The following is a 249,217-nucleotide window of genomic DNA, read 5'->3' on the forward strand; positions in this document are numbered from 1 at the left end:
GTTAAGCTAACTTTGTTTGGGTAGAGCGCTTAAAATGCTATCCAACACTTTTTAATAACTAACACTAACAATCCCATGAGCCTTTGCTGTCTTATATTCTTCACAAGTCCAACCCACTGCCAAAATTCTAAAGCTCTGACATACTCATTTTTTATCCACACTGAATCCTGCTTCACACCATCCAAACACAGTCACATTTAACAATATCATAACACAGTTACTCAGGAAGAGGACCATTTTAATAATGCAGTAGTAGAGAGTTGATTTTGAGCTCATGGTGTTTCAAAATGAAATTACGTGAGTTTAGTCAAGACTTTCACCTGGAAGTCCCCCGGCTCAGTTTCCAGTCCTTTTCAGAGAAAGCTGGATTTATCCCACCAACATGTTGACGACAGACCTATCCTTTATTTCTGGAAACAAAGCGTTAATGTACATCTGCTACTTTCTACTAAAGCTGAGAACGACTTTAAAAACTCTTAGACACATTTGAACGGTGCTTTTTTTCTTCCTGCACCATGGGAACCCAGACCTAATACTATCCTCTCTTTAATGTTTTTTCAGTAAACATCTTACATCCACGTCTGGCTTCCTTAGAGGACTGATAGTGCGGTCGTATTTAAGGTTTCCCACATTCTTTTATTTTTGGGAAACCTTCAGGCGGATGACTCAGACTTGATAAAGTGCTCTATAGTTTTCAGATGCACCAAACTGTCAGAACTTCTTTAAATGTTTAACAAATAAAAAAAACATGATGTGACATGTTGTGTATTAACCGAGAATTAACATTATTAACATTAACATTTAACTAAAAGTACAGCAGTGTTTGATGTTTTCTGTTTACCTTCTGGTGGGCAAAGATCCCAAAAAGCTGCATCGCTCAGAGCTGTATGGAAAAAGTAAAACACAGCTCTCATTGTTTGTGAGGAGCGTATATTGTGTTTATCTCCAACAGACTGCTTTATATTAGTCTCCCTCTCTTAAAGCCAGTAATCACTAACAGCCACTGGACGAGCATTAACAGAAAGCTGATGCTACCTGCAGGTAAATACACACACACACACACTGCAGACTCCATCCTTTGTCTGTAATGAGTGTGGTCCACTTTTCATATCTCCGTATGATTTAGTTGGCTAGAAAAATAATTCACTTGATCAAAATGCGTGTGTGTCATGAATGAATGTCAGGTATATAAGCAGTTATACTGTTTTTAGGCTCCTCTGAACCGCAATCCTCACACACATCATCTCATTTGGGTAGGAAAAAAAGGATGTATGTAGGAACAAATTACAGGATTTGTAAAGACTTGTATATTTTAGATTCATGATTCAGGGGTAATGTTTGGTTGTGCAAGTTGGGAGCTCTTAAGGATCCTACCTCATATAACCACCTGCTCACCTTACACTTAACTGCTTGTTACCAAGCAGCAACCTCTGTTTTTAACCATCCTGTGAGGACTTTCTAAGTGATATTGAAAAAGTCTCACTTATATATATCTTCCTGATCATGAGCCACGATTAGAAATAAAAGTATCAGCGTCAAAACAGGTTATTTCTAAATGCTATCTCTTAGTGGCCCTGTACAGGGAGTCCAGGACCAGACTGAGGCCCTGTTTACACGTTTAAACGCTGTGGTAAGTATTCCAGGCCTGTAGGTGGTGCTATAACTGTCTTGTCTAGAAGCAGCTTTTGGGAGATCTCCACTGAAGTAGAGTTGGGCCGATCATCGGGTGTATTGGGAAATACTAAGAGCAGAAGTGGAGCAACAGATCCACATTTGGTATAAAGACAGTCAACAGATTGAGCAAATTGAGCAGCACAAGCACAACACCGTAGTTCGGGACGATTGTACCAACGTTACTGTTGTCCTTTTGTATGCGTGCGCGCAAGGCGGGGCGTGACATCATCGTTTCCACTGAAAACACCGGCTTACTGTTTACACGGCAAAGGTGTCGGCATCGTTTCAGGAAAATCGCACTCTGGAGACAGTTTTCAAAAGTTTGCGTTTTGGGTCGGCTGAAACGCCGTTTCCGTGTAAACACAAGGCTGAAACGCAACAAAACTTTTGCGTTTCACTCTAAAACTGTTGTCGTGTAAACGACCCCTGATTTATGACACATAGACTTTTGGTCCCCGTGGCAACTGGGGCTGCGTATTGGCAAGAACCTCACGATACAATACGCATCACGCTACTTGGGTCACGATACAATAATATCACAATATCACAATATTGTGAAATATTTTAAAATTCTACACAGTAAACTATTTGATTGAAAACAGCTTTGATATTTCATTGTTTGAAATAATGAAAGTCAGATGCAGTGTTTCATTCATCAACAGTTAACTTGAAAACATAAAGTGTATCAAGTTTGTCACTTAAACTACTGTGACATTAAATCAATAGTGCAAAAAAAAATTATTGGGAAACAGACATGGTTAGTTGGTGAAACTGATAAATGTCACTTGGTGTAACCAATGTTACTCATGAAAAAATCTAATACTGTACAAAACATGACTGTGATTATTATTTTATCAGTCTACTACACTGTAAAACTTAAACTTAAAATGATTTTAAACTAACTGACCCAAGAATAGAGAGAAAACATTTATGTCTACAACATAAAAACCCACATCATCAAGTTTAGAAATAAAAAGAATTTGAACATAATTTGAGATTATATTTATTAAAATGTTTATGGGCAACAGAAGTTCTTTCCTTAAAATCTCCAGGTTCTGTACTTGGGGAGTCAGTAAGATATAGGCTCCAAATACAGTCAGAACCTCGACCTCAACCTCCAGTCTAAGAATGTGAGACAGTGCTGAAGTGCTACAATCTGTGGTTTCTCCAGTGTTCATTTGAGGCTGGCTCTGGAAGTACCAGAAGTCACATACACACCAATACAAAAAAAAGCTGTTTTCAAATCAGAAATTGTAATATTTACTGCCTGGTTCAAAAAACATCTCCCGTCTGAATCGCTAATTTAACTATCCGCACACACTGTACGGGGGTGATTTTTTTCTCTAACCTGGCAGTTAAGAGAATATTAAGATCGTGCGCTCACCCAACAGCTCAGGTCACGTGACTGACGGGTGCTATATAGCTGTACTCGAAGCCCCCGCCACTTCTAATATGGCTGCGACAGTTGATTTGCTTCAAAAATTAGTTTCAGAAACTGATAGGTGTTGTTGGGGAGACTACGTCCATTAATTATACAGTCTATGCACTCACCACATCAAGTCACAGCCTGCTGTGAGTTCAGAGAGTTCACTATGAATTGTGTCCAGATTGCAGGACGGCTTGTTCTGATCAGAATCAGGTTTATTCTCACACTTTGAGCTGACTGTGGTTGGAAAGAGGAGTCAGCTTTATCAAATCTCTGTTTCTCTGAGCAGTTACTGACCTGAAGGACCAACCTGAGAAAGGATTTGTTGTGATTTCAGCCTGAGCAGCGTGTTCTTCTCCTCTATGTTAGTTCACCTGATTACTGGACCAGAGATGTCAGCCAATCAGCTGCAGGAACACTGACATAGCCTGTCTGATTTTTTTTTTTTTAGTAACTGATGAAATGTTACATGTGGTCATGTACAAGTGCTGATTTTAAAAACTAGTTAATAATGTGCAAGTACTGCTCCTGTAAAAGGAAAACATCTGAACTCCTTAGATCCCAGTGAACATCACAACAGATGCCCCAAACCCAGACTGCTGTAGTATTTGAGCTGGAGATTAGCTTACACGGACCTGACTAAGGAGTGAGAGTGTGTGAGAGTGTGTGTGGGTGTGTGTGGGTGGGTGTTGGGGTGGGTCTGTCACTGAGGTTGTCTGCCTGTGTGTGCGTGGGTGGGTGGGAGCTTTGGTCTGGGTCTACTCACACCCTTGGGCCCCAAGAAACCCTCCACTAACGATCTTGGGGTTGGTTTGTGGCAGCCCCCCCTCTCCTGACGTCACGTCTGGAGGCAGGCTGCTCGCGCTGCTGACACTGTTCACCTCCAACAGAGAAACTTTCCTGGAGTTCTTTCCTGGACTCTTCTGACTGCGGACCAAGTGAAACCCTGCTCAGAGGAAGCCGCAGCCGCTCCGAGGCCCTGCATGCTGAGAGGAAACCGAAAGCGGGGAAGTTTTCACTCCTACCGCCGAGGGACGTTTTGACGTTACATGCATATTTGAGTTCAAACTTCAAAAGCGTCTCCCTGGAGTAACGTCAGCTCCTTTGGTGCTTCCCACACCGGGCTGGAGGTCTGTTTCTACAGGAATATGCTCTGGAATACTGAGGAGTTTCTCAGAAAGTGAGCGGAGTTTGTAACGGAGCAGAAACTAACCTGGACCTCTTTTTCTCTCTGAAACTTTTGCCGCCTCGGTGTTTGGATATGGCTGGGATAAGATGGGGCCTCTTTTTTTCCTTCGGTTTGCTTCTCTCCCCGGTATGTGTGTCAGCGGAGCAGCAGCAGAGCCAGAGCGGCTTCAGGAGGCTGTACGTGATCCAGCCCGGGCCGGGGCCGGGGTCGACCGGAGCAGACGGCGGAGTGCGCGTCAGCTCCATCTCGACGCGCAGCGGAGCGCCGGGCCAGCCGCACACGTACAACGTGGAGCTCTCTGCCAACTACGGCGGCCAGGTCCGGACCCGGAGGATGGGGAGTCAGGCGACCAGCGGGCAGGAGCAGAACCAGCAGAAGCAGCTCCTGAAGATGTCTGGGTAAGAAACTTCTGACAGGAGGGATGAATGATTCTGATGACTCTCTGTGACTCCCCAAAACCAAAGAGTCAACTGTTAAACTTTCTGAATCTCACTCTGACACTTTTCCATGAACCCTGTTATGGGCTCACTTATACCTTTACACCTTTAAAGCAGGGACTGAACTTCATTCTGCAAACTGTCTTTGATTTCTCCTTCAGTGGACCCAGCCAAACAAACTGTCCCTTTGTTATCAGGTGCTAACTTCTCTCTGACACTAATTGGAGCTGACAGTGTAGCCCTGACAGCTTGTTTGCACACTCACTGGGCTGTCTGACCTGTTAAATGAACTGTGTTTAGAGCTGGGTTGAATTAATGCCGATGATATTGATATCTTAATCACACAAGGTGGATACATGCACTGACTCCTGGCTCATAGAGGGACATGTCTGCCTGATAGAGGAGCAGTTTCTCCTCTGTAATCCTCGGCTCTGTCTCTCAGTGTAAAGAGGTCTGCCTGCTGGGCCAGGCTGAGTCTGTGATTGCATTTGTAAATCACAGCAGTGTAGTGTGGCACCAAGCAAATTGACTCACAAAACAGTTGTTTAGCTGTTAAATCAAATGACACTCCTGCAGAAACTTTATTCCTGCACAGGTGTTCATTTATTAGTCCAGTTTAGATCGATTCTGAGGACTTAAGACATGTCCAATTCAGGGACTTCTTATCCCTAGACCACCTGGGCGGAACGTGATATGAGGAGTTTCTGTTTGCATCACTACCTGTTCCCTTCTTTCATAAAATAATGTTTTTTGAAATCATATAAAAGATATATACAGTTCCAATACTCATTCATTCTATACAAGTTATTCAACAAATTAGAAAAGCAGTCAGAGAGCACGTACCTCCACCAAGCATATTGTGATTGTCACCAACACTTTTGTCCTACTTTAATGTTATACTCCCTTTCAGCAGACTGTCTGCTACAATTTGGTGTTAGTTGCAGGTTTGTACAACAATTTGTTTCCTGACAGTGTTGAAAATTATGATGGCTTAGTACATTTTTCATACTCCTGAGCTTTGTATCCAGAATATTGCCAGGATCTGGATCATACTTTTACATCTGTCAGAAATTATGTTGACCTTGTCTTGTATTGTTTTGCAAAGCAATCCGACCATTTATCATGGAGTTATAAACACATATGGTGAAAACAGCCCTATCTCAATCAATGATAAAGAATCTTTTAAATAAGTCCTGGATCCAGACAGTGATCTGGATCACCTCCAAAATTTAATCACTTCTTCCTTATCTCATTTCGAACATTTCCTGAAATTTTCATCAAGATCTGTTTGTAACTTTTTCAGTTATGTTGTTCACAAACAAAAAAATAGACAAAATCTCCCAAAAACATAACCTTCTTGGGGGAGGTAAAAATAACATTTAATACTCTATAGCCAGGCCATCTTGATGGAATTGTTTTGGACACTGCTTACAATTCTAACAGTGTGTCCTGATTTGGTCTAAATATTGTATGATGTATGTGAAAAGGAGCAAAATCTGCATCCCACAATGCAGTGCGAATGTTGATCTTTTTCCAATATTTGTGGGTGGCACTAACTTTTGGGGTGCATTGTTGGCAGCACAGACTGTGTTGAGTTACCACTACTGCAATGCCAAAGTTTAACAATCTGTTGTTTACAGTTAAGTAATATGAATGAAATGCCGGTGGTCCTTTTCACTTCTAGTCATTTCAGAGGCGATACCCATCAAACAGGTAACTGTTCATTTCTTTAAAAAATATAAAAGTCCATATCGAACATTTGTTAACTTTTTTTTAAAACCAAAAAGACACGTTTCCACCAAGCAGTCTGTTTCTAGTCAATGCAGACCCTGAGGCAGAGCTTTTGTGGGTTTGTACAGGCTCTTACCCACCTTTTTCCATATTTACACCTGTTGGGGTGGAGAGGTCACACCTTCTTCGTTCTTATTGGTTAACCTAATGACCTCATTCAATTGCATCATCACACAAGTTCAAACTGAGCAGAGATTTAACAAGGCTTATTTATGACAGCTGTCATTTTGACACTCCACAGGTGTTACTAATAACATGATGGCTCTGCTTTGTGTGAGCCTTGAAAGGAGGACAGACGTTACCTGACTTATTTCAGGTTGTAAAGGATCATATGAATCAGACGGTTCCAAACAGGTTGAAAACCTCACCGTGCCTTTGATGTGGCTGATTGGAAAGTGAAAACTGCCGCTAAGCCACATTCTCTCTCCCACCTGACACATCCTGACATCATCATCATCATCGAGGCATTTTTAGCAGCGCTACGGGTGACTCCTCTGTGCTGTGCAGGATGTGGGTGATGAGTCAGCAGCTTGTGGGAGCCTCAGTGTCAGCTGCACAGCAGACTCTACTTCATAGTTCGATCATTAATACCACCTGTTACAGTATGATTGTAGTCTGGGTTGACCATTCTTTCTTAAACAGAAAAAAACTTCATGTCATCACTGGTCAAAATCTTCACGTTCATATTTTAGTGTTGTTTTGCACTGAGATAAGTGGAAACGTTTGATCAGGGTATTTTTTTTAAGTTAGATAAGTTTTTATCATCCATCATCTTTTCAGGTCACACATTATTTAAGCTTCATACAGGTCAGAGTGTCCACATAGTCAAAAAAAAGGTTGTTTTAATTATCAAAGCTAAAGAACCTAACCCAGGTCCCCTCAATAACAGTCTTTAATGAAACATTCAGGCTGGTTTAAAGAGGGGGTATTCTGATTGTCATATTTTAACATGGATATAAAGTAACAATGCTGAATGTTCAGACTAAACGTGCAGTTTTTCAACCTCTACATATTTGTGTCTTGTAGAAATCCCTGAATCTGTCTGTAACCTGATCCAAATGGTTTGTTTTAAAAATGGCACAAGATCTTCACGAGATCTTTACAAGATTTGCAAAATTGATGAGGTCTTCACGTATGGATCTCCTAACTGGTTAATTACACGTTGAAGGGGTGGACTACAAACACTAAGGTCTGCTTATAGCTCTGCCCCCACTGTACTCCAGAGGGCTGGCCAATCAGAGGGAAGGGTGAGCCTCAAAGAGACAGCACCTAAAACAAAATGTTTCAGAGCCTGGAGTAAGGGTTCACTGAAACACCAGTGAGAGAATAATTGGGGATTTTTTTTTTAAATCTACGAACTAGGGCTTGGCGATATAGTATTTTATCCATAACTTAATATTTTTAGGCTATGTCACAATATACAATATATATATATATATCAACATTTTTAATTAGCCTTGGGATGTTACTTTGATGCATACAATCAACCAAATTGGCAACACTTGATGTGTGTATTGGTATTTATTATGATTATTCATATTAAGTATGTATCCATTTGGATTTGTATGAACACACTGGACCTAAATTTGTTAGAAAAAAATCAGAGTAGAAAAAAGTCTTATTTCTTCAATGTGGAAACCATAAACATGTGCAGCGATTCATTTTTATTACACAGAATGCAAATAGAAATGGTAAATTTCAGACGCTAATGTAAAAATTTAGCAAACAATACTGTGAAACTATTTGCATTAAAACAGGAAATAGGAAGGTATTTTTGCACAACTATTTCCAAATCATCAGGTGTCAACAAGATAATATAGAATAATTTCTATGAGTCACCTCATTGTTCTGACACACAAAACACAAAAACTATACCACGCACTTTAAAAGCCATGAATAGATTAAAACTCACTTTTGTGCATGTTGTAGCTCCCAGAACTTCCCTCTTCTCCTGGCAACTATATGTTTTCTCTGATTGGCTGAGGTGACAAACTTTCGGCCAATTGGAAAAGTGTTGTGTTTCTCTGTTATTTTTCTAATCTTGCCGGCACTTTCAGCACTTTGCTTAGAAGCACCCGCTATTAGTTTCATCCTGCACCAAACGCCTGACAGCACTCAAGAAACAGGTATTTGACAGTCTTTAACAGAAAACGTTTTCATACTGGTCATCTGACACACTGAATCCAAACAATGGGGGTACCAGAGGAACATTATAAAGACTAAAAAACACAAACCCCTCTTTAACAGGACTGGTTTCCTTATCTCTTTGCTGCTGTTTCACAGAGAAAATGTCCTTTCAATCCTGGTCTTGATGTAAGCATAATGAAAAGTTTGCTGCACAGTATCCTAACCTTCCTGTTATTGTGAACTAAGTCTGTTTTGGCTGAAAACCATTAGATAATGAGTTGCACATCAGTGGATTAATAGAGGAGATAATGTAAAAATGTTATTACTTCCTTTGATGTCACATGACAGAGTTATCATGTGTGTTGAAGGCTGGTATGTCCTGTTTAGTTTCTACAAGAACTGATCCATGTAAAGAAGAATAACTCTGGATTGGTCAGCTTTGACAGAAGCAAACAAAACACGGTGCTAATTTAACGTGTGAGTGTGATGTGACTAAGCTATATGAGACTGATGCACTGAACTCCACACCACTGGTTTGTAACACAGGCTTAAAGTTAGATGGTCTGAGCCCAAGCTGAGAGAGTTATCAAAGAGACAGTCAGGAGATGGAGAGACAAACAGGGTTCAGAGTAGAGACTGAGAGATACACAGCATGCCTAAAACAGGTCTGACAGAGTTAGCTCTTCTGTTTTTAAGTGTCTGACAAGCAGCTTTTTTTGCTCTTTTCTTCAAAATCAGTTGTAAAACAACTGTTACAGTTTGAGGTCGATCCCTGTGTCTGAGCAGATGAGCCTGTGGATCATTTGTTTTTTATTCAATCACTCAGAAAAAGAAGCGAGTAAACACTCAGCAGAATAACTGGAGACGGTGTGTGGTCCAGCAGCTCCACCTCAGCTGCTCACCCTGTGGCCCGTCAGAGTGTTTTGAAGTGTGATTAGTGAAAACGGCTCAGCTGTGAATTTCTGTCACCGCAACAGAAACAGACGACCAAGGCTAGAGGATCAGGGTGTGTATGTGTGTGTATGTGTGTGTGTGTGTAGTATAAAGTATGGGGAGTGTTGTCTCTACAGTTGCCTCATATCGTGGCACAGAGAAAACATGTTTCTTGGTGTAAACAGAAATCATTGAACATTTTCTCTGGATCTCTGATCTTTATGCCCTCAAGGTTTTTTAGTGTTGAACAAACTTTTTTTGATGAAAGTAAGGGATGCACCAAATCTCTACCTGATACTGATCCCTGAGCTTTGAGGTATGAACCAATCCTAAACGTTCAGGAACCTGTGTACAGCTCATAGTGTGTATTTGTTTCTGTGCGATAGAGACTGGAAATCATTTTTAAGTCTGGCAAAATCAGACAACTTGTCTGAAACATGATGACACATACACTGAACAAAAATATAAACACAACACTTTTTTTCAAGCTCTAAGACGTTTTTAGTACACAGAAGTTCTGTTTCTCTTATATATTGTTCACACGTTTGTCTGAATCTGTGTTAGTGAGCACTTTTCCTTTGCTGACGTAATCCAGTAGATCAGGTTGTTGATCGTGGTCTGTGGGATGTTGGTCCACTGTTCCTCAATGGCTGTGCCAAGTTGCTGGATATTGGCAGAAACTGGAACACACTGTCCTATACACTGATCCAGAGCATCCTAAAAATTTTAAATGGGTGTCCAGCGTGTATCCTGGCCATGCTGGTCAGAAACAATACCATATCTCAGAGTCAACTTCTATCAGGTTCTGACTGGATTATGACCTGCTATGTCCACCAAATATCTATCTACTTGCTAATGTCTTCCATCCACTCACTGATTCCACGCAAAGTTTGGAGTTGTTTACTATCCATCAAATTGATGTTATTTAGGTAAAAATTATGGTTTTTGGTGGTGAACACCTGCGGCTGGTGCTGCATTCAAGTGCAAATTTGTTTTTTCATGTAGAAAAATGTAGCCATAACTAACCACAAATAATCGCTGCAACAATATAGTTCAGCAGCAGCCTTCAACAACATTCAATAACCAATCCAAAAAATTTACTAAAATCTGGGTCTGAGACTGTCTGACTTATTCTACCCCTGAGGACAAAGAAGAGAAGGGTCAGATTAAGGGTCTAAGTGTCCCCTGAACAGATGAGTCTTTAGACGTCTCTTTAAAGTAGAAAGAGACTCTGTGGATCGTATAGAGTTAGGTAATTCATTCACCATTTAGGAACAACAGAGGAGAGGAGTCTGGCTAGTGATTTAGAGCTGTGCTAGGCTGGGAGCACCAGGCGTCATAGACCTAGATGAGGAACCCCAGGTAGGCAGGAGCCATTCTTGTCAATGTTTTGTAAGCCAGAAGAAGAGCTTTGAATTTGATTGGAGCTGCTACTGGAAGCTTGTGAAGCGAGATTAACAGTGGGGTGACATGTGCTGTTTTGGGCTGGTTAAAGACGAGATGTGCTGCTGCATTCTGGGTAACCTGCAGAGGTTTAAGTGGACACACAGGGAGGCCTGCTAGGAGGGAGTTGCAGTAGTCAGTGCAGGAAATCACAAGGGCCTGTACCACTAGCTGTGTGGCTTGTTGTGTCAGGTAGGGTCTGATCCTCCTGATGTTGTGGAAGGCATATTGACAAGATCGAGCAATCAAGGCCACATGACCCTTTAAGGTCAGCTGGTCATCAATCATGACTCCCAGATTACTGGCAGAGTTTGTGGCACAAGTGGTTGTGGTTGAACCGAGGGACAAGCAGGAAGGACAATGAGCTCAGTTTTGGACAGATGTAGCTGAAGGTGGCGTTCCTTCACCCAAGTCGAGATACCAGCCAGACACGCTGATATCCGAGCTGAGACAGTTATGTCATAATGAGGAAAAGACAAGAAAAGCTGAGTGTCGTCAGCATAACAGTGGTAGGAGAAGCCATGAGAGTGGATCACTGCACCCAGTGAGGTGATGTACAAGGAGAAGAGTAGGGGACCAAGCACTGAACCTTGGGGTACCCCTGTTGATAAGCCATGTGAGTTAGACGCTTCTCCTTGCCATGACACTCTGCAGGATCTGCCTGTGAGGTAGGACTTGAACAACAACAGCGCAGATCCTGAGATGCTGACTTCAGATAGTGTGGAGAAGAGGTTTTGATGGTTTACTGTGTCAAAAGCAGCAGACAGGTCCAGCAGTAGTAGGACAGAGGACTGGCCAGCAGCTCGAGCCAGTCGCAGTGGTTCTGTGACTGACAGGAGTGCAGTCTCAGTGGAGTGGTCGCACCTGAAGCCGGATTGATAGGGGTCAATCAGGTACAGGAGACTTGGTTATAGACTTTGCGCTTGAGTATTTTTTGACAAAAAAGGCAGAAGTGAGACTGTTCTGTAATTTTCAACCTGGGTTGGTACCAGATATTCAATTCAGATGTGAAGACTGATATCAAGATTAAAGCAGGACTAGTTTTGTTTAAGATGAAAGCAGCATCATTTTTTTCATGTATGAAACTGTAGGAAAGGCTGGGTGGTCAGGCTCCTTTATTATTCCGCTCGCCTTGTTCCTGCCCAGCCTCACCTCTCATCTGAGCCGATCTCTCTGATGATGTGAGTCATGAGCTCCCTTGTTGGTCCAGCTTCCAACAGTCTGACTCAATAGGGCCTCTGTGGACGTTTTCCAAACCAAAGTTTTTAGTAACACAAAGCTTGAAAGGTTCAGGTTGGCTTAGCAAACTCCATTAAATCTTCCACAATAAACACTACACCTCAGCAGTTTGGTATCACAGAGGATTCCTGCCGTAGTGGTCATGCTTTGTCTCGCACAGCCAAACCACATCTCATGAGCTCTGCGTTTGGGACGCCATTCAAGCCTGGAAAACATTCACTCATAATTTGGTGGAGTCCGGGAGTTTGGTGCCAAAAATCAGAACATTATGGTGAGACGGTGAGAGATTGAGGTCAGTCGTCTCAAACCCCCTGAACCCTGAACGACATTTCAAACATGGTACACGGAGCTCAGAGGGAACCCAGAGAGGGCTGGATTTGACATCTAAGTGAAGGAGATAGCTGTCAATCATCTGATGTAACTAGAAGAAACATCTCTTGTAGCAATTTATTTATTTTTTGGGGGAAACTGAAAATACCACATGACTCAAAGTTTATACGCTTGATGCTCGAGGCGGATGAGACAGTGAGTGAAGCCGTCCATCGATCGGCTTGTGTTCCTGTCTGTTTGTGTGAAGTGTTCCTGTACGTGGATGTTTATCTGACCCTGCTTGTTTTCTGTTTGCAGGGTAAATGTGTGTGGAGGCCAGTGCTGCCATGGATGGAGTAAAACTCAGGGATCACAGCGGTGCACAAAACGTGAGTGGACTTCTGCTTTAATCTGTGGTCTGATTGGTTAAAAAAGCAGTAGTTAAGACCATGGCCAGACACATGCCCTGATCTTTGAATTCAGCGAAAATACACACAAATGCTGCGATTCTCAGCTTATTCAGGACTAGTTGTGGCTGTTTTAAGCTGTGTGATACTCAAAAATTGAAGCTATAAAAGAAGCTGTAAAAGATGAACATGGTCAGCAGAAGTGATAAATGAAAAGTCACCCTAACCGCAAACCCGTGCATCAGCCCGAGGTTTCCCGTCAACCCGATCCGACCCGCTGAAACACGACCCGCAGCCCGACCCTTAACCTTATTCAAAGTATTCATTTTGGGTCATATTGTCTGAAAATTGAACGGTATATACCGATAGTTCAGATGCCAGTGAGTAAACAACGCACCTGAACGAAGCAACTCTTCCAATAAAAGCCTGACTTCAGCTCCATCATCAACCCTCTGTGATCTTCTCACATACAACTGTAAAATCACTCGTTTTTTTACGTTTAATGCTTTTAAACTTTTAATCTCTTAAAAGGACCTTTACGAATGTAATAGTAGACTTACTTTCTGTCCAGACTTAAGCGACGCTCAGCAGGTACGAGCCGTGTTCATGTCACAACCATGGATGTATTATAACTGGATAGCGTGGCTATATGGTCACAGCCTTACAACCAGCTTACAACTTATGTTTTTATTTTATTGTATTTATTATTATTTTATATTAATTTTGATGTGTCAAACTAAAACCCGCGACCTGACCCGCATGTTATTTTTTCCACCCAGATCCGAACTCGGGGAAAAAAAAAGTTTTTAAAAACCACCCGCAAATCAGCTGTTTTTGCAGGTACCTGACCCAGTGCAGGACTCTGGTTTGAGCCTCACCGTTGATGCTCTGAGTGAATTTGGACTCTTTTTAGGGATTATTGGTGTGACAAGAACTCACCCTCTCTCAGCTCATAAATAGCTCTTTATGGTATCTTTCAGGAACGAGAGCTGGCTGTTAGAGCAGAGTTGTTTATGACCAACATATCACTGGAGGCTCAGTTTAGATGCTACCACAGGACTGTGTACCTGCAATAAAGTCAAACATTAAGTAAAACTGGACCAAAAAAGGAAGAGGTTTAATTTAAGTTAATCTCTGTGTATAAATTATAATCAAAAGAACGTAAGCAGTTAAGTGATAATTGTTGAATCAGGTGTGCCCGTCTCTCTGACTCTTAATGATAGTTTACCATTGGTGCTGACTAAATGTAAGCATTGTAAACATTTTGTTGCTATACCATGCCACTTGTTCTGTATTTTTATTTTTATATTGCTCTTTTGGGGCAGCGTGTTGGGCAGTGGTTAGCAGCTGCCGCACAGGAAGAAGGTTCTTGCTTTATGTGTGGAGCTTGCATTGCATGTTCTGTTGATGCATGGTTCTCTGACATCCTTACCCAGTCCAAAAACGTCCTCACCAGGTTGACTGGTCATTCTTATCTGTCCATAGGTGTGAGTGTGTAAATTATCTGTCTCTACATGTTAGCCCTGTTGTAGGCTTGTACACTGCAAAAACTGAAATCTTATCAAGTGTTTTTGTCTTATTTTCAGTAGAAAATTCCTTTTTAGACTCAATATGAGCCAAATTCACATGACCAATCCAGAAAAATGTCTTGTTTAAAGTTATTTAAGGACAAAAATGAGGTCTGAATTGCTCGTAACCAGTAAAAAAATCTGCCAATGGAACAAGAGAAAAGTTACTTGTATTAAGACATTGTTCTAGTTTTAAGGAAATTTTCGAGCAATTTTTTCTTCTTCCATTGGCAGATTTTTTTACTGGTTACAAGCGATTCAAACCTCATTTTTGTACTCTGATAACTTGAAACAAGACATTTTTTTGGGTTGATAAGTTGAAAGTGGCTCATATCGAGTAAAATTAAACAATTTTTACTTAAAAAAAGACAAAAACACTTGATAAGATTTTTTATCAGTTTTTTGCAGTGTAAGGGTGTGGTTACACTGGCCACTCAAGCATGATTGCCAAGCATGAAAATGATTACATTTCGGGTTGTTGTTACATTTCAGGCTCTAACAAGCCTGGTGACTTGTCCAGGTTTTACCCTGCCTTTCACCCAATCACAGCTGGAATAGGCTCCAGCCCCCACGGGAAAAAAATTGTTGCAAATACAGACTGTCCTTGAGTTGCGAGCGAGTTTGGCTCCTACTACACATCCCCCCCGAAATTCCACTTAAGTAGGACTTTTACCTTAAATACCCACTAAATCTCTTAATAACTATTTCAATACATGTATTATACAGATCCAGCCTTCCTTCTTGTGTCCATGCTGCGAAAAAGGTGGGGATACAAAGAAAATTATGGAGCACAAACAGACAATCTACACTGTGACGCAACTCGAGACAAAGTGAACGATGCTGATGACCGCGTAGCGCTGTGTAGCTGTGTATTCATACGTGTCAAAAACAAGTACCCGTTGTAGAAGCTTACGAACAGACTTCTTCAACTTCAAAAACTTCTCTATTTCTTATTTACAAATATGTATTGGCGTCATAAAGTTGAAACAACTTAAGTCAAGGACCTCTTGTATAGGGATGGATTTCTTGCAGGTAGAATTGTCAGTGCTAACGTGTAGAAATAATGCAGTTACGGTTCATAAGTAATAGGTTATGACTTTTTAACCGCATAACCGCTTTCTGTGTGTTTTGTGAATGCAAGAGTAAAATTAAAACAGAAACATCTTGGATTTGACCTTTTTTAAGTTTCTGTCTTAAATATAAATACATTTCTAACACACACACACTCACACACTCACACACACACACACACACACACACACACACACACACACACACACACACACACACAACACACACACACACACACACACACACACACACACACACACACACACACACACACACACACACACAGAAAATTTGTTTCTAAGAATTACTGATAGTTTCTGTGAGTGTGCTCGTGTTCATAAGTAAAGATCAAATCTGTGTGAACGTACATCCTACGAATGAGGTCCAGTATCTAGGCAGTTTTTTCCAAAGCAGTCCTCTGTGTCCTGAGAAGACTGTTACATCGTCCAGCTGGCATCAGCGTGTGTCTCTGAGTGAAAGAGAAACAGATTTGGAATGGATTACACCTCTGGGCCTGGAGCTATTGGCTGGATCGATTCCTTATTTGCAGGATCTTGCCAAGTTATTATTTAGGACCAAACAGCTCTTTCCAGCGTGTTGCCAATCTGTCTGCCTCTCTTAAGGGAAAGACTTCTCCAGTCCTCTGGAGAGCAGCAGGAGTTCCCCGTGTTTCTGTGTTTAGAAGATCTCACAGCATCTGGCTTCTTTACCCCCTGACCCCTTGAACAAATGGAGTCCCAGAAGACAAAAACAAAAAAGGTTTTGATTTTTTTCTGGAGGAATTTGAGTGTTTGGTTTGGGATTCATGAAACAAAGCCTTTTTCCCCAAACTGTCTCAATTTATTTTTAAAACATGCCCGTCACAGTGGAAACCAGGTCAGTCCTCCTAACATCGGAGCTGCGATTGAGACTTTCAAATGAGTTAAATTTAAACTCTGTTTTTTCAGACATAATTGTGATTAATTACATTTTTAATTATGCGTTATGATTGAATAAATTCATATACTCCAAAAGCTCTAATCTGCTGCCTTTTGTTTTGCGGTTGCTTGTTGACTTCACCAGCTGCACCTGCATGTAGCTCACAACTTTTAGCCCAAACTCTTTGATATATTAACTCTGTTTGACACATATGCTAACACTATACACAAAGTGCATTTTACCTGGACTTTTAACTGAGCTGTCTTGGAGTATTTTACAGTAAAATATCTATCACTCACTCTATAATCTTAAATCCATCTCACAATAATCACTGCATGAGCATGAAGCCCCGAAAACTCCATTATCATTTAAAAGTAATGTGAAGAATCTAAAACAAATTCCAATAATTCTTAAACAAGTAACAGAGTTGGTTTCTGTCCCCAGTAAAATCTCTGTCAGAAGCAGATAAAACATTTCAGAGCTGTGTTTTCTGAGGTGTGAGAGTTAAAAACAAGGAGAAAGTCTCTACTCATCCTTTTCCCTGAAGAATGAAAATACAACATATCTAGAACCTGCAGCTTAGGTACATGTTTCCTGTGATACCAGAAAACTTAAACACCTGGAGCGGTGATTTACTGGCAGCACCCCCTTATGAACAACATCACTAGAAGTCTGTAAGCATTCATGGGGTTTGAAATAAACTGTTTCGTCCTACACTGTGAGAGGAGATGAATTTCTCAGCTCTCAGAGGCAACAGACGTAGCTGTAGGGATGTGGATCTCACAGCTCAGGAACATGGAAGTGATAACACACCAAATCTTCAACTTTGGTATTAAACCAGTCAAAATCAGATAGCAACAACTTTTAATACCATGGCAACAAAAGTCAACTAGTGGGGATCTAAAGCTGGCGAGTTTTTCCCTTTTTTTCAACTTTAGGCCCACTTCAAAGCAGACATCTTCTTGAAAGCCTCACAGTAAAATCTCTGAGTCATATTTCCTTGTTGGAAGTGCCTCTGCTTTATACTTCTTACATCTCTCATTGGTTTGACATGTTTGTTACAATCAAACTGACTGAACACTCTTTGTATTTTGCTCTGAGTCTCAATACATTGATTCCAGCTACTGTCTTCATATTTTTCTTATTTTTTCAATTCAATCCACAGGCATTTGTGTTCTATGTTATATAGTGCCATCAGCAAAATTTCCTGTAAATTTCAGGGAAATTTCTTGAAAATTTCCATCAGAGTTTTAGCTCAGGAGTACTGGAAATTTTCAGGGTTTTGTTGCTATTAACTTAAACATTTTTTTTTATAAAAAGTTAGAGGTCCCATGTTATGCAAAAATCACTTTAAGTCTTATAGTGAAATATGTTGGTCTTTGGCTTTTCTCCCAGCCCACAAAATGTGACATTTAATGACAAAACCTGTACTTGGTAGTGCTTGTGAATGTAAAATCCTGACCTAAAATGAGCTGTTTGGATTTTGGGGATTTGCCGACGTCAGCGATTCCCTTTTTTGACCAATCAGGAGCAAGTCAGACCTGATTGGTCCACTGGAGCAGATACCCCCGAACCCCCTCCCCACCCACTCCTCTGCCCACTGCTGGAGAGATTTCTCTCCAGCAGCGGGGAGGAGAATGCCAAAGTTGAAGAGCCATCACTGCCTTGTTTTTGGCTGTAAACAGCCACATAGTTCCATGCTCAAGCTTCCCATCTCGGAAGAAGACAAGACTAAGTGGCTGGAGTTCATTTATGAGGGAAATGTGCCAGCTACACTCAGTAAAACTGTGCATGTGTGTGCTAGTCACTTCACGGCCGACTGCTTTTCTAACTTTGGACAGTACAGTGTCCCCCCTGTCTCCGTGTTAGCGTCAGGATGCTAACTTTAGCTGCAGTTAGCCTGTTGTTTTAGCCTGTAAAGTTACGGCAAACGAGCTTCGCCGTTTTCTAAACATTGTGCACTCGGAGCTCGTGGCACCGCTCTCAGTGACGCGGAAGAGCGGGGCGGTATCAGTGGTTGCTCATTTACATATGAAGGCCACGCCCACTAAATCAGAGCGTTATAAACAGAGGGGCTATGCGAGCCTGGAAACAAAGCTGCTGTGTTTAATATATTGGCTTTTTGGACCAAAACATGTTACTACCATTTCATGAAGACATCAATGATCCATATTAAATTGCGGAACAGCAGCATGATATGGGACCTTTAAAGCGTTGAGGGGAGCCAGATGATGTGGTTTGAGCATCTTCTGAGGATGCCTCCCCAGTGATGTGTCTCAGGCATGCCAATTAGGGAGGAGACCCTACTGTCGACCCAGGACACAATAGAGAGGTTATATCTCTCAACTGGACTGGGAATGCCTTTTATCCCCCCAGAGGAGCTGGTGAAAGTGACAGGGGACAGGGTCTACTGGTCTTCACTGAAACCATTGCTGCAACTGTGATGAATTAGCGGTGGAAGATGGATGGATGGATGGATGGATGGACTAAATTTTTGTATTCAACCATGCAAACTGAAAATGTTTGACCTGATCTCTCCTACTCTTTGCTAGACTGGCCGATTAGTGTGTTCCCATGGGTCGCTGGTCTCTGCTATTTTGGGGGCTATAGACTGAAAAGTTTCTAACACCTGATCTAAACCAAAAAGTATTTGAGTCATTTCACTATCAGGAGAACAATTCAACAGTTTCCAGTATACCATCACTGTCTGTAAAACCTGTCTCTACAGTGAGGCTGTTAGCCCAACCAGAACTGATTGTGCCCCCCCATCGACAGACTCTGACAGCTTTCTCTTCTTTAGACTCTGTAGCTCAGGAGTGCTCAGATAATTTCAGACAGTGGTGCAGTTTTGTATTGTTACTGCAGACTGTCATGGTCTGATCCTCAGGTGATGCAGGTGAGGAGAATTCCCTGATCAGTCAGCCTCTTATTTCTGGCCCGTATCAGATTTATGAGCAGAAGATAAAGATAAATGTTGAGTTTAGATAAATACAGACTGAAATAAGACTTTTTGCAGGGTGTCTGAGCTCATCCTTAGAGACAGGGAGAGGGGCTCATATCTCAGGAAAGAGCTCGCTGTTGAATAGCTTCTTGTTCACGTCACCTGTCCCGGCACCCTGAGGCGGATCTTGAACACACTGAGGGGATTACATAAACCATCTGGCCCATGAAACACCTTTGGATCCTCCAGGAAGAGATGTAATACACGGCTCTGTCTGGCTTACCTTGCTTGGCCTCCTGCCAAAGCGACCCATAGCCTGATAAGCAGTGGAAAATTGATACTGATGAGGCTCTGGGGATGATGATTCCTCGCCATCTGTTAGTCTACTAGACTCTTTGTCTGTCCTGAAAGCTTCCAGAAAGCTAGACAGGAATAAGAGGTCAGGTCCTGGTCAGAGTTTAAGTGGATGTCTAGAACAGGTCGCTGAAGAAATGATTTCCTAAACATTGTGATGGTATCCTGACTCACCTTTGAAGGCCTCTATGGTTACATAATCTTAGTTTGTTTAAAGCTTTGGCTGCACTTTCCCTGAAACCTGTGGATGTATCCTTTCAGCACCTGGAGTTTCATGGGTCGTCTCTTCAACAAATCGGCTTCATATCAGCGTCTCAGCTCTCATATCTTTCTCATTTTGAGCCACACTGAGAGACACTAAGAATAACCTCTTCTTTATTGTCCTCCCTGCTCTGACTCGGTGCTCAGGTTATTAAAAAAGACTCAACAGACGACACTCTGCAGGAAGGTTTAGAGGACAGGAACACAGCAGCCACCGAAGATGAATTATTTTTCTAAAAGGCAGAGTCTGCAGGATTTTCCTAAAAAATATAGAACATCAACTTTTACAGGAATAATCCTGCTCAATCGTCTCCTACAGTCCTCTATACATGTTGTCAGTGTCCGTGTATGCCTCAACCCCTCCTTTGCCTGTATGTTGATGTTAGGGTTGTTTTGGGATGGTTCTTGGTGCAGAGTAAGTGTGGTTGCATCAGCTAATCACAGCCCGCCCAGTGCGCAAATGACTTTGTGTGTTGGTGGTAGCAAGTGGAAGATGCTAATCAGAGCAGCTTTAATTGTGGACATCGCACGGAGAAAGAGAAACACAACCAAAGTGAAACAAAACTCCAAACAGATCAAGCTTTTTACTAATGATGGTGAAGCTTGGCTCGACTTTCACTCGCTTTCAGAAACTTGCAGAGCAGCTCAGGACAAAGTGTGATGCGAGTTAGCTTTCTTCTAATCAGGTATGTGTCAAATATTCGTGATTAGCCAAGCCTGGTGCGAGTCTCTCCCACGAAAAAACACAATGCTACAGTTGGTGGTGGGCTAGTGAATGTTTTCACGTAGTCACCATCTGAGGCAGTGGGTGTGCGCTGCTGCTGGCACTGAGCCAAGGAGGAGGAGCCCAGCTTGAGTGTTGTAATTACTAACAAGTAACAGAAATTCCTGACCCTAACTTTAATATTTCTCAAAATGTCGACATTTTTTGAGTTTCATATGAGATCAACAAATCTTATTATGAAGGGTTCCCTCCCACAGATGATACAACAATGCACTTGGCTCATGCTTCAACCAGAACTAGACTGTCAGTCAAGTCAACTATGACCTTATATGAGCAAAAATCTCAAGTTAATGGTGCTCTGAGGACTATCTTGAAAAGCCAATGTTTTTCTAGGATTGAGACTCCGTTTCCCTTGAGCACTTGCACCCACTGTCATAAAGACATGATTCTTTCCAAGGCATACATGGAAAGCAGATCTTCTTTAACACTTCTTTTCTTTGTTCAAGCAACACAAGTAATGTATTTATTTGTAGTTGTGTAGAGCTATTATTTGAAACCTGACAACAATCAAACTTTGTAAACTCAGTTTGTAGTTTAGTGTCCTGAAGGTGAGCAGACTATCTGTTAAGTGTTCCTCACAGCCCAGAGCTCCAGATTGTGTCTGTAACGCGTCCCCGGTACCTGGTTCTGTCTTCATCTACCAACTCCAACCTCACTGAGCAGAGCTAATGTAGCCTCACTCTTCATTTTATTGATAGACTCTCAAGTTTGAACAGACCACTGCAGAATAACTGCTGACTGTGGGTTGGAATAAACATTCTCACAAACAGACAGTTTAACTTTCTTCTGCTCAGACCTCCTTTTTGTTTTCGACCGTCCAGTGTCCTTTATTATGACAAAATAAAACCACGAAATCCTTTCAGCACAGAAAAACCCTGTTCGTACTGATCTCATTTTTTTACTTGTGCTTTGGCACTGATAATCTCATTTCAAGTTCTAGATTACAATCAGGTATATTTCTAGAAGTCAAACTTTTTCAAGATTACTTGAGAACCCCGACCCTAGCATTTTTTTTCAACAAGGCTTCAACGTGTTGATTTCTGGTGTTGTATCAGCTTATTTGAATGGGTGTGTATGTGGCTCCTGGTGTTTCTCCAGCTAGCCTTGAGCAGACAATCTACGATGAACTGCAGTTTTCAAAACTTAAACATTTACTTTTTATTTTAGGACTTGGTTGATGACACTGGGTAGTACATGTGCAATGAATTTTTCGTTGCAGTTTTCAGCTCAGTTTAGCTCTGACAGCCTGAGCTGTTGGAGTATTTTTCCATTCTTACACATTCTCAAACCACTTTTTGAAATTCACTCTTAAGTTAAAATAAATCCTTGTATCCTTGGTGTATTTTTGATTCAAAATAGATAAACAAACTTATATAAATAAAATGTTATCAGTGGTTACTGGAAGTGACATGTTTGGCTTCTCCAACTTCCATTTTTTCCACATCATCTGTCTTATCTCATCTGTCCGTCCTCACAAACAGAACAGACTCAGAGGGAAATAAAGTGCATGAGAGCCAGGAACCACCACAATATACAAGTGGGTGTTGGAGCAATATTATATTGACAAATTGTGGTATCTTGAGTTTAACCAAACTAACAAAAACACTCACATTTATAACAGAGCCTCTGGCTGAGTCAAACTTTGGTTTGAAGTATAAACACAAAGCACCAGGATGTGGCCAGAAGGAGAAGTTTTCAACATGGAAACATGAAGTTTAGGTGCTGATAATCTCATATTAAATCGTGGGTGAGGGAAAGGGAAATATATAAAATTGACTCTGTTTTAAGATCATTTATAAGATCCTCACAGGGCCCTAAGAAGCTAAATCTTGATAAATCATGTTGTAAACAGTGGATTAATGTAAATGTAAAAAAGAGTAAAGTCTTGACCAGGTCTCTTTCTGTTGTGTGTCCTGAGTTTACATTTGTTGTGAGCTGGCTCTGACTCTGCTCTTGTGCTCCAGCGGTGACACAAATAGCTTTGCCCTCAGTAGTGAACAGTGTTTTGGTTTTCAGCCTTCAGAGCCCATATCAGCTGAAGCCTTGAAGACATGCAGTGTGTGTAGAGAGACTGCTTTTGTTTATACAGGCACAGGAAACAGAGCAAACCCTCTGCACACTGACCAATGAGGGACATTCCTCTGGCTCTCAGGCTTCCACAGTCTGTGGATATCCTTCCCCAGCCACATGTTGCACTGAGAGATAAACTGAATATGATACTCCTTCCAAGGTTTCATATTTCAATCTGTGTAACTTTCCACAAACTGAAAACAGGAGAAGTTGAAATATTAACCTCCTCATTTAAATGTTTGTTTCCTTTTTCTCACGTAACAGCAGTAAAGCCTGAACGTTCACCAGCTCATGAATCTGCAGCATCAGATACAGATGATCTGAGTATTGCATTGTAACTTCTTCCATCATTTCTAGATTTAAAGTCAGTCATGTTTGTTGAAGTTTCCGCCCAGATCCCTTCACACTGTTTTCTACCCTCATGATTTGATAAACAGGAACATAGAGTTAAAGTCATGCTGGTATTCTTGAGCCAGACGAAGTGCCAGCATGTGTGAGTCACTGCAAACTCACCAGTGTTTTGTATTCATTAAAACTGACGTGTGTTCCTGAGGTTAACAACTCATTTTCAATAGAAATTAGATTAAAAAAGATATTGCGTGAGAAACTCAGTAGAAAAAAGATGAATTAACTAACACAGTTCAGATTTAATCCCCCCATCGTCTGTCTCTAACCCAAGGCTCTGTGCCCTCTGTCTAACATCTCTCATCCATCTTTTTTTCTCCTTTCTTTCCTCTCCCCACATGTGGGCATGAAGGGGGTGAGAGCTGGTATTAAGGGAACCAGCAAAAAGAGGCCAGAGCTGCCTGCTGGGCCTGTTTAGGTGCTTTGGGACTGACTTGCCAAAGCACCAGGTGAAGGAAGGTGTCCTCAAGGCTTGTGTACAGGAAGTTAGTTATAAAGTTCTGAGATTCTAAGCATTGATTAGATAGAATAGAATAGAATAGAATAGAATAGAATAGAATAGAATAGAATAGAAGAGACTTTATTTATCCCAGAGGGGAAATTCAGGAGGAGTCACAACAGCAATCAAGAAAACAAAAGTAAGAAAGTGTATAGAAAGTGCAAAGAGGTCAAAGCTCACAGCAGGTAAAGCTCTTCCTACGTGACGTTGGTGTCTGATGTTAGCTCTTTTAGCCATGTCTGTGAATAGCATGATGCCACTCAGCCCTCTGGTATTCCCTCTGTTGCTGGGTTAGCACAGTTAGCTTTTTCATCTGATTAGAGATAGATCTTGCGTTCCCAATAACGATGGATGGAAGGATAGGTCCATGTCGTCACTTCTTAGCTCACACCTGAGAACCAGCACGTCATCCTCACCTTCTTCTCCTCACCTTATGAGAAACATCGGGCCTTGCACCAGCTAGCATTGACATGCTACAGGCTGCAAACAGCTGATTTCACATGTAAACAATGCAGCCATGGTTACATGTAGGATCTCCAGACAAACACAGGAGCAAAAGTAGTGAAAATATCACTGAAGCCACAAAAAGTTTGGTGTCCATGACCAACAAATGAACCATAGAAAGTAATGACCCACTCCAATGCAAAAATGACAAGAGATGAAAAAATTACAAGAAACGGACAAGGAAGTGAGAGCTGCTGCTACAGGCAGCCACAACCAACAGGGCGGCGCCTAGCAAGATTCATGCAATTTGGTTCTGCTTATTATTTCCTGACAGCACTGTAAATTTATCAGGATTAAACCTCACTGAAGAAGTTTTTCTAAAGTGTTAGCTGATTCAGAGAAACCTTACACACAAGGGGGTGGAGAGGTAGAGTTTGCACCTGCAGCTATGATAAAAAGAGTTCTGGTGTACAGCTTGGGTTGTTTGGCTGCGGAGGAGGGGGTGGGGGCCCTCCCTAAGCCTCTGTCCTTTTATTCGATTATAACTTTGTGTCTATTATTTATTAAAAACTTGTTTTAAAAGTCATTTTTTCAGTCTTTATTCAGAAAGGACAGGACGGAGCAGGAAACCGTGTGAGGGTTTGGAGTGACATGCAGGAAAGGCGCCGTGGGTTGGGATTGAGCTTCATGGGGTGTGCAATCTAGAGCACCAGGCTATACTGGTGCCCGGTCAATGTGTTAACTTTAAATCAATTGAATTGTGTTGAATAATAATAGCTCTTTGCCAACTCTAGCACTGATGATTTTTTTATACTGTTGTTGCTTATTTTGTTTTTTGTTGTCAACATTTTCAAGGCCACAAACACACATTCATTTCAAACAAAAGCCCCCTTTTCTATTCAAACGAGCCTCATTACAAATGGCAGCTAATCCTCTAACGCTGATGCTAACAGCCTCCTAAAGTTAGGGTGAAACACTCACCGTCTGCTGGGGGCTGTGTGTGATCTATTTATTTATCATCTGAATGAGCTGCAGTCTTTAAGCTAGCTCCAAGAAGTTAGCTGGATATTAACTGTGAGAGCTGTTTCCATCTGTCATGAATGAACAAGAGCACACAGCGCAGCTCTACGCTGCACAGAGTGGAGATGCTAACAGCTCATCTGGAGCAAACTGCACAGAGCTGCAGAACTTTGTTGGTTTCTTTATAGTTTAATATCACGAGAGCATTGAAATGAAGCAGATAGTGGGATGTATGATGCTCTATTCTCAGAGCTAGCTAGCTAGTTAGCTGCTAAGATGTATTCTTAAATTTAAAGTATTTTCATGTGTTGAGGAGGCTTTACAGGCTCGTTGAAGAAATCTCTTTGACCTGCTGGCTTGTTGGTTGATGGATGTACTCTGAGATTTCTTCATTAAGTTTCTTCATGGATAAAAGTGATGTGACGCACAGTTTCTTCTGAGGACAGGTTTGAGGAGCCTCAGCAGTGTTCAAACAGACCCTTCCTTCACTCCTTCTCTCACAACAAGAGATGCCGTTAACAGGGCCCAACATGAATAACAATATTGTTCTCACTCAGCCTCAGGAGTCATGTAGTCACCGTGCATAAAGTGCTCTTTCATGGTTCTCACCACAACCCCCTGAACCACCACAAAACCCAACCACCACAGACTTTCTCTGCGTGTTGTGGAGAGCATTCTGAACATTTGCAGTGCTTCAAACAAAAGTGAGATCCAGGACGTTTTCTGAGTCATCTCAAACCAAACACAAACACACATACAGGTGTCTTGGCCATGTTTTAAGATGACTTCCAAAGAAATCAAGAAATCGTTAAAAACACAATTTGTTCATCACTTTGTGGTGCAATCCAAACTTTTATCCATAAGTCTGAAACTGAAGTCATTGATGGTGATGAGTCAGGAGTGTTCCTTGTGTCTTTTTCCTGCTGCCATGAATCAGACGTATGTGGTACATTGACTTATTGCGGTCGAGCACAGTTTGTTTTTCTGTTTGCTTCTTTTCTTGGCAGACAGAAATAAGAACATGTGATTCAGCCTTTTTTCAATAAACTGTCTGATTCAGGAGAAAGGATCAGGAGACATTCCAGTTCCTCCTCCAGACTGGATGCAGTCAAATGTTCATGAAGTCATTGGATTTCTGGGTAGAATAGTTCTTTGTTGAGTCAAAGTGAGGAAGTCATGGTGATAGCTCAGAGAAAACAGCTTAGAGGAGTTACTCAGCTTACTTTCTGACACGATAGAAACATACAAACATCCCCCTGCTGTGTCCTCCATCACTTACAGGTTTATGTCACTGATCTTTGTACCTAAGTCTGCTCATGAGTGTCCCCTACAGGTCTGGGTTGTCATGTCTGAATTATTCGACATCTTGGGGTGAGAGTGATGGAGCATGAGCTAAAGGCTAAAAGAAGGGCTGAGTTATTTGTGATAATGTTCTTTCCAACCCACAGTCAGCAGATATTCTGCAGTGGTCTGTTCAAACTTGAAGAGTGAGGTTACGTTAGCTCTGCTTGGTAGATGACTGGCAGGACAAAGCTTGCCAGGATTTACTGACGTTACACTAGGGATGATACTGAATTAGGTACTTTTAAAGGTACTGACCGAATTCTGTCAAAAGTACCGGGTACTGATTCACGTAAAACCAAAAGGTACCATGTTTAGGTACCTAAATGCATCCTTGTGAGTGTGAAGGAGTGGAAGAGTAGGTGATTTTCCATGCTGAACATGAACACAGCATTGCAAGGTTATTTAATGAAGAATAAATATGTGTAGTCAAAAAAAACATGTATTTTATTACTAAACAAATTGGTATTTATTATCACAGAAACACAAAAAAGTACCGAAAATTGGTACCACTGCGTACCGATACCAATTTCCAGGTACAGGGCATCGGTACCGTATTGTTTCAAATGTGAAAGGTACCCATCCCTACGTTACACATTACGGCCACATCTCAGAGCACTGGCTAGTGAGTAGAGGTAAATATAGCCAGCTACTAAACTATGATACAAATTGACAATGTCTGCTTGTTGTCACGTTTCAGACCGTAGCTCTGAGTAACTGGTGATAAATACCTTACATCATCGCATTGTATCCATTAAAAAGTTGTCTTGACCACAGAAAATTTGTTTCAATTTGATCGCCATTCATTCTCAAAACAAACACATGCCTCGTTAAAAGTATTCACGACAGTGTGCTTGAGACTCCAGGCCTAAAGGTGGCGCTGCAGTCCAATTCAAACAGATCCTCCTCACAGCATGTTCAAAGAAACTCTTGTCATATGTGTTATATAAAACAGCTGAGGGGACATCCACTGTTTACTGACAGCCTTAACACGTTGCTGTTTTCATAAACCTAGCATTAAATGATTCTTGTTACTGACCACATGAAAAACAAGGCTCCTCTACTTCAGCAAACCTACTGTTAAGGAAACAGATTGCTGGTGAGCAGCGTCACATCTGTAGCATTGCTTGGCGGCAGGTTGTGACGGTATGAGCTACGTAAATCCAATTCTTCAGGTAATTCAATGTTTAAAACTCAACAGCAGAAACACAGAGGCCCAGTGAACTGACTTTACGTAACGCCACATGTTAAAGTACTCTCTTTCCTCTCCTCCATGTGGACCAGCTTGGGGAACACCTGGTAACTTGCTGACTTAAGCGTTGTGCTGCTGGTTGCCCAGTGGCTGAGCCCATTACAGCTCATTATTGTGTCCATCAGCGGCACTGACACCAGAGGGCTGCGTGCTGAATGCAGGTGTTGTACGCTGCAAGGGGAGACGCAGTAAATGCTGAGCAATGTGCCTGACACCTCAGTTCACAGGGCAATGGGGGGTTCAAGTCGATTAAGACATGACTGTCTCCTGTTATTGTCTGTGGATGATGTCCACAGTCACCCCACTTAACCAGTGCTGCAGATAGACGCTCTCTGAATCAGTCATCCAACAATAGGAGGATGTCCTGCAGCGACAGATAATGGCATGCTGCAGTAAACAGCATCCTTCAGTACTCGCCATCATTGGTCAACGTCAACAACAGAGGCTGATTGCTCCCACGCTGTTGTTCTCTCAATCTCATTTTAATGGATTTTCCTTTGTGGCAATGAAGGGCCAGAATTAAATGCTACACCTAAAATAAAAAAAAAATGATATGGGGGCTGTCTACTTCAACTAACCTCATCCATCATAAACGGCTCTGTTTGGAATTTAGTAGCCAAAAAGCCTTGTTTGCATTCCTTTCAGGAAAGTGATTGAGCTTTAATCCATGCATTTCCTTCTTGTTGTCCTGCTCTGCTGTGTGCTTTGTGCTGATACAGTGAATATCTGTAAATTAATCTGTGTTCAGTCAAGCAACCACAAAAATAAGAAAAAAGAAAAATAAAAGACCCCAGGTACGTTGAGCCTTGTAAGCTGCAAAATTTGGCCGATACTGTCCTGACTTAATCTCTAGGCCTTGTTTGAAAACATTTACAACAATGGGCCACAGGGACAATTTAGTTCCTGGAACTTTTGGTTGAAAATAACCTTTTTATAAGAACCAGCATGAACCTTATCGGCAGTTTGGCCTCCAGTTGCTCTTCTGTTGGATCAGACTACTATGTGCACCAGTGGGTCTTAGTCTTAGGATTTTCAGAGATGTAACAAAATTTGGTGGCACAAGATTTCAGGAAATAGAAAAGTGCACAATAAAATTCAAAAATAAGGTAAAAAAGTATTTTAGGGCCTAAGTTTTAATGTGTGACTGTGGGTTCTTAGCACAAAATATTCAGTTTCTGTAAGTCTTTGTATAACTAACAGACAGTTTTTGCAAGGTGAAATACGGATCAGCTGAAACCCAACAGATCATCGTGTCTCCTCACATGCTCTCTTCTGTGTGCAACTTTGATATACAACCATCTTGATGTAGCAAACTTTATTTAGTGTTGGTTGGGTGCATAGACTGTAAAAAAGAATGGACATCATCTTGCTTGAAGTGAAGTCGCCACAAAAACTGCTCCCCCTGGTGGCTGGCTCCAGTATAGGTCAAGAAATCCAGCTCTCCAGTCATTCCAGATAGGCTGTGGTCACACTTTAAAAAATTACTACACCTGGTAGAAAAGTTTCTCACGTCTGATTGTTGTGGTGGTTTGAAGATATTATTCGGCTGTCTTGTATTCAGGTCTGTTTTTTTCTGAAAAGATTTGTTCTCATTAGTTATAAGAGGGTAAAAATGAGGTTTTACGCCATGTTTAACAATGATTGACATCTGCTTTTCTTGTGTATTTTTTTCAGGGATTGTAAAATATGTCAGGAGGTAGAGCAAAAAAGTGATTAGACTCTTGAAAGAAAACAAAAATTTTATTTTTTGTCACCCAGCTCCACTCAGGTTCTCCCAGAGTCCCTCACAGTCTACTGCGCAGACTCTGGCTGCACACCTGCAACAGTGGTAAATGGCGGAGCCACACTGTCCACTCTATATACAGTCTATGGTTACGTGTGATCAAAACTACAGCATGGCAGCGTCAAACCTCCAGTTTCAGCGTGTTTTCCCTGCTTCAACATGATGCTTCTGTATCAGAGTTTGAGAAAATATTGCAAATCTTGCTTATTCTCATTAGATGATGTTTGAGTGAGCTGAAGTACTTTGCCAAACTGTGATCCCCATCGTGTTAAGTGCTGGTGAATTGAACGGGTGGTTGTTTGTTTCAAGGTGTTCAGTTTAATTCTCAGGGGCTGAAGAGGAGAGATGACCTCACTGTTTACTTTCAGACTGTCAACTGCATTTCGTAATAATCTGCATCGTTTTGTAATACAATTCTTGAAAGCATAAGCAGTAAATTTTGCTGCATTGTGTAATAAGTTCTTACATATAACATTTCTTATTACAAAATGCGGGTCCCTCCATGTAATAAGTAAAAACTTATAACACAGTGGGGCAAAGTTTATTACATATTGGGCTCAAGAATTTTATTACAAAATGCGGCATTATTACATGATGAAGTGAAAATTTATGCATTATTACATATTGGGGCATTATTACATAATGTGTCTGAAATGATTGGCCAGTGTGGCCGCAAGTGTGCCGTGCTTAAGCATGATTCACTTCTCTGCTTTGGCTCGCCTCGGAGAGGTGGGCTTCAGCATGGTTTACTTCATGCACAAGAACAAGCATGCGGACAGCACGTATGATCCTTGACGTATGATCGCTGCGACCGCTCCTCTCGACAATCATTAAAAGCAATAGTGGGGATGTCTGAGGGCTGTGTCAGACCGAAATGACAGAACATAAACGAGAAACTCTCTAAAGTTGTAGCAGCTTTCTCCATGTCTCATTGTGCTGACTCTGGTGAGATCAGGCTTCATGTAAACGATGATGTAGATGGGCCATGCGCGTGTGTGATACTCGCTAAAGCCTGGTTCATATTGGAGTAGTGTGACTGCTGGGCGTACTCTACAGCTGGGGAAAAGCGCTGCAGGGGGGATAATGCTTGAGTCCGGCACAGTTTTTACGGTCTTCATAGATGCTCAAACCCAGCCGTGAAACCCTCACAATTCTGCCCTTATCAGAGCCCTAGAAATCATAAGCCTTAAGGCATCAGCTTTGCTGAGCAGTTGAATCGGACACCCCTTATACAGTCCTCTAAGTGGGCACTCCAGATCCAATTTGAGTCTGTGGTACTTTGCCTCATATTCCACACTCTTTCCTTCAGGTAACCACTTTCCTATCTCTTTCAATAAAGACATTACAGTCCCAGAATAAAAGTAAAACATCCTCATACACTGTAAAAAGTGATTTTGCAATTTGATGTTCTAACATATTATTTTCAGTCAGTATGACAAAAGATAACTGAAGATTTTGTGATAACACATAACTGTAAGTTGGCATCATCTCTACAAAAAAAATATGTTATAACTTAAAAATCTATGTCCACATAAATCAGATTTTTGTCTTGTTGTGATGGCATTTTGTGACCATGAGTGAGGAGGAAACATGGTGGATATAAGACCCTGCTGCACTTTGATGTGTTACACTGTGGGGGGCACAGGCCACCTGCACGGACCGGCTCTTTGTGCTCCACATGGCACAGACAGGCTATCTGTGCTCCACTGCACAGACCAGCTATCTGTGCTTCACGGGGCATGGGCCCATGTACTGAATGATTTTTACAGTGCTTTTAGTGTTTATGTTAACAAATGAGATGTGTTGATGTGTTAGGATTACGATAGACAGCAGGTCATTGACATGGAGCATGAACAGGTGGTCTGTGCCATTTAGAACACAGACAGTCTGTGCCCTCATCTGAATGTACATCAGGGTCTTATATCCACTGTGTTTCCTCCTCTCTCATGGTTACAAAATGCCATCACAAGAAAAAATATTTTTCTGTTTCAACTTGATGAATTAAGTCCAACCAACATCTTCTGTAGTTCTCTAGACCTTTTTTTCTAGTTCAAATTATTTGACACTTAATGTAGAATTAACTTAACTCAGTCAAAGCAACAGATGACTTAAGTTAGTTTAGTTGAGTCAACACTTTATTTTTTTACAGTGTAGATACGTTTTTTTTTTCATAAACTACTGATCTGTGTAGTTTGAAAACAGTGCCAACTTGGTTGACAGTTTCTAAGTTGTCATTTTCCTTTGATTTCATGTGAAAGTGACCTCCATACACAGCAAAAAGCCCGTTCTCCCAGTGTATTTTATTCACACTCAGATTTATTACACACCTGTCGAGGAGGAAGGAGAGTTCATGATGAAGCTCTGTCTGGCTGTAGGAGGTGACAGGGCAGATATACGGTACACAGAAGGCAGAGGATGTTAGTTTGGACCATATTAGGGCTCAGCGGGGGCCCCAAAGACAAATCTTGCTGCGGAGACTCCTAACAGGTTATAAAACGGCTTTGTGCGCTCAGTAATACATCACTGGAGTCGAGTCAAAGGAGATTTAGCATGTTATTGTGAATAACTGCGATGTTTAATATGATAAGAGTTTAGGGTATAGCGTCATTGCTGGCTGGAGAGAAGATAAGTGTACGTCTCGCCCACAGGATTAGAGAGGCCCATAGATTCTCCACAGACGGTCTTATCAGAGCTAATCTGAACTGCGAGGGCCAGCGGTGACTCAGATAATGTGGAATTCAATACCTCATATATCGATGTCACATCTCTTCACAGCTACCTACTTCTGAATTCAGCGAACATCTGTCCCAGTCTCATGCAAGGTTAAACAGGCTGATGCAGTTACCCATAATGCATGGCTGTTTTCTCCCCCTCACTTTGGAGGTTTAAGCTCTTGTATCAAGGTAGTGACACAAAGAAAATCATTATACCTCCCAGTTTCTGCTTCTCACTGTGGATCCACTCCCTCACACACACTCAGAATATTTTTAACTCTGCGAGACCCCGGGCAGACCTCGGTGTGGGTGTGGAGGAGGTCCCTGAGCCCCAGACCCAGCGTGGTCTGATCAAATAGGGCAAGGACATCAGCATGACTGATCTATTTCCTGTCCCCAGCTAACAAGTAAATTACCAACACTTAGCTCGTCACCCCCTTCAGAGAACAGTGCTGTTATGTGGCTGACCTCAGTGCGAGGGAGAGGAGGAGAGGAACTATTCGCAGAACAGATGGCAGCCTGAGCTCCAGGCCACGGAGAGGGGGGGGGGGGCAATGAAAACTATTTACGCTACTCGGAAAAGAAAGCAAAAATGTGGTGCCCGGAATGGAAAACTAACTGTGGGGTTAGTTGAAAACGCTAACATAACTTAGCTGTGGGGGGTGGAAAAGCAATGATGTCATCCTCGAGGTAATGACTCCATGAAAGCAGGGTGTAACTCAACCAATAGACGATGGTGAAACAGGGACACAGACTCTGGACTGAGGTCATAACGTATATTGATGTGTTTGTGTCCCAAAAGTTTTACAGCATAGGTCTCAGGTGTACAAAAAACTCTGAAATGCTCCTTTTTCGGTTTATTGGTTTGGTTAATTGTTGACCTTTGATACATTGTTCTTACAGAGCTTACATAAGAGCCTGAACCTCATAAATGAGCTATGAGGTAAGAAGGAACCAGAGATACACCAGCATTTTAGCAGTGTGCTAAATGATGTTTAGCTTCTTCTAACAGGGTTTACAGGTCAAAGTGCATCACATTTTGAGCTGGAAACAACACCAGCGATCACAGCCACATAAAGTATTCCAAACAGTGAGAGCACAGCTGTGAGGTAGCTGTGTGAACAGCAGGTTTCTTGAAATGTCAGCGTGTAAATGTCCAGAAATTATTTAGAAAATGTCAGCAGTGCCTGTGTGAAAGGGGCTCCAGAGTGGATTTATTGTGGCAGGTGAAGGGGTGGGAGACGTTGTGTTTTTCCTGTGCCAGCAGATGTCTTCATCAGGCGTTACGTTTTCCCTCCATTAATCACTTTCACAAATCTCAAAGCCACTAATGAGACCAACAAGCTGAGTGAAGAGGAGACACGCCCTCAGGGACTTCAGGGAAAGAGAAGGAGAAAGCTAGAGAGGGGGGCGGCTGGTTTCTGAGTCATTCCACCTGCTGGGTCTACACACACACACACACAGACACACATAAAGACACACACAGACACACATAAAGACACACACACACACACACACACACACACACACACACACACACACACACACACACACACACACACACACACACACACACACACACAGACACACAGGGCTCTGCAGCTCTCTGTTTGTAAAAGAACCAGACCTCACCTCAGAGAATGAAAGGATTAAACTTGTGTACCAGCTAGGATTGGGTACCTTTTACATATGAAACGATACGGTACCGATGCCCGGTACCTGGCATTCAGTACCAGTACTTTTTTGTGCTTATTCAGTAAAAAATATAAGTTTGTTTAATATATATTTTTTGATTTTCAATTTAACATATTTATTCTTCAATATATAAACTTGCAATGCTGTGTTCATGTCCAGCATGGAAAATCACCTACTCTTCCACTCCCTCACAGTCACAAGGATGCTTTTAGGTACCTAAACATGATACCTTTTGATTTTTTGTAAATCGGTACCTGGTACTTTTGACAGATTTTGGTCGGTACCTATAAAAGTTCCTAATTTGGTACCCATCCCTAGTACCAGCAGCAGTAGTCCTTGTTGAGAACTGGGATCGTGGCACATTTTGCATCTGGCCTCTCTTTTATTTAGCTCCTCTGTCTGTACCTTCTGTGCTGTAGAGTTTGTCAGTTGTTTCCACCAAGTCAGGCTTGGCCCACTGAAAATCTGTGCTCTAAACACCAACCCCCGTCAGCTGGCAGGTCAGCTGATCACACCCACACATCCAATGGGTGAACAGATCAGTAAGGAGCACGGAGTAGAGCCGCTGCACCGAAAACGCCTTGAGAGGCGTCCAACTGAAAGAGGACCCCAGGGTAGACCCTCAGGATGGACGTTTTGTTCAGCTTATCAATTCTCGTTCTACACGATTCCTGATTTCAGTTTGATGACTTAAAGGAGCAATAGGAAGTAATGAATATTATAAGAAATGAAGTTAGCCTGTCCTAATTATTTGACCTTTTAGATCAGGTGAAGGTAACCTTTTCCCTTACTCCTGCCACTTTAAACTATACTCATGCCCAAAGTGCCAAGACTTACTTCTTTCATAAAATCATTGACAGTCGATAAGAAAGTCTCCTTGAATGGTTTTACCGTGCTAAGCTATGCAGTGAGAAAAGCTATAACTTCCTTCCTGTTGCCTGTTTTTTTAACAGTACAGAAAGTTTTGAATGTGTTGCTTTGTTTCACATACTTTGTTAACACTGTATTGCCGCTAAATAAATGGGATTGCGAGCCAGCAGACTGAGGTCCTAGAAGATTTACGGTGATGCACTTGCAAGACACATTTGCACACTTGTAACGTCAATGATTTAAATTTAATATTCAAAGTTAATTGTAAAATTTTACATAATGGTGTGCCCAATTTCTTGGTAAGTGTTAAATAGAATAAAACACAATAGTTTCATTATTTTCTTTCTTTCTTTCTTCCTTTCTTTCTTTCTTTCTTTCTTTCTTTCTTTCTTTCTTTCTTTCTTTCTTTCTTTCTTTCTTTCTTTCTTTCTTATTTTTCTTCGTGTCTCATTGTAATTATTCTTTGCGTGCCAACATAACTAGCCTCACATGCTAGCTGTGGCACCTGTTCCCTAGGTTGCCTCCCCCTGTTTCAGACCCTCAAAGTAAACTTTCAACAAGAATATAAAACAAACATTTTTGAATATAAAAAAACAACATCAACTTACTATATTTTGGACCTCGATATAAAGGCAAATGTGTGTAGTTTACCTGAGATGAGACATCACTACAGCTGTGGAGGGGGAAAAGGAGACCACAGCATATGAAATACAGAGCATTTGTTCAAATTCACGCTTTTTGCAGCTCACCTTGACTTTGGTGACATGCTGCTGTGTGGGGTGTTTTAAGAGTGATTTCTTCTGGTCAGAGTCGCTCGGGAGGCCTCTGATTGAGAGGTTGTAGATAATGAACACGTTTAATATTTGCGGATAGAAACCCTGTAGTGTGTGGGGCGCTCCGAGTGGAGCCAAGCAAGTACAGCGTGTAATGTCAGGTGTACCAGAGCAAAGCCAATCAAGACGATAGCTGACTCAGCTGACTGACCGAAGAGGAAGTAAGATATCTATCTGTAATACTTAAAACGACTTCACTCACCTCCAACTCACATTGTTATTCATCCAGCCCATATCCCCACCGTCTCCACAACTTTTTTCATAATGGCTTTTTTTTTCCTTCTGAATTTAAGAGGCCAACCAATGCTTTTTCCTTTTCATCTGTCATGTTTCTTTACACTGAAGTCATGTTTGAAGAGCGCACACCACACACTGTAAGACCAGAAGAGAACAATCTTGTGCGATGTGTCTTTTGTTATCAACAAGTGTGTGCTCTCTAAATGTGTGATGGTTTAAAGGATCCTGTAATGTGTACCAGCCTTAAGCCAGCTCAGGAGGTCTGTCCTTATTTGATTCTTATTTGAAGTTTCTCTTTCTGCTGTGGATCATACTCCCTGAATTTTCAGTCACCTTCACTGAAATGTCCGGACATGCTGCCAGCTGATATGTCTTCTAGCTCCAAAACAAAAAGGATATTGTGTCAGTGGTTGTAAATGTTTGAACTTTATACTGTTTTAGGATTGTTTTGAATGACCAACCTAATTGCGTACCCTTTGTGCTGCAATGATTACATTTTGCATGTCGTCTGTTTTGTGTTCACCTCATCTTTTTACTAAAAAACACAACACAGTCTGTAAACATAAACTTGGCCTAAAGGTTTTGCATGTGTTAAACACAAACGGTGCCCAGAATCTGTCCATCCAAACTGGAAGCAGGTGATTTAAACATCCACATCACGGCTGCACCGTGGCAACATGAGCACACACACACACACACACACACCTCTATAACTCAGATGTCTTTGGTTGTTTTGTCCTCAGCGGCTTCATTTCACACCAACCAAAGCAGATTGAGTGTAACAGAAAACGCTGTAGAGTTTGTTTGAACCACACAGGTTTGAAAACAGGCTCAGAGCTATAATTTCACAGAGTGGTGATAACCGTATATTTCTGTCACCCAGTTTGAGTCCAACCTTTATTCAAACTGAAATGAATGAGGTGAAACGTGCTTTAAAGTCATGAAAAGTCAAGTACAGTTTATCACCATGCTTTCATCTGATCCCCTTTGTTAGTACGTCTGACCTCTTACCTCATTCTCATTCTCCATCTGTCTCTCCTTCCTCTTTCCCTCTCCTCTCTCCTCTCTCCTCTGTCTGGGTTTTGTGTTGTAGCCAATTGCATCCCTCAGTGCCAGAATGGAGGAATGTGCCTCAGGCCTCAGCTCTGTGTCTGCAAGCCTGGCTCCAGTGGGAAGGCATGCGAACACAAGGTGCCCACACACCCCTTCCCCGCAGTGCCAGGGAGTGGACCCACTAACGGGCACACAAACGGACACACCACCGGTCACGGCAACGGACACAACGTGGTCCCGCAGCGGCCCATCCCTCAGCACGCCTCTGCCCCCTCTCTACCCAGCAACATGGCCCAGATGAAACTGACGGTGAAGCCGGCCCCTCAGCTGGTACGACCCCATTACATCCAGCAGCACATCCAGCAGCAGTAAGTCCTCACGCCGTTAACACTCGTATGTATCAGAACATTTACAGTGCTTCATGCTGTCTTCAGAAATCTTCACAGTCTACCAGTCAATGGTTTATCTATGGAGCTCATTTTTGAAACAAAGCAAACACAAGACTTGAAAAGACAGAGGTCAGAAAGAGATACATCTCAACCAATCAGACTTAGCTATTTGATGCAATATCTGCTCCATCCCAAATCCTCAGTCCTGCAGCTCTGTGCAGTTTGCTCCAGTTTTGCACTTAATGGTGACAGAGATAGTGTCTGCTTTAGAGCGAATCATGAGGCTTCCACCGGCATTCAGCAGGAACTGATATCTATCCAAATCATGGTACGCTGATAAGCCCCTATATGTAGTCTGCAGCAAAATGTAGTTTTTGGAAACAAACAGGAAATATTTATGTGTATTTATTGAAGCAAAAAAAATAAACAAACAGACAAAAAACCCTCAGGAGCTGATTGACAGCTGAATTTAGCTGTGATAAAAAAAGTACATTGTTGGGTGTAAGTAAATTCCCTTCACTGAGTTTGTGATTGAAAAGAAGCTAATATGTTTTTTCGAGTGGTTAAAGAGGCTGTGAAGACTGTTTCAGATGGTTTGCAGTGACACCTTTGGCCAATACATGAACTTTCAATGCTGTGTTCATGTCCAGTGTGGAAAATCGCCTACTCTTCCTAACAGTCCCAAGGATGCGTTTTGGTACCTAAACATGGCACTGTTTGATTTTACATGAATTAGCACTCTGGACTAAAGACAGAATTCGGTAGGTATCTACAAAAGAACTTACCTGTTTTTAGCCTCCGTCTGAAACACTTCAATGTATCTACAAGGGAAGTTCGATACCTCTTTTTTTCAAATAGATACCAGTACGAGTACTCCCACTTGAGAAGTCAACGATAACACAAGTATTTTTGATACATGAAGTTTCAGTTATTAGTGACAGATCATTTTGAACAAAGGCAGCACAGTCACTCTGCCATTGAGTCCAAAATAAAACACAAACTGTCTCTGAGTTCATGATTTTTAAAAAAAAATATTAATAAAAGTCCAAAAAAACCCTAACAGCTTTCAGAGTTTTAGTAATTTTTAAAAAATGCTAAAAAAGTGCAAAATAAAAGTTTAACTGTTAACTCTTCTTGGTTCCTTCTTGTTGTCTGAAAAGGACCTGACGCACATTTGCCGTGGTGTCAAACTGCTGCAAAGTAGCACCAACTACTGGTGGGGAGGACTCGAAAATTAGTAGCCTTATGAGTTGTGATATCTTAATTTAAAGTGATACTCCGGGATGGAACAAGTTGTGTCCTATCACAAGGTTTAGGGCAGAAATGATCCCTACAGCAGTGTTTTTGTGCAGCAGAAGCCCAGGGCGCACTCACCAAACACCCCCTCCCTGCTCGTCTGCAGGTTTCCTCTGCACTTGACCAAAAACACAAAAAAACGGACTCCCACCAAAAAAATCTGATATCGGTCTGCATTCACGCTTTATCTAAAGAATTTTCAGCGTGTTACTTTCACACAAAAACACCGCTAAATAAGGCTCTAGTTCTCATCGTGTCTCTTCGTCCTGGCGGACAACCTGCGTTTGTTTATATCTGGCACGCCGCGCGCATGGACTGATACACTAAGCGGCGAGCGCCTCGCAGCCAGCTGTGGCTCTGCAGCGGAGGTAGCGCCGTTTTACGCCACTGTGAGAGCTAGAGCCTTATTTAGCGGTGTTTTTGTGTGAAAGTAACGCGCTGAAAATTCTCAAAATAAAGCGTGAATGCAGACCGATGTCAGATTTTTCCGGAGGGAGTCCGTTTATTTGTGTTTTTGGTCAAGTAAAATATGGCCCCCTCTGAGTGCAGAGCAAACCGTCTGACGAGCAGGGAGGGGGTCTTTGGTGCGAGCGCCCTGGGCTTCTGCTGCATAAAAACACTGCTGTAGGGGTAATTTCTGCCCAAACCTTGTGATAGGACCCAACTTGTTTCATCCCAGAGTATCACTTTAAAGCTGGTATTGGCCCGATACTGTACCTGGTATCAGCACTCGCTCATCCCTAGTATCTACTGTCTCTTTAAGGCTCCCCACTACGTGAACTCCCTTCCTTCTGATTGGCCAGCCCTCTGGAGGCTTGTAAACAGCAGAGCTATGGACATACCTTGGTGCCCAGCTCTATCCTGAACAACTCAGAAGATCCTGATGCAAAATCTCTTGAAAATCTTGTGCTTTTTTTCTTTTTCAAGTAGAGACTGCTATGATTAGTTTACAGACAGATTGAAGGATTTCTACAGCGTATGAGTATATAGCAGTTTGAAAATCTGCATGTCATCTGAACGCTGAACAGTCTTACTTCATATCCATGTTTCAAAAGAAGAAAGCAGAACACGCCCTCTTTAAACATATTTACATACGTTTTGGATTTACATGAGAGCTCCTCTGTGCTGAACACACACCTTAAACGTGTTGGCCTTCATTTTTGGCTCATTATCCCCGTTTGGAGACCATGGGAAATCTGATCTGAACAATCACTTCTCAGTATTGTATTTTGACTTCACACCTTCTCTCACTTTATTGGCTCCAACAGTTTGCTTTCTGTCAAACAATTCCCTGACCTGGTATGAGTCCTCATCTGGTGATTATCACACCGACTGTGTGTTTAGCAGCACGCTGACTCTCTGACAGCATGCTGGATGTTACGACCTGCCAGCAAACTCAACACAATTGCTGCTATGAGCATTGGGGATATTCTGCTTATTTTAAACACGGATCTCTGGGTGTTTAGGCTGTGTTATTGCAGAATGCCTGGCCAGTACACGCTCATTATCACCATCCATCAGTGTAATAACTGGTCGAATTTCTCCCTTGCACTTTCTTAAGTGGAGCTGAATTGCTGCTAACTCCTGCTGTGGTTAACTGTGAGTTTGTTTTTCCTGTCACCACAGCAGACGACTGGAGAGTGTTCAGTCACATCAGACACAGTTAAAACTTCCCCCATGTCTTGACAGGTCTGGGAGGTGTTTAGACTCAGAGTGTTTTATTTAACTGCAGAATGGAGATGGAAGTGTCCAAAATCCCCGTGCACAGAGCCCAATTACTGTGGCACAGATCAGGCCAGACTCCTGGTACTCATGAATGATATTTGAAATGTTAATGAATATGTTTTACACGCTGAGTCTTACGTGCACTCTGTAAAATGTCAGAGTGGTTTTTCGTGCTCTGTGCAGGCACAAGTAATTGCTACCAGATTGGTGTCCTGCGAAGCTGCTCCCAATTTGCGGGAGGGCTTTACCTCTCACTGAGAGCTGGCCCCCTATTGGTTCAACAGACAGAGCATTTAAGTCATCTAAAGGGAAAGAAATATCTTAACAAACCCAAGGAAAGGAAAACTCTCAGCAGATCGTTTAAGTTCACAGTGAGTTAAGTTTAAGGATTGGAAAGAATTTTTATATTACAGAAAGTTTAACTTGATATTTGGGTGCTGTTATGCATGATGAGAGTGATAGGGAGTGCGGTGTTCAAGCACTTATGTTCACCAGACCCTACTGCCTGCCCCTGACCCTGAACAAAATCAACTTCACACAAAATATTGATTCAAAGATAATTTTTTTTGACCTGAAAATGATTCATGCAGCCTAAAAAGTAACACTGAGATATCAACTTTGTAGCAACAGCTTTTTCACCGACCTCTTTGTGAGTCTAATTAACATTAAATATCAAACTGTGGCTGTCTGGATTGCAGGACGTTGCCTTTTCTGTATCTGTGCTGCTAACTGTCATTATTTCCCAACTCCCAACACCAGCATGAGACAGAAACTAACTTTTCTTGTCCAGTAGGGCTGGGCCATATGGCATTTTATTCATATCTGGACAATACAATAGTACACAATATACAATATATGTCTATAGTTTGTCTTAGCCTTGAGATGGTGCTTTAATGCACTGAATCAAACCTGAATGGCAGGGAAGACACAGGACTCTAAGTTGCAAAAAACAATATAAATTGTACAGTTTAAATATCACGATATGACAAATTTTAATCATTAAAACATTTATACCGGTATTTTTGTCTGTATGATATGGCACACCCCTGTTATTCAGTGTTTATTTAGAATAGAATAGAATATAATAGATTGGAAAATACTTTAATTGTCCTCAAGGGGAAATTCAGGAGGAGTCACAGCAGCAATCAAAAAATAAAAAATAAAAGTAAGAAAGTGTATAGAAAGTGCAAAAAGGTCCATAAGAAAATAGAAGATGACAGCTTGTCCATCGTTCTCCAGTTCAGCCAGCCTCCACCTCCACAGGGTCCAGGACTGAGCTTCTTCAGCAGTCTGTTCAGTCTCTGTCTCCTGGATCCTGTCTGCTCACAGCAGGTGAAGCTCTTCCAGTGTGGCGTTCATGTCCAGTGTTAGCTCCGTTAGCCATGTCTGTGAATAGCATGATGCTACTCTACCCTCTGGTATTCCCTCTGTTGCTGGGTTAGCACGGCTAGCTCATCCATCTTATTGGAGATAGATCTTACGTTCCCAATAACGATGGATGGAAGGACAGGTCGATGTCACTTCTTAGCTCACACCTGAGAACCAGCACGTTGTCCAAACCCCCTCCTCCTTACCTTGTGTTGAAACATCAGGCCTTGCACCAGTTAGCATTGACATGCTACAGGCTGCTAACAGCTGATTTCACATGTAAACAATGCAGCCATTTTTACATGTAGGATCTCCAGACAAAAACAGGAGCAAACACAGTAAAAGTATCACTAAAGACAAAAAAGTAAAAAACAAATGTAATGGGTGGTGGTTGAAGAAACCTCAGAGATCAACAGTTCAATAAACAGGGCAACAGTACTGTGGGAGAATAGACAGAATGTTGTCAAGGAGGAAGCTGTATCAAATCAGGTGTTGGTCCATAAAAACTAATAAATGTTGGAGAAAACAATTTCTTGGAATCATTTAGTGTAACTGTAGTAACTCAAGATCCCATCAATAAATTACGCTAGCTCTTCTTAATGAGGTTGGAGTCGGTAGATGAGCTCTGGCCAGACATAACAAGGATCCACGTTACAGACACGTCTCAGAGCACCGGGCTGTGAGGAACACTAAACAGATAATCTGCACAGCTTCAGGACACCAAGCTACAAACTGAGTAACATGTAACTATCAGTAAATACATAGTTGCTTTGCATCATGGGAGAAGTTGTCTTCATCAAAGAAAAGTAGAGTTGGATCTGCTCTCCATTCATTTGATTCAGAAGAATTTGCACGCCTTGTTAAGAGTCATGTCATGGCAGTGGTTGATGGTGCTCATGGGAAATGCAGTCTTTACCTGGGTCTTTAACACCACCTATTCTGGGTTAAGTTTCTTTCCCAAGGACAGTTTAACATGTGGATGGCGTGACCTGGGATTGAGCTCCTAACCTTCCTGCTGAGACTGATAGAATATCAGCAGGAAGGTTGAGTCTGCTGTCTCGTGTTGAAACACCTTTTTGTGCGTTTCTGTCGAGTCATATGATATGAAAACTCTTTAACCTGCAAGTAACTAAAACGACAAACTGAACACATGGTGGAAAAAGCTCTTTAACTGTGCAGAGATATTCCTCCTGCTCCTCCCTGCAGGTTCAGTGGGTTTATTGTGGCCGTTCAGAGTCTTTCAGGTCTCGTGGGGAAGAAGATTTGGACCTTGGTTGTGTAGAGGTCGGCTATGGTTTGTGATTGTGGCCAGAGCGATGAAGGACGAGACTGAACAGATTTGACCCTTTTTACACTCATAAACACACCTCCCTCCTTTAACCCTGATTCACTGATCTGTTTATGTAAAAAGGATTGAAATCTCCTCTCTGATATTTGAGACTAGAAGGATCTTGTAACCATTCCTTGGACGTTCTCCAAACTCTTTTTTTCATCTAATGGCTTAGTCGTTGCCAGTCCACATGGCTGTGCCAGATATTTTGTTGAGACTGGAATGAGATCTTATGTTTATAACTTCTCTCTTTCCATCTCTGTCTGTCTCATCGCTCAGGTCCTAAGCGCTTTGTTGTTGACGTATTAGTGACTGAGCTGCTCTAGAAATCTGGTACGATGACATGTGAACATGTACAGTTCTGACACCTCCTATTGTTCCATTGTCCCATCCTAATGAAAAACTTGCTCAAACGTCTGCAGCAAGGCTGGATTGATTGCTCCCATACTTTTCTGACTCTGTGCTGTGGCTGCATTCAGGCCTCGCTGTGAATCAGATGTGGGAAGGTTAGATTTGATTTTTCTCAGAAGAAGAGCAGCAGGCCAGGGTAAAGAGCAGATGCTGACAAGAGAAATGGGTGAGGTGGCAGCTTTTTGGAAGATCCATCCATCCATCCATCCATCCATCCATCCATCCATCATTTTCCCCTTATTGCGCCATTGGGTCGAGGGGGCAAAAAAAATGTTGCTTGTCCAGTTTCTTTTATTAAGACATTCTTAGTTTAGGAAACTCGTTGAGTCGTTTTTCTTACTCCGTTGGCAGATTTTTCTATTCCTCACTCAGGTGTCATTTTTGTTGTTAATTATCTTAAAATCAAACATTTTTCTGCACTTATCATGTGAATCTGACTCATATTAAAGGCCTATCCCAAATGTCATTCTTACCCCTTCCTGCTTTCCCCTTTGTCTACTCCTTGGCCCTCTGTTTTAAGGGCCAAAGAGAGGGTGTAAAAAAAAATATCTCTTAGAAACGAAACACCACTTGATCCCCGCTACAACACCACCCCTGGATGCTTGCTTGCTGTTAATTCACTTCCTAACAAAACACATTTTTACAAACTGATAATAAACCAATGCCAGATTAGAGTGACAGACTCACAGCAACAGACACAACCACGATACACCGCATCACATGACACAGCTAAGCCATGAAAAGCAAACATTAAGGGAACGGTACGGCATCCAGAAGCTATATTATGTAGTATCTTAATACAATACTGCTTGCTTTTTATAGCTTATGTAGCTGATGCAGCTTGGCTGTCCAATCACTCATGAAATGCAGCCCACTGTAGTGAAGTGTGTCCGCTGCAAACACGTTACCCTGGTATGACATCAGTGTAGCTATTATTAGCTAAAGCTGAAACTGTCCCTACAGCAGCGTAAGGTAGATCGTTAAATATTACAACTTACAATTCAAAACATGGCGTATATTGACGTGAAGTAGCAAAGGAGATGTATATCTGACTTTTAAAAAAAATGATATCATGAGAAATTTCTCGTACCCCTTGGTTTCAGGTGAGGTCTCGGTACTGAGCCCCAGACATGACATGGTCAAAAAAAAAAAAAAATTCACACATTGTACCTACTTTGTGGCCACAATGTGATTTTTTTTTACCATGTCATGTCTCAGGCTCCTTACCACTAAGACCATTTTTTTAACTAAAATTAAGATTAACACTTGCTTGGATCTAAGTTTTCTCAGTGTTGATTCAGAATCGGCGACCTGGCTTTTACACCTTGAGAAAAGACACTTCTAAAACTGGTGAACCAGTATTTATCTTAATGGCCATTTAACCAATTATCTCACAAATATGTGAAACAGGGCAAAGTTGTAATTTTATAGATCACGACCTGTTTATTCATTCATTCATTTTCTGAGACGCTTCTCCTGTTCAGGGTCGCGGGTGGCTGGAGCCTATCCCAGCTGTCATTGAGCGAGAGGCGGGGTACACCCTGGTAGGGATGGGTACCGAATTAGGTACTTTTATAGGTACCGACCGAATTCCGTCAAAAGTACCGGGTACCGGTTCATGTAAAATCAAAAGGTACTATGTTTAGGTACCTAAATGCATACTTGTGACTGTGAGGAAGTGGAAGGGTGGCCAATTTTCCATGCTGGACATGAACACAGCATTGCAAGGTTATTCAATGAAGAATAAATATGTGTTGTCAAAAAAAAAGTATTTTATTACTAAACAAATTGGTATTTATTATCACAGAAACACAAAAAAGGACCGAAAATTGGTACCGCTGAGTACCGGTACCGATTTCCAGGTACTGGGCATCGGTACTGTATCGTCTCAAATGTGAAAGGTACCCATCCCTACACCCTGGACTGGTCGCCAGTCAATCACAGGGCTAACACACAGAGACAGACAACCATTCACACACACACTCACACCTACGGACAATTTAGAGTGACCAATCATGACCTATGAGTCTGTGATAAAAGTAACTTACAGTTACAGTCTGCACCTTTCTTCCAAGCATGTGATGTGTTGAGCAGGTTTTTTGTGTCTATGTTGCAGAAATTATTGAAAATGAATTCATTCTTCCTTGCTCCAGACCTGGTCCACAGTGGAGATTAAAAATCCGGCTCTCTCTGCTCGTCTTTATTTAAACTCAACCTCCACCTCAGCCCTCTTGTACCATGAGATGCCGATGTATATATACACTGTCCATGTGATTTTGTTAACATGTATGCAGACAGCATGTTTACTCAAACTCATGTCCACTGTAAGGACACATGAGCACAGTAATCCTTACATGACCACATTAATATAAATGAACACATTACTGTATTTCATAGTGGAGACTCTCAGACCGTATAGATAGTTGCATAACCCAAACAGAGGAGCTATTTCAGACATGGAGGGTTCATAGTAGAGCTATTTACGAGGATATCACTTTCTGCTTATTTATAATGTGACAGGGGGCGATCATATGAATGGGATGAAAATACACAGCTCACCCTCATTGTCCGTCATCCCCTCCTAACCACATTAAAGCTATTAGATAAATTGAGAACAGTGGAGTGTTCGGTCAGATAAAATCAAGATATGTAGTCTTTGTGGTTTAAGCAGGATTGGGAAACTTTAACCTATAAAATCTGAATTATTCTGGATTACAGAAACACAATTTGATATGGTCTTTAATCCAGTCAAACATTTTTTTTTTTTCAAGGGATTTTGATGATTTATGTATGCGAGCTCACTCTTTTTCAGCTGGTGTCTTTCAGATCATAGAGCCGTCAGCTGGTTGCCAGGCTCAATTCAGTCAGTGGTCAAAAATGGATAACAAGACAGTAATAACCCAACTTTTTGCTGACAGAAAGCAATATTTTTAACAAATAGTCAGGCGTCTTCTTTACTTCTGAGAGACTTGACTGAAGTTTGAAGGAAATCTTGAAATGTGTCTTTTTCCAGTATTTATAGAAATGTTGTCCACAGTCCCACTCCTTAAACTGGGAAGTCCTTTATGACAAAAAGCCTAAGAACTGTGTGTTTACTTTATTACTGTGCTCAACAGTGAAAGTAATAATTATAACGTTGTAGAGACTGTCATGTTAAGGTTACATGAACTCATGCCACTATTATTATTTTCATTTTGCTCAGTTCAGCTGCAAGACTGCTTAAAGGAGGTCTGCTAGAAAAAAACGTCAGTCTACTCTTTTTGCTTTTAACATCATTGCACTCCAGGATTATGAGCAAGTGCAAAAAGTCACACATTTATGAAAATAGATGCAAAAAATTTAAGGGACTTAAATCTCGAAAAAGACTTACTTCTGGATATATACCTGATCATAATTCACACTTTAAATTGAGATTTAGGCACATCTAAGTCTCGCGACAAGACCACGCAGGCTGACAAAGGTTGGTAGTGAGAAGAGACATTTATGTTTTTCTCTGCTGAAAACATTTTTTGTGATTAGTTTTGTAGTGATGGTGGACACAGGAGCCTAACTGTCAGGCTGTTAGAGAGGAAAAAGGACAGAAGAGCACAAGCTAAAGGCTAATCTGTTTGTGCTAATGTGATTCCAACCCAGTCAGCAGTTATTCTGCAGTGGTCTGTTCAAACTTGAGAGTCTATCAACAAAATGAAGAGTGAGGTTACGTTAGCTCTGATTGGTAGATGACTGGCAGAACATAACCAGGATTCACTAACGTCACACATTACAGACATATCTCAGAGCACTCAGAGCACCGGGCAGTGAGTACAGGTAAATACAGCCGGCTACTAAACTACGGTACAAAGTTTGCTTGTTGTCACGTTTCAAACAGCACTACGTAACTGTTGATGAATACCTTACATCGCCTTGTTGTATCCAGTAACAAGTTAAATCGAACAAAGAAAATTTGTTTAGATTTCCAAAACAAACACACACCTTGTTTAAAGTCACCTCTTCACTGCAATGTGCGTGAGACTCTGGGCCAAAAAGTGGCACTGCGGTTGAAATCAAACAAACTTTTCACACAACAGGTTTAAAAGGAAAATGTCATTAATTTAGGAGAGCAATGTTAAACATACAATGAGAAGAAGCCATAATTAGAAACTTTAGTCAATCTGTGCAGAGTGATGATCAGCGTGTGAAGTGGCAATCAAAAGTTTATCATAAAGAGCTGTTCACTGACCCTTTGGCACAACAGACTCTGTCGATTAAAACCCTGATATTCATGATAATGTGGTGGTGTGGTTACTTTTGAATCCTGCAGAGTTTAACTTTGCAGGATAACCTTCCATTCATGTCAACAGTATCGCTCTATCCGTCTGTACACCAACTTTCTGCCACTGAGTTGAGACAGCTGCTTGTCTTCATTTATTTCAGACAGCATGATCAGGATTCAGAGAGCCTGGCCTGTTTGTCAGAGCTCTCAGTCTACAGTAAGCAGGACTGGCAGTGAGGAGGTTATTTTGACAGAGCTGCGGAGATAAAGGATGTAAACAGCATGTACACCTTAAAGCAGACAGCTGACATACACGGCACTATTTATACTATAGGATGTAGAGGATGCCTCCATCGTGAACAGCTGCCCAAACACTGATCATCACACATAGATACTGGATGTTCATGCTGCCCTTATTTTTAACACACATCCATGCCAGGATCCAGGGTCTGAAATAGACCAACTATTATTGCTGAGCACGCAAAAGTGATTCACAAGCAGCAAACGGTTCAGTGTAGAAACCAGGCAAGGCATAGTCCCAGACTTTAACATCTGATGATGATGATGGTTATTATTATTATTATTATTATTATTATTATTATTATTATTATTATTGTTATTATTATTATTATTATTATTATTATTATTATTATTATTATTATTATTATTATTATTATTATTATTATTATTTTTGTTACATATTTTTAAATTTAATCAAATTTTTTATTGTTCAGGTTTTAACTTTCTGTTGACGTGCAGTGTCTAAAGGATGGGTGGGCATGGGTTAAATCCAAACAAAAATGGATAAACACAAGTGGCAACGTTTGGTATTATGAATTAAGCCAATGCAAAAATTGCAAAAATGCAAAAAAATAAAAAATGTAGTTCATCAAATGACCACTAGAGGCTGGCTCCTAAAGCCAAGGAACCCTCACTAAAGCCCTTATAGTGAGCATTATATCAGCTGAAACAAACAAAAGTTCAAAGATTTATTTTAGGCATTTATAAAATGGAGAAATTAAAGTTAAGCTCTTGATGATAAAATGTAGGCTTGATACAGTCTCGATCAGTCTAAGTTGGTCATATTTGTATTCGTAAAATAAAGTGTGATAGTCAGCAGCACTGACCTTTATACACCACGTGGTTATCAAACCTCATCTTCATCAGTATCATGTCTTTAATCATCTTGTTGACCTTTCCATGTTCGGACAAAATCAATTTAGGTTTTAACAGCTCATGAGAACTCGTAATGAGAACTGTAAGTGGGGAAGACTATCCTTATAACTTACTTGTTTTGATTGTATTGAGGTTAAAGAGGGGCTGGTCTCTTTTTCCGTATCTCAATCATAGGTATGGAGTAACGTGTGCTGCTTTTGCGTTTTTGTTGACAAGATCTTCACGTGCTCTGTACAAGATCTTTACAAGACTTGCTGAAACAATGAGGTCATTATTTAAGGATCTCCTCACTAGTTCATGACACATTTTAGGGGCAGGCCTGAAACAGCAAGGTGTGCCTTGTGGGTTTGGCCTCCAAAGGACCACCCAATCAGAGAGAAGGGGGTTTGTGGGGCAGGAAGCCTTAAAGAGACGGCAGCTGAGATGAAGTACTTCAGACCAAGGCTAAAATAAGGGTTTTCTAAAACACCATTGCGAGAAATAGGGCTGGGACGATTTGCTATTCTCGCACTTCAATTCTAGTACGGTTTTTGGGGTGCTGATTCAATTTCAAGTGCAATTCTTCAATATTAACAATTTTTGTGATTTTTAGTTTACTTTTTACAACCAGACCATGTGAAAAAAGTAAAATGATGATGATAATGTCTACAGACTAAATCAGGGGCCATTTCTCCCATAAAATGCACATCACGTGAGTCAGAGAGAAACATTTCACCCTCTGCTGGAGAAAAGTGGAATTTTTTCCCAATCCAGATTATAAACAAAGACTGAAACTTAGAATTTGAATTTAAAAAAAAAAAAGATTTTGACAAAGAATCCCGATTTTGATGTTGCCAAACAAATGATCCTGATATATTGATTTTTGATATTTTCTCCCACCCCTGGTGAGAAAACAGGGCTTTTTTTGAGCTGTAAATCATGTAAAACAATTACGAAGGCACCAGATGGACAGTTAGTTTGTATCAGAAGTCGGCCCAGGTTTATGTAAATTAAGGCGAAGGGGCAGGGGATCATATCTACTATGAAGTCTACCATCTCTAGGCTGAACACCTCTTTAAAACACATTTAAAAACACATTTAAAATACTAAAAGTACATTTAAAAATGATAAGATACACTCCCCCGAGAAGCTGAGGAAAAAAAAACTATCCATGGGAATTAATTTATGATATCTACATGTAAGATTTTGTTGAGACATTGCAGATTCTCTGATTTGCTTGTGTTGGATATTAAAGACGGTGATCCAGAAGGAGAGAGCTGGAGATGAAATGAGCAGGGCAGAACAGAAAATATTGATGATGAGCTATTTTTGCACAGGCTGTTGCCCTCGACGACCTCAGTCTTGGCTTAGACTTTTAAAAAGTGACCTGTGACCTGATCCAATACGTCTGTCTGACCCCTGTCTTTTTCTCCTACCATACTCTGAAGCCACATTCGCTGCTGCAGTTGAGAGTACAGTAACAGTAGATGACTCACAGCCTCAGGAGGCAGCAGCTGCACGGAATAAAAGCTGGGAAATATCGTCTGCTATCATACTTTAACTTTCACTTGCTGCTGTCTCCGTTTAAGATGAGCGATGTCAGAGCATCCTGCTGCCTCACAAGGTTACAACCCGTACCCTCAGCTCACTAAATCCTGGCTTTAAAATCAGCCCAGACACCTTTATTACATGCGGCTCCCTCTCTCTCTGTTCTGTGCCATCTGTCTAATGGAGCTGAAATAAAAGATTTACGACACGCTGTCTGGAAAGAAAGGAAATCACATTTCAGAGGATTCCTCCTCTCAGTCTCACTGCTCACTTTAACATGTAGACCAGCAGTGACTTTGATTACTGGTGCTGCTCTGCATTAATTGATTGATTTGGGTTTTGCTCACACTGTCTGGGATCTCATCCACAAAACCATTTTCCTTTCCCTCACTCAGCTTCCTATCATGAGTTACTCCTGCTTTGCTTTGAGTCTTCATTTTTTTGGACTTTTTTCATTATCAATCATTATCTTAACAAAATTGTTTTGAAGCCACAAAGACATATTTTGTAATATTGATAATAACATAAGTCAGTCTGATGTTTCAGTTTTAGTTATTTAGTTGACACACCCTTAAAGTGATACTCTGGGATGGAACAAGTTGGGTCGTATCACAAGGTTTAGGGCAGAAATTACCCCTACAGCAGTGTTTTTTTGCAGCAGAAGCCCAGGGCACACGCACCAAAGACCCCCTCCCTGCTCCTCTGCCCGTTTCCTCTGCACTCAGACGGGGCCAATTTTTACTTGACCAAAAACACAAATAAACGGACTCCCACTGAAAAAATCTGATATCGGTCTGCATTCACGCTTTATTTAGAGAATTTTAAGCACGTTACTTTCACACAAAAACACAGATAAATAAGGCTCTAGTTCTCATCGTGTCGTAAAACGGCGCTACCTTCGCTGCAGAGCCACAGCTGGCTACGAGGCGCTCACCGCTTAGTGTATCAGTCCACGCGAGCGGCGTGCCAGATATAAACAAACGCAGGTAGTCTGCCAGGACGAAGAGACATGATGAGAACTAGAGCCTTATTTAGCGGTGTTTCTGTGTGAAAGTAACGCGCTGAAAATTCTCTAAGTAAAGCGTGAATGCAGACCGATATCAAATTTTTTCAGTGGGAGTCCATTTATTTGTGTTTTTGGTCAAGTAAAATATGGCCCCGTCTGACTGCAGAGAAAACCGGTGGACAAGCAGGGAGGGGGTCTTTGGTGCATGCGCTCTGGGCTTCTGCTGCATAAAAACACTGCTGTAGGGGTAATTCCTGCCCTAAACCTTGTGATAGGACCCAACTTGTTCCATCCCGGAGTATCACTTTGAAGTTAGGGTCGGCAGGAATTTTCGTTACCAGTAAGCACAACATTCAAACTGGGCTCCTCCTCCTTGGCTCAGTGCCAGCTGTAGCACACACACCCACAGCCTCTGACCGTGACTACGTGAACACACTCACTAGCCCAGCTACCTGTAGCATTGCATTTCTACTTGGGAGAGACTCAAGAGCCTGTGCACCTGACTTGGAATGTTAGCACAAGCTAATCACAGTTATTTGACACATACCAGCAAGTGAAAGTCGAGCTAGGCTTCACCCTCTATTAGGAAATGAAATATCATAATAATATGAAATATTAGGAAAGATGTGCTAGGCTCATTATTGTAGCCACTCTGAATAGCATCCACTCACAATCATCAACACTGACTCTTCCCGAAACAACCAAAACATCAACATACAGGCTGAGGAGGGGGTTGAGGCAGACACAGACACTGACACACGCATAGAGGCCCACAGGAGACGATTGAGCAGGGTTATTCTTGTAAAAGTGGACATTTAATTTTTTGGGGAAAACCCTGCTGACCCTTCCTTTAATGTTTCCTGTTTTATTTTGTAGTATTTTGTGTCAGGATTGGTTTCACCTTTTGTAATTTCCCCTTCTTTGTGTTTTTTTGCTCTGTCTTCTGTGTCGGATTGTTCTTTAGTGTTCCTCTCACCTAGCTCCTGAGCTTCTTTGTGTTCTCTTGTGGGCTCATATCCAGCTTTCTTTGGGGTTCAACATTCAGGCTTAACCTTTTTTTAACGTACTTTCTTATGCAAACAACACAGATGGTGATTCCATAAAAGTTGACACAGACGCCATGTTGGTGGTTGTTTTCCTCTAGTTGTAACACTGAGACCAGTGGAACTAATCTTGGTTTTTGACAAGATGCAGACATGGATATTTTGATTAATTTGAACATTAGCTCTGATATTCTGCTGTGTCTAACAGAGTTGACTGTAAATCCTCAGACTGATGACTGCTGTTTCTCTTCTTTCCCATCAGGATCCGACCCATGCATCCAGGGCAGGGCCAGCCATATGTTCTGAAGCCCAAGTACTATCACACACACAGCACACACACACAGACTCATGTACAGTCCCAACCTGAGAGACCAATCCCCCTGACAGTGGGACACAACCCCATCCATGGTGAGTAACTCTTCCTCCATATCACTTTTTAAACTTTCACTATCACTTTTATTTTTTTAATTAGTCTTCTTTTGAAGTGAAAAATGTTTGTTTTACGATTCTGACCTTTCATATTTATCAGCCATTACGATGAGACATGGTTAACCAGCTGAGGGACATTGAGCAATAGATTGATGGTTTACATTCAGATATTAGACAAGTTGCAAGTTCATGTGTCTGTGCTGCAGTATTTTTGATGAGTGAATCACTTGTATTGTTTGTATAAACTGCATGTCCCAGTATCACTTGGACCCTGCTGACGAGATAAACTCCCCTTTTTCTGTCTTGTACAATCAAAACAATGTTTGAGCAGTCCATGCAACCATTCTGCAATAAGACCTAACTTTGGATAACTCTGATGGTCAAATCACACCAGATGTGTCACAGCACCAGATCTATAGGTTTCAATAAGTCAGTGTTAACTCACTCTGGCTCAGGTCTGTTGTGTTCTGGCTGTGTGTCAGATCTGATAGATCAGAGAACCTCCTGATCAGACACTCATGACTTCAGTACCCATCCCTAGTAGCCACCAGCCAGTCCATGCCTGGATGTAGATGTCAGTTTAACAGCTCTGATAAAAAAATGTCTCTCAGGTCAAATGTGAAACTCATGCAGGTTTATGTTTGAGCAGGTTAATAGACTAATATGAAGTCAAGGAATGAATAATCTGAGCTTTTTACTGAATGGACAACTCAGTTGGCCTTAAGTTATCATTTTAGAACCAAGGGAAACCTTCAGCACTCCTCCTGACTACACATACACATGCAAAGAAAACCTCACCCCTTCTGCTCTGGATGTAAGGATAAGGAGAGAGTGCAGAGCTCAAAGTTGGGCAGTAACAGGATTTGTTCAAATTGCAGCCCCGGCAGTAATGGCATAAAGACTTAAACATTGCCTGCTGCTCAGGGCTGTCCAAAATGAATTATTAGTCTCATTTTCTGAGGGCAATTTCACCCAAAGATGGGGGGTGTGAGAGTGAGGATGGCAGAGATGGAATAAAAGGATCCTGTCATCTCTGGGAGAACCCCTCAATTTGCCGTAACAACAAGTGTGTAGATGAGAGTGGACTGGGGGAGGCTGTCTGCAGCAGAGCCTCTGAATACCTGCTGTCTGCCCCACATTACCGTCTTTATGAATCTTAACAGCTTCACCACAGAAGTCACATTATCTCCCATTTACAGTGGAAAGTGGAGCCCAGTGGCTCCACTGATGGTCGCTAACACTGTGAGGCTTCAAAAGACCTCTACCAGAGACCTAGAGGCCCACTTCCTTTTTACTGGCCTGTGAATTATGTGTTCATGGACAGGCTTCTGATGCACCACACCTTCAGCTATAGAACGTCGCTTTGGCTCCTATCGTCCACTTTTTAATGAGACCCTTTTCATTTCTCAGCTGCCAAAGCCATTTGAAGAAAAACTGTTTCTGGATTAACTCTGGCCGGCAGTCAAACTCTTATAGATCAGACAGATCAACAACAGCTATAATTCAGCAGCTCATGGTGGTTATTGCGGCTTGTCATAAATTCAAGGCTGAAGTCCAACCTCAGACTTGTATGCCAGTATGCATCTATGAATAAGTCAATATTTTTCAAAGAATCTGTAGACTGCAGTTTGAGTGGTTGTGCCTGTGGCCACAGCCAGACGGAGCGACTTGGAGATATTAGCGGGGAGGTCAGCAGACGGAACAGTGTTGATGTTTGGCTTTTCAGCTCTGCAGACTCAAACAGACCCCGACCCAGTTTCAAAACAACCTCCCCAGCCCAGTTTAATTTCAGCCAGCAGTTTGTAAATGCCAGAGAAATGGCCAGACATCAAAGGTAGAGGGAGAAATGACACAGGCACATATAGAGAGCCGAGGATCCAGAAACCCAGTTTTCCAAACCATGTCCAAGAACTACAGTCCTTTATACAGGAACTGTACTTTACAGCACTTTTCTATTCTTACTGACCCCTCAAAGTGCTTTTACACCACAGGTCTCATTTACTCATTTATGCACTGATGGCAGTTATGTAAAGTACCCTTCAGTCCCATTCATACAATTTCACACATTGCTGGCTGTGCCACTTTGGATCACTTTGGAGTTCAGTGTTTTGCTCAAGTTTAACTTCTTGTTGAGAGATGATTGGCCTTGCAGCCTAGCCAGAGTTGTTTTAGCTGTTGGTAGCTTTTCATTGTGATACTTTCTCTTTCTGTAATACTGTCTTTGACTAAAGAGCATACAGAGGTATTCTGCTTTCCCATACCTTGAACATGGATATACAGTAACAATGCTGGATGTCCTTACTAAACCTGTGCTGAAAGACTTAGGAAATGGTCTCCTTTGGGTGTCTTTGTGGGATGCCCACATTTTAGCTTGTCTCTGACATCCCCTGTTATATGGAACTTGGCATTTGCTCTTGAGATGGTACTAATGTACACTCCAAATAATGCTATAACTTAAGCCCTGTTTCCACCAAGCAGTCCAGTTTGGATCAGTACAGGTTGGATTGGCAAAGCCTGACCCTGTTTGCATTTCAGTAGCCAACTGTTGCCTCTTCACTCGGTAGGCAGTGTGTAAGATGGATGCTGATAGCAACGTCAGCTGCATAACAGCGTGACACCATAGCAGTGCAACACATTGCCACATGGTAAGTGACAATTCTGTTGACCAATCAACGGACTGCAGTGTTTCTAGCTCCACCTTTTGGGGTCAGAATGGTATGTCTGGCACCACAAAAGAAGGGTACTATATGGGTCGGTAATTTGGGGACCTGTACTGGGATTAATCAATGGAAACGCCACAGAATGTGTACTTGGATGAACTAAACTGGACCGCTTGGGGGAAACGAGACTTTTGTTTTGTGGAATACCTGCTTAAAGTTGTTCCACAGTCACAGGGTCCATACTCAAAGCTGGGGGTACCAGAGGCTCCAAACAAGAGACAGAAGAATCAACAGTAGAATAAGCTGTTTGGCATTGAAGGAAAAGATTTGGCAAATTTATTATAGGCACAACCCACATACTCACACTGTGTTAAATGAATTGTTTATAGAATGATTTCCCTGTGTTGTGTTAGCTTAGGAATGCTCTGTTAGAGTTTAAATCTCTGTTTGCACAACCTGGAAATGTCTTGATTCAGATCATCCCAGGTCTAGACATGTGTCTACCTGTGTGACCTCAGATAACCGATCAGTATCAGCCCCTTTCACCAACATGTCAAAACCCTTATAAAGCAATAATTGTAATAACTTCTTGAAGGCTAGGAGCCCTAGGTCCTCAATTTATGTTACGACTGATCACTGAAACCACTGAATGACCTGGGGGCTTTGGCTCTGTTGATGATCCAGAGGATCTCTTCTGGTCTACAACACACAGATTCTATATTCTGGAGTGAAACTGTTACATAGATTAGTTTTTCAAAGACTGTACCTCTGATTCCACCCTCCTGACCTGATGAGTTTAGATCACACATTCATCAGATCCTCTGTTAAGTATGTTGCAACACCTGTAAACTGGATTGGCCCTTTCAAGTCCACCATTCAGAGCAAACATCTACGAATAGCACTGACGGCCTCTGAGCCTAAATTAATGAGAATACCATGGCTGGTTTAGCCCAGCATGCAGTCAGCAATCTTTGTGGAAGTAGCAGACGTGTTTGTTCTTCTAAAACAGGAAGCCCGCAGCCTTTCTGTCAGCCCCGTCCCACACGACAGACGGCCTGTCAGCAACTGGCTTTGGTGCCACATCTGGGAAAGTTATTCCCCGTCTCCCCTCTGCTATCCCTCACCGCTCCCACCCTGCCAAAATACCCTCAGACAATGTTAGTGGGGTTGGCTTTGACTGCAAGATTGGGCTGAGAGGATCACCTCTGATCCTTACAACCACCAAGATGGTCAGCAATCAGAAAATGGAGTCCTGGTTAACCTGTGGTCCAAGGTACACTGACGTCATCTCAAAACAGATTTCATGTTGTGTGCACAAGTCCTTACCACAACTTACCATCGTTTATTTGATGTTAAAGCCATTGTTTACCAGTAATCTGATTCCCTATGGCAGTGTTTATGTTTTTTTCTGATGATAGTCTGTGTGTCACATTAGCGCCCTCTGCTTGACTGAACTGAGGGGTGCAGTTTAAGCTGGCCTAACTGATTTACCGCATCAAAACATGCACTGTCACATGACAGTTCCACTTCCTGTTTCTGATTGCTGTCAAAAAGAGGCAATTTAAAAAGCAGCACAATAGTATTTAATCTACTGTATTTATAATGAAAGGGCAGCAAAACAACCACTGCCTTTGTCCATCATCTCATGGTTGCTGTGTTTTACTGTAGCCTGATCCTCCCTGGTCAGGTGCCAACAAGTTTGACCTGCTGTTTGGAATTTGTGCATGGTGGCATTCTGTCCAGTTCCCACCATGTGCCCCTTTGTACCCAACTTTCCTTGGGTTTTTTCATGCATGTAACAGGTTAAGTGTCGTCAGGTGCACCATCATGATTATTTCTTTATTTTTAGAGCTCCAGAGACATGAGATTTCATAGAAACGTGCATGAACAAACATAACTTAAGAAAATAGACAAATATGGAAAAGGAATAAGAAATGTGTATAGTGAATGATTCCAGACAAATATTTTTCTTTTTTACTTGGACGCTCTGGGTACATTTATGTTTGAGGTCATGCTTGTGAGCTGGAAAAGTACCCAGCATCTGCTTGGTGACCCCATCGGCTCCTTTCAATGGTTATTGCAGGTCTGACCTGGTCAGAGTCATAGATATCAAAGAGGTCCGGGGGGCTCAGACTCAGACAGGAGCAGCAAAATGGTCATGTTGACACTGACAGTCTACTGCCGTCACTGACAGCAGGCAGCGACACAGACACACTCATATACGAACCAAACTTTTGTACGTTTCACTCACCTGGTGAAGGTTGCACACTGTACATTTTGCACACTCACTCGCATGTCCTGCTTGTGTCTCCAAACCAGGAAAAAGGTGCATCATTTCCTCATGATAATGAGGAATATGGGGAAGTGGCAAAAGAGGTCACATGGGTGAAGAAATTTGAACCCTTTTGCTGTTGTCATTAATTTCCCAAAATGTGTTTTAGTTTTAATAAAAGGTTCGTTACAATTTGTAAACTAAATTGTGAATTGTGTTTAAGTTTAAAAAGTTTGAAATACTACAAATGTATGTTTTGTCAGTAGGAGGGGCCACAGTTTGAGCTCTGTCCAGTCTTGGTAGTACAGAAGGTGACAACCAGCTGTGTTTTATATGACATATTGTCAAGGAATTGTATTTTTTTTAGTTACTGTTGGTGTCATTGGTTGCTTTTACACATTTTTAAATAGCATTTAATCCTTTTTTTTCTTTGAAGTTTTGTAAATATTTTTGTATTGCGCTTGGGAGGTCAGCTACAAGTATGTCCCACCATTGCTGAATTTTTAGCTACAGCTGTGTTTTTCTATAATTGTGAGTTTGACAGAAGAAATCTACACCAGAGACCAAACACTCAAGGACTATTGGACAAATATTTGATAGTGACAAACTCTGATTCAGGCCATGACCCTGATCATGGGGATGTCAAATCTGGCCTAAAACTGTCCTGTGTATGGCCAGCCTAAATATTAAAAAACAAAATCCAATGTTGGCTAATGTAGCCTTAAGCTGCTAGCCTAGTTTTCAGCCCAAAGAGACCCTGACCAACTTAAAAGAATAGAATAGAATAGAATAGAATAGAATAGAATAGAATAGAATAGAATAGAATAGAATAGAATAATTCTATATTGTCAACCAAAGTGGAAAATTGACTATGGCTCACCAGCATCGGAGACAGGCAGCACTGGAATACAAACATTTCCACACATCAAAAAATGTTTATTAGACACAATATTGAAGTACTGGTAGAACAAGACATAGCAAGATAATAAAAACATAGTATTAAGGAAGTATGGGTCATTTTTTGTGGATTGGTCACTTAGTTGAATTCAGGATGCTGATGGCATTTGGTACAAAAAAAACTTTTGGCCAGAGGATCTCTGAGCGTTAGCACTGAGTGTTAGCACCGAGTGTTAGCACCGATTGTTCCTACAGTCGTGAAAGCGTTCTTGTAAATCTGTTTGACTGTATTTGAGCCTAATTTCTCTCCTTTATATGATAGTACTTAACAAAAATCCACGTGTCATGAAAAAAAGTCACTAATTGGAAAAAATGACTTGAGAAGCAAAAAAAGATGAATTCCCTGAAAGGAGGTAACAGCTGTGGAAGTGAACACATGTAAATCAGCTTTTAAAAAATGTTCCTCACCGTTCTTCATTTTGTTAAGTGTGGTGCACACGCGTTACCTCTGAGGCCTGTGCACTTTGATTCCTTTCATGGCTCATAGAAAAGCTTCACAGGCCAGTGGAAAAGAGCAGAAAGGTAGAAATAACCCCCCTGACACCACTATATACTCTATAATTCCTCCCTGTCGCCATCTCTCCAACTCTCCACTCAAGCTTCTCCGCAGACTGATTGAATCTCACCCTCAATATTTTCGTCCTTCAACTTGATTGATGTCTGTGTTGTGTCTGAGATGCTCCGCTGACTCCCTTTCCATATGCTCGACTCAGCTGAAGAGATCTGCGCGTGGCGCGTGCACGGTTACAGAGGCATGGAAGTGAAGCCAGACGAGGGAGGAAGGTTTCAGAAGATTTAACAATGTTTTGTCAAGGCGGTATCCAGGGACCTGCTGCTCAGAGCGCGGCCGGTGAGTCTGAAGGATCACTGGGATTGTTATAAACCAGGAGAATATGGAGCTGCAAGAAAAGCACACATTACAATGCTTTGCTTTTATCCATGAGTGAAGAAAATTCCAAATTTCTTTAGCTTTCATGTTCAAACTGACTGTGTAACAACTGTAAATGGTTGCGTTGATCGTTGTAAACCCAGAGGCCCAGACTTTGAGCCATCAGGTGTTGCTGGTTGTATGTTTCCTGCTGTCTTTGTGCTCTGTCCAGCATGTTGGACCATTATCAAAAGCTGCTCCTCTGGCTCGTTCTGCAGCCGGTGAGAGACATGTGACTGACCTGCTGCAGTGATTTTATCCATTTAAGGTAGCATCTCTCCTGGTTTTGCTTCTACTTTCATTTTCCGCAGAAAGAAAGCTCATTGACTGGCTGAAGAGTTGTGACCCATATGCAACAGCTGGGTCACTTCTCAGGGTGTGTCTTGGGAGTTCACAAAGTGAGCAGGCTGGGTGTAAATCTGACCTGTGTGGCTCTCTGGCAGCCTCCTCCTAATTTCTGATTTATCCCTGTTTTATCTCCAAATACAGACATCAAAAGCCAGAACATTTGATCTGGATTAAAATGAGTAACATCCAATGCTGCTGCTGCTGTCTCAGATACCTCAGTGTTTACTTGGAGTGTCTACATCTGCAGTGCATGAACTATAGATAATCACTTTTAGAAGGAGTAAAATCTGCAGTCTGCAAAACGTTCACACCTCAGACCGTCTTGTTTCTGCTGCACTGACCCGGTGCTCCTGTAAGAGGTTTTGGTTGTAGAAGCAGAGTCAGAGGTTTACAGGAGACACCGGGAGCCATGCTGGGGTTTGTCCCCTGGCTGAAGTCCACTCTCTGTTTCTCCAGAACAAACACAGACTCTTCAGATCCACTGCCACAAGCTTTACTCACACCTGGCCTGGTTGGCATGTCCAAGATTACACAGCCTTTTCCAGGCTACATCACCAACTTCAGACTTTAGAGCAGAGACTAAAACTTACAAAGTCTGCTGTGAGGGCTGTGAGAAGGTGGACGGAGCACAGCCGGAGATATAGGATTGGTATCACTGTGTCTGGGTAGCAGCTTGCAGCTCGATAGCACATACAGGTAATATATGTGTTGAAGGGATCTTTGGAAAATTAGAATTGCCACCATCGCCTTAGTGGCAAAAGACTCTTGTCAACTATTCCCTGCATTACACTGCAAATAACTGCAATATTATCAAGTCCGTAAGTCTTATTTTAAGTAAAAATTGTCTTAATACCCTTGATATGAGCCCCATTTAACTTATTAGTCCAGAAAAATGTCTTGTTTCAAGATATTTAAAGACAAAAATAAGGTCTGAATTGCTTGTAACAAGTAAAAAAAAAATCTGCAAATGGAATAAGAAAAATTTGCTTAACGAAAATAATGTCTCTTGTTCCAATGGTAGTTATTTTCTTACTTGTTACAAGCAATTCAGACCTCATTTTTGTCTTTAAGTAACTTAAAACAAGACATTTTCTGGACTGGTCAGGTAAACGCGATTCATATTAAGTCTGAAATTGTATTTTCTATTGAAAATAAGACAAAAAACACTTGATTAGATTTCAGTTAGTCAGTTTTCAGTTTGCAGTGTCAGCTGTAAGCTTTATTTAAATCGTGATTTTCTCCTACAGTGCAGAACAGTGGAGTGAACTGAAAGGGGAAGATAAGGCAAATATAACCTTTAATTGTACACTAAAAGAAGTGGGATGAAGGAAGGAGTTGATCACAGTTTTTATAGCTGTACTTTTTCTACACTCGCTGGTTTCTGTATTCCTGTGGTTGTTGTGATTAACTAATTTGACGATGACTCACTGTTTGAACATTGTAGCTGTTATACGCTGGACTCAAACCATAGACTGTGTAATGAATGGATGTAGTCTCTCCGACGTCACCTGTCTGTTTCTGAAGCAGATTTTTGAAGCAAATCGTGAAACGTGGCCATATTGGAAGTGGGGAGGGCTTCGGGTACAGCTATAGGGCGCCTGTCAGTGCCTCTGATTGGGTGAGCTCGGGATCGTAATATCCTCTAAACTGCTGAGTTTGTAAAAACTCACCCTCATAGAGTGTGTTCTGATAGTAAAATTATCGACTCAGACAGGAGACGTTTTTTGAACCAGGCTGTAAATATGTTAATTTCTGCTTTGAAAACAGCTTTATTGGCTTGGTGTGTATGTGACTTCTGGTACTTCCAGAGCCAACCTCAAGCGTCCGAGAAACAGCAGATCTTAGCACTTGAGATTGCTGCTTGACTCAGCCGAAGCTGTCTGACCACCAGACAGCTGGGGAGTAAAACTGAGGGTTTTTGTGTTTCTCAACCAAATGGTGAGCCTCTCCTCATCCATGCTGTCTTTGTTGGTCTCCAAAAACCTCAAACCTGTTGACCCCAGGCCTGGGTCTGATAATAATGATGGTTATGCCATGATCCAAGCCAAAACAAAAGATAGAGGAGGACTAAAATGCTAACTATGAAAATAAATTTTTGGACCCAAAACCTCTGAAACACTCATTAAAATCCCTGGATAACTCTCTGGACACAAAGAAACAAGCTAAGACACACAAAATAAATTCACCATGAGAAAGAACAAAGACTGATCAAAACACAAGGGATACACAGAGAACACATTACAAGTTTTTATTGTCTGAAAGTGAAAAAGTATCTGGCATTGACACAGTCTGTTTTATTTGAAAGTCAACCAGCTGTTTAAATTTTGTTTCTGTGCCTGACTTCATGTCACACTCATTGACTGTAAAAAAAAAATGGGTGTCATCTTGCTCGACTCAAAGTGAGGTCTCCACAAAAACTGCTCCACCTGATGGCTGGCTGCAGTATAGGTCAAAAAATCTGTCTCTCCAGTCATTCCAGATGAGCTGTGGTCAAACTTTAAAAAACTGAAACACTTGGTAGAAATGTTTCTCGCGTCCGATTGTTGTGGTGATTTGAAGATATCATTTGGCTGCCTTGTCCTCTTTTTTCTGAAAAGTTTCGTTTTCATTTGTTATACGAGGTTAGAAACAAAGCTTTACGTCACGTTTAATGATGATTGACAGCTGCCGTTCTTGTGTATTTTTTTTGGGGGGGGGGATATGTCAGGAGGTAGAGTCAAGAAGTGATTAGACTCGAAAGAAAAAAAAAATATTTTTGTCACTCGGCTCCACTCAGATTCTCCCAGAATCCCTCACAGTCTCTACTGCACAGACTCTGGCAGCACAACTGCTACCAATGGCTTCGCCTGTGACGGGGGTATTTGGATTCAAAACTGTACATGGGGAAGCCACGCTGTCCACTCTATATACAGTCTATGGTCACACTCAATCAGTCCCACTCAAACTGATGCATTGCAGCTCAGGCACCTGGCAGAAATATAAGTCTAGGTTATCGGATCAGACTCCTCTCGGGGCTTTGGCCTGCAGGATCTGAGACACAGTGGGAAGCAAAAGAGTGGAGCCAGTTTGTGACAACAAATTGATTACAGCAGAAATCTCTCCAGCTTTGGTGTCTTTGACTGGATTGCAGGACATGATGTTGTTCCTCTTCTCTCTGGCAGAGATGTTTTGGGTCCAGTGACTCCTCAGGCTGATCTCACATCTGTGCCCAGCTGACTGTCAGTGTTTCCCCATTCTGAGAGCTGACACTGACCTTTTTATCACAGTGTCAATGTGGATTTCTTTGGATTGGCTTGTTATGATGTGACCAGGTTGTCCCTGGTCTATTGCTGTTGTTTACTGTATTAATACTGACTATCAAATATTTGAAAGTACTCCGTGAAATATCAAAAGAGCAGAAAGACACTGCAGATACTGGTGAACCTTTTCTTTGCAGAGCTCAAAGAGTGAGCTATCAGGACACTCAGCACTTCATAGTTCACCTTACATCTCTCATTCCTTCTTATTTCTTCTCGGTAATAATCCTCCCACTGAGGGGAATTGAGCATAACATGTTTAGACTCTAAATCTTGGACTTCCATATATGGTCCCCAGAGCACATCTGCAGCCACCTTTCCACTGGCACGCTGTGGTAACCACTACATCATATTAGGTCCCTCTTTAATAGTAGATTTTTTACACCTATTAGTGAATGTTTAGGTAGCCCGGGGCCGTGTTATCCAGCGGTTTTTCCTGCCTCTCAGGTTTAGAAAACATTCCTCTGGCTGCTTGGCTTCACTCCACGTGTCTGCACTCTCTAGTGCGAACAGCTGACAGCCCCAGACAAAGCACCGCGTGCTGGAGACAGGGGTTTGGACCTGACACAGGGATGCCAAGAGCCTCTCCTTAAAAAAAAAAAAGGGACGTAAAGGCTGAAGTGTTAAGGTGAATGAGCTGGAGGAGATATATTTCAAGCATGGATTTAAAGTGTGAGGCACTTTGAGGAAGGATGCTTTATGACCGTGAAAGTTTTTTCTCCTGACTCACCTCCTGTCAGTCTGAACCGAGGGCTGGGTCTTTACGAGGGTGGAGACGGGAGACGGAAGATAAGCCTCGTCTTACAGCACTTTTGAAGGCTACAGCGACTTCTTCCTGATCCCAGTGTAAACTCGTAGCAGAGGATTTTTAATCTTGTTTTCTTTATTTGAGGCGCTAAAGGTTCTGAGCATAGTTTGCTAAACCTCAGTAGTAAAATATGAGAAGGAAGAAAGAATGAAAAGGAAACCAGAGAGCAAGAAAAGCAGGCACAGGAGCTGAAGGTGGCATGCCTGCTGTTTGTCTGTTTTGGAATAAAGCTTGGTGTGCTCAGATGCCAATATCCACCTCTCAGAGACTTATAATGAGGAACTGGAAGACGTCCCAGAGTTTTGTTTGCTGACTTCTCCCTCTCTCCAGATTTTTTTTCTTTTATTCCTGCTCACGTTTCCGAGGCGCCACAGGATTTAGGAGCAGTGGAAGAGTAGGAGGAACAGATAGAGAGGGATAGTTGGAAGTGTTTAAGTGCAGGGAGGAGGCACATCAAACGTTTTTTTTTTTTTTTTCAAATTGAAAATTACACATCAGACTTGTGTTTTGACTGGAGCCGCACCAGTTGATTGTGACGGAGCTCTAGCTTGAAAGCATTTTAACTTTTTATGCTCCCCAATGGATCAAAGAGTAACCAAAACCCGTCTGCTCTCCCTCTCCCTCCTGCTTTCTGCCGCGTTGTCGGCGACAGTTGGCAACCACACAGGAAGGATCAAGGTGGTCTTCACGCCAACCATCTGCAAATATACCTGCATAGGAGGCAGATGTCACAACAACTGCGAGCAGGGAAACACCACCACCATCATCAGTGAGAACGGCCACGCCACAGACACCCTGACAGCACCAAACTTCAGAGTAGGTAAGTCAACCTGAGGGTTTGTTTTTTTCCTCTCACACTTTTCTGTGGGTGAAACTTCTACCTGTGGCCCTAAAGCTGTTTTTTAATCCTGTTGAAGATTAGACGGTTGGAGATCAATGAAAACTAGGCCAGGTGTGTTTCTGACTGCTTGACTTTAGTCCCTCTTTGTGATCTGTTAACATGCCCCATGTATTTATTGTCTTAAGTCAAATATTAACAAAAAAATTGACTACTATCATAGAAAAATTGATTTTTCTGCTACTCTTCCATCACATAAATGTGATCGTGTTTATGTGTTTTTCTAGGTAAAGATGTTTTATCAGACTTATTAAGAGCCACATTCATCTGACCAGTCCAGAAAAACATCTTATTTCTTTGTATTTAAAAAAAAATGAAGCCTCGCCTGCTTGTAAAGGGTAAAAAATAATCTTCCCATTGGGAATGAAAAATGTATATTACTGGGTTTAAGATGTTAATTTGATTTCAAGAAACTTGACAAGCAAATTTTTTGTACCCCATTGGCAGATTTTTTTCTCTATTTGTAAGTAATTGAGTAGTTCATTTTTTTTGTCAGGAGAATATGGACCATAATGATTCAGAAGTTTTTGGAAGAAAAAAAGACATTAACACTTGCTTAGATTTTTGACGCTAATGTTTTTGATCTGTGAAGTTGGGTCAGCTAACAGTTCATTTGAGGCATACCTGCCAGCATTACAGTTTGACAAAGCGCAAGGCCCCACACTGCTGCATTAACATGCATTTTGACCTCCATGTTTTATTCTGTAATTTGGGAACGTTTGAAGCTGTCCATTTGACCACTTCATACCAGGTACTGTTGGCCGTAACCAATCTCTTTTTGATTCTCGTCAAACTTGTCCCAAAGCTTTCCTAGAAAACACACACAGAGATGTTGGATGCTGAACTGCTGATTGCAGGTGATGCATTCACTGAGCATTCATTCATTTTCTGAACCGTTTATCCTGGTCAGGGTCAGGGGTGGCTATAGCCTATCCCAGCTGTCATTGGGCGAGAGGTGGGGTACACCCTGGACTGGTTGCCAGTCAATCACAGGGCTGACACAGAGACAGACAACAATTCACTCACATACTCACACCTAAGGACAATTTAGAGTGATCAATTAACCTGATGAGCATGTTTTTGGACATTCCTGTTATCCAGTTAGTTTCAGTGTCAACGAGAAAATTAAGGAGAAAATTGAGAAAAATTATAAATGGGAGTTCAGTGGGAGAGAGGGTTAAAAACTGGGAGACTCCTGCAGAGGTTATGAGTGAGTTTAAATGTTACTAAAAGTTTCCGTTAGCCCCACCCCTTCCAGAGGAAATGTGTCAGTGACCCACTGTCCTGGAGCCCATTTGTTTCTGCACTACTGTCAGATATGACATATGTATCCTGACCGTCGTCCCCTGTGGCTTATACATTTGGTGGTGACACGAAATGCACTGAAAATGCTGAACTGTCCCTTTAAGACATTGAGGTTTGGATATTTGAGAGTTTTTGGTTTGTGTCAATTCAATGAAGGTGAAGTGAACCAAAAGCATTCATAGTGATGCGCTAGTACTTCCCCTGTCTGTAGGATAGATCTTACTGTAAACTGTTTTTTGGTGAGGAATCAAACATCATGGAAAATGAAATTGTGGCAAGTTTATTTGAATGCAGTTTTTCATCACATATTCTGTTTTAACATAAACTTACAAACCCAGGGTTTGTAGATAAGAAGTTGTGTAATGATCAAACAGGTTATATAAAACATACCAAAGTGTAAAAGTCTTTAAAATGAGATTATAGGATAAGATTTGAACCATAGCGTATCATGAAACAGCTCCTGTGTAATGGAGCACACGCTGTGGGTGTGCTTTAATGCGTTGCGCAGACCAGGCTGTGTCTGAACCTGCCTCAGTCCTTACCAGGAACACATGAGTGTCTCCAGCTCCGACACATGCAGAAACATGGGGCGAGTGGAACGAGGTGAATTCCTATCTGACTCAGCTGAACCAATTACGAGGACTGGAGTGAGACAAGCTCAGACAGAATGAAACACCACTCTGGTGACCACGAGGGATGTTTCCTCTGCCCTGTGGGAGTGGATTTGTTGAGATGGTTGGGTCCAATGTGCTCTGACATGACGTGTTCACCCAAAGATCAATGACAAACATCGCTCTGAATATGTGGAAAAAATGAAAGTGCAAAAAGTTGTTCTCCAGATGATTTAGCCTCATCTACACCTTCTCAGGTATGGTTTACCATCACAGAGATTTAGGGATGCACAGATCTGATTTACTGATATCTGGACTTTAGTGTCTGCCAGTTTTTAATCATTAAATTAATTATTAGTATTAATCTAAAGTTATGTGAGGATGGACTGGGAATTATATTTTGATTTTTTCAGACTTTTCTAACCTTGTTAACCAAAATGAAATTAATATGTATTTAAACTGATTGTATTGTTATTTATGGGATTATAAATTTGTGTTGAGTAAATCTCCAACACTAACAGGACTTACAGTTTAACTTTAAATCTTAGCAGTGGATTTTCAATGAATTAAACTTCAACATATTCAAAGTTGACGTCTAAGCTTTTTGTGAAACAATAAGTAAAACCTCCAAACAGTTGAGATTCTCTAGTTCTCTTCCTTCATGATAAATTTAGCGCTGCTTAGCAAAAAAGCACTGACCTACCAGTGTTGATGAACATTAAAGAGCAAAGAACTGAGTTGAAAAGATTCACTCTTTGTCCAAGATATCCTATCTAGCTTTTTGAGTCTGTATCGAAACCGATGTCAGGATTGGATTGGTGCATCCTTAAACACAACAGACTTTGTCAGTGAAGGAATCTGCCCTATCTTTGTGTTGTTGTAGTGTTATCGTGTTGTTGAATGAGATAATGACCCTTTGACTGAGTGATGCAGGCTGAAGCTGTATGTTAGCGTCTCGCGTCTTCTGATTCAGAAAAGTCCTTAAGAACAGTTGTTTTGAAGTCTCACTCCTGACAGCAGGTGCTCTCTTAGTTCATGGTTTCACAGTTTACACACCTGCACCACCAGGTAACTCTGGATCTATCTCCTTCAGTTCACTGAGTCTCATTGTTCCTCTGTAAACTCCTCTAGTGTCCCTAAGTTTACAGCATGTCACTGTTTGTGCCAGAACCACTCAGTTTTTCCTTTGGATGAACTGTGTCTTTCAAAGCCTGCAGACTTAAACTCAACAATTTGTTTTTTAAAGGTCCCATATCCTGCTCCTTTTCTGCAGTTTAATATGGATCATTGATGTCTTCATGAAATGGTAGTAACATGTTTTGGTCCAAAAAGCCAATAAATCAAGCACAGCAGCATTGTTTCCAGGCTCTCATAGCCGCTCTGTTCAGAACGGTCTGATTTAGTGGGCGTGGCCTTCATATGTAAATGAGAGACCGCTGATACCGCCCCGCTCTTCTGCATCACTGAGAGTGGCACCACGAGCCCCCAGTGCACAATGTTTAGAAAACAGCAAAGCTCGTTTACTGTAACATTATAGACTAAAACAACAGGCTAACTGCAGCTAAAGTTAGCATCCTGAAGCTAACACAGAGACAGGGGGGACACTGAGGAAAAGCTTTTACATCTGCTCCACAGCACACAGCATTTAAAATACTCACATTTCCAGGGTCCTGGTTTGTTGGAGGATGGTTGGTAATGCGCCTGGATTCAGGGCCAGTCTATTCGCTAACCCTCTGTTGTACTGTCCAAAGTTGGAAAAGCAGTCGGCCGTGAAGTGACTAGCACACACATGCACAGTTTTACTGAGTGTAGCTGGCACATTTCCTTGATAAATGAACTCTAGCCACTTAGTCTTGTCTTCTTCCGAGATGGGAAGCTCGTGCATGGAACTATGTGGCTGTTTACAGCCAAAAACAGAGCAGTGATGGCTCTTCAAATTTGGCATTCTCCTCCCCGCTGCTGGAGAAATTTCTCTCCAGTAGTGGGGAGGAGAGGCGGTGGGGAGGGGGTTCGGGGTATCTGCTCCGCTGGACCAGTCAGGTCAGAGTTGCTCCTGATTGGTCAAAAAAGGGAATCCCTGACGTCGGCAAATCCCCAAATTCCAAACAGCTCGTTTTAGGTCAGGATTTTACATTCACAAGCACTACTAAGTACAGGTCATTAAATATCACATTTTGTGGGCTGGGAGGAAAACCAAAGACCCACAAATTTCACTTAAAAGAAGTGATTTTTGCACAATATGGGACCTTCAAGGTTTCTTTGAGACTGAGACTGACCGATAAACAGCAGCACTCCTGCAGACTGAGCATGCTCACTACAGCTCTTAGCAAAGTCAAATATTTACCATCAGCACATTCAGAGTGCTGATTGTCTTTTTATCATTAATTTATTTATTAAAACTGTATTGGTTCCATTGAGATCAAAAACCTTTTATAAAGGGAGCCCTGACCAAGACAGGCAGCAGCAGAAACACAAAGTTACAGACAGGAAATACAAAGATAAACTTTTATAGATTGGATTACACTAAGAACTATTCAGTTTCCTCTAAAGCTTGTTCTGAAAAAAATTAAAGAATTAAAACGAATGGTTATTTATATTTCTGGCCATAAGATGAACTTATTTTATAACTACTATTATGAAACAATACTTAATGCATTCATGGAAGTGTTGGTGTTTTTGAGGTGAAGTCTACTCTTTACATCACTGAATGTCTGCAGAAAGTCCACTTGAGGCTTCTTTTGGACCAGTTGAAATTTGGCTTTGGACAGCACCCAGGGCTGGCAGACTTCCTGGGAATTTTCTCTCATTAAGCCTCGTCCCTTCATCTTGAGCTACATATATGCACAGGGATGTAAGCTGTTGGAAAAGTGCCAAAGTGGTTACTAAATGAGTCGGTGCTGAAAGGTATAGTCCTTGGGAAAGTCTCATGCATGCTTTTTTTTGGCACATTCAAACACCAGACGGAATTAGATGACAGCTTAAGCACACAGAGGGCTCCAAATCTTCAGACAATTTCAAATTGGATTGAAAAAAAAAACCTGTGCATGTGTGCATCTAATAAAAACTAAAGGTGACATGCAAGAGTTTATGTTGCTACAGTGTACTTTGGTTTTCTGACTATCCAGGGGTCTTTACAAATCCACACAACTTCTTTTTTTCTGGGGGAATTTTATCTAGTTTAAAGTAGGGTGTGCAGGAGTTTCCGTTTCTTGTTAGCAAACACAACATTCATTCTGGGCTCCTCCTCGGATCAGTGCCAGCGGCAGCACACCCAGAGCCTCAGACTGTGACTACATGAACACGCTCACTGGCTCAGCAACCACCTGTAGCATCGTGTTTTTATGTGGGAGAGACTCAGAGCCGTGCACCTAACTTGGCATGTTAGCACAAGCTAATCATGGGTATTTGACACATATCTCTCTTTGTCCTGAGCTGCTTTCCAAGGGGCCAAAAGTGAGTGTGAATCAAGCCAAGCTTATTCCTTGTTTAGGATAAAGCTTTATCGGTTTGGCTTTTTGTTTCACTCTGGTTGTGTGCTTTTCTTCCTATGCCCACTATGGTAGCTCTTCTGAATAGCTTACACTCGCTTTCATCAGCATGCAAAGTCACTTGTGCACGGGGCACTTTGTGATTGGCTGGTGTAACCACGTTTACTCTTTACCCAGATACAAACCCAATATAACTAAAACATAAACACGCAGGCAGAGGAGGGGGTCAAGGCAGACACAGACACTGACAACATGTATAGAGGCCTGTAGGAGAGGATTCAGCAAAGTTTCAAAGTTGACATTATATATTTTTAGGAAAATCCTACAGACTCTACCTTTAATTTTTCCTGTATTATTTTGTATATTTTGTGTCAGGATTGGTTTTACTCACTGCATTTGTGAAGTGCAGCATACAAAGGTGTTAGAGCCTGTTCAGCAGCTGACGGATCTTTAGCTCCTGCTCTGTATTCTGACCTCTGGGTGATGTTGCTAATCTACCTTGCAGCTGGATCTAATGATGGAGGGAATTGCAGCCTCATCTGCCTGTCCACACTTGTTCTGTTTCTCCCCTGCCCTTCACCCTTCTTCCTCTTTTTCGTCCTCTTCCTCCATCCATCTCATCCGTATGGAAGTATTCAGACCTGTGCCAGGGAGCTGAGTGTCTGTTGTAGATTTTCAGTCCAGACAGAGCTCAAAAAGCCCAGAGAGAATAAATCACACTTGTCTTGTTTATCAAACTTACCTGATGAGTGCGGCGGTGAAGGAGGAGTGCTGATTCATGATGCAATGGAAGAAAAAGGTCAGATCTCCAAAAGCTCAACTGGTGATGATGTTTGTGCCAGTTAACAGAGACATCAGATCCAGCAGACCTGACTCTGTGAGGTGTTATCTGGGTGTTTGGCAGATTCCTCTAAACTGAGGAAACGTTTAAAGTTAACAGCTGTAAAAAGTATTTATAACCGATGTGAAATAATTATCACATCACAGTGAAATAAACAATGCTTTCAGTCAAATGTGCTCTGGTTGTACACAAGAGAGAGGCCTCCAGGCTTTCAGCGGCTAATCAGCAGAAAAATGCTCCCTGGGACAGCAGCCCAGTTCTTCATCCATCTGTCAGATCGTCTGTGGGGCTGAGCAGCTGTACCCCTGTTGTTCCCCCTGAATCTGCTTCACTCTCCCTTTAAGACAGCACCTCACCAGAGGTTATCACTTTATGACACTTAAGCTGCTGTACACTGAAGACATGTTCCCTGACATGTTTCCAAATTGTCTGTCACAGTCTGGTGGACTCAGTCTCTCAGGAACACCTGGAGGGAACTTTTGACAAACTCCTTCATTTGGAGTCACAGAAAAGCTGATTGGATTTGGACAACAGTGAAAAGTCCAGCCTGGCAGAAGTTCTACCCAGAACAATTTTCTTCTAGGACACCCCCCCCCCCCCAAACCCCTTTCCTGTAAGAACTGTTTACAGAGAACCATTTTTTTGGAAGAAATGGTTCTTCAAGGGCTGTTGAAACAGGTATGAGAAGATCCTCACCCTCAAATATTCAAATATTTCAAATAGTATTTTTAATGTAGATGCACCTGGAAAATCCTTGTCAATTCATCTTACTTGTTCTGGGACGGTCTCCGGTGTCTTTGTCCTAACCCTAAGTTCAAACCGCTCAAACAAAATCAGTAAACATGATGAGGTTCAAATCCAGCCTGCGGCCTCTTTCCTGCATGTCACCAATTTAAGGCATTAACACCCACCCCCCCAGGAGGGAAAAAAAATGTTGTTGCTGATGTTGTGGTAACTTTTGTAACCTTGGAAGAGGAGGGAACTCCATGGATGAGTCCCTTAGAATGTTACTGGTGACACAAACTGTCAGCGGCCTGCTTGGCATGGACCATGTATCTGATGGTGTTTTGTTAAAAAAATTAGATATGATAATGCAATGTTGGCCAGTTTTGAAATGATTAAACTGAGTTTTGTTATATATTTTTTGGTACAGCCATGTGCAGCACAGACAGCCAGTCCGAGCCATGTGCAGCACAGACAGCCTGCCTGTGCCTCCCAGGCAACATCTTCAAGTACAGAAAGGGCTCATATCTACAACATTCTCTCCTCTCTCATGGTTAAAAAGATGGATAGTTTACAGACGATTCTTGGCATAACCCTGGTGGGTTTTAGGTGGAACCATCTGGAAGGGGTTCTCCTATGAGAATTAGCCTTTTATGGTTCTATTCAGCACCTTTACCTCTCAGAGTACAGAGCTACTTTTGGTTCCTGGGCCAGCTGTGTAAAGAACACAGGGTTTGATGCCCTGTACCTGTAAAGTTTGTTTTTTATCTTCTTCCCCGATCAGGTAAATGATCACACCCCTGATGCTGTGAGAATTGAAGTAAATGGTAACTGTGAATTACAAATGAATATTTAGTTGATGGCAGATTAAAAACTCAGGATAAGTCTTGACACTACTCATTGGCATGTCCCTGTTAGCCAGCTGCAGCCCCTGGAGACCTGATTTAAGTGCTGTTTTTCCAGCTTCTCTAACATATTTTCTCCTAGGTGAGCACAGCAGCTCCCAGAGTGCTGAGAGCTTTCTGGCCCTCCTCTCCTGCTTCCTTTATTAAAGACGCCTTTCACTGCCAGCTCTTTTCTTTCCAGCTGCGTCCAGACAATATTGTAACCATCTACTGTTAGATTAAAACAAATATATTCTGGTATGGGAGGTGAGCTGAGTGTGAGAGTGAAGGCAGGAGGGCTTGGAGGAGAGAAGCAGGAGAAGTCTTTAAGAGTTGTCTCATAGTTTCTGCTGAAATGGGACGATTCCTGCATCGAAAGCAAAGCAACACTTTATCCTGTGTAGGAACACAGTTTTTCCAGTCTCTAATACAAATATTTATATAAATAAATAAATAAAAAGATGGCTTTCAAAACCATGAACCACATTTGGGAAACACATCTCTGCTCTTTAAGCTTATCCTGTGATCTGCTTAATAGAATAATGAAAGCAAAAAGAGAAGAGAGACACTTCTTGGTTTTAAAGTTGCTTCTTATTACTAAGACTCTTTGATGTCCATACTTATCATGAATTTAACAGATCAATTTTGACAGAAAGCAAGCACGCAAGCTGCAAGAACTTTAGAAATGAGCACTTAAAAAGAAGTGTGATTGTAGGTTTGTGTTGTGTTTGGCCCTCTCTGTTGACAAAGCAACACCCCTTATTTCTGAGCAGATCTTTTCTGTTTTGTGGGGTTTGTTTTTTGTCTTTAAACAACATCCCATGATGCTGTATTTAAATGGTTAAAGCAGGAGTTTTCTGCCTTTTCCAGTCTTCTACATCTCTACATCTAAAGTAATCTCTGTTTTTCTTTCACTGGTGTTTCAGAAAACTCTTACTTCAGCCTCTGTCTGTAACACTTTGTTTTAGCTACCGTCTCTTTAAGGCTCTCCACTCCACAAACCCCCTTCTCTCTGATTGGCCAGACTGATCAGGTTGTTTGGGGATGGAGACATGGCAGACTTTGGTGTTTGAGATCAGCACCTCCATCAAGTCATGAACCAGTTTGGAGATCCTTGGAAAATGAAATCTTTTTTTACCTCCACCAAGGAGGTTATGTTTTTGGAAGAGTTTATCGGTTTGTCTGTGAACAAAATAACTCAAAAAGTAACAAACAGATATTGATTAAAATTTCAGGAATTTTTTTAAATGGGATAAGGAAGAAGTGATTAAATTTGGAGGTGACCTGGATCACCGTCTGGATCCAGGAGCTTTTAAAAGGATTCTTTATCATCGTGAGATAGGGTTGTTTTCACCATATGTGTACATAACTCCATGATAAATGGTCGGATTGCTTTGCAAAAAAATACAAGACAAGGTCACAATAATTTCTGACAGATGTAAAAGTACGATCCAGATCCTGGCAATATTCTGGATACAAAGATCTAGAATTTGAAATATGTACTGGGTCATCATAATTTTCAACACTGTCAGGTAACAAATTATCGTACAAACCTGCAACTAACACCAAATTGTAGCAGACAGTCTGCTGAAAGGGAGTATAACATTAAAGTAGGACTAAAGTGTTGGTGACAATCACAATATGCTTGGTGGAGGTCTGCGCTCTCTGAGTGCTTTTCTAGTTTCAGAAAGTCCCATGAAGATCTATTGCTATTTTTAGAATAGAGTGTTTTGTTCAGTTCACAGACAGAATCAGGGATTTCTACAACATAAGAATATGTAGAGGTTTGAAAACCTGCACATTTAGTCAGAACATCCAGTGATGTCACTTTGTATACATATTACAGACTGCTGATATTCACAGCAGTCTGCCCAAAATGGGTTATGTTTGATTTCCAGCTGAACAGAGAACTGACCTGTCAGGCTGTTGTGTTTTTATTATTCTGTGGTAGTAAATGTTGACTGTGAGGGATGAAGATGATCAGCAGAATGTTTCAGTATTCACGGTTCAAATCATGTAAGGTTACTGCTCTGGGATCAGTTTTTACATCACGTCTCTGTTCACAGTTTCATGTTGGTGCTCATCAGACTTTATTAGGCCTGAGACTTCTTGGAAAGAGAAGATAAACAGAGAGTAGAAAAAGGTTCCTGGGAGAAATGTCAAACAGAGCTTCAAAGTGTGTCTTCTGTTTTGTCTGTGTCTGGGATCCTGTTTTTTTCAAACAGGAAATTGATTTTAACTTACACTAGATGAGTCTGTAGATGTCATAATCTGGTGTTGTGAATGTTTCCTCCATCCATACGACTTAAAGAAAATAATGTACAGTGCGTATATAACCGGCTCCTTGCTGCCAGGTGTTTCTGTCTCTTGGCGACAGAACAGTGAATTCACTGTATCCCTCTGCTCACTCCGGACTCTTACGTAACACACGGCTGCTGGTGCCTGGTTTATCCCCTCTGGATGAAAGAGCGCTGCAGCCTGCTCTGTGATGATGACGCTCACACCTGTTGGGCTGTGGTGTGTTCATGATCCGTGGGAAAATACTTGATGAGACATACTGTTAGAGAGGATCTCAAGCTCAAGTAGAATCATCAAATCTTCACATTTGGGTTTTACACCTTCGACCAATTACTGGAAAGTGTTCACATTGATTTGTGGCACACAGTGAATTCTCACACCAACACTTCTATTTGAGTTTCTTTCACCTGTTTTCACAGCTACCCAAACACAGCGGCTAACAACCCAGCTCCCCTGCTGGTTCTGAGCCCGAGCTGGATCTTTCCGGGGTCATACACTTATTATTGACAGGTTTACCCAGCTTCAAAGAAACCCAGCTCCTCCTTTAACCTGTGTCTCACTTTGTTCTCCCTGGATGTTTATGAGTCCTGAAGCTCACCTTCCACATGCAGCCCCCATCTGCACATGACACACTCAACCATAATGGCCCACAGATGTGTTCAAAGTCACACAAACATGAATCTGACCACAGGTCTTTCTGTGTGAGCATTAGTGCGCTGATGTGATGAATTTCTTGTGCTTTCCTGCTCTTTTCAGTGGTGTGTCACCTGCCGTGTATAAATGGAGGTAAATGCAGCGCCAGGGACAAGTGTCAGTGCCCTCCCAGCTTTACTGGAAAGTTCTGCCAAATGCCCGTCCAGAACGGACACCAGCAGCACCAGCAGCACCAGCAGCACCAACAGACGTCAGGGGGCTACAGCCAGACTCAGGTCCACTCCACACACACCCTGCCTCTGACCTACAGCAACGGCCAGAATCAAGGTGAGCCAGAGACACAAGTGGTACAAGTAACAAGGGCTATGTGGGACCTCAACTGAAGTGTTTAAAATCTTAACGTCTTAAAGTCTCTGTGGGGACTTTCTAAGTGATCTTAAAATAGTCTCATTTAAAGGACTGTGAGGAGTTTGAAAGTGATCTTGAAAAAAGACCGGATTGATTTAGCTAGCTCTGATCTAGGTCTCTATGACAACACCACGCCGGCTGATGAAGTTCAGTAGCGAGAAGAGATAAAACACAGAGATCTGTGTTTTTTCTGCTGAAAACAATTTCTGTGATTAATTTTGTAGTGATGGTGGACACTGGAGCCAAACTGTCAGAACAGAAAAAGGACAGAAGAGAAGAAGAAAGCCAAACGGGAGAGTGATACAGCCTGAGCTAAAGGCTAACACAGGGGTTAAACTGTTTGTGCTAATGTTGATTCCAACCCACAGTCAGCAGTTATTCTGCAGTGGTCTGTTCAAACTTGAGAGTCTATCAATAAAATAAAGAGTGGGGTTACGTTAGCTCTGCTTGGTAGATGACTGGCAGGACATAACCAGGATTCACTAACGTTACACATTACAGACATGTCTTAGAGCACTGGGCTGTCAGCTAACTAAATATAAACGGCTACTAAACAACTTACGAACTGACAGTGTTTACTTGTTGTCAAATTAGTCTATAGACATGTCTGAGCACCAGGCTGCCGATAGTGCTACATATAGCCAGCAGCTACGTCTGCTTGATGTCACATTCCAAATCGTGGCCCTACTTAACTGTACTGAAAAATACCTTACCTTGGCGCGATGTATCCAGTAAAAAGTTGTCTTGAACAAAGAAAATTTGTTTTGATCTGATCTCCATCTAATTCCCAAACAAACACACACCTCACTTAAAGTAATTTACGACAGTGCAGAGACTCCAGGACAGAAGGTGGTGAGGGAGTGCAATCAAAACAGATAATCCTCACGGCATCATTAAATAAATTGACCTGTTTCTTAAGCCACAATTTGAAATGTGAGTATCCATGGCAAAATCAGTTGTTTGATCTCTTCTTCGCTGCCTGACCACCAGGTATATTTCAGGACTGGTGGCAAGGCACATATTGGAATCAGTGTTTTGCTCTTTCTGTCTCTAGACAAACATGGCCGTTTGTTATGTCTGCCTCCATAAGCGAGGCGCAGGATTATATAAATATAAAAAGCTGTTTTATAACTCTATATAAAGAAAACAAAAGTTTTATGGAGATAATTGTAAACACTATTTTAAGATACTTCATACATAAACATATTTCATTGCCAGTGTTTCTGGTCAGTGAAATGCTGCCAACTTCTACACACTGCACCTTTAATTCACACAGCATACACAGAAGGGTTGTTACATGTATATATAGCTAGCCCTTGATAAACAAGTTCACCATCTTAATAACTGGTTGTTCAGCTTCCATAACCTTTGATCATTTACTTTGATCTTTTATTATTACACGGTGTAATAACTGTATCACGTACCTCCAGTTTTCAGCCCCAGCTTCGTCAACATCCACATCAAACACCCCCCAGAGGCGTCTGTCCAGGTCCACCAGGTGTCTCAGCTGGACAACTACCACAACAACGGACACCAGGTGAAAGGCTCCCAGTCAGGCTCCTCCTCATCCTCCACCAGCTACACTTACCACCACTCTGAGAGCAGCCAGAAAGTCCAGCACCACGGATACAACATCAATTACCCCAGTCAGCACGGCTACCAGGTCCCCCATTACCAGCCCGTCACCTCCAAGAACACACTGGGTCGCTGCTTCCAGGAGACCGCAGGGAGTCAGGTACTGGTCTTGAGAAAAGGAGTGCATGAAATTCTTTCTGAGGAGATTATCTCACCTGAAACTCTTCAGCTCCACAGTCAGTATCCCTGCGTGGACAGGTGTGGAGGCTGTGACCTGGAGTGGTTCATGAAAAGATGAATGCTTTCATCAGAGAAGGCTCAGAGGGGAGACAACACAGGGAGTAATTTCCTGTATGTGCTGCCTGGGCTGTGCTGCAGATCTGACCTTGAAGGAGATTAGCTGATATTCAGGGTTCTCATCAGTCAAAAGAGAAACATGAAAATGAGAAATTGCATTTTTTAAAACAAGAAAATCTGCAGAAATGGTCACAGTTCTTCAGCACAACCGTCCTGCAGGCCAGGGGACAAATGTGTTGTCTCTCTGCAGCAGTGGCGATTGCTCTAAGACTGCAAGGGAAGCTCAGCTTCCCCTTAATGTCCCCAAAAAAGTGATGATATGTTCTGCTGTGTGTACATTACATTGACAAAGTATGCGCTAGAATTCCTTCATCTTTTGTTCAGAATCAGCTCCTATCACAGGTAACTGGCTCCACCTCCTTCTCATTCATCCCGGCAGCGTCTCAGCGCTTTATCACAGTCGGACACTGAGTGTCTTTTGATTTCAGTGGGGAAGCTTAGAGTGGGTTGTTCCACTGTGGAAACTGGACGGTCATTGGATAAATGCTGGGCTTTGTCCCGCCCATCGGACGCTCAGCGTCTCTGGGGGTCTATGAGGCAGTGGGCTGGCCTGGACGCTGGGCTTCTGCGTGATGATTGGATGATCTGTCTGAGGCCGAATCCTTTTTTGATTGACAGTGAAATGAGCCAGTTAGCGATCTTGAAGTATAACCCTCCACCAGAGCATCTTCTGAGTTGTTCTGGACTGATCTGGAGGCTTTATCGATCCCCAGCGAGTTTAACTTTCTTAGAAACGATGAGCGTTAAGAGAACACTGGTAAAATCCCTGGAAAAAACACCTGGTTGGTATGACAGGGTCACAGATCATTTTCTTGAAAAGGAATGGAGGGTAGAATTTACGTTTCAATAAATAAACAAATTTATGATGTAGGCTGGAAAAAATTAGCTTCCCCTCCTTAACTGACCAGCAGCTGCCACTGATCTGCAGGGTGTCCCCGCATCCTTGAAAAGTCTTAAATTCTTGTATCTAAAATTTAGTCCTAAAAATGTCTTAAATTTATTAAAAATGTAAAATAAATAGGTTTCTCAAGGGTCTTAAATTTTTCGGGGCAGGACTAGGTAATGTTACCGACATCTACCTGTTTTTTGTCCTATGTAGGCTACAGTCGAAACTGTATTTATGAACTTTATGAACTTAATTGTGGTAGCGAACATCAGTGTCCTCTGCCTGTTATGTCCAGTATTTTACTTTGGGCTCTGGTGTGCAATTTATTAGCCTACCTACGAAAGAAGTAGCAGGGAATAACAATCCGTAACATGACGGAGTGTTTCAGTTATACCACGTGCGGACAAAGGAGACAGTCGATGAGCCTCTCTGTTAGATACTCTCTGTTAATACGCGCTTAGACAACAGGTGATACAACACATTATCCACACAGAGCACCGTGTGACATGAAACAGCTTTACCGTGGATCATTTGCCAACATAATCCTTACATGGTATATTAGCTTAACAAGCTAGCGCTAGTTTACTACGAGCTTGACTGTTAACGACTGAGTGGGTCAGAGTTACAAAACATGGTACTGCACAATTTATGCCCAGATGTTGTGTGTGCTGAACTGAGCTGCTTCAAACGTCTCTTTCATCCAGATCCAGAGAAAGTTAGTGACAACACGTGAAACCATGAAGGAAATCTTATGTAATTTGGCAAAATGTGAAAGAAAAGAAAATAAGATTGGACCTGCTTTGACAAAAGGATTTATAGAGAATTGTGGAAATAACAACCACAACCCCCACAGGTGTAGACCAGTGAATCACGTCTAACCATGAAGACAAGAAAAAACAGTAAACTGACAAATTCACAACAAAGCAGCCAGCCTTGGTTTCAACAGCACCACCTCTCTTACGCTAAGGTTTTGAAGGATAATGTATCCTGGAGATGAGAGATATAACACAAGGCAAAAGATTTATTGTCTCATGGTAAAAGTTCACAATGTGGAGTTTAGCTGGAGGCCATTAAATATGAGTCACTCCATCACCAGGTCACCTTTTGCGCCACAGTTAGTCTTCAAGATACGGGACTGTCCATGAGGGAAGGTTGGAGAGCAAACAGAGTGTTTTTATCTGCATGTGTGACCATCTTTAATTCATCGTCTTCCTCCTGTGTGTCTTCATAAATCTGTGTTCCAGTGTGGGAAGGCCCTGCCAGGTCTCATTAAGCAGGAGCAGTGCTGTGGAACCATTGGGACGTCCTGGGGCTTTCACAAATGTCAGAAGTGTCCGAAGAAACCATGTGAGTCTATACTTTCTTATAAATAATATTAGAGAAAGCAGGCAGAGAGTTTCTGCTCAGGCTTTACTGGCACATTTTCAGAGGTAGGGATGTTTGTAAGTGACTCATTGCCAGGTGACTGAGTGGGGACTAGCTTAAAGGTAAATAAAACAACAGCGTCCTGTGACCCTGGAAGGGGACAGCGGTAAAGATGATGGATGGATGGATGGATGGATGGATGGATGGATGGATGGATGGATGGATGGATGGATGGATGGATGGAGTGTACTAATACAAGTGCTAGTCATATCACATTGACTTATCTATCGCACATTTCCGTTCTGAGCTACTATAGCTAAGCTAGCACCCCTTACGTAGAATTTATTACACCTTTGTTTCACATACAGCTTCATGGTTATTTGAATATGTTTTTACTCACATATAATGGCTAAAATACGCCAGATGCATCTCCGCTCCGTCACGGCACTGAATCAGATAGGTTTCCATTCAAGTCAATCTGTCAACCTACACTGGATCTGCCTCTAATGGTCTGGCTGTGTGGCTGGTCAGTCATGTTGCAGATAGTACACATCCATCCTATTTTTGCCAGATGCGTAGGAAAGATTTCACGGGGCAGGAAGTCATGCAGGGAAACTACCTAAAGAACAGTGACTTTCAAAATAAAACTAACTGTGTCAAAACCAGGCCATATTTAGCTTGACTACTAAGAGATACTGAGCGGAGCCAGACCAGGAGTTGACAGGTCTGAGGTTTTACGCTTCAGAAGATTTCCTTCTTCTTTTTTACGCCACTAAAGTTTAAAGCTTCTGTTTGTGTATTATAATCTGCACACAACTATAGGAGGTCTTTTTGTATGTACTACTCATACCTGACGTTATTTTGATGGAGAGAAGAAAGGTTAGAAGTGTGTTACTTGGCAACACATATTGCTAAACAAATGTTAGTGTGAACATCAGGATCGATGTACTTTGTGTACAAGTCATTCGTAGCTGAGCCCTCCATAAAAGATTTAACCCACTGACCTTACGCTCATCATCTAGAGCAGTGGTCCCCAACCCTTGGGCCGCAGACCGGTACCGGTCTATGAGTCATTTGGTACAAAAGTCAAAAAAAGATTGGGGACCGCTGATCTAGAGCACTCGGCCTTTGGGTGTTTCTTGCACACACTGTAGAGCATACAGCAGTACCTTGACTTGAGGACTTTAGTTTATTCTGTGACAGAGCTTGAAACTCAAATTACTTGTATATCAAATCAATTTTCCCAATTTTGAAATGGAATAAAATGCACTTAATCTGTTAATCCAGTACAAACCAGGCCCCCAAAAACACTGCAATTGTTTGTTTTAGAATAAGTAAACAAAGAATATTGTTTAAAAACTAGGGCTGGGCAACGATTAAAACTTTTAATTGTAATTAATCGCATGATTTCCCTGATAAATCATAATTAATTGCATTGAAAATTCAATATCTAATAATGAATTCAAAAGCAGTGTATAGTGCACTTTTATTAGAATGTTCTGCCATATGAACGAAAGTGCCATAACATCTGTCATGCAAACACTAAATCAGTACTTGTTATACAGTAATAGTTAAATCACATACTTAGTGCAAATCAAATTTACAGAATGTAAATACAAAATTAAATCTTATTGCCACTGTCAGGGCATTAAAGTGATACTCCGGGATGGAACAAGTTGGGTCCTATCAAGGTTTGGGGCAGAAATTACCCCTACAGCAGTGTTTTTGTGCAGCAGAAGCCCAGAGCACTCGCACCAAACACCCCCTCCCTGCTCCTCTGCTGGTTTCCTCTGCACTCAGACGGGGCCATATTTTACTTGACCAAAAACACAATTAAACAGACTCCCACCGAAAAAATCTGATATCGGTCTGCATTCACGCTTTATTTAGAGAATTTTCAGCGCGTTACTTTCACACAAAAACACCGCTAAATAAGGCTCTAGTTCTCATCGTGTCTCTTCGTCCTGGCAGACTACCTGTGTTTGTTTATAGCTGGCACACCGTGCGCACAGACTGATACACTAAGCTGCGAGCGCCTTTAAGTTCCGTGGCGTTCCCCTCTTCTCCATGCTTGTTTTGGTTACTCATCGTGTTTTTCCGCCAATTTCACTTCCGGTTCCGCCGCAGTCAGCAACAGACATTTACAAAATAAAAGCATGTGCGCAACATGCACTAATGTGCGATAAAATATTTGACGGCGTTAATAGATTGACGGGTTAATGCGAAAATAACGCGTTAACTTGCCCAGCACTATTAAAAACACAATACAATTGAATGCAAATAATTTTTGCACTTTTTACAACTCTCTCCTCACTGTTATCTGCAGCTGTTTTAAATAAAAACCTGACGTATGAGCTCTGTTTCATCCTCCTTTTCACAACGTTTCTAAAATGAGTTTGTCAAGGGTCATTTAAATAACACATGTGGACTTCTGGTTGTTTCTTTTGAATGAAGTCGGTAAGTTTTGCAAAAAAACTGCAAGAACAAATGCGAGCACAACACTGATGGTCCCACTGCGAGCTAACCACTTTAAGTGAACAAGTGAGACATGGGATGCTGGCTGGATGTTGTGGCATTTACTGTGGCATTTGCTACGCCAGCTGTGGAGTATCTGAAGCTGGGTTGAAACGTGAACTCAAAATGAAAAAAATCAGCCGAGGGATGGCTTGTCTTAAAAAAACTTGGAGGTTGGGAGACTTGTAGGCCAAGGTAACACTGTATTATAAATTTTAGTCTTTGAAGGGTAGACATGGTAGTGTAAAAACCAGGCAGGGTCTCTGAAGCTCACTTTCTGAAAATGTTTAATCCTAATATATTTTCATTGGGTTGGGGTCGGCTTATTTTCATTCTAAGTCATGAGCAGTTATTTGGGATTTGTTGGCTGCTCCTGCTCTTTTATCCGGCCGCTCTGTGGCTTTTCCCTGTTTAACGTTTCTGTATCAGCTCTCACCGCCTGTTACACCCCTCACTATAACTTTGGCAGCAGTCAGGATTAGATCTTCACACACAGTGAGCTGAATTTCTGCACAGGTAAGGTGATACGAGGTTAAAAAGCAAAGCCTCAGGGCTCAGTGGAGACTGTTCTGAGCTGCTTCGTATCACTTCACCGCTCCCCAGGAGCTTTTATTTGGACTCAATCCACAGATTGTTTCACTTGATCTGTTTCTTTTGTTTAAATTGCCCCAACAGTCCAGGCGGCAAAAAAAAAGAGTCTGTAAACACCTAATCTTGTCTATAAAAAGAATTTATGATTTTAGATAATATTGCATAACTACAAGTCAAAAGAGGCTCCTCTTACAAGCAGATCTTTTGAAACCAGTCTTTTTCAGCTTCAGCTTCAGCTAGCATCAGAGGAATAAAGGTGCTGACTGAGAGAGAATGAGAAATATAATCTGAGCCTTGTGCTGGCTAAGGTATTAAAAGACAGGTGACTTTCACCCTGAGAGTTATTTTCAGAAAGGAAAAGCACTAAATGCCACAATGGCACGCAGGGCTGACCCCTGCTCCACGATCTTTTTCGAGAGGTTGTTACCCGGCTAAACTTCATGTGTGGGTGTGGGGGAGGAGGTTTCCAGCCTGAATGTAGCTGTGCTTTTAATGTAGTCAGTACTTATTCAACTGTGCTCCCTTTTTAGAACAGGGGACCCTGACTTTGAAGCCAGAGCTGGGGGATTTAGGGCCTGTTAGGACATGTTTAATGTCAGGCTGCAGCCTGCTTCTCCTAATCCAGCTGTGGATGTTAATTCTATCCAGCTGCAGCTCTGGAGTCAAGAGCCCCTCGACTGGCTAAAACTACGTGTGTGACGATTTGTATAACAATTCTTACATTTAACTTTAAAATGAGAAAAAAAAAATCCTAGCATCTTGTTTGTTTTTTAAATTATGTCAAGGACAATCTTTCAATTTAATCTGAATCATTATAGAAGCAAAAAAGACCAAGAGGCTAAATGTATTATAAAACAACAAGGTAGGGGAAGAAGGGATGGGTACCTTTCACATTTAAAACAATAAGGTCCCGATGCCTGGTACCAAGTAATCTGTATAAGTACTAAACAGTACCAATTTTTGTCCTTTTGTGTGTTTATGTGGTAATAAGTATTAACTTTGTCAAGAATAAAATCTCAAAGTTTTTTAATTTGACATATTTTTTTCTCTGAACTTGCAATGTTGTGTTTATGTCCAGTATGGAAATCGCCCACGCTTCCACTCCCTTGGAGTCACAAGGATGTGTTTAGGTACCCAAAGATTCTTATACTGTCCCTCTGGGCCCCTATTGTAGATTAACATGATTTAGAGCTTAAAAAAAACAACAGATTTTTGTCATGCTGGTTTTTTGGAAACTCTTATTTCAGCCTCTCTTTAAAGCGCTGAGTTTTAGCTGCTGTCTCTTTAAGGTCCCCCCTGCTCCACAAACCCCTTTCTTTCTGATTGGGCGGCCCTCTGGGGGCCTGTCAGAGGTTGAGCTACCTTTGTGTTTGAGGCCCACCCACTCTGATGTGTCATGAAACCAGTCAGGAGATACAATATATGATGACCTCAACATTTCAGCACATCATGAAAAAATCTTGCAAAGATCGCGGGAAAATTTTGTGACGATCTCGTGTTAGTTCTGGAAAAGAGCATTTTGTTAGTTTACAGACAGATTTAAGAATTTTACATTTTAATATAAAGCAGTTTTACAGTCTGCACGCTTAGTTTGAAAATCCAGTGTTGTCACTTTATATCTATGTTTAAGAGATGAAGACGCAGAGCACCTCCTCTTTTAATAAACTTAAAGTGTAAGCAGTTTGGCCTAGCCTTTGTGATCTATGATATTCTGTAAGTAACTTTACATTGAAAACATTAAAGCTGGTCCAGATATGTTTTTTCACCCTTACAGGGTATGGGGTTTACATTTCACCAGTGAAATCTGATTTTGAATCACACTCACTTACATATTCCCACGTTTCATTGTGCTCTTAGGTTTAACTCATTCATAAAGTGGATAAAAAAAAAAAAAACACAAGTTAGCATCTAGCTTTGTACATTTTTAGGAAGAGCTGCACAATAAGGTGTTGTTTTTTTCTTCTACCAGGAAAATAAGCATCACTTTCAAAAAATGTTTGAACCATTCTACTAAAATGACCAATGTAACTACCAGTCCTAAGATAAATTGTCTTAAAAACTCTGAAAAACAGCAAAAAAGAGACAATTCTGATGAATACATTCAGCTTTAATCTACTTTATTGTCGGGTTCAGTCTCATTCATGATAGATTTTGTAAATTTTGCCAGGTTTATAGCAAGAAAAATAATCTCTATATTTCCAACACTTCTGATTAGCGCCTTAGAGAGAGCAGCTGAGGCTTAGCAGGATTAGAGTATTAAAAGCTTATAGCGTAATGACAGATAAGACATGATTTCAGTGAAACAAAGTTAAAGTTATGGAAACAAACAACAGCCACACAATAAACAATCATTAAATCTTTGAGGAGACTGAACTGCAGTGAAATCTGTTTAATACTAAAGTCAAACAGTGAATGTTTTGAGACATGTCCACATCTACCTGCATGAGTTCACATTGTCTCCTCTATGATACACTCTGAGTTTGTATTAGAGTGAAGTACTGCTCTTAGATGTTTGTGTTAGTCATATTTTTAGGATACTGCTTAGCTTTAGATATGATACATCAGGTTTCTTTATGCCCCAGAGTTTCTCTCATGGCTGAGCGTGGAGGGACAGCTGAGAATGAATCCTTGTGATTGAGATGCTTTTACTCTTACTTTATCTCAAAATTGTTGATTTTTTGCATTCCCTGTCACCTGTGTAAAAATTGCACACGTTAACATCAGTACCACTAAAAAAAGAGACTACAAGTGTTTCCAAAAGTGAAACTCTTAATGTTCTTAACCTTATCTGACAGTGGACTTGATGGTTTTAGAGGCTTTAAGTCAGCAAACAAACCTGTGCTTAAGATTGCTCCTCATCACAGCTTGAGATGTTTTCACTTGTTGAGATTCACTTTCACTGACCACTCAGGTGTCTGACGTTATGTTCTCGTCAGCCTGCAACAAAGCGTGGTGGACAGAGTGAGGTAAAAAGGTCAGTTTCAGATTTCTAAATAAAACCTTTCCATCATGTTAGAGCTGATTACAGTTTTATCTTTTTCTAATCACGCCTGCTCTCAGCCCTCGTGCCTCACTCAGCCTCACATATTTCAGAGGGAGTCACTGCACCGCCTGAGGGTTTTCCTCCCTCTGGGCATGAGTTTTTGTTGCTGGACTGTGAATTGTGAAATAGTCTATTATGCCCCCAAAGCTGTGGTAGCTAAATATATTGGCTTTATTGGTCAAACAAACATGGCCTTGTTGTTTTCTCCTGGTTAGCAAAATATCAATCTGCTTATTGATACAAGGTATTTGAGTACCACTTCCCCACTGGTGCCACCGTTACAGCCGGGCCCGCTCTCCCACCTGCAGCAGAGCTTTACAGAGTTTGACTTCTCAGTCTGGATTATTGTGAGCTACTGGATGTCTGAACGGCTTACAGCTCTGCAGGCTGCAGCGCCTTCTCCCATTGTTTGTAAACGTCTTTTTTTAAATCTGCTTTAATCACTCTTATTTATCATTTCATCTTCAGCCTCTTTAGCAGCCACTGTATTCACCCCTCAGCTTTCATGTCCCTCAGCTTTGTAGATGTAGGTGTGTGTGTGTGTTGGTGGGGGTTACATTAAAAATGCAATCCTTCAGTTTATTCAGCACTGGTCAAACAAAGCTGTCACCAGACATTAACCTTTAGCTCACCAGCCACTGTGGCCAGTGGTTTCTCAGAGTTACCAGCCACTCAGCATTTTCACTAGCCACAATTTTGTTTTTGGATAATTGTGTTTAATATGATTAAAGCTGACCATGGCATGCTAAAGTTGACTTAAAACTAGTTTTACAGTGTTTGTAGACGTAAATGACCCAGTGCACATCGTAGACTGTATATAGAGTGGATGGCGTGGCTCCACCATTTAACATTGTACGGTTTTGAAGCCAAAATACCCCTGTCACAGGTGCAGCCATTGTCTGTGCAGTTAAGACTGTGAGGGATTCTGGGAGAATCTGAGTGGAGCCGGGTGACAAAAATAATATATATTTTTTTCTTTCGAGAGTCTAATCACTTCTTGACTCTATCTTCCGACATATTTTTTCACAATCCCCGATAAAAATACACAAGAACAGCAGCTTTCAATCACTGTTAAACATGACATAACCTCATATAACTAATGAAAATGAAACTCTCCAGAAAAAAGAGGACTTGAATACAATGCAGCCAAATGATATCTTCAAATCACCACAACAATCAGGTGGGAGAAACATTTCTACGAGGTGAATTCATTTTTTAAAGTTTGACCACAGCCCATCTGGAATGACTGGAGAGTCAGATTCTTTGACCTATACTGCAGCCAGCCACCAGGGGGAGCAATTTTTGTGGTGACCTCACTTTGAGCTGAGCAAGATGACATCCAAGCTAAACTGAAAAAAACTAACAGACTATACCTGCTGGACTATTTATTCACAATGGAGATTTTTATTAATAAAGGAAGAACCATATTTTTTTGAGTCTTTGTAGCTCCAAAGTGTAGGTCACATCAGTCAAAAAATGCGCAAATCAGAGGAAAACAACATCTATACATTCTTGACTATAAGTCACATTTATTTCAAATGATTTGGTGTGTTTACAGTATTTCCAGAGAGAAGAATTTACATATAACTTTGATGAGTAAGTGTTTGTAAATAAGGAAGTTTGAATACCCCATATCTGTGACCATAGTTTAGTTTCACTTTCTCTTCTCCACTCCTCTAAGGCCCCTCCTCCCCTACTCTGTGAGTGTTAAACATCCACTTTTGGAAAAAAAATTATGAGAGTTTTGGCACTAGTTAGTGACTCAAATCCTGAAAACTGTTTACAATGGGGAGCGAAGAAAAACAAACGATATAAATAATGTTGAAAGGCGCTTAACATCAGGAGCTGTCAGGCTGTCCAAGCATAGAGTCTGATCGCCTGTCAGCAGTGGTGTCAGTGAAAGATTTCACCAATGGATCAATGAGCAAATAGTGTGAGTAGGCAGTGCTCATGGGAGTTTTAGTGTTGTAGTCTCACACCGCAGTTGGTTAAGTATTTCAGATGCCATTTGAGAAAACTGCAATATAATAATTGAACACGCCAAAGTGGCTCGTGGGAGTGGCGGTGTTACCCAACACTGCTGAAATTCGTCAATATTTGTAGGTTGGTGGGTGTTGATGTCAAGCCCTGGCTGTCATACGTCTGCCCTATCATCTTGAAGCAAAAACAGTTGTACATTTTTAACAGCTGGGAAAGCAAAGGAACATTTTAGGTGAAAATGTGTATAAGATGTCAGCAGTACAACATATAATCTTAATGCTTGTTCACTCTCTTTGAGGCTCACTGATGTTTTTCCTTCTCTTACTCACCAGCCATCCCGCTCATCGACTGTCCTCAGGGTTACAAGAGAGTGAACAGCTCTCACTGCCAAGGTAAGAGGATCTGCTGTTGTTTCTGATTAATTAACCAAGTTCATTTGACATTTAGACAAGGTAAAGACAGGCTGGTCTCACTACAAACTTCTGATCTACAGGGATTTTAACCCACAACCATCTCCAGGGTTTACAGAGAATGGAGGATAATGGATAACTCATTTATTTATAGTAGGATTTGACTAAAATTGGGGAAGGCCCTGGTGACTTCATGTTCTCTGAAGGGAGGGTCACTTTCTTACACTTTGAAAACTCCTGCTTAAGATAAAAAGTAAATAATTAAATATTACAACAATGAGGAATTTGAGGAAGTGATCTGTGTGCATTTAAACAGCTCATAGAATCATGGAATTCATGGTAATGTGTTTGATAAACAGGTTAAAGAAACAGACAAATCACTGTTACTGTTTATGTTTTATTAGTGTTATTACAGTGCACATGTGCAGACACACAAACAGCTGTTAGAGCTGACTGACAGATGATCCAGAGGTGATCAGCTGATGTCGTCGTCACTCTTTCCTCTCTCCTCTGTGACACCGCACGTGCTCTCTGAGTCGCCATATTGAGGGATGTCCCAAAATGATTATTGTTCCTCGGAGGAGAGAGGAGAAAGGAGACAAAGTCTTTTCACTGACAAGCACGCCCCCATATGGAATATCACTCTCTGATTGGACGCTGCAGTGACTCAGACTTCTCCATATGAGACTTCATGAACACAACAGAGTTTAATGAGAGCGAAGATTTGCCTGCTGTGTGTGGATGAAAGTAGGGCTGCAACGACAAATCTATAAAAATTTTTAAAATCAATTAGTGAAAACATTAACATTTTTCCATAATCAATGCACCGTCATGTGCCATTACTGTATTAGTTTGTCTTCAGTGTATTTTGTCTTCTCCCTTCTTCTTGGATTATTTAGCAGTTAAAACAATGCCAAGAATTTAACACTGAACTGGTTAAACACTTGAACCTTAACACTGGTGGATTTGCTGTGTGATTAGAGATGATGGAAAATGACAGGAACTTAAACATTCAAAGTCTGCAGAAAAGCATCTCTGAACACACAACACGTCCAACCTTGAGGCAGATGGGCTACAGCAGCAGAAGACCACACCAGGTGACCCTCCTGTCAGCTAAGAACAGGAAACTGAGGCTACAATTCACACAGCAACACCAAAACTGGACAATAGAAGATTGGAAAAACGTTGCCTGGTCTGATGAGTCTGGATTTCTGCTCCACATTCGGATGGTAGGGTCAGAATTTGGCGTCAACAACATGAAAGCATGGATCCATCCTGCCTTGTATCAACACTTTAGGCTGCTGCTGCTGGTGTAATGGTGTGGGGGATATTTTCTTGGCTCACTTTGGGCCCCTTAGTACCAACTGAGCATGGTTTAAAGTCCACAGCCTACCTGAGTCTTGTTGCTGACCATGTCCATCCCTTTATGAGCACAGTGTACCCATCTTCTGATGGCTACTTCCAGCAGGATAACGCTCCATGTCATAAAGCTGGAATCATCTCAGACTGGTTTCTTCAACATGACAATGAGTTCCCTGTACTCAAATGGTCTCCACAGTCCCCAGATCTCAATCCAATAGAGCACCTTTGGGATGTGGTGGAACGGGAGATTCTCATCATGGATGTTCAGCCGACAAATCTGCAGCAACTGCGTGAAGCTATCATGAAATCCTGGAGCAAATACTGAGGTGCTGAACCACTGAGTGCTTCATGGACTAATGATAGGATGTTGAAGGTGATTCTGCATTGGATCTGGAGCCGTTAAAGTGTTCTGAGAACTGGTGTGATATGTTCAAATGTTGTGGTCCATGTGAGAACTCCACATGACTAATGGGTTGTGTTTCTTCTCTGATCTTATATCCTTTTCATTTTCTAGACTACAGAGCAAAGGCTTACATATTAAATTAGTGACAGAGCATCGTGAAGCTGTGGTTGAGCTAACGTGATCTGTCCCATGTGCCTCACATGGTTAGTTCAGAAGAAAAGTCTCGATGAATGAGTGATAACTTGCCGTCCATGGGACTGATAGTGTGATGCACGGTCTGGCTCACATATTATTCCCTCATTTATTGCACTCAGTGATCCATTCCAGTGCTGACTAATGTTTGTCTGGCAATGAAAGCATCCTTGAGTTTAGTAACAGAATTATCACAGTGCACCTCACTAATAAAAGACCAACCAAGCGGGCTGTCAACAGCCTATTAAACCACGCTGGCTGAAAAGCTTTTGCTCCCTTCCACCTATAAGCTGGATGTCATGGTGAGTTACAGACATGACTCACAGTCTGCCATTTGGGCCAAGTGTGTTCTCACTGAAGGATCTGGACTCACTAAAGCTCCACACATTTCACACTGGAGTCTCAGAACATCAGCACTGAGCTGGGTCTGGACATGGATCAGTTCTGGTATGGGGATATGAATATTATTCACATACGTATCTCAACAACTAATGCAGGAATCACATCAGATTTGGCTCCAAACAGTCAGCAACCCCTCAGGATTCATTGGACAGACTTTCATTGGCTCAGCTTGTAGCATTAAACCACAAATCCGCATCTGAGTGTTAGCTGAAGGGTCTCAGTAACTCTCGATGGGTATCAATGATTTTGTTTGACTTTTTGTTGGAATAAATGAATCTTGGCTTATATTTTACTGTACATTCACAAACTGTTACGCTGCGAATCTAAGTGTGCCTGACCATTAGTGTGTCTCTGATGAAGAGGTCGGATGGTGGGGTGAGAGTTGGTGTCCCAAACCTTCAGGAATTTTCAAAGTTGGACGCTTTCCATGGGAAATTATCAGAAATAAGTGGAATTTTGATGGAATTTCAGGAACTTTAATTCAGTTAATTAGCCCAATCATAAACAGCTTCAGCTCCTTCAGAACTCAGCAGCTTGCATGCTGACAAAGACCAGAAGGGAGGCCCACATCACCCAGATATTTAAGTCTCTGCATTGGCTCCCTGTATCTTTTCGAAAAAATTTTAAGGTTCTTTTATTAATTTTTAAATATCTTAACAGTCTTGCTCCTGCCTATTTATCCAATTTGCTTTTACCATATGAACCATGTAGAGACCTCAGATCTTCAGGTAGTGGCCTTTTAACTGTTCCCAGAGTAAGAAGTAGAGCAAACAGTGAAGCTTCTTTCTGTTATTATGGGCCCCCGTCTGTGAAACAGTCTACCTAAAGACCTGAGAGCAGCACCTACTGTTCATATTTTTAAAAGAAACCTCAAGACCTACCTTTTAATCTGGCTTTTAGCTGATTGTATTATCATTTTTTAATGTTATATTTTACCTTATTTTAACCCTTTTATTTTTTTTTATTTCTACATTTCAGTTCAGATTTTTTTAATTGGAATTTTATTCTTTGTTTAATTAATTAATTTCTATTTTAGTTTCAGCTCCTGTGTTTCTGCATTTTAATACAAGATGGCGTTTCCTGGGTTCTGTAATTCTAACTTTGTTTTCTGTCAGAATTTCCTTTTTATTTCTTTGTGTGTTCCACTTCTTGTTATTTCATTTCATTTTATTTTTTTATTTATTTGTAAAGCACTTTGTACAACAAAGTCCTGTCTGAAAAGTGCTTTACAAATAAAGATTGATTTATTGGTTTATATTGGTTTTTATTTATTTATTTTTGGTTTGATTTATTGATTGATTGATTGATTGATTGATTAATTGATGTATAAATACTCAAAAATTTTGGTTTGTCATAAGTAAACATTCATGTAAATATGCCTGATAAAACATTTGAAAACGGCACTAATCAGTCTTTAAAACTATAGAACTTTAATGTTTACTATGTTAACTATTCTGGCTAGATTTTAGTCACTGTCTGGGTACATTTGTACAGGAGTGAGGTGTTTTTGACCCACTCCTCAAAGAGTCCAATGTCCCATCTGAGGTTACTGTTGTGTTAGTTTTGCAGTTGAAAACCTGTTTCTACCAAACGGCACAGTTCTGTTCTTAACCAATCTGACCTCAGAAGGTGGAGCTACAACACCGCTAACTGTTGATTGGTTGAAAGAATCGTCACTTACTGTGCGACAGCAGCTGCATTTCTCCTGGTGGCACAAAGTTTTCACTGAAACAAAACTTGATTGTTCTTTGTATCAAAGAGCTACATGGAAATCACAAAGAAGACAAATTACTGGATGTCTCCCATCATTGCGCTTTGTTTACTGCGCCACATTTTTCTCCTTTGTTGGATTTATTTGGGGGATATACTGCCCTGCTATGGTGTCATGCAGTTACGTAACTGACACGGCTATACGGCTTACACGCCACCTATCACAAGGGGGTACGGTTGGCTGTGGAAACACATACAGGATAAGGCATAACTGATCCAACTGATAACACAGGTGCAGCCAACTTACTTTAAGGTGATATGTCTGATGAGGGTAGTCGTGATAACCCAGATTAGTGGTAAAAACCTTGTGCTCTTCCCGTTGCCCAAATAACTACTTCACCTGTGCCCCTTTTGCAGTGCACACATGCTGGTTTACCTAAAGTGCCCCCTGTGGTGATTGTGTAAGTGACAAAAACAAAAACAGTAAATGACATAAGTAAAGTGACTCATGCAGGTTTCTTTTACAGAGCAACACAAACTATGAAGGTTGGAAATAAAAGACGTTACAGGTGTTGACAATAACCTGACATATTTAAACAAACTACAAAGAGTCTGAAAAGGAGTCTGAAATTGTCTTCAGAGTTCGGCTAGACTTCGTATCAATTGGGCATTGTTTACAAAAATAATCAAAAAATTTGTGCAGCTCCAAAGATGGTACTGTCGTATCTCTATGATTGTTGTTTCCAGTTCCCTACCTTGCTGTGAACACCTCATACCACTGGTAAACTATGTCTGGAAAGGTGTGCTTTCAATTGCTATCGAGAAGTGAAGTGTATTTCCCCCCTGAAATCCCTCTGATGAGTCTTTTTCATTTTCTTTCTCAGATGTAGACGAGTGCCTGCTTCAGGGAGTGTGTCCAAATGGAAACTGCATGAACACCGTGGGCAGCTACAGGTGCCTGTGTAATAACGGCTTTGTCCCTGACCCATCACTCTCCACATGCATACGTAAGTACTGCAGTCAAACATGATGTGTTACAGACTCTGTCTCATAGCTCTCTCATGGAAATCATTCAAACCCAGAACGTGAACACTGCTGTCCAGCACTGAGCGATCGTCTCATGTTGACAGAATTGATCCACCACTATTGCATGCTGGTCTCTGATGTGCAGACTTGCTCATACAAAGGCTTTCTTACATCATTTTGAAATATCCCATCGCTTTAAGACAGCAGGCATGGGAAAAAGGAGTCTCACCGCTCCCCCTGCCGCCTGCTCCAAAGTCCAACAATACCAAGGCTGCAAGAAATGCTGCTACAGCTTAAATGTGTGTTACGATGTGCATATAAATACAGTGCATGTGTGAGAGCATGGTGTTGACTGCATAAGAAGACTGACCTTCAAGCATGTACTGCTATACATCTTAACCCAGCACATCTCATGGTTGTTACATTAAAGGAGCAGAATGTGGAGACAGAGATGAAACAGGAGGAACGATGCCAGAGTGATCAGACATGACTGATCATTAAAGCTGCTCATTGTTTTTTTTCCTTGATGTGCTGTCAGCATGTGTTCTCTTCCCCATGTGTACACGTGTTTGTCTGTGTGTGAGACAAATTATAAAGGAGCTGGGGTTGTGCTCTGGTCCCCCTTTTATCTCATGGTTAATGAAAGCCAAGCGTCCATTCATCACCATCACTGTTTAATCCAAAGGGCTCAGCAGAGGAGACTTGGAAATTCATTAATGTGACTGCCGTCTTCCATCAGCTGTTCAGAGGCACACACACTCTGAGCTCAGGGCTCGTTGCTAAATGAAAACTCCTCACAGGGACTCAGCTGTGTCTGCGGTTTAAACGCATGACCTATAGAGAACAAGGGCAAATCCAGTTATGAGTAAGATGACAGAAAGGTCTTCATGGAGGCTGAAGGGTTTTTTTGTGATGAAGTAGAAACTAAAGGATTGTGTGGCTTTGTGTCGGCTGAAAGTGGGCAAATGAGCAAAAAAGACATCAGGGGTGGACTGATTATCTGCTGGGCTCATTATTGGTGCTGGTATTCAGCATTGTTAGGGATTATCGGCATCTGCCTCTTTTTTCATTTAAAGATGCTACGAGAAAGACCTGTTTTGATTGCATTCCCTCGCCACTTTGTGGCCTGGAGTCTCGTGTGTTTGTTTTGGAATTGAATGGAGATCGATTTGAAATAAATTTTCTTTGTTCAAGGCAACTTTTTACTGGATACAACGCGCTGAGGTGAGGTATTTATCAGTACAGTTGCATGGTGCTAGAGTTTGAAACGTGACATTAAGCAAACTTTGTAGTAGCCAGCTATATATTAGCCCGGTGCTCCGGCATATCTGTAGGCTAACATGACAACAAGTAAACACTGTCAGTTTGTAAGTAGTTTAGTAGCTGTTTATATTCGGCCCAACGGGCAGCCCAGTGCTCTAAGACATGACTGTAACATGTAACCTTAGTGAGCCATGGTAGCTATGTCCTGCCAGTCATCTACCAAGCTGAGCTAACATAACCTCACTCTTCATTTTATTGATAGACTCTCAAGTTTGAACAGACCACTGCAGAATAACTGCTGACTGTGGGTTGGAATCAACATTAGCACAAACAATTTAGCTCCTGTGTTATAGAGTGATACAGCCTGAGCTAAAGGGTAATTAGTTTGGCCTAATTAGCCTTTAGCTCAGGCTGTATCACTCTCCCGTTTAGCTTTCTTCTGCTCTTCTGTCCTTTTTCTGTCTGACAGTTAGGCTCCAGTGTCCACCATCACTACAAAATTAATCATAGAAATAATTTTTAGCAGAGAAAAACACAGATATCTGTGTTTTATCTTTTCTCACTACTAAACTTTGTCAGACGGCGTGGTGTTGTCATAGAGACCTAGAACTACCGTAAATCAATCTGGTCTTGGTCGACCCAACCTGGCTAAGAAATAGCATTTTAAAATAACCTGTAACCAGCAATATTGATGCTGATAATTTCATTTCAAAGTGGGATTATGATCATGCACATATCTAGAAGGGAGACTTTTTCAAGATCACTTTAAAACTCCTCACAGCACCTTTAAATCCAGGGGCTGATAAGATTGCAATTTAAAACTGGGTTAGTTTGGTTTTGGTGCAGCTGTGCCACTCTGTCTGCACTCACTACTCTGTGTCCAGCATTGTCTTACCCACAGCACCACACCTGAAGTACCTTTAAACAAAGATGAGTGAAAGATAAGACAACATTTCAGTTATATCGAAATTTTGGGAAATTTATTTAGTGTAGAAAACTTCTGGGAGCTGTTTATTTTTTGAAGCTTTCATTTAACTTAATTGGAAAGATAAGGCATTTAAACAAAGTCAAGCGTGGAGTTTTTATTATTCAAAACTTTCATGGCAGCCTTTTACTTTTACTGCAAATGACTGTCGGCTTCAAATATCAGTTATCGGCCTCCTAGACTACTAATAATCAGTATCGGTATCAGTCCCCAAAAAAACGTATCCGGCAATTTCTAAAAGACATCAGAGAATTCAAGGGTTCCCAAACCAGCAACCAGACAGAGATGACAAAATAACCCCCCAAGATGCTTAATTAAGTTGATAGGTAGAAAATTAGTCTACCTATTTGCACATGTTGCTGTGCTTTCTACATTAATGTGGGTTCACTGATACTAGCATTATCCTGGTTTAGTCCCCTGGGGGGTCTTGAACTAAGAATTATGGAAAACAGATCAAACTGTTTCTGTTTGCATGGTTTTAAATTACATTTAAACTCTTTTTTTCACTTTAAACTCTTTATATTTTTCACAACAATGGCTGAAATAATCGACATGTGAAGCGCTGGGATTTAAGTATGGAGTGGTGAGTTTTGAGTCCACAGAACAGAGCTTCTATAAAAAAAACTTTTGTGACTTATAAAATATAATATGACAAGACAACAAGTTCAGAGCATAAGAACCTCCTCTGTTACCTGATTTACAGGATACTTAAGACTCAAACATGGTGAGGACATTTCATTTAGACAACAAGGGGCTGTGTTAAATGATAGTCACCTTTAAAGTCTTTCTTAACACCTCATACGTGACCAGTCACTGCCTAAAGTCAGTGTGATGGACAGTTTCCTTATGTGTAGATGACACCAATGTGATGCTATAGGTGTTAAGTCTTTTAACTGGGCCACGCTGAAATCTAAAGTTGGTCTCTGTACTTATATCCTTCTTCTTAATGTCTTTACCTAAATCCTGGTCAGACACTGACTCACTCTAGATGAAAAGCAAACACAGAGCCTGAGGCTGCAACCACCATGCAGATTCTTGGCAAGACCAAATAGCTTCATTTTGGTTTCATCGAACCACAGAAACATTTTCCTTATGCTCCCACAGTCCCAGAGTGCAGCTTGGCAAAGTGCAGGCTGGTTGTCATCTGCCTTTTACTCAGGAGTGGCTCTGTCTCCCTGCTCCGCCATAAACACCAGACTGGCAGAGCGCTGCAGGGATCGTTTTCCTTTTGGCAGTCTCGTCTGTTTCTACAGACAAACCCTGTTGAGAGAGGACTTTGATTTTTTTTTGGTTTCCTCCTGCCCAAGGCCATCATTACCTATTTACTCATTTTGGCCAGATGGCCTACTGTACGAAGGAGAATCGGTGTGTTCAGGCTTCTTTTATTTCCAAATGATGGGGTTTACTTTCTGGTAATGTTAAATGCTGAAGAGTTTTTCTAGCTTTCTGCTGTACTTAACCTTGACACAGTTTCTCTCCAGAGAGCATTGTAGAGTCTCTCAGCTGTGTATTTAAGTGTGCAGGCACTGCTAACCATGTGGTGTTATTTAAGATATCATGAATTCAACCGACTTATTCCTTTCTCCATCACAGCAGACTGTTGTCTTGTGTGGTTCCACAGAAAAGGATGGTCCAATGGGAGCATTAAAGCATATTGTTCAGCATGTAGACCAGTTTATCCACTCTTTAAGTTTTTGTTTGTTACTATCAAAAAGCAGCTACAGAAAAGTGTTTGAAGCTGAAATTTGGTCTGAAAATTGTAGGAGAAGTTTGTTGGTTAGTGTACAAAGACATCACAGTAAAGGAAATTCTGCTTTCCCATATTTTAAACATGAATATAAAGCAACAATGCTGGATGCTGAGACTACAAAGATGTTGAAAAAATAGCACAAGTTCTTCATGAGACTTACTGAATGAGGTCATCACATAAGGATCTCCTAATTAGTTCATGACATATCAGAGAGGCAGGCCTCACACACTAAGGTCTGCCCATAGCCCCACCCCTGATAAGCCTACAGACGACTGTCCAATCAGAGGGAAGGGGGTATGTGGAGCAGAGTCTTAAAGAGACAGCAGCTAAGATGAAGCTTTTCACCAGTGTGAGGGAGAATTTACTTTTTTTTGAGGAGTAAATCAAGTAAAGGTACCACAGAGTCACCAGGAGAGACAAATCAGACTACAAATAAGAAGTACCTCCTCTTTTAATGTTTGCTTAAAGAAATGCCGGCTACACTAAAAGTAGTTTTCCTGAGAGATTTGTTGTGCGTGCAAACTTTATTTTAACTTTAACTTAAGGGGTCGTTTACATTACAAGGATTTTAGGATGCAATGCAAAAGTATTTTTGCATTTTGCATTCTGACCAAAACAAAAAGTTTTGAAAACGCCCCCCAGAGTAATTTTTCTAAAATGCTGCAGCCACCATTGCTGTGTAAACAGTAAGCTGGCGTTTTCAGAGGAAACACTGACGTCACGCTGCGCTTCACACATACAACACTACAATAGTTACCATTGTAACGATCGTCGTCAACAACCGTGTTGTGCTTGTGTTGCTCAATCTGCTGGATCTGCCAACTGTCTTTATACCAAATGTGCATCTGTTGCTCCACTTCTGCTCTTAGTATTCACCAAAACATCAGATGATTGGCTCAACTCTACTTCGGTGGAGATCTACCAAAAGCGGCTTCTGTACAAGACAGTTATAGCACCAACTACAGGCCTGACATGCTCCCTGCAGTGTTTTCACTCCCTCAGTGTTTTGTAAAAGCAGATTTTTTTCACTGCGTTTTCTGCGCTTTAGGGTGAAATGTATGGGAAAACAGGGCCTTAAGTTTATTATTCAGATAATGTCAATTGTGGTCTGAAACCATGACTCAGAGAAGGAAGACTGTTTCAGAGTGCTTACTCATGGTACGTTCCATTTGTACTCGGAACTGAGAAGTTGGGAGTGGGAATGACGTCATCTTCCAGTTGCCAAGTTGGAAAAACTTGCCTTAACAGCAGTATTTCTGTATATAGACATCGAATAATACTATATACACGGGTGATTTATTGCGACAAATACTGGTCTTAAATTCATAAATAAAAAGAAGATAACAGGAGTACAAATGGAACGCAGCCTCGTTACATAAGCCAAAGCATTAGGAGTGTTGCAAATACAAACACTTGGTAAAACCTCATTAGCAATATCAGATTGGCTAAAAGTAAAGATAAACTATGTATTGACTTACGAAGACTAAATCTAAAATAGCTGCCAAATCGAACTCTTTTTTAGACTCTAAAGAGACATATACCGTTTAAATACTTGCTTTTTTATGTGCCGGCAGTTGGGGTAGTTGCTGACAAAAAGGACAAAAAGGCACAGTACATCCAGCCCTAACTGAAAGTACTTTGAAAAATAGTGGTTGCTCTTAGGAGTTGCTTTTAATGCATATTACTTTTCTTCACACAGGCTTTGAGCAGATGTTAACTCCTGGCTTTACTTTATCACAATCCTAACCACAGCTAACCATCTCTGTGTACAAAGACATGAGGACGGTGTCAACCTTTCCATCCCTGTCCATCTCTTTCTGACAAAGAAAGCAAAAATGTGTTTTAAAAAATACTGCAGTGTTGTTAGAGTGGTTTTCTTTAAAATTTTCACCGTTGAGTACTGAGAAACATTGTCAGAAGTGAATACATGAGAAGTGCAGTTAGCATTAGCAGCCTGTGCAGCTAGTTTCCGCTTCTGCTAATCTATTTACAAGCCATTCCTGATGTTTTCAAATCTGATAATTTGTTGGCAAAATAGGTCAAGTACTTAACCAGTATTGGGATGATTTACTCCAGGTAATGTTTCAGTCAAAAAGGCAACCTGAACCAAACATTTTTGTTTCCCCTTGGAGGTCATTATTTTGTCTGTGTTCCACTTCAAGCGGTTTCCAGTTGGCATCTCGTGAAGATGTTGGATCAAACTATAAGACCTGAGAAGCACACACTGATCCAGACTCTGCTGCATGCTTTTATCTGAGCCAGCGCTTCACTTCCATGTGTGTGCATGAAGTGCATGAGGCATTGGCATGAAAACATCCATGTGTTTCATGTGTTGCTCATACAGGCTGTCTGTGCTTTGTTGTATTTAAATGTGTTTGTGCGACTTCTGACTGTGAAATGTTTTCTGTATGCACTTGTATTGTTTTTAGAAATATGTTTAGTCTGTGTTTGTGGCAGTAGTGGTGATGGGGACCTCTTTATTTCTCCTCTCTCTGTCCTTTCTTCCACCATGTTTGTGTCTCCTGCACCACTTCCTACCACTCCTCCTCTTTGTCCTCCTCCTGCGCTCCTCTTCAGCCGACACACCTGCGATCCAAGAGGAGAAGGGGGCTTGCTTCCGTTTGGTCAGCTCAGGGAGGCAGTGTTTGCACCCAGTGTCTGCCCAGCTGAGCAAACAGCTTTGCTGCTGCAGTGTGGGCAAAGCCTGGGGCCCTCGTTGTGACAAATGCCCCCCTCCAGGAACAGGTAAGGCCCACAGCCACGGGAGACTTAGTCAGAACATAAGGCCTGTGTTTGAAGTCAGAAATTTTATCGAGGAGTCGTTCTGCCTAACAGTTCAATAATCCCACGGTGTAGTTTGGTCTTTCATGTAAGCAGATGGTTGAAACTTAAAGTAACACAAAGAGCTAAAATGATACGTTTTGACCAGAGGGTCAAGAAGACTTTTATCCCCTGAGTTCACATGAGTGCAAGACTTTATGTAAACAGGACAATATAACATATGGGCTGCACCTGGATCAGATGTTTTTTAAACTGAACTTAAACTTAAAGGCTCCAACTCTGACTGAGATCAGTGATAACTGCGTCCCATACACATCCATAAGAACATTCATGGAGCGCTGCCAAGTGGCCCACTTCTGTCTGCTCTCCTTTCCCATCAACTGTAAGAAGATGGGATTGATAACACAAAAGACACAAACAAAACAAAAACATGGACAGTATAATACTCAGTGAGTTGAATGCAGTATGTTAGTTAGTAATGCTTTTATTCCAGACCCTTAAGTCCATATAAATACAACAAATAGTGAATTAAAAAAAGAAATATAAAAATGGCAAATACAGTTCATATGTTGACAGCAATTTAAAACACAAAAAGACATTTGTACCAATGTTTCCAATAGCAGGATGTGAACCTTGTGTCGCTCATTGTGAGCTGAGTAAGTGACTTTCTTATTTTATTGTCTGAATCAACCAGACTACCTGTGAATTTGTGCATGTAGTTTCTAAGAACAGCATAAAATGTGGGCACATTGTTATAAACAAACATGTGACTTGCACTCGACCATCGAGGTAATTTAAGACATATCCTGTTCTCACTATCATTACCACACTCTCCTTACGGTTGTATTTAATGTCAAACTGCACACCATAGCTCAAACAGATTTTCAGGAGTTGCTGCAGGCCAGCGCTGTAAGGTGAAAGGATGACCAAGTCATCAGCATACATCAGATGGTTGATGAGCCTGTCACCCATCATGCATCCAGTCTTACAAGCTCTCAGTTGTTCCGAAAGATCTTTTGACATTCACAACATGCTTTGTTCAGACCACTGGCAACGGCACCCCCTCATGGTGATGTACAAAAAGTGATATGGCAACTGATTGAGGACACTAATGGAGCTCACGGTGTATGGCTTCAGATACATTCATCTTTTTTCATCAAATACAATAAAACATCAACGCCCCGTCAGGACAGAGAGCAGAGACTTGATCAAAGAAAGCTCAGGTGACAAGAAAAATAAAACACAAACTGGACTCAGTGAACATAGTTTAGATGAGAAGGGCATGACGGGTAAAAATCCGTCTCCAAAAACTAAAAGACACCAACACACTTTCTTTAATAAGAAGATATTGTGCTTTTTTCATCTTTATGCTGAAAGATCACTGTTGTTTCTCACATTGGTGTTTTAGAAAACTCTTATAATGGTAACGGAAACACTTGATTTTAGCTGCTGTTTCTTTAAGACTTTGCACTCCCCAAACCGTCTTCCCTCTGATTGGTCACCCCATTTGGAGGCCTAATGGGGGCGTAGCTATAGGCAGACCTTGGTGTTTGAGACCTATCCTCCAACATGTCACGGATGAGTTAGAAGATCCTGTTGTGATCCTCATCATTTCAACAAGTTCTATGAAGATCTTGTGATTATTTTTAGAACAGAGCATTTTTATCAATTTACAGTCAGATTCAGGGATTTTACAACGTCTGAATAAGTAGAGGTTTGAAAATCTGCATGTTTAGTCTGAATACCCAGCATTGTTACTTAATCTAGATGTTGAAAGTATGGAAAAGCCCAATTCCCCCTCTTTAAATAAACCCCCCTGTAAGACGACCAACCTTACTCCTGTTCTGTCCTTGATCCTTCTATTCTGTTGTTATGAAGCAGCCCTGTTGAGTCTCACTAAGCTGCAGCTGAAAATGGATCAGATTGTGATCTGATTAAATAGATTAAGAAAAGACTGCAGAGATTTTTCACTCCTTGACATTATCTCACAGACAGTCCATCTGGATTGTCCTCAAACTGCTGGAGTTTTCAGTAAGAGTCCAGTAAATATATCTGCAGCTTTTGCTTTAGAGCAAAGAGGATCCCAGTACAGTGGAATTTAATGATTTAAATTGGGATGACAAAATTCTGATTTGCAGAGAAGCAAGACTTGATGGTGCAGTTTTTGCAAAAGATTTTTGGTTTGATGAGTTTTCCATATTAAAATCTTTGTGTTGTGGGAGTAAACTTATTGATCCATCCATCAGAGGGGAGTGAAAAAGTGCCCCGTCAGAATATGAGAAGGCTTTTCTCTGGGACTTCTCACAGAAAACAGTCACAACTTCTTTTAATGTCAAAATGAAATATTCATGTAAAATTGATGCGTTTGAAACTTGCTGAACTTTTAATATAGCAGCATTTCAAGAAGGTGGGTACAGTTTTATAATAAACTGAACACACATAAAAGTTTGAAATACGATATCTGTTAAAAGTTTGTACTTTTACAGAGATCCCTCAAGATGGAAAGCATTTAAAGAGGGGCTAATTTATTTCTTCATATTTTAAACATGGATCTCAAGTATTAATGCTGGATGTTAAGACTAAATGTGTGCAGATTTTCAATCCTCTATATAACCATTTATTGTAGATACTTATGACTCAGATTGTAAACTAAGGAAACACTCCGTTCAAAAAATAGCACCAGATATTTACGAGATCTTCATGAGACTTGAAGATATCTGAACCGGTTAATGATATGCTGGAGGTGTGGGCCACAAAGACCAATGTCTTCCCATGGCTCTGCCCCCACGGGCCTTCAGAAAGCTGGCCAGTCAGAGGGAAAGGGTTTTATGGAGCAGGGAGCCTTAAAGAGACAGCAGCTAAAAACAAAGAGTTTCAGACAAAGTAAGAAGTTTGTGTAGTAAGAGTTTTCTAAAACACCATTGAGAGAAAAATGAGTGTTTTCTTGAGCTATAAACCCTGTGAGGCTATGCACCAGAAGGACAGAATAAAGACTAAAATAACACTTAACCCTCTCTTTAAGTGGGTTAACTGTCAGATTTCCACCGAGCTTCAAATCAGACAAACCAGCTATAATCACAGAAAGCCTCAAATTTAATCCGTTTAAAAAAAAGTTGGGAGCTATTATCAAGGAGAAAATGATCTGTTCGTGTCTCTCTTTGTTATTCTTGTTAGTGTTTGTTTGCATGGTTTTCACAGCTTGGCTAAGTAGTGGCTTATAGTGTTGCTTTTCATAAATCCCTTCGCAGTAGCTGTTAGCTCACCCACACACTTCATCCACAGGCGTCAATATGTTACTGTATAGAGTCAGACAGTATCTCTCAATCGAGACAGCAGCAGCAGGACGTTGTCTTGTTGTTTGAATAAACGTTTTGGGTGGTGCAGTGGTATGAGCTGCGGTTTTTTTCAGGAACTTGTTTTATGGCTGTTTGTGAGGAGCTGTGGGTGGAGTATGACACACACAGTTTGATTTAATCTGTGCTGATACATGATGTTATTCTTACAGAAACATAATGCCAATCCATGGCTGTGCACTGGTGTACAATAGCTTGTGGTTTCTTCTTTGTCAGCTTTTCCCTCATCAAAGATGTCTGATATTTGCTTCGCTTTAACAAGATGATTAAATTTTAATTTAACTGAGTGTTAAAGCTAGTCAATGAGATAGCTGGAGCTAATATTTATGGAGGTGATTGAAATCATTCCCTGGGTCTTGTGTCCTTGAACTTTCACTTCCCTTTACCAGCATTAACTGGTAAAGAGTCTGTTGTGGCTTGAACAATCTGAACATTGATTAAAAAACTGCAGTGCAGTGTAACATTCCCTAAAGATCATTAGAGAATGAGGAATTGAACAATAAGAAGGAAGTCCAGAAAAAAGATTTAAGTAATAGTTATGAGCAAAAAAAAAAAGGATTTATTTATAAAAAAAAATAAGAAAAATGTAATATTGAAAACAAACTTCTATCACAAAAACTCAGAACAGAAAGGAAGCAGAGTGACGTGCAACATAAACATAACATGTTTAAGCAAGTTACATTAAAGAAAAAGCAGCCTGAACAGTTGATACAAGGCAGGATGGATCCATGCTTTCATGTTGTTGATGCCAAATTCTGACCCTACCATCTGAATGTGGAGCAGAAATCCAGACTCATCAGACCAGGCAACGTTTTTCCAATCTTCTATTGTCCAGTTTTGGTGTTGCTGTGTGAATTGTAGCCTCAGTTTCCTGTTCTTAGCTGACAGGAGGGTCACCCGGTGTGGTCTTCTGCTGCTGTAGCCCATCTGCCTCAAGGTTGGACGTGTTGTGTGTTCAGAGATGCTCTTCTGCAGACCTCGGTTGTAACCAGGGGTTATTTGAGTCACTGTTGTCTTTCTGTCATCTCTAACCAACTTTTAAGGAAGCTTTTACTTTTTTCCCTTTGTGTGACACTTCCATGTGTTTCTGTTGTGTAGCTCAGTTCAAAGAGATCTGTCCTGGAGGGATGGGCTACACTGTTTTACCCAATCCACCGGTTAACAAACCAGTCACCGTTCAGCAGGAGCCCGTCGGCCCGCCGCCTCCCCAACCCCTGCCAACGCCAGAGAGACCAGTGGAGGCTTTTGGGGGACAAGAAGACACAATACCAGGTGAGTCTTTACCACATATCACTAAACAGTAAACATCATCTTTGATACTTGAGCAGCTAGGTTCATGCTCAGTAAATATGGTCAAAACAAGCTAGTCTGAGGTGAACTAGTTTTAACCCTGGGTGTGTCAGGGCTATGATGCCAACAGGATGACCTACTACTACCAGAGTCTCTCAGTGCCTAGTCGAGCTTGAAATGTAAACCCTCTGGTGTAAAGTGAGCTGCTTGTATTGTCAGCCTAAAGCTCCACGACAAAGCTGGATGATAATAATCTTTATGTTTGATACCCAAAATCAAGCTGAGGGCCTTGATAGTAAAATCCAGTCACCTCTGAGGTTGAAATTAGTTCAGGGGACCGCAAAGAACCATGTTGGCTGGAGCAGGGGTCTGCAACCTTTACTGTAAAAAAGAGACATTTTCCCCATCTTACCCCAAAGAAAAGTAGCCGCAAAGGACATCTTAGCTTGTAAAGTTTTATATGTTTCATTATTTTTCTTTTTATACTTGTTAAAACAAAGAAAAACCCCAAACTGAAGTGTATTGTACATGAGAAGGCCTGCTTTGAAATTAATTTATTGAACAATGCAGGCTGATTTGAATCCTGATATTGAAAAAAATAAAAACTAGCCCATGTCGATCAAAGAAAAACAAACAAACAAACAAAAACTTAGCTGTATCATAGTGGCTTAATAAAATGCAAACATAAAATTAGGATTATTTGCGACTACAGTCTATTTTGAGCTGTTCAATTTGGTATCTTTCAGCAAATGCTTGTCCTGAAAATGTCTTAAAAATTACATTATTTGTTGTTTGACATGTATAATGTGCATATTTTAGATGACAAATCATCAAAACTTTTCTGCTAATTCGATACTTTAAAGTATCACCTTGAACTCCTAGATAATTGTGCATCAAAACAAACAAAAACAAAATTAGAAATAACTTTTATTCATTTTAATGTTTTTTTTTGTCAAGGCCAGAGGGAGTCACTAGAGGGAGAGGGAGGAAGAGCCCTGGTCAAGAGGTTATTAGGAGGTTATAAGTAAAGTAGAGATTCTAACTTGAAGTGGCCCTCAGTTGAATAAAACTATTCTTGACTCCTGTTGTCACCTGGGGATCAGAACAAAGAGCAGAACTGTAGGATTGTTAACACAATCAGTGGCTTTCGTTGTTCTGTCATTTAATTCCAAGACATTTTGGGCCATCCAAACTCTAATATCTGCAGTCATTGAAGGAGATCACAGGGGTTCTTTGGTTCAATGGGGAGATATGGTAAGATGCAGTTCAGTGATTCTGGCATAACAACGCTTTCCGACATTGGGATTCTGATGAATTTCACTCAAGGGAGCATGTAAAGGGAAAAGAGAACTGGTCCCAGGATTGTATCTTGTGGGACCCCAAATGTAACAGTACCTCACATTTGTACTGCCAGCTGCGAGTGTCTCACAAAGTCGATTTATGTTCATTAGTTTTCAGTCTTGCCCTGAATGTGAAAAGCTCTGCACTTATTTTATGTTGTTTTTTTATTTCACTGAGACTCTTGAGATCTAAGTGGTAAAGTTAAAACTCTTTTATTTATATAATATCAATGCTGTGTGTGCTGAAAAAAAACAACCCACAACCTTTGTTTGAAAATCACAGCTCCAAACAGAAACTGTGAATCCTGTCATAAAGAAACCTGATCTGAAAAGCATCATCCCTCCACTGACATTTGTTTGTGTAGGCGAGTATCAGAGCACCTTGTTTCACCTCACACTTTGTTTAAACACAGCCCAACACACACAGCTCTTTAGAAAAGGGAGACAGGAGGAGACAAACCTGGCTGAGAGGGAGTGAGGAACTTCACCTCCTCCGTTATTATTCACGACATGTTGGCAGCCGCAGAAGGAAGGAGAAAATTTGCAACAGCTTAGCCAAAGCAAGACTTTGAGTCCAAAAAGTGCTGAGGTCCCCTGGAGCAGAGGAGTTTTCCAGACAGGACAGACCTCAGAAACAGTAAGGCAGAAACCCACTTCCTTAAAACTGTGTAGATTAGTGCTTGGAGACAACCAGATAGTAATGTGACGCCTGGCAGTCAGCGTGCACATTGGCATTTTGGAATCAGGAAAGAGCAGTGCTTGAGCCGGAGGAAGTGGGGAGAAAGTTTTTAATGTGTGGTTTACAATATTTTGGAACTTTTGACAGAAAAAAACTGGGTCTGTGAATAATTATGTTTGCTTTTTCTGTAATGAAACCCTTAAACATAGCCAAGAGTTGATACAGGAGACTTCTCCTGTATGCATCCACGATGTGTTTGCACCCTCTGCTTTGGAGCCCAGAGGGTAAGAAGTGCCCCGCTGTCAACACTCACTTTATCCAGCTCCTTAATGTGCCTGTTGTTGTCTGTGAATGCACATTTTCTGTGAGTCCAAAGGACGCTGAGTGCGTCCAGTTATTTGTGGCCAGATGAGTACAACCATTTTTTAATCGAGCATTTACCAGCTTAATAGTTCTTCCAGCTGTTAGTGGTAACCAGCAGTGGGCGACGGATTTTTCCCCCTAAAGGAGCTAAAACAAAATCCCCCCAAAAGTCATAGAGCATGTAGAAAGTATAACAAGAGGGGCATTGAAATTTGTTTCCTAACTGAATGAAAGCTGAATGAAAATGTGTGTTGTGGTAAAAAAAAAAGTGTAAACTAAATACTATATTTATCTTACCAAAGATGTCATGGGGCAGTGTTTAACTAAAAAAACAACATGACATTTTACAGTTTTAAAGAGGGGGTATCCTGCTAAACTATATGAAATGATCCAATTAAAATATAGCACAAGAAATTATAATTTCATCATATAAGGATCTTTTAACTGGTGAATGTCATGTTGGAGAGACGGGCCTCAAACACCAAGATCTGCACAGCTCTGCCCTCTGACAGGCCTCCCAGGGGCTGGCCAATCAGAGGCAGGGGAGTAAATAGGGTGGGGTGCCTTAAAAAGACAGCAGCCAAAACTAAGTGTTCCAGACAGAGACTGCAATAAGAGTTTTATAAAACACCAGTGGAGTAAAATAAAATTTTTGTTTTTGTGCTGAAGATCATGTTAACTTGCTACAGAGCACTAAAGGGACAGAAGAGCTTAAATAAAAGAAAATACTCCCTATTTAAGTTCAAATGAAACCCTAGCATAACTCTCTGAGTCTTAATTCTTGACAAAGAACAGCTGGTGGTACTTAAATGAAGTTAAATAAGGAAAAAGTACTGTTATCACTTGGTTGAACAGCAAAACAATGACACAGGACAAATAGTGTAAAGTTTTAGAGCCTGTGCCCACTAACAGTGTTTTATACTGGCAGCTTCTATATTTTGTACAAATCCAATGCAGCTCAGTGTTTTAAGTGTTTTCAGTGCTCAGAGTTTGAAACCCAAAATGTGTGAGCTGCTTTTTTTTTGTCACTGTGTGAACACCACTTTCACATCCAGCTGCTTCACTGAACGAAGGTTAGTTAACAGGTTTATAGGTGCTGTGTATTCCATCACATGACTTCTATAATTTCTTTGTATGTTTTTTTTTTATTTTTGTTGGATATGAAGCAGAAAAAAATTAAACCATAATCAAGAGTCATTGTTTAGGAAAGCAAGTGTGCAACTTTGCCACATTAGCTGCAGGTGAACTGGGGAAACGTTATTGCTATAACGCTACAAATGCTCTGGGATAGTTACGGAGGTACATTATGTTAAAACTTACATTCAAATGTTTCTCTTTTTTTCTGGGCTCAGTAGCAACAGCTGCACCAGATCAGGTAGGTTCAGTTTTTTAAAGGGTAACACTGTAAAAGCAGCTTGCATGGTCAGACTACACTCCTGCTGAAGCTGCTGAGAAGTTACAAAACCACCTTTGCATGAAGTCATCAACTTTGCTGCATGACTGAGAGCTGGTCAGCACCGCGAGTGAATCAGAATCTTCAAGGTGTTTATGTTTGTTTGAGAACCAAAAAGGAATTCAGAAAAATCCAGAAGCTGACCCCGCACAGTCACAGACCTGGCATTCATGTCTTTTGCTTTATGGCTTTCCTGCTGAGCTGCTCATCTCTGCTCTGATGTTAAACTGCAGCCACTCGCAACGCAGGCTGAATGCTTTACATCTGTAATGCATGACAGGAGCAGCGTCCAAATCAGTAATCATAACTGTAAGAAATGCATACTTTGCTGTGTTGACCCACTTTGTACTGTTGTCTGTGTCCTGTCATTAAAGGAGCTGGTAGTCCCTGTGGTTAGTGATAGGCCCGTTGTTGATCCCATTCAGCCCCAGCTATCTCCGGGTGTTTCCACTGTCAAGATCGAAGCAGTCTATCCAGGTGTCTGCTACACTACCCTTTAAACTTTATGGTACTGTGGGCAGATAGGGACATGCTCACGTTAACTCAGGAGACTTTTTGCACCACACAAGACTTGCTTATCTTAAAACAACAGCACATAAAAATATCCAGTTGGAGACAACATGTCAATAATAACACTGGAAATTTCATTCATTTTCTGAACCACTTATCCTGTTCAGGGTTGCAAATGCGGGAGCCTATCCCAGCTGTCATTGGACAGAGGTGGGGTACACCCTGGACTGGTCACCAGTCAATCACAGGGCTGACACATAGACAGACAACCATTCACGCACACACTCACACCTACGGACAATTTAGAGTGCTCAGTTAACCTGATGAGCATGTTTTTGGACTGTGGGAGGAAGCTGGAGTACCCGGAGAAAACCCATGCATGCATGGGAGAACACTGGAAAGTTGTGTGATAAAAAAACAATTTATTTTGAATGTAATGCCAGCGTTAAAAACAGTTGGTCCAGGGACACGTTCACCTATTTTGGTTTTGGTTTTGGTTTTTGCATCAATGTTTTGTAAACATTTTTGGACCAGTCAGGACTGAGGCAGATCAGTTGAGCACCTGGACTCTTCTACTACAGACCCATGCTGTTGTAATCCGTGCAGCATGTCATTGTCTGGACAGCAGCCTGTGTTGCTCCTTAACCTGTAGAACTGTTCAGCATTAATCGAGCCTTCACAGATGTGTAAGCTCCCCACAACATGGACTCTCATAATCTCGAGACCATCAGGGATGCTGGTTTTGAACTGTGAGCTCGGATCGGACCACGTACTTCCTCCCCTCTTTAATATGGATCAATGATTTCTTCATGAAATGGTAGTAACATGTTTTGGTCCAAAAAGCCAATAAATTAAGCACAGCAGCATTGTTTCCAGGCTCTCATAGCCCCTCTGTTCAGAACACTCTGATTTAGTGGGCGTGACCTTCATATGTAAATGAGCCACCGCTGCTCATACCGCCCCGCTCTTCCGCGTCACTGAGAGCAGCGCCACGAGCTCCGAGTGCACAATGTTTAGAAAACAGCGAAGCTAGTTTACTGTAACATTACAGGCCAAAACAACAGGCTAACTGCAGCTACAGTTAGCATCCTGAAGCTAACACAGAGACAGGGGGGACACTGAGGAAAAGCCCTTACATCTGCTCCACAGCACACAACATTTAAAATACTCACATTTCCAGGGTCCGAGCTTTGTTGGCGGATGGTTGGTAACGCGCCTGGATTCAGGACCAGTCTATTCTCTAGCCCTCTGTTGTACTGTCCAAAGTTGAAAAAGCAGTCGGCCGTGAAGTGTCTAGCACACACATGCACAGTTTTACTGAGTGTAGCTGGAACATTTCCTTGATAAATGAACTCCAGCCACTTAGACTTGTCTTCTTTTGAGATGGGAAGCTTGTGCATGGAACTATCTGGCTGTTTACAGCCAAAAACAAAGCAGTGATGGCTCTTCAACTTTGGCATTCTCCTCCCCCCTGCTGGAGTTCTCTCCAGCAGGGGGGAGGGGAGTGGGCGGGGAGGAGGTTCGAGGGTATCTGCTCCAGTGGCCCAATTAGATCAGACTTGCTCCTGATTGGTCAAAAAAGTGAATCGCTGACATCGACAAATCCCCAAAATCCAAACAGCTCATTTTAGTTCAGGATTTTACATTCACAAGCACTACTAAGTACAGGTTTTGTCATTAAATATCACATTTTGTGGGCTGGAAGGAAAGCCAAAGACCCACAAATTTCACTAAAAGACTTAATAAAGTGATTTTTGCATAATATGGGACCTTTAAAGCCAAGGAGACAATGTCCATAAATCCCAGAAAGAGTGTCAGATTGTGATTCATTAAACCCCAGGACAGTTTAACACTTCCTGTATCTCCATCTTAAACAGGCTCTCCAGTGGTTTTTGAAGTGACTTGAGTCCATGCAGCTACTTCTACCACAGAGTCCTGCTGGTCTTAATGAAGTGCTGCCTGAAAGATCATGTCGGTCTGGTATTGGTTTTGGTCCATGTCCCTTTGGTACAAAGATATCTCCAGATCCTCTTACTGGTTTAATTTTTGATGTGCTGCATATGATGAAATCCACTAAATCTGAAACCTTATTCTGAAACCCCTGAACTATTTATTGCTATGCTAAACTATTACAGTCTCTCACAGAGAAGTTAACTTCAGAGACACTCAGCCTGTCTGGAGTGTCCTTGTTACACTCAGTCATGTTGCTAACCCATTGGTAGTCAACCACATCATTTGAAAGTTTTCTGTATTTTTTATGTGCGTGGCATTTTCAGTGTTTAGTTGTCCCTGTCCCAACATGTTTTAAATCATTTGCTGGCTACAGTTTGAAATATTAACATTAATTCATCATCACACAACAATTCTACAAAAATCCAACACAGTTAACAACTAATTTTTCCTGTTTCAGTTGAATAAAGGCTTTAAATTCTGTTTTTTTTTTTTTTTAAATATGTTTTACACTGTGTTTTTGAATTGGGGTTGTACTTTTTGGCATCTGGTCATTATCATCTAACCTTTGTCATTACCCACAGGTTCCCTTGTACAGCACTGTCCTTGATTCACATCTTTTCACATGCCATCAGGGGAGCAAAATATATTTGCTAACATCAGTGTCTCTGTAGGAGTGTTTTGTTCAGAGTATCAGTGATTCCTCATGGAGGTGTCACAGGTTGGGCTGATCACTGCCGTTTGGTTCCTCATGCAAATTAATTCAATGAAAGATGGAACAGAGCTTTTTATTCAAATCAAATGAGGTTTAATTTTCAACAAGTGAAACTCATCCCCCTGAGACAATCAGGGGGATGAGTCAAAAATGATGCAGGGACATGAAGTTTTGTATACAGTACATTAAAATGGTTGGTGTGTCTGTGCCTCCTCTTACTGAGCAAACTAAAATATCAGGCACAGTAAATTTTCTTTGATATGTCTTTAAGTATGGTATTGTTAGATGAAGGAGTTTTATGAAATTGAATGAATATGATCCAGATTAAATCAACGTATCCCCTTGTGTGTTTTGTGTTTGCTTTGGTAGAGGTCATTGAGAGGACCTCGCCTCCTGCACCAGTGGAAATCCTCCCGTCCAACGCAGGCCAGGACATCGCTCCCACACAGTCAGCTGGTAAGGAAACAGTCCAAAAATTATGGAGCTAATGCTGAAGTGTTAAAAACTGCAGTTCTTAGAGCATCCACCTGAGACTGGCTACAGAAACACCAGAAACCACACACACAGACAGAGCCAGAAGAAATCACACAAAGAGGTCACCAAAATGCATGTCCTCCTCAGTTTGACATCTTACTGGAGCTCTAAGTAGATCTACTGCTCTACCCCTGAAAGGAACCAGCTGAAGTGGTTCATTTGATCAGGATGCTCCTCTTTTGGAGGTTTCCTGGCCAGACTAAACCTCTAGTTTGGGAGGGAAATGAGGGGTGACATATCTTATTCAGGACTGTCTGGGTCTGGAACCAATCAGTAGGAGCTGCTTTAGTTTATCTGCAAACAGTTTTCAGTCCAATATTGATTCAGTAGCGCTCAACACATGTAGAGGCTTGCTCTCGTATAAAGAAGCAGGTCTTAAAATCATACACACGATGAACAGAATATATTATACATGTGATGAAATTTATTTAAAAAGATTAAAGATGAAAAACTTTGAACTTTTAGATCAAAGGAAACAGTTCAGATAAAATCAGGAACTCTCTGGTAATTTCTCCAGAGGAGGTTAAAAAAGTTCACTGAATTGGTGGACTGGATATCTTCGGGCCAGTTGTTTTAGACTTTTAGGGCCATCTCTACGAACCCTTTTCCTGTCCTCTTCAGTTCTTGGTCTGCTCTGAGGAACGGTCAGTAGGGGGCTCTCTGTTGGTGTTTTCCCACCGCAGGAACTCAGACACTGGCAGTGGCGTTTTCTCCCGGAGGCCAAGGGAAGCCATGCTTCCTCACTTTTTTCAGACTGTAGCTGTGTTTTAATGAAAATACTCCTTTACAGTTTCGATAATTCTTCCGTGTTTCGTCACTGTCATCTCCTCCTTATTTCTCTCCTCTACTTATTGAGCATTTTACGATGTGTAAAACAGCGCCCTCCTAAATGTTATGCTGTGAATAAGTGGTGAAAATATGATACTGCACACTGTTGTCTGCAAGGAAGCCAAGCAGAGTTGGCGTCCCTTCGTGAAAAAAAAAAGAATGATTAACCAATCAGATGAGGCTGCGGTCATGACACTGCTCACCTGTGATTGGCCAAGACCGTGTCAAGGGAAGCCACCCTGTCTTTGGCCTCAAACCAATCAAATCACAGAATCATCATCATCAAGCCACTGAATGAAATCAGGGAGATTAGCACATTAGCAGTGTGCATGAAGCAGCCGGTTGTGCGGTTGAGTGGGCGGTTGAGTAAATTAATAAGATGTTTAAGCTAAGTCGAGAGGACAATGTACGCATGTGAATGAGTGAGTGAGGGTGGGAGAGTGAAAGGGTGTGTGTAGGTATTCAAAGTAAGTAAAATGAGCGCTCTCTGGGCGCTCTAACAGGTCATTCCATTACATGAAAAAGCGATATACAAGCTGCAACAAAGTCTTTTATGTACCCCACTCCCTAAAAATCATACAGATTAGAGGCTTTGTCTCACTTAGCTTCCTCAAAAAAAATCCTCACGCCACGCCACTGGACACTGGTGGTACTCAAGACGAGTTGTGCTGCCTCTCTGCTGCTTCGTGATGTTTTGAAGGAACTGCCTTTTGTTTTTGTCCAGCTGCTGTTTGATAACTCTCTCTGTCTCCAGAGGTGGATGAGTGCCAGATCAACCCGTACATTTGTGGCCAGGGGATTTGTTACAACACAGCAGAGGGATACACCTGCCACTGCTATGAGGGATACCGCCTGGATGACGCCCGCAGCACCTGCATTGGTGAGTAGTCCGTCTAATACCTTGAAATAAGTATGTGTTTCTGGACTTTTTGGCTGAATGTGGCATTCATCAAGTCTTGTAAGACTTTTTTTACTAGACATCAGACAGAAGACTTGCCTACTTTTGACTTCTTGCCTCAAAAAACACAACAAAAGAAGTACTTTAGATTCATCATGAGTGTGTGAGACCAACCTGAGTTTGGTTTAAAGAGTTAAATCAGACTAAAACTGCAAGAAGCTTTGCTGTAGAAGGCTACACAGGAGTGGTCAGAGGATAGGAGAGCATAATGAAATGTTGGATGAAACTGGAAACCATCAGTTTCACACATGCTCCTCAGTTTTGAACTGATATTTGTACAGAAAAAAAGAAACAAACAGAAAATACAAAGGATCGTTCAGCTCAGCTTTTGGGCTGTGACGTGAGCATGGACAGGTTCAGTCAACACTGTGCATCCTCAAAGTCCCAAAAAGTGGACAAGGCTTGAAAAAGTACTCTGTTTGCTGTCTGGGAGCATATTTCATAAAAAGGAAGGGGATACTGATCAGAATCCAGGACACACGAACAATCCTGGATCTGTTCGGACACCTGGATGAACACAGAGTCGCTCCAGATCTGTGAGCTGGCGTGTGTCAACATGACAAATGATTTCATTTTGTCACAACAGATATAAATGTTGGTACCTACAGCTACTGATGTAGAAACTGATTTTGTGCTTTTGTGTGTGCTGGTACGTGTGTTTATGTGTTCAGATGTAGACGAGTGTCTGGAAAGCTCGTCTTATTGCTTCGGTGGTCGCTGCACCAACACAGAGGGCAGCTTCCTGTGTGTGTGTCCGCGAGGCTTCCTCGTTGATGAAGAAGGAACCACTTGTGTCGGTAAGTTCGGCCTCAACCTGCTGCCAATGAATACTTTGGTTGTATGTTAAATACACCATGATGGCTACTCAATATACTTACCTTGGTCAAAAATATCTCTGACTTCAAAAAGTTCAAAAAGGTGAAGATGGTTTAGGCTTTCTTACTCTTTTAGAAGTGCAAAGTATCTTATTACAAGAGCTGGAGCTTTTCATATTTGCTCTTTTTCTAGTATTTAGTATTTAGATTTCATATTGTACCTGTAAGTGAGTAATAGAAGAGCCCATCAGTTGTTTGATGTGTACCACTGACTGTCGGGTGGTGGACGTGGTGAAGGAGAAGAAAACACTCAGTCTCATGCTGAAATCATAACAACAAACTATCCTGCAAAGTCTGAAATACATTCACTCGATTGAAACTTTGCCCTTAAACATTACTACACATCTCTCCACCTGGAGGTCAAGGGAACTGTGCACCAAAGTTTAATGCCACAAAAAACCCTGAAAGATGTTGCATATTGCCCTTTTTTCTTTTGACTGTTACTACTTATCCATAAGTAAAGCAAAATATGCTTTTTTAGAAATTGTTTGGGATTCATGTGTTACTTCTAAACTGCTGCTGAAAAGCAAAGGGTGTTGGAGGTCAGTATATGTTTTCACGTGAGCCAAACTTCAGAAAACTTGCTTGTCAGTTTTTGAAAAAAGTTCCAAGAAGGGCCTGGGAAGTTGCAAAAAAGTTATAACTGTCTAAATTGGCAATGCTTTCCTGCATGCTGCAACAATGTGACATAATGAGATTTTGATCAACCATCTGATTAACCCTTTGGGTACCAAAACTTGGCAACAAGAGACAAAGCAAATTTTGATACTCACTACTACAGAACATTTTGGTCAGTGCAATGCAAGAACCGAAGTTTGGTACACACTTAAAAACAGCTGGGTTATCTAAACTAGATTAGATTATAAAGAAGATTTGGGTTATTTTTGTGCAACTCAAGCTCTGAGTTAAAATCCCTTCACCCAACATACATCAGTTGACTCAGCATTTGGGTTGTTTGTGATTCAAAGGTCATCACGTCATCATCAACAACATCTACAGATGTGCTCCACCAACCAGACACCACGCCAGACATGCATGAAACACTCACGCATATCAGCACCTTTTTAATTCATTATTCAATACTCAATACAACATTCTATGTAATCAAACTTGAAATAACTGCTCTTTTACATTTTAAGACAAAAGTTTTAGCAAAGTAATTTTTGTTGTGACAACATTTTGTAACCGTGACTGGGGAGGGAATGCAGTGGGTATAAGACCCTACTGTATTCTGCATTATGCTGTGTGGATTGAAGGCTGTTTGACCTCATGCCTTGACTACCTGTGTACCACAGCATGAACTGGCTGTCTGTGTCTCACAGCAGTCTTACTGTCTGTACTCCACGGCACTAACCGGTTGTCTGTGTTCAGCAGCATGGCCTGGCTGTCAGTGTGCCACAGATTTATGATCTACGTTTAAAGTGGAGTTATATTGGACCAAGCTTTTTTTAATGCGCGTATGGGTTAATTTAACCAAAAACTTGGATAACTCATCTGTTGGGTTAAAGTTGACCAACTCATCTTGCTGGATCAAACTACAGTAAGTGCTGCTGGGCTGGTGCTATAATGACCCAGCACTTTGGTTATAAAACAGCCCAAATTGTGTTATTTCCCAAGTGTTTTAGTGTGCACCCAGCCCTAAATTTGACAATCGAAAAATGATAAAATGCTACAAAATTTGCCTACTTTTTTTGTAAAACAGTGTATTTGAAAGTAGTCAGTAGTAGTAGTCAGCAGTTAACTGTTGATTCAGGGCAGCAGAGGCAAACATCTAACACTGGGTGATGGTTTTGTAAATCTGTTAAATGCTGTGATTAAATAATCTTACATATTAATGAAAAGTTCATGCTCAGGATTTTTAAGACAACAATGCATGCAATCAGAGGCTTCTTTATCTGTTTTTTTTTTTTTTTTTTTTTTTTAATCTGAAGCCCCTGGCTGTAAGTCCTGGGTTTTATATTTACCAGTTTAATATACACCAAGCAAAGCAACCTTTAACACTGTTCACTCTACGCCACCTGTCATCAGAAGCACATAAGAGACAAGAGAATGTGATAGTGAACTATTATGAGAGGTATCTGTGGTGTCATAATTTTTTGTCCATGGTGTTGTATTTTATGGTGTTGTATTCTATGCACTCGTTGTTGAGTTGCTGTTTAATTTTTTTCAGTGACAGTGTCAGCTGCACAGACGAGTGATTCAGTCATACCGCTCTAATGATGGAAAAACGTACACACATGCACACACATTTCCTGTCAGAACAAAATGCACCATCAATCTTTCGGCACCGGGCATGCCAAACACTAACAAGTGCATACTAATGGAGTTATAAGTCGGTGGAATTTGGACACGACTGGTGACCACACTGTTACCAGCGTCTGCACCACCCTCTTCCCTGCTTCATCCCACTTATTGGGATATAAATACGAGGCACTCTGTCATTATGTGGTTTCCTGCCATTTCAACACAGCTCTCCCCACCCACCAAAATGATACTGAATTAGGGCTGTGAGGGCAAACCGGCCTGATGGTTATTTCCCCAGAGCTGCAATAAAATCTCTTCTGCTCAGCTGCAGAGGATGACGGATCAGATCATGACTTCTCTGAGAGGTTTATGTGGATGAGGGTATGCAACCGAGGTATCTATTAATAAGATCAATATGAAAACAGGATGAGGAGAAGGTGTTCAGACATAGTTTAGATCTTTACAGAGACTCTACTGTGCAAATTTAGGCTCTGTGAGTTTTCTGCTTTGCACTTTAGACTCCTGAACCTGTCCTCACTGCTGCTGATATCTCTGAGTTAACTTCAGGAGTGAAAACCAATGCACAGCCAAGTTTGCTCACAGGGTTTGAAATTCTTGGGTGCAGCAGCATATTAAAGAGGGTTTTTTGTTTTGGGATAATGTATAACAGCTTTCTGTTCTTTATTCACAGATGTTAATGAATGTGAGGACAGGACGGTGTGTCCCTCAGGTATCTGCTACAACGTGCCGGGCAGTTACAACTGTGGCCCCTGTCCTGATGGTTTCTTGGCACGAGGAGGCCGATGTGAAGGTTTGTCTAAACTTTTCTTTAACATTACAAAAGTTTTCAAGTTGACACACCTGTGAAGAATCCCAAGCAGTCTGATATAAGAAGTTTTAGATTGATTACCACAGTTAAAAAAACTTGAAACACAAGTGCAATGCCAAACGAAAAAACCAAACAGATGAAGACAAACAGGGCTGAGCTGAAACGTCTCTTTCTTAAAGATTTTTCTATGATCAAAGTCAAGAAACAGTCGTCATTACGGTTCATTGATGTCTGAGTCACCAAAAACAACGGAGAGATCTTTGAAGGTGCTGCCTTTGAAGGTTGAAGAAGACTGTATGATATATGAACGTAGTCTTCATGACATAAACAATTTGTTTCTGACTCAGAGTTTTTAGGTCTATTGTCAGCAGTGGCCATATTAACAAGCTCGACTCAACCTGGCTTTGTTGGAGTTAGGATTAAGTTTAGAGGCAGGACTTAACAGGACTTTATGTTTTAAGACTGGAGGTTGCCATTTGTTCATTACTCTACTTGTAAGAAAATTTTAAAATGTTGTTTATTCACAATACATGACTTCAGTGAAGACATGGGTGTAGTTCTGCTTTATTATGTTTGTTTCGAAAACATTTTCAATCTCTTAAATGTCTTACATGGAAAAAAAAAGGCAACTTAGTTATTACAAGCAAAGACATCTTGGTTTAAAATGTCTTTCAGCTTCATACTTCAACGTGCTTTTTTAGGCTAGGTGGGAAATTTTTGTAGCTGTGATGGAGTTTGTGCGGAGGTGAATAAGAGTGAACATTGAAATAATACAAATCATTCCTCATTCCAGAAACTTTAGCCATGAGCTGGAGTTTTGTCCTGTGGATCTGAAATGTTTGTAGACATGATTGGTTTACATGAGCCCAGCTCTTTTTTGTGCCTGAGTGTGACGTTAGTACAGCTAAGGTGTTTTAATGAACAGGAGACCGCAGCACATCAGAGACAGAGCATGTCCTCGATCTCTGACAGATGTGCTTCCTCTCTGTGATGTGTCGGAATTAGATTTAACAAAGATTTGCAAAACTTCAGATCTTTGTTGTGGTTCTGTTGAGATCCTCTTCTCACATTTTTTTTTTTTTTGTTTTGGCACGGTTACACGTGTCACATGTGATGCACTGTAATGCTGACACAGCAGGTCCTGGATGATAACAAAGTCTTTCCATGGACTGAAAAAGTCCCTCTGAGGTTTAATACATAAAGGTTTCTGTCCCTGTCAGGCACTAAAAACTTAAAACTGAAGTGAAACCTTATCAAATTCACAAATCTCAGAAATGTGGTAGTCAAGCTTAGATGTGAACTGGCTCCATGGTAAATCAAGAAAGACTTTCCCTGACCACCTTCCCTCAATTAACCATGTGTGTGGATAAGTCAGGATGAGAGCACACAGAGCAGCTCACCTCAGTCAAAGTCTGAAGCGTCAACGCTGCAGAACTGTACTGGTGATTTTTTGCAGTGAGCTTTGTGAATTAGACCTTGAGATGAAGCAGACTGTGGGAAAATCATGCACAATTCTTGATGCTATAAGCAGCTATAATCCATTCTTCCCCCTTGGTTAATTTGAAACTTAAAGTCACTTTTTATGACACATCAATAAGAGGCAGGCTCTGATCTCAGCTCTATAATGAACGACTCTTTCTTGGATTAGTTCGATGACATCTTAGCCTCATGGTGCGTCATGTCCGGTCATCAATATGTACAGGATTGAGCTCTGAAAACACACACAGAATCAAATACCACACTAATCAAGCCATAAATCCAGTGAGCCAATCCAGGAAACTCACAGTATCAGCCCACGTTTTTCCTGGAAACCAAAGGTGTGCCCGTCTATCCTCCCTCAGTAGTCTGCTGCTCCTGTGTCCCATGTGACACAGGGTGAGCTGTGAGGTTTGGACCGCTCTCACTCCAGGCAGAGAGAGCCAAACCGCAGAGGGGTGGCAGTGATTGGTGCGAGTGCTGAGAGGAAATAATTAGGCCATGCAACAAAGTCCTTTATAGAAGTTAAAAACCCTGCTCACAGATGTTAGCATGACACTGCCAAGCACAGGGAGCGTCGCATCTCTGAGACTACAGCGTGTGTGTGTGTGTGTGTGTGTGTGTGTATGTGTGTGTGTGTGTGTGTGTGTGTGTGTGTGTGTGTGTGTGTGTGTGTGTGTGTGTGTGTGTGTGTGTGTGTGTGTGTGTGTGTGTGTGTGAGTGTGAGAGGTCTAAAATCAGTCATGTTGGGGAGGTGGGGCACAATTGTTCGACATAGAAAGAAGAGATACATGCTGCTTCTGCCTCTGAGCTTAGTTTTCTAAAAATGTTGGGGGTGGAAAGTAGAAACAGGAAGAAAAGGGTTAAAAGATGTCTAAAAAGTAGAGTGTATTTATGTGCTGAGAGTGTACTGAGAGTGTTGAGGTGCTTTTCTACCACACATTTTTTCAGGAATCAGGTCCCTCTTAAGGAACTAGGTGCTATTCAACTGAACTAGGGTAAAAATTTAGTTCCAGGGTAAGTGATCCACCTCTTCAAGGGCATCGACTGAAGTTTTGATCTTTCCTGAAGTCCAGGAACTTTGGATGGAGGTCACCTGCAAGCTGATCGTTTCTGATTAGTGGCGCAGCCTTAGCGTTTTTCTTTTCCCCTCCCTCCATTCTCAATAAGATGACCCCCAGCTGTGATTGGCTTTGTTCAATTACTCCTAAACAATGCTTTTCTTTGAGCCTGATGTGGCCGGGTAACACATGTAACTGGGTTTTTTCAAAAAACAAATACCCGCCCTCCCAATTTGTTTTTAAAAATACTTTCGTCCGTACACACAGGGTAAATCTGCCAATTAGCATGCCAAGCTCGTACATATCAGTGTTTTTCAGATGTAAAATCTGTGCCAGCCAATCAGAATGAGCCCCCATCATTCAGTTGTGACGTTAGAAAACCAAAAACCCTGCTACCTGGCCTATACATGACACCATGAAACCAGAGTTTTTGACAGTGTTCAGAAAACATCATTCTGACGTAACATTGGATCAGGGGTTTTCAAAGTGTAAGACAGTGAGCCTCCCTTCAGAGAACATGAAGTCACCGGGCCCTCCCCTATTTTAATGAAACAAATACTACTATTAATAAATGAATTATCCACTCTGGGTTTCAACCACACAAGATTTAAGTACCTCTTTTGAACATTCAGTCAAAATTCATCTGATTCTCACATTTTAGTGAAAATTGGTGAGAATCAGATGAATTTAGGTCAATGCCTATTTGTGGATTTATTATAATTACTACATTAACTTCAAGTGACATAAAGCTGCGGTTTCATGTGGAAACCGACAGGCGTAAACATATAAAACTATATGTGGTTTCGTAGACATGGCCTGTATCACTCAAGGCAAAGTTCCTCCTTAAACAGATACACAAAACGTGCACGATCACACTGTGTATAGTAGATAGAGAATTTGGGACAATAATCTGGAAACCACGCCACACTGATCTTCGCTGTGGACGCTGTGCACTTACTGCTGAGTTCAGACTTCCTTTTTTTGGGCTCCACTTGGATTGTGTGGCACCCCCTTAGGGGAGGCATGCCTCACACTTTAGCCGCGTTTCCACCAAGCAGTCCGGGTCGGTTCGTCTCGGTACGGTGCGCTTTTAGCGGCGTTTCCACAGACTCATCCCGGGACGGATCCCTAAAAACCGAGACGAGCCGTCCCACTTTTTTGGGACCCTTTCGTATGGGTGCCAGACTGAACCGATCCGCTCTCGGGAGGTGGAGCAACACACTGCAGACGGTTGATTGGTCAAAAGAATCGTCACTTACCCCGACAGCGGCTGCATTTCTCCTGGCGCCACACAGACTTCTCTGAAACGAAGCTTGATTGCACTTTGTAACAGAGAGTTACATGAAAATCACAGAGAGGACGAAATGCTGCATGTCTTCCATCCGTGCTCTTTGTTTACTGTGTCGCGTTTTCTTCTTTGTTGGATTTAATCGCGGGGTAAGCTGCTACGGCGTCGCGCAATAGTTTACCAGCTGTGGCTTCCGGCATTCGGCTTACACACCGCCCACCGAGAGAGGGCACAGTTTGCTGTGGAAACGCAAACGGGATCAGACTTAACTGTCCCAAACCGTCCCAAACCGTACTGAACCGACCCGTACTGCTTGGTGGAAACGCAGCTTTTGAAAACCACTGGTGTGGATGACAGATGTGATATCTGGCTACGTGTGGACATGACTAGGGATGGGTACCTTTCACATTTGTAACGATACAGTACTGTTGCCTGGTACCTGGCAATCAGTAGTGGTACTTACTGGTACCAATTTTCAGTACTTTTTTGTGTTTATGTGGGAAAAATTATCAATTTGTGTAACAATAAAATAAGAATTTTTTTTTCAATTTAACATATTTATTCTTCAATATATAACCTTGCAATGCTGTTTTCATGTCCAGCATGGAAAATCCCCTTCTCTTCTGCTCCTTCACAGTCACAAAGATGCATTTAGGTACCTAAACATGATACCTTTTGATTTTATGTGAATCAGTACCCAGTACTTTTGACAGAATTCAGTTGGTACCAACAAAAGTACCTAAATTGGTACCTATCCTTAGACATGACCTTAGTGTAAATGTGTCTCTGTCAGCTTAAGTGACAGTTTAAAATTACCCTATAAACTGGACACCTTTAGATGAGTGGTTGTAGTGTTTTGTCGTTAGAGTTTGCCTCCTATTAGGCGACAGCTCAATAAATCCAACTGCAGCGAAATGAAGCATGTTCGAAACCAGCTAGCATATCCTCAGGATAACAGGCCAGCTGTGGTGGTACACGTAACAATGTCGTCCTGTTTTCACCTTCTTTGGTGTCATCTTTGATGGATGGCCTTCATTTTTGTCCTCAGCCCTCTACTGGTCTGGTGGTGTAATGCAGTTACTTTTTTTTTTTCTCTGTATGTCACTCGTCTCATTTATATAATCTTCGGGGCAACAATGTGCGACAGGAACCGATTACTTTTTGTAAGAGTAATTCCTGGTCGAAAAGCTCCTTTGCAGTAATATAGGAGGTGCACATGCCTCTGTAACCTCAGATGCTGGCACGCCTTGGGCCCACCATCATGTAGTGTGACGTTCATATTGAGGGTGAGACAAATCATGCCTTGAACTGGCAGCGTGGAAAGAGGTTTGAGTAATCCAGGGCTGGTAACATCAGACGGATCTGTTTTGAGCTGCAGTGATTTAACTGTTGGTCAGAAGTTGTGGTGGTCAGAATGAATCTTTGCCTATAAATATTAAGTGTGTAATAGCTGCAAACATTAAAAGGAGCTGTTGCCTCATAAACATGCATTAGCTCTGGACAGGGTTTGCATGAATGGATTTAACATTCAAAGCCTTTTGGCTGGTTTGACCAAAGGGCTTTATTTTATTTCGCCTGAAGCTGAATCACATCACTTCCTCGGTCAGAAATGTTCAGGCCTCTCACATCACTTCAGAGCTGCTGTGGAGCTGTTTGAGCAGCACGTAATGAAGTTTCAACATTTACTTATCAGCTGTTTGTGTTCCTACAGTAACAAAGTTTAGTTAATAAACCTTAATTATAACACGCTGTTGTATATTAATACAACACTGACCAATTATAATACGCTCCTCCAATTACTCTGCCTGTGTTTACCTGAAACGTTGAGCCCTCCAGCTTTAATTAGAGCCGATCTCCACCGTGTGTGTGCCACTCAGACTATAAATCACAGGACTCACTGCTCCCTCAGTGTGAGGAGACGTTTCAAAGTGTTCATTATTGTTTACAAAAGGTCTTTACAGCAATTAGCCTCAAGATTTATTTAATGTACCGGAGATGCTGTTCTCCTGCTCTTTAGAAACTGAAGTGATGGTCAGGGTGCTGTTTATATGATGAAGTCCTTCAAGTGTTTGTGTTCTTCCAGATATAGATGAGTGCCAGGACCAACGCGTCTGCACCAGAGGCCACTGCCAGAACACAGACGGCTCCTTCATCTGTCTCTGCGGGACGGGATTCAGAGCGTCCCCCTCTGGAGACGACTGTAATGGTAAGATGTAACATTTTATTTAACCAGGCAAAAAAACTACAACATTGAGAACAGGATCTCTTTACACGGGTGACCTGGCCAAGAGGTCATCTGCAAGCTGATCTTTCTGATTGGTGGAGCACCCACAGTGTTTTTATTTCCCTCTTCCTCCGTCCCCAATAAGATGACAAGCAGTCCAGTTTGGTTCAGTAGGGTTTGGGACGGTTTGGTACAGTTAAGCCTGATCCCGTTTGTGTTCCCACAGCAAACTGTGCCCTCTTGTGGTAGGCGGCGTGTAAGTCAGATGCCGAAAGACGCAGCTGTTAAACAATAGCATGACGCTGTGGCAGTGCGACACAGTTTACCCCGCTAATAAATCCAACAAAGAAGAGAAATGCGACACAGTAAACAAAGAGCACGGATGGAAGACATGCAGCATTTCGTCCTTTCTGTGATTGGCATGTAGCTCTTTGATACAAAGCACAATCAAGCTTTGTTTCAGAGAAGTCTGTGTGCTGCCAGGAGAAATGCAGCTGCTGTTGCACGGTAAGTGGCGATTCTTTTGACCAATCAATGGTCTGCAGTGTTGTAGCTCCATCTTCCGTTAGCAGATTCGTTCAGTCTGGCACCCAGATAGAAGGGTCCCAAAAAGTGGGATGGCTCGTCTCGGTTATGTCCCAGGATAAGTCAGTGGAAACTCTAAAAAATGTGCACTGTACTGAGACGAACTGCTTGGTGGAAACGCGGCTATAGTGTCACTGTCAGCTCCCGGTGTTCCAGTTTAAAGAGTGACCCTGTAAACTGGAGACCTTCAGCAGAACGTGTCAGTGGATATCCAGGTTAGGACAGTTGTTCAAACATAGGGGTCCTCAGGAGTTTATCCTGAATAGTTAAAATGAGTATTAATCGATAATCTAAAGCTATTGAGAATCATGCAGCTTGTTGAAAGTTGTGAATTAACACAATCACTCTTTAAGCTGAAACACTGGTCAACAGCCTTCTTTATGCTTTAGACAGCAGAGATCAACCTGTGTTTTGCTGGATGAAGCTGTTTTAAAATCCTGTTTCCAGGGTTATTGAATACTCACGCTAACAGGCTAACTGCAGTGTTGCATATTCTGATGCCTGCCTTCTCAGGTGTTACATTTAGTGAATGGTGTTCCTAATTGTCTTACTACCATCTGCTGGTCTGGTGGTGAAGTGCAATTTCTTTTATTTTTTTCTGGCCTGATTTGCGTCATCTTCACGGGACTTCATGCCTTGGTGGGAATAAAGACAACAATTTGCTTCAGGTACTATTTAGTTCCTGGAGGAATAGTCCTAGAACTAAATGGTTCCTGGAACTTCTAGTTGAAAAACACATTATGACTACAACTAACCTCTAGCTGATCTAAAAACCAGTATAGAGGTGAAGTCCAAGCTGCAAACCTTCCTGCTCAGCCATGCCCACATTATGTCTCACTCCCATCCCTGATTCAACTAAAATGAAGAGTAATAAAATAAATCCCTTCCTTTTTTTTTTTTAAATCACAAAACAGACCAGTATTTGTCTTTCAGATAAGGAGGAGCACAGATTCAGGGCTGAGTTCCGATAAAGTGAGAAATGATGAATGAATCTCCCACGTTGTGTTATTTTTGTAGTACAAGTCTGGAGTCAGCTGAGTAACAATAAGCCAGCAGGATCTCAGTACATTGTGAAAGCATTGTGTTGGTGTGTCCCAGCTGTAGTTCCTGTAATCTTTCTGTCAGAGAGGATATGTCATCAATAACTTTCCTGCCAGCTCTGAGGATGAAACATACCAGCAATGCATCATCAGCAGGCGGTGAGGAAGCAGTTTAGCCTGCAACTGCCCATTGTCATCTGTGAAGAGAGGAGAGTCAAAGTCCCTGTGTGCTCACGTTAACTACAAACACCAAAACACATGACAAAATATCAACAAAAAGTTACCATAAATTTTATGAATGTCCCCACGCCGCACCCCGTTTTAATCCTCTTCTGATTGGACTGGTGTGTGTGTGCTCCAGATGTTGACGAGTGTTTAGAAGTGGCCAGGCCCTGTGGGGACGTTGGGGAGTGCGTGAATAACGTGGGCTCTTACACCTGTACCTGCCCTTCTGGATTCAGACAGATCAACGGCACCATCTGTGGAGGTGAGTGCTGGAGCAGATGTGTTTCTGATCCTGGATTTCGACCTGTGGAGTGACACGCTGAGCCGCTCTGATGGATGCACAGGTCTCTCAGTGGCTCTCTGTCTCTGTCCTCCCAGATGTTGATGAGTGTGTGGATGAACAGGAGCCCTGTTCCCCACACGGTGAGTGTCTCAACACTGACGGATCCTACCGGTGTGTGTGCGAGAGTGGATTCACCGCCAGCCTTGACACGCCATCCTGTGATGGTGAGATGCAACTACACACACACAAATGACATGTGCACATGAATACTCTTCTGTAAACTTAGAGGAAAGTCACGATATTCATGATAAAGCAGGTATCTCATTTTCATCCAAAGGTCTTTATTTAATGCTGTGAAATGAATTAGAATATGGTGAAAATAAATGAGGACTACGGCGTACAATTAATAAAACCAAAATATTCAGTATCCAATTAAATAAAAATATGACATGAGTCTAAACAAAACCGTTTGCCTTCTGAAAAATATAGAATAGAATTGAATAGAGTAAAATAGAATAGAACTTAACTATCTATCTATCTATCTATCTATCTATCTATCTATCTATCTATCTATCTATCTATCTATCTAGATAGATAGATATACCTATAAGCACATGAGCGATTGAGAGTAGCACATGTAGAGAAAAGAAACTGAAACTTAAGTATCAATCTCATCACCAAAGCACTGACCAACACTGATCCCAACGTTGGCATCAATATATTAGTATTTTAGATTGGCACACCACTATTTATAACAATACGTATGCAATATACACATATTTTCTATAGATAGATCGAAGAGCCACACACCGAATGGCAAAGAGCCACATGTGGCTCACGAGCCACAGGTTGGCCACCCCTAGACTGGAGAGCCAGATTTTTTTACCTACACTGCAGTCAGCCACTAGGGGGAGCAGTTTTTGTGGCAACCTCACAATGAGCTGAGCAAGATTACATCCATTATTTTTTACCATTTTTTTTGTACCAGTCTTTGGTGCCAACACATTGACTTGAATAGAAACCTATCTGATCTTGTGACGTGATGGAGTGGAGCCATACCAGAGAGGAATCTGCTGTTTTTTGGCTGTAACTCTGTCAAATAACTGATGATTTTTCCTCTTGCAGGAGCAAATTAAGTCACCTACAATTATGTTGCTTACAGACAAGACACAGCATCAAAATAAATCTTATTGTACTCTGAGAGAGGAATGTCTTCACCAAAACAACAAAGGTGGATGCTTTAAAAGGTTACACGAATAAAAAATCCACAAAAAAGAATTAAATCAGGCTGGATTGAAGTGACATTTAAATTTCACATCTTTCACAAGTTGAAATAAAACTTTTTAAGAAATGTTTAGGCCTTAACATTTTGTCTACCTATTTAAAACTTTTTAGTAACTTTTATTCTTGTAGATGTTTTCATATTTTTACCTGCATTTCTGATCTGGTTGTTCCCAGCTGAAGTGTAACCTCTCAGTGTCTTCAGATTAGTTTCTCTGCTGCCCGGTGAGATCAGCACACCACAGCAGGAGAGAGAAACACATGCAGGGAGACAAAACACAAGCAAATTAGGAAAATAATTCTTCACCAATTTGACAAGACACGCACAGCTTTTAGAAAAAAAAAAGGGTCTGAAAAGTTTGAAAACAACACCAAATAAAGAAATGTTCTGCAAAAAGGAAGGAAGGAAAAAATGAGAGGAAAGAAACAGACGGAAGCCTTTGAGCTGGCTGTCTAGACGAGGAGGGATATTTGTTGCTCTCCGCCTCGTGATTTATGCAGGGGGGCTCTGACTCCAGTCTGACTCTATGTGTGTGTGTGTGTGTGTGTGTGTGTCTCGATGTCTTCCTTATGAATGTTGTTAATGCATGATTCATTTGCAGCCTATTGCAACCCCTGATTCAACTCCATAAGCTGTTAGTATTCTGCAAAATCCTCCGGGTTTAATTTTCACCTTTCATGTCACTTCCTTAATCTGTGGAAGGAAACATAGACAAGCAGGGATGGATTGTGTTTTACAGAGTCTGTGTGGGTATGCCTGTTTCAACCTGCAAACAATCAGTGTTCATTTGATGAGCAGATGTCCATGCATTGTTGTAAATTTCAGCTTGTTTGCAAAGAACACAGTGTTCACGATATAAACAACAGAATCATTACAGAAAGTTTGGAAAATACTTCAAAAGTGCGAAGTATTGCATGACATTTCTTGGCTTTGTTTGTGTTTTTTTTTTCTCCAGATATTGATGAATGTGGGCTTAATGAGACTCTGTGCGGCCCTCATGGCTTCTGTGAGAACAGACTGGGCTCTTTCCGATGCCTCTGTGACCAGGGCTACCAGGAGTCGCAGGACGGCCAGAGCTGTGTGGGTAAGTGTTGCTGTTTTTAATCCTCAGGTAATCATGGTACAAAAATCCAGCTTCTTCCCTGAACTTCATCAGTGCAGAGAAACATGGGAGTTGTATTCAGACACAGGTGAAGTGTCTACTTGCCTGCATGTGCTGATGCTAATAAAAGTGAGGAGCTCTGAAAAAAAGCCTCCTCAGACATCTGGAAGTGGTTTGGTTTTGCAGACTCGGACCTCAAGGAAACCAATGTCCGCTGTAAAGTTTGTATAAACTTTGTGGCGACTAAAAGCAGCAGCACGACTAATATACTTCAGCACGATGTCAAACAGAGACACACAGCTGAGTGTGTGGGTCAAGTGTGTGGCCCCGTGGGACCCACAAGACAGCAACACCCCCCCAAACACGTGCTGAAACACTTCACCCGAGCATCACCAGACTAATTCAAATCCGCCACCTTTTGTGAAACAAAAAACACCATAGCTACTTGTGCAGAACAGTATCCTCATCCATCCGCTTTCTTTATCACTTTTCTCTTTTGAGGTCTAGGGGGTGGAGTCTTCATAGGGTGCAAGGTGCACACTCTCACACATACATACAAGAAAGCTGGAGTGAACCTCAGCATGCATGAGAAGAACACACAAACTCTTCACAGAAAGCCAACTGCCCAACAGGGGAATCAAACCAATAACCTTCTCACTCCGAGCGCAGCTCTAATTACTGCTCCACAGACTTCCAGGAACTGAGCAGAAGACCTGATAGTAGGGATCTTTAACAGGGCACAGCGCAAACAAAGTGATACTTAAAACAGAACAGACATGTCAAGTCGTGGTGGTTTGTTAACGCTGTGTTGCCAAATGTATCATGTTTGGTACATGAGTTTCAAGGACTTCTATCTAATCAACATGATAAGTAATTTCCTTAATAACCTGTCGAAATAAATCAGTTATTTTTGTTTATTTTCATTTTAATTTTAATTTTTTTGCAGGGGGGGGGGGGGGTCCAGAAAAGCCTTTTTTTCCTTTTTAAAAAAAAAGGAAAAAAAGAAAGTTTTTTTATGCATTGAAAGACTGATATTTTTAAAAAACAAAACCACCCAATTTATCAAATTTGATATAAAAGAATTCGAAACAAAATGATTTTGCAATATTATGTGGATTTTGTTAGAAGGGTTAATAAAATCTCACCTTTTAAAAACTAGAACTCTTATTTTATCATGGGTGAGGCTTTATAGGGATAAAAAGGATGTTTCTGTTTTTTGAAGGCATCTTCATAGGTGCTAAAGTAACAATTTGATTCCACTGGGACTTGCTGCATTACGATACCAAGGAGGCTTGATATTTTCACTTAGCAGACACCACAGCTTAGGTCCTTTTATTTCTGACACTGAAACTTTGCCCCAAACCTTAAGTTACAGAAACATATCAAGTCCTTTAAGAACTGGAGCTTGAGCCTGAGCTTCTGTTGGACTTCAAATGCAAAAAAAAATGGTGTTTGCATTATTCTTAAAGAGGGGGTTTCCTGCTTCCCATATTGAAACATGGATGTTAAGTAACAATGCCGGATGTTCAAGCTAAACGTGCAGATTTTCAAACTTTTACTTATTCATATGTGAAAGAAATTACTGAATCCGTCTGTAGATTGATCAAAACAGTCTGTTAAAAAAAAAAGCATGGGATCGTTACAATATTTTCAGAAATGAGGAGGTCATCACAGGGGTTGGGCCTTGAGCACCAAGATCTGCCAGTAGCCCGCTTCACTGACAGGCTTCCAGAGAGCTGGCCAATCAGAGATAAGGGGGTTTATGAAGCAAGGAGCTTTAAAGAGACAGCAGCTAAAACAACGTTGAAGACAGACGCTTTTTTTGAGCTGTAATTTATGCAAAGTGTCTAAAGGGGGACTAGAGATACAAACTAAAGCCCCAGAATGCCCTCTCTTTAAACAGTTCACAAGCCTCCAGCCGTTTTGTGTATTCTTTATACACTTGGTATTTAGGGCTCTAGTCCCACCTCCAGATTCAAAATGGAGATCACATAACGAAAATGTTTTTCTCCTTGTTCCACACTTCATCTAGGTGAAATTTGTTGAAAACTTTTGATTTTGAATTGCTTTAATTTTGGCGACCCCCTGTGAGTAGACTAAGAATGAGACGTGCCTGATTTGATGTGAGTTGACACTGGAAAAGAACAGCTTCCTTTCATTTAGAGATGCTGATTTTATTAAACAGCTTTGTCTCAAATTGCCTTTCACAAAATGAAATGAAAGGTAGGAATTGTAGTGAATGTGAAAACTGTCTTAAGATTGGGGTTTTGATAGGACTTTTTCCACACACTGCCTCTATCTAATGAATGTGGGGTCAGTCTCTTTAGATGTTTCAAAGAGTTGAGTGGAGGAGAGAAGAAAAAGAAGTTGTAATAAAATAATGAGACAGCTAAGGGAAGTGAAACATTTCCGAGATTAAAATCACCTCTCTGAATAAAGCAGGTCTGGTTCTCTCAGTTTTTGAGGAAAATGACCCTGCTCCTAACCATCATTGCAGATATTGGGGTCTGACCCTCAAGTTACCTTTGGCGTCTCACAGATCACCCTCGTATTGCCAAGCATCGTGGACATTCAATCTGAACGTGGACTGCATGGAGCTAATGTTGAAAATGGGTGGTTTTCCTCAGGCTCGGTTTGGAATGAGCGCGAGCTGGATGGTGCTGGTGGTTTTCCCCAGGCTAAATGAGCCCCCACAGCTCCCATCCAGTCCAATTTCCTCTTGCAGGAAGGATTGTCAGAGCAGATTCCCCCCTCTGCTCAACCTTGATAAAAAAAAAAAACTTTCCCCCCTCACACTTTCCCTGTGACCAACCCCACCAAAAATACGCCCAAACAGGCGTAAAATACTGTACCGACACTAAGTGCACACTGTACCCGTACATCTCAATACACTCTGTCCCTTTGCACAGTTACACACACTTCCCATCTGTCCTTTGGCAGTGCTGCTGGGTCCCACCCAACTTCAGTGCAGCCAGCTGCCTCCTCTTCACTGCCAAACCATCACTGTACTGTGGCAAGCACAGATGGACTCACTTACACACACACAATCCTTGAAAACCAGCAGCGGTGGTGTACCACTAACCGTTCAGAATGCGTGTCGTCTCCCCGTCTTCCTTCCCCTCCATCCAGTCCTCTCCTCTTATCAGCCAAATATCTCTGGTTTCCTCTCTCCTGGTTCTTATATCTTGTCTTCTTTTCCTGTGGTTTCCAGTCTTGCCTGTGAGATTCTATCTTCACCATCCCTCCCCATTTCTCCTTTTCTTTTTAAGCATGAAAAAAGAGCAAGACCGAATCTCAACCACATTATTTCCTCAGAGTAAAACTCCTCCTTAAACTTAACTGAACATGTGAATAATCACGTAGCTTTTTCTGAGAAGGTTTATGGAGAGCTAGAGAAGGAGATAGAGTTATTCTTAACTTTATTTGGACTCTTTCGAATCCTACAATAAAACAATATCTGAAGAACTAACCTGCTCGAAGATCGCCTTTCATACTTGATGCAGCCGTGTTAAGTTATTATGATGCTGTTCTCTGTTTTAAAGCTGGGCTCTGTGTTTATGTGTTTTGAGGTCCTAGCAGAAAGCAGCCTCCAGTGACTAAATTAAAGAGGGGGTATGGTGCTTTTTAAAGCTTTATGCCACGGGTTAGTTTTTTTTCAAAGGGAAAAACATTTGATTTTGTAGAAATGACCAAGGGTCAGCAACTTTTATTAAAAGCTGTAAAAGTAACATATGAATGCCCTAATTGCTGTTTCTTGAAGAAACTTACTAAGTGTAGTCACACATACTTACAAACTTATAAAATCAAACCTCACCTGTCCCTCAATTGTCTCTTGATGCCAGATGATCAGTGGTCAGTTTTCGGCAGCTCTGTAACATGCAATGTGAATGTCAGCTAATCCTGCTTCTTCTCACAAAATGTTCTCCACTTGGGGGCGATATTGGGAAAATAAGTCTGGATTTTCTTTAATGACATTTCTTATCCTTCTGGACTTCTGTAATGCGCCATTTTGTTCCTTTTCTGCAGCATATCATACCTTTAATCTGTGTCCTCTGATGCGTTTTTTCAAATCATGATAAATCCATTAATTTAAAGTCATCAGCTGTTCAAGTTGTTGAGTTTCTGCTGAATGTACAGAGCTTTAGCTTTATATGAGTAGCCTATGCACAGTCCAGTTGGAGTTTAGTGAGACCTTACTCGAAAGACTTTGGTTTTGTTTGTTCACTTGACAGAAAATGTAAATGTACACATGAGTAGGACTAGATTAATCTTAAGGCGAAACAATTAATCAAATTGAAACCAACATCGCAATATGATGTAATGCAATTTTTCCACTGACAAAAATAATCCAATTTTTGTTACTATTTTTTTATGAGACAAAAGTAAGAATTCTAAGATATATGTCAGAATTCTGATTTTTTTGAGATACTTTTTTTATTTTTTTATTTTTTCAGTGGCCCTAATCTTCTTCCGTTATACCCCTTGTTCACTTTGTCTTTTATAGTTTGTTACTATTACTGACAATGGATGGTCAGCAAAATTTCACGGTGTTCCTTTTTCTTTCTCAATCAAAAATTGCAGGAAAAAAATGTTTATATGTCTAAAGTATCCTTTGTCATGCTGGTCGTGCTATGGAATGACTTCTGTATGGTAAATAATGCAGAAGATAAATGTCCCTCCCAAACAAAATTGCATGCTAAATCACAATCGCAAAATTGGTCCAATAAATTGCAATGAGATTATTTTCCAAAATTGTTCAGCCTTAAGTAATCTCATCAGTTACATAATCGTAAGATAGTAGCTGGTTGGCCATATAAACATGGGCCTTGGGCTTGAAATTGACCATACATAGCTACCAGCTTTATTCTGTACCTCTGGTATGCCTGAAGTAGCATTGTATAATCTACAGATTCACCCCCCACCCCCATGATTTTTCTCACTGATGTTTTAGGAAACTCTTATTTCAGACACTGTCTGAAACACTCCAGCGGCTAACTGTCAGGATTAAGGATGGGAAAAAAAAAATCGATATACCAGGATTGTTTGTTTGACAATATCAAAATTAGAATTCTTTGTCAGAATTTTTTTTTTGTTTTCAAATTCAAATTCTTCATTTTGGTCTTTTTTTATAAACTGGATTGGAAAAAAAGTTTCCATTTTTCTCCAGTAGAGGGTGAAACGTATCCGTCTGGCTCATGTGATGTGCATTTTATGGGAAAACATGTCTCCTGATATAGTCTGTAGACATTATCATCATTTAAATTTTTCACATGGTCTGGTGTTAAAGAAGCAAACTAAAAACTAAAAATTGTAAATATGGAAGAACCGCGATTTAAATCAAATCAGCACCCCAAAAATCGTAATAGAATCGAATTGCAAGAATAGCATATTGTCCAGCTCTTGACGTGCAATATTTGACTTCAGTTTTGATGTGAAAATAAATTCCCAGTTGTTGACTCAATAATAAAAACTATCTTCTTTTTCTCCTCAGATGTGAATGAGTGTGAGTTGCTGAGCAGTGTGTGTGGAGAGGCTCAGTGTGTGAACGTGGACGGTACCTTCCTCTGTGTGTGTCCCAGCGGTCAGGAATACAATGTCATGGTCGCCAAGTGTGAGGCCATTCCCACAGGTAGGGGGTGTTGTTATGATACTTTGTGTGTTTTTTTTTTTATTCAGTGGATAAAAACATGACAGACTTCTGTTTGTAAAGCCCTCTCTGTCTCTTCATTCATTCTTCTCCAGCACCAGCAGTGGAGCGTAAAGAGTGCTACCATCGTCTGAATGATGAGAACCTGTGTGAGAGTGTGCTGACCAGTCATGTGACCCTGCAGGAGTGCTGCTGCACGCTGGGAGCGGGCTGGGGGGATAACTGTGAGGTTCATCCCTGCCCTGTCAATGGCACAGGTGAGTTACAGAGAAGTAGGAGGAACCATTGAGACATATTTTTTCCATTTTAATGATCGATTAAAAAACTGAAGCTCTCTCGAAACAAGGGTTCTCCTTCTCTGCTCCTTTTCAGATCAGTTCAATCAGATGTGTCCGTCTGGGAGAGGTTTTATTCCCAGTGAAGACTTGCTGTATGGTGTACCAACGTCTGACAGCTACAAAGGTATTCTGAAGTCTGATTGTGTGACAGAGGAAGTCTTTTTAAAAGTAACATGAAAAGCCTCCATCTGGAGGTCCCTGCTGAACTCTCTTTGGTTAAACTGTGGTCATGAATCTCAGAGACTGTGTTTAATCTGTTAGTCATTGATAAAGATCAGGTTATGGGCTATAATTTCTGGAACAGTTGAGCTTCATTACCTTTACCTTCATTAACCTTCCACAATGCAGTCTGACAGGAGAGGATTCTGTGATTAGATACGAAACAATGGGACGTCATGTATTTCACCATACCATCTCATATTATACAATCTGATACAGTAGGATACACCACATTGAGACGTGGTGCTAACATTGCAATGCCATACTACTTGTGTCCCCAAACTTTTTAGCACGCAACCCCCAAAATAGCTGTGCTAGAGACCAGCAACCACCTGATGTGGGAATTCACTTTCAGGCCGACTACTTACTGACCATTATGCTCACATATCACAGTGTTTTCTAAGTTAACCAGTCCCAAATGATAACAATGTTATCCTGGTTTAGTCGGGTCAGAGATCTTCAACAAAGAAGTGGGGAAAACAGATAAAATATTTTGTTTTCTTGTTTCTATATCAAATTACAATAATCATCATAATTATCTTGATGAAATTTTCAGGAAATGTCAAAAATGGGATAAGGAAGTGACTTAATTTTGGAGGTGATCTGGATCAACATCTGGATCCAGGATTTTTTTAAGGATTCTTTATCATTGTGAGATAGGGCTGTTTTTACCATATGTGTTTTAACTCCACGATAAATGGTCGGATTGCTTTGCAAAACAACACAAGACAAGGTCACCATAATTTTAAGCACTGACAGGAAACAAATTATCGTACAAATCTGGAACTAACACCAAATTATAGCAGACAGTCTGCTGAAAGGGAGTATAACATTAAAGTAGGACTAAAGTGTTGGTGACGATCACAATATGCTTGGTGGAGGTCTGTGCTCTCTGAGCGCTTTACTAGTTTTGTTTCAGTTTTTACAATAATGGATGAAATAAGCTTTTGTAAATATTTTTTGATTTTTGAAGGCATTTTGCGACCTTCAAAAGGTCCTGTCCCCACTGTCATATTATAAGATATGTTTCCATGTAATACATTATGATACAAAAAATTGTAATGACCCTTTTTTATCCCTAGAGACACAAACAAAAGAAGCTTGAAAGTACAAACAAATACTTAAAAAGACACAAGATGAAATTTATAGCTCTATGAAACCAAAATATTGTAAAAGTTTATAGCTTTAGATTTTACTTTTGGGTACAAGGTTAGATTGAATGATGCATAGAAGCACCTGAGTGCAGCTTAAAAAGTAAAGCAAATATGTAAATGGACGTCTCCCTCAGCATCAGTTCATTTTTAAGACTGTTAATTTGGTTTGAAGTTAAAACATATACAGAAAGGACAAGAAGTATTTTTACTTTTGTGAACTGAGCTTTGAGCTTGCTCGTTTGAAAAGTGAATTTAGACTAGGACTTCTACTCAGCATCGTGAATCATAAATCATATCCTGCAGCTGAATTCACAGCCGATTGCTGTAACACTCCTCGTGTCAGATCTTTGTACTGCTGAGGCACCAAACCCTAGCTCCTGACCAACAGACTCTTTATAAACCGCATCGGTGCTCCTTTGTCTCCTTGTACAAATTAGGTGTTTTTGCTTTTTATGTGAGTCAAAGCAGATGATTAATTTACAAAGATCAGTGTCTGTCTGAATTTGGATTCTGTATTTTTTTCTCTTTGCCCTGAAGAATCCCGACAAAACAGCAAACACAAGTTTCCTTTGCATGTTGTGATGATATCAGCTGTCTGTTTCATGCTGAGTCTGTATTTCTTCAGAGTGAATCTCTGGCTCTGTATCACTGTTTGTAACATGTGCCATCCTCTGTCAACCTCTGTGCAGATGCAGATGAGTGTGCGCTGTTTGGTCAGGAGGTGTGTAAAGGAGGCTTCTGTTTGGACACTAAGGGCAGCTACGAGTGCTACTGTAAGACAGGACAGGACTACGACCCTGCCAGGCTGGAGTGCAAAGGTCAGAGTGGGCACAGAAAAAACAGTCATACTAACATGATCAGTGCACTTACACCTTAAGTTTCTTGATAATCAATATTTTTTTCTCATTAGTGATTAGTTATAATTGAATATTGATTTCTAGGCTGTTTAATCTTGACTCCTGTTTCTGAGCAGCAATGTTTTGCTTTGTCCTTCTATATGGCCAACACAGTCAAAAGAATGTATAGCTCAGTATATCTGGATATATAAGAGAGACCGTGAACATTTTCCAATATAAAGTACATAAAGAGGAGACAGAGGGTAGAAAAAAGCACGTCAAAGGTTTGGCTCATTTGGCCCAACGAGTCCAGAACAGCCCAGAACAGGCCCGAGGGCTCTGAGCTTTATGTCTGCAGATTAATCAGAAATTATGGAGAAAGAACTGGAGTGAATAAATGAAGTAATGTTTGAGAGAGAAACTCATTTAAAGGCATATTTTGTCGTGTTAATGTTTCATGGAGATGAGGTCTTCAGGTTATCGATGGTTGTAGAGAAGAAGACATAAACCAGACTTTTACTGAGAGCCCCAGTAGAATAACATATTTTGGTCATATTTCATGAGGAGCTCAAGACGCTTTCAGAAATCAAACAAGAAACAGAAGCAGACGTTGGTTAGGAGCTGGGAGATCATCAGCAGTGTTGTTTCTTAGCTGAAGAATACCTGTGTGTCAGAGATGTTTCTGTGGTTAACTGTGAAAGAAGTGCTGCTCATGAAGAAAGTTGTCTGATTGATTTGTTTGTTTGTTCCCATCAAACCTCTCTGTTTGTTTTTCTCCTGCAGACATTGATGAATGTCTGGATGAGTCAGTGTGTGTCGGTGGACAGTGTCATAACACCGACGGATCATACATGTGTTTCTGCACACATCCCATGGTGCTGGACCCCAGCAGTAACAGCTGTGTCTTCCCGCCTGAGGTGGCAGGTAAGTCAGCCTCATTTTTAACCCGCCTACTCACATTTTGAACCATCGTCTCAACGAATGCAGTACTGATACACAGCTTAGCTTCTGAAGGTAAGGCAGAGTCAATGGGAGAATGAGCTGTTTGCTATTGGCAGAGAAGATTTGGCAAATGTCTCATGGCTGCAACTCAAATGCCAAGCTCTGCTGCTCATCCCACAGATGCATGTTTCTGACTAATATGGGTCCGTTTAAAAGAGAAATAAACAGGCTTTCCAACTGTATAAGACTTAAAGCCAAGAAGAATTGTTATTGTTAATTTGGGCACTTCTACTTTGTTTTATTATTTATTAGTTTATTTTGACAGGAACAGTGTACAGCTATGTATTCATACCAAAATTAGAGGTTCCTTACCTTTAAACAATACTACAGTAGCTGTAACTTGTTGGCCTTTTCAAATGTGAAAACAGACTAAATCTTGTAGTCTTCCATAGGTTTTTACATGCTTCTTACCAACGTATTTGATAGTAACACCGTCACTGAGATAAAATATGACATTTGCATATTTAACCCAATATAAATAGCCCTAAAAATAGTTCTCATTAAAATATATTAAAGAACAACTTCTTGTACTTTGTCACATATAACATCTCATAAAACAAATAAAAAAGGTTTCATGGGCAGACCCTATGATAAGGTTCTAAAATTAGTGAAAAACCAGGGAACCATTAATGAAAAACTTGTTAAGAAAAAAAAAATCAAGCTAGGAACTTTTTCTTTGGTATAACCATTCTTTGAACATGTAAGCCTTGTCCATTGAAGGCTATAATAATAATTATTTTAATAAATTTAATACTAATGAAAGTTGATTAGATATTTTTCCTCTAAACACTAAAGTTAGGTGACAATCACCCAGACAGATGCTTGTTGAAAAAAAAACAGGGAAAGGAGCGGGGAAACACGCCTACCCTCAGTGACATCAGCGAGCAGCCTGAAGCCACCTAAGGACCATCACATGAACTCAATCACATGCAAGAAAATCACTCAACATTAGCGCTCTACTGAAGGACAGCTGTGAATCTAAGACAGATATCGAGCTGAAATCTGTTCTTCCTTATAAAGAAGTATACAAGTGCTTTTATTCATGCTAAGTGTGATAGCCAATCAGAGATCGCTAGAACGTCCCGACTGTCCTTCCTTACCATGTTTACAAGACTGCAGTGTCACCTGTGCACTTATCAGTTTCAGCTTAAGGGCAGGCATGTAGCAGCTCTTTAAGATATAAAATGAATAAAATTGGTCCTTAGACTGAGCTTTGTGGTACACCAACATATTAACCAAGAAACCATGAGGTCCTATCAACACCAACATGCCTCCTCCTTGTTGGGAAGAACTCCATCCATCTAAATTCATCAAAGGAAAAATTAAAATGTAACATTTTTGACAGAAGAATGTTGTGATTTACTGCGTCAAAAGCTGTTCAGCAGCTGCTTCTCAACAGCAGCCATGCTGAGTTACCCTAACCCTGTCTACTCTATGTAAAACGCTGACTACCTCACAGAACCTCACCTCAGTAAACCCAAACTACCCTTTATTGTAAAGAACTTTATGGATGACAACAGAGTCTAAAGGACGCCTCCTGTCATGCAGTGATGCTGTTTGTTTATCTGTGCAGGGCAACACGAGACGGAGCAGGTGGACTACCAGGGGATCTGCTGGCAGAAGGCGATAGAAACCATGACGTGCACACAGCCACTGGGTCCGGACAGGAAGACCACGTACACGGAGTGTTGCTGTCTGTACGGAGAGGCCTGGGGCATGGACTGTGCCCTGTGTCCGCACAGAGACAGTGGTACGCACCACACACACACACACACACGCACGCACGCACGCACGCACGCACGCACGCACGCACGCACGCACGCACGCACGCACGCACGCACGCACGCACGCACACACGCAGCTCTCTTTGCCAGACAAACCTTGTAACGTGTCTCACATTCAGCAGTGTTTCAGGTGACATAGAGGAGTTTGTGCCATTAGCTTGTACCAGTAGCTGTGGCCAATAAATCTGCTGCTGAGATGAGGGCTGGAGAGACAGACATTCACACCACAAAAACTCAAAACTAAACTAGTGTTTTTATGTCATTTCAAGTAATTAATACCTGAATAGACTTATGACACATTTACCCAACAAGCCCAAAAAAACATCAGGTTTCAAGATATTATTAATCAAAAATAAGATAATATCCCAAAATGAGATTTTTTCTGGGCTTGGAGGGTGAATCTAGCTTAAACAAAGACATTTTACCAGATATGAGACAAAAAACACTTGCTCAGTTTTGACTTTTTGCAGTGCAGGGCTGAAAGCTCAAAGTGATAGTCACTGAATATTCCAATTATTGACCGCCCTCTCCTCATATTTTGCTTCTTCTTTTCCATCTCCATCTTTCTCTAATCTTCTTTCTCCTGCTCTTCGTCATTGCTCGCCCTCTCTTTTTTCCTCTTTATTTCTGTTCTTTTCTTACTTCTTATTCAGCCTGCCCTTCATCCCCTTTATGATAATTATCATTATTAACACAGAGCTGATGTCATGTGTGCAGTGATTTATCCCTTCTCTCCATCCGTCTCCGCCTCAGATGACTACGCCTCCATGTGTAACCTTCCTCTGGGTGAGGGGCGGCGGCCGTATGGTCGTGACGCCCTTGTTGCCAGTCCAGTCCATGAGTATGAAGTGAACCAGGACTACTCTCTGTCATCTGAGCAGCAGGGGTCTCTTCCTTTTTATGAGAGTGAGGAGCGTGAGTATTTATCTTTTCTACCCTTGTTTTCATAAAAATGGCACCAAAAAAGGGCTTTAATCTGAAAATCTAGCATGTTTTAAAACATGAGACGTTCATGCAGTGTTGTTTTAAAGTAAAGAAAAGGAGTTTTACTTTCTCTTAACTATGTTTCTGTGATTTCAAATTTGATGTCCAGGATTAGAAATAAGAAGTTAAAAATGTCAGTATTTGTTTGACGTGTCATTAGTTTTTATGTGTATTAAACTGCATCTGCATCTTCAGGAGGTTGGAGTCTTACACAAACAGCTGGGAGTGAAGCTAAACGCTCTGTTACCTGCAGAGCTGAATCTTTTTACAGCCTTAACCTCAAACAAGACTTTAACATTAAATCAGTGCAATGCTGCCATCTAGTGACAGAAAATCACACACACTGTGTATTGTTTTTTCTACGCTACAGATCCGTACAGAGGGTTTGAAGGTTTGCGAGCAGAGGAGTGTGGGATACTGAACGGCTGCGAGAATGGTCGGTGTGTCCGAGTTCAGGAGGGTTACACCTGTGACTGCTTTGATGGATACACTCTGGACCTGTCCCGCATGGCCTGCATTGGTAAGAGAGTAGTTCCGCAGGACCACACAGCAAAAACTGAAATATAAGCCGGTGTTCATGCCTTATTTTTAGTATAAAAAAAAAGTTGCATGGACATCCATGCAAATGATTATGTACAATTCTCAGCTGTTTCCTACTTTATCCACTGCTTATGTCATGTTGTTCAAAATGGATTATCATGGGTCTCTGTTGAGTAGTCTCATCCCCCACAACATTTGGTCTCCACATAAGTCTTTACATGCAAAAAGGTTGAACAAGTTATCATGATATGTCAAGCATCTTTCCACACAGTTCCATTAGACTTTTTTCTGAATCTGTCTGGACAAACGTTTCTCAAAAATATACGTCACTTATGTTTCCTCTCTGTCCGCAGATGTGAACGAGTGTTCAGAACTCAACAACCGGATGTCGTTGTGTAAAAATGCAAAGTGTATCAACACGGTGGGCTCTTATCGGTGTGTGTGTCTGCCCGGCTTCACTCCCTCTGACAAACCCAACTACTGCGTGGAGGCAGCAAAAAAACCAACGTCGACACAAACACAGTGAGCACGGATGGACACTAGGGGGCAGCAAGAGACATTGAAACCACACGCACAAGCTTGTATTACTATACTTATGAGGACGTCCATGTCACTGCAAAACTCTCCACACACAAGTCCCTGTATTGGTCCATCAGCACTACACACTACAGACCACTTCACATCTGATCATCAGGAGCTGCCAAGAAGACAGTTTGAGATCAGGAGGGGGAGGGGTTCTTCATATTTATACAAAGTCTACTTTTAAACTGTCACACATCTATTAGTAACCTTTGCCTGAATCTTGCCTCTGGATCAACAAAGTTCTACTTCTGATTTTACTCTGTTTTTACTGTATTTCTATTTTATTTTCTATTTTGATATTGTGGTTTTTAGGCAAAACCATTCCAGATACTGAAATGATTGCCATTCTAGGAAAGTATTATATCTTTAATTGAACTCTGCAGCATGCTTTGGTTTCCTAAAGCTAAGTAATATTTATCAGCAGTTAGATGGAAGATCTTCTGTCATGTGCCCACTTAAACTAAATCCAAACTCAAACAATCTGATTGTTGTTGAAAGTTGAGAAAGTTCAGCGATCACCAAAGAGCTCACACCGTACCATCCTGTAGTTAGTCCTTTATCAAAGTTGTGCACTCACTTCCAGAGACTTAAGAGTCATTATTTGAGACCAAAATGTCAAATCTACTGTAAGCTACAGCAAGCTTAGCTTTAAAAAAAATCTTTACAAACAACTTACTCGTATTATTCAGTCTAAACTTGTCACATTCAGCAGCTTGGTCAGTTGCCCGAACAATCTTTTAGCTTCATTATTTTATGTGTTTGATTTCCTAAAATTAGCATCATAAATAAACAACATTCAGTTAGCCTTTTACAAAAAAGAGGCAAGTGTTATGCTAATACACATGCTAGCTCTGGTAAGAATCTCTGAATAAAGCTTGGAGCCAAACTTTGAACACAGGATAACTATTTTTCATTACCTTTTTTGGGGGGTGGGGGGGTATTAAGCAGTTATCAGAATTTGAAAAAACTTTTTTTTTAATATTTTACAAATAGCTTATTCAGCAGATATCTCACCTTGTCCGTCATGAGAGGAGGGGAGACATGGATTATAGTTTCTCTTCAAAAGCGTCGGTCATCTTACACCAGCTTTCTTCCTGCTAGGTTCGCACCCTCTGTGTGTCTTGAATATCCGGAGTTCTACAGGAAGCTCCATCAGTCAGTAAGCTCCACTGGCCAGTGATCTGGTCAGCTTGAGAGCAAAGAGCTGAGCATAGTGTAAGCATAGCATCAACAACAGCAACAATCAGTATGTATAGAACTAGTTTCAGCACAGCAACCCTCATCACAGTAGTCATTTGCTTCCTCTTCAGCGTGAAATTTGCTCTCTCTAAATGCTGAGACATGCCGAGCTCACTGAATCCAACTGTAGACCGATTGCAATTGCATTGACTGCGTGTGTCAATCAGGCTAATTTGGTCTGACTAAGCTGTTTACATGCATCTTGATAGTCCAATCTCGCGTTGACTAAGCTCATAGTCTGATTTGAATGATGCATTTGAACGTATTGAGTAAGAACAAATCCAAAACTCTGTCCTACATCCAGAGAGGAAACGGCTCCAATAAACCGCCCGGGGGGAATCTGACAAGTTAATAAAATTAAAATGAGAGTAGATAATGGAAACCAGAAAGAGGGAGCAACTGTTACATGCTGGATGCGCAGTCGACAATTCTGTAATCATAAAGAAGACAGCCTCATAAAAGACAACTGAGAAGGATGACGTGCCCCATCTCCTCTGTTTTAGACAAGTGAAACCAAAATAGTATCCCATTGCTTCATGTAGTTTAAGGTTTCACAATTATTAAAAGTGTCTGAATATTGTGCTGAATTATTGGACCACTGATCAAGCTGTTGTATTTGATGAGTTGGTAGCTCTGATAATACTAATCAAAACCCTTTAGAGAGGGGATATTGTGCTTTTTAGGCTTTATTCTGTCCCTCTGGTGCCCCTGTAGTAGCTTTACATGATTAAGAGCCCCCCAAAAAACTTTATTTTTCTCTCTGGTGTTTTAGAAAACCCTTCATTCAGTCTCAGCCCGAAACACTTTGTTGTAGCAGCTGTCTCTTTAAGGCTCCCTACTCCACAAACCCCCTTTCCCTCTGATTGGCCAGTCCTCTTGACGCCTGGTGGGTTAGAGATCAACTCTGGTGTATACATTTTACAAAGCTGAAAACCACCAGCCTTAACCTGATCCTCATCCTGATTCACTTGGAAAAAAAAGTGAGAGTCATGTGAAGTATATTCACACAAAGCTTTTATCCTTGAGGGGAGGGGGCAGTGGTCCTTAAAAGTACAGAAATACAAGCACACACACACACAAGTACACAAACACACATGTACACAGACACTTATTTAATCAAAGCCCATATATTCTGCACTGTATAAGATACACACTAAATGAAACAGTAACTTACTTGAGATGAAGATGAAACTTAATCTACTACGTGGTGCCTGTGTGGGGGATAGAAATACAGAATTGTATAAAATAAATGTTTTGTCTGTTGCTTTTTTAAGTTTGTTTCATATTTTGTTTTGAAATGGAGTTTTATTTGTGTCATAAGAGGAGGTTTAGCTCATTTAACTCTTGACAAACCCCATGGACTTGTGCTGGGGGATAAAGTTGTTATTTTCTACCCAGTCAGACTGATTGTGGATATTTAATTCTGTGAAGAGGCCGGCTGCCTGCTCCCTCTCTTCCTCCATCGCCATCCCTCCGTCTGCTTTTTCTACACTAAAGATATCATCAATTCATTCACAGGCACATCCTGAATGCATTCAAACAAGTAGCTAATATAAAGTGTTAATAATGATAAGCTTTTTGTTTGTTTTTTCCAGTTTGGTAAAGTTCAGTCACACAGTAAATCTGCATGTTTAGCCCAGTTCCATTTTTTTATACAAATATCAAAAAGTCTTTACATGTATTTCCTCCCCCTCTTCGTCTTCTTCCTCTTTCTGTGTGTGTTGAGATGACTGAAATGATTTTTTATTTTCATACTTCTCTTGTCTGCGTTTCACTGCAAAGTCTTGCCAGGTTGCAAAGCTGCTATGGGACAGCGATGGGAGAGAAGAGACTTGTGTACATTTAAACAAAAGAGCGGAGAAAACAGCTGATGTATTTGTAATTTGTACATGAATAAATAGCTTTTTCTATGAATTCATATTAAAGTGTACATTAAACCCCTTGGTAATAATAAACCACAGATTGTGATATTTACATGGGCTGGCCTGTCATTACCGTCTCAAACAGGATGCACTTTTAAAGCTCTTAAAGGTGCTGCGATGGTTTTCCATTTGGTGCTGACACATGTGGCTGGACTTGGTGGTAGTTTTCCAGAATGGAGACTCCATTTCCCATAAGCACCATCACCCACTGTCATAAAGATGTGACCCTTGCTATTTGTTTTGAATCAAATGAATGAAGTACAGATCTTCTTTTTAACACTGCTTTTCTTTCTCTTGCCAGGTACAGTGATAAGGTGATGTACTTGTTCGTAGTAACATTAAGATATTGTTTGAGACGTTACAACAGTCAAACTTTCCGAACTCAGTTTTTAGTTTAGTGTCCTGAAGGTGAGTTTAGGTGTTCCTCACCGCCCGGTGCTCTGAGACGTGTCTGTAACATGTAACATTAATGAACGCTAACCACAGTTTATCTACCAACACCAACCTCACCAATCAGAGCTAATGTAACCTCACTCCTCATTTTATTGATAGACTCTCAAGTTTGAACAGACCACTGCAGAATAACTGCTGACTGTGGGTTGGAATGAACATTAGCACAAACCTTTTAACCCGTGTTTTAGCCGTGCTCACTCACTCTCCTGGTTAGCTTTTTTCAGCTCTGACCTCTTGATGCTGACAAAGTTTTGAAGTGAGGAGGAAGATCTGTGTTTTTCTCTGCTAAAAACAATTTCTGTGATTTATTTTGTAGTGATGGTGGACACTGGAGCCTAACTTTCAGACAGAAAAAGGACAGAAGAGCAGAAGAAAGTTAAACGGGAGAGTGCTAGAACCTGAGCTTAAAGGGCCGTTTACACGACAACGGTTTTAGGGTGAAACGCAAATGTTTTGTTGCGTTTCAGCCTCGCATGTACACAGTAACGGCGTTTCAGCTGACCTAATACGCAAATTTTTGAAAACGGCTTTTAGGGTGGGATTTTCTGAAACGCTCCTGACACCGTTGCTATGTAAACAGTAAGCCGGCGTTTTCAGTAGAAATGCTGACGTCACACTCTGCCTTGCTTGCGCGCATACAACAGGACAACAGTACCGTTGTTATGATCGTCGGGAACTACTGTGCTGTGCTTGTGCTGCTCAATCTGCTGAATCTGCTGACTGTCTTTCAACAAAATGTGCATCTTTTGCTCCACTTTTTAACTTAGTATTCCCCAATACACTAGATGACCGGCTCAACTCTACTTTGGTGGAGATCTCCCAGAAGCGGCTTCTGGACAAGACAGTTATAGCACCACCTACAGGCCTGGTATGCTTACTGCTGCATTTTCAGTCCATCACCGTTTTTGTGTAAACGCGGATTTTTTTCACTGCGTTTTCACAGCATTTTAGCGTTTTCAGATGAAACAACGCGTAAACGGAGCCTAAGACTGAAACACAGGCTAAAGGCTAAAACACAGGCTAAAGGCTAAAACACAGGAGCTAAACTGTTTGTACTAATGTTCATTCCAACCCACAGTCAGCAGTTATTCTGCAGTGGTCTGTTCAAATTTGAGGGTCTATCAATAAAATGAAAAGTGAGGTTACGTTAGCTCTGATTGGTAGATGACTGGCAGGACATAACCAGGCTTAATACTAACGTTACACATTACAGACATGTCTCAGAGCACTGCGCTGCCAGCTGCGCTAATTATAGATGGCTACTAAACTACATACAAACTGACAGTGTTTGCTTGTTGTCATGTTAGCCTACAGAAACGTTGGAGCACCAGGCTGACATATAGCCGGCTGCTACAACATTTACTTGATGTTGCATTTCAAACTGTAGAGCTACGTAACTGTACTGATAAATACCTTACCTCGGCGAATTGTATCCAGTAAAAGGTTGTCTTGAAAGAATTAAATTTGTTTTGATCCTATCTCCATTTAATTCCAAAACAACCACACACCTTGCTAAAAGTAATTTACGACAGCGTGCAGGGACTCGGGCCACAAGGTGTAGCTACAGTCAAATTGAAACTGATCCTTCTCATAGCATCTTTAAATATTCAAGTAATATGATCTGTCCTGATTAGACATAATGTTTCATTAAGGAAAGAGGACGATAAGAGTCCCCAAATTTCCCAAAATTCAAGCCAGAATAGTTAAAATTTTGTAGTGTTTATGTTTCTTTTACTCTTCAAATATAATGTAATCAGAGTGTAAGGACTTTTTCTACACATCGTTGCCAAATCATGTGTCTCACCTTCACTTTTAATAAAACATCCTAAATATCAGCTGCCATATGGAAACTGTAGAGAGTTACACAAAGAACGCTGAAGCACATATTTCATGTCCATCTGGATCATATTCTCTGTCTCTCTTTCTCCCTATCTGCTCCTCCCCTCTGCCTCTGTCTGTATCAAGGCTACTCAGTGATATTTGCAGAGCTGTCCTGCACACCAACCTTTGTTTCCAGTAAACTCAGAATCTATTAATAGCCTGTGTGTGAGTGAAAAGAGGACAGGGAGTTTGTGATAGAGTTAACTTCTGTATTTCCAGTCACTTTTTTCAGTATCACTGGTTTTCCTGATGGATCTGGATTATAATCTGTGTGGCAGAGACCAGCTGGCAGTAATGTTGGTCAGGATCACAGAAAGGTGAGTGCTTCTAAACTCAACTCAACTGTATGTTTGGCTTGAGGAAGCAGCCAGGCTCTCTCCTCTTTAAGCTGTGTGTTGTAGCAGGTTGAATAAATCTGCACAACAGTTTGGTTCTTAGACTATGATTGGTTAATTCTTCAGTAAATTGTGCTGGTTAGTTCAGATATTTTCAGGGTTCACACAAAAGGTACACTGAAAAAAAAAATGTGTCAAAAAAAAAAAAAAAACGGTAAAAGCAAAGTTTCCAGACAAATACTGTAAAATTACAGCCAAATCAATCACCAGTAATTCCCTGTAAAAATACTATTTTTCCCATGTACAATAACAAATTTGTAATGTATAAAAACAGTCTCTGTACGTAAAACTAAATCATTTAACATTATTTTACCATTATTTTTCCTAAATTATTACGGTCAAACACCTTCAATGTAGTAACAATGCAAAGAGTTGTGCAGAAAATTACCATTATTTTACAGCAAAATACTTTTGTTGTAATGGTGTTTTGTAACCGTGAGTGAGGAGGGCACACAGAGGATATGAGACTCTGTTGAACATTAAAGTATTGCATAGGGGGAACATGCTGCCTGTGCAACACTGTACGGACCAGATGTGTAGTTCAAATAAATTTGTTATTAAAAATTGACCAACACAGCAAAGACTACCAACACATCTTGTTTATTAAAAGAAAAAACACAATGTAAAAATAACTGGGTACAGGGTCTGCACAATGGAGCACAAATGGCCAGTCCACCCCATGGGGCACAGAGAGCTGGTCCGCCACCTGGAGTGCAGACAGCCGGTCCACCCCATTTGGAGGTTTTTTGGTTTTTTTAAATTTGTCTTTGATCAAAAAGTAATTTATTCCTGTATTTTTACAGTGTTTTTTCATGTAGTTCCATGCTTTTACAGTGTTGTACTGTAATTTTACTGTATTTTTCTGGAAACTTTGCTGCCAGTGCTTTTACTTTTTTTTTTTTTTTTACTGTTTTTTTTTTTAATCAGTGAGTTGCAACCATGAGTGAGGAGGGTACAGGGTTCAGGTGGCATAATACTTAAAAAAACAAACAAACAAAAAAATAACATCCAGGATGTCACTTCACAGACAATTTCTGTAATTTCACAGTTTTGTGTAATGTTTTTAAAAGCAGAAAATTACTTTAAAAATCAATGGCTAGTAACCATAAAATTCAGATTTTTTTTGACTGTGTAAAATTTGCGAAAATATCTGTAAATCTACTAGCATTTTGTTTTTTTTTTATAAGAAAAAAGGAAAAATCTTTTAAAAATTACAGACCATTTCCTGTAAAATTACAATTTTTTGTCATGTGAATTAGAATCCTTGTCACCTTATCATCATCATTATCATCATATGTTAAGTGCTGCTGGAGCACACCTGAATAGAGCTCCAGGACTTCTTTTGTCTTCTTTAGCTGACCTAACAGCATTTGCTAGATCCACACAGTTCTTGTCAAGCATGAAAAACAGTGAAAATACATAGTGTTTAATTTTTATTTTGATCCGCCATGATTCACGTAAGACATCAAATCATGAAAGAAAATCACTGTTGGGAGAAAATGTTTTTCAACAGTTGTCAAACAGAGGCCAATGACTGTGTGACACATTGCTACATGAGCTTTTTGATTACCCAACTGCTATAGTATAACTGTAAAGGCAGGAAACCATCTACTGTCCATGTCCGTCAGTCAGGGGGCGCCGTGTTTGTATTGTAGCCTGGTCCTTCTCCAGTCCAGTGCCAACAGGCTTCACCTGCCATTAACCCAAAGTTCAAATTACTCAGTTGGATTGAGCTATGAAAACTTAATATTTGCTAGTACATTCAATTTACTCAAATGTCTGAGTTTTCAGTGTGGAAACTGATGATTTCTGAGTAGATTTACCTTTTGTTACTGTTGAAGTAATCTCAACTTAAAATCATTAGTTTCTGTGACTGTGTTTTGTTACCGTAAGTGAGCAGTCCATATGAGACCCTTCTGTACTTCTAGATGTGCAGCAGTGGACCAGGCTGTCTGTGCTCCACATGACACGGACTGTTTGTCTGTGTGTCTGTGTGTTACAACATGGCCCAACTGTCTTTGCTCCTTGTGGCATCAAACAGCTGTCTATGCTCTATGTGGTGTGGACTGGCTGTCAAAAATAAGTTTTATAACTTAATTTTAAAATTTGCCTAAACAGCATGGTATTATAGTTAAAAATTTCATTTATTAATATATTAACCATTGGGCGCACTGCGAAGGTCAGAAGGTACAAGACTCTGTGCCATGGAGCACAGACCACCAGTCAGTGCCGTGGGGCTCAGACAACCTGTGCCCCCTGAAGAACAATATTTCAATGTACAGCAGGGTCTCATATCCACTGCCTTCCCTCCTCACTCATGGTTTCAAAGTTATGAACTTAGAGCTTATTTTTGTTGTGATGTAGCATTTGTAACCATGAGTGAGGAGGGAACGCTGTGGATATGAGACCCAGCTGAACTCTAAAATGTTATTTGATTTAGTTGTTGTGATCTGCTTCAATTTTTCATTATTACATTTACTTAATTCATACCGCAAATTTACTGATTTCACATTTTTCAGTTTTGAGTAAGGTCAACTTATTTTGTTTTACAGTGATTTGCAACATTTTTTAACATTACTAAATATTTTGATTTGTAACAAATAAGCATCAGGTTTATTTGCTTAAAGATCATTCAGTAGAATGATAGATTAGAATGATTTTCCATAATAATCGTAACTACTTAAGATGTTGAGTTAAATTAACTTATTTCATTAAGGTAACCAGTTAATAAGCATTTTTCAAGTAAACTCAACTTATCCGAGTTTACAGTGTAGGATTTTGAATCCCTTATTGAAGCCAATGCAGAAGTGTTAAAAACTGCATTTTTTTTGAGTTTCCACTTGAAGCTGGCTGCAGAAAAAGAGGGAAAAAAACATTTAAGTCTTGATACCTCATTTCTTTATCAGCACACATTGTAAATGTGTATTGTGTTATAACTCGTTTCTCTGGAACTTTCTCTGGAACTGATTAAATATGCCCATAAAAGGGCATGACTGACTTGATTGACAGGTGGGCATCCTGTCTGCAAAGACGCTAAGGGTCTACCTCTTATCTCATCAAAATGAGAATTAAGCTAGGTTCAGCATTATAGCAGTTAATCATCACTTCCCCTTTAAACAACACCTTCATGTATGTCTACCTCTGTTGCTATAGTGATGATCTCCAGCTTAAAGAAGCCTTCTTTTCTTTTATCGTGTGAGCCTCCACCATGTTGTAAAGTCTTTTTGAGGCCAGCCAAGCCATGAAAACTTAAGGGTCTTATTTAGATGACGGTTGTGTTCAGTTGCCACATTTAACAACACTTGATGTGTACACAGTGATTGGCCCAGACACGTAAAATTGATCACACAGCAACCCAGTACAATAAATTCTGCACACAAATCTGCGCCAGTTTCAGGGCGCAGATGAGCTAGTGGTCCAAGTCGCACCCCATGAGGTTCGACCCCAAGCGGGTGGCCAGAGTTCGAATCCAGCAGGTGGCCTGTTTCCTACATGTCATTCCCCACTTTCACCATATTTCAAACTCTGTCCACTGTCCGATCCTCCCTTTTAAAAGGCATAAAAAAGCGTGAAAGCATCATTCTCTGCACATATTACAACAGCATGGCTTAGTAGTAGAAAACCTTATTTGACACCTATTGACAGATCTGTTGCTAAATGACAAAAAAAGAAAAAGAAAAACAACATCAATTGAAAAAAAAAAAAAAAAAACGAACAAAAACAGAGTAGATCCTGAACTATTAATCAGCTTAAATTCAAGACTGGAAGAGAAGGGGACTCTCATAGTTTTTACGGTGTCATTGAAGGAAAAGGGGATACAGCACAACTGTTTTATGTTGCTGGCATCATACGAGGACTTATTTTATATTTCCACAAACATTTTTGTAATTCCAACATTTTATTTGAAATTAAAAAAACAAAGAGATTTGTACACCATTACTTGATCCCATCTCTGTTGATAGTGTGTGCCAACAGCCCCTCCACAGCCCCCTTAAAAAAAAAAAATCCAGTGTCCTCATTGTCGTCGTGATACAGGCAGCTACAGAGAGAAATTGTGTGTGAGACAAAAGCTGGAGTTCAATTCTTTTTGTCCAGTCAGGCAGCAGGATGTGCAGTCAGTGTTTTTGTTTAGGCAGACATTTTTAGAAGCACAGAGAGACAAAACAATGTGGACAACGTCATTAGAGTGGAATATGGGATGGGCTGACCCTTTCACATGAGAGTACACCAACAATGAAGGCACACACAATAACTCAGCCCTGATTGTGAAATGGCTTCAAAGACTATCAATCTTAAAAGTGTGAAATAAATGAATCATCTATTCTCTGTGTGCAGACTTTACTGGACATTTACTGGACAGAGCTGTCATGGCTGTTGGCGGGATTGAGACAGGAAGACACACAGAAAACAAACACCAACGTGCGCACAAGCATATTGTGATCCATTTCCTGCTCTGCTCTTTTCTACCTTACCTTGTGTGGTCCCTATATTTAGCCCAGTCCAGGGAAACCAAGCAACACAGGCAGGAAAACTAAGTTGGGAAAGAATTGTAGGAAGTCTAGTGGCCGTTTAGACAAACAACACAGACACAGGGCGCAGTGCAGGCAGAGGACTACATGGTTCAGAGAGACAAAGGGCTGCAGAGTGACAGAGGACCATCTGAGCATGAAGCCAGGAGACACAATGATCCAGATCTGACGGCAGGAGAGGGATATGCTGGGTGTAGCAGCAGCCTCAGGGACCCTGTTGGCTCTCAGTGTGGATTCAATGGATTTAAATGGACAGTCTGTGTGTGAACACGTTTGAAATGAGGATCCCAGAGGTCTGCTAGATCTTTGCTGATTCAAAGTCTCATGAGGTAAGGTGCACATACTACAGCTCTCTTGGTGGCTTTGTGTAATAAAAGCAGGTGATGATGAATTTAAGCAGCAAATCTTGATTTATCTCAACGTCTTGTTGTAAGTGACCGTTTTGTGCCTCTTTGGAGGGTCAGTATTCTTGGGTGTCCAGCTGCATGATTGTGTTGTTGTGAACACAGGAAGAGGAGTTTTTCATCATCAGTACAGGATAATGCATAACATTGTCAGTTCATTTGCCTTCACTTCAAAATTATTCCATCAGCATCACAGTTAAGGAGAAAAATGAGTACAGGGCTTTATGTTCATTATCCAACATTTGCTACACACTGCTGTTTCTATCATTACTGTTGGTTTGTTGGAATCCCCCTCAACGTTACGCAACCCATCACACAATAGATTTGAATGTATATAATAAGAATAAATCTGAATATTTCAATGACAATAAAAGACTTGCATCATATCAGATAGTTTCTCCATGAAACATATCTAAGAGCATAAATCTGCAAATACTGAGTAACAGGATTCACAATGGCAGAAACAAAGAACTATAACTGTAGTGCATTGATGTTAAAAAGAAGACGTCATGAGCTCTAATGTCAGTTGTAGAGAGAGTTATAGTGGTTGTGAAGCATCACTGTGACTGGTTCCACATGAACTCTGTTTATCAGCAGCATGTTTGTAAGTCGTTTTTTTTTTATATCATATGTGAATAAAATCCACAAAACTAGATGGCTAACAAGTTATATAGTATGGCTACAGGGATTGTCCATGGTCTTATGATGTTGTTTTAGAGAAGACATGACCAGGGGACACCCTGGTCCAAGGTCCACCTTTGTTTGTTCCTTGGCTTTTATATTTATCATGTTCTTAAATGATGTGCTCATAAACATTTTCAGTCAAGGTCACAGACAAAACTTAAGTCTATCCAGTAATGTCTCACTGAACTACATTTGGACTGTAATTGGCTGGGCCAATACTCTGTACAGTCTGCAGAAACTCAACAACTCTTACAGTTGAAGTCTTTAAAGAATAGATTTATAATGATGTGAAAATGTGAGAGTTCAAAAAACCCATCAGAGGATAAGGGGCTAGATTACATTTATGGAACGCTACTAAAAACACACAAAAAATGGTGCAGTTAAATTGTTCAGAATGAAAGTGGGGTAATATTTGGGGACTACAAGTGTTGTGTGCAGGTCAGAATTGTCTGAATATGAAAAACAATCCTGATAAAATCCAGAGTCTAAAACATTGTATGCAAGGCCATGTTATACTGCATGGTTTGTATTAAACATTTTAAGCTCAAATATGAACTTGATAATTTGAGATGACAGAGTTGATGATATTAGAGCCTCTACAGGCTTTTGAATCTTAATTTATTATCTTTTGAAAGACACAATTTCAAAGCTGATCTGAACTCTTGTGAACCTGTGTTGTCTGGATTTTCATACTCAGGTAAACAAAAGAGATGTTGTCCACACAGGCTAATATGATGGATCATTTGTCATTAACATTGAAAAACCTTGGTTCCTGGCAGCGTTCTCTGCTTTGCTGCATTCATAATGAGCTGTAGCTTAGCTGACACGTGCTACTCCTTATTTGCATAATTTGTTCATTGGTTGTCACCTGAGAAGTGCACAGACTACAGAAAACACCAGTGACTGTAATCTGACTTTGACCAAATTAATTTATGAATCATCTCTATGGAGTCATGATTCTGATCATCTTGTCTGTGCAGTGTAGTCACCTCAGAGTTTAATGAATAACTCCACAGGCTGCTGCAGGGACCACGGTTTCCCACGCTCTCTATCTACACACCAGGTCGATGTATCATGATTAAATTGGAGAGTAAAACAGGCATTATCATCAGGTTTGTGTAAAATCAGGTCAGTGTGATAGAATCTGCCTCTACAGGTGCTTTTAGACTGTGGAAACAAGGGTCTGGATATAGTGATCTATCTACTTCTTGATACTGCCCTGCCTTTGGGGGAGGTATTTCCCTGAGAGCCAGGAACTTTGGGGGGTAGGGCCTATAAACTGAATGTTTCTGATTGGTGGAGCATCCACATGTTTATCCCTTCCTCCATCCACAACAAGATGACCCCCAGCTGTGACTGACTTGGTTTAGTACCTCCTAAACAATGGTCTTCTTTGAGCCTGATAGTGTAAATGTGTCTCTGTCTGCTCCCAGTGTTACAGTTTAAAGGTAGAGTCTGTAAGATTCATTCACTCATTCATTTTCTGAACCGCTTATCCTGTTCAGGGTTGCAGGTGGCTGGAGGGTATCCAAACTGTCATTGGGCAAGAGGCGGGGTACACCCTGGATTGGTCACCAGTCAATCACAGGGCTGACCCATAGACAGACAACCATTCATGCACACACGCACACTTATGGATAATTAAGAGAGTTCAGTTAACCTGATGAGCATGTTGTTGGACTGTGGGAGGAAGCCGGAAACCAGAAATTCTATAAGGTTTTCCTTAATAAATAAAATGTCAACTTTTACAGGAATAATCCTGCTCAATCGTCACTCCTGGACCTCTATACATGTGTGCCAGTATCTGTGTCTGCCTAAACCCCTCCTCTGCCTGTATGTTGATGTTTTGGCTGTATCGGATGTTTCTGGAATGGGGAGTCACAGCGTGTCCAGTGTGCAAGTGACTGTGTATGTTGATGGTTGCAAGTGGAAGAAGCTATTCAGAGCAGCTATGATAGTTGGCGTATCATGGAGGAAGAAAGACACAACCAAAGTGACATGAATCACTAAATTGATATCCGATAACATTAAACGAAGGTGAAGGTTGGCTTGACTCTCACTTGCTTTTGGTTTCAGTTCACTTAGAGAGCAGCTCAGGACGAAGAGCAATGTGAGTTAGCTTTCTGCCGAGCAGGTATGAATGATTGTGCTTGTGCTACCATGCAAAGTCTGGTGCGTGGCTCTGGAGTCCCTCCCACATAGAAACACGAGTGCCGCTAGCACTGATCCGAGGAGGAGGAGCCCAGTTTGAATTTGTTACAAGAAACGTACATTCCTGCAGACCCTACCTCCTTTAAAGAGTGACTGGATATCCAGTTTACAACAGCTGATCAAACACAGAAGAAGTCCTAGGGAATTATTTTAGTTGTATTTTCAAAGTCTACTCATCAGATTAGTATTGAGGAAAATCTGAAGTCTTCTAAAAAGAATGCATCTTGCTGCAAGTCATCAGTTAACAGCATCACTCTTTAAGCTCAAGCACCAGTTGTTTTTTACACATTTCAAGCTTTTTGAATCTGCTTTGTCAGTTGCGTTTGTCTCCTTTCAACTGCAATTTAACAAATCCATCTGCAGTGCTCTAAAACAGGATTAAAACCAGCACAGGCTGAATATCCTCCGTGGTAACAACCTAACTGCAGTGATGTACGATGTGTTGTTTAACAATGTTAGCCTGTCTTTGTCATCTTTGGTTTCATCTTTGCTGAATGGGTTTTGTCGTTGTCTTGCTCCCCTCTACTGTTCTGCTGGTGCAGTGCAATTACTTTTATTTTTTCTCCATATGTCATTGCCTGATTTGCATAAACCAAACGGGATCTGGCCAAGATGGCTATACAAACAACAATATAACCAATTAGTTATAGATAGATAGATAGATAGATAGATAGATAGATAGATAGATAGATAGATAGATAGATAGATAGATAGATAGATAGATAGATAGATAGATAGATAGATAGATATTGTGTAATCCTTACCAAGTCTCTCCAGGTCTGCCTGTTTTTTGTGTCATTGGTTAAAAATGAGGTGTAATGTGTATTCTGCAGAAACAGGTGTCCTCAGGTGACAGCTGTGCTCTTTGTGGAGAAGGATTAGACTTAAGAATAAAACAGAAACATTAATTTAACAACCAGAGGATAAAAACTCTGACAGAGAAGCCTGATTGTCTGTACTTGATGTAAACATGTCTTTTTGTTTGTATTTTTTTTAGATGTTCAAAACAAATGGAATTGTTGTTAGTTGTGCTTGGTACACAAAACCAAAGCAGTGTGCTCCAGTTTCAGCTGTGTCCTTAAGCTGCAGGTTGTAGAGTGTCTCTGTAAAGGGCATCTGACGGGTGCAGTACGCACTGTACTCTCATTAAAGAGCACATGAATTTTTATGACTGGACTAAATAACTGTGTATTTTTAACCAAACACTTCAAAAATGTTAAAGTAAGTGTTTCATTCTTTGTTGACATTATCACTCCATAACCACTATATCTATTCAATAAAAGCAGCAGCCTGGCTTTTATTCATGGTTTGGTCATGTGTTCATGACCATGACGTGCTTGGCCCAGTGAGTAAATGATTCGACCTACGTTACATTGCTGTCAGCGAACAAACAACACTGCCTCTTAAATCATCTCATACATGCAAACTATTACACAAGAGAGATGTCTTTATTCATTGTTGTAAATGTTAGAAAGAGGCATCTAAGCAGGGAAAAGGTACGCAGAAAAATAAAAACCCAATTTTACAGTAAAAATACTCATAAAATGTAATGTAACTCTTTCTTTGACCTGAAAAAGCATTCGTTATTTTTTCATATTTCAGTCTGAAATCTTTGATTCCATGTAACATGAAAAGTCTCACAGAACAAAGCACACAAACTGATAAAAACCAAACAACAGAGAGATGAAGAAAGCAAACTGCAGGTGAACAAAGCCCATATTGGATCCAGGGACCAAAGACTGGAAAGGGTTTCCCTGCAAGCTTTTTAAAGGCCGCACATAATGATTCTGATCTGTAAAAACCTCTTAAGAAAACTTTTAATTGAGTCTAATGAGCAGTATGCCCACATAAAAGAAAGCTTGTCCCCCATGAAACATACAAAGCTTAAACATTACTGTTTTGAGTCATTTTCACAGGGCTCCGAACTAACATTTTGCACTAGTGCCTAAATTTGCACCGCACCTAGGTGTAGAGAAATAGTTGTCTTAATTTTAAGTACAATTATACAGTGTTTAAAGTGCTTCACTAAGCTCAAATTAAAATTTCAAACTAAAAAATACAAAAAAAAAAAAAAAAACATTTCCAAATCAAACTCCTAAAGTGCTTCACCGAACTGAACTGAATTGACATTCATTCAATTTTCTTCATGAAAAGAATTTCAGATTTAAATTTGATGGACAGCAACTCCTCTTGAGCAATGCTTTCTACAACAGTAGATCAGTGTTTTCCCAAAGTTTACTGCCTGGTGTGGGGCCTCTTCTGTTTTTGGTGTACTTAAAGGTTTTCCTTTTATATGGGGTTAAAAATTACTGGTCGCCCCTACCTATGTCACTGCCCTCATTGGGCCACCCTAGTCTGAAAGCCTGGACACGCCCCTGCACAGAGGCACACAGTAAAGACCGTGTTATATTTTCCGCGTGAACTTGACAGGCGGAAATCAGACGCACAAGATCCACGCGAGAGAACACATGGGGCTGTTTTGCTTTGTAACACCCCCGGACAGTGGCCGTTGGTGTCCATTCCCAAACTGCAGGGGGCGGTGTATCACATTCGTACATTAACCAGAGTACTAAATGACAGTTGAAGAAGTTTGCCTTTTGATCACAATGTAACATATCTGTCCCAGAGTTTTTTCCAGGTTAGTTTAACCAATTTCTCTTCCCTGCCGAGAGTGCCCGCAGTTCCACCCCATTTATTATTTACCACTCAGTTATCACAGTGATCTCTGTGTGAAGAGTCATACAGATGCCTGTATTTCTGCACTTTGACTACTAGGAGATCCTGTTCTTCTGCCAGCTTCTCTGCGCCGTGTCTCTGTACGGCAGGTTAGAAATTCTGAGTGTGCACAGCGCAAAAATTTTCCTCGTGAAAGGGACCACGTGAGGGGGCATAGGTGCAAAAATGGCGTCATTCGTCCGGATAAAGCCGTGCGGACCCTGCTGACGCGTCAAGCATAAATCAACCTTAATAGTGATATGAAAGCAAACAGGCTTTCAGGGATGTTCAACAAAAGCTGGAGTCTGCTCCACTACAACTTTTGTCCCAAAGAGAGCAGGAAGGTGACTCCTGTAGGAGCGCAAGGGGATTAACAATGAGCTGGTTTGTAATGTGCGCAAGTTAACTCACAGTTGGAGCACAGCACCAATCATCATTACAGTCTCCACAAACCGATCAGGATGAAGTTTAAAGTAAATATAAACCACATAGATTGACAGAGGCACTTCTGCTTGTAGTGACTTTTTGGACTTAAGTCTGAAAATATGAAAACGAATGTTTTTAAATTACAGAAACAAAATGAAAACTGTGAGTGATAAAAAAAAAAAAGATGATTAAACCTCTACGTATTCCCGTGTTGCAGAGATCCCTGAATCTGTCTGTTAACTGTTACAAACAATCTGTCCTTAAAACAGCATAAGATCATCAGGAGATCTTGCTGAAATGGCGAGGTCATATAGATCTCCTAACTGCTTCATGACATGTTGGAAAGGCAGGCCTCAAACACTAGTTCTGCCCAAAGCTTCTCCCCCCACAGGCCTCTAGAGAGCCAACCAATCTGAAAGAAGGGGGTTGTGAAGCATGGAGCCTTAAAGAGACAGCAGCTAAAATAAAGGGTTCAGACAAAGGCTGAAAAAAAAGTTCTCTAAAACGCCAGAGTGACAGAAATAGAGATTTTTTATGGACTGTAAACCATCTAAAGATACTACGGGGGCACCAGAGGGACAAAATAGATAGCGGAATCTTTGTTGGCACAAGCAGTGTGCCTATCAGCTCAATTACATCTTGACAGAAGCTAATGAAGTACAGCAGCTGGGCTTAAATAGACCAACGAGGTTGAAGTAAGGCACACACTGATAGAACTGGACATGGGAGAGCACACACGCACACAAACACACACACACACACACGCACACACACACACACACACACACGCACACGCACACGCACACACACACACACACACGCACACGCACACGCACACGCACACGCACACGCACGCACACACACACACACACACACACACACACAAACACAAACACACACACACACACACACACACACACACACACACACACACACACACAGGCCATCTGCTGAAACTGTCTCACCGGCTGTCTTAACCCAAGGTTGATGCAACAGTGTCATCACATCTGCTTAAACAGAACTTATCTAAGCTTCATGTGAAATGAGGGAATTTAAAGTTCGCAAAGAATTATTTTAAAGAAAGCTCCTTAAATGATGCCTGATGGTTTCCATCTTAACAGAAACTCAACAGAAATTCATAGAAGTGCAGCCTGGACTGAATTATCAAGTTTTATTAATGAGTGTTGTTGGCTAGATGATACCATGTGGGATACCCCGAAATGAATGATTTAACTTTTTTCAACAGTTTTGTTTATCAAGTTTTTATACACATAGAAGTAATATGTTTACAGTACTCATCAATGATAATTTTGTCGAGTAACATAAACACACAAACAAACAAAAAAATAAGCAATATCAGAACAAAGTGGTCACTCCAGTTATAGCTGTAATATTCAACTTTTGCCTGGTTTTCATAAGCAGGTGTTCCCAAACTTTCCAGCCCATGATCCCCAAACAGCAGTATACTGGAGACATACAGCCACCTGCTGTGGGAAAACATGACTGGGCCAATCCAAAACAGAAAAAAAGATCTGTTGACTACCTATGTGCACATATTGCTGTGTTTCCTGAATTAATCCATTTCCTCTGATACCATTGTTATCCTGGCTCAGTCAGAGTCAGGGGCCCCCAACCAAGAGACGGGGGAAACAGATTTGTTTATATGTTTACAATAATGATTGAAATATCCACTAATTTTTATTTTTTATTTTTTTTACATAGTTAACTAATTTATTTTAAATTTGGGAGACATTTTGCGACCCCCTATCAGTGTTACATTAACCCCCTAAGGGGTCACAATCTTCACTATGTGAACCACAGCACCAATGGATTGCTCAGATTTTGCCTCTTACACAAAAGTAAAGTTTCTAATCATGGAAGACTTATGCTTCTGCCAGATGTCAAAGCAACAACGCATCAATTTGCACTGAGCAGCAGAGTGCTTAGAAAAGGAAGCTCTTTACGGATAGATGCAATCCCGATGACCCGATGACATCCTGCACTAAAGATACAGATTTCCATCAGATGGACTGAGCTACATTTGTAAACTGAGGGAGACGTATTTTACAAATGTTACACATCACATTCAGGTGCGCCTGAAATAGTGAGGTTAGTAATAACAGACACACAAGGAAACCAAAGAAGGTGCTCTGAGAAGGAGCTCTGCCCCAAACCTCTTTGCCATAAAAAAGTGAAAATTGAGTGATCAGATCGCTGTTTGTTTATATTGTCCAATGAATTAATTTTGTATTATCTCGTGAATTTATGCATTAGCAGAATCTGTAATTTTTTGCCAGCATTTCTTCCTGGCTTTTTCTGGAGTGTGTTGCTTTTTTTTCTGAATAATGAGTTTGAGTTCTCTGACTTTCTGAAGAATAACTGTCTGCTCCTTTAGGGTATAGTAGGCTGCTCTGCAAACTCCACCCCGTTAATGTGAGCGCGCACTGATCAAGTCTGAAAACCTTGTGTTTACTTCCTAACTTGAGATCCAGAAGAGGTGGGCAATACTGGGAATTTAGGTGTCCATCTGATACCAAATACAGGACCAGTATCACCAATAACAATACTGATACTTTTTGATATTTAAGGTTGATATGTCATCAAACTGCGGACCATAGGGCGTTTTTGTGATTTTTTCTGCGGATCATGATGTTAAAACCTAGGACAGAATTTGTGCAAATTTTAAAGGTGACTACAAATTACTTAAGTGTCATGATAAACATTTATGTTCAGAAACAATACAACAGAAAAAAAACAAAAACATTTTTGCGTGGAATTCTTTCCTTAAGAAAATGAATTGCAAAAAAAAAGAGATCACTATAAGGTGAAATTAAAACACAATATTTTTTGAGGTACAGAGTTGAAGACTACAATACAAAAAAATAAATAAATAAGTTCTCCCGGTATTGCACTCATTTTTTATAATAGTTAAGTATAAAGAATTATCACACCAGAACAAATGTTATAAAAACTTTTTGTTTCCCTGGTGCTGCTGAGCTATGTGACGGTGCATCATCAAAAATCATGGGTGGGGGCTGTGACACAGCGGCACAGACACAGACAGGTCCCCACTTTTATAAAACAGCAGCAGTCAGTCAAAAAAACAAAATCAAACTAGAGTATCAATCTTTTTACACTGGCATCATTTGATATCAATACCAATGTTGGTATCGATATTTGGATCGATCCGCCCACCTCTAATATCCAGCTTTGTAGAACAGCTTATCAAGATTGCCACTGTCTCATTAAGTCAACCCAAGTAACAGAGAGACATCCTGGGTGTGTTAATCTGTCTTCATAGTACAGGTCCTAGATCCTGTGCTTTCATTTTAAAGCCAAAGTTTGAATTATTGGTCAAACTCAGAGTACTTTTTTCATTTCATGTCTCAAGTTTGGTAATGTGGTCAGAATGTAATCAGCCCTCAAATACCGGCATGTGTGTTTGTGTGTGTGTGGGTGTGTGTGTATGTGGGTGGGTGTGAGGTCACATGGCAGGACTGCTGCTGCTTCAGGCTGTTGTGTTTACCAACACAAGCAGAGGGAGGAGAAGGAGGAGGAGGAGGAGGAGGAGGAGGCAGACATGGTCAGAGTGTAGTGTGCTCTCCACCATGGGAGTCTCTCTGCTGGGCAGCCAGTAGCAGCCGGCAGCTTCCAGCCGCAGTCAGGGTTATCTGAGCTGAGGGACTGATCTTTGGCCTGCATGGTTGCTGCTACGCTGCTCTTCAGGGGGTAAGCTCTGACTGCTTGTGTGTAGTTTGTGTTGTTTTATAAATGCCTGTTTCAGCAGGAGGAGTGGGGATTGAAGGCTGTAAAAATATGGATTGATTTTAGTTTGAGGGTTGGACTGAGCAGTGAATTTGTGTATCACAGGTGCCATTGAATTGCAGCTGTGTCACCAACTTTGCAGTAGTTTTTTATTTTAAACACACTGGACTGATCTTTGCATTTGAAGTGGTGTACTGTGTGTGTGTGTGTTTGTGTGTGAGCAGGTGTTGGTCTGCATATGCATCCTTCTCTCTGAATGTGTGTCTGCATGCGTCACTTGTGAGCTGTGTATGTCACTGGACTGTGCAGAAGCCAGCGGTGATGTATCCACAGGCAGAGACACAGTGACCCATTGTGGAGGCAGGAAGCACAAGGCATGCTAAGGGGCACAGCTGACTGTAACATGCTGAGCTGGGCTGTGAAATCAAAGAGAAAAAAAAGGCATAAAAACCAATTAAAATCCACTTTTAACTCTGTACAGTGGGAAGTGGGGACGACAAAGAAAGAGGAGGCTCTGAATGTTCTGTTTGTTGTTTGCCAGGAGTTCCTGCGTCACAGCGTTTAACGTTCATGGCTTTAACTGTTCAGATTCTCTGAAGCTACTGATGTTTTCCCGGTGGTGAAAGTCACATCAGTATAAGTTAATGTTAAGTCAGATCATATGGAGAGTAAGTGCATTTGTATGATTGGATTTGTGCTTCCAAAACTCACTGTACAGACCTCTGATTTCAAACATCTACCACTGAGACTGTGTCAGGGGTGAGACCTCCAAATGAGCCCAAAGAAGCCAGCTTTTGGATACACTCTAAAAATTGTGATGTGAGACAGATAACTAGCAGAACAGAAAACATCATCTGTCTGGGGCTTACCTTTGAGGAGTTTCACGGTCTGTGTGGGTTTCTACCTAAGGCTCAGTGTTTCGCCCACGCACCAAACATACGCAGGGTACGGAGACGTGAAGTCTCCGGAGGTCTGAGTGTGGATCTGCTGAGATGACTAACCGCTTAGCTGGAGAGTGCCCTCTGGTCCAGAAACACTCTGGATTGGGCTATGTGACCCTTTGATCCTGAACAGAATAAACTGTTCACAGAATGAAGGACAGGGTTGAAATGTAGTAATGTTAGACATGAAGACGCACACATGAGCATGTGCACACAGGATGAGAACACAAGAGAACAACCCAAGGCCTCTGATTCAGTTAATGCACCTTTTTCACTTGAATACAGGGTCATCTCAATAAATCAGAATATGTTGCAGACAGAGTGAAATATTTTAAGCAACTATTTCCTTAACTGTAACATTAGCTCAGGTCGGTGAAAAAAACTATTATTAATTAATAAGGAATATGTAATCAATTATTGAATAACTAACTATACTAACAGCGGAAACACTACTCTGCTATTTCTGGGCTTTAAAAGAATGTTACCTCTGTTATCAGCAGTGAACTGTCTGATGTGTTGTGAGTATGAATACACAACATGATGAAGCCCACTCTGTTTATTTCTCTGCAGTCATGAGACCATAGAGTGTATAAAATATGGACAAAGTCTCAGTGATGTCACTTGCACTGTAAACCCCAAAGTTCAAACTACTCCATTGGATTAAGCTATGAAAATGTAAAAAATGTAGTAAGTTCATTTTGTTCAATGTCTGAGTTTTCAAGTGTTGAAAATTATGATTTTTGAGTAGATTTAACTTTTGTTATGTTTAACTTAAAATCATTAGTTTCTGTCACCGCTTTTTGTAACCGTGAATGAGGAGGGGATGCAGTCCATATGAGACCCTGCTAAACTTCTAGATGTACAGCTGTGGCATAGGCTGTCTGTGCCCCACATGGCACGGACTGTTTGTCTGTGCATTACAGCATGAAACAGCTGTCTGTGCTCTACGTGGTGTGGACGGACTGTCTGTGTCAAAACTAAATACATCTTTTTTAAATTTTCAACATTGGCATGTTTGACCAGTCAAAAATGTCATTTATTGACACATTAACAATTAGGCACACACTGCAGAATTGATAGGTACAAGACCCTGTGCCATGGAGCACAGACCACCAGTCAGTGCTGTGGGGCTCAGACAACCTGTGCCCCCTGAAGAAAAATATTTCAATATACAGCAGGGTCTCATATCTACTGCCTTCCCTCTTCACTCACGGTTACTAAAGTTATGAAATGAGAGCTTATTTTTGTTGTGACGGCATTTGTAACCGTGAGTGAGGAGGAAACGCTGTGGATATGAGACCCAGCTGTTCTTTAAAATGTTATTTAATTTAGTTTTTCAAATCTGCTTTAAGGTTTTATTATTACATTTAAAGTTATTCAATTCATAAGGCAAATTTATTAATTTCACATCTTTCAGTTTTGAGTAAGGTCAACTTATTATGTTTTACAGTGATATGCAACATTTTTTTTTAACATTTCCCAATCAAATAAGCTTCAGGTTTATCTGTTAAAAGACATTCAGTAAAATGATTTTCCAGAATAATTGCAGCTTATTAAGATGTTGAGTTAAATTAACTTATTTCATTACTTAGTTTTTTTAAGGTAACCTGTTTATAAGCATTTTTTCAGGTAAACACTACTTATCCGGGTTTACACTGTACCCTACACAGCCATCTTCACGCCTTTTACTTTCAGACCCAAGCAGTTTTTTGATCCTGCTTTACAGTTTGCTCAGTGATGATATTTTCCTCTCTGTTTTAATGGTTTAGCTTTTCCTGACCTTGATATCTCGCTCTTTAGACCCCAGGCCTTGAATATTTTGAAGGTCGTGCATGTAAATTAAACTGCAGAAGACTGCCTGTTCCGACAGCTTTGAATATAAATTTAATACAGATTACCATCGCTTTGAGGTGAAATGTACACAGTAACAAACTCAATTACGCCTGATTTTAAGTGCTGCAGACTAACACATTCATCATCCCTGCATTGTTACAAAAAACTAGCTAAATACACATATTCTCTGACGAGCATAAGGAGCCAGTGTAGTGAATGTTCACTGAATTACTTCCTCTGTCTCTGTCTTCTCTTTTTGTCTCTGTTTAGGGAAACCCTGGCTGGCCCGGAGCAGTGAGCAGAGACTGTTGACCTCTGTCCTTGAATATGGGATCATCCACTTTGGGGAAGGCAGCATCTCTTGATGCTCTCTTAAATGAATGCATTCATGCATTTGGTACGTGACTGAACTGCAATCAGCCCTGGCTACTAACCCAAAAAAAGCAGATATAAATATGAGACTGTGAGGGATTCACTTATTCTTTAATGACATTTATTTGAGGTCAATGACTTGACAGAAACCGTCTGCTAGCAGTGCCCTGAGAAATACAAATGTACAGACACTAAAGTTGCAACTATCTACAGTATTCACATTCATTAGTGAATGCAAATTATTTGAATGATTTGACAGAATTAAAGAGAGGAAGGTGAAGACAAATGTCTTCAAAGGATAAAAAGAGTAAAATTGTCAATGGTCAATAACATTGAAGAAACTGTTTTACGTTAAAGAGGCAGCAAAAAAAATTACTCATTCAAGAAGTGAAGCTTAGAAAGGGCAGTATGAACAGGTGAGAAGGTATGAAGGCAGCAGACAGACACACTCAAAACAAATGCTCATGCACTGGACTCTCTGTCAAACAGACTCCTTGTTAATTAGTAGTTTACAACTGTCTGTGTGAGATAAATCCTTGTTTGAAACACTACTAACACTAACTAACTAAGTCACTCACTGACAAGGTGTACCAGACCTGATTATCAATTTAAACGAAAATGAAACTTAAGGATTAACTGAACTTTATGATGAACCCTGCCCACTCCACACACAGAGCATGATCAGAAAATCCTCATCAAATAAACATCAAAGTAAAACGAAAACTAACACAGTGTCATCATTATAGTAATCTGGCTTGAAAAATTAAAATTAGAAACATAAAATATTCCTGCCACTTAAGGTATGTTCAGTTTAAGTAAAGTGATATATTCTGTCTTCTTAAGAAACCCTCTTTACATAACCAAAACATCTGTCACCCGTAGCAAAACAGGCAGAACAACTGCTGGAAATTTGGACACCAAAGGAGGAACACAGAATATAATTAGCATGATATTTAAGCATGATTTCTATGCTAACGTGAGCACACAGTGGCTTTGACTCTCCTCTCTTCACAGATGACAATGGGCAGTTGCAGGCCAACCTGCTTCCTCGCCGCCTGCTGATGATGCATCGCTGGTATGTTACATCCTCCGAGCTGGCGGGAAAGTTATTGATGATATATCCTCTCTGACAGAAAGCTTACAGGAACTACAGCTGGGACACACCAACACAATGCTTTCACAATATACTGAGATCCTGCTGGCTTATTGTTACTCAGCTGGCTCCAGACATGTACTATGAAAATAACAAAACGTGGAACGTGGATTCATTCATCATCTGTCACTTTATAGGGACTTAACCCTGACTCTTTATTTCACTGTTAGGATTCTTAACAGCCGATCTTCTCTTATTTGAGTATCTGTGCATCACTTGATTAGCAATTTTTAGGGAAACTTGTTACTGATACTTCACTATACTTGAGAGACAAATACTGGTCTGTTTTTTGGGGACAAAACGAAGGAAGGGATTTCTTTTATTACTTTTCATTTTGGTTGTATCAGGGGGGAGAGTGATACATAATGTGGCTGAGCAGGAAGGTTTGTAGCTTGGGTCTGCTTTGGAGGTTAATTGGAGTCAGAAGGTGCTTTTTGACCAGAAGTTCCAGGAACCATTTTGCTCCAGGACTCTGGAAAGTACTACCCCCCTGGCAGGGTCATTTTGAGGGGGAGATCATTCCCCCAGCACTCAGGTTAGAACCTAGTTCCTGTGGTCAAAAGCACCTAGAATTTCCAACATGGCCGTCATGTATTGGCCTAATGCCTCTTCAGAAACCCAGTGGTGAAGTCCCTGAGACTCCATCCATGACTGCACCAGAATAATTAGAAACAGATAATTATCATGCTGCTCAGTGAGTGATCTGCTTGGCTGACAGAATTAGGTAAATCAAAGGCAGCCCTCTTCTTCTTAACATCCTTGAAATCTCTAGAAACACCTCTTGTACTTTTCTTCAGCTTAAATCTCCCTACTCTGTACCACATGTTGCAGTGGGGTTTTATCTAATGAAGATCTTCCAGAGCTGTTTGAGGTTAGAACCTGGTCCTGAGCTCCTTAGAATCAACAGATAGCTTTCCCATCAAATCCCCACACACTAAAAAAAGAAAACAGTTGGACCAACCTAAATTATTGCTTCAATGGGTCACACCTAAATAAATTAAGTTCTTTGAAATGAAGTGGACAAGTTTAACCAACACAATTGATTAAATCAAGTGAACTTAAAAATTTGGTTCTTCTCCAATCAACATTTTTGCATCACTCCAACTTAAAGGTTTCAGTTGTTTCAACTCAATAATTTGCAAAACTCAAAAGTAAGATCTGACGAGGTGTTTTTATAATTTATTGCACTGTAAAAATGTGACAAGTTGAGCTTATTTAAAAGAATTTAGGGAAACAATTGCACTAAAAAAGTTAGTAAATATGACTGATAGTCTCAAGTTGAGTTTACTTTATGTCTCCTTGTAAAGTTTACTTTACAGCCTATTGTATTGACTTTTTTTCAAATCCTGAGAGAGGAGGTAATGCAGTGGATATTTGACACCTCTGTACATTAAGATGTTAACCTGCCATGAGCACAGGCTTTCTGTGCGCCACATGGCATGGACCTGCTGTCTGTGCCCTGTAACATGGACTGTGTCCCTTCAAGCATGTTTGATGCTTACGTTAATAAATGAGATATATTGATGGGCTAAAATTATGATCAGAAATGACAAACTGGGTTTTGTCTTCAGTTATATGTAAATTACCATTACTGGGAGAGTGTTTTAACTAGAGCCTTCACTACTGTGGGGCAGCCAGTCAGCCAATGCCATGGGACACAGCCAGGCAGCCAGCGCCGTGGACCACAAACAGCCAAATGGTCCGTGTCATAGAGCACAGACACACTGGCCCCGCGTGGTATCTTAATGTGCATCAGGATAATCATCCCTCCTCACCCATGGTTTTTCCTTTTGGGGTTTTGCAAATTATTAATTTGAAACAACTAAAAACTTTGATTTGGATTGATGCAAAATGTTGATTTGAGTAGAATTAAAAATAATTAGTTCATTTGACCTAGTTGTGTTAATTGAACTTATTAACTTAATTTATTTAGGTGTGACCAATTAAAACAATTAATTTAAGTTGGTCCAACTTCTTTTTTTTTTCTTTTTTTCTGTAGCAACGTAGATTTTCTTGTTGATATGATCCACAAAAATACATTTGAAACCTTAACTTAAAAATATTGAGTTGGATTGATTAAAAAAATTACATCACTTCAACTGATTGAAGATTCCCTTTTTTACAGTGCAGTAAAGAAAGAGGAGAAGATTTTACACATGTGTATTCAACAAGTTAAAGAGGTGATTCTTTTTCTGTACACCCAGTTAAAGTTTCTTTATTCTTTAGTTCAAACTTCACCAAAAAACAAGCCTGAGAATACTAGTCTGTTGAATAAAGGAGGGGAACTACACGTAACCCACTGAAAACTATGATTGATTAATACATGTTCTGTGGCAGCTACAGTAAGTGGAGGAGTATTGGTACAATATCTGTTCAATGATGTTAGTTATCAAATCGAATAAGATTTAAAGTTGCTAGACAACTTCACCTTAGGAGATCCACCCAGAGAGTTATTTCCTTTACAAACACTCAGTATGTTTAATGCACAGAGACTCTGCTGTGGTTGGAGCTCACTTAGGTTTACTGTCCTCATCCCAGTAAGCAAATACTGGAAAAGGTTTCTTTGAGCTCTGCCCTCTGTGAGTGTGTGGTTGGAGAGAGTAGAGGGCTGTTTTTACATTTTTTAACCTGTCAATCACACTGCTGTTGCTGCTGTTGATGCCATGTTTATGCTGTGCTCAGCCGGAAAAACTGTAGCCGATTGGCTCATCGAGCAAACTGCAGGAGCTTTCCACTAAACCCTGGATATTTAATATGCACAGACGGCTTCCAGACTGTCTGGGCTGACAGGGATTGAACCCAGATCTTTACCTGCACTTCTTACTTATTTCAATTTTATTTTGTATTTATACCTGATTTATTGCACTCTCTATTGATACTCTGATATTAGTTTATTGTATATTAGGGCAAATTTAACCACTATATTGCCCCCCTGAGATAAATTAAGTATGTCTGATCCTGTTTTGGGGCAGAAGCTAAAACTGATGTTGGATTATTTTTTTTTTTTTTTTTTTTTTTTTTTTACATTTTGATTACGGGTACGGATACTATTACTACACAACTGTTTCCAAGCTCTTGAAAAACCAACGTGCTCTAAAAATTGCACAGACTTTTTATTATTATTATTATTATTATTATTAAAGTTTCGCTGAAGTCAGAGGATCTCCTTCCAGTCTGCTTTATTTGAGTTTCATAGATGAATGAACTGCTCCTTGTCCATGTGTATCTAAGTGACAGAAATGAAACATTAAATGTGTTTGGGATGAAAACTGCATCACTTGTTAGGGCACTCCAATGCTTTCTCACCTTGTGCTGTTTGGACACAAAGTTAGAAAATAACTCAATGCCCATTCTGGTAAAATCATATTAGTATTAGTTTCTTCTCACTTGCCTTGTGTCTGTAAAGGTTATAACTGATAAGGACAGTTTGTGGATTTTTTTAGCAGCAGAAACCAACAAATCAATCTCTAAATTATTGTACGTTGTACATTGAGGTGTATCATTTTATCAAATGAAATTTCCTTAATTTACCTCCACGTACCGTAACTGCAAAGATGACAACTGTCAGAGAACCAGGCTGAAGATTTGCTTCCTGATGAGGTAAGTTCATTCAGGTACAGAGAAAAAAACAACCCTAATGTTCCAATGTTCCCTGCACCATACCACCACCACCACACAGGACACCAGTCACATCACAGCTTTAGATCATGTTTCCTGTATTGGCACAGACTCATAACGTCTGCATCTTTTCAGGTACTGGATAGTGACATTCCCTGCAGAGTTTAACCTGGATTTGGGTCTGATCCGGATCACAGAAGAGTTCAGAGATGTTGCTGCTCAGCTTGGCTGTGAAGAGCATTTTAAATTCCTCGACATCTCCACCATGTAAGAGCACAACACGAACCTACAGTAACTATACTGACCTGATTATCATGGTTTGGGTGATCTATGGGTGAGATTTGAATGTACCAACGGTTCAGTTGCCAGACTGTAGTTAAAGGTCAACCAGAATCCAAAATTCTGAAACACAGAGATGATAAATCCTCCAGTTCTGAGACGTGATAACATAAGCTTTACTTTAAGCATCTTTGAGACCAAAATGACTAAAATGTCACAACCCTAATAATATGGGGGAATAAATGGTTTTAATGTGTTGGCTCTAAATGTTCTGTATGGTTTGTAGATGTCAGCCTAATTTGACCAGTTTCATATCTCATCATCTGCAGTCCGTCCTACGATTGGATGCGTAAGCTGACCCAGCGGAAGAAGCAGGCTAAGAAAGGGAAGGCCTCGCTGCTGTTTGACCACCTGGAGCCCATGGAGCTGGCCGAGCATCTCACCTTCCTCGAGTTCAAATCCATACGGAGGATATCGGTATGACTAAAATCATTAAGTATTTACACCTGCTTTTTAGCCACAGTCTGGTTGTTCACATTTTGCCACATGAACAGAGGTCAAGGGTTCACTTAACCATCATCTGGTTCATCCACCACTAAAATATTTCAGATACTGCTGGACTGAAGTTATGGAGGACCAAAACTGCCAAAATTAAAAATAGATGAAAGTGAAAATGATTCATATAAATATAAGTAGATAAATATAAGTAAAAATAAAAAAGGATATAAAAGTACTCTGCTCTCAAATTTATTTATTTTCATATTTACATATTATCTTTAGGCAGACACTGCCAGCATGTAATACAGAAGGAAATGTTTTCCAAATGAGGGGGTGGTCCTAAGTGTGTCTTGAGTTGAACTGTTTGCCTATTGGTGGATCCTCAAGTGAAAGCAAAAAAATGACTAGATGTGCCTTTCAACAGCCACAGTAAGAGGAAATCACCACACGACTCTCAAAAGCTGCATCTCTATTACAACTTATTGGAAAATCAAATAAAAAAGAAATCAGAAGTTTTGATTAAGTACAATTGTGCCTCGCTGGTGTTTCCATTACAACTTGAGTTGTGCACGAATTGAGTAAAATAAAATACAACGTCCGTCCAGATGCTGTACCGATGATGATGCTGATTCATGAACACCAGTGTTTAATTTTGGCAGTTTGAGCCTCCCAAGAAGTACCCAAAGAAGATAGAAATCAGATGCCCCATGTGAGATGCAATCACAGAATCTTAAACTATTAGTGGCTGTTTTCAATGTCAGAGGGAATCTTTTATTCAGGGGTTTCACATGATGTCAAACAGCACTTGCATCTTTGGGACCGACCTAGGACTGAACCTGTTTGTAGAATGTCAAGTGCTATTCATTATAATTTGTATGACAACGCCACCAAGTAAGAGAAAGGAAAAAAAGGGGTATTTTTAAATTCATGGTGTAAATTTTTACAATCATACATATTTATTTATTTTTTTTATTTATTTAATATATTTTTTTCTTTCTTTTTTTTTTTTTTTAGTTGAGATCAATGTTTAGTCCGTGGGACAAGCCATCTTTAAACAAGGATCATGGAGTGTCTTAAGTAAAACTTAATTTTTTTTATTTATTTATTTTTTCCAAAAATAACTGAATTCCTCTTTTCGCACAACAGCAACACATTGTTTAGAGTATCAGGATTTTAATTGATGGACAAAAAGGAGAAGTGTCAGGTTAAGTGCTTAAGTGTTCCTTGAACAGATGAGTCTTCAGACATCTCTTTAAATAGAAAGGGACTCTGTGGATTGTATAGAGTTACGGTAAATAATCCATCCCACTATTTAGGAGCAACAGAGGAGAAGAGTCTGGCTAGAGATTTAGAGCCACGCTGGGGTGTCAGAGTTATTTTATGAAATTTTAGAAAAATCATAAAGGTCAACAACTGTGCTATATAAATAAAAGTTCTGGTTGTATGATAGAAATATGATGCATTATACATTTATATTTATAAGTTACACCTGCTCATCTGCTTGTTAACAAAATATCCAATCAGCCAATAACATGGTGGCAACTCAATTCATTCACTCATTTAGACATGGAGAAGAGGAGCTGCTGGAGTCAAAACAAAGCATCAGAGCAGAGAAGAAAGGAGATTCCAGAGACTTTGAATATGGCATGGCTGTTGGTCTGAGTGTTTGACAAACAGCTGATCTACAGACACTTGGTGACTTGGTGACTTGGTGACTTGGTGTATTGGTGCTAAAAATTTAGCAAAGAAATAACATGAAACTTGTAAAAACTTAAGATAGACAGAATTAGAACATACAATAGAATAGAATAAAAAAGTTGATATATGAAAAATATGAAAACTGATAAAAAAATGAGAGAAAATAAAGTAATTTAAAAAATGAAAAATACAAAATGTACAAAGGTGCATTTAGGAGCAATTTAAAGGTCACAGAGGGATGGTAGGGTGGCAGCCAATCACCTTCTCAGACAGGGGATGATCAGTTGCAGCCTGTGTTTGTCCTTTGCTGAGGCTGCAGCATACCAGACTGTGATGGAGGAGGAGAGGATGGACTCTGTTATAAACTGTCATCGTCTTTGGCAGGTTGAATTTTTCAGCTGCCTCAGGAAGTACATCCTCTGCTGCCCTTTCCTGATGAGGGAGGTGATGCTCCCACTCAGGTCCTGGGTGATGATGGTCCCCAGAGACACACACAGTGGATAGTGGATCATTGATAGTGATAGGGCTGGGTGCGCTTTAATGCATAACCATCTCTAGGAGTTAACAGAAGATGGCCCCAAACAGAGAGAATATCCAGTCAGTCGATGCAGCCTGTAAGTCAAAAGAAGAATCAACACATTCTTCCTCTGAAAGGTTGAATTCATAAGAAACAAACTTCATCCTTGTTTGACTCAGGACACTTAAGGGTTTTTTCCTTCAACAACCTCACACAGTCGGGTGTATATCTGGTTTAGATATCATCTCTCTTCATCATGTTTTACAACAACATCCTAACAACACACTCACTGAATTCTGGGAAAATGAGCTACACTGATACAAGCGCTGGGAAGTTGAACATCTGCAGCAGAGCTTTGATGTGAAGCCGGCTGTGTTGTTTTCACTCAACAGGTGCTGTAAGAAGTTCAAAGTCTGTGTTGATTGTTGAATTTTGATAAAAACATAAGCAGCATTTGTCCTTGAGCTGACACATGCTGCCACTTTAATTCGCAGAAATACTCACATGTTCTCACAGCTCACTGGGGCTGACTTGGTAAACACCAATGACAGAGATTATAATTCAGTGTCTGACCAGCCTGCTTGACTTCTCTCCAACTACAACCAGGAACACATTTCTAGTTCCTCCAAGGAGACTTGTGTTTTGGTGACTCTATGTACTCTTCAGCCCAAAACAAAAAGGAGTTTGTTCTCTGACCAAGTTATTTTTCTAACCTCAGGTTCAGATATCACTACAGGCTTAAGAGACTAAACGTGCAAGATCTATGAAACCCCTGGACTCCAATGATCGCAAGTATTTTGGTAGTAGAATGAGCTTTCAGATAGGACCAAAGCTTAAGAAGGAGTATTCTACATTCCCATATTTTAGACATGAATATAAAGTAACAAAGCTGGATGTTCAGCCTTAAAGCTATGATCTATGATCTGAAACCCAGTTTGGCTGATGAGACACATTTGAATGAAGGCAGCCTCACTCACCCCTCCCCTCCATGTGCCAAGATCCCGCCCCCCAGCTCATGTCGCCCTTCTTCGCCTCCTAACAACACGCCCCCTCCGACAGAGCAAGAAGCCGGCCGGCAGAAAATGTAACAAACAAGACAGTCATCCTCTTTGTAACACACAGTGGTAGCTTTTTCAATTGGACCGGCATGATCAAAACCATGAATTAGCCGGCTAAGCAGGTCTGGCATTGCCACTGTTGTGCCAAGGTAGCTACCCCCGCCGGGATTTCTACCCCTGCGCTGGGTGACAACTGCGGAGGATACGACAACAAATTGGAACGCGTCTATGCTCACAAACCACGGTGACAGACACATATGGAATTATAACATTAGATGTAGAGTATCTGAGGAATAAAACACTTGAGTGTAGGACACAGACTGGGCTTTATATGAGGGGGGGGGGGGGGCTAAACGGGTTGAAATTCTGGCAGTATTCACATGATAAAACATGAAATCTTTGTATGTGTCCGTAGCCATAGTTAGTGAATGCAGGCGGGCTCCAAAGTTACTTAGTTATAATTATTCCTTGCTTCAGCCTTTTCCTTGAAGCTTTTTCGTTTTCTTCCCTTCTCTGTAGAGGGTAACAGTAACAGCTTCCTGGTTTTGGTCTTCTCTGGCTCCATGACACTTCGGGAGCTGAGCAGCTAGCTGACGTGAGAGGGGTAGTGGGAAAGGACAAGGTGGGACCATGCGCATGATGGTGCGAAGTGAGGGGGAAAGGGGATTCGGACCAATCCGAACTGCACATGCCATGCGCAGTAAAAAAAGCACATCATCAAACTATTATAAACTTGTCATGTCAATCCAGTCTGATCCAATCCAGTCTGTAGACTGAGACAGAAGTACACTGGAGTCTGTGATCCTGGATGATGAGCTGGTAGATATCCAAATCATTGTCAGAAAGATGTTTGTTAATCTATAATCCCTTCGTATCCACCAGTTCACAGATTACCAGAGCTATGTGATCCACGGCTGTCTGGTGGACAACCCGACTCTGGAGCGCTCAATTGCTCTGTTCAATGGAGTGTCACAGTGGGTCCAGCTCATGGTGCTGAGCAAGCTGACACCTCAGACTCGGGCTGACGTTATCACTAAGTTCATCCACGTGGCTCAGGTAAGACAAAGAGAAGAATGCCTGCAGGTAGATGGTTTTACAAAGGTTTAAAGACTTTACAAGTCTAGATGTTTCTCTATCCAACACTCTTGAAATACGGTTCTTTGTTGCTCAAAGATCCTTGAGGGATACTGATGGTAGCGCAAATAAACATCAAACTTTGAGGCCATTTGGAGTGTTTTTTTCCTTTCAGGTTTAGAATGTCTTCTTTCAAGCATTTGGTCTGAATGATTTCAGTTGTGGTCCAGACGCCATATAATCAAAGAGCACTTTATCATTTTTAGACTGAAGTGCAATCAACACAACCTTTATCCTCATATAATCAGCCACTTGTTTGGTTTAATGAACATCATCTCACATGGCAGTGAAGACCTTTTATTCAAAGTAGTGCTTGTCACATAACCATTGCAACCTCTCTGTCTCATTTAGATGATAGTTCATATAATCAGGAACAGTCTGCTTTGTGTTTTATCTTTGTAAATGTTTATTTCATGAGTCTCATGTCCTTAACGATAGATCAGTCCATTAACATGAGGAAGTGCTCTTGAGCTCTCCATCCAGGAGAGAAGCTGTTTCATTAATATTAATAGAAGGTTTTAACATATATGCAGTTGTGCTGGACATTTTCACCTTCAGATGGAGCCTCAGTTTTCCTCCATTATTTAAAAATCAATAGAAAGAGTGAATCAGAGTGCTGATGGCTCTCAGAGACAGTCTGATGGCTCATGTACCAGACTCTCTGTAGTGAACCCTATAGAAGAACCCGAAGTCAGTCATATGAGTGTCCTGCACACTTTTAATATTGCTTAAAGTCTCAGTGAAAATGTTACATAAAGCTCTTGTGAAAAAGTCTAAATGCTTTCTTTCACTGAATTTCACTGATGTTGATTTTGGATTTAATTTCAGGCCCTTTCCCATTATATTTTCCATTCTAGATGTTATCATAAGTGTTTTTCAACCAGAACTCTTCCAGGAACTACTTGGTTTCTGTGACCCATTGTTGTAAATGTTTCCAAAGGCACACCTATACATGCTTTTAAACTACAGGAACAATATATATTGTTGTCAGATAAGTATTTAATGGTGATCTTAAGTCTTTTAAGAAGGAAATGAACAGGGTTGCTCTTTCAGTTGAAGTGAAAACTGGTTGATCTCTGCTGATTCAACAAATCTATACGTATGAAGCGTGATCTAAAGCAGCACAGGCTGAATTTCCTTCTATGGCTTCATCTTTGCTGAATGGCCTCCAATGTTGTTTTACTGCCCTCCACTGTTCCGGTACTGTGGTGCAAATACTTTCCTTTTTTTTCCTTTTTTGGCTTTGTTTGAAACCCAAAAAAACATTGGGGGACAGGATCCATCCAATTTGGCCCTGTTTTCACCGAGCGGTTCAGTTTGGTTTGTCTCGGCACGGCGAGCCATCCCTCCTTTTGGGACCCCTCCATAGGAGGGGCCAGACTGATCCCAGGGGGTGGAGCTACAACACTGCAGACCATTGTTGTTTGGATGAATGCATTGTCATTTACCATGCGACTGTGGCGGCTGTATTTCTCCTTGCAGCACACAGCTGAAACAAAGCTTGATTGTGCTTTTTAACAAACAGCCACATGGGAATCAAATTGGATGAATCGCTGCATGTCTTCCATAGTTGCTCTTTGTTTACTATGTCATGTTTTTCTTCTTCATTGGATTTATTAGTGGGTTAAACTGTGTCGCACTACTATGGTGTCACGCAATTATTTAACTGATGCAGCTATCAGCATCCGGCTTACACGCTGCCTACCACAAGGGGGCACAGTTGGCTGTTGAAACACAAACAGGACGAGACTTGACCGAGCCAACCTGTATCAAACTGTACTGATCTAAACCGTCCTAAACTGCTTGGTGGAAACCTTTGCAATAAGAAGACTGGTATTCAGCAAACCCAGGATTAAAGAGTCTCAGAGGCTGAAGTTAAATTTCTTCCATGTCTCTCTTCATTTTCAGAAACTTCTACAGCTGCAGAACTTCAACACTTTGATGGCAGTGGTAGGGGGACTGAGCCACAGCTCCATCTGCAGACTCAAAGAAACCCACTCTTATTTGACTCCAGAAGTTCTGAAGGTAAGTGCAAACCTAATGGAGTTCACGAGAACTTCTTCATCAAATGGTTGGTTATTTGTATCAGTTAAGTAAGGAATAATGTGTAGTGAGCAGGATGGGATCTGTATGGGGTGAACATGTATTGTTTAAATTGTCCTCCATATTTCGTGGTGCATTTGCATAAAAACAGATCTTTCCTTGTTCAGCGTAAAAATAATTAAATAAATGACTAATAAATGAAAGAGATTCTTTGACCAGCCTGCAAACAGGTTGGTGAACATTTTAACATGGGACCTGATGAGGATTCTTGACTTTTGAAACCAGCTTTAAATGGACACTTCTCAAAATGCATTTTTTAAACTTCTACTTCAGCTTCTTTTTCCAACACACCTCAAAGTACAAACCAAAATTTTCACGCTGGAACTTTAACTTTTTAATTTCTTTTCCATAACTTTGATCATTTTTTAGTGCTTAATCCAAAAAGCTGCACATTCAGTCACATTTAAACCAGTCACTACAAACACAGTAAACACAGTATGGAGGGTTGGCCTTCAAACATGACGTTAGTTATGGCAGCAGGAACAACCCTCTGACTTCTGTTTGCTCCCAACTTAAAGCTGCTCCCAGCGTTTTCCTTTAAAGACGATTGATCCTTTCCAGGAAACGTTCATGCTTATTATGCCGAGTTCAGGCTTCAAAAAAATGAGTGTTGTCAGACAGAAGATGAAGTCAGCAAGAACACACAGAAAATATGTTGAAGCAAATTCGAGTTTTAGTGTGCTCTGACCAACTGCTGGAACCGTGAAACTGAGAAAAATCAACAACACTACAAGAATTTCAAACCAAGCAAGAATTTAAGTCTAGTAAAATTGGTTGTATTAGAATTGATATACACTGTAAACCCCAAAGTTCAATTTACTCATTTGGATTAAGTTATGAAAACTCAAAATTTTTTAGTAAGTTCAAGTTACTCAAATTTTCAGTGTTGAAACTGATGGTTTCTGAGTAGATTTAACTTTTGTTACTGTTTAAGTAAGCACAACTTAAATAGTTAGTTTCTGTGACTGTGTTTTGTAACCGTGAATGAGGAGGGGACGCAGTCCATGTGAGACCCTGCTGAACTTCTTGACGTGCAGCAGTGGACCAGTTTGTCTGTGCGTCACAGCATGGACCAGCTGTCTGTGCTTAACAGCATTGACGAGCTGTCTGTGCTCCTTGTGGCATCGATCAGCAATCTATACTGTACGTGGTGTGGACTGGCTGTCTGTGTCATAAATAAATCTTTTGACTTTTTCAAAAATGCCTAAATAGCATGATGACTAGGTAAAAAAATTAATATATTAACAATTAGGCATACACTGCAAAACCAATAGGTACAAGACCCCATGCCATGGAGCACAGACCACCAGTCTGTGCTGTGGGGCTCAGACAACCTGTGCCCCCTGAAGAAAAATATTTCAATGTACAGCAGGGTCTCATATCTACTACCCTTCCTCCTTACTCACGGTTACTAAAGTTATGAAATTAGAGCTGATTTTTGTTGTGACTGCATTTGTAACCATGAGTGAGGAGGGAACGCTGTGGATATGAGATCCAGCTGTTTTCCAAAATGTTTTTACTTTAGTTGTTCACATCTGCTTCAATTTTTTATTATTACATTTACTTAATTCATAAGGCAAATTTATTGATATCACATCTTTCAGTTTAAAGTAAGGTCAACTTGTTATGTTTTACAGTGATATGCAACATTTTTTTAACATTACTTAATATTTTAATTTGTAAGAAATAAGCATCAGGTGTATTTGATTAAAGACATTCAGTAGAATGATATTTTCATAGTTATTGTAACTATTTAAGATCACGAGATAACTTATTTCAGTACGACGTTTTTTTTTAAGGTTTAAGGATAAACAAGTATTTTTCAAGTAAACTCAACTTATCTAGGTTTACATCATAGACCTAAGATGCAACAGATGAAGAAGCATTTCCAAGCTGCCTTTCTGTCGCTCTGGTTCAGAACAGCCTGTCTCAATGGTTTCACCTCCTGCTTCAGATCTGGCGCGAGATGACCGAGCTGGTGTCCTCCAACAACAACTACTCCTGCTACCGAAAAGCCTTTAACGAGTGTCAGGGCTTCAAAATCCCCATCCTGGGCGTGCATCTCAAAGACCTGATCGCGGTGCACGTGGTCTTTCCTGACTGGGTGGGTGACAGTAACAAGGTGAACCTGGTGAAGATGCATCAGCTCTATGTGACCTTCAATGAGCTGGTGTCGTTGCAGAGTGCAGTGGCTCAGGTGGAGCCCAACATGGACCTCATCTACCTGCTCACGGTGAGAGATTACCAACATAAAGACAGTTTGTTCATGGGAGTGGGCACATGAAATAAATCATTTTACATTACTGACACTGTTTGATTTATTTTCTTTATTTATTTTGTCTCAGATTCTTGTTAAAGTCATGTTGAATGTGTCTTTGCACATGTCCTATGCATTAAACACAGATTTAATGTAAAAAAAAAAAAAAAAAAATCAAATTTCTGCTCTTATTGCTCATGTTTTTTAATCGTCACTAAAGAAGTCTTTGTATTTTCAGCTTTCTCTGGATCTCTATTACACAGAAGACGAGATTTATGAGCTTTCATTACTAAGAGAACCACGAAACCACAAATCCGTGGTAAGTTTCCACCAGTACTTTAAGTTTGTCCACGTGAGGAGCCTGATTCAGTGAGGCATGAAGAAAAGACACAAAGGGCAAAGAGTCAAGTCTAAACACTTCTTGACTCTGCCTCCCGACATATTGTACTATCCCTGACAAAATACACAAGAACGGCAGCTGTCAATCATCGTTAAACGTGACGTAAAACCTAGTTTTTAACCTCATAACTAATGAAAATGAAACTTTCCGGAAAAAAAGAGGACTTGAATACAAGACACCCAAATTATATCTTCAAATCACCACAATTGGACGTGAGGAACATTTCAAGGAGGTGTGTTATTTTTTAAAGTTTGACCACAGCCCATCTAGAATGACTGGAAAGATGGATTTTTTGACCTACACTGCAGCCAGTCACCAGGGGGAGCAGTTTTTGTGGTGACCACACCACAGACACCACACACAAATCTTTTTTTTACAATCTATGAATGTAAAAAAAACCTCAGCAGCAACTCTTTGTGCTGATACTGTTTGCATACATTTAAATGAACTTGATTCGTGAATTAAAGATGTGAACTTGAGACGCAGTGAATTTTGAGGGCAAATGATGCCTAAGTCATCTAGTATCAGTGTTTATGCTGAAACTCATCAGCACATTACTGAAAAACAAACAAACGACATATGAACACCATTAACCTGCCCCTGCTGTCACCGACGTTCAATTTTTGCCCTTCTCTACGTACTTGTAGTGTTAGGAGTATAGTATGATGATTGAATATGTTGATCTCAGTCCTGTTCTCTTGTGTTGTATCTTTCCTCACAGCCTACCTCACCAACCACTCCCAACAAGCCACTGGCTCCTCTGGACTGGGCCTCCGGTGTCACCACCAAACCAGACCCCTCTGTGGTCAATAAACACATCAGGAAGCTGGTGGATGTGAGTGGTCTGCTTCATTACAATCGTCTGCAGAGACAGGCTGCAGGCTGTACTGGTGTGTGTGCGTGTGTGTGTGTGTGTGTAAGGATTCAATTGGAGTAATCACTGTCTTATCTATGGGAAGTCTGTTTTCAGGAATTATGACCATGACCATGACGGGTATATTTCTCAGGAAGACTTTGAGAGCATAGCTGCTAACTTCCCGTTCCTGGACTCCTTCTGTGTTTTGGACAAAGATCAGTGAGTGGAGAACACGAAACATGTTGACGTTCAAATAAATGAAATATTATCTTTATGCCAAGTATGATTCAGCCCCAGAATGATTTTCAAAGTGAACCAAAGTTGAAGAGTTTTCAGAGTTTACTAAGCTGTTAATTCTTTCACCTTTAGAGTTTAAGCTGCAAGGTTTACAATGTAAACCCCAAAATTCAAAATACTCAATTGGATTAAACTATGAAAACTTAAAATTTGTTTGTAAGTTCAATTTACTCGAATGTCTGAGTTTTCAGTGTTGAAACTGTTGATTTCTGAGTAGATTTAACTTTTGTTACTGTTTAAGTAAGAACAACTTAAAATCATTAGTTTCTGTGACTGTGTTTGTAACCGTAAGTGAGGAGGGGACGCAGTCCATATGAGACCCTGCTGTACTAGGGGAGCAGCAGTGGCACAGGTTGTCTGTACTCTACATGACATGGCCTTTTCGTCTGTGCATCACGGTATGGACCAGTTGTCTGTGCTTCTTGTAGCATCACTCACCTTCTATGCTTTACATGGTGTGGTTGCTAAAGTTATGACACTAAAGCTGATTTTGTTGTAATGGCTATGTAACTGTGAGTGAGGAGGGAACGCTGTAGATATGAGACCCAGCTGTACTTTAAAATGTAATTATTTTGTTTAGTTGATCAGATTTTTTAATTATTTACTTAATTTATACAGCAAATTTATTGATATCACATCTTTAAGTTTTGAGTAAGGTCAACTTATTATGTTTTACAGTGATATGCAACATTTTTAAAAAACATTTCTCAATATTTTAATATATAACAAATAAGCATCAGGTTTATTTGATTAAAGACACTTAGTAGAATGGTTTCCATAATAGTCGTAACTACTTTCGACGTTGAGTTGAATTAACTCACTTCATCACTTTGTTTTTTTAAGGTAACTTGTTTACAAGCATTTTTAAAGTAAACTCAACTCATTAAATTGTACCCAGCACAGCTGTCATCACGCCTTTTACTTCCATATTGTTTTGATCGTGATTTGACTTTGTGTTACGGCATCACTGAAGTGGGAGAGACAAACAGCCAGAGTTTCTCATACACAAATGCACCCTGTGTGCACAACAGGCTCACCCTGTCTCATCTCTGTAACACTTCTGTTATCACCCCTGATGCTGTCATCAGAGTCCAGATAGGGTATCAGGACTCCATGCATTACACCCTGTTACTGAGGGTGACATATTGCAATTATCATGCATTAAAGAGAAATGTGAGGAGGACAAGATTAAAACCACAAAAATAACAGAAAATAATCAAACCATATAAAAAGACTTAAAAACACAATGATGGGAAAAAAGGAAAAAAAAATACCATAAAGATAAAAACAACAAAGATAAAAAAAAGAAAAGAAATAAAGAAATCAGACTAAAGATCCTGTTGGTGTGACTGAAAATGAATGAAAGCAGCATTTCAAGGATTAAACACACTCAGATAACATCTGTAAAAGCACATTGATGTGATTTTAAAAGAGATTTAAAGGCAGACAAAGAGTCTACCAATCTGATCCCCTCAGGCAGGTTGTTTTGGAGGATGTGAGCACTGATGGAAAAGGTCAAAGGTCACTTTTGGTCCTCAGCCTTGATTTTGGGATGTCAGCAATTCAATCTTTAAATCAATTCTAAAGTTTATCAGGAGGCAGTAAAATAATGCTATAAAAGTGTTGTGCTCCCTTATTTTAGCTTAAGTGAGGAGGCTGGTGGCTTAATTTAACTGTAACTTACAAATATGGGAAAGCATCATACTCTATTTCTAAAGACTAAGAAACCTTTAAACCACAGACCACTCGGTCATCATAGAAACGCTTCTCAAGCAGTGTTGCTGTCTCTCTTCTTCCTCTCAGAGATGGATTGATCAGTAAGGATGAGATGATAGCATATTTTCTGCGGGCTAACCCACTGCTCCAGTGTAAGATGGGACCAGGTTTCATCCACGACTTCCAGGAGATGACATACCTGAAGCCCACCTTCTGTGAACACTGTGCTGGATTTGTTAGTACCTTGAAGCTTACTTTCTGTAAACATGTCCTCAGCCTAAATATTTCTTTTCTGTTTCATTTATTCATGTTTAGTTACAGGTATGTTGACTCTGCATGTTTTATTTTCTATGATAATAATTGTTTCTCATTTTTAAAATCACATTTCTGGATCTACAGCTCTGGGGAATCATCAAACAGGGCTACAAGTGCAAAGGTATTCTTCTTCTTCAGTGAAATCATGATTATGAGGATTGTATTATGAAATGTGAATGTGTCTGCTCAGAGTAGATTTATAGGATATGATTAAATGTATACACACACACTGTAAAAAAGGGAATCTCTAGTCAGTTGAAGTGATGCAATTTTTTTAATCAATCCAACTCAAAATTTTAAGTTTAGGTTTCCAATGTATTTTTGTGGATCATGTCAACTTGAAATTCTGCGTTGGTACAACTTATAAAACGAAATAGTTGGACCAACTTAAATGAATTGCTTGAATTGGTAACACCTTAATAAATTAAGTTATTTGAAATAAAATTAATAAGTTCAATTAACACAACTTAATATGTCAAATAAACTAAATATTTTAATTCTTCTCAAATCAACATTTTGCATCAATCCAACTTAAAGTTTTCAGTTGTTTCAACTCAATAATCTGCAAAACCCAAAAGGAAAACCGTGGGTGAGAAGGTAACACTGTAGGTATGGGACCCTGATGAACATTAAGATACACGCTGGGGCAGTGTGTCTGTGCTCCACGGCATGGACCAGCTGGCTGTCTGTGCTCAACAGCATAGGCTGCCTGGCTGTGCCCCATGGCATTGGGTGCCTGGTTGCCTGGCTGTGCTCCATGGCATAGGCTGCTTGTCCTGGCTGCCTGTGCTCAACGGCAGTGAGGGCTCCAAATGCTCTCTCAGTAAAGGTAATTTGAATATAACTGAAGACAAAACCCAGTTTGTCATTTCTGATCATAATTTTAGCCCATCATCACATCTCATTTATTTTTGCTCTTAAAGGTACACAGTCCATGCTACAGGGCACAGACAGCAGGTCCATACCATGTGGAGCACAGAAAGCCTGTGCTCTTGGCAGGTCAACATCTTTATGTACAGCTGGGTCTAATATCCACTGCATTCCCTCCTCACTCACGGTTTGAAGTCAGTTTGAGTCAATTCAATGGGCTGTAAAGTAAACTTTACAAGTAGGCATATAGCAAACTCAACTTAAGACTATTGGTCAGATTTACTTACCTTTTTTGTGCAATTGTTTTCCTAGATTCTTTTAAGTAAGCTCAACTTGTCACATTTTTTACAGTGTAAGTATAAAAACACCTCGTCAGATTTTACTTTGAGGTTTTGCAAATTATTGAGTTGAAACAACTTAAAACCTTAAGTTGGACTGATGCGAAATGTTGATTTGAGAACAATCAAATTTTTAAGTTCATTTGACTTAGTCAATTGTGTTGATTGAACTTATTATCTTCATTTAAAATTACTTAAGTTTTTTAGGTGTGACCATTTGAAGCAATAATTTAAGTTGGTCCAACTGTTTTCTTTTTTCAGTGCAGACACATATACATGCACATTTTGATGAAGGATGTTTCCATCATTTAGACACAGATGTGTCAGACTGTATTTATCAGAAGTTGACAAAAGCATCATCAGAGTGTGTGTGGACTCTCAGACTGACACAGAGAGTCAAAGGACAAAGGATGAGCTGTGTAGTCTACAAACCAGTCACAGTATGTCACACTGGTTGCATCCTCTTCATACACACTCTATTGTTTGGCCTCCATGTGAGACGTGAGAACTGCACAGTACATGTTTCCTGGTCCAGTAAAGGGTTTTGCGCTCTGATATAAACTCACTCCGGGCTCTTTAGTTTGTCTGATGTGTTAGCCACAAAAATCCCACTCAGTTTTCATCATAGTCTCAGATTATTCAAATGAACTTGATAAAATGAATAATTGTTTATCAGAGACAATCCACTGTGGTGGAGAAGTGCTGAATAAATCTGTCATGTGTAACATATTTATGTTTGGGAAGGGCGCCTGCTCATACACAGTCAGAAACACTCATGAACCTCTGGCTAACAAATAACCACAAGGTCATTTTTTAAGGCTGTCAAAGATAACTGAAGCAGCATAGATTTATAATCCAACGCATTAAAACTTGCTACATGTTATCTAGTAGCAAAAAAGTTAAAGAGGGATATTCTGCTGCTAGTAATCCTGCTAATCATGCTAGTCCCTTTAGTACCTCTGTAGAGTTACATGATTTACAGCTCAATAAATCTCTATTTTTCTCTCGCTGGTGTTTCAGTAAAACCTTATTTCAGTCTGTTTGAAACTCTTCATCGCTGTCTCTGTAAGGCAACTGGCTTCACAATACCATTTCCCTCTGAATGGCCAGCCTTTTGGAGGCCTGTCAGGAACAGGGTTTTGGGTAGACTTTGGTGTTTGAGGCCCCCACCTTCATGTGTTATGAACCAGCTGACAAATCCTTAGGTCCTAAGACGGTCTTGTGAAGATCTTGTGAAAATCTCATGCTAGTTTTGGAACATAGATTCAGGGATTTCTACAACATGTATATGCAGAGGTTTGCATGTTGAGTCTGAACATCCATTGTTACTTCATGTCCATGTTTGAGAATGGGAAAGAGGATTACCCTCTCATTAAGCCTCTCTGTCTCATGCATATATGCTTATGTCAGTTGATATAGTTTTCCCAGCCTATGGTGTGAAAAGATCAGGTGCACCTGCCTCTCAAAGCAAACACACAGATTGATCAAGATCATGTGACACCTGAAACACACTGTTTAATGGTCATGGGGCTTAACTTAATGAGCCCCATCATTCCCTGTCAGTGCTCAAAGACCAACACAGTCCAACACACCCTACACCATGCACCACAGGCTGCGCAGTTCGGATGTCTTAGGGTCTTTAAAGGGGCTGTGAGGAGTTTCGAAGTGAGCTTGAAAAAGTCTCCCTACTAGGTATATGCCTGATCGTAATCCACACTTTAACATGTGATTGTCAGCGACAGTGTGGTTCATTTCTAAATTTTACGTCTTAGCTTCCTGATTGGGTTAAGCAGGACCGGATTGATTTACTTCACCTCTAAGTCTCTACGACAACACCACATCAGCTGACTAAGTTCAAAAGTAAGAAGAGAAATCTGTGTTTTTCTCTGCTGAAAATGATTTCTGTGATTAATTTTGTTGTGATGTTGACACTGGAGCCTAACTGTCAGAAAGAAAAAGGACAGAAGAGCAGAAAAAAGATAAACAGGAGAGCTCAAACTAAAAGCAAAAGCACAGGCTAATGTTGTGCTAATGATTAATTGGTCAAATTATTCTGCAGTGGTCTGTTCAAACTTGAGAGTCTATCTGTAATATGTAGAGTGATGTTGCGTTAGCTCTGCTTGTTAGATGACTGGCAGGACATAGCTGACCAGGATTTTCTAACGTTACACATTACGGACATGTCAGAGCACTAAGCCGCCAGCAGCGCTCAATATAGCTAGATAAGCTTTGCTTGTTGTCACGTTTCAAACAACAGTGCTACGTAACCAATGATAAATACCTTTATCCAAAAAAAAGTTGTCCTGAAAAGTTGAAAAGTTGTTTGATCTCAATTCATACACAAAACAAATGCCTTGTTAAAAGTCACATCTTTACAACAGTGTGTGACACTCCAGGCCAAAAGGTGGCACTACAGTCCAATTAAAACAGATCGTCTTCACAGCATCTTTAAGTTTTACAAAGATGAAACTTGGAGCCTCTTAGCTTTCCCTGTACTCTGCCCTGAAAACACATTTATTTATGATCTTTGCAGACTGTGGAGTTAACTGTCACAAACAGTGTCGAGAGCTGCTGGTTCTGGCCTGTAGGAAGCTGGTCCGCTCCAGCTCCCTGTGCAGCGTTTCCCCAGCCAGACTGACCCACAGCTCTCTGCCCAGCAGCCCCACCCTGCCCACCTGTAAAGGTCATTTCAGGCATTCTTTAAAACCCCAGAATTAAAACACTACACTATTTATTAGAAACAGTTATTAACACTCGTTTTCTGTGATTCCTCCCTTCAGATGAGGACGAGGTGTTTGAGTTCCCCACCGTCACAGCAGCAGGACCCGCTCTGGACCCTCATCCATCCATCACCCTGATGACCGGCTCAGCACAGAGGATCTCTGTGCGCCTGCAGAGAGCCACCACCAGTCAGGCCACGCAGACTGAGCCCCTGTGGCCTGAACACCGCTGGGGAGCAGCAGACAGTGGTTCACACACTTTTCCCAAAATGAAGTACAGGACTCACAGGAAAGCCACTAAAAGTAAAGGATTTGCACGCTGGGAGAACCAGAATGAAGGGCAGCACCCTGCAGTTTCCTCACGGTGCAGCGTGGACTCACAGCGGAGGACGGACGTCTCTGTAGGGCTCCTACAGAACGGAGTGTCACACAGAGGAAAGGTAAAAAATATCCACAAGCAGTATTCATGAGTCATTGGTGAATCTACTGTTTTTATCACAAGTTATACAGAAACAACAACAAAGTTTATTAAAACAAAAAACAAGATCATTAGCTTCGTCAGCAGAGAAGACAACAGTGGCGAATAATCTCTGATCCTCCTCTCCAGGACAGCTGACTTGGTCACAGTGGTGATAGACGCTCCAGGTCCAGTAAGGCCCCAACATCCAGGACCAGGAAGGTGCCCTGTTTGGGGCTGGTACTGGGCTGCCTGAAGTCCCCCTTCAGTGACATGGAGCTCTCGTGTCCTCCCTAGACCTCAGCGGAGACAGGGCTTCATCTGGAGCAACACGTCGGACAGAGTGTGTGATGTCACCTTCATCCTCAGCTCCTGGGATCTGTTTCAGGCTTAGTGTCGCAGTTAGAGGTGGTGCCTCAGGACATTTGAGATGATCAGTCAGATGAGGGATGTTGTGGGCAGATCAATGCCGGCCAGTTATTTCAAACCCAGCTCAAAGAGAAAGTCAGTGATCGCTGTCAATGGCCAGAGAATCTGTAGATATTTATATGTCATGTTGGAAAAAAGGGAAAGTGAAACTAGAGAGTGAAAAAAAACTGCTATGGTGATAAGGTATAATTCAACAAAGATGAGTATTAGGTGAAGTTTAAAGGTAAGTTTTTTGCAGACGTTTTGATTGTTTATTTATTTCTACAACAGCTGCATCTGTCTACATGTGCCCCTGAGACAGAAAGGAACTGCGTGAACACACAAACCACCCAGAAATCTGGATAGTATGATGGAGGATTAGGGCCATGTAAAACTAACGAACAAAAAGATTTATGAGCTTAGTCTCATCAGTTTATGAGAATAAGGTCATAAATTTAACTGTATAGCTATAGGCTACCAGGAGAGCGCCTGTAGAAAAATAAGGACCATGGAGAATCTAATGAAATTACACCACATTAGTATAGGTTTCGGCACATCATCATAGTTATAATAATATTTAGATATGATACTGATGTTGAAATTGGGGCTTTGCTAAGAGCTCCGGTAAAGTTAGAAAGATATTCACAGATTTGTCTGTCTCCGATTAATAACTCATCATTTCTGCAATCACAGCAAGGTAGCCTGACAGTTACAAGTGTATCATCCTCAAAATGTGCCGTTCTCTTTACAGATAAAATATGAAACAGAAATATTGAATAATTCACCCAGAAAATGTGCAGTGTCATCAAAATCATTTTACACTTGTGATCTCATGTTTTCACACATTTCTCAGATCTTCTGATAGCCTGTGGCTACGGACTAAGATAATGACTTGTTTCTCATAAATTATTATCATTTTTTTGTTTCTCCTTTTTTTTTTCATCTGTCCCTAATCCCCTATCATAGGATCACATTAATTACCGGACAGACAAAAATACTCACATTTCAAACAAAAGTGGAAACAATGCTAACATGTTATGTTCATGTCTCTCTTTTTTAGTGTTCAATCAGGATTAAATCAAAAACTTGTGGGAATGATGAAACTTGTCTGTGAGAACTTGAAGATGTTTTTCATGGTGATGTAATATTTCCAGCCTACATTAAAATCCAAGTTACAAGCATCTTAATGTGATTTCACGGCTACAGCTATTTTTTCATCACTTTAAGCTATTTACTTTTAGCGTCTATGGGCTAACTCTTTTTTCATTTGTCTCAGTTTGTTGTCTTTTATAAAACTCTCTGCGTACCATCCCTTCTGAAGGGTGTTAGAAAAATACATCATTTTTAAGAGCAGCTAGATATGGCACAAAGCATCTTTTTCTCTATTCTGGATGCATTGATGTTTTTAAACAGTCTGAATATTCTTCTTTTCCATTTTTTAAACATGCATATAAATTAATTACTGGATGGTCATGTATTAATATGTTGTAGGCATCCCTGAATCTGCCTGTTAACTCATCAAAACACTCCGTTGCACAAATAGCATGAGATCTTCACCAAGTGTTATGAGACTTAATGAGGTCATCACATAAGGAGCTCCTTACTGGTTTATGATACCTTGGAGGAGAAGCCTTCAAACGCCAAGGTCTGCTCATAGCTCTGCTGGCCAATCAGAGGGTAATGGGTTTGTGGAGCAAGGAGCCTTAAAGAGACAGCAGCTGAATTGAAGCGTGAAGTGAAGTGAAATGAAGTGTACCACGAGGCTACAAGAGGGTCAGAATAAAGACTGAAAAACAAAACACTCCCTCTTAAAGAAGCAGCGTATCTTGAGACAAGATCCTGCACAGAGGCAAGCTGAAAAAACTGACTGGAGTACTGAGCAGCTGTGATGTGTTTATGCTCCTGCAGAATAAAACCAGCGAGGTAAGAATTTTGGAGTGAATCCTCTCCACAAAGCAGAAACCTGTGGAAAGGTTGGGACCTCAGGTGAATGTGACATGAAGAGTCGATCTCAACAGATGGGTGTGATGTGGAGCGCTGAAGAGAGGAGGGACGCAACAGAGACAGACCCAACCACGAGTAACCCCTCTGCCAGACATGCAACCAGAGCTTTACCTGGAGAAGAGATGGAGTCATACAGCAGTGACTGACTCAGATTAAACTGATAGAGGATTTATCAAACAGATAGGCTAATTTTCATTTCATTTTTTTCTGTGATCATCTTAAAAATCCATATCAGAAGATTGTTGGTCAGGCTGTTGAAGCAGTTCACACTGCTAATAGTAAAATCTAAGCATCTGTTAATAACGTGTTTTTAGTTAAAAAAAAAAAAAAATGTCTTGTTGGTCTTACTATGAGCCACATTCAGCTGTTGAGTCCAGAAGAATGTCTCATTTCAAGATACTAAAAGACAAAATTGTTGCTTGAATTTCTTGTGAAAAGTACAATAGCCTTCTAATGGGGTAAGAAAAATGTATTGGTTTATTTTGTTGTCTTAATCTTATTTTCAACAAACTTTGCGTGTTAACTTTTGGTACCCTCGTGGCAGGTCATTTTCGGTTTATATCTAGAAATAAAACATTTATCTGGACTTGTCAGATGAATGAGTTATATTTAGATTAATAACACATTTTTTTCTTCAACTAAAAAAAAAGAGAAAACACTTGCTTATAAAAGAAGACACAACTTTAAGTGTAAAGCTGCACATCTCAAAGTCCTCATGATGTGATGGGTATTTTGTAGAGCCTCCTTTGTGTCAGAGGGATCACTGGGTCACACCACATGAGATTTTCTAAGTTCTTTGGGAAACTAATTGAGCAGATGCAGAATTGGTATTATAAGACATGAGGGACCTACTGATCCTCATCATATCACCAAGCTCCAGGGACAAACTGCTAATTTTACTCTTAGAATGCAACACTGTGACATTTCAGCTTTATGATCTGTTTCACACTGCAAGTCCTCTAGCTCCACCTACAGGAAAAACTATACCCTCTTTATTCTGCAGTTTTCAGTCACTCCCAGTATTTTGTGTGAAAATTTGTACTTTATTACATTTTACATTTCATGAGTTACTGAGTAAAAGAATCAGTAAGGATCTAAGTTGTCCAGTGATCAGGTGAACTAATGTGGAGGAGAAATAGAACATGCTGCTCAGGCTGAAATCACAACAAATCCTCTCTCAGGTTGGTCCTTCAGGTCAGTAACTGCTCAGAGAAACAGAGATTTGATCAAGCTGACTCCTCTTTCCAACCACAGTCAGATCAAAATGTGAGAATACCTATGATAATAAAACCCGATTCTGATCTAAACAAGTTGTCCTGCAATCTGGACACACTTCATGGTGAACTCTTTGTACTCACAGCAGGCTGTGACTTGATGTAGAGAGCGTCTGCAAAGGTCAAAATAAAAACAAAGAGGAAACTCAGAAACTTCATCCCAAATATGTTTTGTTCTCACATCAGACTTCAACTAACAACTCAGGAAGAGACGTTGTGACTGCATTTGGAGCTCAGATCTTACTGACATCTTTTCAAACCCCTCACTCACACCCCCTGATTTAAAAACAAGTACTCGGCACTTTTAGGGGATTTAAAGTTAGGCCTTTTTACTTACAAAGTGTGTGTGTGTGTGTGAGAGTTATTAAAGACCATTCTTCATTTATTTTAATAAGATAACTTTATAAAAAATTCAAAAGGAACAAAGCGTGGAGTACCTTAAGAGGCAACTGCAAATAAGTGTTCAGACATTACATCGGGATAAAGCTGTCAGCAGAAGAGGCACTTTCACATTACAAAAAAAACAAAAACATTTCTTTACAACTCTGTGACCAAGTCCTCTGAGGGGAATGCGGTCTAAGATGGACTTAAATCATCTGTACTTTCATTCATTTACAAACAGGAAAATAAGACATAACTGAATCAGTGGTACAAACTCCACAAAAAAAGAAGAGACAAAATGTAAAGTACCCTACAACGCCAAAGTCAAAGCATAACCAGTGCAACTGCAAGCTCTCTGAACGAACACTGAGAGACGCTCTGCCTCCTGAATTCAGCAGACAGAAATTAAACACAGGCAACAGAGCTGAACCACCCATTACTGGGAACTCGTATAAAAAAACATCCTTTGGCTTTGTCGCAAACAGGTCTGAACTGACACAACCCTTGCACAGAAAAAAACAAAAAAACATCTGGGCCTGCTGACGCAAGGGTAAGGGGTGTTTCCCTGGGTTGATCCATTCATCAGTTCATGCCTACATCAATCTAACATTCACACAGCCGTATGTGCATCCACCTCTCCCAGCGTTTACAGCATGTCGTCGTCTTCTCCTCCTCCGTACATGTCGGCCAGTTTCTTGAAGCGCGGTCCCCACTCATTGAGGCAGTCGTAGTCCTGGTCTCCACTGCCTGACGAGTTCAGAGTGGACAAGCTTCCTGCGTCAGATCCGCCGCCCTCGTAGTCAAACACCAGCAAGGAGTCGTAGGGGGGCGCTGTTGGGTCGTTGTCAGCTGCTTTCAGGTTCTGAAAAAGGAGCAGATATTTTTCATGTTTCAAACAGAAAACATCTCATGAAACGACACAATGAGTAAACATGAGTGAGTGGAACCGTAGAAAGGGGTGTGATCTTGTTTGAAATATACTTTAAACGCATTAAAAATGTTAAACAAATCCAGCAACCAGGGACTACCGATGGTTTGATGTTTCATCACTTACATTATCGATGAAGTCACCGATATCTTCGGGGTTGGCAGGTCGTTCCATGTACTGATGAGGATGAGCAGGCACATAGACTGGAATCACATCGTTCCTGAACACTTCCGGCCTGTTGTCCAGACCACGGTGAAGAACACCCAGATCGTAATCCTAAAGAAAGTAAAGACTCAGGTAAGTACAAAAACTGACATTAGATCAATGAATGATACGTGTCGTTCAGACTGGAACTGTCAACATATCAGAATTTTACCACATAGTTATAGTGGCTCAAAATGAGCGCGATATCAATGTTTGTTTCTTCATAAGGGAAAAATAGGGACAGTTATTGTCAAACTGTTTACTGTGACAACCCTGGCTCAGACATTTCAGGAACTGAACCTCAATAAGAATTTCATCACTTCTGAAGTTTGGTTTATTGACACATTTGTGAGGTCTGAACGGCTCAGTGCCGATGAATGACACCATTCAAGCAGCCTCGCCCCCTTGCACGGTCCATTTCAAGCGGAAAATTTCTGTGAAAGACATTCAAAAAATCTGCAGAATGAAGATGTGGACAAAATGGGGGACGAACAGGAGCTATTAGTGTGTGAATTAATTACTTTTATAGGTACCAATTGATTTCTGTCTGTAGTACTAAGTACTGATTCACGTAAAATCAAAAGGTACCACGTTTTGGTACCTAAACGCATCCTTGTAACTGTGAGGGAGTGGAAGAGTAGGTGATTTTCCATGCTGGACATGAACACAGCAGTGCAAGTTTAAAAGTAAACATGTGAAATTGAAAAAATTGAGATTTTATTATGAAACAGTGAAATATTTATTACCTCATAAACAGGCACAAAAATTGGTACTGTTGAGTACCGGTACTGATTGCCAGGTACTGAGCATGGGTGCAATATTGGTTCAAATGTGAAAGGTACCCATCCCTATAGACATGATATGTCACACAGAGATCACCGTGATAACTGTGTGATGAACAATTCCTGGCATGAAATTGTGGCCTAACTCAGCAGAGAAAAGGAATTGGAGAAAAACATGTTGTGCATGGTGTAAATGTGCAAACTTCTACTCTAGTGTACCGTGGTAGAAGTGCATTTGAGAGTGGACATCAGCGTTAAAAATAATAAAAGCCACACGTGTTGTGACATGCTAATACCAACATCTATCATTTTTGTGCAGCACATTTATGTGGAAACCATAATTCAGCCTTAAGATCACTGTGCAATCACAGAGTGACTTTAGACAACTGAAGGTCAGCTGTTGTCAGTCAGGACCTGTCCCTCCATTGCTCCAGATTTTTCTTACCCTGTTTTGTTATAGTGAACAGTGTGATGTCTGTCTTTTAGAGCATCATCAAAAATGTGTGTTGATTTACCTGATCATCCTCTCCACCTCCTTCTTCATCGTAGTAGTAGATGTTGTCTCTGACATCATCATCCTGCAGCAGAGGCTCCTTCTTCTCGCCCTTTCTGCGTCTGGCGAAGAGCAGCAGCAGCAGCACCAGCACTGAAAGTTCAAAACAAAGAGCTGAATACATCACGCCAACATCATGAAGTCTCCACATACACAATGGACCTTTCTGAGGCCTGCAGAGGATTATAGACTGTGATTCACATTCAAAGCCCCTGAAACTATGAATAACACCAAAACCAGTAAAAGACTTACTGAGCAACAAGAGGATTCCTGCCAGTATTCCCAAGATGACAGGCAGACCAACACCAGCTGCCCTCCGGTCTACACAGGTCACTTCTTCCCCTGTGCAGTCACACACTTTGGCCTGGATGGTGCTGTCTTGCTCCTCACCCTGGTTGTCTGCAATCCTCATGACCACTGTGTAGTCTCCTGGGGGGAGCTCAGATCTCAGATTAAGGACGATGCCCGTTTCTGCAAACGAAAAAAAAAAAAAAAACTCAATCTTTTTATTCACGTCTTCCTTGGAGAGGACGAATCAGTCTAACAGGTAGGTTGGAAGCAGCAGAGGTTTATTCTTGGCAGTGAGTTAACCCTTTACATACTGGTTTCATTCATCCTGGCTGTCCAGTTGGTCCTAGACATGCCCTGAAGGGAGACGCTGTAAGGGGCAGCAAAGCCCGGTCCATCTTTATCTGTCACTGACAATAACTGAGGAGCCGTCTTTTTGTTACACACCTGTGGAAACACAACGTTAAAGTCAAGCACATGGGTCTGATACCACATCTTTAAATGTAAAGATACATGTGGACACGTCTAAGAAACAGTGAAGTTGTCTGGTGGCACAAATGACCAAGTTATACCTGTTAATTTGCAACAAGTTCCATCATGCTCATTTGCTGTATTTGCTTTTAGTTAGAAAATCTAAACTCCAGCAAGTTTTTTGCACAGCAATAACCAATTGGCATGGAAATCCTCTGGTGAGGAGGTCTGATTGAGAAGACATTTGTCTGTCAATTGATCCCGGCTACCCTGTAAACCCCAATGTTCAAATTACTCCATTGGATTAAGCTATGAAAACTTAAAATTTGTAAGTAAGTTGATTTTACTCAAATGTCTGAGTTTTCAAGTTTTAAAACTGATGATTTCTGAGTAGATTTAACTTTTGTTACTGTTTAGTATTTTAATTTGTAACAAATAAGCACCAGGTTTTTTTGATGAAAGACATTCAGTTGAATGATTTTCCACAATAATTGTAACTGCTTAAGATGTTGAGTTAAATTAACTTATTTCATTACTTAGTTTTTTTTTATATATATAACTGGTTTACAAGAATTTTTCAAGTAAACTCAATTTATCTGGGTTTACAATGTATCAAATGGAATGGCAAGTAAGCACAACTGTGCTTCACCTTACAATGTTGTGGGGCTTAGCCCAGTTTGATGATGACAGCCCAGAGTGGGGTTTGAAGGTAACCCTTCTTGTGTCTTCTGGCATTCACATAAAACGCTGTTATGTGCATGAATTATTGAGACATAATTCTAGTTTCCCTGTTTCTTCATTTAATTTCAGGTTTTTGTTGCACCTCCCTTTTCTTGACATCCGTTTTTGTCCCAGCCCAAGAGCCAGGCTGTGAGAAGTATGCTGGCTGCCGTTTGTTTTTAGTTTTTTCAACTTTTTAAAAGTTTGAATTCTGTGTTATTTAGCAACTTAACAGAGAGCTTTCATTTTCTGTTATGCTTTGTTTATTCAATCTGAAAACACAGTTAAGTGTTGGGTTTCAAAGCCAACAGCCGGTGGATCAGTTGCAAAGCTTTGGACCTTACAGTCCTTTTTAAGATGACATTAACTTCCAATTTGTCAGACTTTAACCCCTGTGATAGCAGGGCAGACACTGGATAACTTAAACTGAAAATAAGCTATAGATGTAGATTTAAACTTTTAGCTCACAGTCTTTTGTAAAATAGTCTATTTACAATAAATATAAAAAGAAAAACATTCTTTGTGGCATCAAATTTTACTAAAATAATTCAGTGACTTTCAATATTTTTAAAAATCCTGCAGGCACCTTTTTTCAAAGTTTAATGTATCATAGGTTTCACCTTTAAAACATGAAAATTTAACACATGAATTTTAAATCAAAGGGAAACTTGAATAAACTCACAGTGAAGAAACGCTCTACGATGGTGGGTGCATTGTCATTGACATCTTCGAGATGAATCAGTAGAGTACCAGTTCCTGTGGCTGGGACCTCGTCTGTTCAAGAGGGAGAAAAAAAAATCAAACTAGATGAAAATATAATGTTCAGGAAAGCTTAAAAGAATTTGAAACTTAACCTACCATTGTCGATGGCACCAATGAGTGCTGTGTATTTGTTTTCCTTGACGAAGAGAGACTCTCTGTCCATGGGGCTCTTCACCTTAATCATTCCTGTATCTTTGTTTATTTCCAGCCAGCCTGCACGGTCATCAATTATCCTGTAACTGTAGTGGGGAAAAAGGCACAGTTCAGGTACAAGATGATTTAAATGTTGCAAACAGATCAGGAATTGCTTAGCTACAGGTTGTTACAGCCTGCAGCTGTGAATTAGGTTTTAACTGCTGCACTGAGATGCCTTAAGCTTGGAGATGGTAACCCAAGGTCAGACACTAAGGTAATTTTAAAGAGGGGGTATTCTGCCTTCTCAGATTTTACACATGGATATACAGTAACAATGCCAGATGTTGATATTAAACACACAGATTTTCAAACCGCCTCAAAGTCCAAGGTTTGCACATAGCTCTGCCTCCAGAGGATTGGCCAATCAGAGGGAGGGGGTTTTGTGGAGTGCTACGTATGAAAGAGGCAGCAGCTAAAATGAAGTTTCAGACAGTTGCTGAAATAAGTGATTTGTAAACACCTAAAACTACTGCAAGGGCGCCAGGGGGGACAGTTTAAAGCCTAAAAAACAGCAGCCCCTCTTTAATGTTTTGTTTGGAGCCTTGAAGACTTTAAGCAGATGAGGCTGAGCTTTAACCGTCAGTGCCAGCCGAGCGAGTGCTCTCCTATTTTGTCACTAATGACCCTGCTAATGGTGATTCATAACAGACTTCCACAATTTTCCTGTTAAAAGCTCCTGTTTGTTTTACTTTTAACACTTTGAACATCCCTATCAAAGACTTCACAGATTGATCTTACTTGACTTTCTGTTTGCGCGCAGTGTCTGGATCAGAAGCAGTGTACTGCACCACATCAGCATCCAAGGCCAGATCTTCCTTCTTTGACACAATCTTTTCCACCGGGTCAAAGATTGGAGGTTCATTGACGTCAAGTACCGTCACCTCCACAGTGGCAGTAGAGGTGGGCAAACGAGTGGCGAAAGGAACATCATTTTCTACAGCGATTAACAGAGTGTGCTTGGCTGTTCTCTCAAAGTCGAGACCCTGGTTGAGCAGAAGGAAAAAAAATACCATCAAAACTCATGACACCTCTACTTTGTAACTAAATCACCTCACAATTTAAACACTGAGGCTTATTATGGAAACTCCTGGTTTCCTACCTTGGCAGTTGACAGGATTCCTTCTTGTTTGTTGGGTCCAGTTTTTACTGAGAAAAGTTTATCAGGATCACCACCCACAATGGTGAACTTGGCATTCCAGGCTGGTGAATGTGGCTCGTCACCATCTGTTACAGACATCTTAAGGATCTCAGTGCCGATCATATTTTCTGCAACTGATGTTTGATACTGGGAGAGGGAAAAGGATGCATTAGAAGTGTAAAAACATGAACACATTTTTGTTACTTTACCTAGAGACCTTGTTCAAAGGCCTTGAAAAATTAAAAAGCATTTTTGCACAGCAGAAGGAACAGCAAATAACACCAGGTAAGGCAAATTTAACGAATTAACACTCAAAGTTTATAAGATTTCAAAGCCAAATTCTCCAGAACTACCATGTTCTTTCTCCTGTGTAGACTCTCTGTCCATAAAAAGCTGACAGAATGTCAGGCACATGCTTCCTGTAAAACCTGGATTTTATTCTCCTGCCTTTTAAACACTATATTTTCTCCCCAGTGTAGGTTTCAATTTTAGAGTAACTTCTCGATCCAGATATGGCCACAAACGCAAAGCCTTTCAGTACTGTTGGGGATACCTTTTATTAAACTATCAAAACACACTGTCAATCAGCTCCTTGGATTTCAGTGCCATTTTGTTTTAGCGAGAATCTCTGTTTACTACACAATCATGGGTCATCACACAGGGTTGAGGATCTGATGCTCATAAAATACACTGTGCTTGGTAAAGATGCAACAACAGGGTGAGCAGGGAATAAACATTCATTCACAGAAATGTCATACTTACTGAGGTCTGAGTGAAGACTGGAGCGTTGTCGTTACTGTCTGAGACTGTGAGGATTACATCTGCATGCCCTGTCGAGCCTTCTCCCACCATGTCTGCGACTTGTAACCTCAGAGTGTACTTTGGGTATTTCTGCAAAGAGTGGAAGAATCTGCTAGTAGGTGCCATCACTTAACTGTTGTAGCATATTTCCATTATTGAAGTTTATTAAATTACAGTGAGCTGTCCATCAGGCTCTGTGAAGCGATGTGAATTTGTTCAAAGGGACTCACCTCTCTGTCTAAACCACCAGCATTGACTCTGATTGCTCCAGTGTGTGAGTTGATAGCAAACAAGTTATCAGCAGGCAGCATTGGGTCTTGGGACAGGATGCGGTAACGGATATCTGAGTTGTCTGTGTTTGGCTGGTCAGCATCTGTTGCATTAACTTTAAGGATCTCATAACCTGAAAAAGAGAAGTAATGAGAAAACAATGAGCTAAAAAAAAAAACATGAAAATGAAAACCTAAAACTGGTAAAACACCAACACTGACGATCAGTATCATTGACACGTAAATATTTAAGTAAAAGTCATTAGTGCAGTAACTTTTAGCTTAACTGTTGCTACAGCTGACTGTGAGAACAGCCCACATGTATTATGTAGACAAAAAGCAGCAGATTCAACGACAAGTTTCACTTCTACAAACTTCTTTTTGTAAGAGCAAATCAAATCCATAGACTGTACCAATTGGGGAGGACTCAGGAACTTCGCCAGTGAAAACGGCTTTAGTAAAAACTGGTTTGTTGTCGTTCTGGTCAATGACGTTCACCACGATGTCCATGGGATCCTCTGCCTTTCCTGCACCATCTGCCACAGCATGGGCCATAAACTGCACACACACACATACACACGTGATATATTGAAGATCTGTATGTTTTTGAGTATTTTCAAAGCGCTGGTTCAATAGTTTCAAATGACACATCATGAGGAGTGAAGACAGAGAGTTAAAGGAGAGGATGCTTACTTTGTATTTGTCTTGCTTCTCTCTGTCCAGGGGTTCAGTGAGATACAAATTACCACTGACTCTGTCCATGGTGAAAAGTCCTACAGGGGGCTGATCAGCTCCAGGGCCACTGATGCTGTAATATATCTTCTTGACTTTATCCTCATTGGAACGGATCTGGACAAAACACAGCAGCATTTAATGAGACCACGGGAGATTCTACGGGGAGTGTTGTACAAGCATCTGCATTTATACTACATCTTGAGCCCCCTCACTAACAGCTACAGTAAACCCACCTGTCAGTCACGTCAGCTATGCCTCTGATCGGACAGACTCGCAACTAGGGCTAAGCGATTTAAGAAAAGATTGAATTGCGATTTTTCTGGCAGATATTGTGATTTCAATTCAATTCACGATCTTCTTCAAATCAAGCTCTGGGATTTTCACATGTAGGGCTGAACAATTTTAGGACAATATGTAATTTTTCTGGCAGATAGTGCAATTCACGATTTTTTAATCATCAATAGTGATGATAATCTGTTTTCATCAACTTCTACTCCTAAACAGAGGCTTTGTGTTATTGACCTGCTTACCAGCACTTTTAACATATAGATTGTCTACAAATTTGTAAAACAAAATGTGTATAATACTTGACACAACAGATCCTGAGTCAGTCAGGAGCGCTGCAAAAAATTGCTGCTTTGGCGATCTCAAAATTGCATTGTCTAAAATTGCGATTTCGATCTGAAAACGATAAATTGTTCAGCCCTACTCGCAACCATAAGAACTTGATTCTAATAAATGGTGAGAAAATTCACCCCCTGTACAGTGTGTGATGTTAAAGAAAGAGCTATTCAGACCTGAGTCTTTTAATGTTCCAGGCTGTAAAAAAACTGCTGTACTAAAAACTTCACAAAGAGAGATACAAGAAAAAAAATACAGCTTTATGAGAAGATTCAGTAAAAGAAACATTACTAAAATCAAGACCAAACAGAGATGTTATTCTTCTTACCTGAGATATCTTGAGGGGATAGTCTCTTCTGTCGTTCTCAACAACATTGATCTCAGGAATCACCCAGTCTCTCTTCCTTCTGCTCAGTCCTTTACTTGACTTGGGAAAGACCACAACAGGAACTGGCTGTTCAGTTGGAGTCTGAAAAAACAAACGTATTGGGTCAGTGAGGGGTTGGTTATCATTTTTATTTTTCATCAATTTAAAATCATTTAAATAAGTAAAAGGAATGTAACAAGAACAAATTCACATATAAACTCAGGTGGGTGAAACAAAGTGAATAATGATTTCCTGGTGAGTTTTTGAGCCCAAGTCACGCCAAAAAAAAGAGTAAATATCTCCTCTGCAGATACACTATCACTTCATACATTGAATGTTTGTTTGTGTCTCATAAATAAACACTCTATGCCTTTATGTAGTATTTTAAAATCATTCACAAAGACCATACAAGTGAGCCTTCATGTCATCTACTCTGATTTCACACCAATGACCTTAAAGGTTCATTTAGACCCTCTGAAGAAAACACCACACACTCAGGAGATTAAAAGGGATTATTTTTTCTAACCCCATTAAATAAATGGAATTAACATCTTACATTTGCCTCATTGGAGCTTAAACAACTTACAGACTGAGCTAAACAGGACCAGGAAGTCTCACTAATTCACAGCACAGCCACATAGGGGCAGTGTTGGTTCAGGAAAAATCTGCTGCTTTCCTTTTGTACAGTGTCATCTGAGCAAGTTTGTTCTATACCTAGTAAAAATTGTCTTATGTGGCTTAATATGTTCCACATTTGCCTGGAAAGGTATTAAATGACACCTTAATTGGTGTCAAGAGTTTAAAAAAACTGGCCAATGCAACAAGAGAAGTGCAGTTTCTTGTATGAAAATATTCTTACTTCAAGAAACCACAGTAGGACCTTTTTCTTGACACAGTGGGAGAATTTTTGACTTTTTAAAGTGTAAAGCTTATCTTTTACTGTCTTGAAAAGGGACATTGTTTCAGACTTATAAAGTCATAGGACTTTTTTTTTTTATAAGACAACACTTGCTAGGATTTTCTACAGCACTCTTTCTTACCTCAGTTTCAGCAACAGAGTCTACTTTGGGAAGATGCGTGCTGTCTTCATGCTGATGCCCATTTTGATGTTCCTGCTGTTTTCCATGATGATGCTGATGCTCATGTCCATGCTGTTTTCCGCCATGTTGTCCGTTATGTTGTCCATCATGATGTCCATGGTGTTGTCCGTCATGATGTCCCTGGTGTTGTCCGTCATGATGCCCATGGTGTTGTCCGTCATGATGCCCATGGTGTTGTCCGTCATGATGTCCCTGGTGTTGTCCGTCATGATGCCCATGGTGTTGTCCGTCATGATGTCCCTGGTGTTGTCCGTCGTGATGCCCATGGTGTTGTCCATCGTGATGCCCCTGGTGTTGTCCATCATGGTGCCGCTGATGCTGTCCGTCATGGTGCCCCTGGTGTTGCCCATGATGTTGTCTATTGTTCTGCTCAAGGTGCACTATCCTGACAGTAACACTCATTTTGCGACCTCTCAAGTCTGTGAAGTGAACTGTGATGTCCACATGTCCTTCATGGAGAACAACTTGTCTTTTGACCTGCAGAGGAAAAATACTCAGATGTTTTCAAACATACTCTGCACATTTTAAGTGTACACTACGACTGCTAGATAATGCAAACACTACATCAATGCGGTGGACAGTTTTTGATTAGCTTCATGTGGCATACAGAATAACATCCAGAATAAAGTTGTAAAAAAATGTATCCATTACCACTTATCATGCGAGGCTCACAGATGAGCATTATAGACAGTGATTTTAAATCAGCTGTGGCAAACTTTACTGACCGCCAACATGCCGTCTCGCTGTATCTTGAACCTTCCGTCAGCGCTGTGGACCAGATATTGTGTACCTTCTGTACAGTCTGTGAAGGGCACTGTGATTGGACAGAGGAAATAATTCCATTAGAAAACCAGAGTACATGAGAGTACTCACCTGGCACATCTTTCTGTGGAACAATAAAAATATGTACACATGATGTAAAAAAGGATAGCTCCAGAAAACCTGGAGATTAAGACAGAAATTCAACATAATGCTGAGCAGTCACAAAGGGATGAACACAATCCGTCTGTATCCTCATAAAACCTTTAGAGGCCCAGCAGTCGATAAAACTGTGTTAGGGTTTATTCATTGTAAAGCATGTTAATACATGAGTGAGGTTTATGAAAGGATAACATGCTTTGGTGTTTTAGGGAGGTGTCATTTTGGGCAATTTTTTTCAAACAAATCAACTGAGGTTTAATGTCCAAAGGCTGGTAGCTAAGAGTCAGATGTCAGATGTCAGAAGCACTTGTATTGAAACAGGTCAATAAAAAGAAACTGCAGCTCAAAAGTGAAAATAAAATAAACTATTCTGTTACTGTCTGTTACTTTTTTAGCCCAAAAATATACCTTGAACATAATTATCAACCAAAATGCTTCGTAGCCTGATGCTAACACAGAGACTTCCACCATCCACTGTAACAAGTGATGTCACAGTAAACACAGGACGGCAAATGATCAATAGCTGAAGCTCAGAGCAGGAAATGGCTGATGTCTGATCTTGCAATGCTAATAAAGACAGGACTAAAAGCCATGATTCTAGTGAGCCAGCAACACCAGGCGCTCTGTTAATGCCTGTAGAAAACCACTTTTTAAATAAAAAAAAGACACCTGAGTAGGCAAGCCAAACACAGATGACAGGACAGCACCCATAAAATCATGTTTACCAACACAACACATTGAGTTATCCATAGAGCACACCACAGATGTCTCTAAAGCCGAGTTTATAACCAGTGCTGCACTCCTGTTACTGAGCTTTGTTGTTAAAACTGAAACTAAATTAGGCTTTGAGAATGTAGCCTCCTGAAAACATCAGTGTGCAGGGTGTGAGAAAACAACTCAGTAACCAGGTGGCAGGTGGAAGCTTCCAAAACAGAAGGAGTTAGAGGTTCCACTGAGCCAGGAAGGAGGGGTCAACTTTGAATGTTGTGTTTACAAACTGCAGCCACAAAAAAATCTAGTTATCCAACAGCCAAGGTCTTACCCAGGAGTTAACATATCTCTGGGTAGATTCTCCCTATCAGTGCCTCTGTGTGAAGGTAACCCCCACACTGAGCCCATAGCATCCTGGGATATAATCTAATCTTTAAAAACACTTCATAAGGCATTAGCAAAACAGCACTATTCAAGGACTACACAGAGGGACAAATCTCAGTGTGACTGCTGTATGAAAGCTTAAACTGCGACACATTAACAATATGGAGGACAACAGAGTAGAATTTCAATAAAGACAGGGAAGCTAGGGGGCGTTTCAGAAATATGCTTTAAACTTGTTGAAAAAACATGTCAGATGTTTGTTTAAATGAATTATTTGTATTTCTGTTGGTGTCATAGTATTTAATATGACATTTCTACCGTTTTAACCAACTAAAGAAACACTCTCATTAGATTCTTGTAAGTGTAAGCCAAGTAAACATAAGGTAAACACCTGAGTGATATCACAGACGCCAGACAGAACATCTGGTTTGGCAGTTAATAAATAAAGTATAAAGTTTGAGCTGAAATTAGGGAACACTCAAGCACTTGTGTCAACACACTACAGAAAACTGTAAAAGCAGAAAATACCAAACCCTTCGGTAAACTAGATGAGAGATACTTACGATGAGTGTTTGAAACCTTTGAACAGCAAACCCTGCTAAACAGGCTCAGGACATTGTTTTGCCCTGCAGCACTACATGAGCCACTGAGTGAGTGCAAGCTGAGACCTGAGGTTGTTTGGGCTTCATGTGAGAACAATGTGAACAGCTAATCTGAGGATGACCGTCTGAGCCGGAGGAAAACAGAAACTAAGACATACCGTCTCCAAACAGACAGTTCTTACCTTTGCCCAGCCTCCTGCCTGGGTGCAGGTGCTTTCTGCTCACTTTGAAGATCACCATATCTGACTCGAACCCTGGCAGACATGTTGGCTCCTCAGTAGTGGCTTCAGCTGAGGCCTGAAATAAAAATAAAAGCCTTTCAATGAAACGCAGAGTATGGGAGAAATAAGCTAAGTGGAAACATCGACATGAGTTGTGAAGTCAGTCTAGTGCTTTATTCACATAGGTTTCACGTATGTTCACACATGTGAAAAATAAAGTTTGGCTCTTGAAATATAAACAAACAATTACAGGAGGGCCTATGACAAATTATTAAGATTTTAGTTAAGAGTTAGAGCAGTCACAGGGGTAAGGCTGGGAAGGGGAAAAATGTCACAACATACTGACATTATAAATCTCAATTTATTGTATTGATGTCTGGGATGATGAAGGAAAGTATGTCAAAAGAAGATTTTAATACTTACAACTCATGAAGGGGTGTTTCTGAATACAAACAACTATATTTGACATGTTAAGAATGTTTTTTGTATATTTAAATGAAATATAAATGCCAGAAATAAAATATAACTGCCAGAAAGTGCAGGAACATCATACAGGGAGTAATATGACCAGTTCGAAAAGTGGAAAAGTAATCGTGTGTGTGTGTGTGTGTGTGTGTGTGTGTGTGTGTGTGTGTGTAGACTGAAATAAGAAACAAAACAAAGGTTAACAAAAAGGATGAATGAAACAATGTTGACTTAAAAAAAAATAAAAATAATAATGAAAACTACTTTGTTTTCCAAAATGTAAATACATACTGAAACAGCAGATGTTTAAGTTTGCCTTATCCAGTTCATTGCTTGTCATACATGTAGTGATGGTTAATTTATTCATTTTATAGCATGTCTTATATAGAAACGATAGTTTAAAACAGCTGGCACTTACCCGAAATGGTTCAAAACGTAAAATATATTTCTGACAACTTTTAAAGCCCTGGTTCAAGCTCAACAATATTTTGTGAGCAGGTTTTGAAAAAATAGCCTATACACTTAAAAACTGCCCCCCAATATGGTTTAATAGTCAGGAAAATGCATTTTGGAAAGCTTAATATTGATGCTAGTTTTGAATTATTAGCAAATCATTGATTTAACGGTTGGAATTTAACCCGAATACGTCATCAACGGTAGAAGGGCGAGGCCCGGAAAGACCCACCACGGCGACGAAGACTCTAAAAATGGCGTCCTAGCCTACCTTAAAGAAGTTTGTAGAGACTTATCAGAATTACTTTTTGGTTATTTTTATGTAATTTTTTGATATTTAAGGCATGCCTTTCAGCCTTACAGCCGTACTTATCAACATAACAGTCCGCCTTTAGCTACTCCCCCACGACTGCAATCATTGCCTATTACCGTGCCGTTAAAACGAGTGTAAATCGCCAAAAGGTGGGACTACAAAAGTTGACAGTCTTCATGCCACTGAAAAAAGGCAGCATAATTAAGACCCGAAACATCCGTCCATGATTATAAAACACACAGATAATGTTTAATCAAGGTAACACACAGCAGAAGGACAGGTAATTAAGGAAGCAGTCGACAGCAGGAAATCTCACCTGTAAAACGATGAACAAAACGGCTAAAACCGCTAACTTCGCGGCCCCCATCAGTCCGTAAATCTTCTGTCAGTAATCCTCTGAATGAAAGCAATCAATGAAAAACAATAATAGATATATTCCTTCTCGAAATGTCGTCGTGGCGTCCTCTTTGTCTTGTCTCCTCGAGGTTGTTTCAGTCACTGAGGGGAGTTTGGCTGGGCGAGTTGCTGCAGGTACTTTCAGCAGATGACGTCAGCTCACAGGTGCGCGGGTTCCGGGTTCCTGGTATGGTCATACAGGCTGGGCACACCTGAGGAGACAGAAACCAGTAGTTTCTGTCACTTCCTTTTCATGTACAGCGAATAGATGTTGAGATAATAACACATATGCTAATTTTCAGGTCAACACACGCAGAACAAATCTGTTTCTGAGCTAGAAAGGAGGCTTGTAATTCTTTCTGTCTCATTTCCTCTTACTGACAATCACTCCCCTCTCTTCTCTCTCTCCTCTCCTTCCCTCTCTCCTCCTCCCTCCTTATATTTACATGCTGAACAGTTCTACCACTGATACAGAGAACAACAAAAAATGCTACCTCTAATCAGTAGCCTTAAATCAAACCAATGTACACTAATAAATAATGTAGCCTATGTGTTTGAGTTTTGATCATTTATAAAGTCACAAGTGTGAAACCACCCTAGAAGTGTCGCTTTGGTCAGCTTTATGGAACCTGCCATGAAACCAGGGGAAGTTTCAGGTTCCACATTTCCAAACCACCAGACAAAACCCCCTTCGTCTGTCAAAGTGGCATGAAAGCACAGGTTTCTGAATGACAAACACAACAGGCAGGTTTGATATCACTTCTGTGTTTACAAAGCACACAGTCTAAGCCCTCTGTTGGACAAGAGAGGTGGCACACTAAGACTTACCTGTGACTGTTAGAGGTGGACAATAAAGACCATAATCATGCTAGAAATAATTAGCCAATAGGTTGTAGTTCGCCAAGATATAAAACTCTTTATGTGCCTCTTGAAGTCTCAGTGATAAACATTAATTATTAATCCCCAAGCAGTGAGCACTTCCTTCATTTTGCCTTCGCTCTCTGCTGGTGATGGTCTATGCATCAGCTGACTGGGATCCTGGGTTAATAGCCTGAGCTGTGACCTGATGATGTGCAGCCAGAGTGTCTGGTCTGAGAGATGATTGACCACTTATTTGGAGGGGGATGGGTCATTTCCCTTGAATTTAGAGCACCAGAACCTTTATTTTCATGTCAAATTGTTATCATCAGAAGTCATAACAATGAAGTTCTCGTGATAACTAAATTTAAGTGAAGCTTTCATAGTAGACAGTATGGTTAAAAATAAAGGAGGCAGTCCAACTTTAAGGGAAAAGATGATGAAATCATCAACTAATCCAGTCTGAGGTCAAACCCGTACATAACCATAGCATACAGTCACGAAACAGTCTGGTAGAGTTTAATCCTCTCTTTAAGATGCCTATTTTAGTCTTAGTCTGACAAAACACAATCTTAAAAAGAGAGACTGAAAAATGCCAAAAACCTGTGGGTACTATCTCAAAGAAGATACTGTAGCTTAAAACGTGCAGTACAGGAACTCTACATTGTGCACTAGGCTGAATGCAATGGAAACAGTCACACAGGGGGACAGTTCAAACCCCTTTCCCTTCCCCAATGAACACTCAAAATACCTGAGCAACTTACATGAAGATAAGCACTCTTTGAGTTACATCTCAATCAACCATAAACTTAACCGTACTTAAAGTTTACTCTGTTTGATAATAATTTCACATCATAAATACATCTTTTCCTTATTATTATGATAATAATAATAATCATCATCATCATATAATAATCATAATAAGTATAATAATAATTTTACTTACATTAAGAGAGCAGCTGGAGCAGGGAGAAGAAATTAACTCAAGGAACAATTAAGAAAGTACTGAGACATGACTTTTTGATTGAACAGATCTGAGATTTAAGGTCTTGTGTACAACCATAAATTTGATTTGAAAAACTTTATTTTAGAGTAGCAATGGTTAGTGCCACAATCTAACTCTCTTGCAGTTTCACTGTAAATGAGCGTGACATTCAAGGGACTTTTCCGAAAGCATTTAAGTGATGTTATCTTTCTCTTCCTCGCCATCAATCATCATCTGCCTACAGGGAGACAGAGGGATGTAGAGGCAGAAGAAAGACTGGTCAGTTTACAGTGGCCACCACTTAGCCATTGAAAGGGTCGGTGTGGGACAGAGAGAGGGGAGGGGGGTGAAGGAGGGCTGGAGAGAAAAGAGCAGAGATGGAAGGAAGCAGAGTGGGAGGAAAGCAGTGAGCAGTGTCACATTACACTGTTGTTAAGTTTGAAGAGTGAGTGATTCACTTCCTTTGGTGTGATCAGTGATCCATGTGAAGAATTTGATTCCCTGTCACAGTTTGTTTCTTAGGTTCATTCTAGATGTGACCAAGTCACCTGGTGATTCTTAGGAGGCCAAACCAGCACAAAAACAAGTCACTCTGGACTGATAGGCAGGCTGCAGCACAGATACAGAGTGCTAATCCACAGGTTTACAGAAAGGGTTAGTTCCCTTTACCCATGAAAAAACTTTGGTTAAAACACAAGATTTTGTTTAATTGCACCTAAAATTTATTGGGCCAATAGCTCCCCAAACTCTGTGTTGAGAGTCCTGTGCTGTGTGACTCAACCGTTGCCTCATCGTTAAAGGCAGTCTACCACGCGTTTTGGCTCCCAAGTGGGCACTTTTGCACATGATTTTCAACAATTGGGTCACGAGACAGGGGATGACTGCCGCCCCTGTGGACACCACTGGTTCAGGGGGTCTCTTTGGTCAGTATGGTTAAATATTAGCCCACCATTATGCAGGTTTTACAGGCTGGATAACCTGTTGCAGACATACACCTTAAAAGAGCACACACTGCAGTCCTCAAAATTCAAATTGCTTTAAGAGATCACATATAACCCTTAAGGCAGCACGGTGGCTTATGCATACAATGATATTTTCCCTCTTGTCTTACTGTACAACTGCTTCAGGTCAAACAGACAACAATGACACCCTGAGGGCAATGAAAATAAACACAGCAGTGGAATCAGGAGTGGAGACACAGGAAGTGGAAACTGTCCTACAGCAAAATGTTGAACAACATTAGTCAGCTGTGACAGTGAGATGTGTCAAATCATGTATAAACATCTGAAAGTAAATACTGGTACAACTTAAGGTTTTTAACATACAGGAAACTGTGAACACTAACAGTGTTGATTAAAATTTGTGATTCTGAAAAATGTGGTTATAGTTTGACTGTTCTTTCATAGGTAATTATGCCAGTCTGCGTGTTTGCTGAATTCCCAGATTTAATTGCTTATGGTGATTCTTTTGTTGATTTTTTTAATAGCTGTAGTGTCCAGGGCTCTTAAATAGGCTACTGAAGTACAAGAATGAGAACTTTAGGATTTGCATAAGCGAAGTATAAGTGGCAATCTGCAAATCTGCTTACATACAGTAAAAAAAGTGCTTTCATTAAAATCTCCTTGCTGAGTACTTCTTCTTAAATCAGGGGGTGTGGAGTGAGGGGGGTTGAAAATATGTCAGTGAGATCTGAACTCCAAATGAAGTCAGAACGACTCTTCCTGTGCTGATAGTTGAAGTATAACCAACAGGAGAGCATTAACACGAGAACAGCATATATTTAGGTTTAACTTCCTGAATATTTCAGTTTCCTCTTTGTTTTTATTTTGACCTTTGGAGGAAAGCGTTCAGTGAGTTCAGGGCATTCACAATGAAGTGTGTCCAGATTGCAGGACAGCTTGTTCTGATCAGAATCAGGTTTAGGCTCACGTTTGACCTGACTGTGGTTGGAAAAAGGAGTCAGCTTTATCATATCTCTGTTTCTCTGAGGGGTTATTGACCTGGGAGTGACAAAAAATGTATTAGCAATTAGGTGAGGCTGTTGAATCACAAAAAAAATAAATAAATAAAAATAAAAAATAGCTGATCACTGAAATCACTAAAGAATTATCCAGACTTGTTGCACTGAGTGAGGAGTGAGCCAGTTTGAGTTGAGCTTTATCTAAATCCAAGGATGCAGTCTAATCTGCATCATCACATTGAAGCATTTTCTAAATATATATAACCATAGTTTACCTGACACAATCCTCATGGAGCTCGTATTCATCTCTTACTTGTGCTTTTAGCGACAAACTCATTAATGTGTTGTGTTGTCCTGTCATTAGAGAAAGCACCGTGATATCGTCTTTGTACCTGATCCAGCAACTATGAGATATTGGTGTCCCACTGTGAGTGTATACATGGGGTTATGACAGGCATGAGAGGCATGACGTGTGAACACACACACACACACACACACACACACACACACACACACACACACACACGCACACACGCACACACACACACACACACACACACACACACACACACACACACACACACACACACACACACACACACACACACACACACACACACACACACAAAAGCTGCTTTGCCAGCTTTACAGGTTTTACCCTGTCTCTGTCCTGCATGAATTCTGAGAGAGGCAGTGTATGCACAAACCTGTCTGAGACCTTTTTTATTCTCAAGACCTTTGCAGTCTTACGATTGATTTAACATTTATTTAAAGGACGTCAACTGAGGCATTACCAGAAAGATACTCCACATATATTACAATCCTTGGTTAAACAACTTTCTTAAACACTGAGTGTGACAAAAAGTGGTGCTTTAGGTGAGAGACTGCTCCACATTCATTCAACATAAGATGCTCTGTGCTCTCTTCCCTGCATGAATCACTTGTTGAGTTACACTGTATTTTTGTCAGTCCATCAGGAAATAGACCGGTCCTTATCAGGGAGCTTGCCACAGACCAACACAGTCTCTGCCCCTCCCCCACGCACAGGCTATCACAAACATTCCTAGAGCCTATCTCCACTGCCAAGGTCCCAGTGACTTAATCAGCTGCACCCGGCTCCTGGCCCCTTCAGTGAAACGGCTCCTTGTGAGCAGCAGGACTTTTGACATCTGTGTGCTGAAGGTGTCAACATTTGAAGAAATGAACACAGATGTTCTCACAGTCCCATTAAGACATCACTGCTTGATAAGTGGTTTGATCACTTAAGCATCCTGTCTGCCTAGTACCATCAGTATCATTCTTAACTACCCAGGAGGACCTGAGTTAAAAGACCAGAATAACCTTATATAATCCCAGTCCTTAACTATTATATATATCTTGGTCATATTCAGTCTGATAAGAGCGCTAATGTGTTTAATTTAAGCCTAGGTCTGGTACAGTACCACCACTTAATCCTTTAGTATGCAAATAATTGTTTAAGCAAGCCAAGAACTATTTGACTGAGCCAGTTTTGAGATTCTTCTTCTTTAAATGAGCCCGCAACACATAAACAAATTGAAACCAAATTCTAAAATTACAATAATCTTTGTCCCAGTCGCAAAAATTGACTGGGCCAAGTGCTAATTCTTCTGGCTCTATTTGGACCAGAGGCCTTTGGTATCTGGAGCAATTCAACCAGGAACTAAATGGTTGTTGTGGTCCATTATTGTCTTTGATTCCACTGAGACTTGTAAAGATTGTGTAAGTTAGTCCAGTGACAAATGGAGAAAAAAAAGTAATTGAATATCACCACCAGACCAGTAGATGACAGTAAGACAATTGATGAAGGTCATTTAGCAAAAATGACATTATCAGATGGCAAATACAGGCTTGCAGCATTACCTGCAAAACCGTAGTTAGCCTATTAGCATGGATATTCAGCTTGTGCTGGTTTATTACACTGCAGATGGATTTGTTGAATTAGCTTTCAAAGGGAGACAATAGCCTGAAATTTAAAGCATGAAGATGAAAGAGATGGATCTGTGTTTCGTTGCAGAATGACACACTTCATTGATGACTGTCAGAGGAATGCATCTTCTTAAAATAGCTTTAAATTAACTTTGAATACATATCTGATGAGAATAAAATGATATATATATATATATATATATATATATATATATATATTCAGTTTATAAATAATTAAACTTGGACACATTCCTGAGGGCTTCTTCTGTTTGAACAGCTGTCAAAAACTTGATATCCACTGACCCAATAAGCTGAAATTCTTCAGTTTATAGAGTCACTCTTTAAACCAGTCATTCCCAAAGTCTGGGTCCTTATCCAAAGGTGGGTCGCCAGAGATTTTTTTATGGGTCACCAAATTAGTTTTCAAAATGTTTACACAAAATTCATGCGTTCCTTAACTCCCCTCAAAATTTGTTGACTGATGATTGGCTCCACATACTGTCATAGCTGGTTCTGTTTTTATTGTGAAAGGTCATCGCCACAATTTTTACTGTAACTGGAAACATGTAACTGCTTTTTAAAAGTCTGCCATGAGCTGGCGCTACTCAAACAACCAAAGCCACACCACCTATTGTTTTACAGCACTCAGAGGAAAACGCTGTAACTGTGTCACCATCACACATATGAAAGAGCTGATCCATTGGTTACTTTGATCTTTAGTTTCCAAAAGGAAGATGTGAAGTCAGATTCAAAACCTCTTTGAGTTTGAGAGTCCAAAGTTACTGCTTGAACTTGGACAGGCACCAACTGCAGAAACGGGGCTGTTACAACTTGTTCCAGCTGTGCAGTGACATCACGCTGAAAAAGAGGCATGGACGGATGCTGTTACCTTCATTCTGGATGAGTATTGCATCTTAATGTCTTGTCCAAAGCTGTAATGCATTCGTCAAATATGTTAGGCCTTTTAGATGGTACAAAAGATGTAACATGATGAATGATTAACATGATTAAAGAACCCTTTCTATCTGTCAATTTACTCACAGATGATATATTTTGGATTAGGCCGCCGTGGCTTGTTTTCTCAAAATGTGGGTCACCTGAAAAAAGTTTGGGAAACACTGCTTTAAACTGTAACATCGAGTGGTGACAAGAACTTCACACTGTTAGGCTCAAAGACGACCATTGTTTAAGAGTTATTAAACCAAGTCAATCACAGCTGGGGGTCAGCTTAATGTGGATGGAGGGGACTTTGGACCTTTTGAAAGTATTTTCTCCTTGCCAGAGCTGATTCATGTAGATGATCCATTGCCCCAGAACTTGTATTGAAGACACAGTCTGCAGAGGTCCTATTCAAGGTCATGGTCCAACTCAGAGATGGAGTTTATACTGACCAGACTCCTTATCCAGCAAGGAATTTCAACTAAAATATTCACACACACACACACACACACACACACACACACACACACACACACACACACACACACACACACACACACACACACACACACACACACACACACACCGATCATACAGGAATGTACACTGAGCTCCCAGACTACAGATGACCTTGCATCTGGTTAATGAGCAGACTGTGGAAAATGCTCAGAGTTGAAGGGATGGTGCACAGGGACAGTGAAAAAACTCAGCACAGAGATGCACCTGCCCAGCCAAGGAAACGAACCTACAACAATACCTACCACTGCACCACAGTGCAGCCCTGGTTAGGTCAGAGTCTATAATGGGAGATACACAGTGAGCAGGAGGACAAACAAAACCATACATTTCTTCCTCTCTAATAACCCACAGCGTCATTTTTGGAGAACAGGCATCAGGCCATGAGCTCTGCCTTCAGTCAGTCTGTAAACTGTTATTCTAAGCTATCAGGCCATGAACTAAACTTCAGTCATAGCGTAAACTGTTACCATCATTTGCTGAGGCTTCTAAAGGTCCTTTCGGGACTTGATACACACCTTCCAGTAAACTGGATGCTTGTACGGACATGAGGAGGAGGTTCTAAAAACACTTCACAGGAAATCAGCACTCCTGTGTGGTTTCTGGGAGAAGAGCCACAAGATATTTCATAAAGACAGTGATCAATGAATGTTTCTCAGAAACGGTACCTTTTAGGTTCAGATCAGTAGTTGGTCATCACCTTTGAGTCACCAAGTTCTAAAAGTTCACAAGTTCAATTCAAAAAGTGAAACTCATATGTTACACAGGTTCAGTGCACACAGAGTGAAGTATTTTAGCATCTGTTTTATTTTATAGCTTTGAAAATGGCTAACACTTTGAAAAGCCAAATTCAGTTACTTGTATAATTATATTATACATATTATATATTACTTAGACCAACAGAAAAGTATTTTTTGATACAGAAATGTTACCATCATTACGTGCAAAACCGCAGTTAGCCTGTTAGCATGAAGGATATTTCGCTCGTGCTGGTTTTGATCATGCTTTATGTCACTGCAGATGGGTTTGTTTATTTAGTTTTAAAGGGAGACAACTGACAACTGTGACTGAAGAGTATGTCAAATCATATCGCCTACATACTTGGATTGGGTTCCTTTTATGTGAACGATTGCCAAGGACTAGATCAGTGTTATGGAAGCTCAGGTTAATTTGATAGCAACCCTCATCTCATATGTGTTACTGTGTCTGGCGTCTCTCATCTCTGACAATAACTCATAGATTGGCTCAGAAAATTCAGCACCAATGAGTTTGTTGGCCAGTCAAGCACAGAAATATCACAGTCATTGAAACAGCTTCTGGTACTTTTGGCATTGTGGAAAGGAGCTAAGTCCTGCTGAAATGAAATCAGCATCTCCACAAAGTTTTTCAGCAGAAGGAAGTATGAAGAGGCAAAAAATGTCCTGGTTAATGTCTGTGTTGACTCTGGAGTTCAGAAAACACAGTGGACCAACAGCAGCACCCAAAACTGTCACTGACTGTAGACACTTCATGCTGGACTTCAAGACAAGACCTCTGTGCTGTAATAATTTATTAAGATGTGCCTGTATGTAGTTGTGTGTTGGCATGAAAAAATATTATGCACAGACATAAAAGGTTCGACTGAAACAGACAGTGACTCCAACTATGTGTAAGTGTGTGTGTGTAGATGTATGTGACTGCTCTGAGATCAGTTTATAATATAAAACCAGAAGCTCTGCTTTATTCCTTTCTTTACTGACCTTATTCTGTGATTTTATAGTTTCATTCACTGTAGAACATGTTGTGTCTGTGATAACTGAACTCTGTCTGTGGTTCTGATCTTGTTGATAATTTCTGATTCACTGACTTACCAACATGACTTGAAGTTCCACTAACCTTTCTTCATCTCAGGTTGTTTGACAAGAACAAACACTGAGCTCCTTTGTCTGTGTTACTGCTCAGTAGATTGTTTCTTGTCAAGGCCATTGGTGTTGGCAGTTAAAGAGACAGTCTGTCAATTATTAACTGTAAGGTCAATGTTTAGAGGAGCTAGTATCTGCTGATACTGAGAACAGAAACCTGTAGATTTAAAACTACAGGACTAAGTCTGATTCACAGCTTTGCTTTGGTTCTGAAAAGTTTTTGTTTCTTTTAGATCACAAAAAGAAAGCACTCAGCGAACACTTAAAGGCTGTATCAGACCGTGACATTTTTACATTAAAGAGGGGGTATTCAGCTTTCCTATGTTTTTAACATGAATAAAAAGTAATGATGCTGGATCTTCATACTACATGTGTGCGGATTTCCAAACCTCTACATATTCATATGTTTTAAAATCCCTGAATCTGTAACCTGATCAAAACTCTGTTCTAACAAATGGAAATAGCACAAGATTGTCAAAAGACTTGCTGAAATCATGAGGTCATCACATAAGGATCGTCAAACTGGTTCATGACAAGTTGGAGGGGTGGGCCTCAAACACTGAGGTCCCGACAGTCCTCCTCAGAAGGCTGGCCAATCAGTAGGTAGGGGTTTGTGGAGTGGGGAGCCTTAAAGAGACAGCAGCTAAAAACAAATATTTCTGAGAGGGAAAATAGGGATTTTCATAAAGCTATAAGTCATGTAACGCTACCTCTGCCACCCCCATGTAAATTCTGGAGGTACCAGAGGGACAGCATTAAGACTATAAAGAAGCAAAGTACCCCCTTTAGTGTAGCTTAAAGTTGTGAGAAAATAGAATTTTGTTGGGGGATTTGCATAAAAAAAATATTGTGAAGTCATAATGTTTTGGGACTTGAGTTGTAATAATTTTTTACTTCTGGTTGACCTAAACAAAGGGATATCCAAGCAGCCAGGTGTGTTGATCAAAATAAAAAAGGGGACATATGGAGCTTCTTGTTGAGCTATATTTCCATTTAGATTTCATAATAGCAAAATCTTTTGTCCCCAAAGCACCACATTGTTTTCAATATCAGGACTCTTAAAAGGAAAAGCCTGTACAAACTTAAAATCACTTTACATAATGCCTTTGTTCTTGTTTTATTGTCCTTTCCATGTTTTCCAATTACTCTGTTAAAGAAGTTTTGTCCTCATTGTCCTTAGTATTTAAAAAAAATCTTTCAAGTACTGACTAAAAGCATCTTTATAAACTTTTGAAACATTTCATGGATTATATGAGCCATGATACAGAAGTGCTAAAAACTGCAGTTCCTGGAGCATCCCATGGCGGCTGACTAAATAAGCCAAGCAGACCCTATCAGAGCCGATATTAATATTTCCATCTTCAAACATGCTTAAAGCCTGTAACATTTTATTTCAAGATACTCATGTCTTTTTTTTCTGTCAAACTGTGCCAGAGAGATGTTAGTTCTTGCAGAAGTAGTTATCATTGTCATTGTTGAGACAATTTTCACGTTTTATCAGTCCATGTGTGACATTTTAACAAAAACAAACAGTCAAACTTCCAGTCAGCCAAGCTCATGACCGTTACTCATCAACTCTTGGGTGTAATCACTCATTATCCATCCAAAAGACACCGGCGAGAGAAAGACCTTTAAATTCATTCCTTAATTCATTCTCCCTTTATTTAAGCTCTAATGCAGATGCGGGGGGGGGGGGGGGGGGGGGGGGGGGGGGGCTAAGTTGTTTTTCAGGAACAAACAGTTTTTATGGAGCACAAAAAAGGATTACTATGACTGCACCTCAGAGAGGGGTTCCTCTTTTCTCATTTTAGTGAGAATTTCTTAACATTTAATAATAGACTGGAATCAACAGTGATAACTCTTTATTTTTTATTGTTATGTTCTTGTGTCATGTTTGTGTTTACCTCTTGTGCTAGAGATAACAACTGCCGGAGTCAAATTCCTTGTATGTGTTGCATACTTGGCAATAAAAAACGATTCTGATTCTGATTCTGATAACCCACTAAAGCAAACAAAATTACAGTAGGTCTGATGATTTCAGTTCAGTTATTTTTTATACCTGAAAATAATGACAGGGGGTAGGTGTCAGACATACTAAAAAAAAAAACAACAAATATAAATAGTGATTTATTTATCTTTTAGAATACAGCAGGAAACACTACCATCGTATACCTGGCAAGATCAGCAAAGGGATACGATAAACTGCTTTGTCCACAGGGGGTGCCAAATCAACACAAACCCGAAGTCTCTCAAAGGAGCTTTAAATTATAGACTTAGCCAGTGCACTATATTTGACATAGTCTGGAAAATATTCAAATCAACCAAAAAAAAAAAAAAAACAAGACCAGAGCAGGATGAGGGGGTGTTATTTCATCACATAACGCCAAAAGTATTGGGACACCTCCTCTCCAAATCATTGAATCCAGGTGTTCCAATCACTGGCCACAGGTGTATAAATCAAGCACCTGGGCTGCAGACTGCTTTTACGAATATTTATGGAAGAATGGGTTGTTCTCAGGAGCTAACAGACTTTAATCATGGTACCATGATACAATGGTATCACATGGTACCTGTGCAATACGTCTATTCATGAATTTCTTCTCTATTAAATATTCTGTGCTCAACTGTCTGTGGTATTATAACATAATGGAAACCATTGAGAACAAGAGCAACTCAGCCACAAAGGTGGTCAGCAGGGGCAACAGGACTTGCCTGGCTGCATTGTGTCAAGTATACTGTTGGGGTGGAGGGGGGTTATGGTGTGGAGTTGTTTTTCAGGTGTTGAACTTGTTTGGCACTTTGTTCCAGTGAAAGAAGCTCTAAATGCTTTAACACACCAAGACATTTTGGACAATTTTATGATCCCAACATTGTGGGAACAGTCTGTGGGTGCCCCCCTTCCTTTTCCCAAGTGGCTGCATCAGTGCACACAGCAAGGTCCGTAAAGACATGGATGATCAAGTTTGGTGTGGGGAAACCAGACTGGCCTACTAAGAGTCCAGACTTTGTCCTGAACACCTTTTGGATAAAATAAGCCTCATTTCCACCAAGCAGTTCCGCTATGTTCATTTTGTCTCAGTACAGCACGCATTTTGTGGCATTTCCATCGACTAATCCCAGGACAGGTCCCTAAATTACCAACCTTTGCTGTCCCACTTTTGAGGACCGTTCTGTTATGGTGCCATACATACAAATCCAACCCCAGAAGGTGGAGCCAGAAACACTGCAGTCCGTTGGTTGGTAGAAAGAATCATCACTTACCGTGCATATTTCCGCTCTGTAACAAAGAGCCACATGCCAATTACATAGAAGACGAATTGCTGGATGTCTTCCATCATTGCTCTTTATGTACTATCACATTTTTCTTTGTTGGGTTTATTAGTGGGGTACACTGTGTCGCACTGCTATGGTGTCACACTATTACATAGTTGGCGCAGCCATCAGCACGCAGCTTACACCCCGCTATCCTAGAGGGGACACATTTGGCTGTGGAAATGCAAACAGGGTCAGGCTTTGGCAAGCCAAACCATACCATACTATACTGATCCAATTTGGACCGCTTGGTGGAAACAGGAATTTACAGGGCATTTTTCTTCACAGATCTTAAATCAGCCTCAATAAATCAGAAGTTGCTGGCAGATCAGCTCAGTCATCAGTTCCTGCTCAGTGAAAATGGATGCAAGAGGATGACAGGAAAGTGTCCATAGGGAGGAGGGCATAGGAACTGTCGCTGTGTCTGCTTATTGTTGTTTATCTACAGCTGAGTACAGCATAAAAGCACTCCCATCATGCAGCAGCACTGGACTTCCTGTTAAAAGCCCATCATCAGGCCGCTCAAGCTTTTAGTTCCCATCAAGTCTTTATGGCGGTGAAGCCTCTCACTCTCTGATTAGAGCTTCTTCATGCACACACTTACAGAAAAACAGTCACATGATCCCCACGCTGGCATTAGCACAAATAAGTACAACTTTCGATATACAAAGAGTTTAGATTTGACTAATTTGAGAAGGAGTACGTCGTGTGTGTGTGTGTGTGTGTGTGTGTGTGTGTGTGTGTGTGTGTGTGTGTGTGTGTGTGTGTGTGTGTGTGTGTGTGTGTGTGTGTGTGTGTGTGTGTGTGTTGTGAAGGACAGGTCCAGTCATGATTGTTTTCCTGGAATGTGTGTCAGGCTGTGGTTTCACCTGAAGAGCTGTGTTAATGCAACGTGGGGGAGATGACAAAGAGGAGGAGGAGGGATTAAAGATCCTCTTTCTCCTCTTTGTGACTAATCGTTTTGGCACATTCTTGTTTACTCGCTGGCCGCTGAGCTGAGGCAGATAAAATCATCCATCTGCATAAATGGAAGACAAAAGGAAATGGAGGAGTTATTTTGGTTGTGATAGTTTTTAATGTTAAGCCAAACAGACTTCAGTGCAGAAACTTCATGTTTATCACAGCTAACATGCAGATCCTCAGATACACTGAGTGACATTTGGACTAATTTGTCATCAGTCCATATCAGGCCAAACCGGAATACATTTTGAAATGTCTCCACTGTTTTTCATCACAAATATCATCGTCATTTTTTCTTGCACAACTATCCTCCTTTGTTACCCACACACTGTGTCACTGTCAGATTTTACTGTAAGACACCAGCTGTGCACAAGAAGTCATGACTGCACAGCAAAAACTGAAATCTACTCCTTCAATTTCAACTTTACTTATACAGCACTTTATAATACTACCTGCCAATATCACTGCTCATACTGCCGTCACATCTTCGAGAAACTGTTTTCTTTTTCATTTAATCTTCATCTGGTCACTGCTTTAAAATACACTTCATGTTTGCTACACAAAATGAACATTTGATGCTTCTTGAACAAATGACGTCAGCATCCAGGTTACTATAAACGACCGGATATGTTTTATTTACCCCATTCTGAAAGCGCCTGATGAGTGTTAAGATGTAGTGGTCATTGAGAAGCATGGATGTGAGCAGTTAAAAGAGGTGTACTGTGGGACAAGATGGTGGTGAACCACCCATGAGCCGGCTGTCATGATGTGGTAAAAGTGGGATACTCATGACTGACATACTTTGATAGACTCCTTTATGCAACTTCCTGTTTACTACTGTATGGGAGTGTGTGTGTGTGTGTGTGTGTGTGTGTGTGTGTGTGTGTGTGTGTGTGTGTGTGTGTGTGTGTGTGTGTGTGTGTGTGTGTGTGTGTGTGTGTGTGTGTGTGTGTGTGTCATGCCCCTGAGGCTTTGTCAGTCATGCTGTGATGAGTCTGTCAGTCATACTGGGAGTGGGAGCTCAGACTGAAACTCTGTCTAAAGAGTGACCCCGCCTCTTCTCCTGCGGGGTGGAGAATTCTCCAATTTCATCATTGACTGTGTGACAGCATGCTATTTTTAAACCCATAGAGGGATGTGAATCCAAACAAAACAAAAATTAATCTGGATAGGTCATAACTCAAAATCCCCCTAAAGTCCCGAGTACTTCTTTTTAAATCGGGTGTGTGGAGTGAGGGGCGTTGAAAAGATGTCAGTAAGATCTGAGCTCCAAATGAAGTCAGAACGTCTCTTCCTGTGGTGATAGTTGAAGTTTAACCAACAGGAGAGCTTTAATGTGAGAACAACAAATACACTCAAAAAAAAAAAATCACTGAATGAACATGATTTAATCACATTACCTATATTCCATTAAAACAAATCAAGTTAAGTCCATTAATGTTGAGTGTGTTGTTTTGAACTGATTAAATTACTTTCATTTAGCAAGACCTAAGTTTGTCAAATCAACTAGCAGTAAATATATTGTGGGAAAAAGTAACTTAAGTGGACAAAGAAATAACTTGTTGAGTGGAGTACGTGGCATGATAAAATCATGTTCATCCAACGAACAAGGGCATTTTTAACCACTAAACATGAAATAATCTAGTTAAAGCTACATGTTTTACTTATGATATGTTATGTTGAACAAACACCCATGTTGATTTTTTAGAGTGTATTTGAATTCCTGAATAGAGTGTATTTGAATTCCTGAATACTTTGAACTCACAGCCTGCTGTGAGTTCAAAGAGTTTACCATGAAGTGTGTCCAGATTGCAGGACGACTTGTTCTGATCAGAATCAGGTTTAGGCTCATGTTTGAGCTTTCTTCACCTGTTATAATGTTAATGATTGGTGAATCTTCTGCTGTCTTTTTCTGTTCTGCCCAAGCGGCAACCTCCGATCTAAGAATATGAGACAATGCTGAAGTGCTAAAATCAGTTGCTTCTCAAGTGTCTGCTTGAGGCTTGCTCTGGAAGCACAGGAAGGCACATACACACCAAGCCAAAAAAAGCTGTTTTCAAAGCAGAAATTAACCTATTTACAGCCTGGTTCAAAAAAACGTCTCCTGTCTGAGTCACTCATTTTACTATCGGTCAACTGTACAGGGGGGGTGATTTCATGAGATCACAACCTCGCCCATTCAGAGGCACAGCTCAAGGTCACGTGACCGACAGGTGCCCTATGGCTGTACTCAAAGCCCTTGCCACCACCAATATGGCTGCTATAGCCGATGTGCTTCATATTCCGTTTCAAAAACAGACGGATGACGTTGGGGAGCCTACGTCCATGTTTTATACATTCTATGGTTCTACCCCTATGCTGCTGTTAGTATGTAAAGAAACATGTCATATATGCCAGTTTTTATCTGTCTCTATTTAGTTGTATGTAAAAACTTTTGGTCAGACAAATCCTGAATTGCAACTCTCAATTTCTCTCATTCAGTCTAAAAAAAGAACCAAAACTGACTATCACAGCACTGACATGTTTTCACTTTCTGTATCTTAGACTTTATTTCTACCCATATCTCAGAGGAACAAGAGAAAGGGGGTCATGGGTCACATGAATCATGAGTTGAGAACTGGAAATGATGCCTCAGCCGTAGTGACGTCCTCATCAGATGAAGACTGCCTAGTCTGTCTTACACAGCCAAATATGAGCATCAATTTCTCCTCTTCCCACAGAGGCTGTAAACCCCAGAGAGCTGGGTTGTTTCCTGTCATGTGCTGCATAGGCACAACTATGTGTTCCTCTTTTTATGCTGCTTATGAATGAAACTACATGGATGGATTATAACATATCTGAAAGCTGCTCTGGGGGCAGAGAGAGCTGGAAAAGGAGTGGCGGGACAGGTGTCTGTGTGAGGTCAAGATGGATGGATACCTGAAGAAAATGTTCAGACTAAATTATTGTTTGGTAACTTAAAAGAAGTCATGAACTGATCCTGGAGGACGTATCTCTTCTTTACCTGTAATTTATAATGTCAGTGTAACAGTCAGTCATCAGTTGTCAGTTGTGTAGCTTAGTTTGTCCTGGTGGGTTAAAATTCACAGACATGACAAATCTACTGAAAGCAATTAGAGGGTCATGTTGGTTTGTCAAACGAAAGGCAGCAGGCCCCCTCATGCTGAAGCTGTGTCCTCCAAACAGCCGTTAAGACTGTCCTGAGTGTTATTCTCTGAATCTTTTCAACACAATGTCTCATCATATCTTATTAAAGTTTGTGTAGTTTCACTTGTTGTTAGCAGTACCTGCTGACTTAGTGTTTTGGTTTTATTTCTTGAAGTCACCAGGTTTAAGTGTCTTTGCTGTCACCATAAAGTTATGTTTAAGTCTCACATAGTGTTGAAGTATTGGAGACCAGGACTCTGACTCTTCACTTGGACTTAAGCGTTAGCTGCATGAGGACTAGCGTAGAGAGGAGGACTTTTACAAAACTTTGGGGCCATTTACGCGCCAACCACTGCTGACTGTCTTTTAACAAAATTTCTTCACTGCGTTTTAATGTTTTCGGATGACACGTTGTTGTGTAAATGGGACCTTTTACAGACTGATTTCTTTTTTTGTAAAATTTTTCATCTTTATTTTATATTATTTACTTATCTCTAAGCGAGGGCTGACATGTTTGTTCACACCCTGTCTCCTTTGCCTGCCTTCTAGCATCTAGCACCACCGCAGTCACTTCCAGGATAAAGAGATGCTACATACAGAGCATGTTGCTTTTAAAGATTTTACAGTTAATACAAAAAAGAGCAGAGCCATATTATGAATAAAAGAACCAAAGAGGGTGTAACAAGAGTTCTCACAGGATGAACCCAAAAAAGTAAGATGCTAAAGTTTCTGAGACTGTTGACAATATTGCTGTGTTAGCATGCTAACGCTGGTAACAGTCATTGACTGTATAGTTAATGGAAGTGGTCTCTTTGACGTCACCTGTCTGTTTCTGAAACTGTTGCTGTGTCTTCGATTGTGTACTGTCGTCAGTACACTTACATGAAGTGCATTGTGTACTCTCTGCACTTACTGGTACAGTGCATGAAATCTTCCAGGACTGCATTTTCCAAAATCAAACACTGCTGCTTCCCACTTACTGGAAACTGTAGTCATATTTCCACCAAGCAGTCGGGTTCTGTTCAGTACAGTTTGGCATGGTTTGTTACAGTTAAGCCTGATCCTGTTTCCTTTCCCACAGCAAACTGTGTCCTTTTCTGGTGGGCGGCGTGTAAGCCAGATACCAAAAGCCGCATCTGTAAAGTTATAGTGTAACGCCGTTGCAGCACGACACAGTTTACCCTGCTAATAAAACCAACAAAGAAGACACAGTAAACAAAGAGCAACGATGGAAGACAGAGCAATCTGTCCTCTCTGTGATTGGCATGTGGCTCTCTGATACAAAGTGCAATCAAGCTTTGTTTCAGAGAAGGCTGTGTGTCGCCAGGAGAAATACAGCTGCCTGTAAGCGATGATTCCTTCGACCAATCCACGGTCTACAGTGTTGTAGCTCTACCTACCGAAATGGGACGGCTCGTCTTGGTTATTTGGGGATCTGTCCCGGGACCAGTCAGTGGAAACGCCGTAAAATGAGTGCCGTGCCGAGACGAACCGAACTGAACCACTTGGTGGAAACGGGGCTTAAGATAAGCATTTAACAACTGTTCACAGCTGTTTTTCTGCTTTCCATTGATTACATCCATCAGCCATCACTTGATCTGTTCCCACCCCTTCCCCTGCGTAGCCAATATGGCGATCATTGAGGGTGAAAAACGTCCATCATTCCACACTCAATTTTTTGACTGTTTTGCGTGCACCTGCTGGGAAATCAAAGTGCACCTTCCATACTGTCAGTGTGAAACACTAAGGACTCAAATTAATAAGTGTAAGTACAGAAGTACGTGATTTGGAACACAGCTACAGTTTGCAAATCACCAACAGGGGCCATATTGGAAGTGAGGCAGGTTTTCAGCTTTCACACCAACAGCTATGGGGCACCCAGCTGTCAATCAGCCGAGCTGAGCCTCTGCTTGGTTGGACTCTTCATCTCAATATCTTCTAAACAATGGGTTTAGAAAAATAATCTAACTACAGCTGCTTCCCTTTCATGGTGCCATTAGTTAACTGGCCAATTTTGAGAGTCCTGTATGTGACTCGGTCCAGTTTAAGTAATGACCAGAAGCACACAGGCTGCAAGTATTATTGAGTTTTTTGAACACCTGCAGTGATTTACACATGGCTCACAGTGCTGTAACTTCAAAGATTAATTAAATCTGCGGAACCTAACTGTAGCTGAGATTCAACCTTTTAAGTTTACTGAAAAATAAACCCAGAATCAAACAATTCACAAGGAGAGTGAATGATCCACAGGATAGCTAGACATTTGCTTTCTCTGTGTTTTTATTCAACAAAAAGGTTTCTTATTAAAAGGCATGGTGGTGTCTTAATGCTTGAATGTCCCCTGGTAAATAAACATTCATCTTTTCCTAGGGTCCACTCCTCCATCCCTAATTAGTAGTGAAATATATCAATAATACCACCCTAAATACTTGATAACAATGCACACAAAACTATGAAAAAAGCTCCAAGACTAACCTAACTAAAGGTTAATAAAAAATGTGTTGCTTAAAATTCAAATGGTCTAAACTTTGGTGACTGCAACAATGGTCAGGCATAACCACTGATTTATTTTTCCCAAAAGTCTGATGATAGTGGAAAATATGCAAACCCACCAGCCAAATACATCCTGAAAAAAGATTTTTCAGGCTGTAAGTGAGGAATCACCCTTCTCTGTATTAAAATAAACTGATTTGAAAAACAAAACAAAACACAAAAACAGTGGAATTCCTCTGCAGGCTTCATCCCCTTTTTTATTCACCCTGAAAATCAGCCCGAGGACAGGGCCTGTCTACAGTTAATCTCTGAGAAAGCTCTGACCACACCCATAGCCACCTTAGCCCCTTTTCATCTTCCCATGTGTTTAACTAGCAGTCTATTGTTAGGGCTCTGTGAGTGCGGGTGTGGCCCCTCTTCAGAATTATAGTCGTTGACATTAGTAAACACAGAGAGCAAATCCACCTTAAAAACAGAGAGAGCAGTGGCAGGAGAGGTGCATCCTACGTCTAATGTAGTCACCTGTAATGATTTAATCCTAAGGTCAGAAGTTCACATGTTATCGGTGACCACCTTTTATGGTAAACGCTTTCTGTTTCTCCTGCTCAGACACACCTCTGCGTCGTCACCTCGGCGTCGTCTATTCCAATGTAAATGGAAGTCAATGCTCCACCACCCCCCTCAACACACACATACGCACACACACACACACACACACACACGCAGAGGAAGATGTCTTATCATGTTCATCCATAAAACAGCGTCACACCAGGCAGAAGCAGCAGAGACAGACAGACTGCAGCTGAGCACACACCCAGAGGCCTGCTTCTCATGAACCCGCGGTTGGTTACTCACTACATGTGAAGAAATCAGTGACGTCATGAACTTCACAGGTTCACGTTTCCATCCTAATTTTACACAACCTTTCAGTCTATTCTCACAAACTGCCTGAGACTATGTACATATGGAGTCAAGATAGTGACATCAATCCATTCTGTTATATGATTAAAATCAAACTGAAAACAAAAGTCAAGAGTGTGTCAGTGTTTGGTCATACTGAATGAAGTTAAACTGTTCATGTTTGTGCTAAAGCATCCCTGAATTCTCTCCCAGCTCCCCTAAAAACAATCATGATTTTGATTAAATTGTTGTTATACAAAAATAATTCAAGTTAAAGCACTTTTGTTACTTTATCCATAGTATGGATATTATTCCATTTCTATTTCTATTTGATTTCCAATAGAGTTGGAAAACAAACTCTGAAGTTGGTTTCATCCAAAAGTCATGATGCGCATGGACACAGATATGTGGGCAATAAGGAGCAGCCAGCTTTAAAGCAGTTCAGCAGGACTTCAATGTTTCTTGTATTCTTGCTTATACAGATTAATTTTTGAAAGGTTAACATATTCCTGCAGCAGCAGCTGGAGATATTAGTATTTCCTTATTCAGATGGTTCTGGGTCTTCTCGGGCGACAACAATTTTATAACTAAAATATCACATATGGTAAGCTTAATTCTTAATTCTACAGGGCCTGTCCCCTCATGATTACCTTAAAGGTTTAAAAATGGGGGTTATTGTCGGTGAGAAAACAGGGTACGAGTTGTTTTTTTTTCTGTTTTGATTTGCAAAAAAAAAGATACTTTAAATAAGAAATGATTCCACAAATACCACAACATTTAAACACGTAGCCCAATAACTGACACATTAATGTGTCATTCACTTTTTTACATGGTTGGATTCTCCTAAATCTTCTCCTAAACCTCTTCCTACCTGGAGCGTACCCTGCTTCTCAGCTGGGGGAGGCTCCAGCCACCTGCGACCCTGAACAGAATAAGCAGTAAAAGATGGATGAATACTCATGACAATAAAAGACTTGCTTTGAAATTCAATGGTTTTAACTTTTGCTTTCTGAAATATTTTGTGGTGAAAGCAAGTTATTTTTTATTACTGGAGTGAACAGAAACGCCATACGTAGGAAAATGTGGCTAACGTTCAGTCAGTGAAGGGTTTAACAGTGGGCTTAAACACTTGGAAGAAATTCTCTGTATTCCAATCTTTGATCCTATCACTGTGTTTGATTTTTGTCTTTCCTCAAATCTTCTTACTGTATCCACTTTTAACCACCAAATAAAAATATTTTTCAAGGAAAAAAAAAACCCTTACTAAAGAATGTTTAAAAAATTACAGCTTGTAGTGAAATTAGTGATGTGGATGAAAGACATCAGCAGCAAGTGGAAGAGTTCTTAGCAAACAGATGTTTTTGGTAGCGATATCCTATACTGAAAACCAGTCAAACTTTAGAGAAGTAACTGTGTCAGTAGTTTGGTTGAATATTTGAGTATTTTGGTATCTTTAAATGTATGTATGCCTGAAATGCAGTGAGCTTTTTGTTTCTACACTGTTTGCTTCACACAAAAGAAAGGTTTTTGCATCTTCATCTGACCAAAGTGTGACTGTTTCACAACCTGAATCATGTGTTGGAGAAGACAAAGACAAAATGTGCAAACACCATCAAAGAGACACTGAAGTGTGTCTGTGTACGACATCAAAAGGTCATTGCAAAGCAAACATGCTTAACAGCTTTGGATGAGAATGAGTTGGTTTACCCCTGCTCATGCAGCTCTGAAAGTCTGCACTACAAGAGAGTCGTACAGCGTTCAGACCATGAGAGTGCACTGACTTGTTTTGTTGTGTAAGGGAAAGTAACAGAGGCAGCAGAATACACCTCACCCTCCTCCCAGGCAGTTACGGTCAGGGCAGGTTGTGACTTGCAGTGACACAGGCAGGAATGTTGCAGAGCCTGAATCATCAAACAGTTCAGGGTTAGAGATCTGTATGTCACTGAGAGGACGCTCATGATGAACCAGTTTCACTTCATGAGGAGAAAGAAGGAGCTCTGAGCCTGGAAACAATACTTCATGGTGTTATCAGCAGTATCACTCTTTGTCCAAAGTCACTGAGAAGCTGATGACTCATACATGACACATGGGTTTTCCCTTTGAGTCTCTCAGTACTTTGTGAGAACCTTTCATGACAATTTGCCTCCACCTGCTGGCTAAACACAGACATTACAATCACTCAAAGGCCTGATTCAGTTGAAAATAGAGCTAAGAAAAGAAATGGGGGTATTTTATTGTTTTACGAAGAATATGTGCTTATTTTTTTGCATCATCTCTTCTTTTAACAATACACTGTAAAAATGTGTGAATCCTTTTTGAATAATAAATTTGAATGATTATTTCAATTTGAAATGCTCAGTGTGAACAATTACATATTACACTGTAAACCCAGATAAATTCAGTTTACTTAAAAATACTTATACTTTAAAAAACGAAGCAATGGAATAAGTTAAGTTAACTCAACATCCTAAGAAGTACGATTATTATGCAAAATCATTCTACTGAATGTCTTTAATCAAATAAACCTGATGCTTATTTGTTACAAATTAAAATATTGAGTAATGTTAAAAATGTTGCATATCACTGCAAAACATAATAAGTTGACCTTACTCAAAACTGAAAGATGTGATATCAATAAATTTAACTTATGAATTAAGTAAATGTAATAAAAAAAATTGAATCAGATCTGAACAACTAAATAAAATAGCATTTTAAAGAGCAGCTGTGTCTCATATCCACAGTGTTCCCTCCTCACTCAAGGTTCAGAATACTGTCACAACAAAAATCAGCTCTAATTTCATAACTTTATGCTGACGGATGCTGACGCCCTCCTGTGGTGTGAAGTGTAGCTCTCCTCCAGGGCATGGAGTTGGGTCCCACTGAGCTCCCGTTGGTCAGATATGAGGGTCTGAAGAGCCCTCCTGTCACAAATCCTCACAGGAGTGGTTTCTCTCACCTTCAAATGTCTGTCCAACATGTGTCTGGTTCTGCGTCAGGTTTCTCTCTGTTAAAGGAAGTTTGTTGTTACCACTGTAACTTACTGAAGGCTACAAAATGCTGTACTCATGGTGGGTTAAAATGGGATCAGACCCCTAATCTTGTCTTGCTGTTGGGTCTTTGTTAGTTATAAAACTTCAGCAGGTTATTGTATTGGTCCCATATAAATACAGATAAATAGATTCGTCTGACTTCACTTTGCTATGCTAGCACCATGTTATTTTTGCAGTCAGTATACTCTTTTCAGAACATAAATATGAAATAAAAACATCACAGTTTTTTTTTAAATTTTCATTTAGTTTTATTATGAGTTTTCACTTAACTGAACAAAATATTTTATTACATTCCCATAGTTGATCCAGATGATAAAGGAGGATTCTTCTAACTTTGTATTTTAAAGGAGTTGTGAGGACTATCTGGAAAGCCGGTGTTTTTCTGGGACAAAGTATCCATTTCCCATGAGCACTTGCAACCACCGTCGTGAAGACACCACACCTACAAAGTTGTTTTGTTTTGAAGCAAATTAAGGGAGATTGAATCTTCTTTTCAATTACACTACTTTCTTTGTTCAAGGTAACTTTTTACTTGGTACATCGTGATGAGGTAACATAAAGACAGCTTAACCCATGTTTGATCCCGAGCTCTATTACTCTCCTGTTTTCTGCTTTCTTCTGCTCTGACGTCCTTTTTTCTCTCTGACAGACCAGGTCCAGTGTCCACAAAATAAAATCAGATCTCTTTTCCCTTTTGTTGTCCCCATTTTGTTCACTGGTGTGGCGCTGTCATAGGAACTAGTGTCTTATATCAATCCTCTCTGACCTGACTGGGAGGCTGAGAAATAGCATTTATAAATAACCTACATTGGTGCTGATAATCTCATTATAAGTTGTAGATTAAAATTTTAAAGATCACTTGGAAAGTCCTCACAGCCCCTTCAAAATGAAACCATTATCATTTAAAACAAAAGTGGAAACAGTGTTAACTGAAGCTCTGAGTGTTGCTCTGCTCTGGACCTAAACTGGTCCTCTTTCAAAAACAAATCCATGAAGCTCAAACTCTCATATTTAACACAACTAATGAAAGCTTCACTTTGAAAAGTAATATATATATATCTTTTTTTTTTCACTGCATGAAGTGAAATCTTGTGCATTGTTGTCTGGACTGCTGCCTGAATACGGACTCACAGGACTCTTACCTCGAGTGGGAAACCTGTGTGTTTCTCAGTCCATTGGATCCTTGTCTGGCTGTGTGTGTGCTGGTCGCTGACCTAAAAGGGGAGAAAGTGTTATCAAATACAAACATACAATGTCACATCCCTAACAGAAAAACAGAACAAGCACATACTGCTGGCAACACTCACAGGATATTTAGAAATTCTACAATCAGTCTATCAGTGGAACAGACGTTAACTCTGTCTTTTCGTGCTTGCCATCTCTGGATATAAAACCCTGTGACACTGTAGTTTCCAGCTGACAGTTTGACGACTTTAACGAGAAAAGGGGATCATATCTCCACCACAGTTATGGATTAACTTCTCCTCGTCTCTGGTTGCCGTCTCCCTCAATCTTTCATCTCTTGATGCTGAAGCTGTGAGCAGCAGCTGGTCTTTATTGCAGTTTACTGCAGTTTGGGTGGAGCTGAATGTCGGACCGGGATTGGCTGAGTCCATCATTTAACTAAAATGAAGTCCCTCTTGCTCTTTGTTGATACAAAAAGTTAACTTCTGATAAAATAATCACTTTTCATCGACTAGAATGTCTAACGACCATTCTTGGTCAGCAACTTGTTCCACCCCATGGTCAATAAAAAGACAATGTCCCATCTCAGTACACATAATTTCAAAACTTTCTCATTTAAAAAAAAAGATTTACTAGTTACAAGGGAGGTAATTTTTCCTCATCTTGTGATGTTTTCAAGAAGATCAGTTTCCCCTCCATGTTTTCAGTTTTAAAAAAGCTGGTTATTGACGTCACTTTTGTGATAAAGCGGTTATGATTTGGTTTTTTAAATACTGTTATATGACTTTTCTGTTTCTGACAAAGAGTTTCTAAACCAAGCTTCATTCAAGGTGGGATGAGGTCAAGAGGGTGGGCTTTTAGCCGACATGGTGCCCGCCAGTCAGTCAGGTCTGTTATGCCCTTATGCAGGCAAAACTGCTAAATTTAATTAATCTGATGATACTGAGTAACAGAAATATCCATCCCCGTGTGCTAACAGGGAAATGATCTATTCATATCCTAGACCTTTTGAACCAGGCTGTGAACATTTGCTCTTTTGAATTGGTGTGTATGTGGTTCACCATTTTCTGTGAATAAGTGCGTTCACGCCGACCATACAGAGAAACACAGTGCACTTTTATTTTTCAGCTGGTGCATTCAAAACGTTCAACAAACGTAGCATGGATTGCTGGACACTTCTCACCCTCACTACTCGGCATCTTGGCCCTGAGGAGGAGAGGGTGATCTATGGTCAACAGAGGAGCACATATGAAAAGTTGTGAGACGTGATTGCTGTTTCTGGTATAAGTGCGAAGCTGCAGTGTTTGATTTGAGACAAGACTACTCTGTAAGGTTTTGTGCACTGCTCTGGTAAGTACAGAGTGGACGCTGTGTACATCCAGTGAGTGGACTTTAGTTTCTGCTTTGACACAGATACAGATGCATGTGGGCAAGGTCAAAGCTGAACTCATGAATGTTAAGCTTCGACCTGATCTGTACACTGCAGTCGTGTGAGTCAAACTCACTTTACAGACTAGTAGTGTGTGTCTGTTACTACACAGAATGGAAATCAAGTACTAAACACCAAGTATAAGAGGATCACACTTTTTTCAGATGTAAACTTAAGGAAAAATGAACTCTTCTTATAGATCAGTGTAATGCATTTCATCGGATTCAGCCCCCTTATACCTCTTTCCTTTCACTTTTTGCAACATTTCCAAAAAAAAAAAAACAACTTCTGCTAAAAACACGACTGTAAAGTGGGACTCTCAATCTCGTGCCATGGAGGGCCAAGAGACTGCAGGTTTTCTTTCCACCCCAAATTTCCACCAGCTGATTTCACGGATAAGTCCCTGCTCTCAGCTTGAAGGTGAGGTAATCAGTGAAATCAGCTGGTGGAGTTTTTGGTTGGACAGGAAACCTGCAGCCTCTTGGCCCTCCATGGCACGAGTTTGAAATCCCTGCTGTAAAGACAATTCAGGCACAATCCCACCGAAACACATGATTATTACTAATAAAAACAGTGCCACAGAGTTAAAAATATGTTTTATACTTTCTTTTATACTGTGACAAATAATCGACTTAACTCTAAACCTGTAAAGTTTAGCAGCTTTGGTTATTAACTTCAGAAAACACAAAACATTAAACTTTCATCAGATCACACAAAATGCATTTTTTACTTCTTTTTTTTTATTTGAAAAAAACATTTTCATTATTTGCATTTCTTCTATATCATCAATATAGGGGATGACTTGGTGTTCTTCTGGGGTTCAGCTGAAAGAAGAGGGGCATGAAGAACAAAATACAACTGTAGACAGCACATTCACCTCTACTTCCTCAGTACCGCTGGTCCCTGGAAACAAGAATCTCCTGCTTTCTATTTCAAACATTTAATTCAGACATAAAACCAGAACACAAGGGCATCATATCTACAGATTGATTGACAATAAAGAAAGGCGTGGTGGAAGAAAGTGATGGCTGCAACAAAGGCATCTCCTAAAAAGTCGAACTAATCCTAACACACTAAAAACCTTCCTCCTTGTCTGATTAAAGAAAAAGGACAAAACTTTTAAAGGAGTTCAGACAACTAACAAAACGTGAATTAGGACTTCCTCCCCCTTTCTTTTTTCTTCTTTTTCTCCTTCTTTTTCTTTTTGGGAGACTTTGTTTTAGTCTTTCTCTCTCTGTCAGTGTCACTGCTTTCATCACTGCTTTCATCTTTTCTTCTGCGATCCTTTTTAGGAGATTTTTTTCTCTTCTTTCTCTCTCTGTCAGTGTCACTGCTATCATCGCTGCTTTCATCTTTTCTTCTGCGATCCTTTGATGACTCTCGCCTGCGATCCTTCGATGACTCTCGCCTGCGATCCTTTGATGACTCTTGCTTGCGATCCTTCGATAACTCTCGCTTGCAATCCTTCGATGACTCTCGCTTGCGATCCTTTGATGACTCTCGCTTGCGATCCTTTGATGAATCTTGCTTGCAATCCTTCGATAGCGCTTGCTTGCGATCCTTCGATGGCTCTTGTTTGCGGTCTGTGTTTTCCACTTTGGCTTTACCTCCATTACCTTTCACCTTATCCATCTCCTCCATTACCCTGGTGTTCAGAGGAGGCGTCTGTCCGCGGGACACTGTTATGAGCAAAGTCTCTCCTCTAATCTCCTCTCTAAGAGATGTATTTTCCTGACCTCTGTGGCTTTTATTCTCGGCTACATGTTTGCCTCTGTGACTTTTGTCATCGGTTATATTTTGTTGGGGGTCTCTGTGGCTCCTGTGCTCTCCTGTATCCCTGTGGAGACCCTGCTCCCTGTGGTCTCTCCTGTCCAAGGGGTGCAAGTGCTGGCTGCTGCTGCTGCCGTTTGGGTTGGCCCTGGCTTCACCGTTTCCTGTATGCCTGTCCGTCTGTCCTTTCTGCTTAAAACACACAAACAAAAATAAAGTATAAGAAAACTGACATGGACCAGAGGTGGCTGAGGACTCGCTGTTTATCACTGAATGCACATTTGATGAGCCATGTTTGGGAGCATGTGAGGACTACGTTTGCAGCCTGTTCCAGTTGGCTCCTGCTCTTCTTCTTTCCATTATTATATTATTTTATTTTTGCTAACCCTATCAGATGTTTCTCTGCTTGTTTCTTTAAGCTGTGCCCTCTCTTGACATGTGGTTGGAGAGAGTTGTGGACTGTTTTTCACACTGTAAGTACACTTTTAGCTCTCACTGCTGTTGCTGATGCTATGTTTACACAATGCTTAGCTGGTAGCACTGAAGTGAACCAGCTCATTGGCCGAACAGCTAGAGATTCTGATGTCACTCTGGATATTTATTAAAATGCACGGGGATGTTGGCAAAAACTTTGTGGGGAAGGAACTGATGCGAAATGACTGAGGCTTTTGGAGAGGAGATATAAACTGTGCCTCTTTTCTCTCTCGCAATAAATCTATGCATACTAGGGTACTTTAGTATAGAAGAAGGAACTAAAGGGTCTATAGGGTTAATACTTGGTAGATTCTTGTAAATTTTCAGTTATTACCACTTTGTGTTGTGGGCGTCAATAACTGATGAACTTATCATGTTGGTGTTAATCATTAATCTGCTGAACCACCTAAACTGATTCTTGTTAGTACAACACTATTTTCAGCCATGTGATGTAGTCCAAATTATGTTTAAACATAAAATAATCGATAGATTACTCAACATCGAAAATTATCATTAGTTGCAGCCGTGGCTACAACGTGGTCCAGAGTTTCATAAAAAGCACAGTGTGGCATCCTTGTTGTGTGAATAGTTATGCTGGTAGAGCAATGTTAAATAATCATTAAATGAAAAATGAGCCACTGGATTAATCAAAAAAACAATTGTTAGATTAATCGATCATTAGAAATGATTGCTAGATTAATTGTTTGAAAAACAATAGTTTGGGACAGTCCTAGCTCAGACCACTTCTTGTCATTTTGTATATGCTTTCTCTTGGCAGTGTTATGAGGAAACGCGCCGTAAAGTTTCATTGTTACATGGATGATCCTCAGCTGTAAATGTCAATGAAGCCAGAAGAAAAAAGCCAGTTAACATTACTTATTACTAATTAATTAATTATGGGCAATGTGAGATCTCTGGTACATAACATGGAGGAGCCAGGAGTCAGGCACACTGTAAAAAGTGATTTTGCACATTTGTTGTTTTAACATATTATTTTGAGTAAAATATTGCAGAAGCTGTTGTGTAAACACATTATTATAAGTTGACATCATCTCAACTACAAAATATGTTTCAACTTAAAAATATTTGTCCACATAAATCTTTCTTTTTTAGATTGTGAGGGTTTTTTTTGTAACCATGAGTGAGGAGAAAACACAGAGGACATAAGAGCCTGCTGTACATTCATATGTTACACAGCGGGGGGCAAAGGCCGTCTGCATGGACCGACTGTCTGTGCTCATCTGCATGGGTCGTCTTTCTGTGCTCCAAACAGTACGGACAGGCTGTCTGCGCCCCACATGGTATTCACAGGCTATCTATGCCCATGCACTCAATGATTTATACAGTGCATTTAGTGTTTATCCTAACAAATGAGATGTGTTAATGTTTTAATTTAAGGACAGAAAAGACAGCAGGTCATTGCCATGGAGCATAAACAGTCTGTGCCATGTAGAGCACAGATAGTCTGTGCCCTCTGTGCAATAGCTCAATGTACAGCAGGGACTTATATCCACTGTCCCCTTTTTACTCATGGTTACTAAATGCCATCACAAAAAAATTTACTTAGCTGTAAAAACTATAAATTCAGTTCAACCAACATCTTCTGTAGTTCTCCTGACCTTTTTTGCAGGTTCAAATTATTTGACACTTCATGTTGAATTAACTTAACTCAGTCAAAGCAACAAGATGACTTGAGCAAGTTAAGTTGGGTCAACATTTTTTTTACAGTGCAGAGTTTGGTGAATGCAGTATGATATTGTTTATGGACACCTGCACCATTGACGGCTTACAGACTGTCTAACTGAAACCAATAACAACTGTAGTTCTGCATTTCTAACTCATTGTAAATTCTATTACTACCCTGGCATAACAACTTTATTGTGTATGAGGGCAACTGCAGTGACTGGATGTCTATGTGGGATAAAGTATTTCTGATCGACTGAGGGAAGAGAAAACTGATCCTGTTCATCAAACCTTGTAACTGAAACATTTCAAACATTTTTCTTGATCATTTTGATAATTATGTCTGAAGGATGAAAAGCTGTTCAAACCCATCTCAACAGACTCAAACATTTCATTATTAGTTTTTTAAGCAAATTATAATGAAAATAATGAATTTATTTGCGATAACCTAGTTTTCTAAGAAGGATAACTTTTGGCTTTTCTTATTGGTCTTTAATATCAAGTTTCCTCCTCTCACTGTCCCTTACTTTGTTCTGTTGTTAGACAACAACTTTAGATATGCACACAACACTTTCTCTTTTCCTTGGCATGATGCCGAAAAAGACAACAATAGCAAAACAAAAAAAAAACAACTTCAGCAGAATCATTGACTCAGTTGCAGAGAAGAAGTACACTTACACTGCTGGAGTTACTCTGACGGTGGCTGGCTGCATGAGTTTCAGCACTACTGAAATCTCCGATGAACTCTTCACACTTTTGGCAATAAAATCCGATCACTGGTGTCAAAAAACTCAATCCTGTGATCAAACGAGACAGAACCAGCAAACAGGAACTGCAATTTAGTGAAATGAATAATAAAGTTGAAAGAAAGAAGAAGACTGCAACCAAAGCTAATGTCTTTACCATCTTGTTTCAACAATGCTGTGAGTTCTTTCATCAGTGTTTCAATATTAGCCGCTCGGGCTTGTTTATCTCTCCTCCTGTCGTCACTTTCTCCCACCTGGGGAAGAGAGGAGAATATTTAAAGAACAGCAGGTTCACCCATTATAAACATATGAAACCTGACTACTCACATGTGAAATACTTGGTACATGTCAGAAAACCTTTACCTTGTATTTATCAGAGGACGTCTGAGATGAGGCACTGCCATCAGTCTTTTCCCGTTTCTCTTTTGTTGCTGTGAAAAAGGAAAAACAACGTTATTCGATGTCAAATGTTTTAAAAATGATAATGACAGACAAAAAAAATTGAGGCAGCACACCTCAATTTCCTGTCAGAAATAGTTTTCATTGACAACTGGAAAGAGTCCATTGAAGAATTAAGTTGCTGTCACTGCTGACCAGAATCTCCCACAAGGCCAAGAGGACGTGATGCTAGAGCACTTCAAGACTCAGGCTCTGTCCCAAATCGTGTACTTTCATCAGTACACTCACATGAAGTGCACTACGTACACTCTGCATTTACTTTATGAAAACTACGCATTTCACAACTGTTCACAGCTGTTGCTCTGCTTTCACTGACTGAATCCATCAACCATCGTCTGATCTGTTCCTGCCCCTTCCTCTACAAAGCCAATATGACTACCACTGATTTTGAGAAGTGTTCGCTAACACACTGATGCACTCAAATAGTGAGTGTAAGTGCAGAAGTACACGGTTTGGGACACAGTATCAGTCAGTTTGGGGTGCCTTCTGATTGGGGGTGAGTACACTTCAGATCATGTGAAGACATGTAGACTTAAAGGTAAAACGCAGAATTGTGTGCTTTCGGTTCTTTTCGTGTGTTTCTGGGTTAGAGGAATTAAATAAAGGCATAAGGAGATGGGCGGGTGTTTTTTTGGTTGACAGTTCAAATTGTGTCTTATTCAGACTGCTTTTAGTAAAATGCGAAAGCTTTAACAACTCATTAAAGTTTCTGGTTGTAATCTGTTAAGAAGCATTAAAGAGGGGAAAATGTGCCTTTTTTTCTGGCTTGCTACGGTCCTTCTGGGAGTAGTAGCTTTACATGATTTATTGTTTTCTAAATAAAAAATTAAATTAAATTAATTAATACATTTCTATCTTTCTCGAACTGATGTTTTAGAAAACCCTCATTTCAGCCTCTGTATGAAACATTTTGTTTCATCTTCGGTCTCTTTAAAGAGGGGTTATTCTGCTTTCCCATGTTCTAAACATGGATATATGCTGGATGCTCACACTGAACGTGCAGATCTTCACGCTGCTACCTATTGATATGTTGTAGAAATTGAATCTGTTAACTGAGACAAATGTCCATTTGAAAAAAAAAGATCTTTGCATAAGGATCTAACTGGTTCATGACATGTTAGAGGGGTGGGCCTTAAACACCAAGTCTCTGAGGAGACAGGTTTTGAATGTAAGTTCTAAAAACATTCATTCCCAGCTGGATTTGCCTGCACAGGCTATCACTGAGTCCGACTGTGTTTTCCTAAGCGGAGTTTTGAGCCTGATAGAGAGGAGGAAAGAGCGGGGCAGGGGCAGAGCCAGAGCCAGAGCCAGGGAAAAGATGGAAGTTCTCTGCGGTCCTCTCTTTCCTCCACCCCTTCATTATCCCCAGGGAGACCTCCGGGAACATGGGTCGGGGGTTCGGGGGGTCGAGGTTCGGGGGATCGAGGATGAGATCGCAGGGAACAGCCAAGCAGGGCTGGTGGATTACCAGGGAGAGGCAGCAGGCATTGATTGTGATCTCCAAAGCTTTCACACACTCTACTGTGATGCTTTGGAAACCACAGCTCATTGTTTTTCAGCTGCTCTTTTGGACTTTCGGTCTTTAAATGAACGAGCTCTCTACTCCCCATGCGCAGTACCGCGCGTTCGCGCCTCAGCTTGTCAAAAAAGTCCAGCAGCGAGACTCGGGCGTTCATGCGGTGCGTGACAAGCCATTCTTGCGAGTAAATTCGCGTGTTCGCGTTTGGTGTGGCCGCGGCATTAAAGAGCCAGCAGCTAGATTTAAGTGTTTTAGACACAGTCTGAAACAAGGGTTTTTAAAACACCAGTATGAAAAAAACAGGAATTAATCTCGAGCTGTACATCTTGTAGAGCTACTCAGGGGGTACCAGAGGGACAGTATTAAGCTTAAAAAAAACAAAAATAAATAAAAAATAAAAAAATAAAAAACTTTTTACCACCTCTTTAAGGCTCCCTGCTCCTAAATCCCCTCTTCCCTCTGACTGGCCAGCTCTCTGGCAGACAGATTTAGGGTTTTCTACCAGTGGTAGAGATTTGAAAATATACACACTTTTGATATGAACATCCAGCATTGTTATGTACATCCAGAATAATATTCTCACTTAAAAAATACACTATCAAAGCCAGTTGAGTAAATAAAATATGTAACAGACATGCAGTTTGACATTTGAGTGAGGGAGTTGCATATTTTATCTGCTCACCTTTGATCAGCGACTGCAGAGATTCCAGAGCTTGCCGAACATTTGGGTCACCAAGTGCCGGCAGTGCTAGTCTGGCTGCTGAGTGTGAAGCTGGAAGCGTGGGAACCTGCTGCTTCTCCTCGTTTTTCGTCATGACCCCACGGTAATCGGTTGAGTCCAGACTTTTCAATATGTTTTTGAACTTCTCGCACTCTCTGCTGTCCAGATTAGTGGTGGCTAAGCCTAAGGAGGACATCTGAAGGGGTTGTTTATTAAGCATGTCTCCAAAGCCACTGAATCCTGACTTACTGTGCTGCTGATAAGCCGGATCGTCATATCCCGACTGTTTTTCATGTTTGCCAATCTGAGAAAATGTTTCAAACAGTGGAGAGGAAGTAATAGTTTGTTTTTTCCCGGAGTCTTCACTCCCATACAAGAACGACTCTTCATCTTCCAACTCATCAATTTTTTGGGCGGGAGGGTCCTCATGACTTTGCATCTGGAGCCAAGAGAAGTCACCACCAACTCTTTCATGGGGAAGGAGCACACAGTCGTCCATCGAGAGCGAATACTCAAGACTTGTGTCTGGCTTATGTTTTGAGCTTTCATCTGAGGCCTGAAAGGAAAAGGTCCCAATAACATTAGACACTGAACTTCTTGATCTTGTAAACTATCAATGTAGCTGAGATTACTGAAAACAGTGACTAATGTAAGCACATGAAAAGATCCAGTTCTCAATAAGCTGACACACAGCTGTGACCAACTTTTTGTAATAACAGCTGTCTCTGTCAGCTCAGTTTAAAGAGTGACCCTGTAAACAGGAGACCTTCAGCTGAACACGTCAGCTGCAGAAACAAAAAAAGTCCTCAGGATTACATCCTAGTGTAGGTTTTTATATACACAGGTACCTTGAGTAACCGGTGTCCCAACTAACGAGCTTTTGAGATGCAGGAAGATTTTTTTGAGTTGGGAGCTACAATTTGGGTTACAAGCCAGCTTTAGATACCGCACTGCTGGGGCAGCAAACGCCACAGTGAACGCAGCAACACCCCTCCCAGCAGTCGTCTGACCCCCAAGGTAAAAGCTAAACATCATCCTAATCAAGGTTTATTGCATGTCATTCTATCATATTGTGTTTTTATACAAAATTTGTTATTCATGATGACATTTCTCCCATTTAAAATCATATAAAAAAAACAATCTCTGTGTTTTTTGGGGGTTCAGAAGTGAGAAACTGCATTTTAATTCATTTCAATTAGAAACTGATTTGACATACGAGTAATCTGAGTTACGAGCTCCATCACAGAATAAATTAACCCAGTAAGTCAAGGCACCACTGTTCTTTTCAATTGTTAGATAATAAGTATTCTCATCAGATAGGTATTGAATGATAATTTTAAACCATCTGAGAAGGATGCATCCCACTGCAAGTCATCAATCAGCTGGAAAGCTCTTTAAGCCAAAACCCCAGTCTATTTCATCGAATTATTATTACGATCCACTTCTACTTTCTCTCTATTTCTTTAATAGAACATGAAAGAAGGTTAGATAATTATGAATACATCAATCGCAGTTCACTGCAATTTTTCATTTAGCATATTGGTGCATCCCTCAGCTAAATATCAATTACTGAGGGTGAACATGTTTTACTGAGTGACAATGTACCACTCATGCTGGCTCAGCAGATTCTTTCTTTGCCTCAACAGCTGCACAAATCGTCTCTGACTGTACTCATTCATTCAGAATGAAAATACAAAGAACCCATGAACCCAAAGAACAAAGCTGTTCATGCATCAAGGAAAATGATGAAACACAGGTATGTAACAAAGTATATCTTTAACTAACAATGTCACAGTTTCTTAAAGAGCTAGTGTTTTAGAAGCAAACTTTATATGGAGATCTGGACCTGACTGAACTCTTTAAGGAGGAAATGTTGAGCTCTACCTGAATCGTGAGAATGGCATCTTTAAGGGAAGGCAGCCGGTCCTCCATTTCTTTGCTGTTCATGACGAGTTTTAATCCCTGGAGGAGACTACTTCCAGCTGGATTATTACTGTTGATACTACTAGGAGGGCTGGGGCTCCTCTTCCTTTTTCCTTCCTGTCTTCCTTTATCCTCTTCCTTCCTTCCTTTTTCCTGTTCCTTCCTTTCTTTATCATCTTCCTTTCTTTTGTCTTTGGTCCGGCTCTTTTCACCACTACTACTTCGTGATCTGGATCTCCTGGCCCGGCTTTTGCTCCGTAAATGACTCTTCTTGCTCCTGCTCTGGCTTGAACTCCTACTCCGAGCCCTGCTTTTGCTTCTTGCTCGGCTCTTCGCACGAACACGACTTTTACTTCTTCCTCTGCTTTGGCTACCTGCTCTGCTTTTGCTTCGTGCACGGCTTTTGCCTCTGGATCTCCCCCGGCTTCTGCCTCGACTGCGGTTACGACTGCGACTTCGACTACGACTTCGACTACGGCTTTTGCTCTTGGTCACATGCTTCTGAAACTCAGGGTCTGACTTTACAGCTTCTTTGAGAACATTGGCGGACTTAAAAGCCTCAGCAAGGTTGAATGCCATGTTTCCTTTGAGATAATCTGGGAGAGGCTTGTTTGATGCAATACATCGCAGAAACTCCTCACTAGCTCGGTCGCTGAAAGTCAAGAACATGTGCTTAAATCACCACAAACAAAAATTCTTTGGAGGTAAAACTGTTCTAACTTTGACTCATACAGGCTGTAATAAAATCTAAACATTTTAAAAATGTGTACCTGTTGTCAGAGGGCTGAGGATCCACTGGAGGGGGTTTCCATGTCGGTGTTTCTGCAGGAGGGACAATCTGCTGCCTGCCCCCCAGAGGAACTGTACTATGGTCTACGGAGAAGCTGCTACAAGGGGGCTGAGAGTGTTCAGAATTCATGTTATAGGACTTTATAAGACAGGACTGCACAGGCACAGGAAACATAACAAAACTTTGGTTCGCCAATGAGTTATGAGAGAGCACAGAAGTCCTGACTCTTGCTACAACACGGTGCACAACAAATTTGGACATGGACTCATTTTACATTGTCATGCCAATTAGCTACATCTATACACATTTTGGAAATGCTAGCAAACAGGATTAATGTGTGTTTGTGTGTAAAGAACAAAAGGGGCTTTCCAAATTATCTGGTCGGATAAAGATAAAACGTACAGAAATAATAAGTCGATGATTACGTTTTTGTAAAAATGTTGACATGGGATGTCCAACAAACATAATAAGAATAATACATCTTGTTCCAAGGCGTCTGTCAAGACACCCAAGGACGCCGTACAAAACATTGTTCAAAAGCATTTCAATAAAAGGCATTTCAACATGTCATCTTATACAACATTCAGCTATCAGGAGGTGTGTTAAGATTTGACAATGTTCCAAAGTGAATAAACTAAATTAACTGACTAAGGGTGTTGTGTCCAGCAGAGATGCTCGGCAATTAGTGCACGGTCATTCAGGCAAACCATACAGTGCTTAAGCACACTTCAACCTTAAAGTCATTCATTCATTTGGCCAGTGTGTGACTGTACATGTGCTGTGCTTGAGCACAGTTCACTTCTCTGGTTTGGCATGCTTTGGTATGATTGACTGTAAAAAGTGATTTTGCACATTTGTTGTTCTAACATATTATTTTAAGGCAGTATGGCAAAAGATAACTGAAGTTGCTGTGATAACACATTATACTGTTGGCATCAGCTCGACAACAAAATATGTTTTAACTTAAAAATCTATGTCCACATGAATCAGAAATGTCTGTGCTCCATACAGCACAGACAGGCTATCTGTGCTGCACATGGCATGGGCCCATGTACCCAATGATTTTTACAGTGTATTTAGTGTTCATGCTAATAAATGAGATTTGTTGATGGATTAGGATTAGGACAGACGAGACAGCAGGTTATTGCCATGGAGCACAAACAGCTGGTCTGTGCCATTTAGAACACAGACAGTCTGTGCCCTCTGTGGAACATATCAATGTACGGCAGGGTCTTAAATCCACTGTGTTTCTTCCTCACTCATGGTTACTAAACGCCATCACAACAAAAATTACTTAGCTGTAAAAACTTTATGAATTAAGTTCAACCGGCATCTTTTGTAGTTCTCTTGAACTTTTTTTCTAGTTAAAATTATTTGACACTTCATGTTGAATTAACTTAACTCAGTCAAAGCAACAAGATGACTTGAGCAAGTTAAGTTGAGTCAACATTTTATCTTTTACAGCGTGCAACCTCTCCTCTAGACAATTATTTTAAACAATAGCGGGGGTGGTAGAGGGTTGTGTGGGACTAGAAACAACGCAACAAAAGCCCCATGGCGTACGCAAGCATGATTAAGCACGCTGAGGATGTATGGTCAGCGTCAAATAAAGACAGGAAACAGGTTTTCCTTTAATCTCTCTCATATATTTGGGAGTGACAGGGCTCAGTTCCCCCTAGGGGATAAAACAGACAGCAACAGGATCGCAGAAGACAGCAGTAGTAATATCAACAGATAAACACATACATGAACCAAACTGTGCAAACCTGCCACACAAAACCCTCTTTTTTATATATCTATCATAACCAGTGTTGTAGTTGAGTCACCATAGCTCAAGTCGGAGTCAAGTCTCAAGTCCTCAGTGTTTACGTCTGAGTCACAAAAAAATTGAAAAAGAAAAAGAGAAAAAAAATCTGAGTCAAGTCTGAGTCACCAAAGAAAAAAAAATACTCGGTGAGTCCTCAGTACCTAGGCCCAAGTCCTAGAAAAATTCCCAGAGCAGGACACCTAACTCATCTGTTTACGGATGCATGTTGGTGAAGTTAAAACAATGTCACAACTTAACCAAACATCTTGAAACCACTGTTTGAGTGACTGTAGAGGCTAATGTTGTCATTATTTAGCAGCTACTTAATGACAACATTATCAACAGCCCAAGTAACATTGGCATCGCCATCTACTCACTTCTCTGGGTGCATTCTGGACAGATATGGTTAAAGTTAGACGCTGTCCCCATCTTTGCTTTGGTGTTTTCCTTTTTACAGAGCACAACATGTCGCTCTGCATTTTCCAGTATTAGCCATAAAATCTTTAACAGCAAAACACACAACCTGTGGCACCTCCTTTGACATCTTTCCCCACACTATTGCTGAACAAGATAGCACATGAACACGCATGCGGGTAAACAAGCTATAGCCTGAAAACTGATCAGTCGTAGAACCTTATACCACGAGAAATGATAAATCAAAATTAACAATTAATTTGTTATGAATAAGAGACCTGATGCAGCTCAAGTCCCAGACTGAGTCAGAGTCATCAGCTCACAAGTCTGAGTCAAGTCTCGAGCGCTATATATCTGGTCCTGGACTAGAGTACAACAACACTGATGATAATTATCACTTCAAACATCCGGCCAAGGTTAAATTTTGAGCTAAGACTTGGAACAAACCTTACTTTCACTCCTTTCCAGAGGAATAGGTGTGCCCTGACAAAGCAACACAACAAATCTATGGGCCTGGCTCCACCACTTTTTCAGAAATTTGTGATTTGTTAAATCTTATTTAACAACAACAAAAATTCAATACGTTTAATGTTGTAAGTTGTTCTTACATGGCTTCCAATGCAGACTGTGCGGGTCAACAATGGAAAAAGCCATAACAATTGGCAAAAAGACAGTAAAGTCTAAATCTGGGAGCTTTCCCCTTTGCAGCAGCATGGTGTGATGTTCTGCTCCAACAGCCAGCAGTTTTAAATACAGCCATCACAATCCTGTTTCTTCTTTGCATTTTGAATTCCATCAACCATCCAAGTCTCCATTATCAGTTCTGGTTCTCCTGATGCATCTGCTCCATATTAGTCTCATTTCTGCAAGAGGGCAAGAACAGTTTCTCACACTGCCCAGAGCATGCGCAATTGTTTTAATAATAAACAACACAAGTTCCTTGGTTTCTTTTTGCATGTCTCCAAAAAAATAAAACATGAAATCAGTAACTGTACAGAATCAATTGCATTAATTGTTCATGAAACAGACCTTCAATTTGGAAGCTGGCAGAGAGCCAAGTTGGATTTTATACGCCTGCAGAAAAATGAAGCCTAAATTTAAAGGTTTTTCACTTAAGAAGTACAAATCTGTCTAAAACTAATGCCAAAACACAACACACACTCTGCAAATTTTCCATCAACCCACTAATAAAACTGCAAACTACACATTACAAAGGTATACAGGTGGGGAATCTGCAAACCAGAACCAGAACAAGAACCATTTACAGAAATACAGGAATTGTACACAAGGAGGCCCAATAATGAAGAGCACAACAAGAGCCCCTAATTAATAAATGTACCAATAAAAACAGTTACTCTTTAAGGGTACATGTACTCATCAAAACATTACAAACTGAAAAGAAGTGAAAGGATACTGGTGAACATTTTTCATACATTAATTAAGTCTTATACTGTTATACAAAACACCCACATTTCATTTACTTGAAATCTTTATGATAGTAGATTCAAAATCACAGGAAATAGCAGTTGAACTTTCTCCTCCTCATCCTCTGAGCTTCTTCCCTTTTCAGCTGTAGATAAATGCTGCAAACACATTTCTGATGCATCCAATGATTAATTCTTATTTTTGACTGCAAAAAAATGGGAGCCATGCCATGAGCATTCCTGTCAAACAAAAAGGTGTCAGGTTATTACAAACATATGTGAGAGTAAATCACATCAGACAGGAGAGTGAACATGAATTTACAGTAGTAGTTGAAAAAAGCAATAAGCACTGCTACCTAAAAAGTGGAAAAATTCAGTGAAATATGTGGTAAAAAAAACAAAACAAACAAAAACAAAACAAACAAATAAAAATATAAAAAGCTATATAACTTTGACTATTTTTCTAAGGTAGGAACAAAAAGTGCTTCCACTGACTTACCTGTTCATGATGCACACAGAAGTGAGAATCCAGGCTTCAGATGCAAGCGGCTGATTCACTCCAAGTTGACAAATTTGAACATGGAGCCGAAGACTCAATGATTAAGTCGCATTTATTAAATTAGAAATATGGTCTTGCAGGACCAAAATTTAGTTGATGTTGTGCATGTAGCTATTTGTGTTTACACCAACAGTGATATCTGAGGTTTAGAGTTACTTATTCCTCAAACTCTGTCTCCCTCACAGGGGAACACATTGTACTACCGAGACTTAACAGTACTTGGATAAAGCAAGTATTACACATATCTCTTGGTTTATCTTTGCTGTTTTCAACCAGGACAAAAAAATTGCATTTTAAATTTTTAGTTGTAGGCTAAGTGTTAAGGGTAACATTAGTAAGCTAACTAACTGTTGCTTAGAAATGTAAATGTTCCTAAATCTACCACTCTCAATAACCACTGTAATGCTTTACCTCAGTATATTTCTCTATCAATACTTGGTAAAAATGAGGTCAAAATATTACAGCAATATTAATAATTAAATTAAGCTGGGACTAATTTTCTCCTTTTCATTTAACTTTAGTTTGATGTACCCTGGGTTTTTTAGACATACATCTACAGTTGTGCATAGACAAGAAAACACTAGATAATTTTGAGGGATTTTATTGGTTGTGAGAATTTTTTGGCTAATTTCAAAATGAGTTAAAACAAATACTGTTTTCCCTTTCTAAAAAAAAAAAAAAAAAAAAAAAACACATTTAGAAAACTGACCTCTGTAAAGTTATTCTTTTCAAGCCTGTCGCCACTTTCACTAGGTCTGTAAAAGATGGAGAACACAAACCAACACAAACCCAAGAAGGGCATTTTTGTGTTGCAAACTTGTGTCATACATCCTCTTATTTATGATTTGACAAGTGATACTTCAAAGCTATTATTTTCACCAGATTATCAAAATTCTTGTTTGTATCTAGAGTAATATTGATGTGTACCGCATTCATTATTCTATTCACCAATATTTCATACTAAGTGCATTCTTGATACTAATATGCATTCTAGTCAGCAATAAATTTCAACTTTAAAACTTAGTCCTTTTTGTATTATACACTTTAATTCAAATTTAGCGCTTGTGTTTATCCATGCTCGTCAAACACTGTAAATAGTATCGCGGTTTGAGCTAGCATCACTTCGGTCTCAAAATTGTTTAAAAATGTGTTGTAACAAAAATATACAAAATATACAACAAAAGTACATCAAAAACATGGTTCTATGAATGTTACTCTTCTAAGGCACAAAGACATGAATATACATTTCACATCCCATTAGCGTGATGCTAACTCATTGAAATCAAATAAAGTTGTGTTAGCAGTTTAACTTAGCATTCCTAGCTATTTCTATAAGCCTGTGGTACGTACTCTGAGGAAATGTCGAGGTGGTCTGTTGAGGTAAAAATCCGGCGGTAGTGCCGGGTAAGGTCCATACGGTCGAGGAGGAAAGAGTCCGGGAGGAGGAATACCGCAGGGCCCGCCTGGTCGGAAAGGAGGGCCATGAGACATTGGGGGTCCGTATGGCGGCATCCCGGGAGGATGTTTACCTGGGCGGTACATGACCTAACTCATGCAGGTGACCCGAAACGTGGACTAGGTGACCTGGTTGAAAGAAACGGCTTTTTTTCGCAGCAATTATGGTCCTACATCTGCAGCTAGGGTAGCGTGGCCACCAGAGAAAATAAACACAGCGGCGGCTCGTCTTCTTCATCTGTACGAGATGTTAGGAGGATCAAGGCGTTAAAGGCCGAACAGCGTCACCCAGTGCTCGGAATGCGAACCTCCAACACCAGAGCATCTTTCAGTATAAAACCCACAGTGCCTCACAAAAGAGCAGAGACAATCGACAACAGCAATTTTTGAGAAGAGTCATACTGTACAGCACACACACACACACACACACACACACACACACACACACACACACACACACACACACACAATGAAAAGTTTTGATAAAAGCAATAGTGGTAATATGGTCTTTAAAGAAAGCTAGATTCAAAAGATCGGGGGTCTTAATTTTGCTCTTCGGCATACAAACAGAATGCATCCTGGATGGTGCTCAGGAGAGACAAGAGGAACATTTAAAAAAGAGGCATTCAGGAACCCAAGGGACCAAGATGGAACATAACATGAAGCACGATGTGCAATGCATGGATGAGCAAGACTGCATAGAGCTTTAAAAACAAAGTTAAAAGAATTTCTAAATCAATTCTTAAAGACAAAGGTGGTTACACACAGATGCATCTCAATTCC

The 249,217-nt window shown here is 40.6% G+C and overlaps 4 protein-coding genes across 9 annotated transcripts; 2 read left to right on the forward strand and 2 right to left on the reverse strand.

Annotated features, from left to right (window-relative positions):
• Positions 1 to 4,005: 4,005 nt before the first annotated feature.
• Positions 4,006 to 145,763, forward strand: ltbp1 (latent transforming growth factor beta binding protein 1). Of its 2 annotated transcripts, XM_074675580.1 has the most exons (31): positions 4,006 to 4,687; positions 12,887 to 12,957; positions 37,129 to 37,456; positions 52,874 to 53,019; positions 64,962 to 65,129; positions 76,114 to 76,338; positions 77,850 to 78,154; positions 80,482 to 80,584; positions 89,063 to 89,122; positions 94,094 to 94,216; positions 100,811 to 100,978; positions 105,466 to 105,639; positions 109,392 to 109,414; positions 109,867 to 109,969; positions 113,037 to 113,123; positions 114,784 to 114,909; positions 115,659 to 115,784; positions 118,798 to 118,917; positions 124,844 to 124,966; positions 126,971 to 127,096; positions 127,213 to 127,341; positions 129,355 to 129,483; positions 134,993 to 135,130; positions 135,244 to 135,405; positions 135,521 to 135,610; positions 137,549 to 137,677; positions 138,479 to 138,619; positions 140,271 to 140,447; positions 141,235 to 141,396; positions 141,836 to 141,985; positions 142,359 to 145,763. In XM_074675580.1, the coding sequence occupies exons 1-31, from the start codon at positions 4,362 to 4,364 to the stop codon at positions 142,529 to 142,531; spliced, it is 4,611 nt and encodes a 1,536-aa protein (XP_074531681.1). In that variant the 5' UTR covers positions 4,006 to 4,361; the 3' UTR covers positions 142,532 to 145,763. The 2 variants fall into 2 exon arrangements, with proteins under 2 accessions (XP_074531681.1, XP_074531682.1); XM_074675581.1 differs by lacking the exons at positions 109,392 to 109,414; positions 109,867 to 109,969.
• A 2,435-nt stretch (positions 145,764 to 148,198) lies between these two features.
• Positions 148,199 to 190,224, forward strand: rasgrp3 (RAS guanyl releasing protein 3 (calcium and DAG-regulated)). Of its 3 annotated transcripts, none has more exons than XM_074676378.1 (17): positions 148,199 to 148,399; positions 166,256 to 166,382; positions 167,372 to 167,474; positions 171,048 to 171,110; positions 171,264 to 171,395; positions 171,737 to 171,884; positions 176,061 to 176,234; positions 178,221 to 178,337; positions 180,370 to 180,648; positions 180,911 to 180,991; positions 181,794 to 181,907; positions 182,032 to 182,147; positions 184,029 to 184,176; positions 184,341 to 184,377; positions 187,998 to 188,147; positions 188,245 to 188,624; positions 188,792 to 190,224. In XM_074676378.1, the coding sequence occupies exons 2-17, from the start codon at positions 166,313 to 166,315 to the stop codon at positions 188,798 to 188,800; spliced, it is 2,121 nt and encodes a 706-aa protein (XP_074532479.1). In that variant the 5' UTR covers positions 148,199 to 148,399; positions 166,256 to 166,312; the 3' UTR covers positions 188,801 to 190,224. The 3 variants fall into 3 exon arrangements, with proteins under 3 accessions (XP_074532479.1, XP_074532477.1, XP_074532478.1); XM_074676376.1 differs by lacking the exon at positions 148,199 to 148,399 and adding an exon at positions 153,014 to 153,335; XM_074676377.1 differs by lacking the exon at positions 148,199 to 148,399 and adding an exon at positions 163,045 to 163,175.
• Positions 190,225 to 192,637: 2,413 nt separating this feature from the next.
• On the reverse strand, positions 192,638 to 207,472 carry LOC141795603 (cadherin-1-like). The gene is made up of 18 exons (XM_074676554.1): positions 207,029 to 207,472; positions 205,443 to 205,557; positions 203,368 to 203,456; positions 202,583 to 203,119; positions 201,504 to 201,644; positions 200,513 to 200,668; positions 200,233 to 200,377; positions 199,781 to 199,953; positions 199,512 to 199,640; positions 198,711 to 198,896; positions 198,350 to 198,594; positions 197,513 to 197,655; positions 197,337 to 197,428; positions 195,778 to 195,910; positions 195,428 to 195,646; positions 195,138 to 195,268; positions 193,763 to 193,912; positions 192,638 to 193,570 (listed from the first exon to the last, which is right to left on the reverse strand). Exons 1-18 carry the CDS (start codon positions 207,077 to 207,079, stop codon positions 193,355 to 193,357), a joined length of 3,051 nt encoding a protein of 1,016 aa, XP_074532655.1. The 5' UTR covers positions 207,080 to 207,472; the 3' UTR covers positions 192,638 to 193,354.
• A 25,759-nt stretch (positions 207,473 to 233,231) lies between these two features.
• LOC141795604 (uncharacterized) lies at positions 233,232 to 248,682 on the reverse strand. Of its 3 annotated transcripts, none has more exons than XM_074676557.1 (8): positions 246,026 to 247,415; positions 242,756 to 245,859; positions 241,947 to 242,637; positions 240,024 to 240,618; positions 237,727 to 237,794; positions 237,521 to 237,617; positions 237,296 to 237,414; positions 233,232 to 234,652 (listed from the first exon to the last, which is right to left on the reverse strand). In XM_074676557.1, the coding sequence occupies exons 2-8, from the start codon at positions 243,034 to 243,036 to the stop codon at positions 233,843 to 233,845; spliced, it is 2,661 nt and encodes an 886-aa protein (XP_074532658.1). In that variant the 5' UTR covers positions 243,037 to 245,859; positions 246,026 to 247,415; the 3' UTR covers positions 233,232 to 233,842. The 3 variants fall into 3 exon arrangements, with proteins under 3 accessions (XP_074532658.1, XP_074532656.1, XP_074532657.1); XM_074676555.1 differs by lacking the exon at positions 246,026 to 247,415 and adding an exon at positions 248,330 to 248,682 and having other exon boundaries at positions 233,382 to 234,652; positions 242,756 to 242,883; XM_074676556.1 differs by lacking the exon at positions 246,026 to 247,415 and adding an exon at positions 248,330 to 248,681 and having other exon boundaries at positions 233,403 to 234,649; positions 242,756 to 242,883.
• Positions 248,683 to 249,217: the final 535 nt, after the last annotated feature.

The sequence above is a fragment of the Halichoeres trimaculatus genome, unplaced genomic scaffold (assembly GCF_033239565.1).
Source record: "Halichoeres trimaculatus isolate MK-OKI-2021-1 unplaced genomic scaffold, fHalTri1.1 fHalTri1_scaffold_8, whole genome shotgun sequence".
Taxonomy (NCBI): Eukaryota; Metazoa; Chordata; class Actinopteri; order Labriformes; family Labridae; genus Halichoeres; species Halichoeres trimaculatus.

Bases quoted from the DNA above. Each gene is read 5' to 3' on its own strand.
- ltbp1 (XM_074675580.1), top strand. From the start codon at position 4,362: ATGGCTGGGATAAGATGGGGCCTCTTTTTTTCCTTCGGTTTGCTTCTC. The intron at 113,124-114,783 runs GTAAGGAAACAG...CTCTGTCTCCAG, and splicing joins CGCTCCCACACAGTCAGCTG to AGGTGGATGAGTGCCAGATC. The intron at 124,967-126,970 runs GTAAGATGTAAC...TGTGTGCTCCAG, and splicing joins CTCTGGAGACGACTGTAATG to ATGTTGACGAGTGTTTAGAA.
- rasgrp3 (XM_074676378.1), top strand. From the start codon at position 166,313: ATGGGATCATCCACTTTGGGGAAGGCAGCATCTCTTGATGCTCTCTTA. The intron at 171,111-171,263 runs GTAAGTTCATTC...GCATCTTTTCAG, and splicing joins AAGATTTGCTTCCTGATGAG to GTACTGGATAGTGACATTCC. The intron at 178,338-180,369 runs GTAAGTGCAAAC...CTCCTGCTTCAG, and splicing joins TGACTCCAGAAGTTCTGAAG to ATCTGGCGCGAGATGACCGA.
- LOC141795603 (XM_074676554.1), bottom strand. From the start codon at position 207,079: ATGGGGGCCGCGAAGTTAGCGGTTTTAGCCGTTTTGTTCATCGTTTTA. The intron at 197,656-198,349 runs GTAAGATCAATC...TCCCCACTACAG, and splicing joins GCGCGCAAACAGAAAGTCAA to TTACAGGATAATTGATGACC. The intron at 197,429-197,512 runs GTAGGTTAAGTT...CCTCTTGAACAG, and splicing joins CATTGGTGCCATCGACAATG to ACGAGGTCCCAGCCACAGGA.
- LOC141795604 (XM_074676555.1), bottom strand. From the start codon at position 248,521: ATGTACCGCCCAGGTAAACATCCTCCCGGGATGCCGCCATACGGACCC. The intron at 237,795-240,023 runs GTGAGCAGATAA...CCTTTTTCACAG, and splicing joins TCTGCAGTCGCTGATCAAAG to CAACAAAAGAGAAACGGGAA. The intron at 237,618-237,726 runs GTAAAGGTTTTC...TCTCTTCCCCAG, and splicing joins CGTCCTCTGATAAATACAAG to GTGGGAGAAAGTGACGACAG.